We start from the raw sequence: 288,358 nt of genomic DNA, 5'->3' as shown, positions 1-288,358 counted from the left end.
GGCTCTACCTTGCTCAGCTTATGAGGCCTCAAAGCATCACAGCACAAGGGACTTAGGGTCAGTGGGGTTAAGGGGAGGAAGCAATTAACTGATTTTTAATTAGGGAAGTGAATAAGTAGCGCAAGTAGAAATACAGATCTAATCAAGTAGTACTACAAGCAAGATGATACTTAGTGTAACCTTGCACACCTCCAGTTTTATTTAGCTCAGCCAACTGATTCATGCCCTTAATTACATTGGTTATGTTTCTGGAAAAACCATTGGTTAAAAGATAATAATTCTGTTAATTATATAGCATGCCTTGTGTACTTTTTCCCTCAGCTTTAATTGCAGTTTCAAGGACAACAGCTGAACTGTTTTAAGTAGATCAAAGTGTATGTATAGTATCCAGAGTGATAATGACTCATGTAGCTTAGTAAGACAATATAAAAAATATTTTTCTACTTCATGTCCATCCCAGAACCTATCTCAGATTTTTTGCACCATAAATAAATGGATGATTGTACAGAAATCCTAAATGGTAAATTACTGAAATCCAGCACTTATAGGATGCTTTGCTGTTTTGAGAAAGGTCCAAAGTCCTGCCAAGCAGATGGGAAAATGGCCATTGATAGCGGTGGATTTTGGATCAAAGGTTTACACAATACAGTGAAACAGAAAGACATAATTGAGACTCACTTGGTCTCATCATTCTACAGTTCATCAACTCACATGTGACGTAGGAGAGGACCAAGTAATTACTCATTTTGTCTTGTCCATACTGGCCCCTTAGGCTGATAGGACGCAGAGCACTCATTGACCTCAAGGGAAGTACTACGTGTGCTTAAATTTGAGCATATGGCCAGAGTGCTCAGCACCTCCAGCAGTGGACTGTATGAGTAGGGAAAGTAACCTTTCTTCTCCCTTTTGGAAGGGACACCGCCAACACAGGGGTGAGACACAGTGGACCAGGGCGTTGGGAGAGCTGATACCGCTTTTGCGGGGTTAAATGGCTGACTTCAGTCTCTACTACAGTGTCACCAGCACTGAATTCACCTAACTTTCTTTTTTAAAAAAAATCTCCCAAGTACAGCATATGGTCTGTGAGCACCAACTTGTTCAGTCACAAAGCAGTGTCTGATACAAGAAAAGATCTGAAAGGCTATTTTGCAAAATCACAAGAGAAAATGTTAGGTTGCAGAACCCCCTCTGCACTAGTTGTACAAGGTGATGTGGTTTCTGAAGGAGCAGATGGAAAGAAAGCTATGCCAGACCGACAGCTGTGCAACCTAAGCCTCCCAACCCATTCCTGATTTTCCTTCGTGTCGGGTTTGAAGTGCAGACACGGTTGTCCAAAGACAAATACCAGTCAGAGCTCTCGGGAAGCTTACGGAAACATCTAAAATATTTTGCTTCCACGTTTCCCTTTGATAAAGTTTTATTGCAGATGGATTCTAAGCTGTTATGCCTCTTTAATTCACAGCCCCTGCTGTATTTAAAGTGAAAATGCTGTGACTGGAATGCACGTAAATTCTTCAAAGCCTGATTAATGATTAGGCTGAGGAGAAGCGTGGGAGATAAAGGCAGGCATCTTACTTGATCCCTCCGGCTTCATGGAGATTGTGTTCAGCAATTGAACGAGATGGAATGGTCTCCCCATTCCCTTTCTTTAATCATCAAGCAGGTATTGTACACTCTGTTCTAGTCTGCGGCGGGAGGTGAAATTAGCGTTACAGCAAGTCTAGCACTTATACCAAGCTACACTTTGCAAATGGAATGACCACTAGAACCTAAGTCAGAGCCTGTCAAGCATCTCTTACATGGGTTTGCTGCACTGAAAGCAATGTGAATCACATGCCCCTTTCCAGGAAAATAAAGTACATTCTTTTGTACTTTACTTAAAAGACCCTTCTGCCTTAAATATGCAATTTGCTCCCAGTGAACAATGAATTTCAAATACGCTAAACTTCCAAATGACTCTTTATAGCCAATTGCTTCATCCCAAAAAATCCTTATTGACTCTCCCCATCTCTGTTTTATATTTGTTGATCCAGAGGCTAATTTGTGACTATGGCAGGTCCATTTGATGGTCAGTGTGCTGGGGGATAAGCACAGAGAGACCTCTAACTAAACTCTTACCACCTCTTGCCCCTGGAATCTGTGGGAGAGAAGATCCCTGAATGTATGTCTCCAGAACTTCCTTTACGGGTGTCCTCTTCCCTTCCTACATACCCAACATAATCTTCCTCTTTCCTTGAGCTGGTCTTTCACTTCCTAGGACACACAACCCTTTATCCTCAATACACCATAGCACCCCCATTTGACTCCCTCTACTGATTCTCTCTCCTTGAAACGCCATCTGTTTTAGGTGGTGATGATACTTTGTTTATTTCTCTACAGGAAGGGTTAACATTGACCCTCATCTTGTACAGAGTTGGAATATGCAGGTCTTGCTCACACTGCAGAGCACTTGCAGGTATAGTGGCACATGTCTGTAAACATTCACCAATGCAAGGGAGAGAAGATCCCTTGCATTGGAGTCTAGCCAGGGGACAGGTAGGGGGTCGGGTCCTAGGGAGGCAGTCAGGGTGGGGGTGTCTCAGGAGGGGCAGTCAAGGGAAAAGGAGCATGGAGGCTTAAGTACGGGGTGGGGTCTTGGGGGGCAGTTAGAGGCAGGGTTCCCAGGAGGGGGCAGTCAGGGGACAAGGAGTGGGGGAGTGTCCTGAGGGGGGAGGGAAGTGGGAGGGAGTGAATGGGGGCGGGGTTCCCCCCGTCCTTTTTTTTGATTGTTGAAATATGGCAATCCTAAAAAAGTGGTGCCCTGGCTTGGAAGGGAGGAGCCACATCTGGAGGCACTGGAGAGCCAGAAAGTCCCACTTGCAGGGGCAGCGAGCCCCAGCCAGGGAGGAGCCGGCATGGCTCAGGGGGCAGCAGCCCTGCAAAGTCTGCGGCACCACTAGAAGGGAGAAGCCACACCCACCGTCCCTCCTGCCCAGGCTGTGGCCCAGCAGCAGATGCATGTGAGCGGCGGCCCCATGCACCCCCAGGCTGGGCGCAGGCTTTGCGGGTCCCGGGCATGTGAGCTGCCGCCAGGGCGTGGGGCCCAGAGCCTGCTCCAAGAGGAGCAGCAGCAGTGGTGGCTCACACTCCCAGGAGGCGCAGAGCCCAAGCATGGCGGGGTGAACTGGGGGGCACATGGGGGATGCCAACCACATGCATCCACTGCAGGAGCCCCCCGGGGGGGCACCGGGTGGGTTGCAGACCAGGCAGGTGCACTCCCCAGCTTCCCCCGCACTGTGCTGCAAGTTCTGCGGCTCCCGGGCGTGAGCAGCCACTGCCCTGCGTCCCGGCAGCAGCTTACATGCCTGGGAGTTGCAGAGCCCGAGCACGGTGAGGGGGGAGCCAGGGGCCCAAGGGGGGGCCGGCGCCTCTATGCCTCTACTGCAGCCTGCAGGAGCCCCCGGGGCAGGGAAACGAGCTGGGCTGCAGCCTGGGCAGGAGGGGTGGGGGGCGTGGCTGCTCCCCGCTAGCCGTGCCACGGCCTTTGCAGGGCAGCTGCCCCCCCGCACCACACTGGCTCCTCCATGGCTGGGGCTCGCCACCGCCGCAAGCGAGATGCTCTGGCTCTCCAGTGCCTCTGGAAGGCAGCTCCTCCCCACCGAGCTGCTGCAGCGGCCCAAGCCTGGCAAAGCCCGTGAGTGGACTCGGGACGGGGGCCGCCAGGGTAGGGTTGGGAGGGCTCTCAGGGGAGCTGTGCACTCTCCAGGGGAGTTCAGGGGGCAGGGAGGGAGGAACCTGGTCTGGGGAGCAACCCCTGGGCATGGCTGGCCCCTGGGGTCTATAAAGGCTCATTGGGATTTGCCCCTCAATTAACCGATGTGTGGGTGGAGCGAGGGGGGTGCAAGGTGGAAGTTTCACCTAGGGCACAAAATATCCTTGCACTGGCCCTGCTGTAGATAACTCACTCGAATATAACTGGAGGTGGGGGAAGCAGATTTTGATGAAGGGAAAGAAATGATATAGAGGAGAAAAAACTATTCTTTATCCCATCCCAGAATGAAAGTTGGAGATTGGAGTGGGAATTAACTACCACTATGCTTACAATAAAACATTTCAGATATATCTCTGGTTGCAGTACTTTATCTCTGTGGGGATTCTTCAGGCAGAGGCTATTATGCTGCACTCCAAACAAAGAATCTTTTATTGTGCACTTACCATGGAATGTTAAGACTCAGCACAATACCATAGGTAAATAATTTGATCAGTGTTAAATATTTGCAGGGAGGCAGCATATAACTGGTCCAGTTCTCTGCTAATATTACAGAGCTGGACTGTTATGTAATATCTGCTTGGTGGTAATAAAGTCCTTTCAGAGAACAAAGTGGAGTAAAACATGAAGAATTCAATAGGGGGTGTCAAAGAAATGTGACAGATTAATAAATATTACACAAACCTGATTTGCAGTCATTTCCCAGCAAGAGTTCATGTCCCTGGAGCCTCCTACCACTATCTTAAAAATGAAACTTTCTAAAACTCACGCATATTAAAAAGGAGAGTGGGTATGTGTGTATGCATTTAAGAGGTGTAATATGACTGATTATTTAAAAGAGAAAGTTCAATGCTGCTTTACAGAAAGGTCTTTTTAGTTTTGAAAGGGTCATAGCAGCGTCTCTGTTTTACGGTACTTTAGTTTAAAGTGAAGAATAGTATCTTAAAGTCAATTCCCAAGAACCACTCTTCCTCATTAAAGCACTTGGCTGTCTCTTAAAGTACCATGGCATTGCTTCCTCAGTAGTTAATATATTACTATTTGAAGTGGGAAGAGGGAGGGACATTGACCTTAAAATTTGTACTTCTGTTTATAGTTAAAAAAAAAAAGTATTCAGAAAGAAATAATGCACACAGTCATCACCGATGAAATTTTCTAATTAACAGTTTGGCACAGAACATAATTAGTTGGATAGTCTGTTGCCAAAAATCATTGGAAACTCTATTGCCTGAGCATCTATGTGTTACTCAAAGAAACACTCTGCAGCTAGAATTTAGGAAAAGAAGGTAATGGTATGAAAGGAGGTAAAATGACCCTCCTCTATGGCAGCTTTGTACCTATGGAAATATTCCCTTGGACTTCAGTGGGCTTTGAATCAGGCCAAACACGGACACTAGATTGTGGCCCAAATTAAGACTTGATGCAAGGAAGTGAAACTCCCATTTCAGTCATTGGAGTTTCATTGTTTTGCTGTCTGAGACTCATTCTACTCTCTGTTATAGTTTTACAGCACTGGAGAAACTCCAGTGACCTCAGTGAGGCTGATGTCAGTGTTCCTGACTACACAATTGCCCTCTTTTATATCATTAATTACGGACACTGTGTACATAGACTGCCAGACTCTCAGCTATAAACCGGAGTAGCACAGTTAACCTGAAATGGATCTATGCTAATTTACACCAGCTGAGGATCCAGCCCTTAGAACACATTCTATAGTGCATGGGAGAACATAGAGAATTAGTCCCTAAGGCAGAAAGGATTCCATAGATTTGCTTCATTGGCGGTGGAAAACCCTGCCTTCCGTCCTGTTGAGTTTATAGTGCATCCCAAATAGGTATGGCTCTTGCAGTAAAATTCACACCAATTACAACTGATCGATTTGTATTGCACCCAGTACAAAGGGAGCTTCAATCTTGGATAGGAATGAGTGTCTAGTCCATTGTCCTCATCCTACGGCTCTGTTTGTGCATCCTGGGCGTTGGGTTTATAAAGTCAAAAAAAGGCAGCCCCAACTAGTTTAGAGCTTGCAGGCACAGAAATTGTTCTGGCAGATGCAGCCATTCTCTGACTTCCTCCTCCCACCCCAAAAAATTACAAGATATCAAAAACCATGCAAGGAATGAACTGTCATCCTTTGTGCTTGAGTTTTATTGAAAACGGCTAAAGCAAAACGCATAAAAACATCCTTTATTCTACCTCCATTTCCCAAAAGCAACAAGTTAGCCCTAAGGTAAAAATCAATGTTCAAAGCCTGTACCAAGTTTCAAAAAGATAAATGCCATATTTAATTCCAAGCAGAAATGATGGTTCAAGAAACTGGTCTTGCTTTAACTAAGGCGTGTCTGCATTACGCAGCTTTTAGCGACGTATTGCTAAAAGTCAGGCAGTGTAAATGCTATTTGTCGGCACTCTTGCTGACAAAATACTTCCTACGAGCGGGGTTCGCGCTGTCGACTGGAGAGTGCTTCTGCCAATAATGAGTTGTCTACACTGCCACTCGCCACTGCAAAACCTTTGTCTTTCAGAGGGGGGCTTTTTAAGCACCTGGGAATGAGAAAGTTTTTGTCTTTCAATTGGCAGTGTAGACAAAGCCTAAGACAGGAGCAGCATTTGCCACTTATTTTCGGTGCACTAGTAAGGAAAACTCTCTTGATTGGTGAAGGATTTGAAAGACAGTGGCTTGAGGAGCAGACATGAGGCATATTTTTCTTTCTTTATCCTCCCACACCCTAAGCTGCATTGGGCATCCACTAGTTTCCACCATTTATTTTGGTCTTGTGCTGGTCTCTTCAGGCTTTTGAGTGTCATGTTGATGGACTGGATTTCTTTTTCTCTGTTTTCTGCATGATGTTTCTCTAGGTCACCCTCTTTTTCGCTTCCAAGAGAGTGTCCATATTATCACTAGACATGGAAGACATGTTGGTGGCCTCCTTAAAGCATATCCTAAACATGCCCATTATTGTCTTCTTCCCATGTTTGATGCTTTCAGTTGCTTTGCACTACTTAAAATTTTGGATGTTGCCAAAACTCTTTTCAACAGACTCTGAAGATCTTCCATAGGCATTTACTTTGGAATGAGGCACAATGACGTCATGCTACTGATCTATGAGGAATCTAACTTTAACCTATTTTAAATTGACAACTTTAAAGAGATGTGTCAATTCAAATTGGACTCAACATTTAGGTTTTGTGAAATCAAACACCAATATGTATGTTTTTCTTGTGTAATGCAAATGAGGAACTTTAACAAGAAAGTGCTAATCTCTGCACCACTGAAGGCAATTAGTTATTGCATATGATGATCAGAAGTAAAAAACACCCCTCTAAATGCATTCCTCTCTCTCTGCCATCAAAGAAAGACCCCATGTGAGTAGTGACTCTGACAGCTTGTTTTCTGGGAGAATAAGCTATAAGTGTGGACACAAGGAAAAAATATTTGTCTCTGGACTGTCTGGATTCCAGCGGAGCAGAATAACTGAGCGAGAAGATAGGGCTACTCAGCTTAACTCTGGGGATCTCCGAGAGATTTTTGAGAAGCTGGCAGATTACTACATCTCTGCTACCTTTTGAAATTATAGACTGTGACTCATCTGAACATATATTTTACCTGCCTTAATCTAATCTTTCAATAACCCTCGTTCCTTTTCCCCAGGTAATAAACCAGTGGATGGTTTATTATGGAATTGGCTACTAGCCTTGTCTTTAGTATGAGATCTAGGATGCAAAAGGACTTGGGTGAACGACTGGTCTCTTGGGAGTGGGTGTAACCTGGCATATTTGTGATTTTTGGTGTAAGTGACTATTTACCGCAGAGTCCAGCTTGCCTGGATGGAAAGATAGACTGGAATGTCCAAGGGAACTGTCTGTGCCTCCATTATAAGGCTATTGTGGTACCAACTATGAATTCCCAAAGTACTGGGTTGGTGAGATCTAATTATAGAACATATCACCAGTTTGGGGGTGTGCACCCTGCTTTTGACACACTGCCCTGAGATAGACACTCATAGTGATCCACTCCAGAGAACATGACACTGGCAAGACCCACTGACTCCCAGTGCATTCAGTCTGACTCCTGCAATGAGGTTTGGATTTGTGGACTGACTCGGGAAGTTTGTCAGCTCACTGAGAGGTGAGGATACTCACCAGCTCACATGGGAGCTCAGACTAAGGGTGGAATTCACCCCTGTGCCGAGGGCCAGTGTGAGGCCTAGAGGCCACTCCTTACCTATCTGAGGACTAGTTTGTGCTGGTCCTGTGATCTAGCTGAATTTCACCCTCTATGAGGAACAGCTCAGGACAGCAGCAGTTATCGCCAGCTGATTCCTTTAAATGAGCCTAGACAGATTCACACCATGAAACCCTCAGATCAAGTCATCCCAACTCATTTTTCTTGGCTCAGATCCCCACTTCCCCCCACCCCCCAGTTGTAAATCTAATCTAGTTACACATCAGAGCAAACTTCATTGTCCCAACTTCATTTGTTTTATTTTGACTTAGAACAATGAAAAGCCCCTCACACCCTCCTCCTAGATTCATAGACTTTAAGGTCAGAAGGGACCATTATGATCATCTACTCTGACTTCCTGCACAATGCAGGCCACAGAATCTCACCCATCCACTTCAATAACAAACCCCTAACCTATGTCTGAGTTATTGAAGTCCTCAAATTGTGGTTTGAATCCTCCAGCAAGTGATCCGTGCCCCATGCTGCAGAGGAAGGCAAGAACCCTCCAGGGCCTCTGCCAGTCTGCCCTGAAGGAAAATTCCTTCCTGATCCCAAATATGAAGATCAGTTAAACCCTGAGCATGTGAGCAAGATTCACCAGCCAGCACTCCTCTGAGCATCCAGCCAATTATTTCATTACAAAATGCAGTTCAGGCAGGTCAGCTCCTTCCACCAAGCAACAGCTCCTAACTGAGCACTACCAGTCCCATCCACCAGCACAGAGCCTCATGGAGGGTGAATCACATGAGCCCTGCAGTATGCCCTTTAAATTAGAGCAAACTTACTGCCTTGTTCCCCAGCCTTACTGGGAAGAAGACAAAGCTGATAACAAAAGATAAATATCCTTTGAAATCAATTGCTTTCCATATTATAATGCAGGCAGAAGGATTCGATCCAATTTGTTCTAGTGGGTGTTCAATCCACCTACCAACAAGTTCCAAAGCACCAGAACATTAATTAGTTTTCTATCTCTGGTTAGACAGATTGTAGACTAGGAACAAGAGTTGGATAAAATCCACCCTGAACATTTTCCACTAAGTTCTGCATAAAGAGAACCGTGTTTAGCTTTGAAATGCTGAAAATAGAGATTGGAAGCCATAATTAAAAAATCTGCTGTTATCCCCAGTGTACCTGCAGCTGAGGTGCAATGATTGGTAGCCCCAGATCAGCACAACCCCAGATTGATAGTGAATGCTGTATTATTTAGCAGTATCATGTGTGATTTGTGGTGAATAGTAAGATAAGGCTTCCATACTGATACAAGATTACTTTTTAGCCCGCAGCTGTTTAATTACTTGTTGCCAGGATGTCTTTTCAGAGTGGAAACAAGGGGCTTGGATTCTCTCTCCTTTTCCATCTCGCAAATGCTGAGAGTGCTTCTAATTTCTTATTTTCACATATAACCCTTCCCCACCCCCACCCCACATTCCTATTGTAAGATAAAGTACTGGGGAAAGGAATGAGGTGAAATACAGAAGCAATTATTGCTCCCTGGTAGAATTTACTGCAAATGCATTTTCAAGCTGGATGGAAATGAATTCTATTTCATTCTAAACCATTAGGGGAAGGACGGTTGTTAAAACAGAGTTTCTGCCTGATGGAGGAAGCCCTTGGTCTCCAGTGGAGCCCTTATGAGCCAGAGAAATGAGTTGAATCACAGCATTCTCTGGCCACGCGAGTTCCACCCACTCCGGGAGCAGTGACACCCACGTATTGGTTGGTGCTGGTCCTGTGTGATCCCTTCAGCAGAGGGCTGGGGCCACTTTGCATCAGTGCAGAGTTCTCCTGGCAAATTTTCTGTGACTGAGGTTACACCAGCCCTGTGCTTAGAACCAGTCCAAAAAGCAATGAACATTTTCAAAAATTTTCCAAATCCTTTTAATCCTGCAAGAGCAAGGAACAATTTTCCCTTTGTTCAAAAACTTTTGCAAAATAATAAACAGGTTTTGGTTTTGAAATTTCAGTTTTGAACAATTTTGAGGGGTTCTGTTTTTCATCCTTTCTTCCCCCCCTTCTGCTTTCTGCCCTGGAAAGTGACAGGGGAGGAGGGGAACAAAGAAGGAGGAAGGGGAGGGAAAAACACACACCAAAAATTGAAAAAAAAATAACCATTTAAGTTTATTTGAAAAAAAAATAGAACAAAAAATGAGCATTTGTCAAAAATAGTCATTCTTTAAAAAGGCCACTTCTGGGGGGAAGAATAATTAGTTTTAAAAATTATGACTAACTGCATTGGAGTAATCTAGCCAAGCAAAATTCTGTCCTAGATGCAGCCAAGCACTTAGGTGATTAACACTAATCATGTCCCATATCAAGTCAATGACATTCCTCATGTGCTTAAAGTTAAGCACATGCTTAGGATCTTTGCTGGATTGGGGCCTTCTGAGCAACAATCCTAGCCTGGGCAGTGCAGGGTCTTTATGCACAACAGGCATTATACCTGTCTACTCCCAACAGTATTTTCCCATTTAAAATATAGATATGTGGCTGATCAAAACTGGAATAAACAACACCCCTTTGGGCCCAGGAGCAATCTGCCGGTTTAGTTAACAGATTTCTAAGTTGAAAAATGACTTTTTTTGATAGATTCCAAGCAGGCTAATTGTATTTGCTGTGAAGTAAAGTTAAAAGTAAATTGCACAAAATTAATATTGATTCAAATTAAGCCCTTTATCTCCTTGTGCCTTTTGACTTCACATCAAATACATTATTGCTGAAGTTATTCCACAGTAAATAAAGTGACAAGCTAAGTTGCATCTTGTTTTTTCTGCCCTCTCAGAACAAAACACCAGCACCTGAATTGACAGAGATTTTTCCAGTTAAATGGGAACACGCATCACTTTGAGGCTGAGTCACATCATTCTGATTTTTGAGAGTAACACACTTGTGAGAGTTGCCCAACAGCTTCGCCTAGAGGCAAAATCCTTTACTAATTGGACTAACAAATGCTCCCCTGGAATGCACGTGCCAGAGTTCCTAGGAAGGCAGGATTGTGGTGTGCTTGTAGAAACACATGTACCATATAAACACATCCCTTATTGTTTGCACATGGGTCTAATCAGGGATGATACAGAAGGGAAATAAAGCGACAGGCCCAGCTCTGATTTGCAGTGTTCAGAGCCACTTCCCTTCTGTTTATCTCTTTCTTTCTACTGCCTCTTATAGTGATAATTGAGAAGGGAGGAAGGAGCTATAAATACTGCCTGAAATTAAAAGGAACGTGCACTGCCTTGGTGGAGACAGCAGCAATTCTTGGTGGTTCTGCTTCCTCTCCAAAGGGTTTACTTTGAGACTTTTCCTTTATCTCCCTGGGGAGCATGCTTGAAGCAATATCAAGACAGAGCAGGAGAAAAAAAAATTCTATGGGGTTTTGTTTAGCTCATCCAGGATGGAGATTAGAGACTATTTTAAAATGAGTCTCAGTTACAGTTGCATGCCTTCAGATCAAATAGTAAATGATTGTGGGGGGATGTTAGAACCTCCCAAAACCTTACAACCTCCCCTTCAGATGTGTGTGTGACGGAGCCACCATCCATGGCAGATGAGAAGGGAGTGGTTAAGGGAAGGAGAGGAAGACTGTGGTCCTGCAGAGCAATGCCATCACTGGAGCTCACAGAGAATGCAGGGTTCTGACGGCGTGTGTCACAAATAAGCATGTCAGCCCATTGCACTGTCATGGCGTGACCTGATTTGTCACATGATACTTTGTTTGTTTCACATATCACTGCACATATTTGATTATGTGGCTTTTTGTGCTCATTACTGCAGAGGAAGAAACTTATTATTGAAACACTTTTTTTGTAGGATGATGCAGCAAAGACAGGCCATGCGCTGAAACCACAGCCTGCTGGAACGATGCATAAGGTTCTTGCTCCCAGACATTTCTGCAATGCAATGTGTGCACGCTGCTAACTGTGTCTGACAGAGTTCTTGAAATCACCCTCTTTGGGACAGATTCTGGTCTCAGCTGCACCAGTGTAAATCCAGTTATTACACTGACCTCAAGAGAGTAACTACAATCAGCATCTGACTCTTCAGCTTCTTCACAACTCTGTTAGTTTATGTACATTGGAGCATTGACAGAGGCGAGCCAGCTTCAGTGTCCATCCCAGCTTGTGCAAGGAGGAGGCCTGTGCAAAGAAGCCTTAATATTAGGGATAGGCAAATGTGTTTGGGTAAAGAAAGACATGAGCTAGAGCTTTGTCTGACACTTGTACCAAACCAGAACTCTTTGGTGAGCTTCAAACGGGTTGCGGAGAGCGCACAGGAACATAGTCTGGTTGATTGATACTGAACCCAAAGCAGATAAAGTAAACTAAGCTGTAGCTGGAATCAATTATTTTTATAAGAAAGCTAAGGGAAGAAAGAACAATCCTTGGAAGTGAGGGATTTACCAGAAATTCAAGCCCAGACAGCATCCTTCTCCATAAATAATTGACGAGGCAATGCAGCTACCCTTAATGGAACATCAAGTATGGTGCATGTGTCCCTCCCAGAGTAAATCATAATATGCTCAAAGGCTCCCAGCAGGTGAATATAGGAAAGTATAATGCAACTTTATCTTGCTGAATGTTTTTCATACAAACTGGATCCTGGAAGGTTTGCAGGCTTCTATTGCAAAGCCAGAAAGTTAAATAATACAGTCTCACTCACTGTGTACATCTATATGATGGCTACATGGAAAGAAAGAACAGCAGAAGGGAGAGAGAAGGGAGGCAGGAAAGGGTGTTTAAGCTGAGTATTTAAATGAACTGGAGATATAGGGAGACTGTTCCTGATGACAGGAAGGTCCAAGAGGAAAAGGCTCCTGCACCCAATATGCCCAGCATGTGTGGAGGCACAGAGCAGAGCTGTGTAAAAGGTAATGAGTTCCATTCACAAGGATTCACATGCACATTTTCTCTGGTTTCTGTCTGTGTGGATTAGCCTCCCCTGAGCCTGATGCTGATTTCACTTGCACTGGTGTCACTCTCCTTAGAGCAGTAGCATTTCAGCACCCAATAAGCATCTCACACAAAGGAGGAGTGGAGCATCCTTTTGGAGCACTAGCAGCAGTTCCACTGTTCCTAGGGTGACCAGATTTGCCAATTTTATAGGGACAGTCCCAATTTTGGGGTCTTTTTCTTACATAGTCTCCTATTACCTCCACCCCCATCCCGATTTTTCACATGTGTTGTCTGGTCACCCTAGCTGTTCCTGACCTCCTAGGGTCTGCAGCAACTTCTGTCACATTGGACGCGGCTGGTGTCAGAGAAGCAGCAGTGGTCACCAGCTTCTCTTGGGCACAAGCTAGTGAGCTTAGGGTGCAATGCAGAAAACCACCATGAATTGCTTATGCAACAAGGGCTCGCTGGAGACTGCCAAGGAGATGGTTGGAAGAGTAAGTTTCCCAGGAACACATTTATAACTTGTAAGATCATAAAAGAGTAATTTCCAGCCAGCTCAGTGCTGTTCCTACAGGCTCTGCCAAGGGTCAGCTCCCTTCTTGCTCACTCAGTAACATTTCAACTACTCGAGCCACATGTTGTAGCTGTTGCAAGTCAAAAAGCGTTTAGTTGGGCAAGCTGAACACATGCTCATTACTTGTGATGCACATAACCCTGGGATACTGCACCTGAAATAGTTGTGTTAGTGTCACAGAACAGCAGTAGCAAAGTGGGATTCAGGTTTGCACATGAAACCAGCATGGTGTCCCTTTCCAGCCATGTGGACACTCGATGCAGGCATATGGAAAATGCACAAGAACGGACGTGGTCAAGTAACTGAGCATGGGTACCAGGGCAGATGGAGCCTTGGAGGCCCTTTATCCTCTTCTGTGATTGCTTACCTGTCCATGGTCCAGGCACCCTCCCTAAAAGTGCTGTGGCTCTCTTGGAGCTCCCACCCTGTTTGCCTGGGTCTGGAAGCACAATCTTGCCAACGCAATAGTGTGAATGGTGCACGAGGCTGGGGTGATGATCATTCTGAATTCACTATGGAATGGTCGAGGGTGTCTGGGGTTCCCAAGGCTAGAAATCCTGGGTTCGTAGCTGCATGAGGTGTGCGAGCTCAGCATGGGCTGGAGTTAACTCCCGTGGTGTTACTGGAGCAGCTCCTGTGTAGCTTTAACACACTAGGACTGGGCTGGAACAGAATCACAGAGCTGGTTGAACTCCTGGTTTTGACACTCACTAGAGTGCTGTGATAGGATCCAAATGCTGAATCCCATGTATCCTTGAGCTTGCTGGATTTAGGCAGAGTTTAGGCCCGTTCTTTGGGCATAGGCCTCTAGGCATGCACTCCAGGTGCAGACCTCATGATGGACAGCCCTCTTGGGACTGGGGAACCCTTCGTCAATTGCCTGTGCTCTGAAGCTAGTGCCATCTCCCCAAGACTCCGTCACCTCCTGCATGTTCTCCAGAACTCCACTGATGGCGTGAGTGTACTGGTTTACATTTCACCTCCTCAGGGGTATCTGATAGCAAAAGCCAGGAGACACACAGACTTTGCATGGGATTCTAAATACCATTGATATTTACTTAGCACAACTATGCAAAGCTATACAAAATAATGAACATAGCTACACATTTCCCTGCCTCCAGTTCCTCACCATTCTGTGTAGAGCCACATGCCTTCTCCTGCAGTTCATGGCTTCTATTTAGAATCACAGAGCCTTCTCTAGGTCAATTAACTGTCTCTGAATCTGGCTGGCCCTACAGTTGAACCAGATCCACCCTGCTATGGGAGCATGCCTATCTCGTCCCCTCTAATACCCACCACTTCCTGTTCCTGTCTCAGGCAGTCTCTCAAATTTATATTGCAGAGAAACTTGTTAGAACTAGTTTCCTAAGTTTGTTGTCCCAAGGTACTACCACCTGGATCGGTGGCCAAAGCTCTGATGATCCACCCTTGTAACTGATCCAGGACAGACATGGTACTGCTCTGTCAGCAAATGGTGGATTCCACACCCACACAGAGCCTTCCCAAGATACACACATTTAATAGTAGATACTTCATAACATAAGCCATTGTACAGAGATTCTCCAAGGAGTCACAGCCATAACTGGCTCCAGGCTGTCCCTCTCATATATTGAGTGGAGCTTAGACTGAAGGGAGAACGATGCTATTTGCTCTTTCTTGAGGCTGGTGTTCCTAGCCAGTTTACTCCTTCTTCCTTTAGATTCTATAAAAGATTAATGTAAACTGTGCCTAGTGTAAACTTCTCTTACATAACTAATGTAGGACTCCTTGTTAGCTATGAACACAGAACAGTGTAACGTTGACTCCCTGAGTAGTTCAGATGGTTGGTTTAAACCATCCTCCCCACCACCCACTCTGGCTCCATTTTTTTTAACCTTCAAATATGTCACTGGTTTGATTAACATTATTAATTTGGGGGAAGAGTGCAGGGGTGGGGAAATTGTCTCACAAGCTACCAAAGTCCCTATACATAAGCAGTTTCTAAACTGAAAGGTACCCACTCTCGGTGCTCCATCCTACTCAGTGGAATTCTGGCAGATGGCAGCTAAGTCTATCAACATGGTTGCAGCTGCTGCTGTGAAAAATTAATTTTATTTTAAATTAGCACCACACAGCATCTCCGTTAGCCAGACTCCCAGCTTGAGCTGTGTGAAGTATTTGCATGGAACCACATACTCATGTTGTCAGAGACTGGAGTTTGATTTTCAGTGTGTTTGTGGACCCACCCCCATGTTCACAAAGAAAAGTGGAAGGCGAAGTGCTGTTTTCACAGAATTGAGGAAGTTAGTCCTAATACTTCTATTCCATGCCTATGTCAGGCTGTGTGTATGCTGGAATTTCAATGACTGGTGTAGGTGCACTGTACAAACTCCTTGTGCAGAATGGTTTTGTACTGGTATACACTGTGTCTGCAGTAGGGGTTAGTAGGGATGCTGGCTGAAATCCCATTGTTGTGCAAGGCATTAGCTAACACTTCTGCTGACAATTCAAGCCTGAATGCAATCTGGTTCCCTGCTGTCATACATGCGTTGGCTCCATGGAGAGTAAGTAGCTCTGATTCTGAATAGGGGTAAAGTTCCGGTCTTACTGACTTCAATGGAAAAACTCCCATTGACTCCAGTGGGACCAGGCTTTCATGCAGAAGGCAAATCTGATGAGTTAGAAGGTGCCTTTTTACATAGGCACTGCCTCAGAGTAAACCCACCCTATAAAATGTCCCATTTTGTAGTCTAGTATCTCTAGTGGTTAAGACAGGTTTTCCTTGACTGTCAGCCTAACAGTTTCTTCTCAGTTTCAGCCCATTATTCCAAGTTAACCCCCTGGAGAATGCCACCCTATTTAACCCCTCTTCATAGAAGTGATCTTTTCAGGCAGTGTTTAGCCAAGTCATTAAACTTCCAGATTTTGACATCCAGAGCTTCATTCTCCCGACTCTTGCAGTCAGTCATTCATACCTGTGCAAAGTGGGTGCTCAAGGCTGCCCTGCTGAGTCTGTAGTATTTTTACACCCACTTTGAACAAGTGCAAATGACCACTTAAGTTCTAAGATTGCTGAGACCTAGGACCCCAAACCTTGGACCAGGGCATTGAGGAGGTGGTTGAAATCTTCGCTTCAAAACCTCACCCTGGTTAGCTCAGAAATATTTGTCTGTCTTTCACTCTTGTTTACAGAAAAGTATTAGGTTTTAGTAATGCATGAGGAGTGAGAGAAGGGCCCTTAAAAATGGGAATTACACAAAAGTTCCTTAGTTTTTGTCTAAAGATAAATAATATCTAAGCCAACTATTACTTCACTTCTGAATTTAAAATAGACAATTCAATCTTCCTTTGTTTCTTTTAAGTTTGGAACCTCCTCTCTCCAAAGAGAATGCAGGTTTAAAAAGAAATGAGCACCAGCGAGGAGTAAGGCATCCTCAAGGCCCAGAGAAGAGGTGAAATTAAAGTTACCCCTGAGTCAGTTACATAATAATAGCTACCAAAATCCACCTTGACACAGAAACAAGGCACCCTAGATTGCAGAGGGAAATGGACAATTTTATGCCCATTCTGGGAGTGCACTTAGAGGGAATGAGGAGTGTAATTCGTGTCTCTGCATTGCACTAAAAGCCAGCGTGAGGACAGAATGTCAGTTGTAGAGCTGGATTTCTCTGGTTTAGATCAGACTTTTATAAGATATGTTTAAAATTTAACATGGAAATACAACAAATAAACGAATTCAGTGCTGGTGGAAGATCGGAAGCCCTGGAGGCAGAAGTGTTTGTTCACTCCCAGAGCATGTACTACAGTGATAGTTTCCATCCCATACGGCTGCGCAGTGCTCTCCAGCGCCAGACCGGAGAACAATGTCTATGAGTGAGGGGTTAGTTCAGTCTCCACTGACGCGACAAGGCAACAACTTTTATCCTGAATTTGTTTTATGCTCACTGTGCTCATGCAAGTGAGAGCGTCAAACCCTCTCTTCTTATTTGTACTTCCACACCCCGTGAATTTAGGGCACTCCATTTCTCATAGGCTACCCCCTCTATTGCCCAGCTTCTCATTAAGATCTATGAGAATGAGGTGAGCAACCTGAAGTTATTACAGAATCCCCTGAAATGTTTTTATCAGGCACCTTGCAGTATTAACTAGCACATTGCAGTGTGTTTTCCAGTCCAGTTCTGCAGTTTCCAGAACATCAGCATTTAAACCTGTACCTGTAAACTACAAGATGTGTTATCTCCTGGTCAGCTAGTCATGCCAATCTATTTCAGGCCAGAGACCTATGACCAAGCTACCTACCCTTACAGAGCTAAAGCCTATAGGCTTATCTTACTTATATAAATAACACACTCTTATCAATCCTATACCCCTATAATACTATCTTACATACTCCTGCCCTTATACCTATTCATCACACACATATTGCATCCAGCAATAGATAATACAATGAAATGATTTTATAAGATGATTAACTGCACTAGGAGAAAGGTCCCTTTAAACATTTCTCATTTGCAGAGGCAGAGTGGAGATTCTTCTGAATTCCTTTACCATTGCTGCTGGACAGAGGTTTGAAGAGGGCTATAAAACCAGAAGCGGGAGGCAGTGAATGAATAAATAAGGAACCTGAAAATAATGAAATGGCCCCAAAAGTGCCCAAAGGAACAATCAATTACTACAGTGAGAAATCTTATAGTTCACTCAATACAAATGTAGTAACTTATGTTTTTCACCGCCCTAAATAACTTCAAAAGCACATTTGTGTGTTCATTACTCTGCTGGCACAAATACCTCCCCATGGACCAAACTGTACAAGGAAAACCTTTTCTGCTGGGCAATGATTGATTTTATCAATTGCTTATTTGATTTCCCAGCCGCAATGGTTAATTAGCACACCGAACATTACTGTGAAATAGCATAAAGGCTTAAGCATAAACTAACAAAAGCCAGGGATTCAGAGTTTAATGCAGATGTACTTTGCTACTTATTCAATCCCCTCACTGGCCTGTGCTTTCTCTCCTAAATTCAGCAAGGTCGATGGGACTTAAGCACACACTCAAGCGCTTTCCCAAAACAAGGCTTTCATTTGCCTCACAGCTGTGTACCATGCATTTCTTTATGAAACTTTCTACAGTTTGAGCACTTTTACTATTTGTATTTGCCATGTTTTAAAAACAAAGGTTTCCTGGTATAAGGGTACATAAGTTGACTGAGGCTAGAATAACTCCTTTTTAATGTGGAATTACTGTCATTTTAAAACATGTATCATACAAATACATATTCAGTGACCTTTCCAAATATGTATTATTTACCAGATAGATGTTGCTTTAAGCTCTCTGGAAATGCACTCTAAGGAAGTTTTAAAACCTGGATTATTTCCACGAATAGACCATAATGGTTCTTTTGCAGCTGTTGTGTTGTGTAAAAATTGCAGTAAAGTATTTAAGGGCCTTGAAAATAGGAATTATTGTTTAGATAGTCCATGAGAAACCCAGCGGATCAGTAAATCCAGCTTCAGAGCTAATAAATACTTATTGTCTCAAGAGTTCTGGTTTTGATACATTAAATCCTTTTTTAAAGCAACACATATGCCACTCAGAAGAATGAAAAATGGCTGACTGTGTAAAAGAAGCCCGACTTGTACCTTAACCTTTGAAGTAGGACTAAGAAATAATAGCCAGGCTAGATAAAGTAGTGAACTAGAAGCAAATAGTGAACTAGAAGCAAATAACTATAGTGCCCTATAATTGAATATAATACTCCGGGCTAGGAATAAAGTACTACTACATATTTTTTGTTGTGAAATTGGAAAAACAAGGACATGTTTTGTCAGATAAACTCTGATCCTGCCAATAACAAACAACTGCACAGATGCGAGTAGTTCTATTGCGTTCAATGGGCCCACAGTATTCGGGGACTCAATATTAAGGTTTGTTGCTTCTCTATAGAGACAAATGCACTTTGTTAGCTCCAGTTAAAGTAACAGTCACTTCAATTCAAACAGCACTGGGTTGGTTTAGATTAAAAGTAAAACAAACCCTCTTTTTGACTAAATAATCTTATGTGAATTCCAGGACAAGGGCTAAAGATAAAAATGATTACAAGCAAATAAAGTAAAAATATGCTTTCTAGTGTCTAAGACCTAACTTAACAAATCTTTGTTCAAGGTACATTTCTCACCAATCTTTCTTCTTTCCAGCCATCCTGACTTTTTCCTCAGAAGTACAAGATGCTGGTTTATCTTATCTTCCTAGGTGTAAGATAGAGAGGCAGAGAACCTGCACACTCTTTCTAGTCCAGTAAACCTTTGAAAAGTATCACTTCCAAAATACATTAACCCTATGTCAAGAGGCAGGATGGCCTCATGCTGTTCTTCCCTTCTTCTAGGCTTCCCATTCCACAGCTGACTCCAGTACAAATAGAGTTTGCATTGTTTTGATTCCACGGTGCTTACTTTACATCGAAGATAGCTGTTTTTCTGTTTTTCCCTGTGTTTGGTCACAGGTTTTAAAGCAGAATATCAATGAGTATCCATAATTCCTCACATATAGCATTAATGCTTACTTTCACAATGTGATATTGACAATTGTGTCACAAGGTTTCATAAAAGACATTACTTGATAAGCTTGCATAATGCACTAATATTGTATACAATCACTATTGGCTCAATTGCTCCTCATTTCAGGTTCAGACCCCTATCAGAGGCTACCTCCCCAACAGACCAGGTTGATGGTTTTGTTCACCTTTTATGGTCTCTGCCTGATGACCAGGCTGGTCAGACAAAAATACCAGTTCCTTTGACTAGGGCAGACTGAGCTTATAATTCTAGGGACAGATCCATAACTCTGCACACACTCCATACATACATCATGCTGTATACCGAAAAGGCGGCATGGTATATATCACAACAGTTTGTTAAGTGAAGTGAGTGCATCAGGCCTGACACAAATTGCTGACAAAGTAGTGAACCATCACTGGGCCTCTCCATCCTGCATGCATGGAGAGAATAAAAGGACAAATCGAGCACATTTTGGCTTTAATGCTTTTATATGGTACATAATTTTGTATGAAAGCAACATACACCACACAGGCAGTAAAGCCATCTTTAACAATTAATAAAATCTCCCTACTTGACCTCTCCAACTTTTTGTCATAATTTAAAATTCCCAATGTGTTAAGTAAAAACCATCACCACTGCAAAGTAGCCAGGCTAACAAAAGTACAAAATAACAGAATGATCAGTTTTCCATCTGATTTTTCTTGAGCAAACAGGAACATCCAAAAAAGGGTTATAGAGGACACGTCAACTATTATTGCTACAGGGAACGGACGTTGTAACTCAGGGTATGTCTACGTAGCAGAACTCCACATTCTGAGTTTGAACCAATACTCAGAACCTGATGGTAAAAGGAACCGTGATCTGTACTGCTAGAGGCAATGTGGGAGATTCAGAAGGGGATGTTTCACATGTGTAATAAGGACATAGGCAGGGATTTTCAAAGGAGCTTGATCCCATGGAACTATGTGGGAGTTAGGCACCAAGCTGCCCTTTATCCCTCTGCAAATCTCCCTGTAAGCTTGGTGTCTTCTGGGATAACCAGAAGTTATCCCAGTCCCGTTACCTAAAACTCCTCTGGCACTCTGAATTTGGGAAGTTGTTCTTACTTCTGAAATTCTTGTGTCTTGTCATTGAGTGCACGGAGTCTGCATTCTGAAGTAGAAAAATACGGAAGTTGTGGCTCAAAGAGCAGAACAGGTGAGCAAGAGGATATTTAAAAGCAACTAGCATAAGCTGCTGCCTGGTTATGTAACGCTTTCAACTGAAGTGGTAAAACATGTATTTAACAGCAAGCCAGGATAATGAAGCTAGCACTGGTGAAATGTGCTTAGTCTTTTTACCCTGAATTTGAGCCTATCTGCTGGAATCTTTGCTTTTCCAGTATCCCTTTGAAAGAGCATTATAGTAATCTAAACAAGAAGTGATAAAAGCATGGATTAGCTTTTCTAAATCAGTTTTTTGTTTGGTTGGGGTTTTTTGGAAGAGGTTTGATCCTGCCTATACATCTCTTCTGATAGTAACTGGGTTTCAGAGCAACTTGTGTTTGCTATTTAATGATGAACCTAGGGGGAAAAAAAGCCACATTATTGCAACCATATTTCTAACCATCCAAATCCTTAAGCAGAAGAGGCAGCTGGTGATTACAAAAGAAGAATGTTCTTCATTGGATGTTTACAGCCCAAATGGAACACCTGAGTCCTAGGCAGATTTAACTGAAATAAACATTTAGTTCGCCTAAAGTATTACAGGACTTCAGCTCTGGAGCAACAATAGCCAAGGACGCTCTGGCCATTTCAGTTGCTCTGCAGGGGGCACTGTAAAATAATTCTATTATTGATCCTTTACATAGGTCTGAATATACTTCCCATCGTTAATGTCAGTGATGGGTGAACAGGATAGTAAAGTTGGCAAATTGCATAAGTGAGCCTGATTTTAAACTCTGGAGTTTACTTATAGCCATTGTGTGTATAATCTAGCTAATTACATCCATAAAGTCACTAGGATTAGCCATTTGTGCTCACAACTGGCTGTTTTGAATTTATAGCTGTAGTACTTGTGACTAATTTACATATACAGCACATTTCAAAAAGTCGTGGGAGTATTTGCAAAATAGACATTTTAAATTCATATGCAGAAGAATTTGTACAGATCTGCTTGCATGCTCATTCAATTAGGGAAAAGGAAAAAAATAGCATTTGGCACATGACCAATAACCATCAAAAATATAGCTAGAATTTCAAATGACTGATTGTTTTCTCCTTCAATTAATTTTAACATATGTGTCAAATAAATTAAAAACTACAAATAGATTTGAAGCAATTGTGATCTGGTTGCAATATCCCATGATCAGGAAAAGGCTAAATTAATTGTCTATAAATTGTTTGCTCCTTGATTTTCAACACAAGCAAGCAAAGAAGCAGCACAAACACACAGTGCCCGCCACACTAAGGTGAATTAGAATATTTCCCTGTACATAATGACCTTTATACATAAGATACAGTGCTAGCATCCATCAATTTTATTCCTTTTGCATAATCCTAAAATGGCCATCTCCTGGATGCATTGCTATAAACTATTGCAGAAGTGAGTTACTTACATTGGAAATAATAGCTTAACATGGCCATTTCTTTGCAATAAGTATTATAATTTTTAATACGACCCTCACTTTGAATCCCTCTCCCTGAGTGAAGTCAAGTTTTCAAACCCTTCAGACTGATCTCTGATGGCCACCAATATATCCTTCATAGCAGAGAAATGCCCAATGATATCTTAAAAGCATGGAGGGACTCATGATTTTCAGTGGATGCATTTCAGCAAGACATTTCCTTAGTAAGTGGAGGAGCAAAGACTAATTTCTTTAATACGCTAATAAATTATGTGGCCAATTTATTTTGGAAAATGTCAACATGAATATTAAAATCCCCCATGAAACATAAATCTATCAAACTTCAATAAAAAGTGATGCCAGGAAATCAAAAAGTCCTATTAACAAAAACTGAATTAGCACTTAGGGGTCTATGCCTAATAGCCAAAGACGCCATTTGTGGCATGATCACCTTGAATAATAAGACTTTCATATTGACTGTATTCTGGCCTGGATTCAGATCTTAAATCAAATCTGGTCACAACTACTGCCCCTTACCCACCTTTCCACCCTATTGATCAAGGTTTATGTGGACATGAGTAACCTCTGGAATATACTTTATTTAAAATGACTAAAATAATATCTATGCCTGGCTGTATTTCACTCAAGCAAATGACATCAAACCCATGATATATTCAGAAACCAATGCCTCATTCATTGCTGAGCTATTACCACACTGAAGCCAGATAAATTGGTTCTCCAATATATTATTGTCAATGAATATGGGTTATCTGTCCGATTCTTTTGGTTTTTATCCAAAGGGCAAGATAAAACCATATCAAAGTACTAAATTACAAAATGCCTACTTGCATACAAGCATATAGGGCCTGATCTGAAGCCCACTGTAGACAATGGAAAGACTCCCATTGATTTCAATGAGCTTTGAGTTGGACCATATAAATTATCAAAAAGCAGCCTTGTAACTGCCTTTCCATTAATTGGTTTGCCTCTCCTAGAATCCACCAAAAAAGGTCATCATAGCCCCCAAAGGGTACATTAGACTTGGAGGAATAGTTCTGCAAGACATTTTTTAAATGTATCAAAGGAGTTCTTGAGCTTTGACCACTCATTCAATGTCAGGTGAACCTAGAGCAGCCAAATGTTGCCCCTGGAAAAGTCACTCTGCATCAGCAGAATCTCCTCTTGATACAAGAGGAAGCAGGGGGCACTTTGGGGGGCAGAGGATGGTGTCACTGAGTAATCTAATTCTTCACTTGTGTAAAGCCCTGACCTCTTTGCAGCACTTTAAGTGCAAGCTGCTATCCTGTGCCTTTAAATTATGCTGGGGCTAGTTTGCTCAGACTCCCCTTTCCAATGACCTTGAGCAGAGATCACATGCATTGGAGAGTAAAGCCCAGTCTGTTAACCAGAGCCTGGCTTGTCTGTAGCCAGACAATGAATGAATGGATGCAGTAGAAAGATGTAGGGAGGTGAAGTGGTTACACTCTACAGAAAAAGGCAAATATACTCAGGAATAGGATTGCTACTGTCTGCTATGAAAAAAATCTGACTGGCTGTGGCAGATCGTCAAACAATCAGCAGTATAACCCAATTAGAAGAGAGGAAAATTTGATTCACCTTTGTGTAATGCCCATTTCAAAGGAAGGGTTCCCCACCCCCTTTGAATTGGGTGAGGAGAAATACTTTTTTCTATATAATGACTTAGAGGTAGATCCTTGGCTGGGGTAAGTTTTCAGTGCTCCATTGAATTCAGTGGAGCTCTGACAATTTACATCATCTGCCCATCAGTGTGACTTTGGAGAAAAGAGGGTCAAATTTCCAAAAGCTTCAGGGGCTCAGGCTAAAAGGAACCAAGCATGTGGATGCTAACCTGTCCAGACGTCTTTTGTCCAGCTGTCATGCAGGAACACTCCTGAGAACGTTTCTTTTCTCGTGAGTTTTTGAGCATTTCTTAAGTCAAAGGGTACATAAGCTCCAGAAGAACTGCCATTCTTGTAGTGGAAGTATTGGAACACTATCTGAAACCAAGATACACAGGCACAGGTGATTATGAAAAACACACCCAAGGAGTAATTGTTTTTTATGTTCAAGATGAGAATAAATTCAGTTAAAATTCTGAGTGAAGACTGAGCTGCTGTTCCTTCTGGTCTGGTTCACCCATTCCCAGATTCCACTAGCACAAAAGCTAATGGGCCCTGAACTCTAGCAAAATAGTGAGGGTTGTGGATGTAAGGCTTTCAGCTTTCCCACACAGCACATCTGTCTGTAATGCCACATGTCCGATCAAATCCATCATCATCTGGGCTTTCTCATGTAATGTAACACAAATTGATGTGACCTGACAAGATACAGCCTTATGCAACACAAAGATGGGAAGAACAGCATCGCAGAGATTAACATCATCACACAATGCAGTTTAGTTAAACATGTTTTTGACATTTTCATTATAAAGACTGTTTCTGAGAGCTTATCAATGCTGCTTTCTTCCCACCTGGTGCTCTCCATGAGACGGTCACTTGGGAAATCACTGCTAACCAGAGGGAAGAATATACACAATTCAGCCTTTCAGTAAAATGAGTCAAATTAATCTTCATTTTATCCAAGTCAGTGAGATCCTCTTTAGACTCAAGTATCAGAGGGGCAGCCGTGTTAGTCTGGATCTGTAAAATCAGCAAAGAGTCCTGTGGCACCTTATAGACTAACAGACGTATTGGAGCATGAGCTTTCGTGGGTGCATCCGACAAAGTGGGTATTCACCCATGAAAGCTCATGCTCCAGTACGTCTGTTAGTCTATAAGGTGACACAGGATTCTTTGCTGCTTCTTTAGACTCAGTGCTACTGCTTACATTTATTCCTGCCACTTCTCTCTTTGCCAGCTATGGGCATCTTTGTGGTGACCAAATGTGAGCCACACTGAAAGCGATGGAGACCTTGTTGCAGTAATATTAGTGGAGCCATTCTGGACAATGGCATCTGCAGGCCATTCAGAAAGGCAGAATAAGTTTACAATGTTGACTGAGTTCTGCTTCTAGCACTGCTAGTTAGGAGACAAATGACCAGGAAGATTTGTCTGAATTTAAAGGCAAATTTCAATTAGACTGTACCCAGGATCTTTTCCAGTCAAGATTCAAACACTTTTCAAAGATGAACACTCACACAACGAATATGATTAGCCTGAATGTCAGACAAAGCAATTTTCAAATGTTATGTTCAGCTGTAAAAATTGTAGTTAACTGAGGTAACTAACCAACAAAGCACAAATTCAAATGGCAAATAAGGCAGTCAAATACATAATTCAAAATCTCTGCTGAATTGCTTAGTTACATAACTATAGTTACAGCATCTATTGGTGATTGGGAGTCTAGTAATGTGCTGAATTGACAGAAAAATAGAAATGGCTTGTAAGAGGGGGAGGAACTCACCCTATTCTAGCATTCCCTGGGATGAGGGCAACCATACCTAGTGGTCAGAGCTAGAGTCAGCAGCAAGGGATACGGTGAAGATCAGAGTTGGAGTCATGAATTGAGCAGCTCGGGAACAGACTGGGCAACACAGGAGAGCGCTCACAGCTGTGGAAGTGTGTATTGACCAGCCAGAAGTCAGCTGTTGCTGTCAGGTTTAAGAGAAGGCCTGTGGGCTTCCTTGGCCATTCAGACAGAGCAGTCAATCAGGTGGCCCTACTGCAGCTCAGCTGTGCTCAGAGGCTGACCTGAGACTGGAGGGGCACAGTTGCAAGACTACATTCCTTATACCTATTGTCTGTTGTTCTCAAGCCACATCTTCCATGACCCAGCCCTCCAGCCTGGTCCCTTTCCAGTGAGAAGGTAACCCACCTTGAGCTGGGTCAGAGTTCCCTGCTCTTTACCCCACTTCCAAGCAATGCAGCGTGTGTCTTAAGCTGAGCTTGCCTCTCAGGGTTTTCCCCCTAGAAGCTCTTTCCTTCCCAGCAGGTTTCCTACCACCTCCCCTCTCAGGGACCTGCCTGCTTCTTTCAGACCCTACCTCAAGCCCTCACACAGAAACTGCTTATGTCTGCAGCCTCTCCTCACTGTTCCCTCCCAAGCCTTTTTATAAGGCCCAGGTGTTCTCCTTGGTAAGATCTGACCCCATTAGTCCCACCCCTTAATTCACTGGAATGCAGTTAATTATGGGGGGAGAGGGGAGGGGAATGGTCCCATTTTCCCTTAGAAGGCCAGTCACCCTGTGACGGGCCTGCAGTTTAATAACTATTCCCTGAAGTCATTCAGTTAAAGGATAATGAATTTCAGGGGCCTTTTTTGCAGAAGTTTGGGAACAAGAAAAAAAAAAGCTGAAATCTCTTGAACAAACTGTGTTGAGAGAACAGCTGGCCTGAATTCTATACAAGCCTGCAGTCCCATTAGCTGACAGCCCCCATGTCTGCTATGCCTGGAGCCACCTTCCTGACCACTCTGTCACATCTCTGTCCTCTAAAAACAAAATGAAGTAGCCCCCAAGATGTGTGCCTTACACCTGACCGACCACGTGGTCCTATTTCCATCCCCTTTGAATGAACCCCCCTGCAGTCTCTCTTTATGCTTGTCATCTCTGTCAGCTGTTCTTGTTTTAATTCAAGACTTGATCATGCAAACCCTTAGTCCTGAGAGTTCAGCAGTCTTCATCCATGAAAGCAGTCTCACTGCAAGCTCATCAGGGCAGGTCTCCAGCTGCACTGATTTTAAAAAGCATTAACATGAACTAGGTACCTTTTAGTCCACACCAGCAGCGTCCATATAGGGCAGTTGGAATGCAGCTCTTTGGCATGCTCTGCAATTCAAAATCCCATAGTCCATACTACCTAGCAGTACAGGCCAAGCCTACTAGGTCATAGCCTAGGTGCATGGTTTCTGTGGCAGAGAGCATTGCTTCAATTAATGAGGGATATGGTAAATCCTCTCCTTCCTCAAAATATGCTCCAGGAAGCAGCTAGCATCTGCCAAGGATTTGCAGTCTGGAAAGAAACAAAGAAAATGGAGGTTCTGATGGATATTAGAAAGAGGATCTATCTACTAAGTTCTCCTGCCCCCTCATCTTCATCTGTCAAAAAATTAATTTGGACTTTTTAAGTTTGTGTTCCATTTGAGACGCACTGCCAGTAAACTTTTACAGTTCTTTTGACAGTGTCAACAATATCCTGTTCCTCTTAATGATTCACTTGCCTCTCTGCAGCATCAGAAACATGAAATGAGTCTCATAGCAACCACCAAATTAAGACATCTTCCTAAACTTATTATTGTGAGATGAAAGTCCAAATGCTCACACCCACTTGCACATTCTGGAAATACTGAAACAAACTGAGATGGGCTGTTCATTAAACGTTTCGTTTTCAGAGTTTTTGACACTAGCAAAGGAAAATCAGCTAAGAAGAAAATCAGTATTTGCATTTAATGTAGGAGAAACACTCATATTTTCTCTGGAAAGAGTGGTTGTGACTTCTATGGAAGAGATCAACTCATCAGAGCCCCAATTGGGCTATTGGCATAGGAACAGTCCCACTTGGCTCACTTGGTTCAGCTAGAATATCAGGATCTTGTTTTGAGTTTCATTTCTGGTAAAATATATGACACATACAGAGCAAATCCAGATGCCAGATTGGAAACTGGCACTGACTGGCTAACTCCACTCTTATGGAGTGTTTGTTATAAAATGCAAAGCAACTTAACATTCAAAGTTTTCAAGTATTGGATTAATTTATAATTGGACAAAAATGTTGCTCAGCTTTAGACATTTAGAAAAAATTAGCCAGCTCCCCATCTTATTTATTTGTTTATCATTAAAGATAGCTGTTGCATTGAAATTGCGCCAGTGCATTGCACTAGCAGAGTTTTGGGGACAGCAGAACAGCATCTGTGGGTGCATTGCACCTCATGTGGTCACTTAAACCTGTGCAATATGTACCTCTGTTTACATAATCTACTTAGACTTCTGTAAGGCGTTTGTCTCGCTACCACACAATATTTTGATTATAAAACTAGAACGATATAAATGTAACTTGGTGCACAGTAAATGGATTACCAATTGGCTAATGGGTGGGTCTCAAAATGTAACTGTAAATGAGGAATCGTCATCAAGCAGGATTGTTTTATGGGTGGCCCACCCAGGAATTGGTTCTTTGCCCTACACTATTTCATGTTTTTATTAATGGCCTAGAAGAAACCATAGAATCATCACTGATAAAGGTTTCAGATGATACAGAAATTAGAGCAGTGGTAAATAATGAAGAGGAGAGGTCACTGATTCAGAGCGATCTGAACTGGGCGTGAATAAAATGACTTGATCAAGAAATAAACTCACTGGCTATGTCAGCTCCTCCTTGAGCCAGCTCAGCAGTTACTTCTGGGTACAGAGAAGAACTGAAGGGTCCTCATTTGGAAACTGTTTTTAACCCCAATAAAACATTTTCCTACAATATAAAAGCCAAAGGCTTCCTGGGGCATTGGCAAATGCCTGTTAAATGGTTTCGTTACCACTTTAATGGCTCCTTAACAGTTTCAGTGATCTGCTACTGGGGCCTTGCCTACACTGCCACTTTACGGCTCTGCAACGTTCTCACTATGGGGTGTGAAAAAACACCCTCCTGAGTGCTGCAAGTTTCAGTGCTGTAAAGTAGCAGCATAGACAATGCACCAGCTCTGGGAGCGTAGCTCCTCCCCTCGTGGGCGTGGGTTTTTTATAGAGCTCGCCCAGCACTGGTGCTGCGACTACACAGCCAGGTTAGTGGCTAGTGAAGACGTGCCCATGGTCTCTGGAAGGCTTTTACTCAGGGATCCCCTCCGCTCGCCTCCTCACTCCCCTTCCCCCCGTCTGCCACTGACTCCCCACTCACATTCTCACACACACACACATACACCCCACGGGGAGGGGTGAGGAGAGACACGTCTGGCAGCTGCGGGCACCTTCAAGGGGGGGGAGGGGATGGGGTGGGGAAGAGGAGGGGAGGAAGATTCACCTGAGGCAGCAGCTTCACTAGGCAGAATATTCACCCCAGGCAATGCCTCCCCTTGCCTGTTATACTGGCCGCCCATGCTCCCTCTCCACCGCAGTGGGAGAATGGATTTGACTAAGGGCTCTCCCACCTCAGCAGAGGGCTCTGACCACTGGGGTATGGAATATTCTGGTGTTATGTTCTCTCTGTCTCTCCCACTGAAACTGTTCCACTGGGGATAACAGTGAAAGAGTGATTGGAGCCGGGACGCTGGACCTGGCGTCACCCATCTCCCAGATGGGTGCCCTAACCACTGGACTACAATGTATCATTCTCCTTCTCTGGCCCAGTGACTGTGATAAATACTTAAATAGTCATGATCATAGAATCATAGAAGATGAGGGTTAGAAGAGACCTCAGGAGGTATCTAGTCCAATCCCCTGCTCAAAGCAGGACCAACCCCAACGAAAGCATCCCAGCCAGGGCTTTGTCAAGCCAGGTCTTGAACACCTCTAAGGATGGAGATTCCACCACCTCCCTAGGGAACCCAGGCCAGCGAGAGTGAGAACAAATCTTTTCTCCCACTCTGGCAGAGGAGAGAATTGAATCTGGGTCTCTCACATCCCAGCCAAATGCTCTAACTACTGGGCTACAAGTTCTAATAGGGACACTTCCTTCTCCTCCAGCTGCATTTGGAATGGAAACTGGTCCAAACAATGTGCTCAGAGACTTTCTACTGCATCAGGCCCCACACCTGACTTAGATGGCCAAATGTTTGTCTTCCCCTAGTTCATGAATGGCTCTGGGGCTTAGGTGGAAGATGACACCAGGACACTAAGAGGGAGGTACATGCCTCAGGGTCTAAAAATTAGGTGCCTCAGGAACTTTTACAGTGGAAAGTTAGATGCCGAGTGAGTTTAGGCTCCTACAGAGTTAGGCAGCAGCCAAGCAGGAGTTTTGTGGATTGCTGTGGTGCTGCACATGGTGACTTAGATGCCTAACTACCCTTTGTTCTTTGGAAAAAATCCCTCTCTTTGTCTTCCTCCAGCCTTTGCTGCGAGCTAGTCATTTCCCTGAGCGCCAGATGTGTACATAGCTTTGAAAATAAAAACAAGCCATGATTCTGCCTGACACTAACATTCCTTTCCACTCTTTATAAGATGGATAATGGAGATCATAGAGACATGTTTGTGGAAGATTATAATTTAGAGACGCTCCCTCCTAAGGGACAGTATTATGAAGAGGGGAATTTAGACACGTGTGGGAAGCTGGGGTTGAGAACACAGTGGTTTTGCACACTATAGTTCACCACAGAAGCTCTCTAGTTTATTTTACTCCTTTCTCATTTGCTGGGTTGTTGTTTAATGAATCCCCCCATCATTACAGAGATAAACAGTCATTCCTTTTCTTTATCAATCTCAAAGAGATTTTTCATGGTTCTGTTTTCCCCCTGTACTGCTGGCTTTCCCCAGCAGATTTGCTGGAGCAATGCATCCTATGCAGAAGCCTCAGCTCGGGAATAGTCTCACGGTCTCCCAAGAGTCAACACTTGAAAACTGTGTGGGGTTTAGCAATCCCTCTTAGCAGGCCTTTCCCCTCCTGAGCCCTAATTCTCTTTCTTCTTGTGCAGCGTATGGAGCAATTGGGAGAACCAGCTATTCCTCCCTCCCCAACCACAGTCAGGATAACATCATGGATCAGCTACTCCATCCTGGCACTGTGCAGTTTAGAAATGAAGAGCTGCATTTGCAGACTGGCACACCCAGGGTATGCTGCAGAAGTGTTCTAGGTGAAGACTCTGACTGGAGCTTGGCAGGGAAGAGAGAACCTCTCTGCACCCAGGTGAAGAATATAGCACAGCTGGCTGCACTGATTGCTGCCATTACAAAGGAGGGCCAGCTGTGGGGAATGAGTTAGTCTTCCAAGAGCAGACTTCAAAAATGCTATTCAGGAGGCCTGGTGTTTAGCAGGGTAGCCAGGGAAAGTGCAGCTGCAGCTCTTGGAACAGGGTTGGAACTAAAAAGAACAATAGATGCATAGAAATATAGAGCTGAGAGGGACCTCAAGAAGTCAATAATCTCCCTGTATTAAGGCAGGATTAAGAATACCTATTAACTATAATTATGCTGTTCCTCCATAGCCTCTAGAGCTTGGCTGTAGTGAACTACATCTTTGCTTTAGTTGAGGGAAGTCCAGATGTATTTGTCCAGCCTTTAGAGGAGCAGCAACTTTCCTGTTTGACAAAAACTCAAAGGTGTTTAAAGTCTATTTAGCCAGGCCAGGTCCAGTACTGCTCCAGGAGCAGCTCATGTTCTCTGCCCCAGCCATACCATCACTTCCAGATCACTACATATGGCTGCTGCTTACATTTTACATGTGCATTATGTTCAGGGTTTTGCTTTGCTTTCTGCATGCTGCAAAACCCATGGGGCTGGGTGGGTGGGTGTGAAAAGCCATATGTTAATTTTCACGCTCTGGGTGACCATGTTTGTGGTGTTAGCAGTGCTTTATATAGACAGCAGTATAAATCGCTATCATGCTGCATCTACAGAACAAACTAGGAAGCATTTGCTACATCAGTATTTTATAGCCAGGTAACTGAGTGCAGAAATGGATATCTTGCAACCTCCGGCTACCTTTAGGGCAAATGAGGCTTTAAAATATCAAACTGCTTAAACGTATTCACTAGAACCTTAAACATTTATTGTGGAGTATTTGTTAAATCGTGGCTGCATGTAGAATCTGCTCTAACATGAGCACCCTGGCCCTGGGTTGTTATATCTCCAGGATTAGACTCTCAGTGGAAGATGTCTGTGTTAGCAATCACTGGCCGTGATAACAGAGAAGAATAAAGGTTCTGACTTCAGTCAAAATCCTCTTGAGATCAAAAAGGCATTTGACTCATAGACTCTAGGACTGGAAGGGACCTCGAGAGGTCATCGAGTCCAGTCCCCTGCCCTCATGGCAGGATCAAATACTGTCTAGACCATCCCTGATAGACATTTATCTAACCTACTCTTAAATATCTCCAGAGATGGAGATTCCACAACTTCCCTAGGCAATCTATTCCAGTGTTTAACTACCCTGACAGTTAGGAACTTTTTCCTAATGTCCAACCTAAATCTCCCTTGCTGCAGTTTAAGCCCATTGCTTCTTGTTCTATCATTGGAGGCTAAGGTGAACAAGTTTTCTCCCCCCTCCTGATGACACCCTTTTAGATACCTGAAAACTGCTATCATATCCCCTCTCAGTCTTCTCTTTTCCAAACTAAACAAACCCAGTTCCTTCAGCCTTCCTTTATAGGTCATGTTCTCAAGACCTTTAATCATTCTTGTTGCTCTTCTCTGGACCCTCTCCAATTTCTCCACATCTTTCTTGAAATGCGGTGCCCAGAACTGGACACAATACTCCAGTTGAGGCCTAACCAGCGCAGAGTAAAGCGGAAGAATGACTTCTCGTGTCTTGTTTACAACACACCTGTTCATGCATCCCAGAATCACGTTTGCTTTTTTTGCAACAGTATCACGCTGTTGACTCATATTAAGCTTGTGGTCCACTATGACCCCTAGATCTTTCTGCCATACTCCTTCCTAGACAGTCTCTTCCCATGACTCTTCTCATGACTTTTAAATTAGTCAGAGTTTTCTTTGACTCTGACTAATTTAAAAGTACCTCAATCCAATCACTTGGCATCCCAGACAGAGAAATAATTCTGTTGTTGCTGCTGCTGCTGTTGCCATGAGATGCTGAAGTGTATGTATACAGTGTACATGAAATCTTGTCAAGGAGAGGGAAAGATGAGGTCTGAGTTACAAGCTGGCTGAAGGAAGATGTTCCACATGGGCTTTCAATATGTAATTGCCCCATCACAAGAAAGCAAACACTATGTCTTCATGTTCCCTGTTTGGCTTGAATGATATCACCACCGTTAAAGCAGATGCTTTAATCAAAGGATTTGAGGTGGGTGTGGTAACAAACCGGGTGCCCTTTGGAGGCACTGATAGGCTAAGGCCTAGCATGATGTCTCCTAATACTGTAACTTCTCATCTCTCAAAGTCTAGAACCTGGAACGTCTCATGGGATCGGGGGGGAAATGTCCTGAGATGCGCTGAAAAGTCCCCCACGGGGCCGGTGGGAGTACTTCACAAGAGAGAGCCTGCCGCAGACCCACAGTGGCAAAGCTCTCGTCTCCTACAACTTGTATCTCAGAATATTCTGCAGCCCATTTGGAGAGACTGAGTGAAGCACGGGTCGAGAAATGATGCTCTAAGGTCCAGATCCTGCTTCCACTGAAGCCCATGGACCTTACTGCTGCAGGATTAGGCCCTAGAGGGGTAGTGCAGCTCTCACTGAGAGTTACATACACTGCATCTGCATAGCAGAGGAGAAGGCTGATCCCGTCGTGCAGGTCTCAAACTCGGCCATGGGCTCCAGTCCTGCTGCAGCACAGACATGCAGTGTGACACTGGGCAAGTCACTTAGTGGCTCTGTGCCTCAGTTTCCCATCTGTACAATGGGGATAACAGCACTGCCTTGCCTCACTGTGGGGTTGTGAAGATAAATACATTAAAGATCGTGAGCTCAGATAGGGGTTAGCTAAGGTAGAGGTTTCCTGGCACTAATGTTCCCTCACTGTACCCATATGGAGCTCGCTCTCAGACACATCCACAAAATGCAGCTGGTACAGGCTGTTCTCTCTGACTCTGGAACAGCTTGGCATTGACATGCCCTTTGAACTGCACTCCAGGGGCTTTGGAGACGGCACTGACTCTTTCCTCAGTCGTGGCCCAGATTGAGAATGGGGACAGCATCTTCACCATGCGTCCTGCACCCGGACCGCTCTCCCTTTGATACGGGAACAGTGTTGTCGTCATGTGAGCTGTAAAGACAGACACTCTTTGATGGTGGCTCAAAAACTTATACATGTGGCTGGAAGGTTCCCATTATCCCAGAAGTGAATGGTGGTTAACACCATATCTCCCTGCCTTCTCCGTCCTTCTATCCCCTTCAGTCTAGTTCACCACCTGTCTCCAGTGAGTTAGCCTGTGGGAGTCCAAGCCACTGCAGGATAAAGATGAAGCTGAGAATGCAGCTGACACCCCTGCTCCGCTTCAGGTCCTTGTGAAGAATACATGAACTTCCTAATGTTTTGCTTTACTCTCAGATGTCTAGATGTGTCTCTTTGCAGTCAGATGAATGGAGAGAAGAAACTCAGAATTGTGGATCTGAGGCCAGGAAGTCTGGGGGTGGAAGTGGGAGAAACTAGAATAAATTACCTCTCTGGAAAGCACATGGTAATTGAAATTCCTATAGTTTTATTTACTGTTCCCGAGTCAGAGCTACTCTTCCCTCTTTCTCCTGGGGATGTTATACTGTGTAGTGAGCATGCAGAACAGGCTCTGGATTACACAAGGGCAATATTTCTTTTTCAATGTGCAAGTTCGTGGAGAGGTGGTGAACCTTGCTCTGTCCTGGCCATAACATAACGATTAATTCTACCTAAGGGCCTGCCGACATGTCAGATCAAAACTGCCTGATCTCCTGCCACTCTGCAGGTGCTATGCTGAGCCGTGACATGGCACACACACTTTGTTCCAGCTCCTCTTTTTTTGGTTCGGTTTGTTCTTTAAAGCGAAAATAATGAGATTTTATCCCTCCCACTTGGAAGCACCCGGCGACATTATTAAGGGTTTTATTGAAGTGAAAGTAGGAAAAATTCAGTAGGCTAAAATGACATCCATAGCGGAGTGTGTGCTGCATAGAGAAAGACACTAACTCACCTCTAGGAACCTGAAATTTAGCTCTGGATTTAATCTCATCTCTGCCACAGACACAGTTTTTTTTCCTATCTCTGAACAAACCTAATTCCGGGTTGTCTTAAAGGTTAGACTGACGTACCGGTGCAATCAGTGACATGAAAAACCCTACGCAGCCAGAAAGATTCAGATCTGGAGTCTAGTTTTACAGCTCAGGCCCATCTCTGCCTTGCAGTGGGCACCTCCTTCTCCAACCCAGACACGTCATCTTCGCCACCGCCGAATAGGTGTTTAATTAATTGGCAGTTAAATTAAATTACCTTCCAAGGAGGCTTTAGCTCCTAGGCCATTCTTTCACCTCTGAAGTGTGTGAGAGCGTTTGGCTGGGTTATTTATGAAATGTATGAATGAAGCTTCTGAATATAGTTTTGTGCCTCAACCACAGCCTCCAATGCAAGGAAAGATTTTTTTGTGGTGAGACAAACTTTGAATGTTCATATCAGGAGCATTTTGTATCCCAGTCGGGCTGCCTTATAGAATTCTGCCAACACACACACACAAGTTAATTTTATTCAGAAATTTTAATTTTATTTTATACAAGAAATGTTATTCAGGTGTAATTGCAACTATGAACTAGTTTGTTGCCTCATCCATTGCATATACATCATTTGCCAGTTATGCTGGCTTTTGCTCAGGGTTTCGCCCACTCTCTTCAGCAATACCCAGAGCAGAATAGAGACACTTATTCAGGAGGCTTGCTAAGGCAATGGGTACTTGGATCTCAGGTTCTTCTCTGTGGGGCTCACTAGCCAGAAGAGAAAGGGGAGGAACTGGAAGCATTATTTTGTGCGTGGAGCAGAACAAAAGCTGGCCTGGTGATGTGTACTGAATTAAGCTGAAGGTGGGACACCCCAGAGCCCAGTTCACAGGGTGTCTTTAATCCTGATCCTGTTTCCTGCTGGGTGTTCCCTCTATCTGCCCCTCTGCTTTCCATGCCCTATTATTTCTCCTACTGCTCTGCACTTTCTGAGCATCCCTATTGCTCCATCTGTCTCAACTCGCTCTAGGTTTCTGCTACTTCTCTGTCCCTCTGTCTCTCACTGTGTGCTGTCACTTCTCTGATTCCTGATGTACCAGCATCTGTGGCCTGCTCCCAGTCATAAACGGCAGACCCTAATTGCTGGACATGGGGAGTCCCTAGCTGTCCCACTCACTTCAGGGACAAGCCATGTGGAGTGACACTGCTGTGTCACTGATCTCAATATCTACTGAGGCAGCTGAGTGACTGCTTGTATGGGGTGATCTCACATGGAAGAGTTTTACTGCTCTTTGCAGCAAATACTTTGAGTGTGCTATAAACACTTGTGCTATGATGCCATTCTCGGTGCCTAATTTTCCATTCCATGCCCTAACATTTCAATTTCCCCCTTCACTGATCTCTGGCTTTAATAGTGCTGAAGAACTCTGTTAGACTTGTGGAGAAGTATCCAATTTAGGCACAGATTTTTCCATTTCTTCTTTATCCTCCAGATCCCTCTCCTCCTCCTCCTCCTTGTCTCTTGTTTCACCTCCTTCTTTTCTCCCTATCTCTTGCCTTCTCTTTATTCTCCATTTGTTTCTTCTCTTGGTCCCTATCCTTATTTGGTGAGCTCTGTACTGTCTTTTTCATGCCCCAGTCCACTATGCAGTTTTTCTGCCATGATGAATCTCCCTTGTAATGAAGTATCTCTGTTAACTGTAACTAGAGGTGAGTGAATTCCATAGAGTTCAGGATTTGGTGAACCTTATAAACTTTTTTTGAGTTTGCAAAAGTAGCTCAAATTTGCAACCTTTATTTCCATAGGACCAGATCCTCAGTTTCTTTAGCAAAAAAGTAATGCAGCAAACAGGCAGAGTTGGTAAAGAACAAGTATGCTGAGTAGCTAGTGTTACATGCTGGGCATTCCTGAGCCACCTGGTTCTACACTGAATCAGGTCCTCCTTAACTGTGATCCTTTCTCCAGTATCAGAGGGGTAGCTGTATTAGTCTGGATCTGTAAAAAACGACAGTCCTGTGGCACCTTATCAACTAACAGACGTATTGGAGCATTAGTCTATAAGGTGCCACAGAACTCTTTGTCCCTCCTTCTCCAGTTCCACTCACACGACACTCAGCTGGTGTAAATCAGCATACCGAAGTCCGTGGAGCTACACCAATTTATGCCAGCTGAGGATCTGGCCCATAATCTTTTTTTAGAGCAGGACTTCGTTGTTCTGAAACTGTCTTTCTACCTAAAGGGAAGTCTGTTTTGTGTGTTAGAGAAGGAGGAAACTCTATGACCTGCCCACTCTCCCCAACTAAAACCTATGCAGACAAGAGATTCTGATCTCACCAGCCCCAGGAATCTGATTAAATTGGGCGGCATTGTTCCCAGCTAACATTGGTGAAACTGAAATAAAAAGCAGGCTCAGTGTATTGATTCTTTCCATTTGAATCTCTCTTTTTCCCCGTCTCCATTCCTTTCCCACAGCCTGTCCCAAACAATGTGAAAAAGCAATTTTTCAACCCAGGATGTGTGAGTGACTTTGAAATTAGCCCAGTTAGGTCTGACCCCCCCCATTTGGGGATTTGCCTCAAGGACAATGGTGCCGATGACCAAGAGTGGGAACAGCTCGGAGTGGCCTTGTGAGCAGTTACCTGGTGCCTGAACACTCGTTTTTGGCTTGATCCACCTGAAAGGCTTCCACTGGGCTGTGGATCATCCACTTTACTGATGTCCTAATTTTGTTCTGTTTCAGAAAAATAAAACGAAACCGCACCGTAAATGTAAAATCTCAAAATCTCCATTGAACATTTTGCTAAAGGCTTGTTCCCTGTGACAATACCCAGCAGTTTTTTTTTTTTTTTCTGCCGGGTCACAGGTAATTAATTAGCAAGTTCAGTTTTCATCTGAACCCTGCTTCAAAGATAAAGCCCCATTTGACTGTGCTCCACATTTTCTCCTCAGCGACTGCCAGCCAAATTCCAAGTGAGACCAACATGTCAGATGTTGGCATACTGTGCCCAGGGAGAGTTTCTATAGTAACAGTAACATTTGGAAACACGCTCCCCAGCTCCAGACTCTTCCTCCCCTTTCAGGCTTCACTCGAAAGGCGGAGAGGAAGGAAGCCTGCCTGGCTGGAACAGCACCATGTTTCCCCAAGAGATGCTGCCTGCATTGTACTGAACACCGCTCACATTCATTATTAATGCTACATTTATATTTCATGCACTTATGCATCTGATTAAGGCAAGTTTGTTTATGCATTGAGGTCTGATTCGTGGCTCTGGGATCGTGGGTAGATGGAGGTGGGGGCAGCTCTAGGAGCTGACAGGAGTCTCAGGGCAGAGTTATACATTCTACTCTCAGACTGCTGGAGATGCATTTTTCTCCACAGTTCTGCCCTCCATGGTGCACAGGGAGGCAGGGCTCTGGCCATACTCCCATACATAGAAAGGGCCTCTCAGTTTTACATGGTGCCAATGGGTGGTCATCAGGGACTGAACTTGGGACTCCAGCACAAAAAGAATGGGCCTCTACCACTAAAGGAGTAACTTATTTCCTGCTAGTAGCACTTGACCTTTATCCCTTTCTGGGGCCCTGTCACTAGAGGGGTGTGTAACACACACACACTGAATCAGTGGGTTTAATAGCTTTATAAATTTGGAGGCTATAACGAGGGTCCATTATGGTCATCCAGTCTGACCTGCTGCATCATACAGGGCAGGGGTTTCACCTGGTTGGCATGAGCAGCCACTATATGGCCCTTGTTTGGCACATTATGAGAAGCAGAGCATAGATGGTTACTGAGTACCTAGAGAGTATCATAGAGATGCAGCAAGGACAATGATATAAGCAGCACCTACTCCATGCATTCTTTTTTATCTATTATTCATATGGGCAAATTCTGTCCTAATGATACCACTTTACATTAGAATAGATACTTATCCATTTAATTCTACATGGCAAAAGTAGTTACATTATTTATGTGCAATGACGTGTGACTGGTGTGCTACATTGACTTCAAAGGCCTTGCATTGGCATGAATTTTTGCAGCAAGGGAATTCCATCCTCTTGTGTACAAATATTTGCAAAACAACCTCAGGATTTTACATTTGTAACCACTAGTGTTCACTTGTGCTCATCTTTCCTTCACACAAGGCTTTTCACTAGAAAACTCTTCCAATCAGAGAACAGAAAGAATACCATGTGAACTACCTGACCCATCACAGCCAACCAACAGAGCTTGAATACAGAGAGAAGTCCTCCAAATCAATCTAGAGAAGTAAAATTAGTCAAATGATTTAAAGCAACAAGTACATTTTGTTGTCCTTTGTTCAGTCGCTCCATTCTCTCATTAAACATGCCTTTGATTTGCTACCATCTGAAAGTTTGTGCTGTTTCCTTGTTTCTTCCCAAGATCCAAGGAGAGGGGAGGTTGCTGAGATTTGACATTTTGTCACTCCGCAGAGGGACAAAGAGCTCTCAAGTGGTTTTCCATTTCTTTCAACGGGAAGCCAGCATTGCTTGGCGCACCCAGCTTTGCTTTGTTCCAAAGGTCCGTGCCATGACTGCATGGCTTTTACATGCACAAAGTCTTCTATGTCCTTCTCGTTGTTTCCAGAACTGAACCTGAGAAAGGACAGAATTGGCACCATAAATAATTAACTCAGAGTGTAATACTGTAATGAAAGGCCTGTAATCCTCTCTCAGAAACACACGTTTTGTCTTTGAACAGACGTTCTATGTGAAGGACAGCTCAGACAACCAGAAGCAGTAATGAGTAACTACCATCATTAGCACTTTCCTTTTCATCAGTGGGATTCTGCGCTCCTCACTCCCCGCCTGAATGACGAGCCTCGGAGCTGGGTCCAGTTGTTCCACAGAAGCCCATCTCGATTCAGTTGTGAAACGGAATGTGGAGAAGCACAAGCTTCGCTGAGTGTGACCATTAGAGCTGGATTTTGTTTTTGTGGAGAAACGCCAATCTGGCAGAACCAAAGCTGTTTGAAACAGGACTTGATTGGACAAATCTCCAGGCTCCAAACGATGTGTGTGGGGAGGAGGGGTGTAAATAAAGGGGATAGGAGTGACATTGCCACACGCTGTCTGGGACGGCAGTCCTGTGACACAATGAATCAGACCTGGGGTGCACACCTGCCTGGCTGCTGACTGCGTCTGGATTTTGTTGTCACCCTTGCAGTACTGCGTCTCAGAATGAGGAGCTGCCAATAAGGGGTCCTACTTTCAAATATGCAGCCAAGTGCATTCAGCTCCTGCCATGAAAAGGACAGTCCTTCTGCAGGGGGCCCAGTCCTGAGTGAAACCAGTGGAAGGGGAAGTTCTCCCCTTGTGCTAAGATCGGGTACAGTTCTCTATTCGCAACTATCAAATGCACAAGTTGTCATTTCCAGGGAAGTGAGTTCGTAGGCTCATTCTAGAGAAAGTCAGAAGTATCAACCTTTCCTCCAATAAACACAGCTTTTTGTGGTCCAAAGCAAAGAGACAAATCCCTCTCTCTCCCTCCTGCACTCCTCAGGACAAAACCGTGAACCATCATGAATTTACCCTATCTGGAATTTCATTGTTGTCACAGCCAGAAATGGCCCTTCATCTCAAACGAAATGAGAGAGTCAAAGCAAGACACTGCTGAGAAATAGAGTTTATTATAAATGGTATGTTGATGTGACCCCACTGTGTGCCTATATGATCATGTAATTATCATATCATTTGGTTTACCAATGAATCGAAGCCACAGCTTTTTCTTAATAACTGCAAATAGATCCCAGCTAAGTATAGTTCAGTTTATTCTGCTGAGCCTCTAATAATGCTGTCCTTCTCTCTGCTCAGCCAACTAGAGCAAGGAAGAGCAACTGCTGTGATCATTTTTCTATTACAGCCTCTTCTGGTTTATTTTGTAGGAACAAAGCAATGCAATGAAGCAAGCAGACAGTGATTTACTTAACCCCATGTTTGGAGGTAGTGAATCTTCCATGGATATCCTTGTCCGTCTTTGCTGCTGCCACATGTTTCCTGACAACTGTGTGCCCTGGAGCAATATCAGAAAGTCTAAATTGCCATTGATTTGCTCCCTGTTTTCCCATTCCTTGTGCAGTCTTTGAAATATGCTACATTTTATCCCTGTGAATCACAGAATCATGATAGGAGGGAGCCAGAGTGTGTTGTTATCCAATCTACCCCCTGTCCTCAAGCTTCCTGGGGGTGGATCGGGTTGGTGTGGAAGAGAAGAAGGAAAAGTGTTGTTCTTGGTGGTTTTGAAAGAGCTTTACATGGGCATCATTCTCTATTAATGTTGTTTGTATTTTTAACAACAGAATAGGTCCCAGATTTCAGGATAATCCATTTAGCCATTCTAATAGAGAAATTAATATAATCTCTACTAAACTCTCATCCAGCTCAGACTGGAAGATCTACAGTGACATGCTATCCACCAGCCCTTGTGGACTGATAGTTAGCCAGATTGTTAAATGGGCACCACTCCATTAACGTCAGTGGTGTTTCAGCCATTTCCAGTAGCTTAGAATTTGGACCGGACATTTTCCTCTACCATCCGCACAGATTTTTTTTGGGGGGGTGGAGTTAATACTTATTTTCATCTTATCCTTGCTATTGAATAAGAACAATTTCCATCCCACAGCATCCCGTCAGGTAGTTTTGTGCCAGAATTGTATCCATACCATTCTGAGATGAAAACAGGAGACAGACTTGCTGAAAGTTTCTGGGTAAGGGTAAAAGGAGTGAAAAACAAGGGTGATGTCATAGTAGGGGTTTACTACAGACCAGCTAACCCGGAAGAAGAGGTGGATGAGGCTTTTTTTAAACAACTAACAAAATCATCCAAAGCACAGAACTTGGTGGTGTTGGGGGACTTCAACTACTCAGACATCTCTCGGGAAAATAACACAGCAAGGCACAGATTATCCAATAAGTTATTGGAATGTATTGGAAACATTTTTTTATTTCAGAAGGTGGAGAAAGCTGCTAGGGAGAGGCTGTTCTAGATTTGATTTTGACAAATAGGGAGGAACTGGTTGAGAATTTGAAAGTGGAAAGCAGGTTGGGTGAAAATGATCATGAAATGATGAGTTCATGATTCTAAGGAATGGAAGAAGGAAGAACAGCAAAATAAAGACAATGGATTTCAAGAAGGCAGATTTTAGCAAATTTGGGGTAAGATCCCATAGGAAACAAATCTAAGGGGAAAAACAATTGAAGACCGTTGGCAGTTTTTCAAAGAGAAGGACATTATTAAGGGCACAAGAGCAAACTATCCCACATAGGAAAGATAGGAAGTATGTCAAAAGACCACCCTGGAGTAACCAGGAGATTCTCAATGATCTAAAATTCAAAAAAGAGTCCTACAAAAAGTGGAAACTAGGACATATAACAAAGGATGAATATAAACAAATAACACAAGTATGTAGAGACAAAATTAGAAAGACCAAGGTACAAAACGAGATCAAATTAGCTAGAGACGTAAAGGGGAACAAGAAACCATTCTACAAATATATTAGAAACAAGAGGAAGACCAAGGACAGGGTAGCACTGTTACTCAATGAGAGGGGGAAACAATAACAGAAAATGTGAAAATGGCAGAGGTGCTTAATGACTTCTTTGCTTCAGTTTTCAGAAAAAGGTTGGTGGTGATTGGACGTCTAACAGTGAATACCAGTGAAAATGAGGTAGGATTAGAAGACACTAAAATGAGGAAATAACAAGTTAGAAATTACTTAGACAAATTAGATGTCTTCAGGTCACCAAGGCCTGATGAAATGCATCCTAGAATACTCAAAGAGCTGACTGAGGAGATATCTGAGCAATTAGCGATTTATCTCTGAAAAGTCATGGAAGATGGGAGAGATTCCAGAAGACTGGAAAAGGACAAATCTAGTGTCCATCTATGAAAAGGGAAATAAGGACAACCCAGGGGCACTACAGACCAGTCAGCTTAACTTCAGTACCTGGAAAGGTAATGGAGCAAATAATTAAGCAATCAGTTTGCAAACATCTAGAAGATAAGGTGATAAGTAACAGTCAGCATGGATTTGTCAAGAATTGATTAGGCCTCAACTGGAATATTGTGTCCAGTTCCAGGCGCCACATTCCAGGAAGGATGTAGACAAATTGGAGAAAGTCCAAAGAAGACCAACAAAAATGAGTAAAAGTCTAGAAAACATGACTGCTGAGGGAAGACTGAAAAAATTCTGTTTATTTAGTCTGGAAAAGAGAAGATTGAGGGGAGATATGATAACAGTTTTCAAGTCCATAAAAGGTTATAACAAAGAGGAGGGAGAAAAATTGTTTTTCTTAGCATCTGAGGACAGGACAAGAAGCAATGGGCTTAAATTGTAGCCAAGGAGGTTTAGGTTGGACATTAGGAAAAACTTCCTGTCAGGGTGGTAAAGCACTGGAATAAATTGCCTAGGGAGGTTATGGAATCTCCATCATTGGGGATTTTTAAGAGCAGGTTGGACAAACACATGTGAGGGATGGTCACTTAGTTCTGCCTGGAGTGCAGGGGACTGGACTAGATGACCTCTTGAGGTCCCTTCCGGTTCTATGATTTTCCCAGGCTGCATGAGTCTGGTGTTATTAGAAGCAGAGTCCTTCAGCACTATAGCTATTACTACGGAGAGCTGAGCACCTTACTGGATCTTGCTTTTGGGGCAACATTTTCAAAAGTGGTCAGCAGTTATGGGCCCTAGCCTGGAAATCTTTAAAAATGACATATGATGACTGACGATCCTGAGTGGGGGTGTATGGAAATCACCAGGTACTCTCAACAGAGTGCTATGTGCTCCTTCTTGGCATGGTGATGTGTCATAGCCTGGCTCCCTTTGCAGCTAATATTTAATATCAGAGCCGATGTATTACAGTGGTAGGAATTTGGAGAGTGTTACCAAGCTTACATCATCCCCATCTCCACCAGTGCAGCTCATCTATCAGCCTTCCAAACAACTGAGAAAATACCAGTGCAAAACTAACAAATAAAACATTTCTAAACCTAGATGTATTTGGCTGATAGTAAAATGAATCTCTTCTGGGTAGCTTTCCGGTTTCACTGGAAGTGAACGTTTGTCTGAGATCATGGCTAACTGTTGCAGTGTGCTGGTTTATGGCCTGTTACAGGAATATTGCTGCTCTTAGTGTATAAATGGATTTGGCCACATTCCACTCTGGTATGTTTACAGCTGCTGGTCTGGATATCTGCACAGCCTCTGAGGGAAGAAGAAGGGAAATACGAATGAAATAGGAAAAAAAAAATGTCAGGCTGGAATTTTTATAGACTGAGGACAAAATGCTGAGGCCTTTTATACTCCGTAAGGTGGAGAAGGATGTGGTAGTAACTGAAAACATGAGGCCAGAGGGTTAGAACAGAATTCAGCTCTTGTTAGCAGCAGGCAGATCTAGCACCTGGCTATTTACATTCCCAACGCCATGTTTGGCTGTTGTATTGATGTTGAAGGAATACATGATCCCAAAGAGTTAAAGGTGTTAGTATGACCCTGCTATTGTCCAACATTAAACAGTTTTAAACAAGGCTTGGGGTTTGGAACACAGAGACCTTAGCCTGCTTAGTACCATGGCAAAGACATTATTAATATTTTAAAGTTTATTAAAGACCGAGAAAAGAAGGAAACAAACTATTTGAAGTGTAAAGTATTAAGTAAGGCTTTTATGTTAACATTTGTTGCTCCCTTTTTTCTTTTAATTTTAGTCAGTTTTTAGAAAGACTCTGACAGTGATTTAAATGATATTAAAGATGGCACTAACCATTCTTTTTGCGGAAAAGAGAAAAAGTTAATTGAAATGGGCTGGATCTGTTGTTGTTAAAGATTGATCCATTTCCCAGGAGACAAAGCAAGGCGAACACACACAAATGAGGAAAACAAAAGAACAGAGACAGAAAATGCAGCTTCTGGCTTCGTCATTGACTCTAACTCTCACTGGCAGCCTCACTGTTGGAGACACACACATGCAGCACACAATCTTGTCTGCCACTGAGATCTGGCAAAGGTGTGCCAGCACTGGGCTGTTTAGAACATTGCTGTGTGTGACAGATCTTCACCGGGAGTAGATCAGCATCACTCCACTGAATTCCACAACCTCCCTAGGCAATTTGATTTACATCAATGGAAAATCTGGCCCCAGGAGGCTTTTGCTGGGTAAGTTGCTCTCAGCAATGAGCAGATTAGAACTCACTACCTGAATTAGGTATTAACATTGCTACCCCCTTGAAACCTATGATGATCTTCCAGCAAAAAGAAAATGCTGACTCTGTCAGCGCCGCCTGGCATATGTTTTTCCCACACCAGCTTGATGGGCTTTTGGGGCAGCAACCAGAAAGGAACTCATGGGAACCAGGTCTTTGGGGTGGGTCTGGGAGCACTGGGGAGGTACTGGATCTGTGCAGAAGTGTTTTCCACAAATGTCCTGATGGTGTTCACTGGAGGCCTCCTACTTGGGAGGACTGCCCAAGACTAATGCTGCTTAGATTTCAAGGCCTGTGGGGAATCATGGCACATGGAGGCAGCTTTGCCAAAAGATAGAATAAACCAGATTAACATTGGAGAGTGGGTGCTAGATAGAGTTGGGTGAGCAATGTTTCAGTATTGCTCCCTTTAGAAACCAAAGTCCTAAGTTAAAAGTAAAGAGCAATACTCCCAGGTGGAATCACTAGGTGATATACTGACCTATACTCTGCAGCTCAAATCATTAAACAATATACTCCCCAAAACTCCCCAGTTGGAATCACTAAGCAATGCCAACCAGCTGGACTCATTAAGCTATAGACTCACCAATACTTACCATTTGGAGAATAGGTACTAGACAGAGCAATCAGCTGCTTTCTGATTTAAACTGACTGAAATCAATTGTTGTAGGAAGAGAAAGTGGTCAACCATGTTAAAGTCCTTTGACAGGTCAATAAATATTGCACCTGTCAAGAGACTTTAATCCACACAGCAGGAAATGTTTCCAACAATGTATTTGTTTTTCAAGTGTATCAGTACTATGTACTCCATCCACCCCGCAGACTATACATCACAGAGCTCTGACCTTCAGCAAACTGCTAATCAAGTCATAGGCTCCACACACACATCTCTTCATGCCCTTCAGTGCTGGCCTACAGCACCCTTTCTTTTCTAGTTCTAGGCTCTTTGCACAACTCTGCCAAGGCACCACTCACTGCATCTCCATATTCCAGTACTGAGGCCCTTGTTCTCCAGTTTTGATAAAGCACCGGACTCCTGCACTGCACATGTAAGGGAGAGCTCCCTTGTGCAAACCTGGCTTTCTTTTCTTCTTGGAGGTAAGAAACCTTTTCAACTTGGAGATGTGGCAAAGCCTTCACTCAGCTCTTCCTGGCAAGTGCAGTCAAAGCAGGAGTTCAGGTCTCTGGAGTGAGTGCTGACAAATGCACTGTTCCTCCATGAAAACAGGCTGGGATCAGCAGCTCCTGGGAACCACCTGCTGCACCATGCATCCCAAAGACAGATCTGCTGCCCCTTCTCTACACTGTGTCCATACACTGAAAACAAAACAAAAGGGAAAGGAAAGGACTGATCTTCACTCTATCACATTAACTTTACAAGTCATGGTGAGGCAGATGTGATTCCTCATAGCTGGGAACAGTCATTTTGGTGGAGAAATAAATTTTCTCCAGGGATCACAATTTGATTTAGAAATCAGTTGGGTACCTACTGGTCAGTCACATTCAATTTCCACTCCACATTCATCTTCTTAGTCCTGGTTTTTAGGAGGCAGTCTCCTGAGATGCCTGTAAATACCATTTCCATTTCCCCTTCTCCTAGGGAGCAGGTTTGAAAGAGAGCCTGGCTCAGCCAAGCTTTAAAGAAAAGCAGTGAGTGGTTCTGATGAGCCCCTTTGAGAGATCCATCAGGTTCCCTGCCATGGAGGAGAAAGATGCAGTTCCAGAACAAATCAATACAGGGATTTCATGCACAGTCAGTTCCTGGACAGGCCTCACAGGTGCCACCTTTCTTGTCTTCCCTCCATGTTCTTCACAGCATATCTGGTGCACAGCTGACTCCCACTGCCCAAGGCAGAGCAGTTCATTGCCAAGTGAGATTTGCTTGGATGAGCAGCCGGTTGGGGGTGGCAAGCAGATTGCTCAGTGTGCCATTCACACTGCTGCATGTATTTCACATCCTCAGATACTCATCACTCGCGCTTCAATCTCTGTATGGGACAAAGCCAGCAAGCCCCCAGAATGTGGCCTAGTGAAAGCCTGACATGAGACTAAGATAAATGCGAGTTCTGTGATTGCGCCTTTCAGTTAATAGTATCTCTACAGTATAAACAGATCTAAAAATACAGAGAGAATTTCATTATGGCAGAACTCTGAGCTGGTCAGAGCCTGTGAGATCAGATCACGTCACCCTCAGTAGAACCACCACTGGATCTTAAATCAACGTGGCACTTGCAACCCTGCTAATCCCATTCATACACACTTCCTGAGCCTTCATTTTAATAAATCACAGCCGAATAGCAATGCTCATGTTTCAAGGAAACATCTCAAATCATTTATATGCTCTTCCACTTCCTTCTCCATTTTCCATTTTCCCTCCTCATACTGTCCCTGGGAGTGCCTGTATTAAGCAAACCCAAATTTGGAAGCCACTGGTCCAGAGAGACCATTTTAGGGAGGAGAATGATTTTGCTTGGACTTTTAACTTTTGTCTTTTTGTCCCTGCAAAGGAGATATGTAGTGCTTATGGACCCAATCCTGGACCTCTAAGTCAATCAGTCTAGCTTTTGAACTAGCTGTACCAAACAAGGGATGGGAAAGTACCTCTGAATATAGCCAAGTTTCTCAGCTCTGCTGAATTCTCTTTTCTTCCACCTGACACCCTCTTTTCCACCGCTGATATAAGAAAATAATTTACACTGTCAATCATTCTGTCTACCTGTAATGAAAACTTGAAGACAGGCTGCCTTTCTGGAAGACCTGATTTAGTCAAACACAAGTTATTAGGCTAGAGATAGGGAGTAACTGGGTGAAATTCTCTGGCTGGTGTTACACAAGAAGTCAGACTAGGTGATTTTATGGTCCTGTCTGACTTAAGCTTTTTGTGCCTATGTTTATAGATTTTATCTGTTTGGTGGACTGGATCCATTGCTCTGTTAGCCCATAGTCAGGTCAAGACCACCTAGCTGACACGAGTAGGACTGGTGAAGTCAATGCAGCTGTTTCTGTGAGTGAGGTGAGTCCTAAATTTGGCTCCTACATCTATAATCCTCGTATTTGTTGGGAGAACCTTTGCTCATAAGTGCAACCTCACAATACGAGCATGAGAAGCGTTGGACAGGGATTTGTTTGGAGAGAAGAAAGCTAGAGAAAAATCTTCTCCTCTAAGTGACAGGTGTTCTGTTCTAAAAGCTCACTAAGTTGCCATATAGGGATGGTATTTGGCCCCTACTCACTTTATGATTTTTGCTCTGGTATGTATTATCATTGAGTAAATACCTTGTGACTGACTGTTGCCTCGGTCTTCAGCTCCCTGACCTGTGCATGCCTTCCCATCCTCTAGGAATTCCACAAATAAATCATCAGCTCCACACACCTAGCAATGCAAGGTAAGTTCTAATGTCTTTTGACAAAAGTTTGGTTGTGGATAACACTGCTAATTTAGGGCCAGTTTATTCTCCTTGCTATGCACGGCAGCTCTGTTTGCTGCAATGTAGTTGTCATATTCTGCATCTGAAAATCTTTAGATTTGCATTGCCTTGATGCTTCTCATGTGGAATTAGGAGAGGACACTGCAACACAGACCTGCAAATCAGAGAGGGGAATTACTATGTCATTGCCCAGATACAGTGATATGGTGACTGGCACTCTGAAAATACTCTCTGTAAATTGTTCACTATCAAGAGCTATTTAAGTTAAAGGACAATGCTGCCACAAGAACAAATGGACTACCTGGGCCATGAATAAATGCAGGCTGAAAATGAGAAGAAGTTTCTAAGCATCTTACGAGTGAGGTTCCAGAACAGCCTCCCAGTATAAGTAATGAGAGCAAACAACCTAACTACTGTAATTGTACACAGGAGCTTGATAAAATTTTGAAGTGGATTATCTGATGGGGTTCCTGTGATAGCATGGAACTGGAGTCAATGATCCAGGAAGTGGCTTCCAGTCCTATGTTCTGAAATACCCCAGATAGACAGACAGAGCAGGCCAGATGGATTTTGCATGTAGCCACTGAGTATGATAAAGAACTCAACTGCAGAGGCTGCAGGTGGTTTTTTATGATTATTATAATTATTATTTCCCTCCCAAAACTGTCTTTAGCTGTTGCTCTTTCAGAATTCCTTCTCCTAAATGAATTTCTTCCATAATTCAACACTTTACTGAGAGACTTTGCAGCTTGAAACTGCTTATTACCAGCAATTGCCTTGAAGTAGTAAAGAGCTTTTGCAATGTTAGCTATTCACCAGGAGTGCACGTTCCTTAATATGAACAACATACATAGAAAAAGGAGCCTTGCTTCTTAAGCCAAGTGCTCACGAGACACTTTGAGTGCCTCAGATGGGAATTATTATAGGCATTTACGTCAGATAAACATTCTAAACCTGCGTATGTATTCTCTCACAGCAGGTATAACTGTGCATTGTTCCATTAAATCCATTGGACTTTGGCCCATGTACACCAGCTGAGGATCCATCCCCCAGTCTCCATCAGTGTAAAGTCAATTTTCAAAGTGGAGGCAAGGGATGCAGCACAAAATCACATTGACATTAGTGGAGGAAATTAAATTGCACACGCAACTCCCTTGCTGGTGCTTTTGAGGTTTATTCCAGATAATTGTGCTAAGCCTATTAATGTTAGAGTGTCTGGTTTTACTCTTCTTAACGGGGGTTGTGTCATATCCTCTGATTCAAGGGTGCATTCAGTAACACAGTACAATGAGAATGGAGAAGCACTCCATTCCTAGATCAGACTTTTCTTTTCCAGATCAGAGCTTTTACCAGGAGGCTCAGCACTTAGAAGAGTCCCCTTGAACTGGCTGCTAAGTCTGGTGTCCTTAAGCAATGATAAAACTGCCTTTTGCCTTCCAGAGATAGGAAAAGAAATGACCTTTTGTGTTTATCACCTTTTTTGGAAGTCCTAGAGCTCACAGAGTTAGCAATCAAATGTCACCACATTTAACCCATGCATAGAACAACTTCCAGCAGAGGCAACTGCAGCGTAGACCCAAAGAGATCAGCTCGGAGGAACTCACCTCCAGTGCAACTTCTGCCTGGGGTCTCTGGCGTTGCAAGTCAAGTCTCATCTGCAATAACATGCTGGACATACAGAGAAGATGTGGTCAAGGGATGGGGCATCCCTTCTTGATTGCGTTGACTCCAACATCTGGCCACCAGCTGGCTAACACAGCACTACATATATCTTCTCCAAAGATGTTATTTAAGTGGAAGCAAGGCTGACAGAGAGTCTATTACATATCAGATCCGTTGATGTCTTCATGGGACTGTATGTTTTACTATACAACTAATGACATTTGAAAAGAATAGGACACATGGAGATCTTGGATCTAAGACCCATCAGCTCAGATGATGTACTAAAACTTTTAGTAAGAAATACCGCTCAATTTAGCACATGTGCAGCATCTAGTGAACAGAAGCACCTTCTGTTGCTTCAGTTCTGAGTCCTGATGCCTTTCCTGGATGAGTTAAGAATGATCCAAAACTATATAGACAATTTGTAACATCCAGCCAGAGAGCCACAGAAACCTCAGTAACAAGCTTAAATTATTTTAACATCATTAAATCACTCTGTACCCTGCCAAGCTTCCTCAAATATATTACTAAGGGTACAGAGAAAATGGACAGCCAGGTGCACTCCATGTTGCTCTCTCTCACAATTTTATCCTGTCTTCTGCTGTTAGATGTTTTTTTTTCTTAAAGCCTCATGATTGCAGAGAAAAGCTTGAAACCAAGACACAAACATGAGCAGGGGGTTGGACTAGATGATCTCCTGAGGTCCCTTCCAACCCTAATAATCTATATCCTGACATCTCAGTAACTAGTAGGCCCATCAGAGACACCCTCAATTTGTATTATTTTTTTAACTCATGATTTTAAAGCCAGTCACATTATTTGGGGAGCTTGACTTGTTATTTTTGAACCCTTGATGGACGCAATACTGGAGAGTTGGATGGCTCAGCGCATTGTTAAATCGAAAAGAATTTTTCAATTCTAGGTCCTGGTTTGCTGGCCTGATTCCAGCCCTGGCTAGTAGGCCCTAATCACTACATTACTAGATCATCTGATTATTTCCATGACTAGTTTTTTGAACAAGCAACTTTATTAAGAGCAAACACCTTAATTTAAAAGTATAGTGTCATTTATTCACCACTAGGTGGCAATCATATATTAATTGTATCTTAAAAACATATGAACATAAGAACGGCCATAATGGATCAGACCAAAGGTCCATCTAGCCCAGTGTCCTGTGCTCTGACAGTGGCCAATGCCAGGTGCCCCAGAGGGAATGAACAGAACAGGTGATCATCTTGTATAATCTCTGCATTCTGTATCAAGGAAACACAGTATTTTAGTTTAAATACAGTTAAGCACAAGTGGAGAGACTTGATGGAGAGACATACAGGCCATTATCTCAGTAAGTGCAGGAGAAAATAAATTAAGTTTTCAGGAAAACAAACAAACAAATAAGCCAAATTTGAATCAATTTTACACTACTTCATATTGATCGTCCACATTTCTTTGAGTGGTGTTTTGCCCAGAACTGAGTGTTTCACTGTCTTTTGTTGCTCCAAACAAAGCCTGACGCCCAGGAGTGAGGAAGACTGCCACCTAAATCAGCTAGCCGAATGACCTTGGCACCGAGTGAGTAATGGGTACCGTCTACTAATGCCTAAGCTCTGTGCTAGCTAACAGCTTGTGCTGCTGCCAGACTCCATCGTGGCTGGGTCAGAATTCAGTGCAGACGAGTGCAGGATGACAGCTTACATATGGCACTGAGACGGTTGTGTGGCATTTGCAGCTGCAAAAATTCCTCTACTGACATCCTTCTTGCTTGACATGAGAGGATAATGGGACACATAATTGCACAATCTGAGCACATATTGCATGATATGAGCAACTCCACCACCACTCCAGATAAAATGCTTTTTATGTTTGCTAAAGGCAAAGAGGCCAAATTAGGTATATTTGAAGCGTGTATAGTTACATGTGGGCGGTTAATACCTGCTCCTGGAAAAATCAGAAACTCCTTTTTCAAAATAGTATGTTGACTGATGCTTAAAATACCTCTGGCAATTACTTCTCTCTAGTATAATTACAATCATTAAGTGAGGATAATGGTTAGCGCTGATGTTTAGAAGAATAATGCATCAATATAGTAAAGCTTTATTTTCCACTCTATTCCTCCAGTTGTGTGAGCTAGGACTTGCTGTAATGCCTTTTATGGGAGCTAGTGTAGTCTAGTACTAGGGATACATGGTCAGGACTCCTGGGGGGGTCCATGCTTGGCTTTGCCACTAACTCCCTGCATGACCTTGAGTGAGTCACTTAATGACTCTGACTCTGTGCCTTGGTTCTCACCTGAACAATGGGGATAATTCTGGCCCCATTAGATTGTTTTGAGTTGTAATTAATTAATGCTTGTTAAGCACTTGGAGATCTTTGGATGAAAGGGGCAGCCGCATGAGTATTCCTGTCACTTACTGACCATGGATCCAAGAAATGCCAGCTCTTATTAATAGGTGGCAAATTTCTTGTCCTCATAACTGATCTATGATGGGTTTGAAAAGCACAGCCAGAGAAGCTGGTTCAAGGAAAGAATCTTACAATGGCCTATTAACATTGACAGTGAAAAGCAATCTCACTAGGCCTGCGCGCAGAATTGTGGTAAGTGTATACTTTGACTGGAAATGTTTATAGGTTGTGCTGTGAGCAGCGAGCTATGTGGATCTGGATTGACAATGGGGTGTAGAAGGAGGATGCATCACAAAAAGTGCAGATACCCAAGGGCTGAAGCCAGCGGAACTCATTCCTGCTGTCACCATAAGAGGAGAAGGTGTTAGGGAACTGCGCTGTGGTTAAACCCAAGGCCTGGTGGGGGAAGAGGGAGTTTCCATCAAGGGAACTGCCTTTGGTTTCTGGGCCTGGGCCACTTCTGGGTAAGCAATGGAGCCTTAGGCAGGCACACCTGGAAGGGAGGCTGGCGTTCGCATAAAGAGACTGCTCTCTGCCGTAATCCCTCTGAGTAGAGTCAATTCTTGGTACAGAGTTGGTCCCTGGGAGCCGGGCAATAGCACCTGGCTAAAGGGAATGCTTGTGTGTGACAGCTGATCACCTCTGTTCCAGGCCTTGTGCACACTAGGAATATACCCAGCCCCTGCATCCCTGATTTCTCTGACAACAGGTAACCAACTTCAGGGCCTGACATCCGCTACCACTCGGCAGATGGGTGACTGTACATGTGCGTACTCCTCCCCAGCGCTGCAGACTCTGCAGCTGGCACGTGGAAATGGGTCACCTGGGTGAAGGATGCCCTGGCCTGGGAGGAATAACTGCTCAGTGTGCCCTTGGGCCTCACGTCCCTTTCTTAGGGCAGACACGGCCTGCTGAGTTTTCTCCAAGGCAAACACTTTATTTCCTGATTCTATTCCAGCATCCATTGTAAGAGTCCCAAAAATCCCCTGCCCTGCACTGGACAATGGCAGGGCCTGAACGCTGGGTCCATGCCCTACCATTCCCTGCCACCCCCAGGGACGTGGCTGTGGCCTGGCTTTGCAGTTTGCAGGGGCCGATGAGCATTGCCTTCCTGCCTGCAGTGCCAGGAGACTAACACTTGCTTGTGCTTTATGGTTTGATTGCAGCAGGGGCCAGATCTTTCCCACCCCCTGCGCTTGCCTCCATCCTGGCCTGGTGGGGCACGTCCACAGGCTGTTTCACCAAACTCTCTCTCCTGGGCTAGCAGCACAGATGTTGTACAAACAGCTGGGAAGATCCCCTCCAGGCCAGTCACATGGAGATGCTGAAGCTGGGCCATTTATGCTGTAGTCATACTTCCTGGGCTCCCTTCTCCCCTCAGCTTATTGCTGAGGCCAAGTATCTCAGACTCCACGAGGGTCTTGCAGTGCAGCCCTGTCCTGTGTGGCAAGCGCAGCTCTCCCCGAGCACTGCACAGCGTACCCCACTCCCTCTGAAAACGAAGAGTGGCTGCTGTATTAATCTGTGTCTGTCTCTCCTGGCTCCCCCCATTCCCCTTCCTTCTGAACCACAAGGCACCAACTTGTCAAGACATAAGATGTTGCTTCGATGTGCTGCCCACCCGCACAGCTACGTACGCCAAGCGCTCTGCCAAGCGATGAGGCAGAACATATGGCCCATAGATATTAAAAACTGCAAGAGGAGGACTGACTGGCTCAGGGGGATTGGGAATGGGAGAAAAAGCCTTTTCCCTCTCTGGTTCTGTTTCCAACCTGGCCCACGTAGAGAACACTGGAACGTGGCTGCCCTGGGGTGCTGTGTGCGATGTGTCCAGGGTCCCTGGGGGCCAGCTGCTGTGGGGAGAGATGGATCAGCACAAGCCAGGCACTGCTTATCTCTAGTGCTGGTGGTCTGTGCCTGGAAGCCAAAGTCGGAGGAGTAATGAGGGCCGTGTGACTGTCTGTCCCGCAGAGACAGGGCTCTCCTGAGGAAGGATAGTCCCAGCGGTTTGGGCACTAGCCTAGCGCATGGGAAACCTGGGTTCAAGTTGCTGCTCCTCCACAGACTTCCTGTGTGACCTTGGGGGAGTCACTTAGGCCTTGTTGGCACAAACAGTGAGACTGTGGGAAGCCGGGATATGACGGTCTCTGCCCGCTAGCCGACTGCAGTCTCATGCCGGCGGGCATATTGGCAATGCTAGCTCAAAGCACCTCATTGAAAGGTCAATGGGCATCCACAGACCACGGCAGGCTAGTGTGGGTCGACAGCTTGCTGCAGTCTAATTGCTCGTATAGCTAAGCCCTGTGTCACCCCGTCTATACAGTGGGGATAACAGCACCACTCTGCCTCATAGGCAGGCTGTGAAGTATAGACCTTAAAGACTGAGAAGTGCGCAGGTCCTGCAGTAATGGGCGTCATAGAAGAACCTTAGATAGATCATGTACATTATTCAGGAATGTAGCAGAAAGGCACTGGTCGTCCAAGGGATTCTTGGACCAGTAACTGAGGCCTGTCTAGTTCTGTAGGAACTGTGGTGGCTTCAGGACTGTGATCTTTACTGGGACATAAATATAAAGCTGCTGATAATAAAATGGTGACACATCTGCTGCTTTTCTCTTGCAGAGTTATTGATTGCCTAAGTCCATTAGAGAAGCTGTATTCTGTATGAAACACATTCAAATATAGAAGAGCACAGAACACAATATTGCTCCAGCCATTCATCTCTAGCATCAAATTCCATAATATCTTATCTCCTGTATCGCAGAGCTCAGAATAATATTTTTCATTTGCTCTTACAGAAATGACACTCACAACAACTCAAGCTGCTAAATACGTTTCCTGGTATGATAAATAGCCAGGAATGGAATAAATTCCAGCACAGTATTTCATACTCTGAAATTTCACTTGCATATCACTGTACAGTGCTGCCCTGATTGAGATACACAGCGTCATGTTTAGGCTCATTCTGTTAGCCTGTACACATCATCATGGTGATGAAAGCGGTCCAAAAATGAGCATCTTGTTTTGCCCCTCACTTCTTCCCCATCTAACAGGGTGTTGACAAATCAGGATATGTAATATCCACAATATCCAGCTCCACTTTCCACGTGCCATTGGGTGTCATGTTTGGCACAGGAGAGGATAAACATTCATGTTGTTCCAACTTTTTTTTCTTTCTTCCTTTCTTTCCTTTGCTACCTCTGCATATCCAAATCACTCCAACATTTCCTTGATGGTAAGGAAAGACTCAGCTTTAATGTCTATGAAAATTAAAAAGCATCTCTTTTATATCAGTCTGCAGGGTAGAAGGTGTTCCCACCTCCACAGCCCTGCTGATCACTGGCTGAAAGTATCAGCAGGGACTGGCAGTGAGCCAGTAAAGGGTTCTCAAAACAAACAGAGCCAGATCCTCAGCTGATGTAAATCATTCCAGCTCCAGTGAAATCAGCCTAGCTCTGCTGACTGATTTCCACCAGCTGAGATCTGGCACCTAATTTATTAGACATGTAAAATTAAAGGAAAAAAGGCTTTCAGCATGCAGGGTGTCTGATGACATGGCATGGTGCACAGGACGGTTCGCTTTGCCAAGAGTTTGTGGTGCTGTGAACATAATGGGAACAATCATAGTGCAGAGCTGCAGTAAAACAAGGTAGTCTGTCTCCAACACATCTTTGCATCATTAATGAAGCAGGAATGCAACCGAATTAACATGACTGGAGCTTCTCAGAGTCCCAGCATGGATTCCTGCTTTGCTCTGTGAGGGCAGCTTGGCAGCAGCCACAGACCAACAGAGTGCAGCAATTATTGAAATATCATCTCTTCACTGCATCCATGCTGCTAAATCATGCTGCTGGTCTACTACAGCATTTATCACCGTGCTTTATGGTGAGCGAGTTTATAGATTGCAACACAGCAGGCAAATGGGTCACTTCTCAGAGGGATAGCCCCCCAGAGCAGGAAAAAAAACAGATGGAAGGAATTAGTGGGATCGCAGTGTTAAGTCAACAAATGCATCTGTATCATTGGCTGACATTAGCACAGCTCTTCTTGCAGTGAAGCATACAGGAGCTTTCTAGTTTGGTTACTCAGCCTATGTTGCCACAGGCTGCAGTGTGCAGAAGGCAGATAGCAAGCAAGGAAAGTTGAGAGGCAAAAAAGTTGATCAGTCAGAATAGCACTTGCAGGTGGCCTTTAAAATTAAAAAAAAAGAAGAAGAAGCTTTTATCCAGAAGTTACTAGGCCATTTGATTCACATCCCTTGGGCAAACTGACGCTTAGCTCCGAACAGCCACTACTGGTGCTGCAAGGAGCCATCCTTATCAGGACAGGCAAAGCCGTGCTGAGCTTTGAAAGTGGCCAGTATCATGGCACAGCTTGGGTAAAGAGTGAACCTGGGCAGATAATGAGGAACATTTTCATTGGGAACATGCTTGTGAAATCCAAATTGCAGTGTGATCTGCCATGCTCCAATGCGGTGCTGCTTTTCTTGTGCAAACAAGCTTCAGTGTCCGGGAGGATATTTTGTTGGAGTAGAAATGCATGAACACACATATTCCTGGGTTGATTAGTGGATTAGTACCAGAAGTGGCCCAGGCTCAGATACCTGCTATGTACTGGCTTTAACCCTCTTCCACCAAAGCACTAAAGCATGTTCTTATGTTCCTTTGATTTTAAAATTGAATTTTTGGGGGACCTTAGTGTTTCTTTGGTTCCACTGTGTGTGTGTGCTGGCCTGAGACAGCCATAGATATGTAAGATATTTGGCTGACATAAAAGCTCTTAGAGGCTCTAATTATTTAATTCTTCAGACACCAAAACTGGATGCAGCAGTTCTCATTTATCTTTCATGTGAGCAATAAGCAATGCCTTCCTGGGGAAAAAAATTAAACAGCTGACGAAAAGGAGGGTCTAGGATGATGTTCAGTAACAATCTTCAGAACAACTGATCCAAACATTTGATTTGAACCAAAGAAATTGACTTGCTACTGTGCATCCTGACAACAATAAAGCTAGGACTCACACGGTGCATCCATTTGTTTTCAAAATAGATTAGGGATGCTGTTTGACTGTCTTTAGAATTGCCTTCCAGGATGACGAACAGGAGAGAGCACAATCAGGATGCAACATACCTTCTACACATGGATGTGTTTAGGAAATATGCTCTCTGCACATACGCAGTTCTGCTTTCTGGCTAGGCTCCACTCTCCAGACATGCTGGGTTTCCATGTAGGACACTTTGTCCTCTCAAAGCACACTGGCTTTGTGCAGCTCTTTTCTAATCCCACAGAGGTAGCCGTGTTTGCAGACCTTCCAGCTAAAAAGGGAATTTTGTTCCTCATCTAGACATAATGAAGAACCAAGAAGACATGGAGCTCAGAGGATTCTCTCAGCATCTTGGCAATGGGACAGGATCAGGAGAAACCCAGAGTGGGTTACTGAACCATCCCTAGCACCACCTCGGATGCTCATACTCTGATTTGGCATCTGGATGCTCAAATGATCAGTGTCTCCTCAGGTGTCACCCAAATGAGGTCTGCAGTGATATCATAGGAGGCAGGAACATGATGGAGCAGGGGTGTCTTGCTGTGACCCTTGGTGTGCTGTGGTTTTAATGATCTGGGCAAACAAAGATTGCATGAGCCAGTCAGAGTGCAGCTGCAAAACAGTCAAAATAGGTTCAGTCTAAAGGCAAGAAACGAAAAACACAAATCTCAGTTATTATTATCCATTTCATCCTCAATTTGCGTATAATAAATATCACTTTAACAGTAAAATATACATCAACTTGCAATAAATATCCACTTTTTATGTATAATGTGTATCTAGGTTAAGCAGTTATAGAATAGATACTTATCTTATTGCATAGTTGTTTATTTAAAACATCTTTAATGATGTTCAATTAACTTGATAACCGTCCTATGACATTTTAAGTGACTTCCCTGTTTCAGGCCCTTTAACTCCTCCCAAAAGGACTCCAGGGAGCGATGGAGTCCCATGTTATACAAGGGGAAGAAGACCTGATGGATTGCATGGGCTCATCCATAACAGTGGGAGATTTGTCTGCACAGCACATGTGCTGAAAAACAACCCTGTGAAACGCATGAAAATACTGGTCAATGTGCTTGGATTGCAATGCTGCTTTTAGTCCTGGCCCACCAGTGGCTGGGCAGCTATGCTGTTTGCTGTGATTTACTTAATTCAGTGTCATGCTGACAGGAGACATCTGAGACACTACAAGTGCCTTGCTCAAGCATGAAGATCTCGTGACACCACATGTAACGAAATAGCACATTATGAGGTGCTTTAATTTCAGATTCAGAGGGTAGCAATTCTACAGGCCGAGAGCAGAGATGTGTCCTTGACTCAAGCAGCAGCACTCAACTTTTGTACGCAAGATCCCTGAGTTCAAATGTTATCACTTAGCTTTTACTTTGTAACTGGTCTATCTCTGCCACTAAATGAGCTAGTTTAATTCTGCAACATGCTTCGTTAATGTGCGGCCAAGGGAGCACACGCAGTTTCTCCATGGTAATTGCAAAGGGACTTATAAGGAGTAGAACAGCTTTCGACTCCCTAGTTATGCTGTCCTCTTGCAGCTTCATGGAGATAATAGGGACCAGGACTTGGAATTTGCTGGGAAAGGCTGTGCATGGTCAAAACATCTATTTACTGAACTATCTGTGTTGAACACTGTGTGTGTGTTTTTCTGCAAACATTATTGACCCCAAAGTTATTTGAACCCAAAGTTCTTAGTAGAAGGGTCAGCCTGCCCTCCCGCCCCCATGCATTTAATGGGACTGCTCCTTACATCGTCCTCCTTAATGTCTCCTTTAGCTTGTCCATGCCCCTCTGCACTCAGGGTGCTGTGGGCACTTCCCTATGCTGCTGCCCAGGTGCTCGGATGGTTAAGTTCCCACAGCTGGGCTTGTCCTGTTGAATTATTTCCATGTGTCTTACATAGAGCCATAACTGGCCCCACTGTGTGTCAGGGAAGGCAGGGTACAAGAGAGTATTTTGTGGGGACAGTCCCGGATTATCCAGGTGGAGAAAGGCTAAACGCCTTGATAGATCTTGTCTGCCTCTAACTGTAGCAATTTGAGAACTCTCCCTTTCAGGAAAGGTCAGCACCTTCCAGCCTTTGTGACGTCTGACATGACTATAAGAATTGGACTGTTTCCCTAAGGTCCACTGCAAAAAGACCATCTTCAGCTCTTGCTTGTTAGTAAATGAGTTTATTTTAATTGTGTCCAGGCTTTTTTGTTGCCTTTTGTTTTAATTCGTTAGAATGACCAAAATGGTCCTATTGTTTCTACTTGTTGACGACAGTGATGAGCCTCATTCATCAATCTGTCTGAAGTTATTATGCCTTTTGGGGATTAATGAGGCTCTTTTCCCCCCTTTTGAATAGGAGGTTATTTCTCGGTCATTCATCTGAGGAATGCACAACTCTGAAAGAAAGTAAAAACTGCTAGGAAAACAAGAAAAGACAATTTGTAAGGTATTGTGTAAAGTACAGATATTCAGCGTGAGCAGAAAGAAACCATTCATGAGGGGAGCTGCATAAATTACTGCAGTTCTCAGGCTGCTGCAGGATGCAGCACACGGCTGTAATTGATGAGACTATTAATAATCCTGCTACAGAATGAAATTGCAGCCTTACCTTTGCCAAGTCTGACACTGCCCATTCCACACTTTGGGTTGCTTCCGAGAGAAAGACAGTCACAAAGAAAAAGGATGCGTCACATGGGCTTATGCCTTTAGCTTTTCAAATGCAGGCACAAAATGTGTGTATGCAGCTTGCTGTGTTCACTAGTCTCATGTTTTTGCTTGCTGATGGTAGTCATGTGTGCAAGCAAGTTTTGACACATAAATATTTGTGCCTGTGATGTTGGTGAGCAGCTATCCAATCAGCATACAGAAGAGCCCCTGTATACATGCAAATATGGGGTGTGCACTTACTATACATGCAAGTCAATAAAGCTAGTCAAAACACTTACTTTTTTTCCTCCATGTAAAATTTTGAAATAAATGATTTTATTCTAAATTTTAACTTTTTTGCAGGAAAATTTTTAAATGAAACTAAATGGAATGTTTGTTTCATTTTGTTTCAAATTGAAATTCTCTCGCTCTCTTTTTTTGTTTCCTTAAAATAACAAATATTTTAAATTTAATTTTTTTGTTTCCTCCCCTTTTTCACCATTGGCGGCAATAGAAAAACTTTGTTTCTAGGGTTTGTTTTTTTCTCCCTTCCATTTTCCTCTAATTTTCTTCAACTCCTTTTGAAATTGCCAACATTTTTCAGTTTGTGAAAACCAAAATGAAACAAAAAATTCAGTTGGACATGAAACAGAATGAAAACTAATTCTTTTACTTCATTTCCCACTGAAATCTAGGAAAAATATTCAAAAATGACAACTTCCTATGGAATTTTTCTTTAATGAAACCACATTTTTTTGGCAGGAAAACTTTTTGACTGTGAATTCTCAGCCAGTCTGTCAGTCAGTCTCTTGTGGCAATCCGGGCCCACAGCACTACCCCATAGTGGAGAAGGGATGACCCGTGAGAGGATGAACTGCCTTTTTCTTCTTTTCTTTCTTTTTTGCTTCTGGTGAGAATGAGATCTACACTGTAAATACAGAATGAAATGGGCGAAAGGGGATGGATCACCTGATTATTCCCTGTTCTGTTCATTCCCTCTGGGGCACTTGGCATTGGCCACTGTCGGCAGACAGGATACTGGGCTAGATGGACCCTTGGTCTGACCCAATATGGCCGTTCTTGTGTTCTTATAAAATGAATGTGGAGCTTCAAGTCTGAGCTTCTTCCCCTCGCTTGCTCTCTGCTCTTGTCTCTGACTACATTGCCCCAACCCCTCTGCTCTGCCAGTGGTGCCAGCTTCCTCCACCCATCTGCATCTCATAAACACGTAGAGCCTTCGCCCATGCTGTCCCTTACAGAAGGGAGGCCCACTCTTAATAAGGCCTCCTCCACATCCTTCCGTAAGTCTCCTCTCAGCCCAGGTGCCCAAATGAAGCTGGCTTGAGGGGCAGAAGGGATCAGTTGGCATTTTCACAGCGCAGGGAGTGTGGTAACTTGATGTAGGCCAGCAGCAAAATAGTATCCGCTAGGAACCAGGAGAGGCCTGTATTCTCAAAGGGACAACTCCTTCCCTAGGATATGCCTCAGGTGGCACCGCTACACGGGCTTGTGGCCCATCCCCGAGCTCCTCCTTAGCCTGCGAGCTCTTCAAAGCAGTGGCCATGCCTCTCTGTGTCACTGCCGAGAGCCATCAGGAACAGGCCCTGATCCTGACCTGCCCCTTTGCACTCCCCATTTGAAGGGCCAGATTCTGTCTCCCTTACTGATGCCAACGGGGGCATGGATCAGTGTTCACATCACACTCCCCGTCAGTATCCTGGGCCAGGGAAGCTAATGATCCAACCAGTGGACCAAATTCGGTGATGAATCCTAGTCATGTGACACTTGAGGCACATTGCGCATACACTAAGAAGACGACTGATGCAGAGGGTACGGTCCTATCCTGACCAGTGGCCCTGGAATCCATGCAGAGGAAGGTACTAGTGCATACCAGCCAGGCTGGGAGCATTTTCTGTGGGAAGTTGCTGACGCCTCAGACTGTGGAGAGAGCCGCGAATCAACGCTGAGCCAAGTGTGCATCGCCACCCACACAGACACTTGTGTACGTCTGCGTGACAGTGTGTTCCAGAGAGGCAGATTGTGCCATCCATCAGCCTCTCAAAGTCAGCCAGCCATGCCTCTTACAGACATGGATCTTAGCTGTCCTGGGTGCAAGGGCGAGTTTTATCAGAGAAGTGCCAGATGCATAGGTTGGCAGGCTTAAGGCCTGTCCTGATCCACATGAAGGAGGCATCCTGGGGAAAGGCTGGTCAAATTCCAGTCACAGCACCCTGCCCATATGCCTCATGTCCACTCGTGGCGGCCAGAGAGAAGTTCAGTGTCCTTTTGAGCCCTGGGGCTATTACCACCCGGTGGTGATGTGATAACGTGCCTAGCAGGAATGGGACTGAGCTGGATGCACATAGTTAACAACCTTAGTCTATTATTAAATAATACTAGACAAGATATCACAGGAGCTGGCTGCAGATGGCAAACAGCAACCCACTGGAGAACTGTACCCTGGAGCACATTTCTCAAAGCTTGGCGGTCTGAGGATGCCGGGTGATGTCCAGACAATCTCTAGTTTAGAGTTAAAAAAACAAGTGAATAGGAATTTTGTGCCTCAGCTTGTTGGCAGCACTCTAGGCTGGGTCCTGTTGCTGAAAAAATAAAATTGTGCAGCATAAGCTCCCAGAAACATACTGTAGCTGAGATCCGGGCGCATACAGAGAACTCAGAACGCCTTCTGCTAGGAAGATGCTCCAGCCCCTTGATATTTAGCCAGAGAGAACTTCCAGCTGCTCACAGCCATTGGCGAAACTGCAGAGACTGGGACAGGTGTTTTCTTCCATTCAAATTACAAATATTGCATCTGGGAGCAAAACACCACAGATTCAGGGGCTCTTTTCTGGGCAATCCAGAATCCAAGGATTTAACAGTGGGCTCTGGGCCTGTCTAAACTGTGATTTCAGTAGGTGCACGGAGTGCTCGCTAGGCTTTTCCCCTGGATCTTTTGTTAATCCCCCCACCCCCTGGCAAAATGACTGATAATATTTTGAAACACAGAAGAGCATTAAGGGATGCAAAGCACATTGAGAATAATGGGGAAAAATGGTTTGCTACTTTTCTCATATATTAACTTTTGATTGTGGGAATAAAATTACCACCACGAGTACAATAAGGCAAACAACAGCAGCTCCTTCATCACTCATTTCTGTAGGCTCTCAAATTATTTGCAACATCTCTGAAGAGAGTTTTTTTGTGAATATTTAAAGAATTGTGATCATAGGAACCTAAAGTCAAAACTGTTTTTCTCATCTTGTTTTTTTAATAGCAACATCAGAGTACTAAATATACACAGGGAAATTGTTATAGGGTCGCATATACAGTGCTTTCCAAGTACATAGCTTTGAAATACAGAAACAAATTAAAAAACACTCTTGGATAAAATAGTTCACCTGTATGGAATCACAGCCATTCAACTCCGTCTGAAAACCCATTGTCTTTGATTATTAGTAATATGGCCATGATATGCCTAGAAAAGGATAGTACAACATTAAACTGACACAACGGTTTAAACCCGTTAAGACTGATACACTACGTACATGTATGTAAGTTTATGTGTGTGTGTGCATGTAAATAATGTGTGTGTGTAAGTGTGTGTAGTTGGGTGGGTGTATATCCACAAATGGTATATAATTTTTGCAGAAAAATAACACGAAGTATTCCATATGTAAAATTGTGGTTACCAAGTAAAAGATTCCTTACATTAGAGATTTTTTTTTTGGTAAAAATGAAGATAAACTGTAAACTTTGTCGCACATGTGGTAACAAAGCAATAATAATAATAATAATAATAATAATAAATAAATAAACACAAACAAAAGATAACTCCCTGGGTACCTACAATCATCTTGATCAGAAAATTGTGCCCTTAGCGTATGTTTTGTGCAAGATATATTTTTTCCACACATATTAAGTATGTGTCTACAAATGTTGCAAATAAGAAAAAGTGTGTGCAGGAAGCATCATGTGACTTCTGCAATATAAACTGGACCCCGACTGGGCTTTTAAAATGGGGGGGGATTTCTTACTGGTTTGCAAATCTCTTGCATATTTCATACCTGGTTGAATGACTTTTCCAACTGCATTATATATGAAGGGCATGGGTGAATTATAATGTGTAGAATATTTACTGTTTGACTAATCTTTTAGCTCCATTGCATTCCTTCAGAACAAACTGCCCGTGGAAAAGAAGTAAACTGAAACAAATATTTAAAATAATATTTCAGACTGTTTGAGCCATTTTGCCAACTGGACAGATGTGGTGGGAGAAGTGGCCACATTTTTAGGTACAAGGAGATATCTGGATATTTGTAAAGAAAGCTGCTCAATGAAGACAATTATTTTTCACTTTGGCTGGAGGACAATAAAACCACATCAGCATTTACCCAAAATCTCACCATTGCTGAAAGATGCACATCTTTCCAAGTGGTGCTAACACCAGTTGCTACCTTTTGAAAATATTCAGTTTGCAATAAATTAAGGAATTAAGTGTTCTCCCACTAGTGATTGGCAATGTTCTGGGTAAGCAGCCAAAAGACTGAATGCTTGTCTGAATCTGTCTGGCATGGAAATAAGGCTGGAAGTACAAGCATGAGTTGCCTTCTATTTCCAGATAACACCAGCAGATAAGAGGGCCTTGGGCTGGATCAAAAATCCTGATCTAAAGACTCCCATTGACTTCAGAGAACTTTAGAACAGGCCCCAAGTCCTGAAGTTCTTCCTAAATTTTTCTTCAGCCCTTACTGGGGGAAAATCCCCACTGAAGTCCATGGGAGCTTTTTCTGAGCAAGTAAAAAGGAGGGCTCTGGTCCTTCAAACATTGCCTGATGCAACCAGTCCCAGCTCACATCTATTACAATTGGCAGGAAAAGGCCTGGATATGGATTTGGTACAAAAAGTGAACCAAACTCTTCTGAACCTTAGAGTAAGTTCATGTTGCTAGTTTAGCTTCAGGGCAAAAGGACTGGCGGCTTCCTGGTGTATGTAACCCTCTGACTCCGACCTCTTACCTTTACTGAGAGAGCGTCACATGCATTAGAGAGAAAGTAGATTGCTGCACATTTTGGAATCCTACAGCAACTTAATTGTTGTAGTGTATTTGTTTATTCTTTGTCAAATAAAATGAACTGAATGGAAACTGAAAGGGGTGAACTGAAATTGTCTGGCATGACAAACACCACAGTTCTTTGTTTGAACTGCATTATCTGCAATGCACTGAGATGAAAAAGCAAATGTATATTTTTAGGGATATAACACACTCAGGGTATATGATGTAATGAAATACACATACTTCTGGCTTACAACCTGTATCTTGCGTTGTGTACATATCTGGATACCACTGCAACCCATGGGTGTCTTATCTGTAATGTTGCCACGGTCTTTGAGAATTCCTGCAGACCAGCAGACAACATGGCATTCCCTAGCGCAGTGCTACTGATTGGACATAATAATACTTAGTACTTACATTGTGCTAAACATGTTCAAAACAGAATACAGACAGAAGATAATTAATGCTCATAACACCCCTGCCAGGTAGATTTGGGAAGCGTTGTTATCCCCCATATTACAGGAGAAGGAAAAGAAGCAGACAGAGAGTTTAAGTGGATTGTCCCAAATCACTCAGTAAGTCTCTGGCAGAGCTGAGACTAGGACAGGAGTTTTCGACTCCCAACCCTGTGCTTATTCAGCTAGGCAGTGCTGCCTCTCAAATCCTCTTGTCCATCTATAAATTCTGTTGTGACATCACATTGGTAGTACTTTGTTATGACTTTCTGGGAACATGAGCCCTGCTCCCACTAGGTGCTGAGCTCTCTCCAATCCCAGTGAGATCAGCCCTATTCACTGGGTCCAGTAAGTGCTTAGAACCCAGCAGAATCAGGCCCATGGAACGTAAACCGAAAACAATTCCAGAAAGAAACATTCTAAGGTTTGCATATTATATTATATATCTCAGGTATGCAGCAACAGAACTCTGTCATGGAGTTCTGCTGAAAAGCAGCCCATCCTTTCTGTTTTGAGTGTCAGCAGAATCCTATGATGGAATGCTAGTCTTAGTATTACACATGGTTGCTTGTTGACATTTAGTGTCTATTAGTCTATTCACAATAAATATATACCCCACATTCCATAGCGTGACATTGTTGCAAAGCGTTATCTCCCTTGAAATATAAGGCATATTTACAGGAGACTTGCTCTGACATTGGTTGCCTGTGAGTGGAAAAAGCTATTACCCCAAGTAAATGTAAATAAAACTAAAATGTCCAGGATCTTCGTGCTCTCTTTTGATGTACAGGATAAGGGATTTGGTTCTGATTGCAATACAAAATACTTACTTAGGCCTGATCCTACAAACAGCCACCTGAGTAAATTTTCTCACAGGAGTCCCATTAAATTCAGTGGAGCTACACGCATGAGGAAAGTAATTCTATAGCATAAGCATTTGGCTCTTCATTGCTAAAGGATTTGGGGCCAGATGTTCCGCTGGCGACAGCTGAAGTCGATAGAACTATGCCATTTACCACCAGCCCCGAATGTGGCGTATGTGTTCACCAGAAAGGGGATGCATTGAAAGATGATGGCATGCTGCTGTTGTAGGATTCCCATGGAGAGATCTGGCTGAAGGCATAACTTAAATCTAAACAGAAGAATATACCCACTGACTCCTATCATCAGATATAGAGTGTGGGGGAACCTGTTGTCTTTAAGGGAAAAAGAATTGGTAAGCATCTATTCCACACAACCACATAATTCTACTTTTTTTTTTTTTGGCTTCCATTAGATACAAGGAATGAATTCAACCTAAGTTGTTGTTTTTTAGTTGAACATATAAAAGGCCAGGACATTAGTATTCTGCAGGTGAACCATCGTATTTGCAGTTTTGAATTCTGTCTCCTGCCAGTGGGTCTGCTGGCTGGTCCCTTTATTGGTTTGTTTAGCATGCATAGGGATGTGAATATTCTTTTGATAAAGTGCAAGTGCTGTTGGTCCTTACAAATAAGGGAAATTTGTGCATATCGTTTTGTTTTCTGTTTTGCCACTGTCTGGTCTCACAGTGACCAAATCTGTCCCTTTGCAGACTGTATGGAAGGCTTCTGAAATCGTACTTGAGTCTCCTGAGGTCCAATGTATTCACTCTTGTGGATGCTTAGCTAGATGCTTATCCCATGGGAGTTTGGGCACCTCCTGCTTACCTCATATGGGATACAAAGTTCACTCCGTTCCCTACTATAGTATATTCCTGCACTCTAGTTCAGACTAACGCCATAGATGCAAAAATACATAACAATGCTTCAAACATTTTGGGATAAGGGCTTTGAAATATATTTTATGATGTCAAACTGCCATTAGGATTACATTGGAATACCCACAAGTACTACTCAATGCAGCCACAGATACAAATAAATAGAAGATCAATGGGTAAAGGTACAAAACAGTCTTCATAGTTGGAAGAGGGTCAACGCTACATAAGCAAAACAAAGGAAAATTCATATTCTCTGTGCTGGCGAGTTTTGAGGGCTGCACAGTTTACACTGGTAAAATACAAAAGCCCCCATATACTGAATCAACAGATTGCACCAAAGTAATCACCCCAAAATCACATTAATCGTGCAAGTTTTGGTTTAACTGCTTGCTTAAACAAGGTGTTGCTTATTAGGTATATCGCTACTTGTGACCAGTGCCTCTACAGTCTGTTGAGTGCACTAGGTGGTGCTAAGGACTGCTTAACCCTCATTGTATGGAAGTTGTGATATGCTGACAGACTGGGGTAGGACTCTGAGGCGTGCATGCTGGGGGGTCTCAGTCTCATCTCATTTTAAGGTGCTTTACTGGTGTAACTCCACTGACACCAATGGAGTCACTCCTGACTTACACCAATGTGAGCTAGAGGAGAATAAGGCGTATATATATATATAGAAATAATAATGCTGATTAGTAGAATTATTAATCAAAACCAGGGTAGTCAGTTACGCTTATTAATTAATCTCTCTGCACTACTAAAGCAATCTAGTGTATGTTTGCAGCCTCTCCTCCGTGAATGTAGTGCTTGCATCATTATGTCTGGGATGTCACACTGGATGAGCATAGCACCTCAGTCAATTTGATGTACGAGGTAGAAGTCACGCTGTTACGTGGCCATAGGTTAACACTCCACTGGTGACTGGAGAAAGGCCTGACAGTATCTGCCCCGATGGCAGTAATGTTTTGGAGAGGTGGAAGCAAAGCACTGAATACATATACGTTATATTTCCAAGGGAAGTTTGTTGAAGGTGCTTCAGTCCTTTGATGTGAAATTCTCCCCTGTATAGAGAACAGGAAACAAGGGCTATGTACCACTTAAATCCTGCTTAATAGGCTATACATGGGACTTCAGTGGTGCTCAGGAGTGAAGGTCTTTAAAAAGTAGCTCTGGGAGATCCTGGAATTACAGATCAGCAAACTTCTCCCTGCTACAGCAGAAGAATCTAACTAATCACAAAAGAGGGAGTACTTGGGGAAGTATATGTAATCTAACATGTCTGTCTAGCCTTGGAGTTGTTTGAAATAGTTAGCAGATAATGTCACACAGGAGCACAATTTACTTGTATTTTCTGAAGGATTTTGCTGAAGTCACCCATAAAATATTATTAAGGGGAAAATGTCTGATCCCCTAGCCTGACTGTGAGTAGTCTTATTGAAGTCAAGTGGTGTTTACTCAACTTAAGAGGATCAGAATCTGGCCTTCACGCAATAAATGACCATAGTATCAGGAGAAAAGGTTTGTCATGGAATAAAAACTGATTAGGTGCTCTATGAAACATGATGCTAGTGTACAGCTGCAGCACATAGTGGAGAGAGGTTAGTAATAGGTTACTTTGAGGGTTAATATTCATAGGGAAAATGAATGCTGAGTTGATGAAGTTTGCTGATTAATTGTTTTATAAAACCTGTGAAGGACAGTGAGACACTTAAGCTGGATGTAGACAATTAAATGTTGAGCAGCACAATGGCAGATAAAATATAACATCATGCACATTGACAAAATTCTATTATACTTCTCCTATATGTTACCAGAGTGGCTCCGGAGTGGCTAGGTCTTCTGAGAAAAAGAATTTAGGGCACGAATCAAAGTCCATCAGAGTCACTGGGAGTCTTTCCTATGTCTTCTAAGGGCTTTGAGTCAAGCCCATAAATATTCCGGTGGAGCAGGGCAAGGAAGATTTCCTCCCAGAGCTCAGCAGCAGATTAGAAAAACACAGGTGCATTTAAAAATGGAGACAAAGTAAAATAGAAAGACAAGTGATTGCATGAGTTACAATGTTTCATGGGTGCAATGTGCACCATTGCCTAGATATGAAGAGTGTTTTCACTGTCTTCTAAAATAATTAAATATTGAATGTAATACAGAAATTGAGTCTAGTACCTAACGTCTAAATATAGATATAGCTCTGGATAATCCTAATGTTGAGAAGGCAATTTAGAAAGGGGACTTAGGGGTTTTGGGTTAAAAAAGCTGCTTTCAGTTACCTTGATTTACAGTAATTCCACTGACATTTATTTCATTGGTTACTCCAGGTTTACATCAGAATCACTAGAGTAGAATTTGGTATTTTAGATATGTCAGGTCATATTAACTATTTCTGGTGGATGCTTCAGCTAAAATGATTCAGATGCCACTATCTACAAAATTTAGCTACAAGCCTTGGGAGTTTGATAAGTCATTTGTGAAATGGGGGATGCCCTCTTTCAGGCATGGGAGAAGGGCAGATTTTAAAGATAGGAGGAGCTTCTGAAAACTATTTTCTAAAGTCTATCTTGAAGAGTCACAAGTTATTTGTCAAGGTGTGCACACAACGGACACCTGCCAATCTGTAGAAGCAATCCCTGGATAGATATCAGCAGCTGTAACTGGGGTGGAGCTGTTCCCACACCTCACATTTAAAGATGACAGCCAAATTTAACTTTGGGTTTGATCTAGCTATCCAGCATGTCCCCGCCTGCTACACTACTGCCAATTATCAGAACCCCAATCCTACTGCAAAGGTTAAAACAGCAAATGTTAGTGCATAGGTCATGTTCAAAATAGTTTATTACCCTTAGCAAAAAAGAATATCCCGAGAATGGACACTAAAAGGATCATGTGATATGTTATTAGTAAGAGATTGGAGCTGATTAAACAAAAGCATAATTTATCGCAAGAAATTTGCCTTCACCTTTTCTGCTGGCGGAATCCCTGTGAGCAGACTGATACATTCATTCAGTTTTATTCATTATACAAAATAATTTGAGGTCTTTTTTACTGGCTGTGTAGTTCTTTATCAGCATTTGCTACAAACGTAATCTAAGACCAAGGAAGTCAATAGAAGGACACCACTGACTTCAGTGGGCTTTGGATCAGGTCCAAAGTTGGTTAGTTGTTACTGACCAAAGGAGTCACACAGAATAGTTTTTCTTCTCTGATAAGATGAGAGTGGAGGCTTTTCTGGCATGAATAATCACACACAGAAACCTGAAATTCAGTCTCCAAGAGCACTCACGTCTGACTTAGAAATTCACTTTATGGCAAGAAAACACCAACAGTCACAAGTTCACAGGAAGCAAACACCAAAGAGGCATACCCAGAGCCACAGCCACCGTGAATGCATTTAAAAATCAGACTGAATATTTGCATGCCTGTTTTGGGAAGTACTCTGCAGCTCCACCAGGGAACAAGGACTGTAAAACGCTACCTCACCCATCATCAAAGCAGTGGCTTTGTGTAATATGGTGATTCATAATTTGCCATAATATATGAGACTGATATGAGCGAAATACAACACTGTCAACAGTGGAAGCTTCTCCAACATTTCCCCACAAACTGAGGAATGTTTAAAACTTGTCCCTGGCCAGCCCCTAGATATAACACCATAAATATACAAATAGGGGTCAGAGCACTATAAAATGAAGGAAACTGAGTTGTTTTCAGGGTTTCCTTCTATGCTCCTTCTTGATACATTAATTCAAAAGGTAAAAAAAGTTCTCCGCTCAATTTCCCTGGGCAACCACTATAACACCTAGACCTGGTTTACAGTGAGAGTAACTCTTGCTGCTGGTTTCAACTGTTCATTTCTGTGAAGCTTCTTCAGTATTTACTGTTTAATGAATGGATACAGGTGCTGATGCTGCATTCAGACTCTGCTTTCAGATTTTCAGAAGTCCAGTCCAGTGCATCTTCTCAGCCTCATATGTCTCACCATAAACTAGAAAGTACTATGGAGAGCTGATCACTTTGGTGTCTTTACAGCTGCAATGTCTAGTGACTGGGTTTGAGGAATGGAAGGGGAGATCTGTCTCTGCTGATTTTACCACAAAGAAAATAGTATGAGGTAATTTTTGACAATCTTGGCCAGGGCACAATGGTTTACATGGACCAGAAGCCATGCCACTTAAATAGTATCAGCCGGGGCCATTTGAAATGAAGTCTGGTTTTAAATTTACCCTCCAAACACAGAATGCTCTTGTAGCTCCTTGCTATTTCATAGCAGTGCTGTTACTTGAATTCTGGGCTAAGAGCTGAAAGTATCTGAAGGGCCATACTCATGGGCGCTTCTACTGATTACTTGCCTGTATGGTTTAAATTTGGGGATTTTTTTTTTAAATTTCACAATAACTAGAATGCACTTTGTGAATTTGGCCCAGCAGCATCTATAATTTAACTGTATTCAAAACACATCTTAATTCTGCTTTTGTTTCAAAACAGCCCCAAATACTATTAACCATTCTCTTTCTTTTGAGAACTGACAGATCCAACTGATTATATAAATGAACATTGCCAGACGTTTCTTCTTTAGGTCTAACAAAATCCCTTATGGGTCTTGCTAGCACTCTGGCAACTCTACAATGGATAAGAGAACTGTCACTTTAATGGAGTTTCAGTACCTTCTCAGGGAATCCTCTATAGTCAATGATTTATTGGGCGTGGCAAATAATTTGTTCCCTATTGGAAATTTATTTTATATATATATATATATAAAATAATGTGTGTGTGTGTATATATATATATGTTTTAAAGGCAAGCTGCCAAAGTAGAAAACATCCGTTTATTTAGTTCACACTAAGAATGTTAAAGAAATCAGATTTGTAACCCATGACACAATTTTTTTAAAAATGAATATTTAAGATTTTCAAAAATTGCTACAGTACAAAAAGTGTTTGTGTTTGTGTGTGTGTGTGTTTGTATATATATCTATATTCATATCTATATGTATATATGTATATTAACCAGAAATACTGACTCTATCAGAAGTCCTCACCCCGGTTTTCTCTAATATTTCTATGTGTAATTCACGTAGCTCCAGCTTCTTGTGAAGTCTTTCAGATCAGTACATGGCACATAATGGTATTGTTGGCACAGGTTCAGAATCAGAGTCCATATCCCAAACTCCAGATGTTCAGTCCTTTTCCTTTATTTCGTCTTAACTTCCTCTTTCTTCATCGGCTTCTTTGCTTGCACATTTTTTTCTCTTCTCCCATAAATGCGCGCTTTGAAAATGCAGTTTCCTACAGGTGTGTTCATTTTTATAAAAATATATTTGGCACATAGAGTGCTGCTGTTTGAGTCTCCTACTGGTAAACAGAAATAGTAGGTATAGGTAACCCATTTTTTTTTTTTACAGGTTCACCAATGGAATCCTGTTAAGGATGAAAAGAAAATAAAGATTAAATTATAACGGGTAAATTTAGCCAGAAAATATTTGGGTTGGGGTTGTTTTTTTTTTGGTAACGTCTCAGTCACGCATGTTTTCATGAATACTTGACTAGTTCTCTTCCCTACATTAAAACCATCATTATTAATATTTATCCTCTTAAGACACTGGATGCTTCCATCTTTCATGAAACTTATCACCACAATAAGATTAATGGATTTAAATGAAAATGGTAATTGGTAAGTGTCCCAGTGGTAATAGTTCATAGTCAAAGAATGATGTTAGGGATAGATTCTATCACCCAGACTGGGACATTTAGCCTTACTACACAATGAATCACTAAACATCACACAGAAATGACATGCTGAGCTCCTGTGTCTGTTAAAACTGTTGCATCCAAAATGTATGCCACTTCATTTGTTGGCCTGCGGTAGCTTTTCTCTGCATACACTGCAGAGTATTAATTCACTTTCCAGTTTCATTCATACTAGACTCCTCCTGTGAAGGACAAAGTAACTTGGCTGCTAGACTCATTATTGTATGAGTAAACTGAGTCCATTAATAACTTACCGGTTGGCTGGAAAGCTACAAAAGTCAACAGTTATGAGGAAGGGCTGCAGGGTAACATGAGGAAGAGCACCAGGTGCTCCTCATTTAGTCGAGCTTGCTGAGCAGAAAAATCCATATTGTAAATACACAACCACACAGTCAGCTTGATGTAAATGGATAGGCTAAGCCTGCTGGCCAGTAGCTAGCAAATTCTGCTGCTTTCCTGGAGCCTGGGGACCTTTACCAAAATGAGGTACCCGAAGCCCTGATGCACCATGCAGCAGCAATTACCCGACTATTAAAATACCTTAAGAAAAATCTTTTCTGATAGTTTTGCTAGTCATGCCAGAAGCAGTAAATACTTGAAGGTCTCAATAGGGATGCATATTGCCATGTGTTTTCCAACCTAACTTTACAAAACCAAGAAGTTGGGATATTTTGGATAATGTTCTTAAAATACCCCCAGACTTTGGGGCCAGCCTTTCAACGGCAAACCGGCCCTTTTGCACTTTTCTTCTGGTCCAAAGGATCTGCAAAGCAGCTGAATCTCCCGGGCAGCCAGCTCTTAACTCTCACTTAATTCTGCACTCCCTACCATGAGGGGCCTGGTTAGAGGGAATGTGGGCAAAATGCTATCGCACCAATTGTACTCAATTGATGAACAACGACTTAGGGGGCCATAGTCATTTACTATTGAGGGTACCATGTACAGGGGCAAAACTGAAGCTAGAACCAGGGTCACATAACTAGGTCCTCTGTGGCTTGGCATGTACCCAGACTGTTCTACCCAGAGAATTCCTGGATCTTCAAACCTTGTTAATGGTCACACATCCCTAGCAGCAGTATTGCATATTTCTGTTATGAGATTGATATAGCACAATCATTGTTTTTAAATAAGCATTTCAGATTGGCTTATCTACTTAAACATCTCTTGAAAAGCTTCAGATTTGTACGGCTCACCTAAAACTTGAGTGTGTTTTAGGGGAAAGCCTTTTGCATAGGCTGCAGCTTTCCAACAATTGTGCTGGTAGAGATGCTTCTCAAGAACAGTGGGAATGATTCAGCAGCTTAGCTGCTCTTATTTTACAGTTTTATCTCGTAAATATGTTTTCCGAAATATAATTTATTTCTCTGATCATCCTTGAATTCTAGACCTTTTCACATTCAGACTAAGCAGCATACTGAGTGGCTTGGCAGATGTGAAGAAGATGAGCACTAACACGATTTTCTAAAGTTTAAATGCCCTAAAGGAATCTATAGAAAATTGGTTAAACACAAACAATAGAGATCCCACTGAAATTTCTCTATAGCTGTTTATTTGTCCTTTTCTTACAGCTCGCTCACAACATAATATTCTTTAAATCTTCTATATGGAAATTGTTGCTTCTAATAATGAGCATGTTAGAGTTTGGATGTGCATGTATGTGCTGAATATACATGGTATGCATGTGTGGTTTTGCATATATGCACATATACGTATGGGCTGTTATTTATGTCTGTGTGAATATATGATTTGTGCTTCTCCATGCATGAGGTGACTACCTATGTATGTGTATGTGTAGACATGATGTATGCATACCTCTTCGTATGGTCTGTGGGGCATGTGCATATGTAATTTTTGCATGTAATTGAGAGTGCATATGTGTGCAAACATGACATGTAATGAGTGCATGTGTGTGTGCATGAGTGAAATTTTCATAACACTTTAAATGCTTCAAATATGCATTTAATTTAGATTTAAGAAGACAAGATTGTATGTTAAATAAATACTACATCATAATTAAAATATATTTATAGAGGCTTAACTGCCATGTAAGAGATACATATCTCATTTAGTTATTAAACATCAATTAAATCTTCACAATTAATTGATAGTTATTGTCTTTTAGATAAGTATCTTATTAAATCAAAAGGGTCTTTCCTCCGTAATGATTACTCTGACTAAGGTGAATGGAGAGGAACAAGTCCTCAAACACCTTCCTTCTTATTAATTATTGTAGCTTGTAGAGGTCTGAGCATTGTGCTGGATGCTAAACAAAATCATTGTAAGAGACAATCCCTATCCTCATAGAGCTTACATCCTAAATAGACAAGCTAGACAAAGGATGTATCATCATCACGCCCATTTAATAAGGGAGAACTGAGGCAAACAGAGACTTCTGTAAGATCACACTAGGCAACTGTGATAGGGCTGGGACTTGAACCCAGGTTTCTGGGAGGCCAGTCTAGTACCTCCACTGCAAGGCTTGTCTTTCTTTGACTCATAGACTTTAAGGTCAGAAGGAACCATTATGATCTTCTAGTCTGACCTTCTGCACAACACAGGCCACAGAATCTCACCCACTCACTCCTGTAACAAACCAACATGCTCACCAGCCAGACACCCATTTAGGATCGGGAGGGAATTTTCCTCCAGGGCAGATTGGCAGAGGCCCTGGGGGGGGGTTTCACCTTCCTCTGCAGCATGAGGAATGGGTCACTTGCTGGAGGATTCTCTGCACCTTGAAGTCTTTAAACTACAAATTGAGGACTTCAATAGCTCAGACTTGTTTGCTTCCCATGTATGCCAATCAAGCCCTGAGGATGACTGAACTCTATGGAAATACTCCTGTTGATTTCAATAAGCTTTGGATCAGGTTGCCACATCTCAGTTCTGCAGGAGAAGGACTTGTCCATACTAGGAAAGGTTTAATGTATAGCTATATTATTATAAGCTATCCCAGCAAGCTCTCCTAGTGCAGATGCAACTTAGACCAGCAAAACAAGGCTTTTGCCAGTGTGGCTTACACCATTTCCCTGAGTAAATAAGCTATACCTGAAAAAGCACTTTTACAGCACAGTGGGAAAAGGTAAACAGCGAGGTCCCCCAAGGATCTGTCCTGGGACCAGTGCTGTTCAACATATTTATAAATGATCTGAAAAAAGCAGCAGTGACAAAGATTAGAGATGATACAAAATTACTCAAGTTAGTGAAGTTCAAAGCTGACTTCCAAAAGTTACAAAGGGATCTCATAAAACTGGGTGACTGGGCAACAAAATGGCAGATGAATTCAGTGTTGATAAATGCAAAGTGATGCACATTGGAAAACATGATCCCGATCATACATATAAAATGATGGGGTCTAAATTAGCCGTTACCACTCCAGAAAGATCTTGGAGTCATCGTTGATAGCTCTCTGAAAACATCTGTTCAATGTCCAGCAGCAGTTAAAAAAAACTAACACCATTTTAGGACTCGTTAGGAAAGGAATCGATAAGACAGTAAATATCGTAGTGCCGTAATATGAATCCCTGGTACACCCACACCTTGAATACCACATGCACTTCTGCTCACCCCCTATCAAAAAAGATATATTAGAATTGGAAAAAGTACAGAGAAGGGCAACAAAAATGATTAGGTGGATGGAACAGCTTCCATAGGAGGAGAGATTATAAAGACTGGGACTGCTCAGTTTAGAAAAGAAACAACTAACGGGGGATATGATAGAAGTCTATAAAATCATGACTGATGTGGAGAAAGTAAATAGAGAAGTGTTGTTTACCCCTTCACATAACATAAGAACCAGGTGTCACCCAATGAAATTAATAGGCAGTATCTTTAAAACAAACATAGAGAAATACTTCTTCACACAATGCACAGACAACCTGTGGAACTTGATGCCAGGGGATGTTTTGAAGGCCAAAAGTATAACTGGTTCAATAAGAATTAGATAAATTCATGGAGGATAGGCCCATCAATGGCAATTAGCCAAGACAGTCAAGGACACAACTCCATGCTCTGGTTGTCCCTAAACCTCTGAGTACCAGAAGCTGGGACTGGATGACAGGGTCACTCAATAAATTGCCCTGTTCCACTCAATAAATTGCTTACTCCCTCTGAAGTATCTGGGAACAGCCACTGTCAGAAGACAGGATAATGGGCCATATGGACCATTGGTCTGACCCAGTATGGCTGTCCTTATGTTTTTACACTGGTATAACTGTGTCTAACCTACTGCTTTTGCTGGCATAATTTACACTGGTACCCTGAGCAAAAGAATCTATACCAGCAAAAGCGATTTTTTGCTGGTATAACTGTGTTTATACTAGGGCTATTGCTGGTATCAAAATGTCACCACAAATCACTGATAGTGCTGCGCTGACAAAAGCTTCTGGTGTAGAATTGACTTAGATCTCTACCTGAGGGTTAGAAACTGATTTGTCATGCAGTGGGGATGACTTCCCGATGGTTTCTCAATGGCCTTTCCTTGGCACTCTGAAAGTGCTATTACTCTTAGAAGAAGATGACTGTCTGGTTGTTTTTTAAAATGCTTCTAATTTAAGCTCGCTTTTTCTTTTGTTTAAGACCACAAGCTACTGGTAGATGCCCTTGGTCAATAAGGGTTTCAGCATGCAAGGTGCTGAACAGCTTGCCATGATCCAGCAAAGCATTTAAGCATAGGTTTAACTTTAAGCACCTGAGCCATGCTGTTCTGTTCAGCACAGCCTGAGTGCTCTGCTCCTTGCAGGACTGGAGCCAAACAGCACGTTGCTGGCACAGTACATTTGTTCTGCTCTATGTTCTCTCTGTGCCCTGGTTGCCCAAGTGCAAAATATCTCCTCCAAGAGAAAGTCAGAGACTAGGAAGAACTTTTTCTTAGGGAGTTGGGAGCCCAAATTATCCTTTGCACCTTCCTCATTTTTTTCTCTGTAACCAGAAAAAACAGGTAGTCTGTAATTTGTTTGATGTTTTTTAAAGCAATCTGTTTAGTTCTCTTGCTGGAAGTGGACTACAGAAATATCAGCTTTCACTCTTGGAAAGCACTGAAGTCTTAATTAACTGGATTCTTTAAAATACTTAATCTCTTGTAACAGGTCTGTATACGCAATGCTATTATTCTTCATAAGACAAGCCTGGATATTTTATGATGACTCATTATCTGTTAATATTAATACAGAAATGTACTGTTGTTAGGCAGAATGAGGGCATCACAGCAGCAGGCTGCAGTTTTCAAAGCAGAGAATTACCGTAAAGTGCTGTGACTTCTCCCTACTCTGTGTGAAAGCTGGGAGAGTTTCAGCCCTACGATACTGGTAGCATTTTAGAATCCCCAATAGTCATTTATATAATAATAATGCTTAACACTTACATAACTCTGTATAAATGTTATTTAATTTATGCACTGTAATCTGTATGTAATATTTATATTGCATTCTGAAGGGCTCCTGTGTGCAGACTAGGCCAGCAATTGATGTGCCTTATAGAATTTTATATGATCTCATTCCATGTTGGTTAGTCAAACACAGCAGGAAGCCAGAATTCAGGACAGAAACCAGGTGAAACACCAAATTTTGATTCACAGGAGTCTGAGCAATACCATTCAGTTTCTATCTCTGAGATACTCTGAATTTCAGTTTTGAAGAAAGGCCAAGAATCAAAATGAAATTCAGCCAAATCAGCCAAGTTTTGTCTGGTTCCAGGTCAAACCCATGTAAAATCTGTCATTGTCAAGATGTCCACTGGAAATTGTAGTCTGTTCCAGGGTCCCCAGAAATTTCTCCTAAAGTAGCAAACCTCAGAAGGTTACAAAATTGGCCTGCATTGCAGGTTTGTAATTGGAACTGGATGAACTATTCATCAAATTTCAAACTTTTTGGTTTGCAAATCACCTGTGAGCAGATCACAATTACTATTCATTGTCCTAACTTATTCACATTCAGCTAATGTTTAAGGAAAACATATTTTAGCCTCTGAGTTGCTCACAAATTTTTCACTGCTGGTGGTCTTTTTAGTATTCAGTATCTGCTTTCAACTTTCAGTTGGAACTAGTTGTTTCACCTGATTTCAGTTAATTTACAAAAGCTCTGTGCAGACCCACCCACATGTTCTCTTCTTGGCTCTTCACCATTTCCCTCTCTAGCCACGTTACCCTCTCTGTGCCTCAGTTTCCAAATCTGTGAATTGGGATAATAACTACTAATCAAGAGTGCTGTGAGGTGTAATTAATTAACACTTGTAAAATACTTTGAGTTCCTCTGAGGAAAGGTACTAGAAATGTTCAGTCTGATATAATTTATATTATTCCATAAATTAAACTATAATTTAGGGTGACTTTCACAACTGGATGGTGAACAATGCCCTTTGAGTGGCCTGGGTCATGGTACAGCCAGTCCAATCCTGCATTTCTTACACACCCCAAACTCTCAGTGAAAGAGGTTTAAATGCTCTGGGAAAAGGAATGCAGGATCCAACCTCTGTATATAAATGGTCTTGCTCTCTCTAGCAAGTCTTTCCAACTCTCCTGAGATGCATCTGGTTAAAGTCAACTTATTCAGCTACAGGCTGCTTTGCTGGTATTATCAAATCCAGCCAAGAAGATATTCACATCTGCAGCACATGGCTGCAGATTGAAGTCAGCAAGAACTTCTAAATACATTTTACACCACACACAGTCCTAGAAATAGGAGCTGGGAACCAGTCTCATGCTCACCATTTCTCATTGCATTTTGAAGGGTCAGTCCAGTGCCAGCACAGTACAATGACAAATAATAATTCCCAAGTTAAACGTCTCAAGATAGCCAATCAAATATAGCCAATGTGGCCAATCCTTGTTCTAAGGACACTTTGTCCTAGGTAGTGACATGTGAACCTTAAAGTATTCAGTTTGGTCCAGCTAAGGTCCCAGTCCTGCAGAACCTTATGTTTGTGAGTAGCCCCACAGAGCCCAGTGGGGGCACATATGGGAAAGGGTCTCTAGCCTACATGTTGCATGGCATTAAATCGTCACGACACTATTGAAATGTTTTTTTAAATAAAAGACAGAGTCCAGAACTGCAGACTCTTACTATCCCCATTGAATTTGGAGAGTTGGATAAAAAGGGACATGGAACTAAACCATCCTTGCTTTGAGTATTAAACACAGCAAAATTGACCTAGAGGTCAAACCCATCCTGGTTAATCCATTTGCAGTCCCCAGTGCTCTGTGCACCTCCAGAATTATTCTGCAGCATCAGCTAACATCTGCTTTAGAAAATAAGGTGTTGGGGCATCGATGCATCCTGGGATTTGGAGCTTTATAATTCAACTCACATCCCCCTCATTAATGAAGCAGGGGCTTGGCCTGTTGACATTTACCTCCTACATCTCCGGGAAAGGAATTTCTGTACATGTGGGGAAAGAACTTTTATCCATTACTGACCTGAGCCCCAGTCATGTCAGGGTGTGTGTGATAGCTTACAAGGTGTAGTGTGTTTATCAGATTACCTTTCTAATGTAATGGAAAAGCCCTGCATCCATCTGGTTCTGATTGGTACAGAGATTTTACCACAACAAAAATGAAACTCCTCCAGCCATAAACCAGGTTCTTGGTTGCCATGTTCATTTTCAACTACAAAAGGAGTGTCATTTGCAGCGTTAATTAGCTTGATAATTATAGCATTGCAGACAAAGAAGAAAAACTCCGATGCAAATCCTGATAAAATATTTGCCATCTGGTATATCCCATCCTAATCAGTGCACTTAGTTAGGTACACATTTCACCTTGCCTGCCCAGACAAAGCCATACCAAGTCACAGCAGAGACTATTAACTTTTTATTCTCTTTCCATTCTAATCTAATTATATTTCTGTGTTCAAAAACTGAGCATCATGTTAAAAAGGTTATTTCGAGTAAGTCACAGTTAGAGAAGGTTGGAAATTTCATTTAGAGTGAATATGTGATTCATTAGAGAAGGGATTTGGAACTGACCAATTAATTTGCCTGAGCACATGGCTCAAACGGGCAGTGCTGCCCTACAGTAAAATGCCACATAGCTAATCCTAATTGCTTTTCCTCCCACTGCTATCTGCAATGCCACCTTCCAAAGAAAGAAAAGGAGGAGGAAATGGCACAAGCTAAAAAAAAACAACAACAAAAAATAAGAGAGGGAGAGATCTGCAAAACAACGTTTTTTATACTAGTTTGGGAGTATCAGCCCCCAAGCTCTGAAGACTCCCCAGACAAACTAAGTGATGGTGGATATGGTTTCCTGCAAGGTAAAGAAGGGGTTTGTCACTACTGTTGCAGTGGAAGCACAAAAAGGTTGCTTATTTCAGAATCCCAGCCATTTCAGCTCTAGGTTATCGACGGACTATGCATAGAACATGTGCAGTCTCTGGAATTCCATCATGCAACAAAAAGGTAAATCACAAAAGGAGGCCATTTAATAGCACTGATGTTCACAACATTTGCTGAAAGCAAACCAGTTCTAGAGATGTTCCCGCCTGTGACTCAAAGTCTGGATCCAGAGGTGAACTTCTAAAAGGTTCAGTGTGCTCTGATCTGGGTGAGCTAGCTTGGCCCTCTAAGAGTAAGAGGCCATCACTCCAGGAAATCCAGGAGTGAATGGGTCTTGAGTTCCAGTTCACACCCACCTCTAATTCACCAAATGAAAAAGCCATTTTAGTACCAAGTCCCCCTTTTATCTTAGAAGACATTTACCATCCCCTGCAGGGGACACCTAGGTCAAGTAAAATGTTTAAAAAAAGAATCAGCTAGCTGGTAAGCATCACACAGGGAATACAATGGTGAAGGAGACCTCGCTATGCACAGAAATGTTCATAGTTATGTGAGGTGGAGTGATTGGAAAAAAATGTGTAAGAGTGGTACGTACCAGGAAATAGACACATGGCGTCTGCCCTGCCCCCAGGAAGTAAAACAGACTTCGGCCAGTCAGCAGGAGATTTCAAACCATTTCTCAGACACAAAGGCCACAGGAATTAGATGCCGATCAGAAGAAGAGGGTCTGCAGCGAGCAGAAAAATGGGCTTGCGCGTGCTGGTACGTAACACACAACAAGCAAGCCTCGTCAGGCCTGCTGCCAAAATTAGCGTTTTGTTTTTTTTTAAAGAGGAAAAAAATTCTCTAAAATAATGCTTTGAATGGGCTTATTGGACTTTGCCATTGAGGGCTGTACAAAGAAGATGAAATTTAATGCCATGTGTTTTCAGTGGAAATGGAAAATATTGAAATAAAGTAACTCTTAAGCCAATTAAGGATCCAAATCTGGGAGGTTTTAGACAGTCCAAAGATGAGTCACAGTATCTCCATGTTTTTTAAGTATTTTTTTCTCTCTCCTTTTCTCCTGAACTACTTTTCTGTTTTTCCCAATTGCAGTGCATGATTGTCGTCCCAATACTGCAGTGACAAATTGAGATTGGTCACTTGGAAAAATGCAGTACATAAGGGGGACAGCTGGTTTATTGCTGGGAGAACATATGACTTTACCATCGCTAGTGACTTATAATGTGACTGCTCAGACTGAACCAGTCTTCAGAGAACAGTGTGGAGACCAATATATTCCAACAAAGCATTACCTTAAGACAAAAAAGCAATGAACCCTTTCCAACCAATGCTCATATACCAATGGACGGCATTAATAGCAGCGCAAACAATAGACACTGACAGTGATCAGCACCATGCAGAGACAGGACAGGAAAACAGAACAAAAATCTCCCCCCTTTGTGCGCCAGCATTGGTGGCTGGAGTTCATGTGAGAATTAACATACACATACACTCAATGAAATGGTTTGAAAATCCTTGCCAATTCTCTGCCTCCCAAGATCGGAGGAAATCCCAGAATATGACAGCTAGCAAAATTCCACGCACACACACACAAAGATATTTAAAAATATGTTTATTATAATTGTTTACTTTTAGATTTCTGCTCTTCATGCACTTAGAATAAAGGACTTTATAATAAATATCCCTTAGAGTTCAACATGGTTATAATTTGAAGAAGGTTGGGGTGGGGGATTATTATTTTTTCACTTCCAATAAATTGTTTTCTAGCTTTGACAGCAAACATACATTTACTGTGCGGGGCAATTCTGGAAAATCTCTGCACCAATCAATAGTGAAAATCCTCCTCCTAAAAAACATAAACAAAACTAACAACATACCCAGCACCCCATGCAATTAACCCTTTACTAGAAGGCTAACATTTTTAGTGTTTCTTTGTGGGTAAAGGTAACTTACCAAGTTCTCCAATCAGCCTCACTTTCCACACATACAATAGACATATAGAAGGATGGCTCAAATCTTTAATTCCATATTCTGTCAATTTCCCCTTATTAATGTATCATTATTTCACACCAGACAAAATGGATTCATGCAGCCTATTCTTGTGTTAATCACATTGTCACTTAAATCTGAATAGTTTGCCAGATGCCACTTAAAAAAGCAGCATAGAAATTCTGGAAGATAGATTTGAGGTAAATTTCCTTTCTGGAAGTGGGAGAGGGGAGTTGAAAAATGTGTGGTACTACACAACAGTACAGCTTAACAAGACATGTTCCAGGTGAGCCTAGCTGGCATTGCAAGGACAAAAGCAGTACTTAAAATTGCCATTTTACGGGCATTAAAAATAATCGATGGCCTATGGCTATGGGTCACATAGGCCATGAGTAATCATTTGTCCTCATTTTGAAGACGGAGAAGTTTGGTATTCCTGGTTCTACACAGTAGATGGTACTAACCAAACCAGACTCATAGCTGGCAAATGTTTCTAACTGACTTGTTAAATCTGGGAAGGAAAATGCACATCATGGCTTAAAGAACCATTGGAATCCAATGGTGTCAATTTCCTTCACTACCTGGATTTTGTTGATATTGATTATTAATTGGAATTTCTGTTACATATCAAAATAATAACTAGAGTGTAATAGCTTAAGGAGATTTTTTTAACCCTGAATAAATTTGAATCCTCTAAATGTAAATGTGCATGAGAGATTGTAGAGTAAGAGATAGCTCAATGCCTGTCTTACCTATTTCCATTGAACGTTGTTTTATAATCACTGGACGAGTGTAACATCTCTTCTGTATATACTGGCATTGGTGTCCTGATGCACTCATGGGAGCACTGTAGTGTTTCATTGTAGGCTGTGAATATGTCCAGGTTACTGGGCACACGGGCTGGGGTGAAGTCCGTCAAGTTCTGGCAACTCTCTTCCTGCTGATTGATTTTGCGTTGGTGGCTGTTCCTCCGTGTGTTTCCACTTTGCACACAACTGGGTGTTAAATTTTTTTAAAGAAAGAAAGAAAAAGAAAGAAAGAAAAGAAAAAAAACACAACCCAAAATGCAACTGTGACCCTTGAGAGGAACTTACATTACCTACCATTAATTATACATTATTAAATATTAGATTATAATTCATACGCATTTTGGAAAGATCAGCCATAATCAAGCAATCAATTCCCTTTATTTATTTTATTTTTTATGTTTAATTTAAATTTTAAATGTGAGCCTTTTATTCTCAGAAGAATTACTGAGATAAGTGGTGCAGCCATATTTGCAGGAAGTTAGAGCTTTCTTTGCACAAAGATTTTAAACAAGAACAATCAACTTAACCCTTTTGTGTCCTTGAAGCTGTTGCGGCAAATAATGGCAGGAACTTGGTCTGTGAGAGAAGCACTGGGACTCAGAGAACATGTACAGATACATTGGATATGGTTCATTCATTGATTCTGAAGCCTCATGTAATCACACCTGACAACTCACTGGTGTGTTAGTCTACATGGAAGATTCTATACTTCAGCCCCTTCCACCTACTGCAGCTCATGAGTTTGACATGGGATGTTATTCTGGCTTCTAGAAACGTACTGTATTTCAGGATCTATACTGGCACAAAATAGGGCACCTGCTACACAGATATTACATATCCTGGACAATTTGGAGAACCATATGTACGGTCATACAATTCAAAGATGGCAACCTAGAGAAACTTTACGCAGAACGATAGTGAAAGAATCCAAATCCATCAGCACAATACTCAGAAGCCTAAACAGACCAGCACAAGATTTCAGGAAGGTGGATTTTGGTAAGCTCAGAGAGCTGATAGGCAAGGTCCCATAGGAATCAAGACTGAGGGGAAAAACAACTGAGGAGAGTTGGCAGTTTTTCAAAGGGACACTATTAAGGGCCCAAAAGCAAGCTATTCCAATGGTTAGGAAAGATAGAAAATGTGGCAAAAGACCACCTTGGCTTAACCACAAGATCTTGCGTGACTTACAAAATAAAAAGGCGTCATATAAAAAATGGAAACTAGGTCAGATCACAAAGGACGAATATAGGCAAATAACACAGGAATGCAGAGGCAAGATTAGAAAGGCAAAGGCACAAAATGAGCTCAAACTAGCAATGGGAATAAAGGGAAACAAGAAGACTTTTTATCAATACATTAGAAGCAAGAGGAAGACAAAGGACAGGGTAGGCCCACTGCTCAGTGAGGAGGGGGAAACAGTAACGGGAGACTTGGAAATGGTAGAGATGCTTAATGACTTCTTTGTTTCGGTCTTCACTGAGAAGTCTGAAGGAATGTCTAGTATAGTGAATGCTTACGGGAAGAAGGTAGGTTTAGAAGATAAAATAAAAAAAGAGCAAGTAAAAAATCACTTAGAAAAGTTAGATGCCTGCAAGTCACCAGGGCCTGATGAAATGCATCCTAGAATACTCAAGGAGTTAATAGAGGAGGTATCTGAGCCTCTAGCTATTATGTTTGGGAAATCATGGGAGACGGGGGAGATTCCAGAAGACTGGAAGGGGGCAAATATAGTGCCCATCTATAAAAAGGGAAATAAAAACAACCCAGAAAACTACAGACCAGTTAGTTTAACTTCTGTGCCAGGGAAGATAATGGAACAGGTAATTAAAGAAATCATCTGCAAACACTTGGAAGGTGGTAAGGTGATAGGGAATAGCCAGCATGGATTTGTAAAGAACAAATCGTGTCAAACTAATCTGATAACATTCTTTGATAGGATAACGAGCCTTGTGGATAAGGGAGAAGTGGTGGATGTGATATACCTAGACTTTAGTAAGGCATTTGATACAGTCTCGCATGATATTCTTATAGATAAACTAGGAAAGTACAATTTAGATGGGGCTACTATAAGGTGGGTGCATAACTGGATGGATAACCGTACTCAGAGAGTAGTTATTAATGGCTCCCAATCCTGCTGGAAAGGTATAACAAGTGGGGTTCCGCAGGGGTCTGTTTTGGGACCGGCTCTGTTCAATATCTTCATCAACGATTTAGATGTTGGCATAGAAAGTACGCTTATTAAGTTTGCGGACGATACCAAACTGGGAGGGATTGCAACTGCTTTGGAGGACAGGGTCAAAATTCAAAATGATCTGGACAAATTGGAGAAATGGTCTGAGGTAAACAGGATGAAGTTCAATAAAGATAAATGCAAAGTACTCCACTTAGGAAGGAACAATCAGTTTCACACATACAGAATGGGAAGAGACTGTCTAGGAAGGAGTATGGCAGAAAGAGATCTAGGGGTCATAGTGGACCACAAGCTTAATATGAGTCAACAGTGTGATACTGTTGCAAAAAAAGCAAACGTGATTCTGGGATGCATTAACGGGTGTGTTGTAAACAAGACACGAGAAGTCATTCTTCCGCTTTACTCTGCGCTGGTTAGGCCTCAACTGGAGTAGTGTGTCAGTTCTGGGCACGGCATTTCAAGAAAGATGTGGAGAAATTGGAGAGGGTCCAGAGAAGAGCAACAAGAATGATTAAAGGTCTCGAGAACATGACCTATGAAGGAAGGCTGAAGGAATTGGGTTTGTTTAGTTTGGAAAAGAGAAGACTGAGAGGGGACATGATAGCAGTTTTCAGGTATCTAAAAGGGCGTCATCAGGAGAAGGGAGAAAACTTGTTCACCTTGGCCTCTAATGATAGAACAAGAAGCAATGGACTTAAACTGCAGCAAGGGAGATTTAGGTTGGACATTAGGAAAAAGTTCCTAACTGTCAGGGTAGTTAAACACTGGAATAGATTGCCTAGGGAAGTTGTGGAATCTCCATCTCTGGAGATATTTAAGAGTAGGTTAGATAAATGTCTATTAGGGATGGTCTAGACAGTATTTGGTCCTGTCATGAGGGCAGGGGACTGGACTCGATGACCTCTCGAGGTCCCTTCCAGTCCTAGAATCTATGAGTCTATGAGTCTAAGATCAAAATAAATGGTGGAAACTGGTGGACACCCCAGGCACCCTAAGGTGCATGAGGATAAAGAAAAGAAAGGTGTACAGCCATTTCTTATTACAAACAACAATTATGGGAGGAAGGGCTAGAGAGAAAAGAGGAGGAGGGGATCCTTAAGACCGATCAGGAATATTTACATCTAGAGGTAGGCTAACCTCTAAAGTCAAAGTTTCAGGATAAACATTGGAGTGCTTTGCTCAAATCCTCTGTTTTCCCTATCCCCTAAGGAAAAGCTTCTTGTGAGACTTACAGCCCCTTTGGTTTTGGCTGAGTTAGAAATACTGAAAAATTAGCCTCTTACATGTTAGTGTCAGTATTTTTCATTGACACAATCATTGGCCAGCCTTTTAACTATCCTACCTGATGTGGTTGAAACACTCATGTATTTTTCACCCCTGGAGTGAAATCCTGACCCCACTGAAGTCAATGGTAAAGCTCAGATTGACCTGATTGGGATCAGGATTTCATCCCTGATCTCTCCCACACCTTAGTCCAGCCAAGAATAGTTGCATTCTTAGTATTTCCAGTTCCAAAAGAGCCCAGGATTGTTAGAAATAGTTTTGAAGTTTAAAAAGGACATGGGGTCATTTTCAGACTTGTGATGCCATACCTATGATAGCAACCACCGTGGCTTTCCAAGGTTTAAATATCATCATTGCAAAAGATATAACTGAGGCAAAGAACTTAGTAGAATTCAGAAAAAGATTAGGGGCTAAATTCTTTGCTGGCATAATTCCATTTCAGTGGATTTACACTAACAGAGAATTTGAGTGTAAGTATTTGTATGGATAACGGGAATATTATGCTTGATAGAATATTGTTTTTCTTTCAGACCATAAGAAAACAAGCTAGCTGATGCAGGTGAATAATAAACTTTCCCTCGAGAGCACATTATTCCATAATTGTCTATTACGGGCATTCATCCAAACCATCTGCTACTGGCCACTATTGGAGCCAAAATCCTGGACTACATGGACCCATGGTCTGATGCTGTCTGGCTGTTCTTATGTTGTTCTAAATAAGCCTAAAGTTTCAAACTTTGGTGCTAAAGCTAGTTGCCTCAATCCTGAACAGAAATGACTCAATGTGCAAAACTACTGAGCATTGACTTCAACAGCACATCAGATAACTCGGCACTGCGGCAAACCAGGCAACTTTATTTAGTAAAATATGGATTTATTAAGATCCTGACTTTTTCCATGTAGGCTTGAAAATGCTAGCTATAAGTATTCAGTGGGAATTTCAAAAGTGCCTGAGGAAATTAGGCAATCAAACCCACTGAAAGTCAAGGGGAATTAGACACCTGGGTATGTTAGAGGCTTTTGAAAATCCCATCCACTAACTCTATAACCTAGATTCACGGCTTGCATAAGCAGGAGCAATTCCACTGATGTTAGTAAAGTTACGACCACTTACACCAGTGATTGGTTTGGCCCCTTGTGTACATCCAGACGTTCATCCATAATGCCCATAATGGTGATCTATACAGTTCCACTGATTTCTCAAACTGAAATAGACACCTGCTAAAGATAAGCAGTTCCCCATACTGTGAATTTAAACAGATAATATAAACTTTGCACTGCATAGCGCAATCATTCATCTTGACGTGTTTATAAAGTGGGTAAACTACTAACCCCATTTCATACAACTGACAACTGTGTCACAGAGTGGTTACATGACTTGCCCAAGGTCACATAGTCAGTCTCTGGCGCGAAGGGGTTCACAATGCACACATCTTATCTCCCTGCCTACCACTCTTGTTATTCCACCCCATTGCCTCCCTTGGTTCCTTGGTATATACAAGGACTCAAAATACAATTTGACAAAGATTAAAGCTCTTTAATAGATCACAATGCCACAAGGATTTGGGCTCTGTTTTGCTCTTGCGTAATATCTCTGAGTGACATTTCCTGATATTTTATCTGTTGTTTGAAATGTTTTGTTTTGGCAGATTTTTTCCCCACATGGGACTGAACACAAGCAGTTCTCTCCAAGTCCTGCTATTTGACCTGTGCTAATTAGTTGAGATTGATCACATAAATCATGTAGTATTGTTTCAGTTTTCTGTTTTGAGGAGTGTAGAACACTCTAGAGTGTCAGGAAAGAGAGGAGGGAAATGGAAAAAATGTTTATTGAATGTTTTCCTGGTTTTTTTCATTGAAATATTGATGAGTTTTTGAATAATATTTTAAAAATTAAACTGATGCTAAATTGGTTAAAAAGGGGGAGGAGGGCAAAAATCTCATGTATTCTCCTCCTTTTTCCCAGTTTCGTCATCAAAATGTGAAATTTTGATAATTTTTTTCATCTATATTTTGACATCCAAAATAGTTGGCCATGTCTAATATGCACTTCTGTTGTGAATTTAAAATTAGCTTTCTGCAAATGCTGGTACATGAAACTCTGAGATCCTCTTTCTACGAGCATCCATGCCAGGAAAACTGAATTGCAGAAAGTGGACAGATGAGAGCCACCCGCATGTTCAAAGCAAACTCATTTATAAATTTGAGTAAATATTCTCCCAGAATGTTTTGCAGTATTCGTCCAGCTCTAAGAAATACCAATCCCCTTCAAGAAGTCGTTGGGCAGCTAGAAACACAGGCATCCAAAATCACTAGTGATTTGAGAAATTCTTGCCTTGTAATACATATTTTAATGGCATGTGGAAGTACATATGTCTGCTACAGGGCTGACAAAAACACTTCCTCTAAGAACGTTACAAACATTTTCAACCGTTTCATTTTTGTAAGACTCTAACAATACCCAATTGTGATTTGTGTTCAAAAACATCTCAGTGGAGAAGGTGTGTATATTCTAACAACACAGGATATAAGATGAGCCTTCTCAATCCTGTTTAATGAGGGGATTCCTGATTATCAGACTTTTAAATATATTTCTAGTGTCAATATCTTATTTTATCCAATCACGTGAGGAGAATACTGGGATCACCTGCGGGAAATTACACTATATGACAGATAAGCTTTGAAGCTATTAGAGAATATAGTTGCTGAGGGGGAAAAAACTACAGTAAACGAGAACTGTGTAGAAAAGAAGCAGAGTTACGCTGCATTTTTTCAGATTACCCATGGGTGCAAAATAGCATTATTACATTCAGCAAAACTGACCTCAAAGTAGGACAATTTCTCTTGGAAAATAGGTAAAGGCAGGAATGCCTGAAGCTAAGAACTAACCTATTTTACTATATGCATAGCTGATGTTGAGGAATAAATGAGAGCAAATTAGGCTAGAGGAGTGTATGGGCACTCTAGGGGATATGGTGAATGTAAAACTGGATGCATTCAAGAGGCTCAGAAGATGCATTCAGTCCCTAGAGCTGTAGAAAAGGTCAGAAAATATAATTATTATATGCTGAGCCAGTCTTGTGTATAAAGGAATAGCTTTGGCTCAGACAGTAACTCCGCAATAAAGTCATTCTATTCAGGGCAGGGTGCATTACCCTTGTGGGGAAACCCAGAGCAGTAGAATAAATTACTCTGACCTTGCCAGAAGATGCCACTGTTGAGCACCTAAACTAAGAGTGTGAAATACCATACTTTGCCAGTGTGAAGTCCAAGGGGTATTATGAAGTGAAGCTGAATCACTTAGCTGTGGCAATACGCAAACTTCCCGGATTTAGGGGCCTTAAAATGAGATGTAGTTGTGTAACCTGCATTTTGATATAAAACTCTGGTGGTGGGGGAGGTGAGTGCATTGACTAGCAGTAGTCATAGAGTGCCACCTCTCTTTCTCTCACCACAGTGCTTAGCTGACACATTAGTGGTGGGGGTGTTTTTTCAGATGCCCATGTGGTGGACACAAGCTGATTTGTTTTCCATTCTTGCAAACACGACTTGATAGTGCAAGGTTGGGCATAATACCAAATTCTAAGTTCTAAATAAAAAGACAGATTTCAAAGAGAGTTGAGGGCCCTTCTTTGAAAAATCTCATCCTAAACAAAATATTTTTAATTTCTCTGCAACTCTCTGGGGCTCATTCCCATGACATCTGAGCATTTATTGATTTTTTTCTAATTCTTTGCAATTCAAAGGAATCCCTCCCTCCCTCCTCATCCCCAATCTACCCCTCCGCACGCTCCAGCACCAGCACCAACACTCAGGCCAAGCAGGTTTACAGTGGTCCTTACCAATTTTTTAAGACAAGAGTTGTTATCAGAGCAGCTATGACCATGATGAGGGACACTGTGATTGTGATGATCTGATGGACTGCCAGACCTGTGAAGAAAAATCAACAGAGAGTGGAGATAGGAAACAAAAGGAATCCAGGATAATAACGAGCAAAAACCCGAACTGCAGTTGAATTACTTGGTAAAACTTCAAGCTCTGCTCAGGTCAAGACTTCCAAGCTCAGTGAACCAGATGCAGAGCCAGCAACAAGGCTACAATTCCACCCAGGTTCTGTGGGGATGACGCATGAGTGCGAAGCCTGAGAAGGGTGTACAGGCTGGGGACTCCAAAATGGTGGCTCTGTAACTCACTGTGTCCCTGTGTGCTTGGACCTGAGTCTGCAGTGGCCACCTCTCCCTTAGCAAGCACAGCAGGTTCCCCTTGCTCCTTCCACCAGTCACCTTGCTAGGGAAGGTCCCTGCAACCGTCCAGATGCTGCCTCTTCCCTATCTCTGATTTAGACTCCAGGGGCTCCTGGAACTGCCACCTCCCCGTCTTTCCTAACAGACTCCCAGGGCTACACGGCTCCCACGACCTCTGCTTCCCTTTCTTCCAATCAACCTTACAGGATTCTTACTGTTGCTTCTCCAGGACCCTGCCTCTCTCGCTCTGCTCCCAGCAGCTCAAGAGATTGTGACTCACTTAGTGGTGTACCCTCTTTGCGTCCCGAGCAGCTCAGGGCTCCCACACTACTGTCCCCCTTGTCCCTAACTGAGTGCCACTGCCTGCTCCAGCACGACAGAGTGGCCTAAGCCCTTGGCTTGGCATCGCATTCATAAACGTGCAGAGCGGGGTTCTGTAATTTATGGGGAATGAAAGAGTTTATTTGATTGAAACTGACTGGCTGGGATTCAAACCCTCTAGAGATCCTGAGTCCGGCTCTGGTATGAGCTACATCACAGGGAGGCTGTAGGGGTGCTTCCTGACACCAGCATGGGAGTATGACAGTATGTAATTCAGTTAGACGGGGAATATGAATGAAATTTACATGCAACACCAATCACTGCTGCCTTCCCCCCAAAAGACCCCTAATAACCATTGGGTGGCACTGGGAGATGACCCTCTCCCTGTAAATCCTGCTTCATCCACTGAGGTCAACCTGTCTCAGAATTTGCTGCGTGTATCAACCCTTGGGGGATAACATGAGATATTAATTCACTCCCTGCTCCTGCCAGCTCCTCTTCCCATTCCTCACAGTCCTTTAGGGCAAGATGGGGATACCTTTATTGCTGTGGAATGGGAAACAGCCCTTCTGAAGTCACAGCATGAGCTGCTACTCCACAGCAGAGGATCACAGTCTGGCCCTGAGTATTTTGCATAAATAATGATTTTAATAACCTTTTTTTTGATGAGGTTGGTTTAGCTGAAAAGTGCTGAACTGACCCCTTGGGCATCAAAGCTCTCCGAAAAGACTGCTAGCGTAAGGACAGTGGCCACACAATATACCTCAGCCTTGCCATGCCAGACCGAGCAAAAAGGCAGCCCCATTCTATCTCCTGAGTGCCCACTGCATCGTTAGCTCCTGACACCTATTCCCTAAAAATGAGAGCAAGACTCATTCACTCTCCCAAATCATTTCACTCGGAGCCAGCAAGCCGCCATCAGACAGCAGCAACTTAATTTTCTGTCTTGCATTATATAAAATAATCTTTAAACCAGGCTTCTCATTTTCTATCCCCTCAACTATGTGCCTTGTCAGCCTGAATTAGGCATGAAAAACTGAAGAAACATAAAGACATATACCCTCTGGAGGAAAGAAGGAAACTTTGGTATAGCTTTGTAGCGAGAACGGGATTAACGATACATCGTAATTACAGTACTAAGTGTTATCACTTAGAAGGTCAGATAGGCTCATTTTCTCCTAATTCACCTTACACCGGGTATAATTTTGGCTCGTGCATCATTCCTCATGAGTAGTTTGAAAACAAAAGCATCTCAGTGTACATACAGTAGGTTTGTGGCTTTGTGCATGTGTTACAGTTGCAATTTTGCAATGAAATGATTTTGCTGGCTGCCGCCCAAGGACACTGTCTTTTGCAAACAGATGTTAGGGCTCCAGTGAATATTATCCTGGCGTAAGAGACTTGTAATAAATAAATAAATGCAAGCGTGGCACTGAAAGCAGCAAACGTAAGTATGTGTATAATCCACTGGTTTGATTGTTTCCATGTCTTGAAGCTCCATGTCAAGGGATTCCCAACCTTCTCCCTGGGGGTACATCCCACATTCAGAAAGAAGATCTAGTACAATGGGCACATCTCATTGTCACCGCTTCAGCTGAAGTCACCGTACTACTACGACAATTTACCCCAGCTTCAGATCTAGCCCAAAGCATCCTCTGTTGGATTAATGAAATGCTCCGAAGCAAAATTTCCCATAGTCTGAGTTTCACGGTCTGTAGTGAAAGAGGCAGGGGGGCTAACTAGTTAGGAAGGGCTTGTCTATACGTGGGAATTGATCGGCATGGTTATTGCGGAATAGGTGTGCCGGACTAGTCCCTTGTTTGAAGCGCACTAATTATTCCAGAACAGACTGTCCACAAGAGGACCTTTACCTTCTCCCCTATGCTGGCCATGTGTCAGACGCAGCCATGGTTCTGCCTGTTCCTTGCCCCTCTCCAACCATTCTCTACTCCCCTGCTCTAGGAAGGGAATATACAGGGGCTCTCATTCCCTTCTGTTCTGTATAGTCCGCATCACAATCTAGCCCTGTATTTATTACTTTACCCTTTAATCAAATACAAAGCCTTCAGTTCCCCTTTAAATTCACCCCCCCTTCCCTGTTTATCAATGTGTCTCAACAAGATTTATGACTCTCATTACTACTAATGTGACTGGCTAGTATCTTCCCCTGTCAGGGGCTGACAGCTCCGCCTGAAAGGGACAGCCCCTACACACACCAGCCAGGAGATGTGCTCTAGAAGCTAATTGACAGCTGAGACCCCTTGGATTATGGCACTGATATACCACCAAGAGAAGTCAGACACAGAGATGAGTATCCGGAGATGTTTTTCACCTTAACTCAGAGTTGTTGCCTGCACTTATTCAAAGTACTGCTAATCTTCCAGAAATGTCACTGAAATTTGTTTCTGACCTGAAGAAGAGTGAAAGACATGGACCAATACCTGACAACTGAAGTCTACTGTGACATCTGTTAGCTTCCGAGCAGAGGGAAAATGCCCTTCACACATCACTCAGGAAGAGAGATGTCACGACAGAGAACAGACATTATGCAGCTTGTTTCCTTCCAGATTCTGCAACCCTTATGCACACTGATTAGTTCTTACCTAGGAGGTCAATGGGATTACTCACTTACCTCACAACTGTAGACAGCCACATTTCCAAAGGCCCCTCTGACAGATACATCCTTCTCTCTTCCACTCGTTTAGCCTGGAGACTCAAGATTACCCATGTGCACTAAAGACCCAGGATCAGAGCTTCTGCTGATGGAAATAGGTATAGCTCCATAGTAGTGAATGGAAGGATGCTGATATACATCTGCTGAGGATCTGGCCCTCCAGATTCTGTCTATCCACATACCTGTCTGCCTCCGTATTTATGCTTTGCTGATCTGAGCACCGGTGCTCCATGTACACTACTCACTGTTATTTATTTTTCATTACTCAAAGTTTAAACTGCAGCAGCCTCACTTTCCATCTGGCAGCCTCCTGGAGGAGGTGGATTTTTACTCAACATTACAGTAAAGGGATAAAATATTGAAGCTGTTTATAGCATGTTGAAAACATCAGTGAGAAGTGACATCTTTTTAAGAAGTGGTGCAGACTTCTGTGCCAAGATGCATACCAAGTATAAATCAAACACTCAGAAATGTGAACTCTGACAGTTTAATACAATAACACCAAGGTCACCTTTAACAAGCCGGATTTACCAACACTTTCACTGCCAAGTGCTTGGGTAACGATAGCTTGCAATGGACTGGATACTTCCCCCTGCCCCAAAAGTTGGTTTGTTAGATATGAAGAACTATAGGATGCAGCCAGCTCTGGTGAGAACCCTGCTAGGACCAGGTATCTGGAAGGGAGCTATGACACAGAGGCCCATTGATGGTTAACTATTCTGTCAGTAAAAACAACGAGGATTCTTTGTGGCACCTTAGAGACTAATAAATTTGTGGGCTATAACCCAGTTCATCAGATGCATGGATGAAGTGGGTTTTAGCCCATGAAAGCTTATGCCCAGAAAAATTTGTTAGTCTGTATCAGCAAAAACAATGAAGAATCCTTGTGGCACTTTACAGACTAACCCGGCTACCCCTTTGAAACCTATTCTGTCAGCAACTCTTGTCAGACCTCTTTGTTTTGAAGATACCTGGCCCCCTCGGTAACCCAGCGTGAGAGATAGTAGGCTAATGCTTCCCCTCCTTTGAATGTAACCCTCGCATTTAGAAGAATATCTACCAAAAATCCAGTCACATGGACGTGAATGAAATACGGGGAGTTTTTCAGGAGAAACATCCTGTAGAGTTTGCTGTTAATGCGCTGATGGTCATTGCAGCATCAACGCTTAGGAAGATATGGGTGTCCACACAGTGCGCAGAGGCGGTCAAAAAAGCGAACAGGATGTTAGGAATCATTAAAAAGGGGATAGAGAATAAGACAGAGAATATCTTATTGCCCTTATATAAATCCATGGTACGCCCACATCTCGAATACTGTGTACACCTCAAAAAAGATATTCTAGCACTAGAAAAGGTTCAGAAAAGGGCAACTAAAATGATTAGGGGTTTGGAGAGGGTCCCATACGAGGAAAGATTAAAGAGGCTAGGCCTCTTCAGCTTGGAAAAGAGGAGACTAAGGAGGGATATGATAGAGGTATATAGAATCATGAGTGATGTAGAGAAAGTGAATAAGGAAAAGTTATTTACTTATTCCCATAATACAAGAACTAGGGGTCACCAAATGAAATTAATAGGTAGCAGGTTTAAAACAAATAAAAGGAAGTTCTTCTTCACACAGCGCACAGTCAACTTGTGGAACTCCTTACCTGAGGAGGTTGTGAATGCTGGAACTATAATAAGGTTTAAAAGGGAACTGGATAAATTCATGGTGGCTAAGTCCATAAATGGCTATTAGCCAGGTAGGGTAAAGAATGGTGTCCCTAGCCTCTGTTCATCAGAGGATGGAGATGGATGGCAGGAGAGAGATCACTTGATCATCGCCTGTTAGCTTCACTCCCTCTGGGGCACCTGACATTGGCCACTGTCAGTAGACAGATACTGGACTAGATGGACCTTTGGTCTGACCCGGAACGGCCGTTCTTATGGGTGAAAGCAAAACGATGGTGCACAAAAAGCCTTGAGCTGGAAGGAGGAACTTGGTGTCCATTAGTGCTTCTGGTGGCCATGTCAGCAGAGGAACCTATGCTGCAGATTCAGGTTTAGACAACGTTGGGAGGAGGTTTATTCAGGCACAGTGCTTGCCAGTCCCTGCCAGAAGTAACTACCCGTACTCCCACAGAGCCATGGCTGGGGAGGCGTGAGGGGAAGGGGAAGAGGTGGAAGACACAGACATGAAGATCTAAACAAGACATCACATCCAGATTCACTAACTTAACCATGGGAGGCTGACTGAGAACAAGGGCTAGCCAGGCTCAGTGCAACCAAGTACTATACACACACACACACACACACACACACACACACACGGCCGTAATCTCAACCTACTCTGATATGCAGAGCTGACGCGATGGCTATCAGCTGTGTTGGGGAAAATGTCCATTCACAGGCGGAGATGCTTATAAGAGAAACTCTGGAAAGCTGGAAAGTTCCTAGGATACATCAGACCAACTCATCCCCCTGTGGACACTGCAGCCATGGTCTATCTCTAGGCCATTCTTACTAGGTGTTGGTGAAGGTGACTAGGGTGTCCGACTGGTCCTACTGTTCCATTATTACTATATTAATGCCTGGGCCCCAACTGAAATGGGGGCCGTATTGTGGTAGGTGCTGCACAGACACACAGCACAAGTCAGTCCTGGCCCCGAAGGCCTGACAGTCTAAAAGACAAAAGAGGAGAGGGGGAACAGACACACAGAAGTGAAGCGATTTGTCCAAGGGCAGTTAATGTAGCTAACCGCAGACCCCAGTTGTCCCCGCTGCCTCTCAGTTGTTGCTGTTTAATATTCCTTATAACAAGTAAACAATTAAATTCCATTTCCAGATTTTAAGATGCCAGGACTGTCCCAGTGCCCACACAGCCACTTCTGGTTTCCTTCAAACTTTTACTGTCAGGCATTATTATTCCAACATATTTAGTAGTTCTTTGTATTCCTCCATGATTGCACATTGTGTCTTAATGTGGCTGAGAATCAGCTTTCATGCACATAATGAAAAATTATACATGGAATAATGGCTGGGGACAGATGGATCAGCAAGTTATAAATCAATCAGTAGGATCCTCCCCACCCCCCACCCCCGATGCTGTATTGGTGTGGTTAGTAATAAAATCAAACCCTGCAGACTGATGTGTAACTTGATAATCCCTCTGCCTCGAGCTATTGTTTCTTTAATAGTGCACAATACAATGTACTAGTGCCACAGACAGAAAACACATTTTAAATTAAAATTACATTAGCATCTATATATCTATATCTTGCTTCAGGGAGATGTATCTATCTATATCCATATCTAGATCTCCCTTGAAGCAAGAAGAGAAGGGTTAAACTCAGCTCTGGAATGAGTAATTTTTATTAACTTCTCCTCAGGAGGGCGGGGAGGTAGGGGATGTGTTTAAATGATTGAGAAAAGGTGCATTAAAAGAGACTCGTTTTGTGAACACAAAAAATATTTTATGGGGCTCACAGACCCGCCAAATCCATGGAGCTTGCCTGGTTCTGGTAATAAAGGTGAACAAAACGAATCACTAGAGGTGCTGAGAACATGTGTCTCCCAATCCCTATGCACTATCCCCTCAAATCATGCTCAAACCAGGCCCATTCCTTCCTGTTTGAAATCATGCTCAGCTTGCCCTGCAGCTGCTCCCAGTTCGGTCTGTGCTAACCACACCGTGCTCTCTGTCCACAAGGACTGAGTCAGTCTAGGGCTGCCTGGACTGCAGGCACCAGCAACAAGTTCTCTCTGCTTGTGCGAGAGGCGCCATTCCAAACACACATTCATACATCTCCTATCTCATGCTGCAGGAGCCCTCCAAGAGCCTGAGATGACCCAGGTGCCTCTTAGCCATTCAGGGTAGAGAACCTTTCCAAGCCTGCCTTTCCTCAGGCCTGCTGTCAAGGACCTTGGGCCCTGAGGAAGTGTGAGATGTTTCTATAGAAACCACCTCCCTATACCTCACTGTCCTCTTCCCCCAGCCACCAGCACCTGCTTGTGTTATGACCAACTCTCTTTCTTCCTCCCTGCTGATCAGGACAGTGTCTCTGCAAGAGGAAACCTTTCTCCTCTCCCTTCAATGTGTCAGAATCTCCTGAAGAATTTGGTCATCTTCATTCTTATGCTGTTTTGTGTTTCTGGCTCTCTTCTGGTGCAGTGACCCCCTCTTCAGGAGCATTCTCCAGAGCAGCCAGCTGTGGGGCCTGCCTCATGGCCCCATAATCCAAAGCAGTCACTCTGCACCAAAGACCCACTGCAGTTCCCATTGTGTACCATCGGTTCTCAGCTGACAGGCCACCTAATGAGCAAAACTGGTGGAGTTTGGGCTTTGGTTTTCCTTCTCTTACTGACATCAGGGTGTATGTAGGTAAAATGTCTCCTCTGCCAGCACACAGCTGGAGAAGGCTCAATCTACTCAAAGTGCTAATGCTGTGAGACAGTCAGCAGGGATTGAGAACTGGAGGAGGCGGAAACCGACTGCAGTGCTGACATTTTGAAAGCACTCAGGGATTAGCAGCTTGCTTTCCATATTGCCCCAGTCGTGTCATTCGCAGAAATATCAGATGTCAGGATTTCAGTCACCAGCTGAGACTTGCAGCATTAAAAACAATAAAAGCAAAGAGGGAGCTGGCACACAGAAAGAAACACACACTCAGCATTTGCCAGCATCTTAGGGGCATGGGAGTGAAAGACTGATGAGGAGAACTTGAAGCGGGAGTGGAATTTCAGAATGTCTTAAAAAGGGACAGGAGACCATTGGGGAGGGGGAGGGGGAGGGACTGGGCAGATGTCACTGGTGATAAAGTCATAGCTGGTGAGGGGGACAGTACATTTTATAGAGGCACAGTAAAGTGAAATGACTTCCTCATAGTCACAAAGAACCAGTCTCAGAGTCAGGACGAGAGCCAACATCCCTTGACTCCCAGTCCTATGCTCTAACCACTAGGCAAGGCTTCCTCTCCTTAGCATCCCCACTTCTTTGTCATTGGATGATCAAACCCCACAGGGGATATTTTAGGTCTAGCTTAGCTCATGGCTCCTTCCAATGCATGTCTAGATTGGCTAGATATTTTTGGCAGGAGGCAGGGAGGTTTCAGCAACAAAGACTGTCACAGTCCTAAACAAAGCTAAGTGCTAGCCACAATGACTAAGAACGATCCATTTGGTTAACGCCTCCTCACGCTAAGCAGCAAATTCGGAAAGTAGACCCCTTCCCTTCCACCTCGACAGGAAAATGAAGCACAGGCTGTAGGGGTCCAGCAGCTCAGGGACCTGGCGATCAGATCCAAGGCTTGTTATTAGTCAGGAGCAGTTAAAAATCATTATTGTCTGACGAAGGTGCTCAGTGACCTATGTGAAATGGTTTGGTATCACTGTCTCACTCTAATTCCTAATGAACTGATGTCCTCAGCATGGCATCCCCAGGCAGCGACGGCTGCTCTTTCGGGAAGTCTCAGCTCTGAGGTGGAGGACAGCATGGGCCGTGGAGGACACATTCCCCTCTGCGCTCTAGAAGAAGCCCTATGCAGGGCCCGTGGAAGCCACGTTGGCAGAGAGGCAGAAGAGTGTGGGTCCGGACATCTCGCAGTGCTCTTTACATCTCCTGTGGACAAACGGGAAAGTCTGGCTTTCTGTGAGCAGCACCTCTCTCCAGCTCTGACTCACTTCAAATTATGGGCAGTGAAATGCTCAAGAAGGTACTTATTTCTGATTTTCAAGGTTTCCCCCCCTTCTCAGTCATGGGTGAATTGCCTCATCTCCCCCCACTCTGAACGGCAGAGGTGGCAGTTGGCCAGTGCATCAGCAAAGTCTTTGTGGTGAGAAATGGAATAGACGGAGGTGAGACAAGTGTATTTTTTGTCCCCAAGCTCACGCATCAATTCTGCAGATGACCCATTTCTTTCATTTACTCTCAGTTACATTTCAGTTTTTCAAGCAAACTATACCGTGGCTCTGCTCGTGGAGAACGGCTGCCCATCGGTGCCAGCAAGAGGGTCAATGGCTCCAAAGGGTAATACACTTGGCAACTCCATCAAATGATCCTGGTTTGTAATGATGGAAAGACGACTCTCCCAGTCCAAGGAGCTTCTCTGCATTACCAATAGGCAAAGAGCACTCAAGCATTATTATTATTATTAATATTATAATTAATATTATATTATTCTTCATGTACTTGGTTGACTCCTATTGACATTGCTTTCCTTCATGGAGTGCTCCTCCATTCTCTGTTCCCACCGCCAACTCACACTGAATTCAATGGGATCTGCAAGTGCTCAGCTGTTATGGAATAAAGCCATATCTGATGTACCCAAGATAACACAACCAGGCAACAGCAGAGCTGTGAATGGGAGCCAGGAGTCCTGACTGCTAGATCCCAGTCCCAGGCAGCAGACAAGCCGCCCTCACTGCTTCTTTATCACCAAAGTAGCTGGCTCCTTATGCTTTGTTATAAGGTGAATAACTCTTCTGCGCAGGGCTTGCTTTTTACCAATCAGTTAGCCCTGGTGAATGACAGGCAGCAGCTATGTCAAATCATCAGGTCTAATTTACTCATAAAGTGAGACTAGGGGTGGGGAATGAAGAGGAAACAGCGTAACCTCATCTGTGTCTGGTTAAATGCTTTCAAACAAGAGCATGGCTGGGTCCAGCTGACTATCTCCAGTGCCCCATGAGTCCACTGTGGCTTTAATGCAGCCAGGCAGCAGGAGGAGGATAGTTATCTCAGTGTTTCATTCAAATCTCTATGGAGCAGGGAAAGTTTGGTGAAATTGCTTTGTTACTTTGAAAGGGGGAGGGAGGGAACAAGTGCAGAAGCTAAATATCAATCGCCTTCCCATGGGGTTCTGTAGGGATTTCTGAAAGGTTTCCTGGTGGGCAATGCTATTAAGTGAAATAGCAGCCACTGTGTTTACACTGCCAGCTTCCATTTGATTAAAAACTGTCAAAGATAAAGGGACACATAAAATAAAGCCCAAGCAACAAGACATTCGATGTCTTGGCTGCACACTCGGTCAGCATCTTCAGGTGCAATTCCTACAGGGAACCCTCATCATCTAGCAGGCCATTTACTAGCAGCAAAAAGCTGCAGAGGGACAGAGAAGGTCAGGATGCTCTTTAGGCAGGATGCCAAGATGGGCAGTCATATCAGGGCATGGATTCTGTCTGGTGGCATGGAACTTGGTCATTCCTCCTGCCGTCAGAGGAATGCCAGAGGTATCGGCTCAGCAGAGCTCCTGGAAAGCAAGGGCAGAGGAGGTGAAGGGAGGGGACCTAACCCTAAATATCAACAGAGGTGTCTGGAGATCTCAAAGCTGCCATGACGACTATGGGAATGACCCACAAGGGTTTTGACCCATACACATGCATTGGGTCTCTGGTTTTGTGTCTGCAGGAATGAAATACGTATCTTCCCACACTGAGTTAGGGCCATTTTTGCTCAGAGAAGTACTGGAGGTGCTTGGGAAAGTTCTACGCAAGAACCTACCATCTGGAGCCATGTCTTTCTTGGCCAGTGGAACCTATTGGGAAGACATTTGGTCCATGGCTGGTGGAGACTGTCCTTGCCTCCCCCACATACCCTAATCAGAGATATTATCTGTATCATGAGAGAAGCTTTTGAGTCAGGCCCCGACAACTGCTCGTGTATTGCTCTGTCTCCAACCTTCCTTTCGTGATGGAGAAGAGGTGATGGGGCTTTGACCTCTTCCAATGGGACAAGGGATTTCCAGAAAGTCCAGTAGTAATTGAATGTCCTTGTGACATCAGGAGCGCAGGACACTCCAGTCTTAACCAAAATCCTCTGAAGTTATTGAGATCCTTTCCACTCTATGTGGGTGGGGGTGGGCTTCTATAGCAACCTTGACTCATAAGTGACACGTAACAGTTTTGTGACAATGAATGAAGGCAGAGTACAGAATGGGGCCTCATCAGCTACCCCATGAGAGAGACTGGCAGGTGCAAAGGGATCATCTATACCAGTGGTTCTCAAACTAGGGCCGCCGCTTGTTCAGGGAAAGCCCCTGCTGGGCCGGGCCAGTTTGATTACCTGCTGCGTCCACAGGTTCAGCTGATCACGGCTCCCACTGGCCGCGGTTTGCCATTGCAGGCCAACGGAGGCTGCGGGAAGGGTGGCCAGCACATCCTTTGATCTGTGCCGCTTTCCACAGCCCCATTGGGAGCGGCGAACCACAGCCAGTGGGAGCTGCGATTGCCCAAACCTGTGGGCGCGGCAGGTAAACAAACTGGCCCGGCCTGCCAGGGGCTTTCCCTGAACAAGCAGCTGCCCTAGTTTGAGAACCACTGTTCTATACTAATCCTGCCCAGAGTATGCTCTCAATAGAGCAGATGGCATTGCAGATCGGATGACCAAACGGATTGGCTCCCCACACCAAAGAGGCACTGTCTAATATGCCTCAATAAATGTTCACATCGAAGCACAGATGCCACACACGTCCCAAGGTCAGATGCAATACAAATCGTAGCAGCGGTAAAGCGCAATCAATCTAACTGTATCACACAAAGTACCTGGACCTGCTCCCAGTGGGACACTGCTGCAAAAAGATAAAAAAAGGAATGAATTCTAAAAATATACTAGAACACGTTAGTGCTGGACTCTCTGAAAGGCCAGGAGCTTCGACAACAGGACCTGCTGCAAGGTTTGGGAGTAGGGAAGAGAGGGTGGAAATGCAGGTGGCTCTGCACCACTGAGGAGCAGTGACTACCCAAGCAGAAGGCACAGAGAGCAGGTTTGAAGAAGGGCTGGGTAATTTTAGATCCGTAGAATAAGAGGAGTTGCCATATGTGCTAGGATTAGAGCTGGGTGAAATTTTTCAGCCAAAACTTTTTGCAGTGTAAAATGCATATTTGGCGACACCAAAACATTTTATAAATTAATGTCTGTTTCACCAAACTATTTTGGTTGGGGGGAAAAAATCTGGGGAAAAAATCTAAACATTTTAATTTTTATTAAAGACACAAGCAAATCATTTCAAAATGGTCAAAATCAAAATGAAACATTATGTCTAACACAAAACTAAAGGTTGTTTTTACTTTTTAGATTTGCTATAAATTTGGGGGGGGGGGAATATTTTTGGTTCAGTCTGAAATAATTTTTTTTCCTGATTTTTCAGAACTGCCAGTCAACCAGAAAACTCTGCTATTCACTCTGCTCTAGCTAGGACAAATGGAAATCAAGTCTTATGTTTCAGGATACAAGATGTTCACTATAGGGCTCAGGAAGGATCCTTCCCCCCTCATGTACAACTCTGCATAGGTGAATTTCAAGAGGCAGTGTAATTACGAAAGCCAGAATCCTGGCCAGGACAGCAAAGTCAATACTATAGGGCAGTGGAAATGCTGTAGTTTGATACTCAGGGAATGGAAGCAACCATCACTTAGAGTTTTGAATCTGACAAACTTAAATCTCCAAGAGTATCTTCCCCTTCCCATTTGCATTCTGAGCTAACCTCTTCCTGCCCCATGTCCTGACAACACAAGGTTGTTGTGTTGCTGTAGGTGTGGAATTGCTGTAGGCTACCACAGCTCAGTGATGACGTGGACTAAAGTCATGTAACTACCAATTTATAAATACAAAACTAATGCAAACCAGGTGTCAAAAACACTGCAAAGAAATAAACGTGACAGCACTGACTGGCATCTGCTTGTCCTTGTGGAAGGAGGAGAGGCTAATAGGGAAGGTGTGCTTTCTCTTATTTGCTGAATTAGGGTGACCAGATGTCCCATTTTTAAAGGGACAGTCCTGTTTTTTGGGACTTTTTCTTATATAGGCACCTATTTCCCACCCCCGGTCCCGTTTTTTCACAGCTGCTATCTGGTCACCATATGCTGAATGCAGCATCCTTTCCCACATGCCCTCAAAGCAGTACATGGTACCATGTAAAGGAAACAAAATGCAATATACAAAGCCTGATATAAGAGTTTGGAGCATTTCCTCACAGCCACAGTGGACATGGTGTGTGTGAGAGAGAAGTCCAAGAAGTGCAAATCTAGCTATAGGATCTGTGTGGGGGAAAGGAATATGGAATATAAAATCAATAGCTGATCAAATAAAACAACCCTTCTTTTGTCAGTGAAAGAAGTAAAATGTTTCACTCTGAATGTTAGTAGCTGTGAGTTTGTAACTTTAAATAAATAAATAAGAAACTAGAGTGCCCGAGAAATTAAACTTCTGGAGCAAAAGAAGGAAAATAATTGAAAAGGGGAATTACTGTGAGTCATGTGTATTAGTTAATCTTCTTAGCTTGCCTCTCATTTGGCTTTTCCAACACTACCAGACATGCCAGTCCAAACAGTGACATCTCACACTCAGTCCAAAGAGAGACCCTGGTTAATTTGCTGTGCCCTGCACCAAAAGCAGCTTTGGCTGATCAATTAGTTCTTGTGCCAAGGGGTCAATCTTATTTCACGCAGCATCAGATGTGTTCACTAGAAAGGAACCTCCGTGAAGAAATGAGTCTTCAGTCAAAGCAAATGATTTAACTGCCTCATGACAACCTGAATGCTAATGAGTGAGGCAAAGCAGGTAAGGAAAATGGGACCTACTAGTTAGAGCAGCGGGGTTAGAGGGACAATGTCTGGGAATCAGGATTCTTGGATTACTTTCCCAGCTCTGGGAGAGAGTTTGTTCTTTTGGTTGGAGCAGAGGCCTGGGAGTCAGGACTCATGGGTTCTATTCTTGGTTCTTGAAGGGAGCATGGTCCAGCGATTAGAACAAGGATGAAGGGCCAAAATTCCTGGATTCTGTGCCCAGCTCTGTTGCTGACTACCCAAGTGATTTAAGCTCTGTGCCTTGTTTTACCCACCTCTGAAATGGGTATAATTACATCTGTCTGACAAAACTGCTGTGAAACTTAATTAGATAAAGTTTCTAAAGCACTTTTATACACTTGAATAAAAAGTACTATGTGCATACTAAGTGTTGTTGGGATTTAAATGTAATGCACTGCTGAAGGGAATCATCTACAATTATTGCAAATAGCAACCCAATTCTTCATGCTACCTTTTCAAGACAGAATGCCCTGAGGCAATCAAGGGGGAATATAACAATCTATAAATTCACAAAATCTCCGTGATGGAGATTGACAGGGGAATGTTTCCTTTTCTGGCATTACAGTACATTAGTGCTCTGTTATTCAGTAAGAAGTAGTAAGAAGCATTATTTTTTTCTAATGCTGAATAACTTTGTTGAAAATTCATCAGCACAAAGGCTCAAACAACTTCCAAAGGTCTGTGCCGTGGATAAAGTTGATAGGCTTAATACATACATGTGATGCATCCTTAGCTATGTCACAAGGTGATCTGTGCTGTGTGTTGTAGGGGCAGAAGCTGAAGTCTATTTAATCATTCTGACTGATGCTCCATATTTCAATCAGACTCTTCTGTAAGAGTGACAAGGAATCAGAAAATAATGGAAACTCTCCTGTAACTATTATAAAGTCCAGAAATTCCTAAATTTATTATAGCTGCCTTACAAATATTTTCATTAGTAAGGAACACAATCCCGAAAGGAAGCCATGAACAAACTGATAAAATGACAGGGGAGAAATCCTGGCCCCATTCAGGTCAATGGGAGTTTTGCCAGATTTCACCCAGTATGTTTTCTTCTACATAAAGATCACATTTTCTAAACCTTACCTAAACTGCTGTGAGCTAAGCTGAGGCTGAGCTAGCTAGCATCTGGCTGGACAGTAACTAAGGACACCATGAAATCAGGGCCGGCGCTTCCATTTAGGCGACCTAGGCAATCGCCTAGGGCACCAGGATTATTGGGGGGCGGCATTTTGCCGGAGGGTGGCAGGCGGCTCTGGTTGACCTGCTGCAGGCGTGCCTGCGGAGGGTCCGCTGGTCCCGCGGCTCTGGTGGTGGACCTGCCGGAGGCGTTCCTGTGGACGGTCCGCTGGTCCCGTGGCTCTGGTGGACCTCCCGCAGGCATGCCTGTGGCAGCACCACTGGAGCTGCGGGACCAGCGGACCCTCCGCAGGAACGCCTCCGGCAGGTCCACCGGAGCCACGGGAGCAGTGCGCGGGGCAGCGAAATGGCTGTGCACCTAGGGCGCCAAAAACACTGGCGACGGTCCTGCATTAAATCCACTTTTCATTTAAATGACGAATGGAAAAATCAGATACAGAGAAGTGGATCCCTAACAGACATCTCAGTAAATCAGAGTTCCCAGTGCGCTATGTGCTGAACACATACATAGTAAGAGACCTCCCTGCTCTGAACTGCTCAGTGGCTAAACAGACAAGACAGACAAGGAGTGGGATTACCCAATAACTTGCCCAAGGGAAACTGTGGCACTTAGAAATTGAACCCAGCTCTCTTGACTTCCAATCCAGGGCCTTAACCATGAGACAATCCTTCCCCTCTAGAGCTGGTTAATAATAACAACCCCTGTTGTTATCAGTATATTTTTAATCTTATCAGAAATAATAATAATGGAACATCACCCAATGTGTCATTCTAGTCTTGCATCGTAAGGAGCCATGAATTCCCTTCTCTGGGGTCCTCCTGTACAGGGATATTATCTTTAAACAAGCCCCTTCATTTACTTATTCTTTCAGCAAAGACTGTCAGTTTGAATCTCAGCAGGCAAAGCCTCAACAGCTGAGTTGGAAATGGCAAGATATTACTCTGTACATCATCCAGTAGCCTCCAGCCAGCTGTACACTAAACCTTGAGCCATCAGAGAGCATTATTACATAAGCAGCTCAGATATTCGCAGCAAGGTACTTCAGACTGGATTAAACTGTTTCACTCTGTGAAACAGTTTTATGTTGGCTTCAAGCATTAAGAAGAGCCATGTGACACGATCAATATTGACTTTGCAAATTTTTGCATGTGGAAACTGAAGATTTTTTGGTGAGCTTTGCTCAGCTTGGTCAAGGTCAATCTTTGGAAATTTTTCCTCAGCCAGCAAAGTTGTGCACAGGAGAGAATGAATGAATTCCCCCCCTACAGCAAAATGTACCTTTGCACAGGTTTGCCTGAAATGCAGATTTGCCATTTACTAAGCAAATAAACAGGGTTTGTTTTCACACTGAATGATAGATTTTAGTCTCTGTCAAAGGCTATTTTCATTTTTTGTTGAAAATGACAAAAAATGTGAAACTGTCTAATTTTTTCTGTTCTGAAAACATAGTAAAATTAGGATTTTTCCCCCACTGCTGCTGCACACATTTCCTCTAGTTCCCATTTGTAAGTCCCATACATTGCCCTGTACATGAACCTCATCAAAACAGAACTTGCTACTTAAACACCTCTTGAAGGTGACACCTTCCTAAATTTTAAATGATAAACTGTGATCGACTTTGATTAGACAAACGTGTTCAGAATACTTAGGGTATGACCCAAAGCCCAGTGAAGTCACTAGGAGATTTCCCATTGGTTTTGATAGGGTTTGGATCAAGCCATTAGTTTGGTAAGGAAAAGAAGTCAGATGAGAGATGGGAGGGGTATAAAATAATTAATCATGTGGCCAATCAAGGACTCCTGTGTAAACAGGAACCATATGAAAGGCATTATCTTTCTGAACATAATAATATATAATATTTAGCTCCGATACAGCACTTTTCATTGGTACATCTCAAAGCGCTTAAAATGTTCCACTTTACAGATGGGAAAATGGAGGCACATAGCCAAGAAGCGACTTTCACAAGGTCACCCAGCAGGTCAGTGGCAGAACTGGGAATATAACTCAAATTTCCTGAGTCCCAGTCCAGTACTTGAGCCATTAGGCCGTACGGTCTCTCAAAACGTGTGACTTCTGGAACTCTCTGCCGCATGATAGTACTGAGGCAAATAGCTCAGCAAAATTAAAAACAACACACTGGAACTGTATATGAAGAAGAATGTCTGCAGTGAACCTAACTATGAAAATAATACAGGGATTATTTATCCTTATGCTTCACTTTATAAACTGATCAACAGCTTGGGTGCGGACCTGGGTTGTTTTTCTTTAATTTTTGTCATGAAGCACTAGCACAATTTTGGGTGCTATAAAAATTAAGTCATTATCATCCTCCACAGCACCTCCAATCCTGTCCACTTGCAATCCTTCATCCACTGACGAATCCAAACTCAAAATGAATCTCATATTCAAGCAAAGGCTTTTGCATATCTAGGTTACTGCTGAGACCAAAACAGAAGTGCTCAAATAGCATGAAAGAGCCTATTCTTGAGAGCTTCTCAGCCCACTTCTGCAGATTCAAGGGGTTTGGACAGTTCGGATACAGCAAAGCTCCCACCGAGTCAAAGATTTCACCCTGAATCTATGATGGTTGGCCCACTATTATGGATCCAGTTCAGTCCTGTGAAGTGCTAAATGTCCTCATCTGAGGATGCTCAGTATCCTTGGGAAATCATGACCCCTACAGTAAAATGCAGAACTCCTCTTGGAACCCACCACTCCTGTCACAGTGAAGGGACACAGCACCTTGGAAAATCAAGCTTTAGTGGAAAGGATTCTCACTGTAGAGAATGGGGCTATTGTCATTAATCAGGAGAGCTGGCTGAAACTTTTCATTCATAGAGTGTTTTTTCTGATGAAAAAGGGCATTTCATAGAAACAACTTTTGTGTTGAAAATGTTCATTTTCTTTGGCATTTACTGAGTTTTAATTTAAACCTTTTTTCCCCCAGGTGTTTGGGTTTTTTGATGAAACAGCCCAAAAATTACAAGGAAAATGAACAATTTTCCATTTCAATCAAAAATGTTCACAAACTCCCTCTTCCCACAAAAACCCTCAAAGTTTCTGAGCCAGCTCTATTAACCAGGAGTTATTTATTTCTTTGTGAAGGTTTTACTGGGAAACAAACCAGTTCAAAACACAAATCCCAAGTTTAACTTGACTCCAACTTCACAAGATCAACTTTCTTCGATTGCAGCTGATTGCTGTACCTGAGCTGGAGGCCTGCAATTTCTTTAGTTGCTTTCACTGCTCGGTCTCTGGGAAGCAGGATAACTATCTCCATGTTTAATTAATACCATTATCATTGTCTTTAAAAGACTGACATGCAAACGGCACTGGAAGGAACTTTGTTTGCATTAGTAATTGGAAGTGTGCAGGTGGCAAGCTCAGAAGAGAGAAAGCCACACGCCTCCTTTCGAGACAATTTGTAGCAAGCATTTCGTATGATGTGTCTATAGCATTTGAACATATTGTGCTGAAGTCTCTATTACTTAATAGCTGCTCAGGCATTTGTGTTCCTTTCCCTGTTATACATGAAAGAAAACATCAGATAAGCATCGGCAGGGAAATAAATATGGTTGGAAAGTGTCACCACCAAGACTACGGCAGTTATTATATGAGGAAATGCTAACTCCCACTGTGGAGATGTGGCAGAGAGCGTAAATAAGTTTTCCTTCTGTATTTTCTTCTCTACGCATGAAAAAAAATAACAAAATGAGATCTGAAGAGGCTAAGGATGGTGAATTGGGTTGGGTGCTCTACAGGGCAAGAGATATTGAAGTAATTTTTTTTTTAAATAAATTAATCCTTTATTGGACGCTGGAAGGACAATATAGCAAGTTTAGTGTTCAACTTATCTTAAATTAATTTTTAAATCACTGTTTCTAATAATCCTGTCTAAGCTTGACACTCAAATAAACTCTGTATTATTGTAGGGTCCTGATACTTGTTGATATATAGGATCACACTGGGTCATTATGGTTTGAATGCTTGTAAATGAGATTAGGTTCTTCTTGTAGTGTTACCCCTGAGGATGATTAGTTATTATAGGGTTTGCTTGAGAATATAGGTTGTGCACAAGCTTCTCTGTTACTGTAGTGTTTGCTCAGAAGGGCCCTAAACTCACTAGAGCTTGGTACTGAAGGTTTGCCCAGCAGCTTATTATTATGAGGTGGTTCAGGAGTGCTGGGTTCAGACCTGTGCAACTCTTTGAAAGACTCTACAATGTAAAGAAAGAAAGCTGGTAACACTTTAAACTGCAAAGCTTCAGTATCCTTTTTTAACAACTCTGGAAACAGGTGACCATTTAATTACATGTTAATTACTAGGTAGTACATGGGCTGATAATTACATAGCATGAACCATATTATTACTGGATAAATATAGGGATATTTCTTTCTCTGATATGGCAACATAGGTCTCACAGGAAATACCTTGAGCTGTACAAAGTGTAATTACCTAATAATCACAGTGGGACTGTAAATCCTTTACCACTTCAGGGTATTTACTAGTAAAACTGACTCAATAACCATGTAATTCGACAGTAATTACAGGAGAGGTGTGTAATGGAATTTAAAGTGTGGCCACAGAATTGGTACTCATGTTAGGGGAAGGAGGTTTAAAAGTCTCAGAAGACTGGAGGGGATGCGAGCTCTTCTTTGAGCCCCATCTCTCCGAGGCTCCTGAGGGTGTGCAGGTTTCCACTCTTGCGTGGCCCTGGTACAGGTCTCAGCTGGGACCGGCAGTGTTATCCCAATGATGCTGATTTGTAACTCATCCAAGAGCAGGATAAAATGCTTTCTGATCACCCTGGCCAGTGCACGGTGCCTTCATGGCAAAGAGACATCTTCTTACATCTCTGTTTTATTAGACACATTCATTATAAATAGGCAGAAAAAAATTGCTTTCTAGAGAGCCTTAAACATTGCTCTGGTACGTAATGAGAGTGATAATGAGTTGGACCACAACCTGTGCCCTTCTATCTCCAAATGAAAGGATGAGGATCCTCTTTTCCTCCAGCTTCTCTCCTGTAGCATTTTGCACTGGGAACCTTTGAGAGAGTGAGATGAAGCATGTTTCAGAAGCTTAGATAAGCCAGTTGTCTTTATGGCAGACTCCCCCTTTGGGCACTGGGAGGTCTTCCCCTCAAGCTGCAGGGACAAAATAAGATGTGTAATTCACCAGAGTAGTAACCACCAGTGGAGCTGCCACCATGATTCACAGGTGTCATCTCTGCCAGTATAGACAAGGCCTAAGAAGTCGGGAAATTTACAAACCTCAGTCACTTGTTTCATACTGTCAGGGTCAAAACAATCACCACAGACCATGGGGCAAGGAATTGGAAATGGCAGTCATTACTCTTCTGAGGTGTCCAGCAAACACCATTCTTGGCAAGCTTCCTATCCAGTTAGGAGCAGCTCAGACTGTGATCTGCTCATTTGGGCTTGGAATTAATTACAGCTTCATTAGACACTGATTTTGGCAGGGATTTTAATTTTATTTTACTGGACTTTAGAAGAATATTACCCACACTGACTGGTAGAAAGAAAGCCCAGTATCCATTCACATGAATACCATTGCACATACTTCCATTCAGACACGCACTCACACACATGGAGATGTAAACATACACACAACAGGCTGTAGAATCCACTCTCAAATTCCCTATACTATCTCCCACACACAAAACAAAATGCAGTTTATGCACTAGAAGCAGAAAATAATAGTTTTTTAAAAATGACTACACAGAGTTAATATCACAGACTCCAGCAAAATGATGGAAGGAACCACCAAGTCAATCCACTATGCTGAGCCAGGATCGAGTGAACCCTTACCATCCCTGATGGGTGTTTGTCCAACCTGGTTTTAAAAACCTTCAGTGAGGCCAGAGATTGCACAACCTTCCTTGGAAGCCTGTTCCAGAGCTTAACTCCCCTGAGAGTTAGAAAGTCTTTCTTAATAACATAAATCTCCCTTGCTGCAGAGTAAGCCCATTACTTCCTGTCCTACCATCAGTTCACATGGAGAACAACTGATCACCGTCTTTTTTATAAGAGCCCTTGACATGACTGTTATCAGGTCTCCCTCAGTCTTCTTTTCTCAAGACTAAATCTGCCCAGCATTTTTAGCCTTTTCTTATGTGGCAGGTTTTGTAAACCTTTTATCTTTTTTGTTGCTCTCCTCTGGATTCCCTCCAATTTGTCCACATCTTTCCGAACGCGTGGTGTCCAGAACTGGACACCGTACCCTAGCTGAAGCCTCCAGAGTGCTGAGTAGAGTGGGACAATTACCTTCTGTAAATGTCATTAGCCTTTATCCCAACTGCATCACATTACTGACTGATATTCAATTTGTGATCAAGTGTAACCTCCAGACCCTTTTCAGCAGTACTAAACACCTCGCCAGGTATTCCCCATTTTGTATTTGTGCATTTGAGTTTTCCTTCCTATGTGAAGTACTTTATATTTGTCTTTACTGAATTTCATCTTACTGATTTCAGACCAATTCTCTAATTTGCCAAGGTCATTCTGAATTATAATCCCATCCTCCAAAGTGACTGCAATCCCTTCTAGCTTGGTGTCATCTGCAAATTTTATAGTCTCAGCTCCATTATCTCACCTCCATTAATGAACATATTGGATAGTATCAGACCCAGGACTGGCCCCGGTGGGGCCCCACTATATATACCCTCTCAGTTTGACAGCGAACCGTTGATAGCTACTCTTTGAGTATGGCCTTTCAACCAATTGCGCACCCTCCTTATAGTAATTTCATCTAGACCACATCTCCCTAGTTTACTTACGAGAATGTCATGCAGAGTCATGCCCAAAGCCTTCTAAAACCAAGATACATCACATCTACTGATTCCTCCCCACCCACTAGGCCAGTTCACACCTTTCAGCTCAGTGCAGTCTGCAGTCCTTGGGACTGGCCGCTAGACAGCTCACTACCAATACAATTAATTTTATGAGAAAACTTATTTGGGACTAACGTTCTGCAGTGCTCTGACCATAAAAGGAAGTATGTGCAGTGGCAGTGAGCAGGAAGCAGAAGTCCTTAATTAAAAACAAAGGGCCCCCCCTAGGCCTTCTTTCAAAATCATTGGTTAGGAAAACCATATTTTGCATTTTCCCAATCAAAATAGCTATAATCTGCAAGTGTTTGCAGACTCTCACCAATGCCTGCAAGCTGCATAAACTTCTAAACAGAAGTGCCTGGCTTTATTCTGGAGGATACGGATCTTGATTTATTGTTAACGGTGGAAATGTGACAGATGCTTTGAATACCTGCTCTTTGTCAGCAATGAGAGCTTTCTTCACAGTAAGCACTTAAGTACTCTCAGCACATATGTTTCAATGACCCCTGCTTCTCAGAATGAGCGGTACCTGGAGTTTTGTTTTTCCCAAAACTGGTTTGGGAATGTTCTTCTCAAGAACACCCTGAGTAGTTGAAGACATTTTGATGGTTAAAAAAATACTGAAAAAAGTTTAGATTGCATAAGTGAAGTTTGTTAGCACCCCATATGCACCAGGGAGTGGGGCTGCTGATTTACTAGGGGCAGGTGCCGTCAGACTTGACAGTTGCTGGTTTGTTATAGGGTCTAAGTAACATATCTAGGGTTACATCATGAGGTCATAACTACTTAATAAACCCACCTTGAGCTTCACGTCCCAATCCCTCAGGTTATCCTCCCACGCACAACCCACACCCTACACACGTTGCTTTCCCTATATTGTCCCAACCCCAGTCTGCCCTTTGCACACCCCAAGAGCGCTACACCACCCATGTACCATGCCTGACAACTTCGAAAACACACCACCTACCCTGTCCTACCACACACTGTCAAGCCTGTGCACTTCATCCATCCTTCTGTACATACCAGAGCCCTCCTGTCTTCCCACCTCCCGCACACCCCCAAATACTCTCACACACCAGTACCTCCTTCCACCTACATTGCAACCCTTCTGACCATCATACAATGTTCTTCTTCCAAAGCTACAAGACAAACCCATCACACACATCTCTCCATTTCTACCCCTACTATCCATCCCTCAAACCCTCCCTCCATACACCCCCTGCATACCTTTAGAGATACTCCCTCATCTCTTAGCTCCCTCCCACTCACAAACACACATACACCCCCTTCTATTTTCTCCTGTTTCTCCCTCCTCCTGGAGCAATTTGTAAAAAAACGTAATGCGCTGCACTTATCGCACCACATTAAAATGGATCTATAGAGTTCTCTTTGTAATACCCCGTGCGAAAATGGCTGTCTTGCCTAATCTTATTATAATTACGTCATCAAATCAGAATCAGCAGGCAGTTTTATTGAAGCTGGGAGGCCAATTATTTCTAGATCAATTTTAATAGGTATGTCAGGGGGTCCTCCTGAGTGGACTCTGCCTGGATGTGGCTGACCCCGCCTGAGCTGCAGATAGGAAATCCATCATGTGTCATGTGTCTCTCATATCCACTTCATTCAATGTATTGTGGAAAAATTGTCAAAGGCATTTCTGCTGTAAACATCATTTTATTTCTTTGTCAATTACTTACTAACAATGTGTACTTGTTTTCCAGGATAGTAAATGAGCTAGAATATACATCCTCCCACGGCATCCCCAATTCAAATTCTTTGAGTTCTACACACTTCCTATGCATTACACATTATCTATTACTCCACTGTGTGTGTATACACACACACAGTATTCACATTCAGTATCTTTGCAGAGAGCACATTTTTAAATCTCATTTTTACTGTGCAAGAGAAAATTCACTACTCAAGAGGCAGTTGCCTGGTTTACTTTCCCTGAAATTCATAATTCATAATTCTGTTTGCAGATGAATTATTACATAAACTGCTCTGAGCACTTGCTGACAGGACAGGATTCTGCTAGAAAATGCCAAAATCATCAGTGTTGTGGCAGCTGAAAAAAAGTGACAGCACAGGGGTCTCCATGTTTTTCCCTCTGTGGATTTACACACTCAAAGACTTCCCATGCCCCACCTCCTCTCCCCTCACATCATGTCAACACTCATCACTGTCTCCCACCATAATGCAGATTTGGGGAGGTAAGGGCATACTGGGCCTACCCAACCCCCTTGTCACAGGCTTGCTGGAAGTGAGAAGTATGGCTCACGTTATCATATCGCTCCTTGTGCTGATTTCCCAGAACTGTGTGTCCCTTGCAGTTTGTTCCCAGCAATTGGCATCCAGACTCAATCAATGCTGAGTTAATAAAGAGCTCAAGAACAACAGAACAGACCAGAGTCAGGAGCAGAAGGGACTCCAGTTAGCTGGCAGTTTTTGTTCCACATCTTCACAATATTGTTAGCTCGTTGCCCCGGCCCAAATCTCTAGCTTGAGTCAAATGATGCCTTAAATTGGAGCTAGCTGTCAGGGTAGGGGTTGAAGTTCGAGCACCACTGCCACTGGCGCTAGTGGGTGCAGTGTGGATGCAGCAGCTGATTTTCAACAACTCTTCTGCTGCTACTCAAATCACCCCGTGTAGCTGGAGTGTTATTTGCTCTCGCTTGCATAGGGCAAGCGAGAGCAAACTGTTGCAGTGAAGGCAAGCCCTCTGCGGCTGGGGGAGGAAGTAGTGCCTGGGGAACCCTAGAATAGGATGAGGTGAATAACAGGTTTCTGTGCCAGAACTGCCCAGTCAGTCCAGGCTGGCAGGGACAGCTGCAAAGGTGCTGCAGTGGGAGGGTTGGGAATGTATGATACGCAGTAAGCCTTGACTAGACTAGAGATTAAAGGTGTGATGTCTGCATGCGCTAGCTGGGTGGTGGCGTTAAAGCCTAGGGTGACCCAGTGCAAGCCAGACAAGCAACCTTACCAGTAAATCAGCGTGTCCCAGCCAGGCCCTGAGAGCATGGGCTAGCACTACGCTGGCAGCTTGATTTGCCTTGACTGACGGAAAAGGAGAGGAAGGAGAATTCAGCAAACTAAAAACAAAGCTCCTTGAAGCTTCCTTTGGTTGTTTCCTTGATTGGAAGGTGAAAGGAGAAAGGTTCCTCTGGTTGTTTAGAGAGACTTTTGCCAAGAAAGGGGATCCTGGATCCTTAAAGCAACAATGCTGGGGCTTATTGTCGCAGAAACATTCCTGTGCGACAGCAAGTATCACCAGGTGCATCTTCAAATGAAATGGACAAGTTACCATTTTCCTTATCACATGCACACAGGTGGGTGGGCCCATATACACGTGGACACAACACACACGACCGCTTTTCACATGCCAAAAACTGCTCAGCCTACAATCGCATTCATTTCACAGTCTTGACTCCAGATCCATCTCTTTCCAAGTTCCTTGATCTCCAGGAAAAGCTGGATCAACTGGGGAGATGAGAGACTGTCTTAAAAAGAAGTTTTGAGAAACCTCCAAGTGGGAGGAAAAAAGCCAATTGCATTTCTTGTGCCTCACACACACACAAAAGCTCTTTTCTCCCTGGTGTTATAAGGAGGGTCTGCCAGTTGCCTTGCTGTGATAATTAATCGGCATGTAAACCCAAATCTGGCAGACGCTTGTGCGAAAAGATCACAGAGGTCGTCCTAACAGCTCAGTTCAGTTCCATAAAATGCACCTCATTTAGGAAGAGCCTGAGAATGTAATAAACTGGGTAGCTCTCGTATATATGGGACCTTGCAGCTTTCAGATCACGTGGTAAATAAGACCAGGATGGGATTTGTTTCACTCAGCTGCGAAATAGCAGCAACTAAAGAAATAGATTATTTTTTTTTATTTTTTCAGAAAAATTAGTGATAGCCTGTCAACAGCATCTCCAGCTCCCCTCCAACTGGGCAATGGGCATAAAGTGCATGTACTGCTGCCAGCTCAAACAGGCAAAAAACCTGAGTATATTAATTAATATCAGTCTTCTCTCTCACACACACACACTCTTACTCTTTACTCCTGGGGGAATTCTGCACCACTGCACATGAACAGAAATTATGTCCCCCACAGATTTCTTTGTTTCACCACAGAAAAATGACTTTCTGATGGGGAAGAAAAAGAAGCCACAAGAGCAGTCATGCAATGCGACCATCCGCAGCAGTATATTTTGGGTGCAGCCAGCAGAGAGGTAAATCATTGTGGGCCAGGAGGCAGGACTGGGGAAGACCCGGCTGGTGGCTCTTACCCTGCACCGGGCTCAGCTGCTAGTCTGGACTGGGCCGTGGAGGATGGGACTTCCTCTTCCCCTGCATGGCATCCAGGACCAGGTGTCACAGCATTCTTTCTCAGATCTGAACCTTAGAGTTCAGCAAATGAGATACTAGCATGAATTTCCCTAAGCTTAATTACCAGCTTAGATCTGATAGGCTGCCACCACCCAAAAGTATAGTGTTTTGGGGCACTCTGACCTCCCCAACCTTCCCTGGGGACCCCAAGAACCCAGACGCCTTGGGTTCTTAAGACAAGGAGAAATAAACCATTCCCACACCTTTCCCCTCTCAGAATTCCCCTCCCTCGGCTATCCTGAGATACTGATCTAACCTCTTAAATCACCATACAGAGAAGCATCTCCCTTCCCTTCCACAAAGAAGCAAACAGATTCAAGGAAAACAGAGAGAGATTTTATCTCTCCCCCTCCCGTCTCCCCACCCGTCCTGGTGAGTTATCCCAATCCCCTGGGATAAAACAAGGGAAACAGAGAAAAAACAATCAATCAGGTTCTCTAAAAAGAAATCTTTTAATAAAATAAAGGAAAAAGAATTATCTCTGTAACTTCAAGATGTCAATATACAGGGTTCTATAGCTTATAGATACCAGAAAGAGACTTTCCCCCCAGTACCAATACAAATCAAAATATTCCCAGCAACTACACATATAAAAGTTAACCAGCCAGATCCACAATTGCAAATAGAGTAAAACAATAAAAAAAAACAAACCTAAACTGCCTGTTTTTTACTCACTACTTGAAAAGAGACTTAGAGAACCTGTAGTAATGTCTGGTCTCTCTCAGACCCTCCAAGAGAAGAACAAAGAACAAAGAATTCACACCCAAACTTCCCTCCACCCGAATTTAAAAGTATCTTGTCTTCTGACTGGTCTTCTGGTCAGGTGTCCAGTTTCCTGCTTGTAACCCTTTACAGGTATAAGAGACATTAACCCTTAACACTCTGTTTATGACACCAGATCAGACCCCCCCTCAGATTTCTCCCCTGGCTGTAGGAAGCTCTGAAAACTCCTTCCTCCCCATGCTTCCTGCACCCATCGCTCCTCAGCTGCAGGGGGAAGGATCTCTGTACAGGGAGCTGCTTTCCCATCTGCCCAACCCCTGTTCATCCAGAGCCCCCTCATACTTCAACTCTCCCACCGAGCATCAGGGCCCTCATATCCAGAACCCCCCTGATGAGCCCCACTCCCTCTGCACCTGGACCACCCCTGCAAGCAACCCACATCCAGATCCCCACCCCACTGACCCCCAACCAGCTGCACCTGGATCCCCACCGCACTGAGGCCCACTCTCCCAGCACCTGCACCCACCTACTGAGCCCCCCCACCCCCAGACCTCCCACCAAGCTTTATCCCCCTCACACCCAGTCATCTCTCCTGCTGAGCCCCCACCACTTTCACCTGGACCCCATTGAAGAGTCCCATTACTGTTGCACCCAGAACCCCTCAACAAGTCCCTGTGCATCCAGATTCTCCCAGCACCCAGGCCTTCCACTGAGCAGCCCGCACTCAGACTGCCCCACACAAAACCCTCTTAATCCACACCTGGATCCTCTCCCCTTCCCCCACTAAGTCCTTGCACACTTGGATCCTGCCTTGATGAGCCTGCCTGCCCACACCTGGTGTACCTGGCATGGAGGGGCAGAGCCCTGGGATGTTTCTGGGGCAGGCCAGGTCCTTGCACTGTGTCAGGGTTGGTGCAGCCTCACCGCTGAGTCCATGTTCCAGGGGGAGGGTGAGGGGAGCTGCACAATGATCTCTCACCTCTGTGCAGCCAGTGGCCTGTGCTCCCACTGCCATTCTGGAGCCTCCACATTTATTTGACAAATAAAATTTGCAGAATTTTTCAGTTTTAAAATATTGTGTGCAGAATTTTTATTTTTTTGGAGCAGAATGCCCTCAGGAGTAACTCTTATCTAGGGCACGTTCAAGTGAATGAATTGCAACTGACTTTTGACCAGGCCCATACTGCTCTCCTGTACACACCACATCTCTCCTTTTTCCTTGTAGGTAGCGTAGTACAAAAAACACCAACCAAGCAATACCTCCCCTCTGCTCACCGGCTACATGAATGCAAAGCTGCAGCTAAGAGATCATACATGCACAAAAATGTCAAGCTCTGGTTCTTTTGGCGAGTGTAACTGTGTCCCCTTGCTGATGCGGTCTGTGGTACTTCACACCAAAGAATCAGAGAACAGCAGACCTCAAGAGGGCATCTAGTCTAGTCCCCTGTGCTGAGTCAGGACCAAGTAAACCTGGACCATGCCTGGCAGGTGTTTGTCTAACCTGTTCTTAAAAACCTCCAATGATGAGATTCCACAACCACAGTTGGAAGCCTGTTTCAGAGCTTAACCACCCTTAGAGTTAGCAAGTTTTTCCTAATATCTAACCTAAATCTCCCTTGCTGCAAATTAAAGTGATCACTTCTTGTCCTGTCTTCAAATATGTTATGGGGTATGGTGATCAGTTGTTCTCCATGTCCACTGAAGCGTGTTCTCAAGTTCCCCATCAGTCTTCTTTTCTCAAGACTAAACATTCCCAGTTTTGGTAACCTTTCTTCTCAGGTCAGGTTTTCTAAACCTTTTATCATTCTGGTAGCACTGCTCTGGATTCTCTCCAATTTTCCTCATCTTTCATAAAATGTGGTGCTCCGAACTGGACACATTATTCCAGCTGAGGCCTCAACTGTCCTGAGTGAAATGGGACAACTACCTCCCAGGTCTTCTATATGACACTCTTGTTAATATAGCCCAGAAAATTAGCCCTTTTTGTGCCTGCATTACATTGTGGATTCACATTTTGTTTGTGATACACCATAACCCCCAGATCCTTTTCAGCAGTACCACTGCCTAGCCAGTTATAAAGTTGATTTTTCCTTTCTAAAGTGTTGTGCTTTTTCCCTTGTCTTTATTGACTTTCATCTAGTTAAATTCCATGGAATCCATGGCTATTTGCATAGTCATAGTTCAAAAGGGCAGTGGGGTGCTGGGAGGGGGAACAGCTGAGGATGCCTGGTGTGCTGACAATGTTTGGCAGTGAGATGAAAAGGAAGGAGGACCCCCCGTGGGGAGGAGTGTGGCTGGCCGGAATCTGCAGTGAGGAGGAGAATGGATGAAGGTCTGTAGCCAAAAGGAAGGGGCAGCACTTCTGCTCTGGCCTGTTCAAGGTCTAGATTAGGACCCGGCCAAGCCAACCTAACCATAGTCCTGTGAGGGTCAGGTCCCACCTGCCAAACCAGGGGGCAAGCACACACTTAGCACTAGAACAAAAGTGCCCTTCCCTGCCTGGAGGTGAATAGGGAGGAAAATGAGCTGGCTGACCAGTTAATAAAAGCACAGCTCATTTCTGGTTAACTTGAGCATGTGAGGAGCTATTTTAGGCCTTGGACAGAGGTTTCAATCAGCAGAGAATACAGCCATTATAAACCTGAAAATCAATAGACTTCCCGGTGAGCACTTAAGAGACTTTGTCTTTCTTTCCTTTTCTTCTGTCTGCTGGACTCACCACTGCAGTATTAATGGGCTGTTCACAGGAAAATGCAAGAAGCTGAGGTAACACACTTGTAAGAAGATTAAAAGTGACAGGGACTGCTACTCGTTGAGCTACATTGTGGCAGGGCCGCCCAGAGGTAGGGGCAATTTGTCCCAGGCCCTGGGTCCCACAAGGGCCCCGTGACCCCTGGCCCAGCGGCGGTCCAGGTCTTTGGCAGCATTTTGGCAGCGGGGGGCCCTTCAGTGCTGCCTAAGATGCCCCAGGCCCCCTGAATCCTCTGAGTGGCCCTGCATTGTGGACTTGAAGGGCCAGACTTCAGCGGTGGCCAATTGGCATATCCCCACTGCAGTGAATGAAGCTGTGCTGATTGACATCAGACAAGCATCTGTATCTTTCCACTGGTATCACCTGGAGACGCAGTGTGGGACAGAAGTGGCAGAGATTTTCCAGGCTATTCAGACCCAAGGCATTAGTGAAACTGCTCATTCAGTTGCAATAGTAGGTATTGTTTGCAGGGGGGAGGCCACAGAGATCAGTTTGTCTCTTTCAGAAGGAAAACACCTAATCCTGTGAGTGATGTGTGAGATGCAGGACCTGTTTGTTCCTGCAGGTAGGTCACAAAACCCCACATGGAGATAAAACACTTGTGTTCAAGGTTCAATGGCTGCAACCTTATAAACGACAGCCACGCAGATCTACCCCACCGGTGCCATGACCGCTACCCCTTTACTGTGTATCACTGCATTGGTCCCACTCTGCTGAAAGCTCAGCTCCACACTCCCGAGCACAGCCCCCCCCCTCCAAATCTGCCTTCAGGGTTCAAACTCCACACCCCAAGAAACGTTACCTCTTCATTCTTCTCCTCCTAGGTGACATGCTATGAGCTCTCCCACTATCTGTCAACCCCTCCCCCCACATCATCATCTTGCTGGCAAGTTACCAGCCCACTGCCTCCAACCCAACCTGTCAAGTTGTGATCACAAACACAGTGAATAAAACGTGTCGCTACGCAACTCAGCAGAAACATGGACACCAATCAGCTCTTCTGGCAGCAAGTTAACGGCCCAACTATAAATATCTTCATTGTGCCCTCTGTACTCTCAACCCCTGCAGAGCGGTGGGTGGATCAGCCTTCTTCCAGGGCAGCCCAGACCAAAAGACCTGGCCCCTGCCTGGCAGTCCTGTGTGTTCTGCCCCTCGCTCAAGCCTCCCTATCTTCTTCCCTTGGATCCCGGCTGATACAGGTGAGAGTTTGGGCTGGCCACATCTCCTAGTTCCATTAGATGGTCCCAGTAAACCTGCTCCAGCTAAGGGAAGATGCAAGATCCAGAAAATAGGGCTGAAAAAGATCCATAAGGCCCGATGGATTTTCCCCCTGGCCAGGGCAGGTTTGAGTATGTTCCACATTTGGAGGACCACCCCTGTTTTCTCCCCCTATCAGGCATCCTCAACACAACGGCCAGTGTCCTCTCCAGGTCAGGGCTGAACTGCTTTGGCAAGGCCATCGTAGCAAACCCGCACTGCAGCTTCCCAGCTCCGCCAGCTCTGCAGCTATGTTCCACAGCTCCGGCCTGTGCCTCTTCAGCTGTGCTGAATTCACTTCCAAAAGGACTGGCTAAAGCTCAGGGGTTCTTGTAATTCTACAGCAGGACTCTTGGCTCCCCTTAATACGCTTTGTTCCCCTCCCTCCTCACCACTGGTAACATCTCCTCCCACTGAGTCTGAAAGAGGATGCCTGACATTATCCAGTGCAAGATGTGAAAGGGCTTAGAAATGACGACTCACCCCTTGGAAGGTGAAGCTCACATTGATGAATAACCAGTCACTCCACACTGTTTACGGGAGTGGTGGGATATGGGTTCTACATCTAAAATGCCCAAAGCCTTTGTCTGATGGGGCCTGTTCACATTCACAGTCCAGTGCAGCTCGCCTCAGACCTCACTGACATCTCCGATGTGGTGACCCAACTCTGGCCTATGTGTGTGAGTCACTGCAACCCAGAAGGGCTGGGTTTCAAACATACTGTGCATAGCCTATAGTGTAGCGACACTCTAAGTGAATGTAGTAGAGGAAATAGCACCATTACCAGAGAATACAGGTTTCAGAGTGGTAGCCGTGTTACTCTGTATGAGCAAAAACAACGAAGATTGTGGCATCTTAGAGACCACGAGGATTCCTCATTGTTATTACCATTGGAGATTGTCCTCAGGGAAACACACTGCAGAGACAGGCAGGGCATTTCGACAGATGTGGAGCTACGAATCTTGCTTTCCTCTTGCACAATGGAGTGGTGCCCCTTTGCTCTGCATTAGCGTAGTTGTGATTAGGCAGGGTGCCTCACACAGCATCCAAGGAGCAGAGATTGCAAGCACCAGTAACTCACTATCATTGTCAAATCCACCTGCACAGTTAATACAATTTAAACAAGCCATCTCTTGAGGTAAATTTACTGTCTCCCAGTAAATTTGTCCTAACCTCATTTCTCTCACTCCTCTCTGCGGCTACTGGAGCTCCCAGGCCTGCAGCAGATCATGATGTCTTGGCAAAGCAGATCAAAGAGGCAGTTCTCTTCCAACTGCTCAGTATTTTCTTTTAAACATATTTTAGCTTTAATGAATTCCTTTGAAGCCTTTGGCATGCGCCATCTGATTGCTCATCCAGCACCCCCTATCCTACACCCGCTTTTTGAAGACGGGGGTCATTTCTCAGTGGGGCAGCAGAATATTTTTGTTCTTATGTAGTCGTTTTAAAATCTTAGTGAACTGAGTTGGGTTTCGGGATGGAGGAGGGTGTTGTGGATTCCAGCTGACAGCCCTGGAGACTAAAGCCCTCTGGGCAGTACCAAACAACATTCGCCCCCACCACCCTATGTGCCTCCACTGATGGAGAACGCTCCTATGAGGGGTGATGTCCCATTTACCTCAGTGATGAGCACAGGTAGACTGGACCGAAGTGGAGGATGATGCCCGGACCCAGTCAATCCTTGACCTCTTTCCCCATTCTCAACAAGTGTGCTAATTAGTACCAGCTGCAGTGTTCATTTGTGATGTGGACACCTGTCCATTCAGAATGGGACTAAGACACTGACCACTTTTCAAACAGCTATTCAGAGCAGCAGACTGCATAGAGAGCTATGCTGCCTTATGCCTTAGAAAGCACTTACAGGTTTAATCACTTTATTCTAATCACAATAAAAAGAAAGCTTCAGAGAACTCAGTGAGTGCCAAACATGCCCAGACTCAAAAAAAAAAAAAAAAAAAAAAAAGGGCTCTTTTTCTTTTAGCCTAGCCAGTAGGGAAAGAGGATATTCAACATTTTGCAAAAGACACGAGGTTTTGCATAGTCCATCATTTCTGCCCTGTGTTAAAAGCCCCATTACAACCTTTGTGTCTGGCAGCGCTACGGAATTTTAATTATTTCTTTCTTTACATGCTCTATTGTAAAATGATTATGACAGCCCCCCCCCAACCCCCAAAAGGGAGGTGTACCTTCTGAAAAGCACAATCGTAAACTATGCCTGGGTGAACACATGCCTGGAGTGCCATACACAGAACAAATTGGGGTTGCACACAGATAAACATACCTGATTTTATTTGCCTCAATGGGAAAACAAAAAGCCTTGCACAATTAAATCCACCATCCCCGACTAGCCTTTCTATTCATGTATATATTTTAAGCATATTAAACATGCTCACTTTTCTATCTTTTTCCTACTTACCAGCAGAATATTTTCTATTCCACATGAGTTTACCTTAAGAGCTTGCTTTGCAGCTAGTGGCTCACAGATAAATCTTGTTTTCTGGTTTCCCTTTATTCAGTAAGGCGGGGGAGAGAGAGAATTTTTGCCTAAGAGGGTTGGTTTCAAAAGAAAAACAAACCATATATTGAATGCAGCATTTTACCTGTTGTGTCTCCGTGAGTCTAGCCTTCCAACACAAATCTGCAGGGTCTCTAAGGTAAAGGTATATGGCACCAATGACAGTCTGAGGACAGAGGCGCACCTCATTACTACTGATAAAGGATGAAGGTACTGAAGCAGAGGATGGGAGCAGGGGCCTGGTTGGGAAAATGCTGAGAGGCGCTGTATGATGGGAATGAGCACAGCACTCAGTAACCAGTGCAGACTCTATATTCACAGTGAGACCCTCACAGATTCGGACCAGAATAAAAATTAGTAAATTAAAATCTCTGGCCAGGACCCTGCAAACACCTGGGTATATGAGCAATCTCACAACTCTCTGAGACAGAGCCCCTCTTATATATAAACAAACATTAATGATATAACAAATAAACATTAATACTATAACAACACTGGACGGCTGCAACAGGCATATCTGAATGCACGAGTCAGTGTTTGCACAACTGGTGTCTACACATGTATCAGTGGAGTCTACCTAATGCAAAGAAAATGAAGTATAATTTCCAGAGAAAAATTCTTCCTTGAAAGTATGAATGGCTGCAAATGAACAGGTCTGGGTACAGCCACTTCACCCAGGCCATTTCATTCTTTCTTCACTTGCTATATTCCCAAGCAAGTAAATTCCACCCAGTCCTCATAGAGAGGTATTAATATGTGAGGTATTTAATCAGAATTAACAATTTCACAACTAATTTAATACCAGGGTGCATTAGTACATTTCAGGGCTCCAGGCATTTTCTGTTACTGCACTACAGTCATTGACTAGAAAGACCTTTTATGAACAAAGTGGAAACCAGTTACCTTTGGATTACTGGATGTATTCAATATATTGTCCCCAATATTTGAATCTGGCTGTGGCGATCAGGTGGACTAACATAACTATACATCACCTTTTTGTTTCCTTGATTTCCAGAACTATTGGGGGCCAATTTGCCCCTGACAGTCATTTAGAACTGCATCTGGGCTATTCTACCCTACGTTGGTTGGTAACAGTCCCAGTGGGGCCTTTTTGCCATCCAAGTGTTCTTGGGATGCAGCAGCACTTTGGCCCCAGACACACCTGGAGGGAAGGAGAGGCGACAGCGCTGTTTTTGTCAATGCTAAGGCACGCAGAATTGCCCCCCTGCCAGGACAAGCTTGGTCACTTTGTTAAGGCAATTGACAGCCCTTTTGACACCAAATGTTCCAGAGGGGCTGAAATGGGAGCCAAAATCTGGCCCCCAGGGTCTTCTATATGCAGATCTTGTTCACTGGCAGGGCTATTCCTAATGTTCAACAAACACCTGCATTGCTTTAAAATAATAAAAATAGTAAAATGCATGATGGCCGATCACAGTGGACACAGACCCATGAACAAAGATATAACTGAGGGGCAAAGCACCTCTGGGGATTAATGACCAGATGGATGGATCTGATGTCCTGGGATGTAGCAACTCTTAATCTCTGAGGAAATACCAAGATTGTTCCCAAGGCCTTTGTTGTTAATATACACTGAGCAGGAAAGACCAAAGATAGTTGGTATTGGTCTGCTTTGAACAGGGGGTTGGACTAGATGACCTCCTGACGGCTCTTCCAACCCTAATCTTCTATGATTCTATGACATAGCATAGGTGTACAGGTGCTTCTGTGGATGATGTAGTGTCAACTACTACATTCAGAGCAATTCTAGAGAATATTAATATTCAATAACTTTGTTTAGTTATATCTTTCTGTACCATTCATCCCATAATCAACCTTAAAGTACAGGAACCACATTTCTCTCTTACTGTGGTTAAATCTGGACTGACTCCAATGTCTGAGTATGAGCATCTATGTGTTTACGTGTGCATGTTCATGCCTGTGTGTTCATGTATATGCATGTGCGCATGACAGAAATGGAGGGAGAGAGCCATTTTCATAAGGTAAACAGCATTCAATCCATGTGAAATGGTGTGGGATTAGAACAGAGGTTTTGTTGTAGTCCAGCTGAGTTTGATTATTTGCTTGCAGCTCTGTGGTACAATTCACAGCCTTTCACATCCACCTCCTCTATTACCAAAGTTTATTTCTCTTCAGTTGAATCTTTTAGGGAGTAAACACTATAGAAATTTTTACTTTTTGGATCTATTGTGGAAAACAAAAAAGCGTTCCAGCCTTGAGAGCAAAAGTCTCTTTACTTATCCATTCTGCTTATTGTAGCACTAATGTAACAAGACTGCCAGACAATGATTTGTAATGTTCACTAAGCTAGACAAAAAAGTATAGACAGATCACATAGTCTTAATTTCTAACCATATGGCACTTCCAGGCAAAGTATAACTACTTCCATTGCCTCGTATAACAGAGAGCACCAGAATTTGAAAAATGCATGACCTTACATATGTACATCATTATAAAGACAGGGTACTTTACTCAGTGCTTAAAGACACTTGGTTGCTGCCTTTCCATGCAGAAGTGACGGGGGATGCAGGGAGACCCCACTCCTACTGTAACATTTCTTCTGACTTAACGCAGCTGCACCACTACAATATTTGGTATTTCTCACACACTGTAGGAACAAACCACCAGGGCCTGGTACATAATTTGGGGTCCCAATGGGAAGATGAGCAGGTGAAATCAGTAAGTACCTATATAGGGTATTTGTTTTAAAAGGGGAGGTTATATTAGCTGTTGGAGCAATATTCATTTTACCTAGGTTTCCTTCCCTCAGGATGCTCCATTCCAGCTCACACCCCTTAACCATCACTGGAGTTTGGAGGAAGATCTGGTCCAGATTGTGTGTATATACCTATATCCTCTTATTTATTTCATCAGTTTCCCACACTGTACTAGTTTCTATCAAACATTTACTCTCTACACTCCTTGTACCCCCAATAGACTTTTAACCTTTTGTGCTCCAGTGTATGAATCATGAACCATCTTGGGGGAGGTTTTTATTTTGCTTGTGTTGGTAAAAACACAAACAAACAAACAAACTCTAAAAAACCACTAAAAAACTGCAAGTCCTTATTAGGATTTAACCTAGGAAGTGAGAGAGAGCCCCTCCCCTTCCCCCCAAAAGTCTCTGAGGCAGCTGGCATATTTAATGTGGATAAAGAAATCAAAGGGATATTGAGAGTTTAGGTTTTATTCAAGTTAGGGTGGATGGGCTAAGGTCAGAAAGGTCCTTTAGCCAGCAACAGCATTTTACTGTATTCACTTATTCAGTAAACGAAGCCAATTAATGAAAACTCAAATCATTCTGAAAACTCCCTAATGAGAGTTAGAAGCCAAAAGATAAAAGTCAACTGGCGAGTTTCAGTTCCCAGATGTCTTAGAAGCACAGGCTGAGCATAAGCCTTCAGGGGATTGGGACAGGATGGGAGAATTGGGAGAGGCTGGCTTGGATCTTGAATCTCTCAGCACAGGCTTCGTGGAGGCTGGGCAGGACGAAGGCCTGTTGATCTGTGCAGATTCACTAGCATTCTGTGAATCATCGTCCCCTGCAGAGCCCGCAGGAACAACCAGGCGACTGTAGCCTCAAGCAGCTTTGCGGCCTGAAGAAGGGATACTCAGTTTGGCGAGGGGCACAGGACTCAGTCCTGGGTGACTAACAAACCATGGATTTAAACCCCAAATGTACGGCTCAGGAGATGCACCTTGCCCTTTCATTTGTGATTCTCATTAGAACAGCGTCCAGCTCTCACAGCTGAGCTGGACTGCAAAGCTGAGGTTAGGAAGGTGTTCAGACACCCACAAATGGTAAAATCCCAGCAAGAGCCACATCAGTCAGACGGCAGCAAAATTTTGTGACTGTCAGCACGTCAACACTGTAAAGGATGTTAGAGGCGTCACGCTGACAAGGACAAAGCAGTTGGAGAAACATCCTTGAAAAGGTGTAAGCGAATTTCAGTACAAAAATAAAAATGGCAAAGCATTGTTCCATCTCGGTCTGTGCTAGCTCATCCTTGAGTTTTGATTGATCTGAGCTGGAGAACAAATCATGAATAGCTATGAAGATCAAAGGGTTTTCTTTCATTAGAACATGCTTACGTTTGTCTCCTTGTGTGTTGTATATTGTAGGGCCTCACTGTACAGCAGTTAAACATGCATCACGCACAGCTGCAGAGCCATTAGAATTCTAGGCCTTCGTTTATAGATGTGACTATTGATTTTAGGTGCCTCAAGTTTTGGGAGCCCGACTTGAGATATCTGAAAGGGGTCTGATATTCAGAAAGTCTCAGTGTGCACTTGTGACAGGGTGTGCTCCCCACACCTGCCCTGAGAGAGCTGAATTAGGCCAGGTGAGCCCAATCAACCAATTAAGCTGCAAATGGGGAAGATTTAGGCTATGTAGAGGGTGCTAATTAGTAGGAAGCTTATCTGTGAGGGAACAGGCAGGGCTCCTATCAAGCCAGGAGGCTGGTGATAGTGTAGGAGGCAGGAGGGAAGAAGCCTGCAGTCTCTCTCCCTGAGGTAAAGGAGAAAGAAAGGGGGCAGAAGCCCTGGTGCAGAGGGTCTTGGAAAGACTCCTAGAATGAAAAAACACAGAGTGACGTGGCTGAAGGGCTGAGTCATTAAATGGCTGTGCGACATCTCCATTGGCAGGAGGAGAATGGCAATGATGCAAGATAAGAACAGGGATGCTGAACTAGGTGGAGATAATCCCCAGAACTGCCAGAAGGAGGCCCCCCGTTGGTGAATAGAGCAGCCCATGACACCACCCTTTACGGATGGGTAAATTGCAGTAGTGAGTGGTTATGTCAGTTCATCAACTTAACAGACTCAGTTAGCGTCCGAGCCAGGAACTGAATTCAGGAATCCTTCTAGAGGCCTGCTCCAGCTACTGTCTGGATAACACTTCCAGACTGAACCTCCGGAGGTCAATCACTGTGGGCACTTCTGAGCCAAACCAGGAGAGCAAATTCATTGTGGAGTCAGTGTACTGAACAGAGCAACTCAACTAAAAGTACAATGGTGAGAAAAGCAAATAAAAACACCACCTCAATGTCCCAATCCTAAATTCTACTGGATCTACTGAGATCACTTCTCTGTCACCCTAGTGGGCAGGAGAGAAATCTGCTGAAGGCCAGTTTGTTCAGTGACAATTATCAGTGGTCAGTTGATAGCTCAAGTAGAAACACATTGCAATGTTCCCCTGAATAGTGATATATATCTGTCAGACGCCCTTACCAAACTGCCAGTATTATCTTCAAACTACCCAGTAAACCTTGGGCACTTCGGAAATATTGCAACATTGGCTACCTGATATAAAGACCAGAGGAGAAGGCAACGACTCAGACACAAGCTACTGACCTAGGTAATGTGCCTAGATCACAGAGCGGTGTCCCAGATACAGGACCACTGACTGGCAACACAGTTAATGAACCTTGACATTACAGGGATAATGAATGATGAGTCACATTTTAGACAAAAAGTCTATGTCATTTGTCCAGAGCGAGGAACACTCTCCTCTGACGCATTCCTCTGATATCCCAGCAGCTGAACAATACCCTGTAATACTTTGAGAGCATTATACCATTTGTGATTAAGTCACAGCAATAAACAGGAATTTGCTCAGTGCAAATATGTGTGGAAGGCACCGATTTGATTTCAGATGCGTATGTACAAATGCAGTTAGCTACAGATGTAAGTATTGCTAATAACAATAGGACTTGATACTATCTGCTTTGAAAACAACACACGGTTTGGAAGTAAATCTTAACATTCCATCAAATGTCTTAATATGAACTGATTAGATTTCTTGTGCTGGAGAGTGTGATTGATATTCTGTCTCTAAGTGAGCCACCTGAGGCTGACATTTCCACTGCTGTGTAGGCTGGGCTCCTTTTCACAGATATGAATAACTTTTTGAAGTTAGGAGTGACATTTTTTTCTGAAGAGGGTTTATTAGAGAAATTAATCAGGATGGAGGTTGCATTATGAAACCCCATAATTCTTTCTCAGATAAGCATCTGACTTGTTGGACTACTCACCATCAATGTAATGTGAATTAATTTGCTAAGCTGCATAATATTGTCCCACAGTACTACTTTAGTAATAAATAAATATAATTTGGAATAAATGGAAAACTGCTTTCCCACCCATACTCACACAGCAAATGGTGTCAGTGGAAAATAGTATATTTTCCTAAATATTACTAAATACTACAGTAAATGAGTGCTGCACTGAATTTGATTAAGCTTGTGGATTTATAGAGGCAATATGCAAACTGTCTGTACACTCCTAGCAAATTTCTTACATAAAGATGATGGATCAGAGTTCTCATCTGCTTATCTAGTGTTCATTTTTTAATGCCCAATTCCTCTACGTTTTCGGCAACATTCTTACCCGACAGAAGACGTTGCCTCTAACACAACCCCAGGGTTGTTGTTATTAAAATGATTTACTTGTACTGAGGTAGCACCAAGAGTCATGGACCAGGGGTCCCTATTGCTAGGTGCTGTGTCCCAGTACTAAGCACTAATCAATGTTCCATGTCTGTAGCCTGACCCCATTACTAGCTTCCTCAGGGACACTAGGTAATCCAAAGTGCTGGGCTGATGGTTGTTTTTATTTTTAATACCATACACTGAACATGATGCTGAGGAGAATCGGGAGCGTTTGAGATCCCAGGTCAATACTTACAGTGCAGTCTGATCAGAACCCAACTCTCTCCGTGAGATGTTGCAAGCCCACAGCCCCCGGAAGAGGCTAGATGGGAGACTCTGATGGTGAGCCTGAATTACACTGAACAAACTAGTCACAGGGAACAGTTGAATGAAGGATTTATCCCCTGACTCTAGTAAGAAATTAGAACATAAGAACATCAGTTTTCTGTAGATTTTTTGTTTTGTTTTGCAGATTTTTTACCAATAGGTTAATTAATCACAATAACTTGGGGAATGTTGTAGGTGAACACGTTTCAGCACATGGATTGCTCAATGCGACTGTTTCATTTGTGTATTCAGAACTTGGTGTGTCTGATCACCTAAGTCAAGTGAAGTTGTTTCTACTCCTGAGGCCAAAAAGAGCTTCTGAGACGACTTGCACGCATTTATCATCAACACCCATACCTATGTATCACAACATGGATACTTACAGCACGTTCTCTAACTGAGAACATTCTTGCAAACACAAACTCACTCAATAAATGTTCGTGAAGAACAAATGAGAAGAGTCCTGAATAGAAATGAAAGGAATCGGTGCCTCTCATTGAAACAAAGGTTTGTGATTTCTTTAGCAGCATTCTCCCAGCTCAAATTGCACTGAAGTAACCTTTGTGTCCAGTCTGCATGAGAAATAAGTACTATTGTAAGGCAGAAAACAATGACGGGAATGACTTCAGCAGGCGTTGCTGAATGCTTCTGTGTAATGAAAAACTGCATCTAAATTACGGAAAGAATAGTGAAAACCATACTCATTGTTTTCCCTGCAGTCACCAAAGCTGAAATGCTAACAATCTATGTTGTTTGCATATTGTACTGTACCAGAGTGCCACATTAATACACTGACTATTATTATACTTTTCAGGGATTGTTAAGACTTGCATGTTGCAAGCAGCATATAGAATCTGTCTGCAGTTCAGAGCTTGCAACCATAGTGTGTAGATGATTAGTGACATATTGTATGAAAGAGACTAGAAAGAAATATGGGAACAGCAAAATATTTTGTTGGACAAACACCTCATAATCTGGACGCTTCTTGAGTTCGCAAAACCAGGCTGCAAATCTTGTTGGGATAATCTTTCCTGTGAGATTTCCTGTTGCTGATTAGGCCAAAAATATTGCTTATTCCTGGGGAACCCAAGAATGCAGAGGAAGATTGAAATACAATAGAAAGATCAAGCAAATGTTATGCAAATCACAAAAAAAGTTTGATCTGAATTTCATGTAAAAATTCAGATCAGTTTTTATTTTATCCAAAGCTGTTCACTCACCTTTCCCTAACTGAAAATTGCTTAACTGTTTTGAAACCTGGACATTACACTATAATGTTCTCTTTAATGACTCCTTAATGATGATTGCAGCCTGGCAAAGCAAACACAATATGAAGCCTTCGTCACACACTGCACCTTGTTTATATTGTGGCATTGGCCCACATTACAGTCTCCTCATTGGTGCCCATCATATAGGATACAACTCTGCCCTCGGCAATAGGTTCTTTGCTCTTACTTGGCCCAATCAATAGTTAAAACAAAACCCTATAAACAGACAGAAAATACCTGTAGTGTCTCCCATTATCTTAGGTGGACGGGCTTCTTTTCCATTGCTCTTGTGGCTGGTGTAGGGTTCCGTTGTGCTAATCCTGCCAGGGTTGTTCTTGTGTGTGTTAAGCCCTGGCACAGGTGATGTTGTGAACCCCTTAGACTGTACAGTGGTGGAAGTGGTGGTGGTGGTGGTGGTGGTGGTGGTTGCCACAGTAGTCGTTCTGGTTTGTAAAGCAGAAGTTGTCGTGGTGCCATAATTCCCAGGGAATGTACTGGTTTCTATGGAGTCCTCTTCCCCTGTTGGGCCCCATACAATTACTTCAGGCACCGTGGTAGGCCTGCTGTCTCTGTGATCAAAACTGCTTCCTCGGAGGTGCCTTTTCCCCCTTTTCAAATGGGTCTGCTGGTCTGTACTCCTGCTGCTCCCATCTACAACCCAAGGGTCTGATTTTGCAGTAGCGGAATGCTTGGATTGCACGCTTTTATAAAGAAGGCCTGCTAACTGGTCTGTGGCTTTGTGTGGCCTTTTTGAATGATATGTTTGTATTTGCCCATGAGATCGTTCAGGATGAGAAGAAACATGGTTCCAAAAAGGGCCAGGAATCCTCAGTTGCTGTCCATTTTTAAAACTCCACAAAGGACTATTGGACAATCTATGCCAGTGAGAAGGCCTTTGCAGGAGCCTAAACCCTTGGCCTTGGGCTACAGATTCACAGATGGTGAAATCCATGGCTAGTTGAAACATGGCTATTAATATCCAAGCATGGCTTCCTACCGGGCAACCTGACCTGCGGACAGACATCGAACTGTATTAGAAAAAGAGAAAGAAAATGATTTATGTAACAGATCAGAATGCAATGTTTGTGTATCTATTAGAGTAGCATGCCAGGTTTACCCATGTTGAGAAGAAAAATCTGATAACCAGACCAGAAGAAATATAATGAAAATGACTTCCGTAGCTTCAAAAGAATAAGCCATCTGCTTTTCTACATATTAAGGGCAACATTTTCAGAAGTGACCTCAAGGTGTCTTAAGTTGAACCCCACAAACTTGTGGTATCCTAAATCAATGTCCAGTTTTGAAATTTTGACCTAAATATTTTTTTAAGTAGGGCTATGAAACAGGACTCATACACTACTATGCTTTGAATGACTCAAGAATGGATTCTACTATGAAAAGTCCTTAGCAATATGTCTAGTGTCTGCATTTCTGAACTCAGCATTCTTAGCTGACCTGTATATTAGCTAGATGTAGTATATAACAGATATTCATGCTCCCAACTTTCAGTCTCTTTATTCACAAACTTAAATCTAAGTCGAGTGGAGTAGATATATTTCCAGTCATGGCCAGGTTGAGAAGGTAACTCATGTTACTAATAGTGGGATAAATATATAATAGTTATATAAATATAATAAATAAATATAATAGTTGACTTCATTAACCCAAATCTACCTCTAAGGTCCAAATCCTGCAACCGATGGTGTGCACAAACCGCTGGGCTTCACTGACTTCAAGGATATTCCACACTGCTTGCATGAAACACACTGCAAATTTGGGGCTGCCTTTGTAGTTATGAAGAATAAACATTTCACTTGCTGGTAAGATGTCTCCCCCAGCTTTATGTGTAATTAATTAATTATCAATGTACAGATTCACACCAGAAGCCGTAAATAACAGTGCCTTCACAGGAGTCATTTTCATTCTCTTCCTTGCCTTTAAATATGTTTTTTACATATAAATTCACATATTTTAATTTATGCATCTCAAATGCAGGTTTTCCGTATCAAATTATTATTTTTTCTAATTAAAATAAAAAAAACTTTCCCTACATCTCCTTCCTATTTATCTACCTGGAGTCCATGCCCATTAGATGTAAGGAAATGAGATCATTAAATTAGAAGATCAGCAGCAAGAGTTTTCTGAACTCAAAGACAGAAAATAAATCAACGTACAACAAATTAACTTTTTCTGAAACTTCAGGGTTGAATCCAGTAAGATGAAATTCTCTCTCTCTCACACACACACAAACACACGCACGCAAATTGACTGATCCATTTTCCCTACCTACAGCGTGCTCACAAGCTCCCAAAGTAGACCTGACATTTCACACTAATTAAATCCAATCCCAAATCCAGGCCACAAAAGCCATAAAGAAAGTAGTCCACAGCAAATGAAACCTCATTCTTCCGCAGAACATCAGTGGTGCTGATCTTCAGGAACTGTGCTGTTAGCAATGGTGAAATTGGCATGGCAACATTCTAGATCTGGGTACATACCTAACTTCATTCAAAATACAGATACCAATAGCTATGCCACGGACAGTCTAGCAAGAGTACCAATCTAAATGCTGAGGCTATAGCATGCCACTTACACAAGTACAGTTCCAATACACAGCTTTAAAACAACATAACGTTATATTAATGATGAGTGTAGTTTCCTTATGGGATCACTGTTTATATCCTTCTACCTCTGTTGTCAACAGCATCTAGGAAACTGACCTAATGGGTCACTTCTCTCCTTTCTGTGATCCTGGAATAAGAGTCTGTGTTTCCTTTTTACACTGCACCTCCACGAGGCTGTAAAACATTTTATGAAATGAAACAGAACCAGATAGGACAGAAAAATAGATGAACTACAGCCTGCTGAATGTACATAACGAATGATCAGATCTGGCATGATCAGAGAGGTAGACAGAGTTAACACAAAACGGGCTGGGGAACTGACAATATTCTAAGTGATTTTCTATTCTTCTTAAAGTGCATGGAATGCAAATTTGTTAATCAGCTACAGGCTAAGAGTGGCTGTACTCTTGCTCTGCATGTGTAACCCAATTGTTATTAATAGGTGCTTCAAACTGAGCAGCTATCTCCGGAGTTCATTTACCAGGCTGACCTGCTTGGCTAAGCAATGCAAAACATTGTATATACATCATTAACTACCAGTTTACATCCCTGCAGCACACCCTGTGCTCTGGTTTTATTAAGGGGTCTGGTATGTAACAGGCAATAAAGAAAGTGCAGTGGGGTGCACTTTAATTTTAATTAGTCTTTGCACATAAAATGAATAGCTGTACCTTGCATTGAATTGTCACCATGTCACTTTTTTATTTTGCTCTGATTTAAAATATTCAGACTTTCTTTCATATTGAAGCATTGCTTCTTCTCCACTTTTATTCCAGGCTACAAAGTGTCACGGAGTGTGGGGGAGTCTAGCCCTGCACCCCTCTTCCTGGGACCCACAGTGACTCTCGGCCAGCCAGTAAAACAGAAGGTTTATTGGACAACAGGAACACAGGTTACAGCAGAGCTTGCAGGCAGTCAGGACCCCTCCACCGAGTCCTTCTGGGCTTTCAGGGTGCTTGGATCCTAGCTAGGATACCCTGAATTCCGCCCATCCAGCCCCAAGCCCAAACTCAAACTGCTTCCCTCTTGCCACTCCCTTCCTTTGTCCCCTTCCCGGGCAAAGGTGTTGACCTTTCCCCTCCCTTACCTAGCTCAGGTTACAGGCCCTGGCATCGTCCATCCCCTAAAGTCCTCCCCTGCTCTCCCACTCCCCACACAGACAGTCCCTACTGCATCACACAAAGTTTTCAGTTTTAACCTCCCCTGCCCCCCTAAAGTTTTACTTAACTAATCTGAAGTACAGTTTGCTAAAATTATAATCAACACAATATCTGAGATACATGCCCATATCCTTTTCTCTTAAGAATCATTGGGCCAAATCATAGATTCATAGATTCCAAGGCCAGAAAGAACCATTGTGGTCTTCTACTCTAACCTCCCGTAGAACGCGTGCCAGAGAACTTCTCCAGGATAATTCCTAGAGCAGATCTGTTAGAGAAACATCCCACCTTGATTTTAAAATGACCAGTGATGCAAAATTCAGCATCACACAGGGTAAGCACTTCCAGTGCTGAATTACTCTTACCATTAAAACTCTGGAAATCTTTAGTTGGCTTTATACAGCATTTACCCAAGGAAAGCTGGGACTGCAGTCAGTGGGAGATAACAGGTGCCTTTCATGAATAGATGGACTAACCCTTTCCTGCCCAACACCCTGTGCAGTTATTCATGCCAGTGAAAAGCAGAGGCGAATCCCTACCATTCTTTTCTGCTAACACTTTTACATCCATGTGGTGCCTGAGTAAATGAAGGTAGACAAGAATAAGACTCAGACACTCAGAAACACAGTCCACCGCCACTTTAAAAAGTACCTCTCTATGTAGGGCCATATTTTCCAAATCACATCCTCCTCTTCTTTCTTAGAAGTCATTGTACTTGCAAACAGAGCTGGCCAAAACTTTTGTCTTCTTGAAATTTTCCAGCTATTCAGCAGAAAAACTGAATGCCCCCAAATGAACTCTCTTTGGTATTCCCTCATTTCACTTCCTTGTTCCTTTCACAGCTTTGTTCCATTTTCTCCTTATTTCAGCCAAAGAAAATGAGGTTTGGTTTTGTAAAATGTTTGGCTTGAGGTTTTTTCCTTGAAAAATCACATCTAAAAATTGTCGTGAATTTTGCTCTGCCCTCATGCTTTGCCCCCACAACTGAAACAGAAGCACAGATCTGAGTACTTGCATCTCCGAGTACCTGATCGTGCTCCCTATACTCTTTTAGGTCCCCCAAAAGGGAGGCTAGACACTTCCTTCCTTGAAGCCTTACTATCATCCTTTCAAGCAACTGCAAAATTGAGAGAGACTCTCCCCTTGAATTAGAAAACAAAACTATGTCCGACACAGCACAGCATCATCTGATGGGCCAAATCATTAGGACCCCAACTAACGGGAATGTTTTTGTGAGAACCCAATAAGAACCTCACTCATGCCACTATGTATGAAGATGTGAGATTCCCTTGGCAATGGAGTTATCATGTAGAAAGACACTGTCCCTACACCAGCGATCTTACAACTGAATTTAAGATGAGGTACAATGAGTGTAGCAAACATAAAGAGGGGACCTGTCATAGGTAACAAAAATGAGATCATGAAATTACCATTAACCATTGCAAAATTTCTTAATATTGATTTGTTTTTAAATAAATAAATCCTCTCCCTCCATCTGGCCAGCACTGGCCAGCGGATTTCTTGTAGGAGTCATAGCAGAAATGGGTCTTGAGGACAGATGTGAAAGAGGAGAGGGTAGTGGCTTTACAGATTGGCATAAGGAGGGCGTTCCACACATAAAGGCAGCATGGAAGAAAGCATGGAGCTGTCCATAGGCATTCAAAGCTGACACCATCCTAACTAAAAGGACAGTTAAGCTCTGGAACAGGCATGGAAGGGAGGCTGTGGAATTTCTGAGGGTCATTGGAGATTTTTAAGAACAGGTTGAACAAACACTTGTCAAGGATGGTCCAGGTTTACTTGGTCTTGCCTCAGTGCAGGGGGCAGGACTAGATGGCCTCTCAAAGTCCCTTCAGCCTTACATTTCTATGATTCTAAGACCACTGGGAAGCAGAGGGGAGGGCATAACAACAGCTGACCAGCAGGGATGGGCAGAATAATGAAAATGCCTTAAAGAGAGACAAGAAGCTTGGCTCTGATGTAGTGGAGAATGGGAAGTCAGAGTAGAGATTCAAAGCAGGCGGAGCGGTGTGGTTATAGCAGCACTCTGAAATATCACTAAGACAAAGGGAGCCGCCAAACCATCCAGGGGCCTTCACAGTGGCTGCTGCATTATTCCAGCTCGCCTCTTGGTGGCTGGACCATTCTGCAGACTCGGAATGGTAGACGCAGCCTTTCCCTGCCAAGTCACTGGTGTCAGCCCAGCTCTAGCCAGCAGCAATCCAAGCGGTTATTATCTGCGGACTGTTTGGCAGAGTGTGCCAAAGGAGCTAGTCAGCTCTGTCCAGCTCCTTGGAGACATGTGCCCAAATCAGATTAAAAACCACAGTACAACTGGCACCAGATGCCCCCTTGCTGGAAAGAAACCAAGGACGGAATGGGCAGGGGAGACAGCCTTCCTGTCTCACATCTATACATGGCCCCTGCTTCTGAGGGGAAGCCTGTTCTATAAGTCTCTAGGGGTGGCATCTTTTTCCCAAAACTCAGGTCAGTTTTATTGTTTTTTCTGTTTCTTTTCCATACAGTAATTTGATTCCTGATGCTCTGAGAGATTTCAGGACATGACTGCACACTCACCTGCTTTCCTCACGTTCTCTGCACTAAACTGCAAACTCTTTGAGATGGCTGAACTCACGTTCTGATAGGAGTATATCTCACGACACATAATGGAGCTACTGGCCAGAGTTGTTGTTTTGTTGTTAGAAAAGTTCAAATCTGTTATTTTATTCAGCATACATTTTTACAGGATTTTTACCAGGGTTTGTTCTCTGGAGTCAAACATGCAGCATGGTCCCCTGCTGGAGGTTCAAAGCCTAGGTTTACCATACCTGCTATGTGAAAGTAATTATATCCCAGCATAAGGGCCATTTCCCATATGCTGCATGTCCGTGGCTCAGTAGGTAACACCCACTCTGTGCTGGTTAGAAGCCAGGAGTTCAGTTTTCCAGCGAGAACATTAAACACAGATTCACCTTAATAATATTCGCAGCCCTGCTGTCATTCTAATGGCATGTCAGACTCCATTTCGGTCTTTGTCTAACTTTTTAATATGATTTGGAATTTCTCCTTGCAAGGAATGGGAGATGCAGTCTGCCTTCCTTGACAACATATCCCTCTTAAGAAGTACATTCTTATGGCATGTGCAGACAAACACACATACACAGTCACTCGCTGTTTGTCTGTTTCTCAAGAAGAAAACAGGATGGGAACAATGTGCTTTTGTTAGTAGCCTCTAAATGCTGACAGCCAAGCCCGATTCAGCCATAATCTCATCGTGGCCACACTTCAGCTGCTGTGTTTGATCTTTCCAGTGACCCATCCAAACTCTCCCTGGCTTTGGGTTCACAGCCTACAAGAATATGGTATATTCTACACTCCTCATATTTCCCTTGTTCATTTGTCACACGACCAAGTTGAAATAATAGGGCCAGGTCCTCAGCTCTTGTACATCAGCACCGCTCCATGGACATCAACAGAGCCATGTTGATCTACATTAGCTGAGAATCTGGCCTAATAGCTCCTTGTTGCTCTGTTTCTAGGAACACCAGCACATTAAAACAAAAATGCGAACTCCAGGCTCATAGTTACTAGTCTACATACTGTTAGCTGACCCTGCTGCATTGCCAAAATATACGTAGCAGAGTGCAATGAGCAAGCCCCAAGCACAGCCAAAATCCCAATACGAGTATGCAGCATGCCAGTCACCAGCACAACCAGCACAGCACGTTGGTGCTATCAGTAAATCAGTAAAAAGCAGTGCCAGTACAGACACCGGAACACGCAGGCAGCCCGGAGAAGGATTGCAAATGTGTGTTTGCTGTTTCAAGGAAGTTTAGCAGATATTAATGTAAGAGCGCAGCGGAAACCAGCCCCAACACAGCAAAAATAAACACTCAGACCACGTGCACAGGCTCCTTGCATCATTCCCAGACTCAGCCCTGCCCTTAGAGCATAAGCTCACGAGGGCAGAGACAGGTCTTCCTGGGGTGATCAGTGCCTACCATACTCCATGCATTGCTGGAATGCAAAGACCAGGAATGCTAATAATGGCTGGCTGGCTGGCTGGCATCTGACCCTGTCCCAGTTTTATGTGGACATCCCAATTAGCCTCACTTTTTTCAGTACATTTGTGTGGGCTCAGGTCAGGGGACTTTACTCTAAATGACATTTTGCCAGCCAAGCAAACTGCCCAATTGCCTAATGGGCTTCACTCAAGAGTGGGCATTTGGGACAGGAGTCTAAAGCCCCATCACCTTGCAGGAGGGAATCTTATGTGACCCCCACTCTTCCTAGGGCTTCGCAACAGCGGAGAAGGTAAAATGTCTTTAAGAATAAATAGCAATGTGTAGGAGTTCTGGTTGTCTAGGCAACACGCCACTCCACTGTTCAGAACTAACAATGTGGGATCTGCTGCCCAACAGAAAAGTCTGCGGCAGTCACTCCAAAAGAACAAGCGAGGTGCACTTCAGTGTCTGTGCCCCTTGGTGCTCCGCAAGAAGAGTGCTCCCTCCCGTCAGCCCTTGGTGCACCGTGTGTTAAGAGGTTAGAGTGGGAGAGCAGGAGTCAGAACTCATGGCTTCTATGCCAGGTTCTGCCCCTGACCCACTATATAGCAGTGGGGAAGTCATATTCCCATTCTGTGCCTCTGCTTTCCCATCTCCACAATGGAGACGATCACATTCACTGGCTGCTCATGAGGTTTACAGGTTAACTGATGGTTGTAAATTGCTTTGAGGTCCTCACTGGTTGGCTAGCACAGTAATAGGTGGCTTAGATAGAGTCATCCTTGGCTATAAGGTTATTATTCATTATTAATTACCATCAATTAACACGAATTGGTTCTGTTCTGTGGGAAGGGCTCTGGGATTGGACAGCATCTCTCTGTCTACTTCAGGTATTTCTAACTCAAATTTGCATTAAACTTTCAGGGGGAACCATAGGAAAAGGTGGAACCTGGATCTGGGTAACTTTGCATCCCATTTGTAGGCATCGCTCCCTCATAAAGGAAGCTAAAGAAAGGTTTAATACCTCCACCAATAACTGCCTCTCTCTTGCTCCTCATCCTCAAAATCACAGGTCGAGATCCATGTTGTGAGTTCTCAGACTGGCCTGGAAACCCCTTTGTCAGGTGATGGTGCTCAGGATGGTGAAGAATAGAACCACTGGACCAGCTCCAGCCTTTAGAGTTAGGCCATTGCTTAGCAATTTGTTAGCTACTAGGGATACTAGTCCACAGTGGAAGATCTTGATAAGGTTTTGAGCATTCTCTAGGTGGCATCCATCAGATAAACAATATTCTTTGGATTAGTCCCAGACTAGCCCATCCATTCTGAGATGCGGGACTGCTGGGACATGCATCATTGTCAATCACACAAAAATGGCTACACCCTCCCCCCAGATCGAAGCAAGAACAGTTTTAAGGAAAACATTCTCAGCAGTTGGAATAATTTATTGCCAAATACCCCAAAGGGAGGCATTTTATCCCTTTAGAAAAGGGTCAATAGGCTGAAGATATGCATCACTGAGAGGTTGGTGCACTTGAAGATGGGGTTCAAGGTCTAAGTTAGGTTAAACAGTCTGATGTGCTGCGACATGTAGACTGTAATATAAGGGGATGTGCTACATGCCAAGAACAAGGCACAGTGGCAGAGCTGCATGTGTGCGTGCATCCAGGGAAATGAAATAGCAGGGGGTGCTGCAGCCCAGGCATGATATGCAATGGCAGGGCTTGCAGATGTGTTATCAGTACACTGCTTAGAGTTTGCAGAAGTTCAATATTGCAATGAATTTTTCAGAGAATTCTGAATTTCAATGAAAATAAGGAAAATATTGAACATTTGTGCAATATTTATTCCCCATTCCTCGACCAGCTATACAGCTAGCCTGAATTTTTGGAGTTTCTAAGGAAAATTATCAAAATTTTGAATTTCAATTTTTAAAAAATGGGAAACAATGTCAATGACATTTTGTATCATCCGCCCACCCCCGCCACCACCATCTTTCTCGCAATCAGTCCCTTGCATTATGAGCCCTAAATTCACTCATGCTATCTAATGCAAGGCAAAGAAAGCCTTAGCTTTCCACAGGAACCCCAACTCCTTCAAACATTCACCTACGGGCTTAGCTTTAAGCACAAGAGTGTTAAGTATTTTCCAGATCAGAGGCTAACATGAAACGTTAACAGAAAATGTCCCAATGGCTCTGACATCGATTAAAACTGTTGCTGGAAAAGTTTAATTCCAAGAAAAGAGTATGTCAGGCTGGCTGACAGGCTTCCAGAGTACATTATCTATTGCAATATATCTTTCTTATCAAAAAATAGATTGGCTTTCTTACTAGTTTATAATTAGTCACGAAATTAAATTATAGTGCATCAAAGGCACAACGTCTAGGATTAAACACTATGATAATTACAAGTTTGTTATTTAGATTTTAATTAGGTTCTTTTTCTTTTAACTTGATTGTAAGAAAGAAGGTAGACTGATGGTTGGCGGGGGAGTGAAGGACTCTGGGAGAAAGTGGATGTGTGGAGAATGTGAGGTTCATGCCCAAGGCCAGGGGATGGTGGCGGCTCTGACAGGTTGGCTGCATGGCTAGGGCAGAATCTGGGGACAGGTGAGAGATAGAAGGGTGGAGGTGGGAGACCAAGGGAGAGGGTTCAGGCATTGTTGTTCAGCACATGATGCAGAAATGGAACTAAAGGATGAGGACAATGAAGCAAATTGCCGTCCTCACTGTACCACTGCAGAGAACAGCAATGCAATGCCCATCCAAGAGGAAGACAAGGGCCAGCAACAGCAGCACCTGCAGTAAAAGTGACTTTTCCAGGGCAAGGCAAGGTGCACAGGGCCCATCCTCTGGCCACTATCACTGCGTCACACATGGCTGCTGCAGAGGAAATCACAGCCAGAGTTCCTTCCGGGTTACTCCAAGGGCACACCAGGCAGCAGCCATTCCACTATCTGGGAAAGGGTGAAGCATGTTCTCCCTACCCTATAACCAGCCACTGTCACTGCTCCAGGAATGGGGGGGAGCAAGACCCCATTCTCTCTGACCCCTTTCTGGGGAGGCTAGCACCTGCAATTCACTACAGAGGACTGTGTTCCCCTTGCATCTCTGAGCAGGGCCCACAATGGGGGCACAAGGCAGCAACCTGTGGGTCTGAGAGGGAGAAAAGCTGGTAGCATTCAAGTGACTGCAGCCACCCCATGACTATGACTATAAAGGGCAGGGTTTGTGTCTAAACTACATTAACTGAAGATACTAAGGGATGGCATTTGGCCGTTGACTGTTCTCACTGAGAAGTCATTAATTCTCAGCAGTGAGGGAATGCTTTAGCTCAGGATAGAGACACTGGGGGAATAGGGGTACCCTGGGATAGCCTCCCTAGGGGGAGTTACTTTACCCCAGCATACCGATTCCAGGGGATGTTCTCTTTGTCTCCAGAATAAAGCTACTGGAGGCCAAACTCGTCCTTGTCCTGCCAAAGTAAGTGGAGCTCCCCCAGGATGGATTTGGCTCTGGGTTAGTACATTTGACAGGGATATTCTTGCCTGAGAGCGAGATGCCCCCAGGAAAGTGCCTACCTTGCTACACTGGTTTTAGCCCCGGGCTGACCAGAGGTGCGGTATTTATTAGAAGCAGCATTGCCACTGCAGGAAAGCCCCTGCCTTCTGACAGACATCCATTCCAACCGCTTCACCAGAGCAACACAGAGCCAGGGCCCACAGGACTGAGCCGATGGGAAAATGTGGCATGTGTGAGAAGTGGTGAAAAAGCAATAGTGGGGGAAGCTTTGCTGGGAAGGCCTCTCCACCTCTAGCCCCCCCTCCAGGGCATGAAAGCTGACGGTCCAGCTTTTGATGCATTCTCCTTTACCTGCCCCCTGTCAGCCAAGGAGGTTCTCCTCTCCTTCACACTAATCATTTCTGACATACATTTGGCAACCGTGTCGGTGAGAATCTGCCTGTAGTGTTCTGAGAGAGACAGAGAGTGGGCACGGTGCCTTTGAATTGGGGGTCTGACCGCTGTGAAATGCACCTCTATGGTCCCTCAATAGAACTAACTCCAAGCACTTCTTCTATGTGCACCAACAGCGTCTTCAGCGTGCCCTGGAATGGCCTCCAGCAGCCGACAGATAAGGATGATCAAGCAACGGGCTCACTGGCACCACAAGCCCAACAACGGCAGGGCACAGCTGTTGGTAGCGGGGTCCTCTTTCCCATACAGTGTTTGTTCCCAGTGTGGACTGGACACACCATTTCCAGGAGTGTGGCAGGTAACTGTTTCGGAGCTGGGCCACAGTTCCCTCATGGTGTCCAGGGTCCCCGCTGTCCTGCACGTAAATCCATGGCACAGCCACAGGACTTACTTCTGGAATTAAGGATCATGAATAAATTCATCAGAGAAGAAAATTCCTGCAGCTCAGTTCCTGGTTCCTGCAAGTGCTGAGCAGAGATTCCTGCACTCAGGTCTCTATGGGGTTCACATTGGCAGATTTCAGGGGCTGCCAATGCTGTCTGTTCCAAGGACCTAGAGTGGGACTGTCCTCCCAGCCAAGATCAGCACACCCCCAAATGTAGGTGCTTAAAGCTCCTCACTTAAATCTGTATTTAGGCAACTGAATAAGAGTGGCCTGTTTTCCAGCTGGGCAACCACAGCTTTTACTGCCTTCAATAGGAGCTGTGGGTACTCAGCACTAGTGAAAATCAAACCATCTGCTTAGATGCCTGGATATGAGTTTCAGTGCTTACATTTTAGGCTGAAAAGCTTGAGAGTTACAGCCTATTTGCCTGGCTGGTTTCTCCCTGTATCAGCTTTGCTGGTATCCATTACCCGTTCAAGGAGGAAAGTTTACTCCTTCATAGATGGCTCCTTTTTCTGCCAGATGGAGCAGTAGAACCTTAATCTTGCATTTGTGGCATCAGTGCGTTGCTATTTTTGTCATCCCAACTTCAAATTTATAACTTTGCTGCAGGATCCAAGGCAGGCTGACAGGGAGGGCCCCTCTATTTAAACATGATTGTGTTCCGTATTCTGAACACAGAGCAAGGCACTTCTGAAGAACCAAGTGCCTGGCTTTCTGATTTAAGTGATATGTTTGAAAGTTTTCCCCAGTATGAAAGTCCCTCTTTAAATTCTTCCAAACAGAGCAATTTGCTTTGATGAAGTAGAAAGTTGGCACTTAGGAAACAATAATTTCAGGCTCTCAGCAAGCTGCACTCTTTGCTTATCTTGAAAAGTACAATGCTGTGCTTTCATGTCCAAGGCTCAAGTCTACTGCTGCTGATGCAGCCAAACTCGGAAATTTGGGGGAGTTCGAAACAAATAATTTCAAATAGCTTCACTCCATGCTCATGCCAGGACAATATAATTTAGAAAACTGTGCTTTTGCTACAGCAGCTCCATGCCTGCTCTGCTGGCAAAGTTTTTTATTCCCCATCCATTCCAGGCTCTGGAGGTTTAGAAGGTTTGGGTCAGCAGCCAACCATTTATAATGCTGCTTCAGAAAAGAAATGACCCTTTAAAAGTCTATGCAGTAGCTCTCCTGGGCCAGGTTGAGGAAGCCTAGATACCCAGAGAAGCTCTTTCCCCTGAGCTTGCTGTATCTGTAGTGGGAGCATCATTTAGTGATCGACAGCCAGGAGGCCAGGGAATTAGAAGTTCTGGATTCTAGTCTTGGCTCTGAGCACCCCTAGTCATGTCACCTCCTTGTGTCACATTTTCCCCATCAGTACAAACAGAGAATGTAATGAGTCTCTGCCTCAGAGGGATGCTGTGATGCTCACCTAATGTCCTTCAGATCCCTGAACACTTTGAGATCTTTGGATGAGAGATGCTGTGTAAGTGCAAGGCTATTATTGCTCTTGTTGTTATTCTCTATATTCTAAATGCCCACCTATGCGCTTGAATGTGTGCCATAGTAAATGGATGGCATAGTGGACACCAAATACAGCCCCAGGCCTCTCTCAGCCTGTCTGACAGAATCCCGAGTGAGGTGGCTTGTGTCCTGTCATTCTGAAATCTACCTCCTCATGACAGATCGGTGTCCAGAGTTTTTGTACCAGTTTTACAATCTGACCCCTCACACACACATCCTTTAGATACGGGAGTGGTTATCTTATGGGTTGGAAAAGATAATGAAAAGTAAAGGAAAGTTTGTGTTTGTTTTTCCAAAGAAGATAATGATGCAATTTGTATTTCCTAGTATAATAATATCACCAGGGTTTCTGAACTTGGCATTGAGCGATATCCTGCAAACAGAAACCTTAAAAAAAAATTTCATTCAAAACCATGAAGACAGTTGGAGTAAATTATCTCCTGTCCTGACTCGTAACATTAGCTTCCTATTTTGCATTTGCATTCACATGCTCATAACAATTGCACCTTTGGCTGCTAATTTAGAAAATAGGTGCTTTCCATGTAATGAATTAGCAAGTGAACATGCAATCAGGCAACTCTTCGGCAAAAGAACAACAATCTAACTACTTAATCAGTGGGATTCATATGGGGCTTGGTGTATTTAGTTAGTTGGTTAGTTAGCCCAGGCTGCCTTTGAATTTTCCCTTTGAAAAGGAGCAATTTTCTTGCCTCAGTGGAGAGAGGATTTCTTCTTCTTCTTCAAAGGCGGATCCCATTACAAATGTTCTTTCCCTCCTTTTGATATGATCCCTGCAATATTCTATTGGAAACTTACAGGCCTCTTGAGACTGTAACAGATCTCTGAGGATAGTCCACCCTTTGAGGAGGCCAGCTGTGGAGCTAGCGGGGAGGAGGCGGGGATACTCTGAGACTCTGCTGCCTTGGCTGCCTGTGTTCTGTGTTGTCACTGCATTCTACTCTGACCTGTCCTCTGGAGCTGCTCAACTCTGGCCAACCATCTGCCACAGCAGAAGTCAATCTCTGCTGCTCTCTCCGTCCAATCGACCGGCTACTTGTTGCTGCTCCAGAAGTGCTATGAAAGTCCCTTGCACAACTGCCATTGGGATGACAACTAGAAATAAATGGAGATTAACTGGTTAAATAGACAAGGATTCTCCAAACTGTAAATAACATTGACCTGAACGCAGCAGTTGTAGACAGGGCCCAGCAGAGCTGGCTAACCCCTCTGTGAGTTCAATCCCATATGTGGTACTGGTCCCCAAGGTGGTATCAGATTTGTCGGACATAGAGAGAGTATAATGAGCTACGGCATAGCACAAGAACCCAACCTTTGCAAAGTGAAGAATGAGATGAGTTCACTGTGAGTTACAGCTGACAGCTCTGTCCATTTCTTATGCAGAAGTCATCTTCTATCTCTAGTGTGAACTGCCAACCACGAGCGTTTTATTCCAGTGCCCAGAAGAAGGATGATCTTGTGATTGAGGCCCTGGACTGGGACTCAGAGATCTGGATTCAGTTCTCTGCTCTGCAACACATTCCCCATGTGATCTTGGGCCAGTCATTCAGCCTCTCTGGGCCTCAGTCTCCCCTCAGTAAAAGGAGATAACAGTGGTTTCCTTTGCCTGTCTTCTCCATTACCACTGTGTGGTCTTCAGGGCAGGAGTGTCTCTTGCTGTGTGTTTGTATCACAGTGGGTCAGTGGGTCCCTGGTCTCGTATTACAATAATGCCAACCAAGTAATTCATAGTAATAAACAATCAAATCTTCCCTCTAAGAGGACAAGGTGCTCAGCCTCCAGCGGAGCAGGTGCCCAGTATGTCTCTTCAGTGGCCCAGCAATGTGGTGTGGATAATGAATGTAGCACATCACAGATAACTCTCCTTGGCTGAAGGGAAAATGCTGAGATGTGAGGCCTTGAGGAAATGGGGACAGCACCTATTGAGTCCCTGACTTTGCACTAGCTAATTTCTTTATCCCAGCTGTTTGTGCTTCTGTGACTCAGGGAGCAGGAGGTCAAAACTGTCTGAAGATGCCCTTACTAGGCAAGAAAGAGATCCTTTCAGAAAAGCTGATATTTTGGGAAAATGCCTGTTTTCTAATTCACTGGGTTCCATGTTTTCAGGTCTATAAAATCCAGCTCTGTTTTGGAAAGTGATATCGTTTTGGAAATTATCCATTTCTGCATCACTTGGGGCAGCTTCCAACTGCTGCATGCCCAGAGAACGGCTAGTCTCTGTTGGTCTGTCTCAGCTATTTCTCACACGGAATCGAAGGCTTAGCAGGGGCTGTGCAACAGAGCGGCTGCAAATGGCCCTGCCAGAGAGTTATCAAACACGAGCCAATTCATTGAGACATCTTTGAATAACCTGCTGCTGGAAACTACTGAAAGCCACTGAAAACCCGTGAGCAGGGCCATGGGGCAAAATCGACGTCAGATCTCAACCAGCTGCGTTGTTTAGCATTCTACAGACCAAACGCTGCCCTGGTGCAAGAGAGCACAACTTCTCAAAGTGAGCGGAAATGCTCAAATACCATGGTGTTGAGAACCACAGAAGAGTAAATAAATAGAGATGTGGTCAGACCACAATGTGTCATTTATATCTCCACCCACAGAACGCGGGCTTAACTTCCTGCTCCTACACACATCTCTCATGGAGTGTGGCTGGTTTTGGTTTTGATTTTTTACAGCGTAGGATTAATGAGAGCAAATGACACAGGAGTGAGCATGAGAAAGTGCTCTGAGATTCACCAACAGCAAAGAAACTCACAAGAGAGTTGCGCTCAGAAGAGGGAATAAACCAAATATACGTGTAACATTTATGATGAACGGCAAGAGGGAAATGGGGTGGAGGGAGAGTATTTCATATTGGGTTTGGGGTGAAATGTTCTTAGGACTAGAAGGTCAAACACATACACACCCTCCATGTGCCTCCTGAAGTCCCTGACTATACCTAGAGGGACTCAACAAACAGAAATTAATGAAGGAAACACTTCCTACCACGTTTATATTAATCATGTGACCAACAGCAGGCCTAAGACTAGAGAAGAAGGCTCTTTTCCTTGAGGGAGATGCCTCTTACACTAATATCCTTCCTTCATAAAGGGCTATGGGCTCCCAGCAAGATGATGGTGGAACCCCAGGAGAGCTACTAACATCCTATGTGGTAGGGAAGGGGTTAATCCCAGCAGCTGAGAAAATGAGATACTCACTGTATGCCCACCAGACTCAAAATCTCTGAGGTTGGTAATCTGTCAAAGCAATTAACTAGGATCATGGCCACAGAATGGCTTAGACAAATTGCAACACACAAATTGTCACCAGCTTGCAGGCCATTTGCAAATCCATTTTGAAGCCTCAAAAGTGTCACCGAGTATAGCTCTGTAGGGTAGGCAATGGCACAGAAATGCTCATTTGCATCCTTTTCACAGGCAACTTATTTCCCATGATAAAAGGGGGGCCCTCCTTCCAATGGCGGTGGAGACACTTTGCAGGCAGCATTTGAAATGCAGAGATCTGCTGATTTTTAAAGCAGAATTATACAATTGGAACTGTTCTTCCATTTCACGATTGTGTTAAGTAATGTATTGATATTGCACATAGAATCAAGGTTATGTCCTTGTTTTTGATGATTTATTAACTCAGAGCAGCTTACAGCTCTGAACACCAAGCAAAACTGAGATAAAAAATATTCCCACAAAAGCCAGAAGTACAACGACTTGCTGTAACGAGAGCTGTAAAACAATGTTAGCTTCTGTTCCAGCAAAATGTGGCTTCCTCACAGTAGCCTGATTTTACTAAGGCAGATACGGTCTGTATACTAAAGAGAAAGAAGAAGCATCTTTGCCAGGCCAGTTTTATTTCTTGAAATGAAGTGCAGGAAATGACTTCTTATGAGAGAAATTTACAAGAATTCACTATCTTAGTGTGAAAAAAAAAACCCAGCCATGTCTCAAAGGATGACTTTCACACTGGAAGAATGGAGAGGCGAATATCACTGCAGACAACAGTTTACATGGGCTGTATTCGTCTGTGCTCCCTTTGTTGGTACTGCAATTATCTATGTTTGTGCGGCAGCTTTTCTCTTTCCTCAGCTCAACTTCTGTTTGTGCCAAACCCTGAAGTGTATTCGCTGTCCTGTGTTTATGAACCTACAATACGGGGCAATTCAGCACTGTGATTTCACTGAAAGAGTGAATGACATAGGTAGCTGGGCTGGGAGGGAAGAAGACAGGAAGATCCTGTTCAAATACAAAGTGCAAACCCAGGAAATAAGACTGTGGAAAACACAATAAAGGTACACTAAGAAGTCCCAGAAATTAGCAACAGAACAGAGGTGACAGGTCACATCCCTCAGCCAGTAAAGGGTGTCTCCCTGTAGTATATTTCCCAATGACGGGCCCAGTCTAGTTTTTCATATTTCCAGTGATGAAGAATGAATTTACTTTGATATACAGTTTAGAAAACTTGTTCCTCAAAGGAAGGTCACCCTTCAATAGTTAAAGCTATCCAAGAGTAGCTTAAGAGAAACACATGCATTCATGTGGTCGGACCACACAGACCTCAGACACATTCGTGTGGGGGCTAATAAGAGGGAGGAATCTGAATATTTTTTTCTTCTCTGCTCTTGTCACATTATAGGTTCATTTGATTCCTCTCAGGGTTAATAGAAGCTTCAGTCCACATTGAGGGGGCTCCAGGTTGGGGGGGGGCTCAGAGCTGGGACAGCGGGTTGGGGTGTAGGCTTACCTCTGGCGGCACCCAGTCAGTGGAGCAGTGCAGGGGCTAAGGCAGGCTTCCTGTTTGTCCTGTCTCTATGCTGCACCCAAAAGCAACCAGCTGGTCCAGCTCCTAGGCAGAAGAACGGCAGGTGGCTGTGTGCGCTACTCTCACCTGCAGATTCCTGGCTAATGGGAGTGTGGAGCGGGTGCTTGGGGTGGGAGCAACGCGTGGAGCCCTGTGCCCACCCAGAAGCTGCTGCTGGCCACTTCTGGACCCAGCACGGAGCCAGGACAGGTAGGGACTATCCTGCCTTAGCCCCGCAGCACCGCCGACTGGACTTTGAATGGCCCAGTCAGTGGTGCTGACCGGAGCCGCCAGGGTCCCTTTTCCACTGGGTGTTCCGGTCGAAAACTGGACACCCGGTCACCCTAATCTCTGTCAATCATCCTCCCCTGAGACGCTAATTCCACAACTCTTACTCATGTGAGTAATGCCGTACCCCCAAAAGAGTACCACTCAAATCAACATGACAAAGCCAGGCAGAAAAGGGCTTGGTCGAGTTTATAGTCCCTTATGTTATCTGGAGTCAGATATTGTTTCATAATATGTTTATAGGTATTAGAAAACGTGACTCTATAAACATTTAAAGCTGAGATCGGCTATGAAGTCCCCACAGCTGACATATTGAAGTATCTAGGTAAATTAAATGGGCCACATCAATACGTTTACATTACAGAACTCAGCTTCAGGATTATCTCCTGATAAAAGCATTAGTTAACAAAATAACTTTAAAGATGTGTAAAGCTGCTTAATTTCTCCCTCTCTCCCCAGGAGCTATTAAACTGGCAACATTTGGATAGGCTGGGATTTAATATGGAGGGAAATTAGCGGATAGTGAAACAGCTGCACTCTGGACGCTTTGCTTGAATATTCAAAGACCAAAACCATTGTATCCATCTCGTGAAGTCTTTACAGATGATGCAGAACCAGGTCACCCTATGGTAGGAAGGGGAGTCATCATTTAACACCAAGCTCTCTCAAGAAGAGAACTGGTAAAACGGAGGGTGTGGGAATATTGTGTATCAGACAGCCCATGTGAAGCTCAAACCAGCAAGGTGCTGAGCACCCTCTCCTCTCGCTGAAGGAGGTGGGAAGCTGCGAGCCCTCAACACCACACAAGATGGTCCAGCACCTTTCAAGATCGAGAATTGCTGAGCAAAGCACATTGGTCTGAGACTGCAAAGTGTGTACAAACAAGTCCTGGGGTTCGGGACCAGGAGAATTTTCACACCTCAGGAGTCTCAAGCAGGGGTCCAAAGTCTCAACATTCAGAAGAGCCAAAACTACCCACCTGAACCTGGTTTGGCATCTAAAACCATCCAAACTGCCCCGTGATATTCATCAATCACCTGCACTCAGCTCCAGGTTGGTCTGCTTGGCAGTCTCATATGCCAGAGCAAACCTCTAAAAGGGCTTCAGGGTTTTTTTGTTTTGTTTTGTTTTTTGTTTTTAAATAGAAACCAAGTGAATTTCACAAGGCTTTGGGGTTTGTGGTGCGCTCTTCACATGGCGCTCATGTCCAATACCTGGTTTTGGGTGAACCCCAGAAAGTTCAGGCCAGGTTCAAACTAGCCAAACTGCCTTGGTGCATCTAGACTAGGAAAGCTAGTAAATGTTTGCCATGCACATTGCAGCACCTCATTGCTACCAACAGTGTAAGAACAAGTCTAGAGAGGGCTAAGGGATTTTTACCATCAATTTATACAGGGTTACACTTTAGACAGCTCTTGGTAAGACTGAACTGCTGCTGAAAAACAGGTGCTGATTTCCTACCACAGACAGGACCCTGTGGCCTGCAAAGCAGGCTGAAAATCTCAGGGTAAGAGGCAAGATGACAAGCAGGGCTGGTTGTAGATGGAACCACCAGGAGAACAGTTTTTTCTCAGAGTAGTCTGAGTCCCAGTTTTGGCAGAAACAAGATGTGAGAGAGCCACAGCCAGAGACTGAACAACGTAACCAAAGGTTTGGCCAGAGTTTTGTTTCTAAAAAAGGTTTTGGGTGTTGAAGACGATGAGTCTTGGAGCATATGGGGGTGGAAGGGGTTGGGATGAGAGCTGGGAACACAGTCCCATGTCTTCTAGGTGCCTAATGCAGAAGCTAGCAGAATATCAGCAGCATAAACCAGACATAAAGAAAACTCTTATGTTCCCAGAGGCACTTGGGTATTCAGCCCAGAGTTCGCTAAATAAACAAGAACAATCCTAGCTCTATCAAATAGGGTAAACAGCAAAAATAACCATTCCCATTAGGTTCATTTAGTCAAATATTTTAATGTAAATGGTTGCACTAGCTCAGTGAACCAGCTTACACTGTCACACCTGGAGCCCAGCAACATCCCCACCCACACAGGTTCCCTCTGGGGTGTGGTGTTCCACCACCAGCCCTCCTTTGAGCTCAGAGAACAGCATTCACTGTCTCCTTACATGGACTCACTCTGGATGGGAGGGAAGACACTCTTCGCAGCGTGTTCCCCCAGTCCTATCACCAAGCGAGGGGAGCTACAATATGTCCCAATATGCTTCTGTGAGAGCATAGGAGTGTTTGCAAGGTCAGGTCACAACCTGTGCAGCAAATCAGGGTCCGAGTCTCCTGTACATCCAACAACCAGTCCCATGCTTAATCTTGTATGTTGCCAGTTTCCCCCTTTTAAGTTCTTTCAGGCTTGGCCTTTTCAAAGAAGCTAAAGAGAGGTAGGCACCTGCCTGCCACTGAATGTCAGTGGGATGTAGCCATTCAATTCCCAGAGGCATTGCTGAAAACCCCAGCCTAAAAAGCTACACATAATTCCTCTGCTTCAGGCATATTATGCTGTCTCAAACATCTTGAGGATATGCATACGGAGAGAGGACGGAGCAGATGTGAGAAGTGGAGAGCAGTGACACAGCATTTCTGCAACAATCTGGAGCTCCCCTGACTACAGATAAATAATCTTCAAATGTGAATAGAACTCAGAGTGAAAGGTCATAATTAGGGTTGGTCGATTTTATTCTTTTATCATTTACATGGGTAATTCCTTGATGTTTACTTTTAAGCATTTTTTTCCCAGTTTTTATCTAATTAAATTTTCACAGTTGCAGGTAATTATGGCAGGGGCAGACAATAATTATTTATTGACAGTAGATGTTGGGAGTGAAAGTTAAAGCTTTATAACAATTAAAACACAAATGATCCAACATCCCATGTCAAAATATACATAATAAATATGTTCAGATCAAACTCCAATAAGTTCTCAAGTAGCATTTTTCTTATCTATACATTTTGATTGTTATTGGTGGCAATATATTTTCATTGGTTTGTGTGTGTACAGTGAAATCAACATTTACTGGTAAAAATCTAATCTTTCCAAGCCTAGTCATAATTAATACCCAGTGGTCTCTTGCATCTGCTAATGTACTTAGCACAGACCCAATCATATAAGATGTGATGATAACTCACAACACAGTACGCCAAGTCTATCCTTTGGTGTAACTCCTTTAACATCAGTGGAGTTGCACCAGGGATGAATTTGGCCAGTCAAGATATTTTCCAATTCAGCACTTATATCTAAACCATTATTAACTCTATCAGTCCTGTTGGTATCCAGGAAGTGGGCAGGCAGAGCAGAGCCCGCGCACTGCTAAAAGACCTCCCCCTAGCCAAAGGGGAAGATCCACAGGTCCGTGATACCAAATAATTGCGGGGAACAACTAATGAGATAACAGGAACGGGAGTGAGGTCTCTATCGGTGACAGCAATCCAACAAGCCCTAAGGCCTCTGGCACACACTGATGGAAATCAGAGGTAACACCACTGAAGTCAGATGAGTCACCCCAAGGCAAAATCACCATGGGAGGAAATTTAGATCCTTTGTCTGTGCCTTATACTGAACAGAAGAGAGATTTCCAAAACCAAGCAATGGTCCAGCTAAGGTTGGCTAAGGGTATGGACCTTGTTTAGCAGACATCCGAAGCACTGCATTGCCAGTCCTTGGAGCCCAGACAAAGCCATGGGGAAAGTGAAGTTCATCTCTTTACCAGAGGAATATTTTTGACCGCTCAGTGGTATGAGAAACATTTTTTCCTGCTTTGCCCTTCAGTGTGCTACAAGTCTAGGCAGACAGTGTGTGGGGAACACTAGAGAATTATGAGTTTAGCTCACAAGGGCCAGCTATTTAAATTCTATTAATGCCATGGGCCAAATTTATCAAAGCTGGAGGCTTAAAATTAGGTTCCTAAATTCATATTTTCAGAGTTACTGAGGCACTTGCATTGATGTCAATGGGATTTGTGGGTGCTCAGCACTTCTGGAAAATCAGACACATATCAGACCTACATCCGGGTGCTTAAATTGATCTTTAGGCACCCAGATTTGAAAATGTTGGCCATGGCTTTGTTATTCACAAATTCATCTACAGGACATGGGGAAATAAGTACAGACTGGCACACACAGGTCTCATTCTCTGCTGAGGTCTGTACCAACGTCATTGCAGCACATTGTGCCGTCTTCATAGCTACTGACCTGCATTGACATGCTGGGGAGTGAGTGGAGAATGATTCATAGGGCACCAAGTAATAGCTGTGCATGGGAGCTGGGCTCATGTAGCACCAGATAATTAAAATTAAGATCATTTAGGAAAATATTACCTGAGATTTGCTGTAACTAATGTGAAGAAAATGTCAGACACAGATCTCTAGGTGCTCTCACTGCTCTCATGGGATTATTTCAGGCTATGGGGTGAAAGGGAAGGGTGGTGAAACAAAGGAAGAACCACAAGAAATCTACATCTGAATTCTAAGGGACGACATCTCACCACAGAACCTCCTTATAAAATCCAAGCTCGGTTATTCACAGGTTGCTCTGGCCTGCCGCTGCTCTAAGCATTCTATGCCCCACCATATATACTCCAGGTCTCCCCAGGAAGATTCTTTGGGTTATAATTTCATCCTTCGTAAATCACAAGGCAGTGTTGGCAACGCTGTAGGACTCATAGCATCAGCTTCTCTCTTTTCTGATTGACAGGCTTCACTTCTATTGAAAGGGGCAGAAAAAGGCAATTAAAGATGCTACCAGCTGGGCCTGAAAAATAGAAGTTCTGAGGAAAGGCTACAGAAGCTAGGTTTTCTTCTTGGAAATGCTGTGAGAAATTAAAAAGAAAAAAGGGGCCTCGAGTGGAACCCTGGATCTGACACCCAGAAAGTTCAGATTCTGTTCTGCAAAGGTTCTTTCACTATGCCCAGCCCTGCAGTATCTGAGCGCCTTCCAGCAGTGTGTTACGCAGTATGACTAACATCTGTCATGTGTCATTGTTCTCCACAGGGGGAAGTGTATGCAGTGCAGTGTTGAGACCTTGTGCCTCAGGTCCTGTCTCTATAATGGACCCAAACCATTCAAAGGCACCCAATATTGGGGGAAGTGTGGATCCACTTGCAAACCCGGATCCAGAGCTGATCAGCACAGCAAGGACCTGTCGGATTAAAGATGCTTTGTCACACAGGTGAGACTGTCCAGAGTTAAAGTACGCCACCAAAAATTAAGGAAACTTGAAGGGAAGTTGTGCAAAAGTGCTCCATGTGGAGGGTAAAGGATGGTGTCACTAGGATGATGATAGAGGCAAAGAAAATATGAAGAGTATATATGAAGGAAAAGGCTGGTGTCTGTAGAAGGGAAACGGATTGGAGGACAAGAGCAGTGGCTGGTGAAATAGCAAGATGGGGATAAAATAGATTTTAAAAGGTGCCAGTAAGTTCACATGGAACACCTCTTTCTGTTCTTAAAGTCCCTAGGATCTTGTGGTAGGAGCTCAATCCCTTCAATCCTCCAACAAGGCAGCAGGGAATACGGTGGCACACACCAGACTGTCCATGGCCCGGCAGTCAGTATCACCATTTACTCTAGTCCAAAATGAGGGATGAATGGATGTAAAATGCTGCCCATTCTGGTCTGGCAGCATTAGGAACCCACATTGCACTGGTGCAAACAACTGTTCCTGGAGCAGGGTGGTGGAGAATCAGGCCCCCCATGTAAAGTGATCAGGAAAATACCTCGTTTTTGAATGATTAGCTGGCAAATACAAAAGGAAATAAAATGCATAAAAGGGGAAAATGGGAGGGCCAGAATTTCACAGCCACAGGCCATAGAAAGAGACTGAAGAGATTCGAGAGAGAAATAAATTGTGAGTTTTCAGGGCTACAGCTCTTCTTTTCAGCTCATCAGAGGAGCATCCTCTAGTGCAGATTGTGCCTAGCATATCTCGCCTTCCCTGGTGAACGTCCATTCTCTTAAAGACAGGGGCCATTTAAAGAAATCACTGATAGCTCCTCTCCTCTGACTCTGTTCTCTGTTGCAGTCTGCAACAATTTTGCACACTGTCAGTGTTTCTGAAAATGCAGGCTTCCAAAGGAGTTTTCCAAACACTGCATGTATTTAATGTGCTCGGGAGGGACAGTAGGGCATTTCATCCAACTGTCTGAAATAACACTCGGTGTTTGTCCAGTCTTGACAAAGGGGTTTTGTATGAGTTGGCTGTTTAAACTAAAAACTGCACCTGTCTCTTTGATTTAACTCTTCCCCCTATGATTCTGAACCAGTAACGGCTACTAGGGAGAATCAAGGAGGGAGCTGCAGTTCAAACAGAACATTCTTGGAAATCTGTCTTAGTAATCGTTCCAAATCCACTAGAAAGCTTCTAGAAAAGTTGTACTCCTTAAATCAGACTTTCAGGTTACAAAGCTCCAAAAACAAACCAAAGGGAAACACAGTTTTCTGGTTCTCCCTCCACTGGAAGCTATTGTATTTATGAGCAAGCACCAGGCCTTAACTGGGTCCAAATATAAATATATAATTAGTAGCAGTATACCTGGCTCTTTGCATGACAGACACGCATGTATTCAAAATATCAATATGTTGTAAAGACAAAGTAGGGATCCACAACACTGAGAAAACAGATACAATTTAGTATACAGCAGAGTAACTGCAAAAACAATAACTAAACTTCACAAATGAACATGAGCGGCACGTTTATAACGAGCTATCACATTATGTTATTGGCTGGGGTAAGGATATACTGTCTATTCACTTTATACTCTCTAATTAGCAAGCATCTAACTGAATCTGTTTGGAATCCCAAGACATGCAGCATATATGGATGTCCTTACAGGAGCTCCGATAGGATGGGGTCTAGATTTTACTCCTGGCTGCAGCACTGAATGGCAAATGCCTTTGTCAGAAGGCCTAGCCTGCACCCAGAGAACAAAACCACAAGAGCAACTTTGATAGCCAGGCATTGGGGGGTTTCACCATTTTATACAATTGTTGGCTTTTAAAGAGTACAAGGAAAATAAAAGTTACTTAAGAACTATCCCAATAAATTGTGCAACTAAGAAAAGGCAGCGAAATTAAAATAAATAGGAAGGACTGGGGGTTGTTGAGCTTTTCTTTTCTTTTCTTTTCTTTTTTTTTAAGTAAGCAAGCCCAGGAAATAGATTTGTAAAGAGCTGAAAGCATCATGTCTGTGGGATTAGAAATGACACACAGGACATGATTCACCTCAGTGTTACCCCAGTTCAATAGCAGTGTAACCCTATTGAAACCAGGGAAGTTACACTGGCACAAAACCCAACTAACATCCTGGTGACTCAGAACCATTGTCTGTGTGGGTTTAATGGACTGTTTGAAGTGTGTTTAGTGACCTCCGCTCATTTCTCAATGGGTAGGCCCACACCACACAAGCCACAACCACTGCTGCATTAGCCTGGAAAACTTCTCTTATCCCAAGAGTGGGACTGTCCAACCCAGAGCTGTTGGCAGTGCATTTAGGGGAAGCTTCCACACTCTGTGCTTACCTCCTGTTCATACCCAGAGGACTTAGAGAACCTCACCTAAGCATTAAAACACACAAAAGTTGTGTTTTTAAAAGAAAACAATCGTGACCTATGCATTAAACCAATACACCAAAGTGTTTAGAGATTATCTCTACCTCTATGAGGAATAAATAAAAACAGGTTACTTTAGCTTCAGGACCAGGCAAGTTCAGAATGATACTGATTTGACTGACCAGACTAAATACATATTCCCTTCCAAATTACAGGTCTGTTAATTCCCCAGATGATCAAACAGCATCTTGAGGAGCTTTTACCTCAGAGTCCCACTGTTCATCATGGCTCACAAAATATGATGATGTTGCTCTTTCTCGGGGGATCTAGGGCACCGGATGATGAATGACAGAAAAGCAGGGCTGAGCTAGGAAGGAGCATGGTCCACCATCTCTTTTCCAAGCTGAAATGTCCCAGTTTCATTAATCTCTCCTCATATGGAAGCTGTCCCATACCCCTAATCATTTTTGTTGCCCTTTTCTGAACCTTTTCCAATTCCTCTATATCTTTTTTGAGAAGGAGAGACCACATCTGCACGCAGTATTCAAGATGTGGGCGTATCATGGATTTATACAGAGGTGATATAATATTTTCTGTCTTATTATCTTAATGATTCCCAACATTTCCAGCTCAAATAGACACGTGTGCTACCTTTCAGTGAGCTAGTGCGCTAAAAATATCAGTGAAGCCATGGTAGCACAGGCAGCAGGATAGGCTGCCTGCTGCCAAGTACAGTCCCATCAAAGACCTCGAAGTGCATACTCTGGCAGCTAGCCTGTCTCACCCGCTGTGGCCACACTGCAATTTTTAGCATGCTAGCCCCATCAAAGCTAGAACACATGCGTCTACTCCACATTACATCCCCAGCTCCGGTGTAGATGCACCCTCAGATTATCAGCTCTTTGGAGCACAGACCTTGTCTTCCTCTGTGTTTGTTCAGCCCCAAGCCCACTGTGGGCAGTATAAACTATATTAATAATAGTAACAGTGTGATACAAGTCATACTATTGTTTCAGGGGGTTATTTTATTACATACCATTTGTTACAAAGGGTATCAAATTTGCTGTCATTGCTCCAAAGCTGAGCAATGCAATATTCATGTTTTCATCAAGAAGTTGAAAAGTAAAGTTGCCAGATTTAGTTTATTGGCATCCTTGATGCAGACACTGATCGATGTGGCTGTAGGAGGAACCTGTGTTTTCCCTGTAGCCACAAATGAAATATGACTTTTTTTCTGACAGGATTCTCTGCCTTGCTCTTGAATTTTCAGACTTTTTCACATGTTTATCGCCTGTCTAATCAATTTACGAACCCACTAGATTTTCTGCAGAATGATCAAGCTTTTTTTATGTGACAAAATAAACAAAACAACATTTTAAAAGCTGGATAGAAATCCAATTAGCCCTTGGAAAGGTGACAGGGGGTTGCTTTTCATAAAAGAACAGGCTAGTGAAAGGAAGACTTTTGTAACTTCTGTGGACAAAACACTTATCTATGCTCTAGGACACAATCCTGCACTGGCTCCTGTATGGGACTGAATGTTCTCAAAGGGCTGTTCTATCTTGAACACTGGATCCCTGGGACCACTGGAATCTTCAGAGCTACTGACCATTTCAAAGTAAGAAGCATTATTGTATGGAACCTTAATAAATAAAAATATGCTTATTGTACTAGCAACAATTGTGTAGCACTTTCAACCTGCGAGGAACTTTACAAGCATTAAATAATTAATCCTCACAACCCCATGCAAAGAGGTGACAGAAGTATTATTCTCCTTTTACAGATGGGGAAAATGGGGTACAGAAGCTCTGTCCCAAGCCCCTAAGGAATCAGTGTCAGAGCCTAGATTAGAACTCAAGAATTCCTCATTCCAAGCCATGAACTCAAACCACTCAAATATGCACATTACTGTATTAAATACAATTGTTTCAGGGACTCCCAGACCCCCATGAGTCCAGTGACTCTTTCATTCATCTAGCCCTGGTGATGGACAATGGCCCATGGCTCTGATTCAGTAACTTTCTTGATCATGTTCCTAATTTTAGCCATGTGATCAGAACCACTGACTCCAATGGGACTGCTCACATGCTTTAAATTAGGCATGTGCTTAAGTTAGTTGCTGAATTGAAGCCAAAAGGTATTTCTACACAGTAAATGCTCTGGACAGGCTAGCCTGCCTGAGCTAGCTTGAATCCAGCTAATGCAGGTAACAATACTGGTGAAGACACCACAGCACAGGTGGTACAAGCCCGGCACAGACACTGGGCACATATGTCTTTGCTGCTATCATTACCCGCACTATCTGGATTCAAGCTAGCTCCAGCAGGCTAACACATACGCAGTTCTTGCTGTGTAGACATACCCTAAGTCCATTGTGTAGTCACTTTTTCACAATAGCCTTACACAATCAAGTACACGCATGCGTTACTGAGGCTTAGATGGACACTGACAATAACGGGTCCTGATTCTGATCTGGTACAGGGTGCAAGTCCATTGAAATCAATGGAGTTACTCCAGATTTACACAGCTGTAACTGAGCTCAGACTCTGACCCTCTGATTTTAAAGTAGCAGGTACTTTTGCAAGCTATTACACAGTGCATCAAGAATTCTGAATGTCACCATAAGGAAATGAATGATGGACAAAAGGATGGTGCAAAAAAAGACCCAACAACAGTTGAAGAAGCAAAAGAGAATGGAACCTCTACAAACATTTATAGAACACAAAAGGAACAAGAAAAGCAAGAACATTTAAAATATCAGCGTAAGAGACTAGAAGAAAGGAAGGAATGATATCTGGTGCAGAAAGAAAGGAGAGGCACCACAGAGAGCTAGCCAGCCAGCCCAGCAACCTGCAGTGCTGTTGTTATTTGGTAATGTCAGTTCCACAAGCTCTGTTGCAAACGGTAGCTTCTTTGATCATTGCTTCCCTGCAGCTGCTCATTACATGTCAGATGATTCTGTTCAATGCTGATGTGATCAGTGAGAACACAAGTCTCCGTACTGCCCTGGTGTCCTCTCTACTCAGAAGGCAAAAGTCAAAGAGAAGGTGAAGGGGTGGGGGGAAGTTTGCCTTGTTCTTCTTAATGAATCTTCCACCTCACTGCACATCTGCTGTGATACCTGGTAATTTAGCCACTCGTGAAAACCTACATCAGCAAGGAAAGAGTCGAGTTGAATTGTTACTACATTGTATGTCATTGTAGCTGCCACAGCTGGTGATGTCCAGGTCTGAGTGAGACCCTATTCAATCCAGCAAATACTTAGCACTGAGAGTAGTGCCTACCATGGTGCTTACTCCCAGTGTGGTCAGTTACTCTCAGAAGTAAGCACTACACTCAGTTGTGTTTGCAGGGTTGGACCTTCAAATACATAGGGCCTCGGTTTTCCTCTTACCTTCACCAGTGTAAATCAGGAATAATTCCACTGAATTCAATGGAATTACATGGGTTTAAAACCAGTTCAAGTGAGAGAGGACTCGGCCCCTGAAATTTTGTCTACAGGAAGTCAAAGAAGTTTCCCTTTAAGATGAAACCAAACAGAAACTATGCATGAAAATGATGTCTCTTGCCTTCAAAAATCCATGGCCTCTCAACTCCAGTTGCTGCATCTTCATCCAAGTCATTTTTTTTCTTATTAAAGAGTCCTGCCTCATTTCCTGGGCACTTCTCTCATTAAAAGGACAAATCAATTATGCACTAGAGAAATTAGGCAGGCTTTCTGAGCTGGAACAAGCAAGATTCAGTTTAGGTGCTGAAGAAGAGTGAGAGAGATTCAGACATAGCCACTCCACTGGCTTCAAGCATGTCTGCCCTGGTGCAACAAGGCTATGGATACAAAGATATGGCTACAAAACCAAGGATAGAATATAATAATTACTATTATTATCCATATCACGGTAGTACCTAAGCATAGATCAAGGCCGCATTGTGCTGAGTGCTATACAAACATGTGGCAAAGACAGTCTCTTCTGTACTGAATTTGTATCTAGCAGAAGAAACGTGGTTCATTTACTCCACATAGAACAAGAGGCAGCAGGAACAGGGACACCCTACACAATGCAATGGCTGAACTGTTTGCTAATTGTTTATTATTTATGCAGTGCTATGGGTAAGCATGGGGCTTTCAAAATAAAATTACACAGCTATAATGACCGATGTTGAGAACCCTAGAAACTCCCATGTCAGCCCATTCTGCTGTGCCAGGGAGGTCCTTGTCTGTCCCAATTTCTGCTCTACTGTTGCTCTCATCCCTAAAAGCACAAGTTTCAATGAAAAAAAAAATCTTTGAAGACAGCTGAAACTGCTGACTGCTGATTGTGGCTCATTTCTGGAGAAGTTTTATAGCTCGGTTCTATGTAATAGAAAATGAAAACAAGCTAAAAAGATGGAGAAAAACAAAATGCCTAAGATACCAAGAGCAATCCCCAGGGGATTGGCTCTGACCTCTTCACACAGAGGTCCACAACATTCCTTTAGTGTAAAGCAAGTTCTTTTTCTTCTTCTTTTTTCCCTTTTTGTGGAGAATAGAAATACTCTTTGCCACAGCCATCTTATTACCCACAGAGAAGAAGATCACAGCTACATCTTGGCAGCATGCAGACTTTTGACTAAGGCTATAATGGTTACAGTAACAGCAGGGGTGAACTTCTGCAAGATAAAGGTGAACGTGAATCATCAGAGGCATTATTTTTTCTAAGGAGCATGTTTGTGGGCACAGATGCTGTAAAGTCTAAATGGTAGTCACATATTAGATTGAGCTGCAATTTGTTAAAAAAAAAAGACTTTTGCAAGAAATATAAAACATTTCAAAGAATCCTCTGCAAGGGAAAAGTCCAGGGTCTCAATCCAGCACCCTGATGATGATGATGATGATGATGATGATGAGGGGTTTCTCCTTCCTCATTGCTTTATTTCAAGCTTTACAGTTTATTCAATCTTGTTATTGTTTAATCTCCTCAAGTCACAGATGCAGCCTGACCTCCGCTTCTTGTAGGCATTTCTGTAGGAAAGGGTAGGCTTGCAGGCCACCATTCCTTGCCTTCCATTGCTTCACATTGCTGTGCCTGACACCACTTTACATCTTCTCCCCCCACCCGTGGGGATACATTGCACACACTGCACCACGGAGACACACTGCACACATCACACCAAAGGGACACACTGCACCATAGGGAAACATCACACACACTGCACCACGGGGACACATCGCACCACGGGGACACATTGCACACATTGTACCACAGGGACACACTGCACCATGGGGACACATGGCACACATCGCACCAAAGGGACACACTGCACCACGGGCACACATTGCACGACAGGGACACATTACACCACAGGGACACATCACACACATTGCACCACGGGGGGACACTGCACACATCACACTAAAGGGACACACTGCACCCTGAGGACACATCGCACACATTGTACCACAGGGACACATCGCACCATGGGGACACATTGCACACATTATACCCCAGGGACACACTGCATCATGGGGACACATTGCACCATGGATACACATCACACACACTGTACCACAGGGACACACTGCACCATGGGAACACATTGCACCAGGGGGACAGATTGCACACATTGCACCATAGGGACACATTGCACATTTGCACACATTAGTTCCAGGCATTCATGATGGTGTCACAGTAACTTTCATAGCCATCTGGCTCTTGATTTCGGAAAGTGAAGGCAGCAGTGAAGGTGCTGTTCTTAAGGGCTCACCCCTTGCACCATTGGCTTGTGTGCAACACAAGCTGTGTCCTGTCATAGAGTTCTTCCCTCAAGAATACTCCAAATGCACCAATCTTATACCACTTTAACTCCATTGACTTCAACAGTTACTTCTAATTTACACTGATGTGAGAGGAGAATTAGGCCCCTTGACTGGGCTCTGGTGACAGACTTCACTGTGAACTATGAGCAGGAGCCTAAAATATCCTCCCCATACATGCACTTTTATTTTGACTATATATGTTTGGAGCAAGTTTTACAGGACAACGTGCCCTTGGCAATACTTGGCCAGAAGGGGCTATACCCATGAGTTGAGTAACCAATAGGGACTCCTCCTGAACAAATAGTTCAGTGAAAATGGATAGTTGAATCTTCTCAACCCAATTTTGCTTACATGGACACATCCTACGCTACCATTATGGGAGAATGGACTAAATAATCTAATAGGTCCCTTCTATCTCTAAATCGCTAATCTGTATCATACTGCAGTTTCTGCTACCTGAAAAACTATAGCCTCATCTTGCATTATGGCCGTCACCTCTTACATTCCCTGGGGAAAAAGGGAATAAGGGACTCACTGAAGCCTCGCAGGCCAATGTGAAACTAGTATTGCGTCAATTCCAGCTCCCTCTAAAATACAAGTCCTGCTGAAGAATCCTTGGTCCAGTCTTCTGTACATCACCATCACAATGAAAGTCCAGCTGGTTTGCAATGCTTAAGGGCCTGGACCTTTTCAGTTCAGAGAAGGATGAAAGGAAAATATAATGAATTTAATCCTTTCCTCTTAAAAGCTATTTGTGCTGCCTAGCCTCAAGGTAAAGCCCATAACAAATGTTGCCATTCCATTGCATCAAAACTATCAAAATTAATTTTGGCAGAGAATGCATCACTTTGACTGGAACCCAGAATAAGTTATGAATTTTTCACTTCGTAGAACTTCAGTGCTAAAGAGAAGTACAGAGCCTCTTATAAAGTCAAGGAATAAGGCATGTAAAGCACTCCCCTATTCATTCATGAGAAAACCTATTAAATGTCAACTGCTTGTAGCAAAATGAGCTTATTCCTTTTGGAGATGCAGCTTTTTGAAAATCAAAAATTCCAACATGTGAAGTTCCAAGCAGAGAAAATGTTTATTAAAAACACAGGAGGTTTAGCATAGGGTAAGTGACACACACATGCTCTTCAGAGATTCACAATGTGGCACCTCAACTGGTCAAGTGAAAGTGATTCCAAAGGGGCAGGGGCAGATGTAAATGTCTGATCACACTGCTGAAGAAGCAGGAAATGATTATGCATTCATTTCCTGTTTGCTTCATGGCATTAATCACTGCAGTTTCATTGGGTACTGAAGTGGATGTTCTAATTCATGTCAATTTAGCATTAATTAACACTCCATTATTTAAAGCCTTGTTTGAGAGAAAGGAGGAGGTGACATCATAACACAAGGTCTTGTGTCATTTTAGGGAACTAATTATAGGGAGGCAAACACACCTGGAATAGGTGACTTTGCCAATACCTGTGCACATGGTGTACTAAGCCTTCCATAGCATGCATGATCCTTTCTAGGGGCCTAAGTACAAGGCTGGGAGTCATGAGTTCTAGTCCAAGCTCTGTCACTTATCCTAAATAATAGATATTAAAATGGCAAAACATACAGGTCTATTTGCTCTTAAGCTACCCAGTCATGTCTTGCTTCCTGAAGGGTGATCATCCAGTCCTTGTAACTCCTGAGTGTCACAGTTTCTAATATAGTTACTCAGCTAACCTGCCATTCACATCTCTTATTTATAGAGCTATAAACCAATGCTTGAGAGTTTATCATAGCAATGAGCTTCATAAAGCCTGCTGCTGTAGAAATGTATGTTTTGCTAAAGCGCCCTATAGATGGGAGTGAATGATTGCCGAGAGATTGTGGTTAAATTCCATAAAACCGTGTTTTTACTTGAGTACAATAAAAAGACTAGAAAGTGGCTGCATTAAAGTCTGGGACACACATCTTGGATTTTATACCATTAAAGCTTTATACATTCCAGTCCTCACTCAGGGCCTAAAACTGCCCAGCCTGGGAGCTGCACCACTGACTTCAATGTGTAGGATCAAACCCTCAGTTCCCCTCTTACTTACAGTGTCTCAAACATACTCAGCCCTCCACTCTCTCTCTCTCACACACACACACAATCCCTCTTCCTTCCTTTCTCGCGCAGTCCACGCACACCTTCTGTCACACACACAGCTACATCTGCACAAGCTCCCTTGTGTGCTCATTTCTGCCTGACTGGGGCACACTCACATACATTCACTCGCTCCTTCAGCTCACAAACACAGGCTCACACACACACGCACACACACCATGCCACCACAAACCTTATTCCTTTTGCAAGAGGCTCTTAACTACTGACAGACAGGGCCAGATTCTGAGCTTTTACAGAGCCATTACTCAGGCAAAACTCTCTTGGAGTTTGATAGGGATTTCACTAGCTTAAAGGCTGAGAAACATTTCAGTGTTTGGCTTTGCTGCCCAGCTTCGACACATACATTGCACTGACAGCATTTTGTAGTATGGGCAGTTAAAAACATGCCCAGAGGTAAATTCAATCCATACCCCTTTTCTGCCTGTGCACCACACTTCTCTTGTTGGATGTGTACAGAACCTCCTTCTTCATTACAGAAACATCTTGTAGGCAAGGGCTCCAAACAGGAGGAAACACTAAGAAATGGCATTTAAATCCTATAACAGCAAGCACAAATTCACATGCTGTATTCTGTGAAAAGAGCACTGTATTTATAATTGTTGGTGGTATTACTCATCAGAATGTATTAGGTACCAGCTGCTATTATAAGAAAGAATACAATGTAATTGCCGATGTAATAACATTTCCATAAAATTACGGCTTGTGAGAAAGAGCTTCAGAGCATGGGGTTTTTTTAAAAAAAAATTCACGTTAGGTGACTTGAAAAATAATTCCTCCCTTTGTTATTTATAAGCCACAATTCTTCAGAGAGGGCACTTTTCAGATTAAAGTTGAAAATGAACATTTCTAGGAACAGTGTCAAATGATTTATGCCCAGAGTTGGGGTGGGTTGTTTTTTTTAACCTAAGTTTAATGTCTTCATGATAAGTAGCAAAGAGGGGGTAGGTGCTGCATTGCTCAGGGAGACCAGCAAATCCACATGGTAGCTTTTATCCTCTAACATCAATTCAGTACAAGCCAGCATCTATTGTCCATTATCAGAGAGGAAAGATAGTCCAGTCATTAGGGGCATAATCTGGGACTTCAGACACCTGGGTACAATTTCCTGCTGTTCTAATTTCCTATAGGCCACTGAGCAAGTCATTTAGACCCCGATCCCAAAGATATTTAGGTGTCTAACCTCCACTGATTTGAATGGAAGTTAGGAGCCTAAATATCTTTGAGGATTAGAGCCTTGGTCTCTCCATGCCTAGGGTCTCCATCTGTAAAATGGGGACAATAGCACTGCTCTGCTTCACAGTGGTGTTGTGAGACATTAGACTGCAAGGTACTCAGACACTGCAGTGATGGGAGCCAGCTAAATACATGAAATCAATAGATGTTCAGGTGTCCACACAAAATGTCTGCTGGATCCCATGCAGTGTAGTTGCAACCACGTCGGTCCCAGGCTATTAGAGAGACATGGTGGGACAGGCAGTATCTTTTATTGAACCAACTTCTGTGGGGTGAGAGGGACAAGCTTTCTGTGCAGCTCAAAAGCTTGTCTCTCTCCCCAGCAGAAGTTGGTCCAATAAAAGATATTGCCTCCCCCCAGATCCCAACAGCACCAAAAACAGAATCAAAGCTGGGAACCCAGTTGGCAGTCTGAGTCGAGAGCCAAGCACAGAAAGGGCCGTGCAAACTGAGCTCCATTCTGACTCCTACAGGGGGGTTCTCTCCAGACACAGTCAGAGGCACAGCAGGGCAGAGTATGTAGTCTTGCCTGTGCCCTGGTGACTCCACACCTTCCACCAGCCCTAGAATTCACAAAACAACTTAAAATAAAAAAATAATATAACTGCCATAGGCAATGAAAGGAGAGGGAGTAACAGGGATCAGATTCTGCTCTGATACACCAGAGTAAATCCAGAAAAATCAATGGAGTAGCTCCAATTTAAACCCCTGTAGAATTTAGTAGCTGGTGTATACACCTCTCCAGCGGCTGGCCTGCACAGCAGATCTAACTCAGGTATTTGCCCTCTCTTCACTGATTGTCAGAGAGCCCAGCCTAGGTGGGGAGGGCGGGGCTGGGCTCAGCTGGAGTGGAATAGGCTTTCTGCAGAGGTTATAAGAGAAACAAGCTCAGAAGCATTTCTCTCTGGCTATATGCTGGGCTGGGAGGGTAACCCTGTGCTGAGAAACAGTGTTGTCTTAATGCAGCTGAACCCTGATCTCACAGACTATCTCTTCCCCCTCTCACCACTTGAGCTGTTGCAGGCAATGATAAGATTTGAGGTATCACTCTGGCAGAGGCCATTATCTCTATACTAGCTGGCTCTATTTCTTTTAGATGTTCCTACTGCCTGGGATCATGATTATTTCAGGCACAATTGTGCATCCATCTCTAGCAAGCCTGGTTTCTCTCCCTCTTATTGTTGTTGCTTGGCCTCAGAAATGCTGCATCATTGAGCACGGATAGAAGGAAATGTTAAGGAAATTAATCTCCAATTCCTCCAAATTCCCCTGCATTTGAGGTTCTCCTCTGATGTCTTCATCCCACCTTTGGACATCAGGAGGCTGAAAGGGCTGGCTGGGGAAGGAACTTAAACTCTCTTTTGCCATATGCTCTGTACTCCTTATAGTTACTCACACATCCTGAAACTTGTAACTAGCATTACAAATTCACCAAGTAACTAGCCTGAGCCAGCACCTGAGATCATTAAAATCCACAGGGAAATCACAGGCAAACCAACCACTATCTACTAATCCTTCCTGTTAGCTATGAAATGTTTTCCTTGGAAAGGGGCCTTCCAAATGAAATATTAGTCTTCAAACCCTTGAAGAAAAGATTTTTCTTACTGCTTGGTTCAGGTGACTCTCCAGACCTCCAGTATCACACACTGCAACAACAGATCATGCTCTCCTTATGTACCAAGGTTTCTCTTTAAATAATCTTTGAAAGAGAAGAATAGAAGGACTGAGGCTCTCCTGAAATTGCAGGATGTCTATTATTTGGAGTATAAAGGGATGCTCCCAGAGTGTTTTCTGGAGACCTGGTTCCCTGGAGTTAGAAGGGGGAACAGCCAGAACATTGAGGCAGAATTGCAGATGTCAGTGCTGGACCCAGGTGGTTGCTGCTGGGGGCAGGGAACTGGGAGGTTTAATTTAGGAATAAAACTAAGGAGTTGAGGGGAAGATATAGGTCCATTTAGTCCTGTCTCTGACAGTGGCCAGTACTGTGTGCTTCAGAATAAGGGGCAAGAAATACCGCAGTAGGCAGATGTGGGATAATCTCCCCCTTGGAGGTCTCATACTAACCCCTAATAGCCAGAGGCTGGTGTAAACCCTGAAGTATGAGGTGAGGAGTCCATGGAAGGAGTAATGGAAGAAGGAGTCTGTCAGGAAGGTCCCAAAGTTTTGCTAGCAGGGCCCGAGACTTTATGCTCCTAAACCCCCTACATATTTACTCTTTGCTCAGTGTTCCAGGGGAAGCTGACAAAGACCTCAAGCACCTCACTAATATGAGCTGAGGGCAAATTTCTTTCCTACTTTGTAGTTATCACATTCAACCCTGTGGCCAAATACTATGGTGACTGGGTACGTTAGATACACCTTGAGAGACAGATGAGATTAAATTAAATAGCATCATTCTTCACTGCTCAATATTCAATCCCATTTTATACCCTGATACACCCACTGATACCTGTCTTCCGGGTTTTCTTCATTTCCAGTAATGTGGAACCTGTTAGGCCAGAGAAGCTCTGAGCCAAGGAATTCCAAAGGGTAATCACCTTCAGGAGAAAGAAAGCCAAAAGAGACCTTTTCTTTAAAGGGTACCATGCACCTTGGTTGTACATTGTGTTTATTTCAGAAATGTTTGTATGCTCCCTTGTGTAATTGTCATAAACAGATATCTAAGGGTTAATGTCTCTTTCACCTATAAAGGGTTAACAAACTGTGACCTGCAAACACCTGACCAGAGGACCAATCAGAAGACAAAATACTTTCAAAGCTCATGGAGGGAAGCTTTTGTTTGTGGGTTTGGGGTTTGGTTTTGTTCTCTCTGGGTCATGGACGGGACTAGAGGTGCAACCAGGTTTCTGCCAATCTCCCTGCTACAGTCTCTTATCTATTCAGAATTTTAAGTAAGAAAAGGCAGTCATAGTCTTTTAATTTGTTTTTTGTTTCATTTGCATATGTGTACTTGCTGGAAGTAGCTTACATTGTGTTTCTGCTGGAGAAAGTTTCTTTCTATTGTTTATAGTTGAAAGACCCTGTAACTTTTTACCATCTAAAGTGCAGAGATAAACCTTTTACTTTTTCTTTCTTTCTTATTAAAGTTTTGCTTTTAAGACCTGTTTAATTTTTTTTCTCCTAGTTAAGGTTCAAGGGGATTGGTGGGGAGAAGGGAAGGATAAATTTTCTCTTTGTGTTATATTCACGCAGCTTGTATTGCCTCTGGGTGAGGGGGAAGGTAACACTCCTCTCGGTGTGGTGATTCAAGAAGTTGAATCAGGCGATCTCCTAGTGTTCCCAGGGCAGGAAGGAGCTGGGAGGAAGAAGGGAGGGGGAAGGGAATGGCTTATTTCCCTTTGTTGTGAGACTCAAGGAATCTGGGTCTTGGGGTCCCCTGGGAAGGTTTTGGGGGGACCAGAGGGTATCAGGCCCTAAAAATTCCTGATTGGTGGCAGCCTATCAGATCTAAGCTGGTAATTAAGCTTAGGGGAATTCATGCTAGTACCCATATTTTGGACGCTAAGGTCCAGAATTGGGAATTATACTTGACAGTAATGGCAACCAATGCTGCTAATATAAATTGTGTTTTCTTCCATATCACTCATTTTCACTCTTTTACTTAGTAAACCTCATCACAAAGGATCTGCTTTCTAATACTCTTGTGCACCTTAGAGAAACTGAGATGTTTATGTTGTTGGGTCAGAGATGAACTGCAGAGTCTGCTTGAAAACAGTTCATTCCTAGAGGCCCTGTAATACTAAAACCACACAGCCCTTCCTCTGTATTGTTTAATTAAAATATTTCCCAGAATTATTGAATACATTCTGCAGGAAGAAGAATTTCTATTATTTTCTAGTTCATGATCTATCTATCTATCTATCTTAGGATTTTACAGTGCCACCCATCGCCACAGTGTCTGAGCACGTATCTCTTAATAGAGATGTACTAACCAGCTTAAAGCCATTCCAAGAAAATGCTCGGAGGCAGGTTTTAATGCAGAATTGACTAGTGCAGATGCTGAGACCCGAGAAGAAATTGATAAAAGCTGGAAAGTAGTAGAGATTCAATGCCAGGCAAAATATCAATTCAGAAAGAATCCCCCTAAAACTAAAATTAATCTTGAAGGATAAAGGTGGGTAAATCTCCCACAGTTAAGTTCAGGCAACAGAGATTGAGTTTAAACCTCTCAGTAGTCCAAATTCCATCAACATCTTTCAGAGCAAAATTAAATTAAGTGTATTCCTATCAAAAGAAATGTCAGTTGTAACCATCAAGCTCTATAGCAGAGGTCAAAATAAAATGAAAGTCAAAAGAAATATGCATTGCTGTTCTTTTTCTTTAAAGGGACAGTTGGGTTCAGATGTTTGTCTTATAGCTATTTATAACTGGTAACGTCTTTAGTGCAGTAACCAGGAACTCAGCACTTTCAGACAAATCAGGCTTCACTGGGCACCCAAAACCACTGGTCACTTTTGAAAATCTTAGCCATGATCTCTCTGTGTCACCATGCATAAAATGGGAGATGTTCATCTCTGGGACTATTTAGTGTGCAGTACTGGATGTTTAGAGCCAGGTCCAAAGGAAAAACAAGAAAAAGCCTTCCTCCTCCATTCCTACCAGGTTTCTTTTGAGTGTCAGCACCCAGTTTAAAGACCCAAGAGGGGCTTGCCAAGCTGGGACTTGGAGATATTGAGATGTCTGAATTCCACCACCTATCTTAGATTGTGGATCCATTCTCTGGGTTGGTTCTGGGCAAGACAGTTTGTTTTGTTGAGGGGGCAGGGCAGAAGGAGTTCTTTCTATAGTATCCAAACTGGACTAGTCTTTTTTTTTTTTAACATTAGGGTTGGCAGGGACCTCAGGAGGTATCTAGTCCAACCCCCTGCTCAAAGCAGGACCAACCCCTAGACAGATTTTTACCCCCATTTCCTAAATGGCCCCCACAAGGATTGAACTCACAACCCTGGGTTTAATAGGCCATTGCTCAAACCACTGAGCTATCCCTTCCCCTTTGCTTTACTGTAAACTGTTTATCATCACTCCTAACTAATTACAGTAATGCTTTCCTCCTTTCTGTATGATACCTGCACACTAGAACCGTGTCTTCCATTCTTCCAGGCTGTGCATATTTAATTCCCTTAATATTTCCTCCTAGTCAGTCTCCTATCAGCTCTATTTAAAGGTGTAAGCATATTTTCATAATGCATCTCAGACATGCCCAGAGCGGCCACATATACCCTATAAAGCTGCTGAGTGAGGCAGCTCAGCTCGTTTCTCTCCACTGCTTGTATACATACATAAACGCACTGGGTCACAGTGAGGCCTCTTGGGCCAGACTTCAAACAGAAAAATTGAGATCAGGCATACCGTCAGCTTTCCGAGCTAATCTTTACAGCCGTTTAGACTCTGCTTGCACGTTACCCTTTGAAGAAAATTTAGCAATGACTTAGTTTAAACATATGACTGTTATATAAGGCAAACTGAAACAGTACTGTGCAAAAGCCCAGAGCTGATGGGCAGCCAGTTGATCATTCTAACATCACATTTATCCATACAACAATCCAAGATATCATTTTTATGGATACAGATGAGCTACAGTGCACTCTTCCAAAAGACGGCTTGGGGAAATCTAGGAATCAGTGGGTTATTGTGTAAGCGAACGTTGGACTGGCAAGTAGCCTTTCTAGGGCCAGCATTTTAGGATAGCACTCAGGCATGTCTAATGCAGAAATCACTGCTGCTCCATGGTTCAGGCATAGGAGAGAAATGCAAGCTGGACCCCTCCCTGGAGAACACAAGGTACAATCTCTACGAAGCTCCTAGACGCTCTCAGCCTAGGAAGCAGGCGCTCCAGAATAAAAGCCTCCAAAGCCTCTGCAGGATGAGGTTCCTGTTCAATGACTCAGCCAGCTTCCCAGCTATTGCTCTGTTGAATACACACAATAAAAGGCAGTACTGTGATGATTCCAATATTATTACAACAATTATTCATACCATTGGGAAGAGGGGTGTTAATATCAGCACATCTCCCTTTTTCTCATCTGTGAAATTGCTGCCTGTTACAAGGTATGAACTGCTGCATAAAAGTGCAGTTTATTCAAGTATTATTGTAGCTGATAACTATCATACTCACTTACACTAGATGAATTTCTGTGGCAATCAATTCATCCAGCAACAGCTTACTGGGACTCAGACACGGCATGGATTTACTAGAAGTGAAAACCTCTTTAGTGGAAACCATTAACTCCCACTATTTGGTATTCACATTAGCACTGAGAATGCAAGGTTCCCATTTTTGATGGCTGGCTGAATCTATGTGAACTTGATGTGAGAAATGCACATTAACTTTTTGTTTCAGCACCAACTATAGTGCCCATAAAGTTATCGCAACACAAATATGCCAGGTTATATGCTTTTAGTGACTTGTTTTACATAACCAAAGGGAAACTGCAAGCAACATGTTTGTTTATACCACCAACAGGTTTTGATCTGAAAATGCTGTAAAGACTATGCAATATTATTTAAAATATCCCATTTCCACCCAAAGAAGGAACGTTCACAGCTATAGCTAAAAGAAAAAAGAGCTAATATGTGAAATTCCAATTTTGTTGGATTTATACATACATAACTGCAGTCCAATTTACCATAGGACAATCACATTTCTGGACATGGCACTATAGATCATGTCTCTGAGTGGGATGGGATGGATCAGGGTAGTTGCAGAGCTGGTCAGGATAACAACTAACAATGGAAGCTCTCAGTGGCTGGGAGGAAATGAGAAAATTGTTAAAAGAGGTTGAGTTTCTTGAGGATCACTCACTCTCTCTGCCCAGAAGAATTTTGGAAGTGGAAAGTTCCCATTTTAAAAAATGGAGAAGCTAGAAATGAAGATAAACTAGAGTTAAAAGTCTAGGAGTTAGTTTTGTTCCTACTTGCTTTAGGAGCTACAGACACTGCAGCTTTGCCCTTGGAGCAGGAGATATCAGTTTATTGGGGGACCAGAGAAACATCCCTCTGAGTCATCAGGGTCTAGAGGGGGAGAAAGTACTGGGGCGAGCTGGGAGCTGGAAGAATCTTTCACTTTTTTTGACGTTGCTTCCCTAGTGGCTCTTCAAGGAAAATGAGAAAAATTACAGGGGAAAGGTCAGAAATAAAGCCTGAACATAATTAGAGTTGAAGTGGAAGCTGGGGAGAAAGGCTACAGCAGCAGAAAAGGTTAGGAGTAAAGTTACTTGTTATCTCTTATTAAAAATAAAACAGAGGGAGAGAGAGAGAGAGCTGATAAGGCCAAGCGGGGACTACAGTTCCGAGGAGATGGAAATGTGTGTGGGACTCCAGAGGAATAACAAAGGAATCCCTAAAGTGATCAGGAGAGGGAAGTAATAGCCAGGGCTTTCCTGTTTACAGTTTAAGGCTTAAGCACTGAAGAACACAGGTCTGCGATGTTTCCGTGAGTATTGTCTTCTGCAAATTCCAGCATGACACCACAACCCTGCCTACTTCATTTTTGCCTTCACCTTCTAGTCAATTCAAGTTGGGAGAAGCGATGAAAAATATCTTTCATACTTGACCGAGCAGTAATTCCATAGGGTCATTGTGGACACAATTTGAATATCACAGACAAATTAAAGACCTCCTCCTTGCTACTAAACTGCATCTCCCTCACTGATTGATTGTGACAGCCTGAAGATGCTTGAAGGGCTGGGATATTACAATAGGTGCAGGAAGACAGACTTGTGGGCAGAGGGCAGGAGATGCAGTCAAAGGTGCATGACACATTTATTGGGCAGCTGGCTCTTGAATTAATCAAGTGGCTGTCACCACCCCAGATATAGTGGGTGGCTGTGTATATATTAACCTCATGATAAGAAACAGAGCTCGGGGAAAATAATATAAAATATATAAAAATAAACAAACAATAAAACCTCTCCATACTCCAGAGCTTAAGTGAGAGCTTGATTAAAAGTCAGTGGGCAGTTCTCTCTCTTAGGGCCTGGTTCCAAACCCAGTGAAGTCAGTGGGAAAGCCCCCATTAGCATCGAAGGGCTTTGGATCAGATGTTTACGGTCTCTGATATCCTAAACACAGCTCCCTCAAAATTCAGTCCACATTGCCTACTTTGTTGGCCTCTCCAGGCTCAAGGCTCATCATCAACAAAAAAAAGCCCCGTTCCTGATGAGACCAGGACTGTGCTACAGACACACAGTGACTAAGTGATGGAAAAGACCTCTTGTCTCATGTTATCAATACCCCTGCTAGATTAGGATTGTTCACTACCTTCATCTCAACCTGTCCATTTCAGCAGCCTCACAGCCCCCCCTCCCCCGGTTTTCAATTGCAATTGACAGCTGCGGAGCACAATTTTATAAGTAATTTGTACTGGTGCTATACAGCAAAGCAAACCATCATGCAAAGGGCAGCAAGCTGGAATGAGCAGAGAACTCTGTCCAGCAGACACCTGGACCCACAGCTCCCTACAGCAAGAGACTGGAAGAGGCTATGTGACTGTCCCACCAGGAAAATAAAAACATACACCTTAATAACGTTCTTCCAAGCAGCTTATTTCTGTGACTTAAACTCTACCTTACCCATTTGACCAAAATCATAGTACAATCCTCTTTAATTTAACGTACTCTGTCTTGCTGGGAATCATAGAGCAACGTAGTATTCTTCACTGGTCATTTTTTCTATATTGCCACTTTAAATTTAACCCCACTAAAGCACAATGAATGTAAAAAAAATTAATGATTCTTTTAATTATTCAAACAGCAGCAGAAAGAATTATGCTTTTGCTTCCTATATGCAGCATCATAGTAAGAACAAAACTTCAGCCAGATGACTTTGCAGCAGTAATAGAAATGTGTTACATAACACTTAGATTCTGTTCCCCTTGAATTGTAGTTCTTGATTAATCTAAAATTTGCGCCCATCTGTCTGTCTGTCTGTCTACTTACCTCCTTTCCTACCAGCAGTAATCATATGATACCTTTCACCGTACTAAAGAAACACCTGGAAGCATTGCAAGTTTTCTGATTACGGCTTCAAGAGTTCATAGAAAACAAGGGGCAGAAGGCAAAGCACTGAGCAAATTAGACACTAAATTTGACAGAGGATCAGTGAGATTGAATGAGCATTTCCATTTTGTCTGGAACAAAGACTAGGTAGCGTCTGTATGAGTACTTCTCTGAAAGTAGACAAGCCGTCTGGATTCACCCTCGTCTGGATTCACACTCAACTCAAATCCAACCTCAGCATGTTCATTATTTAACTCTTTAAAAGGCCCATCATAGCTGCTTTTTTTCTCCTTTGTGAAAGCACAATCTGTGTGAAAAGGCCTTTATTTAGTACAGTTCAGTGACATAGATTTGCTAAATGTTGCCAAATATGCTCATTGGAATGTTCACTGCAACACTGCACCTTATGTCCTTCCAAAGTGACAGGAAAACTCCCACATAATTCTACATCAGGTTAATAATATCTTGATACAATAAACCAACTGACGTCTACTCTTCCATAGAAACTTCCTGGAGTATTTTACAAGATTAGGATTTTACTTCTGCATTATAAAGAGTGTGCTATTAACCACTGCTCTCAGACTTATACATATATCAGTCTGAGAATAATGGTTAATGCACACATACACACACACACACCAAAACAGACACTTGAGTCACATAGCTTTGCAATGAATCTCCATCATCATTCACTGGATTTGGAAAGATTTTAGCGGAGGTGGGAGCTTGCTCATAAAATCTGGTTCCTTTTCCTTTCTTTCTCTGTGCAAAGCAAGAGTCTAGAGTGCATCCCAGTGGAGAGACATAAGAAAAACACATTTGCTTTCACAGTTTCCCCCCATCACTCTACAGAGAATATCAAAACGTTCACTCTCCAAGGAACACAAATACTTGCACATAGAAATTAAGCCTTCAATACAGCTGGTACCACTTATCCTTAGCATGTCTGATGTTCATCAGCACTTGTAATTTATATATGTGTGTAAATACTGCATACCTATATGCAGAAATCCTTTTATCAGCTTAATATCTGAATCCCAATGATTTATTTCACCGGATCACTTTAGAGGCAAGAGAGAGAATTGTTTTCTTCTTCCCTTCTTAAAAGATGATGCACAGGGAGATACTTGCATGCTAGAGTTATTTTATTATACAGCTCTATTCATCCACTGTTTCCTTCTAATTAAAACATACAAATACAAAAATATATCAAACAAAGATGTCTGTATATATGCTTCCATGTGTACTTACAGACTGTTGCCTACACATCTGTACAACCTATGCAGTATATTCATGTGTATATACAGACATGGTTATTTACAAACAGATAGTTATACAGACACACGCATTAACCGAGTGCAGTTTTCAGCCAGTATCACTGCAGCCATCAGCATGTTGATAAAACCTCTATGTTTTTATATCTCTGTGTATACGCATACTTTTGTAAGGACATCCTCAATGTGCTTGGAGAAGGTATTTTCTTGGTGCGTGGAGCGCGCCTATGTAGAACTATATAATGACAAGGATGCATAGATTGAAATACACTGGTTCCACATACCATTGCATGTTCATACTCAGTCCCCCAGTACAGGAATCTGGTCCTACTAAAGTTCCAATGATAGGGCAAACCAGATCAACACTTCGGCTGAAAAGTAACTACTGACCATGGTTGGCAGTGTCAGGTCTAATCCTTAGCTAAACCGATTTCTCTACCATGTATCGATTCACCCAGCACTCCGCAAGAGAAAATGCCCTACAGACCGTAGCCTGGCGAAACTAAACGGAGGAAGCAAAAGGTCATTTCATCTTGTACAATCCACGCCAGCTACAGGACAAAATGTCTACAAATGCGATCCCAGGCACCCAGCTACACAAACTCAGGAGAATCAAAAATCAACCGGGGGGGCGGGGGAGGGGAAGGTGCCCTCGAGCGGCTTACCTGATTGCTAAAAGCTGTTTTATCCACATTGTCACGTTTCAAATATTTTAGGATCAGATCTTCATCTCCCCAGCCATTTGTGCCGCCCCGAGGTTACACAACAGGTTCCCAGCCAGGGCTGTCGGCGGCGGCTCCTTCCTGCGCTCTGGGTGGCTGGCAAGCTGGCTACAGGGGGGAGTGCTCCATGGCAGCTGGCAGCCCGCTCAGCGGGCTGGACGCGTGGCGGCGGCTGGGCACCAAGACATCCCCGCGGAGACTCACCCGGCGCGGGGCTCGGGGCCGGCAGGGAGGGAGGGAAAGAACCCGGGGCAGGCGGGACGGCTGGCGAGCCCCGCTCGGCTGATGCGCCCCCGGCTCCTGCCGGCGAGCAGCGGGGAGGTGTCTAGCCGGAGAGACCGGGGCAGAGCTCTCCTGCCCGGGGTGTCAGCTCGCTCTCCCCCGCCAGGCACCAGCCAGCCCCATGTGCACCGAGCCGCCTCTGGGCTGGCGGGCGCCCGGACAGGCTCGCCAGGTGCCTAGCCCATGGGGGGCGGGCTCGCAGGGCCGCGGAGCTGCCGGGGCAGGCGGCAGGGTCTCGGTGTAGCCCGCGCGCTCCCCCGGCCGCTCTGCACCGCCCGCCTCCCGGGCAGCGGGTCCCAAGTCCGCGTGGGCCAGCCCCGGCTGACGTCACTCGCCCCCTCCCCCCGCCGGAGGATGCTGAACCCCGTTAGCAGCAGGACCCCGCCGCCCCCAGCGACACCCACCCGGCCTCGGGGGCGAGCTGCGTTAGGGTCTGCGCCGCTCCGCCTCGGGGAGTGCCCGGGGCCTTGCACTGGGGGGACACCGAATGGGGGGGGCGTGAGGACTGGCATGGTTATGCAGTGCAGGGTAGGGCGTGGGCGTGCAGTGGTTTGGGGGGTGTGGGAGAGGGGGTTGCGTAGGGGATTGCAGGGTGTCTGGGGGTTGCAGTACTAGGGGTACTTAGGGGATTGGAGTGCATCTGGGGGGTTGCAGTACTGGGGGTACTTAGGGGATTGGAGGGTGTCTGGGGGTTGCAGTACTGGGGGTACTTAGGGGATTGCAGGGTGTCTGGGGGTTGCAATACTAGGGGTACTTAGGGGATTGCAGGGTGTCTGGGGGTTGCAGTACTAGGGGTACTTAGGGGATTGCAGGGTGTCTGGGGGTTGCAGTACTAGGGGTGCATAGGAGATTGCAGAGCATATGGGGGTGCACTACTGGGGTGCATAGGGGATTGCAGCGCATCTGGGGGGTTGCAGTACTAGGGGTGCAGAGGGGAATGCGGTGGGGTTGCACTACATAGGGATGCATGGGGGATTGCAGTGTATATGTGAGGGGGCGGGTTGCAGGGCCTGGGGGGTTATGCTGTGCGGGGTTACAAGGCAGGACACGGGGAGGGCGATTGCACTGCCTGACAGTTTATCCCGAGGTCTGTGCCGACACCGGCTCCTTTCAATCAACCTCCCTTTAGCTGTCCAGGAGCTAGGGAGGGCTGGGATTGGAGCGCGTGATAGTGTTTCCATGGCAACTGGGAGGCTTGTGGAGGAGTGGAAGTTTCCCACCTGGTCCCCAGTGCAGCAGGGGGATGAAGGGGCTGGTTAGGAGTGAGGTGGAGGGAACTGAAGGGGGGCAGAAGGACTGCCTGGGCACTGTGTTGGGGCTGCACGACTGGGAAAGGGCAGAGGGATGGATGCAGTTGGGAGTCACCCTTGCAGACACATGCTCATACTTAATTTGCACATCAACTTCTTCGTCCAGCAGCTGCCAGTGCCTGATGCTTCAGAGGAGGATGAGCAGTGCGCTGAGCCAGTTGTGCATTATTGTACATAGTGCCGGACTTGTGTCTTGGCCACTTTGGCAATCACAGGACATGTGATGGCCCTGGTCCTAACTGCATACCAGGGAATGACATTTCGGGTCATAAAATCCCTCATCCTTTTGTAATCTGCAACCACAATAATTTCCACAATCTCCTTTTGTGGCAGTGAATTCCATAGGTGGGTAGGCACTGTTATGGTTTCATTTGCCCCCATTGGAAGCATGATAAAAGGCAGGACAGGATTACTGGACTGACCACAATAGTCTAATGTGGTATGTTCCAATTTTGAAAATTGCTTCTCCAATAATCCAGAGAGATCAATAAGCAATGGCACTTCTGATCTATGACTTCACTGGAGAAGGGATATATTATATTCAGTACCTAGTGTCTCTAGGGCACTGAAATATGCCCTGCTTCTGGTGAGGGTGATGGAACAATAGTCAGAGCACTACCACTGACCAACAGCAAGTGTTTTAACAACCATGTTTTGCATAACTGTTCAAAGCAGGTTGAGACAATGGTGGTTAAAATGCTGTATTCTTGTCTATGGTAGAGTTCAGGGAGGGGGTGGGGGGGACAGAATTTACTGCTTTCAGCAGACCTGGGGAATGTTTCAGAAGAAAGACTAGATTAGAATTCTGTGTATTTTACTAAACAACTCCCCTGCCCATGGACTTGGGAAACGTGGGTTCATTGTGCCAGGTGAGATGGTTTCCCCATCACTTCTGTTTGTCTGTCACTGAGTCCATCAGTGTAACATAAAGACCATGCTTTCTGAGTACTGCCATTGTGGCTGAAAAACTTGTGAAATGATACTTTATTTAGTACTTCAATGAAAGAAGGTGCATCCATGCCCTGCAATCAAGTTTATGTATTTATTTAGTTGTATATAAGCTGTCATAATGTTGATTTCTTTTAATCCCCTAGTCAGAGGGTGTCTCCCCACAATGAAATGTAGTGCTGTTGAAGTAACTTTCTGTTCTAGGGCACGGGAAGTGGATACATTTTTTATCTGTGCTTTGAAAGTACTGAAGACCAAGATATGCCAGCAGCTTGTAGGGGAGGAGCAGCAGGCTGCTTTACTTATGGCACTTCCTCATTTAATTCAATACACTTAGAGCATGGTTGCGTTGTGGGAGGGGAGATGTTCTACACAACGCTTCACAGCTTGAGTCTGTCGTACATGCAAATACCAGTGGAGTATGTAGGCTACAATAAATACCACAGCTGGCTGCACAAGCAAACACAGACTCAGGTGAATGAGATACAATGAACATCCTTTTTCGCCAAATCTTGATTTTCAAAATCTGAACCTGTATAATTGATGATGTGGTAGAGGTGCCAAGCAAATGCCACCTATTTGCCTCTCAGAGCAGCTCCAAAGAGTCCTTCTGTTCTTTCAGTCTGACAGAACAGAGCCTGGCAACTCTGCTGCTGCTCTGGGAAACAGTTCTGGTCCAAGAGGTGGCGTTGGTATGAGCAGAAGGATATTTCCAGTGAAACAGGCTTTGGCCTTATCTACATGGGGACACTCAGGAAAATTAATCTAAATTCACCAAAACTGTGAATGTAAAAATGCATTAAACCACATTACAACCATGTGTGGTCGCTCATTCAGAATTTAAGTGGCCTCAATTCAGTTTGACCACTTTAATTCTGAATGAGAGTGTCTATTCTGGGATCTAATATTACACCTCTACCCCGTTATAACTCCACACGATATAACATGAATTCGGATATAATGCAATAAAGCAGTGCTCCAGAGGGGCCAGGCTGCATGCTCTCGCGGATCACATCAAGTTCGATATAACGCGGTTTCACCTATAACGCAGTAAGATTGTTTGGCTCCTGAGGACAGCGTTATATCGAGGTAGAGGTGTATTTATTTATTTGTATGATCGTAGTGCCTAGGAGCCTCAGTCCTGGACCTTGACCCCATTGTGTTAGGTGCTACACAAACACAGAACAAAAAGAAATAGAAAAGGACCAAAGGACAAGATGAAATCTGCAATGTAACTGAGAAGGTGTCATACAAAGAAGCGTCATATGTAGCAAACATTTTTTCAGACAGACAAGAGGTTACTTCAGGAGGAAGAAAACCAGTTCAGATAAAAGGAGTAACATTAATCTTCATCCAGAACCCAAAGTGAACTGAATTTAAGTGTTATCTTGTATTTGAAAAAGTCCAGTGAAGTTTTATTATCTTTACTACAATTAATAAATGTCTTGCACTGAGATGGGCTAACCCATATGCTCTCCTGTTACAATACCCCCCAAAGATCTCAAAGTGCTTTATAAACATCTCCATTTTTCAGTGGGGTAAACTTAGGCACAGAGAGGGGCTATGACTTGCTTACAGTTATAAAGTGAATCAGTGGCAGCGCTGGAAACTAAGAGTCCTGGCTCCTGACATCTGGGTCTGACCACATTCCTGCCAAAACCCATGTGTCTCTGCATTTGCTAGTTCCATCCGTGACCAGAATCTGCACATACACTCTCAGGGGAGGGTTCACGGCTCTGGAAATCACTCCCTTGCCCTGCCCCCTTGGTCAGGCAGAAAAACATGAAATATGACGAGACTTGCTGTAAAATTGCGAGAGCTGGCAACTCTGTCATGTAATGCTGAAGGGAAATGTTGGAACCATCAGGATGAATGCAAGTGGAGTACAAATGGGCTGGGAAGGTGAAATCCATCAGTGACCACCGCGGGTAGGGCTGAGATCTGCAGCACTGTCCTCCTCACCCTCCAGAGACACTCCTGGGCCTCTAAGCCGATCCATGGCCTGGTAGAGAGATCACAACCCCTCCACACCACTTGTGCTTGGAGACCACTTACTCCAAATAAATTTGAGGTATAAATATAGAGCTTGAGGGCTCTCCCTGGTCTGCCCACTCCCTACACAGGAGAACCTTTCTATAGCCTGCATGTACAGCTGCTCCCCGACTGTCCTGCCCTGCAACTCCAAGATAGGATTAAGTAGTGCCAAACTTTTTGGACTGGACTCCCAGCCCAGACCACAGTTTCAGGCTGTGTATTTAAAACCTGGTTCCAACCCCTGCCCCTGCTCTGCCTACCCTTCCCCCAAAGTCTTGCCCAACTAATAAAAATTGTTCTTGTGGCGTCATTTTCTCTGCTATTAACTGTCATTTATTGTCCTCTGGAAAAGTCTCAGACAACATCAAAAGCTCACTACTGTCAATAGAGACTGCAACTGAGTGGAAAAACTGATTGTGGAGCAATGGAGAACATGGGTGTGGGTGGCCCAGCGTTTACTGAGCAGCTGCTCGCTGCAAAGTGCAGCACTGCTATGTTTAAACTCTGCTCAGCCTGGGAGAAAGAAAAAGAGTCAAGATTTCAGAGCCTTGCCAGCCGCTCTCACAGGGATCACACCTGCATTTGCACTTCTTGGTTCTGCCAGAGACTGGGAGAGGAAAGGCCAAAAGCCACTGTTCCCACCAGTCGCTGAACCAGTTTTCAGGTAGTGGTGGAAGTCTCCCAAATAAGCCGATTTCTCCCAAGAGTCCCAGCTCCAAGGGACAGGAAGAATCAGCCAAGTTTCCTTCAGAAAATCTCAGCTACCTGTGTATTTTTTCTTCATGTTTATTTAAAAACCAGTGGATTGTTTAAACCAAAAACAAAGTTATTGGCAAATGCTTCAATCATCTTAAGACATGTTTGATCCTAGCTTGAAATGGCCTCTTTATTTCCAGCGGTGCTGCAGGTAGGATGCAGAATTATTGCTGTAACTCGCATTTTAAAGGAAGACAGCCTTCTTTAAAAATGAGAACTTCCCCTTTGTGGATTCTGTTCAATTGCTATAATAAAAGGGAACCTTTTGTTTGAATTTGAGGGCAGATTTTTCTAAGTTCCCCCTGGTTATAGATGAGAAATTGTTTTGAAATTTGCAGACTCTGAACTCTTTTTGGGCTCTTTCCTTAAAAGAGCAAACAGACCATTTCTCTAAATAACTCACAGTTTACCTCCAATAAAATATGCAGAGCCAAATGGCAAAATCTATATGAAAGGACCAGCAAGCAAAAGACTAATTACAAGAACAAAACTAGTTTTTCTTAAAGGGACTCTGCAGCACCAGCCATTAATTCATTAATCAACCCAGCTTTCTCTCTAAGACAGAGATGGGCAAACCACGGGCCCGCGGGACCCTCCTGCCCAGCCCCTGAGCTCCTGGCCTGGGAGGTTAGCTCCTGGCCCCTACCCTGCTGTTCCCTCTCCCCCTCGCTCGCTCTACCCTGGCGCAATGCTCTGGGCGGTGAGGCTGCGAGCTCCTGGGGCAGAGCAGCTGCAGAGCCTGGCCTGACACGGTCTCTGTGCTGCACGGTGGCGACAGCATGTCTGGCTCCAGCCAGGCGGCGCGGCTGCCTGTCCTGGTGCCGCGCCACCAGCCACCAGTGCTCCAGGCAGCACAGTAAGGGGGCAGGGAGCAGGGGGTGGATAGAGGGCAGAGGAGTTTGGGGTGGTGGTCAGGGGGCAGGGGTGTGGATAGGGATTGGGGTGGTCAGAGGGCGGGGAACAGGGGGTTGAATGGGGGCAGGAGTCCCAGGGGGGCAGTCAGGAAGGAGAGGGGATTGAATGGGATGGCAGGGGGCAGTCAGGGGACAGGGAGTAGGGCTGGTTGGATTGGTCCCGGGTCCCGGGTCCCGGGGGGGCTGTCAGGAATGAGAGGAGGGGTTGGATAGGGCAGCAGGGAGAAGTCAAGGGTGGGGGTTCCAGGGGCAGTCAGGGGACAGAGAGTGTGGGGGGGTGGATGGGGCAGGGATCCCAGGGGGAGCCGTCAGGGAACAGGGGGGTTGGATGGGGAAGGAGTCCCGGGCTGGGGCAGATGAGGGATGGAAGTCGGGCCATGACCCGCTCCCTTAACCGGCCCTCCATACAATTTTCAAAACCCAATGCAGCCTTCAGGCCAAAAAGTTTGCCCGCCCCAGCTCTAAGAGGTCACTGCTACCACACGTGTCCTCCAGCTTCTGTCTAAATTAATCTCACAAACATAAAAGCTTTATTTAAGCAACTGCTGTTGTTGTCACTAAAGCAAGGGAATCCAGAATTGGGGATGGCATTGTCCTCACCGGCGTCTCAGGAGTCTTAGCTCAGTGTGTAACGTCACCAGCTGCCCAGTAGGAATTTCAGCCCTGCAGAGGATTTAGGTATAGAACAGTCAGCCGTGACTGTGCATGCCCTGGCTTACCATACAAGATGTGTCCAAACCAGGCATTCCGAGCTGAACCCCTTAGACTGTCACATGGTTTGAAATCTGAATTCCAGCTTCCGAAGCTGCCCTGAAAATTATTTTCTGGGTTGGGTCTGGAACTGGAAGGAGCCTGTATTCAGGTGATTGAGGAGACCGCTCAAGAATAGTTGTTTTCATGAGATTTCACACATTTGGAGCAGAAACCTTGTGAGGGACAGCTAATGAGATCTCGGCACTCTCTAATCAAAAGCTAACCACCAGCCCTGCCATAGTTTTTAACTTCCAGCCCCCACTTAAACCTAAGTCAAATTAAAATCACATTATGTCCTTGCCTCATCTCAACTCTAGCCACCTCTGTGGATGGGTCACTATTCTAACTACATAGCCACACTCACCCTCAGTGTTATACCTCCCAAATCTGGGATCATTCCTTCTTACCAGTTTTTACAATTCCCAACCTTCTTGCCTCACTTTGTCTATGATCCCTATTTACGTTCGCATCTTCTTGTAGTGTTTCCATTGTGCCATCTTTTGGGAAGATAGCTGTGTGAATGACTCATTGTAAAGTTAAATTGTATTGAAGATTCTACCATCTTTATTCCACCTGAACACAACTGTTTGTCTGATAGAACCTCTGGAAACTGGAAACCTCTTTTCCAGGACCTGAGCTTCCTTCCTATGAAATCCATGGGAGTTTTGGCAGCAGAACAATACCCACAATTTGTAACTGGAATTTTTTAATATATAACTTAAAAACTGGCTAGACTGATTTTTTATTATTATTATTTGTTTCTGGCAGATTAGGACAGTTTGGGCACCATTAATGTAAAACATCTGATGAAATATTAACTCATAGGCTAGACAATTTGTTCTTTCTGTAATATTCTATAGTCAATTAATTTTAGAAGGTGCAATATAAATCACCTATGTTCATCTAAATTGTAAAGAAAACTTCCGTTATGGATATGATCGCAGTGCTATTCATTTGAAATGCTAATCCCTTCTCCGTATGGACACAGTGAGTTGTGCTAAATTTTGATATTGCCAACACACAGGCCTATCGGTAATGCAAATAATTAATAATGAATAATCATATTCATTGTAAAAAAGTTAAATTTTAGCAATGATGGAGCTAATCTTTGTAAATTAACACAATTTTAGCAAAATGACACAGGTAAATCATGCACTTCTTTTCCTGAACATTTCCTTGCTGGATACCTAGGGTACATTGACATAAGGGTCCAACCTCAGTATTGCAAATGTGTATTGCAAATCTAGCCACTGTCTCCCTATATGTTTTGACAGCACCAAGCACCTTGTGCACAGTATTGAAAATAATAACTCCACACATAAACGGTCTGTGGAGAACACAGGCCACTCAGGAGAGAGACAGTGCAATTTCCAATATTACAAAAGCCAGTGCGAGGGGCTGATGACATACTGAACACATTGGTTGCTAAGCAGAAGAAAATGACTTACGGCTCAAACACAAGAAGCCTGTTAACTGCAGCCATTTCTGAGTGGAAATCATCTTTCTTCTTCCCCATCTTTCAAAAATGTTTTATGAGTTTGTGCCGAAATGTAATCAGCCTTCAGGTTGGTTTCATGTGCATGAGTCCTGCCATGCCAGACGGAGAGCTGGTATTCTGGCAGGCAAAGGGAGTAACGTCAGACCTGGGAGCCTTCATGGGATTTGATACTTATTGAGAATTCTTCTGCCTAGAAATTGGGCTGGAAATCATCCTTCTATTTGTTTATTCATTCTGATTTTAAAATCACTGAAAAGACTCCTCTATAAGGCGCTGTGTGCCCCTGGGCTCATCAACAACACAATTGACATCCCAGCAGCCTTAAAATGATTAATTCAACCAGAGTTCAGCCAGCCACTCCCCTAAAAAACTCCTTTCCTGCTCTTCAGCATCTAGGAAGCAGGCCTACAGACCTTAATGCCTTCGGTTGAAAATGCCCAGGAAGGCAATTCTCAAAGGATTATTGACCCAGAAATATCAAAAGAGAGAAGAAGATTGTGACAGTGCGAAAGCAAACACACAGAGAAAGTTTTTATACTTTGGGAATGATTCCAGGTTAAATTCTGAATTGGGGACAAACTCTGGGGTCATTCCTATTGTGTCTGAAAAATAAATCTTAAGAGGACAAAATCCTCTTCTCTGAGCCACTTTCAATGTCTCTTCCACATTCTTCTCTTCTTCCAGACAATAGGACTGCCGGGTGATGGGGACATGTCAGAATTCTATTGTTTGCCCTCTCAGAATTGTGGGCACAAAATGTTGGGTGTGGTTTTGAAGGGCAGGGCATGTTGATACCTATTGAAAGTCTTGGCCCTAGCAGTGTCTAGCTCATTTACTGCTGGAGTTGCCTAGCAGTGAATGAGAGTAATGAGCTAAAGAGAATGAGAGAGAGAACAGCCCACTTTGGTGACAGGAAATGTGAATTAGTCGACAGTTTAAGTAGGAGAGGAGGAAGCCTTTAGTGAATTGGTTTGTGCAACTTGTTCCTCATCTCACCAACTCATTTAAAACCCCTAATGGCTGGCAAAGGAGTATAAAATTGTAATTATAAATGACCAACTGCTTCTTTATATAGACCTGCAGGGACAGCAGTGTTTATGGATAAAATGCCTGCTTTCCTTCAAGTGTCTCTGATCTGCATTGACTTTATTACTGATAATTTCACTAGCATCTTCTCCCCATTGTAACCTTTCTTTCTGCATGTAAGTGTGGGGATCCTAAGAAACTTACTAATAAGTCACTAGGAAAACCTCCACATGCTTTGTGATTTGTTGGATCATGATCTTAAGAAGGCATCTGTTAACTTGCCTGTAGGTGGAAGGAAAGATGCTGTCTTGGATACAGTTACCAAGGAGGATTACAGCATGGTCTTTGCAATAAAAATAGGTAAAGTTTAACCCTTTCCTTGTCCTATGGATGTAATTAAATTTGACTTAAAGTCTGTGAGGGATGCAGGAGTGTGATGTAATTTTTACCTTTTTGTTATTCTGAAATTTGATTTTTCTGGCCGTCTCACAGAATTCTGTTGACAGTGGGTGTGATTTACCGAACTGCCTAAGTGACATAGGAGTACAAGTCCTGGTGAAAATCAAGGAGACATGTATTCCTAAATCATCTGTGTGCTTTTGAAAATTAGACCCAGGATCACTAACATACGTGTGTGTGTGTGTGTGTGTGTGTGTGTGTGAGAGAGAGAGAGAGAGAGAGAGAGAGAGAGAGAGAGAGAGAGAGAGAAGCCAAACACTCAGAATGCACACACACTCTTGAGCACCTTAAAAGAAATACATAGGGACAGTAGCAGGGATGGAGGAGCAGGGACACTAGACCTCAGGACTGAGAAGCTTTGGCAGAGCCAAGAACAAAGTAGCATTTGGAGCATCCTCTATCTTCTGAACATTCTCAAAGTTTAAAAGAAAAGGAGCATGACACTCTTCCTGCCTTGCTGCTTGCTGAGCCTCACTTCCTGTAGCCAGGGCCACATCCCCTGCAGAGGGCACCTACATGGCCACTCACCTTGGGCACAGCTGCCTCCCAAGTGCGCTCAGCCTGTCTTTTTCTTCTGCCTGTTTTCACAAGGAAATTCATGCTTAGCCAGGCACATATGCCCCAATGCTTCTTTCCCATGGAGAGAAACTTCAGCTTCCTGCCTCCCCTGATTAGCATTGCTCTGTAAAAATCCTGTCTCAAACCTGTCTGGGCACCCCAGAATTCCCCACAGCTGCATTCGCCCTTTATTGGGACTGTCTCAGCACATAAAGAGAGTAATTTGTTACTGTACAGGCGAGCCAGCACCCTGCATTGCGTTAGCTTAGCTAGGCCACTTGTACATTATTCCCTTTGCTTTTTAAATCCAAACGTTGCTAATCAATTCCTTCAAACATCTCTCTCTGAAGCAAACACCCTCCTGTACTGAACATACACCAGAAAAAGGATGGGAAGTACTAAATCTTCGCTTTAGACCCTGGTTATTTTGCTGAGTTGAAGGCAGATTTGCAAAGAACAGATTTGTCCCTTGTGCAACTAATTATGCTGTGGAACATCACAGATCTCCAATGGTGTCACACCCCTGACAGCTGCTGAATTTTGCACAGACTAGGTTGTTCATTGTTGTTGTCTACAATTCTAACAGCCATCTAGAAGCTATAGTCACCAGGTAATGGGTTGAAGAACAGACAGTGGATGAAATGAACCACTGGGACAGTTTGTTGCTTGAACTGAGCTGGATGTTCAGTGTTGACTATTCTATACAGCTAGGGAGCTCTTCCCTCAGTGCTGGGTAATTGGCTTGACTGAATCCTGGGAAGTTCAGCTTAGACCCTAGACCAGCAAGCTCACTGGGCACAGATTGGGGGACAGGCTCTGGATATCACAAGTCTCTCCTGGTGTGCAGAGTGCCCCAAGTGGGGAGGGAAGGGGTCAGCTCACCATGCTGTGCAGGCAGGCTCCCACAGATGCAAACCTCTCAACGGTGGGGCAACACCAGACCTGCTGAGTCATGCTCACAATGTTCTTTGTAGGTTCTGCAAACTCCAACACGGCTGATATGAACTGGCTCAGAATCCCATCCTGTCCTCAAGCCACTGGCCCTCCCCGGCAGCTTGTCCCCTGGCACTGGGGCAGGGGCCTGGTTTTAAAATATGAATTTGAAAATAACTCCAAGTGTCTAAGCTCTTCTAGTGCAAGCAGTCTGGATGCTAATTACCACCTGATGAACTGGATGTTACAATTACGGTTGGATAAATGTCACAGAACAAAATTCTTTATAACTAAAAAATAGAAAAACCTTTGAAAGAGCTCAGTTGTATCTCAAGGACATAACCCACCTACACTAACCCAGGGGGAAAATCCTGTCCTCCTTGCGATCAATACCAAAATTCACAGTGACTTCACAGGAGCCAGGATTGCACCGCAGAGCTTAAAATTAGAGTAAGTAGGCGGTGCATAGCTCCCCTTCCTGTACTGCAAACAAAAGGGGAAGCTCGCTGGCTTGGGAAAATGGGGCTTCTCTGCAGCTCCCCTTCTCTTGCATAGTGCACTGATAGCTCCCTGTCCTCTCTCAGTCTGCCTGGACTACATACACATAGGGTGAAATGCTTGCCCCCTTGAAGTCAATAGTAAAATTCCCATTAGCCATACCAGGGCTAAGATTTCAGTCATGGTGTTGAATTATTGACTGGGAAAGGTTAAACATCTGATGGCATGTGAAAGATTCCCCTTTACTTGGCAAGGGTCCTGGGGTATTTAAAGGTATTGGGTACTCAAGTGCAATGTGTAATGCTTTGCAATAGAACCCAAATGAAGGGGAGGGTTAATGAGCCTCTTGTTTTCCTGAATATAGGAAGCCTCTGTTCTTTCTGATTTAATTAAAGGTCAACCAAAAAGGGAACTTCTAAAATCATAGAATCATAGAATATTAGGGTTGGAAGAGACCTCAGGAGGTATCTAGTCCAACCCCCTGCTCAAAGCAGGACCAACACCAACTAAATCATCCCAGCCGGGGCTTTGTCAAGCAGGGCCTTAAAAACATCTAAGGAAGGAGATTTCACCACCTCCCTAGGTAACCCATTCCAGTGCTTCACCACCCTCCTAGACTTTGTCTTGTTAGCTTCTCTCTAGACTTCTTTTAATTCAAGGTGCTTTGAAGTTGGAGTGGGGTTTGAAGCAATCACAGACTTAGGCCCAGAGGAAGTTCATACAAGAGGCCAAATTCTACTTTCATTCACTCATGGGCAGTTCCCACTAATTTCAGTGAGATTTACACAGGTACCATAGGCCCCTGGTATAAACCCATTGTCCCTAATAGAGAATGAGATCATTAAAGAAGACAATGTTAAGTTCAGCAGAGCTTGAATGCATTGATGTATGGACATCTGTGATTTTCCTTTGTGGGGTTTTTTTTTTATCCCTTTCTTGCACATCTGTAGCAGCAGGCTTATTTCTCACATACTCCATTAGAAATATTTTATCCGGACAAACTGAGATGGTTTTCTGTGATGATGGCATATCTTATTCACAAAAGCAGCAAAGAATCCTATGGCACCCTATAGACTAACAGACGTTTTGGAGCATGAGCTTTCGTGGGTGAATACCCACTTCGTCAGATGCATCTGACGAAGTGGGTATTCACCACGAAAGCTCATGCTCCAAAACGTCTGTTAGTCTATAAGGTGCCACAGGATTCTTTGCTGCTTTTACAGATCCAGACTAACACGGCTACCCCTCTGATATCTTATACACAGGCTCTGCTCTACAATTCCATGTATATGGTAGCATTCATGGAAATGATGTATTTTTAGCAGTGGCACCTTTCCTGTCTAGTATGTTAATGGATTTTCCTTCTGCTCTTTTCTTACCTAGTTGATGGGCTTTTTAGATGCTCTCTTGCTGTGAAATAGCCTGCTATATTATCTCTGATTCTCCGGAATAATGGAATTAGCACATTTGCTTTCATAAAGGACAGGGCCTCCATAAATCCCTGGGGAATCTTTACAAAACCTTTTTTAGATTCATTTTCCTTTAGCCATATTTGTGTCTCATTATTCTCAGTGCTCTTGTCACTTGTGCATCGGTTTAATCTTGCAAATCAGAGTAATACATGAGGCATTTGCACCATATTTTAAACCATTTTTGATCACTTCTTGAAAAGCTTTTTATTTTCTCTTTGCCTAGAGTCCTTATTATCTGGCAGTAGTATTTATCAATGCATAGCAGGTGTATTGCATTGATAACTAATCATTGTCAGAATTCATGTGTTCAGGAAGAGAAGTGAGTTTGACTTTCATGCATGTCAATATTCTTGAGCTGGAGTCTTTTTACATCACTGCAGGAGAAGTGATTTAACTCAACACAGGCTTTCCCCAGACATGAGAACAGCTTTGTAAAATGAAAGGAAGTGAATGGAAACTAACAAGAATTTACATTCAACCCCCATCACTTTAAAACAGTAGCTGCTAAATGTGAATGAAGCCCTGATAATTATCCCTTCTGCAGATTTGAGATTATAAAGAGCCCACAAACCATTTTTTTATCTCGGTCCCAATGACTTCAGATCAATGGTCTGAATTTTATGTGCTGACATCCTCACAGTGCTATGGCCACACCCTCATCCCCTGGCTCTGAGCTACACAGAGGCTCAGTCATAAGCGACATAAATGATACTTTAGAATGATATTAAAGGGATAAGTGCTATAGAAATGCATGTAATTAAAATACTAATAATTATTAAACATACCTCTAAAGAAAGCTAAAGTCCTAGGAATCCTAATACCTGAGCCTATCAACTGAAAATTCAGAGATCTCTTTTCTCTGTGCAGATGTGAGAATTTAGATCAATGGGCATTAGAAAAGAGTGTGATGAGAATACAACCCTGTTCGGTAAGCAAGCCAGGGAAGGCCTGCCTAAACTCTTCCACCACCAACCCCAAAAAGGGCAAGTGGAAGGGGGAAGCATAATTAATAGATTCATAGGTTTTAAGGGCAGACGGGACCATTACATGATCCAGTCTGCGCTCCTGTGTAACACAGGCCATAAAATTTCACCCAGTTACCCCAGAATTGAGCCATGTAACTTGTGTCTGGGTCAAGCACATATTCCAGAAAATCATCCAGTCCACCCAGAGGAGGAGCATCCACCACTTCTGGTAATCTGGTCCAATGGCTAATCGCCCTCGCCCTCGCTGTTAAAAACATGTGCCTTATTTCTCCTTTGAATTTGTCTGGTTTTAACTTCCAGCCAGTGGTACCTGATAATGAATAGGCTGCATGCTGAATTTGTGAGAGAGGAGGCTGGGCCAAATCTCAAAGCATGATTCTACCAGTAAAGCCATCTCCAGCACACAGAGCGCTGAGCGATTTTACTGTTCACTCAGATAACTTCATTTTGTCACTGCAGTGCATGCAATGAATGAATGTTCTCTAATAATGGCCCATGTCTCAAAAAAAAAATCCACTTTCTATTTATGTTTTATATGAGTGCAGAAGCTCCTTATCCCATCTTCTCAACACATTGCTCATTTTCCAGACAGAATATGGTGATTTATTGTGCAGTTTAATTGACATTAATGCATATATTTGTGCCCATACGCTACGGGCTGCAGGATGTTACTTGCTCATAACAGCCATTGAAGTTGTCTTAACATAGTATTTCTTCCACCAGCTTGTAATTAAGTGCTCGGTGAAGTGCTCTGAGATGTCTGAAAAGAGCCACAGCAAAGCAGAGGAGCAGTGGTTGAATTCCTTCCCTTTGCCTCAGTGTGCTTGTGGTTAGCTTTCTCCTTCCCCAAGACTGAGTCTCATGTTACTTTCCTCTTAATTTACATAGGACAGTTTCCAAATGGTAAACGTCCAATAAACAGTAACTTTGCTTCAGCAAAACCATAAAGTAGGGCTAATTTATCATATTGGTAACACAGATTGTTTTGGGGTCATTCGTAGCATAGGCAGGTCGGCCAGCACTGCATCCATAAAGAGCCAGGACTTGTATTGCTTGGCCTCTGGGAGGGCGAAGAGCTAATCAAATCAACGCCAGCTGAGAGGGCTTAGCACCATGGTAATCAGGCCAAGAGTCTCTCTGTGGGCAGCCAAGGATGAAAATTTGGGGACAAATTTTCAAACCTCGGGGTCCCACATTGTCCCATGCTCTGCACAAAACAACGGCACAATTCCATGTGTGCAGTGCTTGCTGGCATCCTGGACTTTGTGACCTGCTGTATGTTAGGGCTTGGGCTTGGGGACTTGAAGGCATGGGTGCAATGGGGTTTTGAATAAGGTATATTTTATTGCCTTTGAATTAACTGGCTGGATTTGTTGAGGTGGGGTGAGTCTGTTACGTTGATGCAGGTTATGCTAGTATGGACTGTTACTTTAAATCAGTGTCAGGCTAGGGGTAGGTTTCGGGGCGGGGGTTAAAAAAATGAATCTAAGTAAATGAATTAAATAAACAAACAGATGCTTATGCCTACAATGACCATTTTGCACCATAACAGAAGGCTTTGAATGTACAGATTTTGTGAATGTGCTTAAGCTTCACTCCTGATGCTGGGTTCCCTCCTGCCCTGCGTATTGAAAATGTAGCTTTACGTATAAAACTGTGTAGGACTGTGATGCTCCTACTGATGTAAAAGGAAATAAAACAAACAGCATTTGACATTTTGAAAACAATTCTTTTCTTGCTGTTTTCCATGATGCTCCAGCACCTTTTGATGCAAGTGTTGTCGGCAACAGATTCTGCATTCTCAGAAGTAGATTTGGCAAATCAGGAATGAAAATGCTGTCTCCGCTGCACGGTGCCATGTATCTTCATTTGCGCAGTCATTTGACATATGGTGCACAATGTGTCATTACTTGACATTGGTTTTATGGAGTGTTTTTACACTGTAGTTCATTATGAAATGCCGTATGGCAAAACCAATTGGTTGATATATAAAAGATATTGTAGCAAACTGGACACAAAAGCTACAATTTCACGTCACAGGAGAAAGGCTTGGTGCAGGTCTAGCTGGATGGTTTAATTTTCATATAATTTCCCTTTTCCCTGAGAGTGTGAGACAATTTCCTGTGAGTGCTGAAGCATAATCAAAACCAGACTTTATTTTTCATCTTCTCTGCCATATTTGTGCTTTAAATCTGTGCTGTTGAAATAAGAACAGCAAGCCTGGGTTTCAAATCCACTCCTGCCTTGATGGAGTCCAGCTGAAGAGCTGTATCAGATAAGAGTACAGATCTATAAAGCATGTCACAATAGGTTAAACTGCTTGTGAAAGCTTTTCCTTCTCCAGCTTACTTAGTGATCACCTCTTCTGATATGAAGGCCTCAGCCTGTTAGCAATCTCCCACCATGAAGCAGGAAGAATACCTGCCCCTTTTAGTGCTATTCAAGAACCTCCCACTCTCCAGAAACCTCACTTCCTCTCCCTACCTGAGTCTGGACACAAACAACTTTGGTATAAAGCAGCAGTGCCTGAAATTCCCCTAGCTGAGCTGAGCACTACATAATGTGCTAGAACAACTCTGTGCAATGGGTATCAGGAAAGGGACAGTCTGACTGGCTGGCCAAGTTCCAGCTCAGCATAACAACGCAGCATCAATGCTTGTTAACCAATCAAACCATGCTGCCCATCCAAGGGGACAAAGTGTGTTAAAAGCATTGAAGGGTTTATTTTATAGATAATTAGTTTGCAACATTATTATAGTAAATCAATAATACTCTGCATGTGAACGTATTTAACACACCAGAACGCTGTGCAGCTCAGGTGGTGTAAGGCAATTGATCTGTGGCATCATGACCCTTCAGTGTACTGTAATGAACCACTGTTCTGTGGACCACAGACACAGTTACAAGGTAAATCCCGCACACATCTGGGCTGGGAGTCCTGGCAGCCCATCACCTCCACGAACACACACCTCAAGTGTTTGAACTAATGAAGCTCCTAAAGATGAGTCCCTCGCTCCCTGCCATTGACCAAGTATGGTGCCTCCCTATCCCAATGGCCCGATGGAAATCCAGCTTCAGATTGCTCACATCCTACTGCCACTACATCTCCAGGGATCCACTCTCCTGCTGCTTTCCCCAGGGAGTCAAATACAGTGTAATGGGTCAGTTCAGTAATGACTTGGCACCTCTGTGAACTCCAGATGACGTGAGCTGAGCTGTAAGTGAGGCTGGACCATACCTGGATGGACGGCACTGCTCTGCTCTGCTCTTTTCTCCTCCCTGAGGACGTTAAGCAGAAGTACATTCAGCAGGAGGAAGATGTGCTGCCTCCTAAAACAGAGCAGCATGACATCAGCCAACCTGGGGGATGTGGAAGGGAACTTTGATCTTTGCCCTCAAATCCTCTTATTGCAAAAAACAGAAAGAAAAGAAGGAAATCTTGTGAGAAAAGAATCTCTCGGTAAGAATCAAGCAGGAGAAAAGGCCCAGCATGGATTTCCAAAGACCAAACCGAAGACAATGACAAATACAAGCTGCGGAATGCAAACAAACTATCTAGAGCAAATAGTTTATTTTTAACACTAACAAATTTGCTCTAGGGACCCACAGAGAAATTTGATCATCAACCAATGCTCCTTTCCTTTATTTATAGGATAATTATGATGATTTATTAGCAGTGATCAGAAATATATTTATGGAACGGAAGTTCCTAGCCATATTTCAAGTAATTCATGTCCTTACAAAACTTCTTTTGTGCTGTCATCAGAGCTCCACTTTTTCTTTTCCTTGAAACCCGCTGGCATGACAATTCATTGCTTTGTTTGTTTGAAAGGCAGATGTCTTGTTCAAGGGAACAAAAGCAGAACAAATGCTCAAAGATAAATCCTCCTTTCATCAGCACCCACTAAACCAGCCTGCTAAGAAGGGGTGGGTCCCCAAGGCACGGATTATATTCCCCAGCTGGGCAATTCCACCAGTACCCTTTGTGGAATATAGGAGAAGTTCTTCCCCAGAACTGTGGAGCAGAATCACTCCACGGACTCCATGCCAGCCAGGGCAGGAGCATGCTTTGTGGCCCTTGCACCTGCCATCGCAAAAGGAAAACTGGAGAGGTCCTGCCCTGCCCACAGAGGTGCATTTAGTAGCACACAAAGGGTGCACATCCCCTACACAAGCTCCTGCTGACTTGCTTACCCTCTGTACAGACGGACCACAGCAGTTCTGTTGGGCCAGGAGCCTGCTGTATCCATGGAAGACAGGAGCACGATTTAAGCCCAAGGTCAGACATGAAAGAGCCTCCAGTTGGAATCATTGCAAAGCTTATAAAATAAATTAGGGGAAATGGGCTTAGCCCTTAGCACAGCTGCTGTGGTGCTATGCTGCCCACCCAGGTATTCAAACATTATGAGTCAGGTCCCCCAAATCAGGAGATTTTAAAATTAATAAACTGTGAGTTCTTTTTATTTGCTTCCTGAGCCTGTTCTGGCTTTACTCTGCAACCGTGAGTGCTGGAAACAGACCTAGTTTTCAGACTGAAAGCTGCCATTCCCAAGCAATCCCAGGGCTCTAGGAGCCAGGGCTTCAAGAATATCATCCAATATCATACGACTCCTGCTAAAATCATGAGAGTTAGTTGGCAGCTGTGGCTAGAGTCAGGGTGGGCTGTCCCTGCTAGCTACAGACAGGACACTGGCATGATCCATAGGGTCATGCAGATTCTATGTTTGCACACGCGTCTTTCATCCCTGGAGACCGAGGCTCAGAGCTCAAGTGGAATGAGTTTGGGGAGGTCTCAGCCTGACCTCTGTTTGTCCGTATTTGAAACCCATCCCACCACTGTGTCCAGGGGGAAGAGATTGGAAGAGCTGGGGGTGCTGCATGTCTGCAGGAAGCCTAAGAAAGATCCTGAGCCAGGGCTAGCCGGGGCGCTGTAGGTCCAGACTGCAGCAGACCTAGGGAGACCAAAGCCTGGAAGAGCAATGAGTGCTGGGCCTCAGTAACAGTCAGGTCAGTTTGATTAAATAGCCAGCATTTCCTTTCCTGCCTGTCCCATCTCCATGTTCTTCTCTTTTTCGCTCCCATCTTACCTAACCAATAAACACCAAGCATCATGGCTTCTGTGCGTCTGACTTGTCTTCCCACACAGGCAGGAAGAGAACTCCCTGTTTCTTTAAGGTTGGCGGGCAGGGGCCATAGCACTGTGTCTCAGAAAAGCCCATGGTGTGTGCCTGCAAAGGGGAACTCTGTCAGCTTCTTCTTGGTTTCTGCAAGTTCTCATCTCACAATCTTGAAATAGCACTTACCTGGAGTGGGTTTACCGTACAGCTCAAATCTCCTGTACAAATGGTGCTAGACTGCATCCATCAGTCACAAAGCTCTCGGCCGCTGTCCTTCAGTGAAGGACGCAGTCATTATTTTCTCATCGAACACCAAAGATCGGCTGTTTTATTTCAAGAACTGTGATACATCAGACTGAGGATGTCTTAGTGATAATAGGTATTATTCTTCCAACTGCCTGGATCGCACAGAGCTGCATGTACACAGGCACACAGGTACAGACTGGCTACACAAATACTGTTCTGGTCTTTTGACAACCCAGGCACTGGACTGGCAATCAGAGTTTGATTCCAGCCTCTGCTGCTTCTTGTTTGACCTTGGGCAAGACACTTAAGCTCCTTGTGCTCTGATTCTGTGCCTGTAAAACAGGGGTAAAGGTATTTCCCCTCCCCTGGAGCTCTTATGAGGATCAATTCATTAATGTGCATGCTCAAAGGTACTATTGTGATAGGGGTCAGAGAAAAGACTAGTAATTCTGTAGCTTGTCAGCTCCTTGAGGCAGGGACCATCCTTTTGTTCTGTGTTGGTGTAGCTCCTAACATACTGGGCTCCTGGTCCAGGACTGGGGCTCCTATGTGCTACCACAATACAAATAAACAAATACTTGTCCTGTTGGATAAATTCCATTAATAACACTAAGTTCCTCTAAAGAGGGCACTCTACTGCTGCAGGAACTTTAAAGGGCTTCTGTAAGTGGCAGGACTCTACTGAATACCCAGCCAGAGATGCATGTGCATATGAGATTTCTGTGCCTGAAACTTAAAACAGTTTTCAACTGGTTTTGTGAAACTCTGTCCAGGAAAAAGAAACCTCAACAGCAGGGACCTTTAAATACTTCACTTTAACCACCCTCTGAAGTGAAAGTTCCCATGCCATATGAGGACTATCTCATTCTATGTATATGAAACAGTGTGACATGATACACTTCTGTATTTTAATAGACACTCACTATATGCAAATATCGGCACCAACCCCTTTGCTCTGGTCCTATTTTGAATGAGCTGGGTGGAATTCTTTCTGACAGGATAAGAACAGAACCAGATCTTGGCACCAATGTCCAAAATGAACCCCAAATATTTCTGAGGTGGGAAAAAGTACATAGAACTTTTCTGTTTGGCGTCTTCTAATATTTTGATTGGTTATTTATTCTGTACTGCTTGTGATGTCTTGATTTCAGCCAGGATAGGAAGTGGAAATATTTAAAATCTCCTGGAGTCCCTCATGGCAATTCCTGAGCAGAGCGGTGCAGAGTAATATGTAAACATTTGGATGCTTGTCCTAACTGAAGCACTGAACATTTTCAGTTTCACCCAAGGCTAATAACAGTAAAGCTTTATTCTCAAAAAATAAAAATACAACAGCCAAATAAGAATACAATGAGCTAGAGGAAAGAGAGAGTGATGGGAAGAAACTATTTCTGTTGTCGTCTCCTATTTCTAGTTATACTCTTCTTTTCACAGTACTGGGTGGGACATAGTTTTTGGCACAGCGTGAACATGAAAACAATCAGACTTTCAGATCTTTGCATAGATTCTGCAGACTTCAAACCCCTCAGCAGCAGAATGACTTCCATTTGGCATTTCCTATTCACTGAGCTTGACCTGTGCCTGCATGGTCCCCTGGAGGGAAGGCTTGTCCATAATCCACTTCATCAGGGCTTTTTCTGCCAGTGAAGTACAGTTAAATTCATTATCTGTCACTGGCTGGGTATATTGGATTGGTTGGTTGGATCTACCCAAGGCAGGGTGCCAATCTTTTCCTTTTTGTTCCATGAAGGTATTCGTTCTTCCAGCAGATAGGGTGCTTGCGTTGTAAATATTTGCCAGAGATTACTGGCCCAAAGCCATTCCAAGGCTTTGAAAGATGCTGTGTCTGGACCAGTGTCATGTTCCTTCCCTAGCCTGACTCAGATGTTACTGAGATGGAATGTTCGATGTGATACTCAAAGACTCAATGTAGCTTCTACAAACAGCCACGTGTAGAGTCAGCTGATTAGTTGTGAGATTGGGGAAAGCAAGGGCAGGGCTTGTCTACATCACAAAGTTGCAGAGCTGGTGAGGGGGTTACAGCGCTGCAACTTAGGAGGTGTACACATCTGCAGGGCATCACCAGTGCTGCAACTCCCTGTTTGCAGCGCTGGCCGTACTCCCGTTTTGTCTCGGGTGTAGAGGATCCAGCGCTGGTGATCCAGCGCTGGTAATCAAGTGTAGATACTTACCAGCGCTTTTCTTGACCTCCGTGGAATAAGCAGGTATCCCAGCATACCTGAGGAAGCCTCTGGTAATCAAGCAGGTCTCCTTCCCTGGTTTGCTCTCGCGTTCCCCGAACCCCCGAGCAAATAGGTCTCCTTCCCTGCGGTTTGCAGGGGGGTTCGGGGAACGCGAGAGCAAACCGCAGCGAAGCTGGTCTCCTTCCCCGGTTTGCTCTCGCGTTCCCCGAACCCCCCTTGAAGCCGCCCAACAGCGCTGCAGTGTGGCCACATCTAACACCGCTTGCAGCGCTGGTTGCTGTAAGTGTGGCCACTCTGCAGCGCTGGCCCTATACAGCTGTACTAATACAGCTGTAACAACCAGCGCTGCAAAATTTTAGATGTAGACATAAGTCAATAAAAAGTATCCCATCTGGTTTTCATGGTGCTAATGTTTACTAGACTTACCCCTCAGATAGCACCCTCGCTGTATACACTCCTTTACAGACTCCACCACCTGCTTGCACTGGGGCCGCTCTGAAGGAGCTGAGAATTTAATGTGAATGACTACGATAAAGACAGATAAAGGGATGAGGCATGCGGGGGGCAGCAGACAGTCCTAGTCAATCCGTAATGGGTGCTGGGTGAAAGAGGGAGTGTGTTTTATGGAGACGGGTAGGAGATGGAAATGAGTAAGTATTAGATGCTGGTTGGGGAGGCTGGTCCAGGTATTGGGGCTTGCGTGAGAACGGTGCAGTACACTGAGATCTGGCATCCAAATACATATATTGTATAGTTCATATATGGACTGTCAGCTCTTTGGGCAGGGACTGTCTTTTCTGTTTTGTTTGTACAGCGTCTGGCACAGCGAGGTCCTGGCCCATGACTAGGACTCCTAGGCAGCGCAGTAATACAAATCAGAATGCATATACAGGCCTTTAAAACATCACCAGACTACATTTACAACTGAAACAGCACAAAGACAACATGTGGAATGTGTGACAAAAACAACTCAATAGGAGGAAGGAAAATCTAATAGATAATTGGTAGCAGACATATTTCATTACACAGACACAGTGAGTAGCTTTAAGAAATTCATTACAACAGCACCCTTGCTGTGCCTTATTAGTTGAACTCTAGTGGCACTTTTCACCATGGAAGTCAAGTTTTCTTGTACAGGTATATAAATTGTCCTCACAATGTGCATGAAAACCATGCACGCTACAAGAGTGGAAATACACAATTGTGTGGTTTGTGTGTGCAACAGGTGAGCACACACATTTCTTGAATGCAGCTAAGACATTACTCTGCAAATGTGTCCTGTAAAAGTCTCTATCCATCAGTTTCAATTGGAGCTGGGAATTTTGATTGAAGGCTCTTCTCCTCTCTAGCCTGTTAATCTCTGTCTCTTTTTCAGAACAAAAATAATCTGAAAAATACTGCTACAGGATGAACACATTATTTTCATATTGTAGGACTATTGAAGGGAAAGTGATCTTAAAGCTGTGGGGCCTTTAAGAGAGAATGAGGTTTGGTTGCTGTTAGAATATGAGCTGCAACAATTCAGAATCTGCTGCAGGCAAGTTCATTCTCATCAACTCTTATTTTCCTGCCTGCATGTTCTTAAGACTGCTTTATTGCACAAGTATCCCCTCCTGCTGTCTAATTTCTATATATTTTTGTCTGTTAAGGTTCTGTCAGAAGCCATCCTAGAAAGATTTAATTCTCTGGCTTTAAAAAGGGGATTGGATTTTTACCAGCTGAAATACCAGATTTTATTATACTCCTCGGTCCAGTCCCTTTTCTCTCAAAAGGATTTCTTTAAAAAACAACAACAACTTGGAATGCTACCAAGCCGACAAGTGCAAAAACAAAATAAAGCCAGGAGACAATGAGATGAGCCCCAGATGGGGACTGAACAAATGAGGAGCGTCCCATGATGGATTCTGTGCATGTTTTAGCTGTGGAGATGGGCAAGTAGGAATTGCAAGCTGGCTGTGTCCTAGATACATACGTACTGCTTTGGGCTGGATATCAGAAGGAAAATTGCACACAAATTGGCTTTGCAATAACATTTCCACTTCTTTCTGGACTAGCCTGGGGCAGGAGATGAAGGAAACTTGCCCTGATGCTCCTGTTCTGTGGATACATAAAGGACCTTTTACCAGAGCTAAGCTGACTCACAGTAGAACTGTCTGAAGACGGAAAGCACACACCGCTCCCCTGATGCAGGACTTCATTAGTGTATCACATCTCAGTGCAGGTTCTCTGAGAAATGAACATATATTTTCCTGCAAACTGTGGGCCAGTTTCCAAACCTTGTGGTTTCCACAGTCCCAGTGTAGTGAAACCCCAGGGCTGTACACCCCCAGAAGCTAACTTGGAAAGAGAGCGAGGCCTCGTGAAAGGACTTGCTCCCTTTCACACAGCTCTTCTGGAAGGAATAAATAAAGAAGGAGTGGGAGGCAAAGAAAAAGGAAAACTGGTGCCATGATATGGTGCAATGTGAGATTAGAGAGCCCACTCCTCCTCCCTCTGGCACTACTCTGCTGGCATGAAGGGGTCGGAAATCCAGCATAACCTGCCAGATGCGGGTGTCCCCCACACGAGTGGTTCTCAGTCTTTTCCCCACCAAAATCCCCTTTTCCACACTGGGATCACCCTCCCAGCTAGACAGGATCTAGCCCATTTCTGTGTTTGTGTGATGGGACAAGGCTTTACACCTTCTGACATTTGTCTTTCTACAACACTGCCTTTCAGTACCTCCAGCATAGGGGCATGTCAGGGGTTTGCTGGGGGAATAGGATGTGCCAGAGCACTACAGCTGTTCCTCAGCTGGCACAGAAACTCCTCCAGACCTGAGAATTCAGGCCATAGGACATGTGGCGTATGAAATAATTAGAGATCTGGTCAACATTCTTATTTACAAATGTCTTTTTGGGTTAAACTTTGTTCAATTAAAAAGTGTTTTCCATTTACAGGTAAGTACGCCAGTAAACATACACGTTAAATAGGCAAGCAAGTATTCACTTCTTCAATGTGGTGTGTTACGGACAGATAAGGACAAAGGTACTTGGTACAGCATAGATAGACCCACTATCTATTCCTGAATTTTTGTGACAAACATCCAGTCTAAACTAGAGTCATGTTTGGAACAAATTGACCACCCAGTGGGATCTCAATGTCCTTTTCAAGTAGGGTTAAAACAGCTCAACATTCACCCTCCTCAAAGTTGTCCCATTTACTGAAACCTGGGGCAGAAGGTGAAGAGGGGGTCAGCAAGGCTGGAGATGTAATGAACAAACATGGCAGAGCAGCCATCTCAGTCCGCATTGCTTTAGATCAATCAGCTGGGAGATTACTGCCTGTTGCCAGACTGTACACACAGAGGATTAAGATAATCGCCTGTAGGGAAGTGACACAGGAATGCAAATCCCGCAGCTTTTCTTGGACTCTTCAGCAGCCTTCTCTATAGATTCAGAGATTTAATTCAGAGACGTATTTGGAAAGAGGGAGAGGGCAGGTGAAAGGAAATTAGCCTGTTGTTAATCTGCTAATAAACACTGCTCTTGTTCTCTGTGGGCCTAATGCAAAGATGTGCTCCAAAGAGCTGTTATTTTATTTTGTGCCATATTAATGCAACTTATTATATCTCACATGCCTAAGACCAAACACAAAATCTGACACTAATAGGATTAATGGCCAGAGAATAGAAACAGCTCCATTAAATTGGGAGAATTAGGTATATCAGGGAGCAGCTAGGATGTAATTTGGTCTATTTGTTAAAATGATATAAAAAAAGAAGTCTAAAGTGAGCTAATTCCAAAGGACCGGAGAAGACAAATAAGAAGGATGATCCTGATCTTCAGATGCTATTTGTTTTCATTAACTAGCGGGAAAGAGACCTAATAGAGAAAAAGAGAGCTTGATCATCAAGCTTATTAGCACAGTGTTGAATCTGGAAATGTCGGAAGCTTTAAAGCATGAATTGGCAACCTCGTTCAAATAAAAATAGAAACCAGCCAACCCACAAACTTTGCTTAAAGTCCCTTCACTTTTTTTTCCATATTCATGATCCTCTGAACTTCTGGGTTCCACAGAGAGCTAACCGTAGAAATGTCAATGTTCTACAAGAAGTACTTTTCAAAGCAACCTGTGGTCACTGAAGATCTCAGGGCACATTTCACAAGAACTGGATGTTCCTCAGAGTTTAAAAAGTGGGCATTTGTATTCTGCTTCTCCAAATGGCAGGGGAAAGGTAAGAAAATGCCAATTGTTCTGGATTCTTTTGATTCCATATACATTTGTTCTGTGCTTACATCCTGAGGCATTACAGTGAGAGAAAGAGAGTCCCCAACTAAGATCATGGGAAATATGAGAAATTGTAACCTCATGTTCTCTCCCCTTCCCCCCAATACACCCCTTCATCGGTTTTGCCACAAACCAAAACCTCATCAGTTTCATCAATGAGGCTAATGTTTTCCCCCAGCCCTAATCCACCTAAAACCCGTACTGCTCAGAAATCTTAACCTGCTCTGCAGATACCAGCAGGAAGAACTGACTGGGCCTGCCACACTCCTACCCGTGTTACCAACAGGCCTTCACCTCCCTTTGCTGATCTGTGTTAAAACTCTCAGCTCCATTGCTTAGCAAGTGCCCTCCCCCACCTGCTCCACCCCATCAGCACTGGCATTTCCATGTTACCATCTTGCCCTTGAGTCCTATACTGTCTTGCTTGGTCGCTTCTGCTAGCACTTGTCAGCTTCTCTCCCTAATCTTCTTGGCAATAAAGTCATCCAGACCAATTTTGTGTCTTCTAGACGTCTTCTACAGGATCTGACCCCCTTGCCTCCTAATTATAAGTCCTGTTCCTTAATACTTCACAAGGTCATTTGCTCCCAAATGTCTAATTATTGCCCTGGGCTTTCCGTATTATTTGGATAGCCCAGCTTATCTGTCCCTGCTTTCCTTGCCTCAGCTTCTAATCTCTATCATCGTTACTGTCATCACCTCGATGTGCACAAAATATCTATGGCTAATGGACAATTAGAGTCCCTTGCAATAGCCAGGGCTGTGGGTCGCTGGCAGGAATTTAACCAAGGGGAAAGGGGAGGGGTGGTTCGTAATAGGAGGCTGGACTCTGTGTCTGTGTGTTTGTGTGGTGGGGAGCGTGAGCCTGTGTGAGACAGAAAGTTCAGGGTGTGGAGACCCCAGTGTGAGAAGAGCATGTTTCTGATGTGATGCTGACCACTGGTTTTGCTTGTGCACCCATTGCTGATACCCAAGGACACAATCCGCTGGCTGCAGTGTGGGTGGGGCTAGGATAGTCCTGCAGGGAAAGATGGGAAAATAGGGCAGCTCTTGTACAGCTGCAGGATGGGTCTGAGCAGGGCACGGGGCAGAGGTAAAGCTGGAGCAGCCTGGTTATCCTAGAGAGCCATACTCTGCAGCACAAGGGATGCAAGGAGCAGCCAGCCCTGAGATGGAGCTTGCAGTGTGGATTTTCCTCTCTCCTTCCCTCTCTCCCCCCGTGTCTTTTGAGTTCACACTTTAAATCTTGGCTTCTCCTTCAAGAGAATCAGTGAGCAACTTTTATTTTCTGACACTGGGTGCAAATTGCCGGAGTTCTGTTCCTTCTCCTTTTGAGCACACACTTATTCTTGTCTGTGCTTCCTCTTGGCCTCTTTAGTCAATATTGCTAGCACATAAAAGCCCTGTCCTAAAGTGGAACATAATACATGTTTCCTGAGAGTATGGGAGACCTCCTGCCCTCTCACTGGCTTTCCTCTCTCCTAGACACGTCCAGTGAGGTTGGGTACAGAGGTCTTTGTGATGTGTAGATACAAATCCAGTGTTCCCTGGAAAACAACGGCTTTTGGAGATGACTACCAGGATTCCTACAGGGGATCTGTACGTTCTATTGCACTGAGCTCTCATGCAAGGATCTCTTTCTCTCTCCCAGTCATGCCTTTCAGGGACTCAGGTTCAGTGATGTTCAGAACCAGGAACTGTGTTGTCTGGAGGAATCTCAGAGAAAACATCAGAATTGGGCAAGTCAGAAAGAGTTGAGAATTTACAAACTCATGGGAAAGTAAGATTCCATCCATGCCCATTCCAACCTGAGGCAAGGGTCTATTTAAATTACTACCAGTCTACTTCCTCTGGGAAAACTGCTCTCATGTCATTAGTTTGTCTTGTCAGGAAAACCAGGGTCTCAAACTCCAGTTCCTCTGAATGATTGTATGGTTCCTTTTGGCTCCTGAGCCTCTGATTGTCCAAAAGCTGAGTGATGCAAGGAACAGCAATTGCAGCTTACCGTATAGGAGACAGAAAACTGTGCTTCATTTCTTCTCCTGGTTCTGTGAAGGTCTCAGTTGTTAAATGCTCCACTAGAGGGCCCAAGTTCATGCACACAAAGTTCTGTGCTACCAGGGAAATGGACAGGTCAGAATATTGCAGATTATTAGGTGCTGAGAATGGGTTTAACCATCAAAGTCATGGCGTTTGCTTAAGGAGTCCTGCTGCCCCCAGATGCCTGTTTAATAAAAGCTCCATTTACTTTCAGGCAATTCTCTCCATTCCCATCTCAGGTTGTAGATTCTCAAGGTCTTTGTGGGTAACATTCCTCTTCAGAACCAACCCCCGCTCTCCCTTCCCGATTCTTTCAGCAATGGTGCAGTGACATCATGATTTCATGCCCTGGGAGGGACTGTCATGTCACAAAGCTTCACCAAATTAAGACGCAGCTGAGATGGAAATAATTCATGAAAGCTGTTTTGTGATCCTAAGAGGGAAGCACAAATGGGTAAAGTTTCCTTGTTGTTCCAGTGTTAAATATCTTGCCAGGATAGGCAAGTCCTCGTCCTGTGAATCTTACAGGCAAGAGTCTGATTCAAAGAGGCACTGAGAAATGCAACTCCCATTGACGTCCCTTTGAGCTGTAGGTACTCATTACCTTACATGGTAAGCCCCTTAAACCACAGACCTGCAAGTTAGAATACAGAGCTGTACAAAACAAGCACACAACATTACAGCCTGAAACTCTCACGAAGCTGGTGGGGTCAAAGAGGCGGGAAGGGGTGGGTTGCAGCAGACAACAGGCTGTGGCAGGCATACAGGGCAACAGGACAGAAAGCAGAAAGTCTAGGATAGGGGCATAGGAGGCAAAGGGAGTGGCTGAAAAGGAAGCATAGGCAGACGTCAGATTACAGACCCGCTTCACCATGGCCCTGCATCACTCACTTACACCAGAGCAATGGGCTTGCAAAGTGGCTGTAAAACCTCACTGCACTGATCTGGCTGTTTCACACTCACTTTGCCCATACTATGGGCAGGGAAGAGTGAGCCTGGCCCGTTGTGTCATGTGTGATGGGTCATTGGGTGTGAATGAGAGCAACGTGCGGGCTAATGTTGGCTTGTTTCCCTTTAGTCAAAGCCATCAGGTATCTGACTTTTCCAGTTCTCAAGTGCATTTCAGCTGGATTTCCCTTCACTCATTGCACATTTCTGGGCATGTTTATCTTTCCTGAGCATATAGCCAGCCAGCCTCAGTTATCCTGGGACGTGTGAACTCTAACCACATCGTTGGATCGCCTAGCTGAAGGACAACAGCTGGCATGGAATGAAAGGTGCCAGTCACCAGAGTGTGAAAGGAAAGGAGCACCGAAGGGACTTAGGTGAACTGGCAAGTGTCCAGGGAGAAGGTACAGAGGGCAGGAGTCTCCTGAACTCTCCTCTGCCCTGGGGCCTTTCAGTGCCCCCCATCTGGGTCACTTGCACCCAGCCCGAGGGTCATTATCTGAAGTGTGGACTAGACACAGACAGCTGGAAGGAAATTGACTCTGAAGTCACTCCTGCTGCTCCAGCCACACTCCAGCTTTTAACTGGCAAGTGCCTGTGACTGGATACATGACCCAGGGAATCCGCCTGTGCCCACACACTGTCTGTCTGCCACCACCACGGGGGGTGCATGACGAGCCAGCTCGGGGGACAGGGTGCAGGTGTGGCATCCAGCTGCTGGTATGCTCCTGCGAGCCCACAGGTCTGTTCCAGCAGCCAGGGATGGCTGGTGACTCAGGACACCCAGCCACATCCCCTCTCTGTGCCTGAGGCTGGGAGACATGACGACAGCTCCACACCAGCTGGGGATTTCTTTATGAACCACCACCACCCGGGGCCGCACACTGGGACCCTCAGCCCTTTCCATCATGGGAGCAGGGCTTGGTGACCTCTCGAGATCCCCTCCAGCCTGACATTTCCCTGATTCAATGCACTTTCCAGTCCCATTGTCGCTATCTGTGGTATGGGAGTGGCTCCAACGGGTTGGGCCTGCCCACAAGCATAATAACAGACTGCCCCTGCCCCAGTGGACATGACACAGGGTGGGGTGAGAAACAGAAGTGCAGAGAGGGGAAGTGACTGTCATGGGCTGTGGTAAAGCTGGGAACAGAGACCAGGTCTCTGCCCCCCTCTCCTGTGTCTGACCCACAGCATTCTCTTGGGGACAGCATGCAGTTTAGCTCACAGCAAGGCAGGAATTGAATGCGAATGCCTCTCCCCATTCCCTATGCCCTGCAATCCCTGTTGATGCCCAAGATATTTTGATCAGGCTCTTGTTGTCTAAGCACACAGTACAAAACTCTTTCCCTTGCGCTGAGCGGACAAGATGTTGAAATGCCGTTTCCTGTGATAACCGAAAGCGGAGGGAATTCCACCTGTAATTCTTGTCAAGCAGAGGGATCTCTTTGTAGTTCAGTGAATAATTCTACAGCCGATGTTAATTTAAAAACAAACAAACAAACAAACAGAGATGAATACATTTAACGCTGGAATTATTTCCAGTACATTTCAGCCTCTTTTCTTCAAAGTGCTGCTTTAACAATCTCAGATTCAGGAGGAGCCGGGTTGGGAAAACCTTCCTTGGCTGGGTTCTAGGCTGCAGCTCTGTCTCTCAGCCCCCTGCTGATGGCTTTGCTATACGATGCTTTATCTACTCACCAGTTACAGTCCAGGGGTCAGTTCCTTGTGGCTCCATTGATTTCAGTAGAGCTCTGCTGATTTATACCAACTGAGGATCTGACCCAAGTCCTGCCATCGCTGCTGATCTTACTGCCTGGGATGCTGCTGGGACTGGTAATGGGATCTGCAGCCTTTTGTCTGTGTGAACTCGGCTCAAGCAAGCAATAACCAAGGGTGACCAGATAGCAAGTGTGAAAAATCGGGACAGGGATGGGGGGTAATAGGAGCCCATATTTAAAAAATCCCCAAATATCGGGACTGTCCCTATAAAATCAGGACATCTGGTCACCCTAACAGTAACCAAGGGTCATGGCTGAGGGTGGATCAGAGGCCTGAGTGTGGAATGTCCCGGTGCAGGCCCATCACTGCAGACACCCCCAGCACGGGGCTGATTGGCACCCTCAGGGGCTGTGTCGGGGGCTGCATTGCAACGGCATCTCTAGAAGTGAGCCCTGTAGCGGACTGCACAGCCCAGAGGAGAGGCTGCCCTGGCCTGTGCTCCACCTAGGGCGGAGCTGGAGCGAGAGGCTGGATCCAGGGCTGTCAGTCTAGTGCTTCGCAGCTGCCACCTATTCAATTAAAAAGAATAAGCCAGAGCTACCCTAAGATTTCTGGGGAAGTGGGCGAATCGTCATCTCTCTCCTTTCTATCCCAGCAGGAGCAATCTTAAACACTGCTACCAGGCCTTTACACATCTCATAAAACAATCGCTGAGCCTTGTCCAGCCCCTGTGGGTCACCGGCAAACCAGAGCGCCGCAGAGAAACAAGAGCGGTCTGTCTCCCTCCCCTTCCCTTACGTAAAGCCCAAGTGTCTGCCAATCCAAGTGCAGTGCTGTCCTCACCGATCTGCACCTGGTTCTTTCCTCTGAGCCCCAGGGCCATGTAGAACATCACCGAGAGGGAAATGTAGGCATTGGGCGGGGGCGGGGCCCGCAAGGCTTTCAGAACTCAGGGTGCTCCCAAATTCCAGAGACTTTAAGAAAGAATCACAGTCACTGCTCTGTCTCATACCGCACTGAATTCTGGGAGCTGGGTGCAGGTATCCCCTGCACCACAGGGAAGGGTCCTAGGCTGGCAGCATGCTATTTAAGCTGCAGATTAAGCCTGCTGGCTAGCATGCCCAATGGAACAGCATTTCCAGCCTTATCCTTGGGTTTGGAGGACAGGGTAGAGTTTCCCTTCCCCACTTCTTGGAGATTTCCAATGAGAGTGGTTTCCAGGAGGGCTGCGCATAAGACAGGGCAGGTGGCCTGGTGAACAGGTGTGTGGAAGGTGCCCCAAGCAGAGGGCGGCACGGGCATTGCTAGGGGGTTGTGGCAGAGCAAAATGGCATGGGGCAAGGGTGGTGGGCTGTGACAGCAAGGTCAAGGAGTCTGAATGAGGTGTGATGTGGGGGGGAATCTGGCAGTAGCCAAAGACTGAGGCAAGGTGGGGATAGGGGTTTGGGGCTTCTCCAGGGAGGGGAGACCCAGATACTGTGAGGTACTGCAGGGGATAGAACCCTGAGAGAAGGGGCACCAGGGTCTGGGAGGGACACCGAGGCCATTGGCAAGCGAGACAGTGTCTCCTGAGGGTGCTCCTGAGTGGACAGAACTAATTCCCAGGACAATCAGCAGAAGGTGCCACGCTGGTGAGTTGCCACATCGCTACAGACCCCCACTATTCACTATTGTGGATTGTGATTAATGAGTCAGACAACAGGAATTGGCTGACGACACGAGAATTTTTCCTTGAAGAAAAATGTCTTGGTAATAGCCAATGGTGGTAACGGATACATTGGGGAAAGATGGGTGGTTTAGTTAGTGCAGGGCAAACCTCCAAAGGTTTGAGCTGAGATAAAAGTTCAGGTCTCAGACTAGTCAGAATGTACACATAAGGTAGCATATAGTTATAGGTGCACATCTGTACATCTGATTTTGTTTGTATGTACGTTACTGAGACTATGTGCACAGTCATGATAAGTGTGCACATAACTGACTAATAAAAGATTTAACCAACCCTCTGCACAGGTACCTGTGATAACTATACATGCAAATTAGTTCATTCAGCTCTGAAACTGCATTTCTGAAAATCTGGGCCCAGATATTTATCCAAACATTGAGTCTGCAAAATTAGTCTGGAAAGCTCACAGAAACCAGTGGCCCCTCATGAATTTCATTTCAAGAAATACAACAGCATTTTGGCATCCAATAACAGTTGGAAGCCAGAAGTTAAGAAATGAACAATCATGATAAATAATAGGAGGGAAAGTCATTGAAACTTTTTTTGAAGTCCCAAAAAGATTTCATTCGGGATCTGATCTGAGTTTGAGTGAAGGTTCAGGTCAGTTCTCTTGTTATATGAACCAGTTCACCAATCCCTAGTTTTCACCAGACATCCTCTGTAAAGTGTGCCTGCGTGTGGCAGGGTCTCTGGGAATGATACAAAGAAGCTCATTGTTTCTAAGTGTAAAAGAGCATCAAGGCAGCTCTTCTCTCATGGTTCCCAATGCCCTTTGCGTAGCGCTGATAAGAAATAGAAAATACTCAGCAGATTAAGATATGTGCTTTCCATTCTGATAACCATTATCTGATCTAAATTAGATGCAGTGGACCCAGCGGTAATGAACTGGCTCCAGCCTCCTCTGTTCTGCTCACTTTTATCTTACAGTGGTTGGCCTACTGTATCTCTAATCCTCCCATCTTTTCATTTTACACCTCCTCTTTCCATTAAAAGCTTTACTTCCTCAAAGCTCTGGATGGCAGGAATTCAAAATTAACTCAGGATGTTTCCTAGTGTAAGCCACTGTTGCTTAAACCTGACCCCCACTGCTGACAGGCCTGCAAAGCCTGATAATGCAGTGATAGGAAGTGCAAACGTAGAGCCCTGCTTTGGTCCAATGGGTGGGGGCGGAGGCGCAGCGGGAGCTATTTGTGGGAGGGCAGGAAAATTCTTTGATAACCACATGGCAAGGAAAGAGAATGTCACACTGGGAGCTCTGGAGTTAGCCAGAGTGATGGCCTGTTATAGTCCTACATGTATTGAGCCCGACTGTGCTTCATTTCACACCCGCGTCCAGCCGGCATGAGAGGAAAATCACGACCATTGGAGGTTTCAGGACCTCGCCTTCTGAACAGAATTGCTCCAGTGGGTATTTCTCACCTAAAGATCCTCCTCCAAGCAAACAGAATGACTGTTCATACTGTGGAGTGTTGTGCCTCTCCAGACACTTAGGGCAAAGACACACTCCCTGCCTGATTTCAAATTAGAGGCCAGGATTTTCAAGGTACCTAGGTGCCTAAAGATGTGGATAGGCCCCTGTCCTGCTTGATGTTACCTTGGTTTCAATGGCAGATGCTTAACTTGCTTAGGTACTTTTGAAAACCCCACAAAGTGCCTACCCTCATTTCTGGGTGCCTAAATATCTTTGAAAAGCAGGTCCCAAGAACCAGAAAGAATAAAAGCAAAGACTGCATGAGACAGCAGACAGTGTTTATGGCTCCTCTGACCATTTACAGTCATTTGAACACAAGATGGCTGCCCGTCTCTGCAGATGGCTGAGTCCTTGCAGGTTTAAAGGTGCAGAATGCAGAAACCAAAGGCATCACAGTTGCACGATTAAATACGCCACAGGGGAGATCTCAGATGGTTAGCTATTTAGTCTGGACAAGATTGTGAGAGTTTGGATGTTTCTCCAAGCCTTTTCCCAACTTCCTGGGCTTGCAAATTCAGATTGGAAGCCTGATGTCCATGTGCTTTCTTGTGAGACATCTGGAATGCCCAGCTTCCCGTCAGGTGGGAGGAAATTATCCTGAGTATGTCACAGTACTGCCTGCTTCCAGTTCCAGCCATGACAAGAAGGTATAGGGACAGCTGCGGAAAATGACAAAGAACAAAGAAAATGCTAATTAGACTTGTATTGGATGGAAAAGATTCAGGTCCACATTGGACTTGGCTGTCAGGAAAAGGGTGGGGGAATCTAACTTTGTACCATGAGCCCAGTGGCCAGATGCTAAGATTGCAGCAAGCACTCTCTGTGGAGTACTAAAACGTCCTTGCATTTTTAGGTTCTTCCCCCGAACTCCCTTCCTACCCCTCCCTGACTCATACGTTCCATCAACCCCCCTTCCATATCCCCTCAGCATAAATAAAGGAATATAAAATTTTCTCTCTGTTTCTTCCCACCCCATGGTGTAAACACAAGCCAGGACAGCCCCTTTGCCCTCCCAGTGGAGGTTGCAGAGTGATTCCTGAGAAGAAAGCCCAGTGCTCTTTGCCTCTAGGCATAGTGGGGAGATCTACGGTCAAGCCACTGAGCCAGTGGCAGCCCCTGCAGCCCCCTATGTATTAGATTTTTCCCCTGCTCTCTCATTTACCAAGGTGGCTGAAATGTGGCTGTGTGCAGAAAGAGTTAAAACTTCCTCTTGAGAAACAGGATCTGCAAACGTTAACATTGTTCCACCTGAAAAGCATAAGAATAAATCAGAAAGGGGAGACATGCATGCAAAGAATGAATAGTAATAAAAATGATATGCAAATGTGCCACAGAAAGGTAATTACTTTTCCCTTCATGGATTACGCTTTACAATCTCTTCTTGGGAATTTGGGAAATGGAATTAGAATGAGGAATTTGTTTTATCTGGAGTGTAAACTTGAGCTGGGAGGTAACTGCCCTCCGTTTGTATTCGTCTGCGTTGGCTCCTCAGCTGATGAAAGCCATTAACCTTCCTGCTACACCTGTGAAATGAGCACGCAGGAAGCTGTGGGGAAAGTGATATAGCACACACGTCACCCAGCACATTTGCTGTCACCAGGGCCGTGTGGATGCAATTTGCAGACCTCCCTGCACAGACGGAAAGGATCAGGGCTGCCAGGGACTGCCTTTGCTGATGGATTATTTTGTCACATCAATCACATTGTTGGTGGAATCACCTGCATGAAAACCAACCAGCTCGCTGCCATCCCATCCCATGTGGGTCTCACTGGGGCTGAGGGCGAGCAATGCTAATGACATTGCAAAATGATGCTCTTTCTTTTAGAGAGAACTCCTTGGATCCTTGGATCACCTCTCCCCCGATCACACATCCCTTCAGAGAGCCCTGTATCAGAGCCACAACAGCTATGGTTCTGAGTGTAGTTGGAGACAGGATACTACAGTAGGCGGACCCCTGGTCTGATTCGATATAGCAAGTCTTATGTGTCAACGTTCCTAGGATTGCAAAGCATGCAGTAGAATAGAAGGATTATGTGTTATGTCTTAGTGTTAGCATACATCTATGAGATATGTTGCATTGAACTAAAACACTAATTACATTCAGTCCCATCAAGTATCTCTGTAGAATTTGTAAGAAGGAAAAATAAACATTATAAAAGAAAACTATCTGAAGCAAATGAGTTTTTAAACTGCTGATGAATCTAACTGAAGTGACTTCAAAATTATTTTTCACTATGAGAGAAAGCAGATCTTTATGAAATGAGTAGGAAAAGAAAATTTCAACTTAAAAGTTTTGGAATGATAGCAAAACAATGTATCTATTATGCCCTCACATCTGTATCCAAACAAATAGATGTATAGTATTACTGAAGAGAATCAACATGGTGAGATGCTTTGTCACCAAAAGCAACCTCTTGCTGACAAGCTAAATGAATGTTACTTCAGATGACAAAATCAATTCTGCTCTCTATTTAAAAGCCTTTAAACACAAGAAAGGTGATCTGTCTTCTTTATAGTAGCTGCAGGTTGAAAGGAATGGTGCCATATTAAAAAAATCTGCTGGTGGAAATCTAAAGGTCATTTTCATAGCATCAACATAACTTTTTGTGTATGTAGGAAAAGAGTGAGGAGAGGAGCATGGCTCTGACTGACCTTTGAAGTTACATTAATCTTCTGGAAAGTAAAAGGTTTTGATTAACCCTCACAGCAAACTTAAAACAATTGGTTAAGTAGCATCTTCATCCCCGGCAACAAAAGTCCTCTAGTCATGCACCTAGCAGGAGCAGAAATGGTGCGGGATTCCCTCCACCAGTCTGTTCCCATCTTGGCTGGCAGAAGCCAACTGTAGGAATGAATATTGCAGCTCAGTCTCTGTGACCCATCTAGTCTTCAGCATCTTTGCTCAGATAGCCAAAGGGGGAGGGAGGGAAGTCTGTGAACTAGGGTGACCAGATGTCCCGATTTTATAGGGATAGTCCCGATTTTGGGGAATTTTTCTTATATAGGCTCCTATGACCCCCCCACCCGCTGTCCCGATTTTTTGCACTTGCTGTCTGGTCACCCTACTGTGAACTCCTGTGTCATTTTCAAATGCATTTAACAGAGTTGAATTTTCTGAATCTTTTTTAAATGATGTTTAATATTTCAGCATGACAGTTTTGACTAATATCTGCTGAGAGTTTTTAGTAGCACTGTATGTGAACACACTGACTCATTATGACTGGTATGGAATGCTTCTGTGTCCCCCATTGTGGTAAGAATTGACATTGCAACTAGAGCTGAGCAAATAATGGAAAAAAGTCAGACTGTTCTTTAAAACTGAAAAAGTGAATTAGAGATTGGACATATTTGCAACCCTTTTGTGAGCACTTTCCAAGAATATTTAAGAGCCGAGCTTTATTAGCCAGAATGCTTGCAAAAAACAAATTTTAAGCTTGAATGCCTGAATATTTCTTGACAGTGAATGTTGCTTTGTACATTCAGCTGTAAAATATATGATTTGTGCTGTTACATAAGCCATCCTATCAGGAAACAGAAAGGACAGTGTGTGACTTATGGAACCAACCAACACAGTGCGATGTATGAATATTACAAAGCATTACATCTTTGAAATTCACTTGCTGTTGATTAGTCACATGGACTGTTTCTGTTAATTGGTTGGATGACACATGTAACTAACCAGCACAGCCTTTATAGACAATGATATTGGTAGGTAAGTAGAAGATCATCCAGAAAGGGAACAGAATTACCAAAGAGTACAACTTGTAATGTTCCCTGAAGAAATTAGGAGACAGTTATGAATCCATTTGAGAATTTCACTGTCTGTTCACAGGCCTTTCACAAACAAAGACAAAATGAACTGTATAAATGTTTCCCTATAATTATTTGCTCAGGTCTAACCAAAACCACCCAAGTACTGTGTACTAGGCACTATAACATCCTAAGCTCTATACCAGCATCTCATAGCTCGAGGAATATGTTTTTCCTTGCTGAACTTTCCAGTTCCGGGGTGTAGGAAGTACAAGACCCAAAGGTAGTTTGGTGTGAACAGCAGGAGAGCCAGAATCTGTTCTCTCGTACACGTAGTACAAATCTCCCACTGATATCAGTAGGAAGTATGCAGGTAGCCGGAAGGCAGTGCATAGACTTCTTATTCTGCATAGCTGATCATTTGCTTTGGAGGGCCAGACCTTTCAGTTAAAGTGCCTCAGTCGGCATATCGGTATTTCTGGGTTCTGTACATTTGCCAAGTTTATAGCAATGCATCCTTGAGTTTTCTGCTTCAGCATGTTGCCAAGAGAGACACTGACAGATAAGAGAGAACAATTGCACATAACCTCAATTACCCAAGGATAACAAGGCTCAATACACCTTTAAGGTATTGGTAATATTTGTATCTGTTCAGCTTTTTCAGTGCTAAAGGCAACAATTTATATCCATTAAGAGCAGATAGTTGGATGTAAAGTTGAGTCCTGGCATGCACCTTAGCCCTAGCTTCTCCTTGATGGGTGCCAGATATACTCAAGGTTTTTGCCAGCTGCTCATATGGGCATTTAGTCTCAGAAATGTCATTACACTCTAACAAGCGGCTTTGAAGCACCAGCCCTTCAACCTGCCCAGCTGCTTCTAAGACCTTTATTACTTTGCTGGAAAAACATAAACAAGCCGAAATTCCTGAATTGTACTGAAAGTCTGGCCTGCAGATGATGCAGCCTGGTATTCTGCTGCTGACTGATTAAATGGGGAAGGTCACTTTAACAATATAATATCTTGAGCTGACAAGCTGATCATTGAGTCATCTCCTTAAATCTCTTCAGTTAATTTCTTTGCAGCACTCTTCAAGATTTGAAAATCAAAACCAAGCTGAACCCTGATGGATTTATCCCTTGGAGTGTACAGCGTTCTCTGGATTTCCCTCCCACTATGCTAAGATGTCACACACCATGGCCACCACTTGACAAAGCATCCCTTTTTAGGACAGTAATTAAGTGCTGTCCTGAATAGGAATGAATTTAAGCACATACTTAAGTGCTTTCCTGGATTGGGGCCCATACAACTATTGTAGCAATTAAGCACATGCATGGATGTTCCTGAGCAGGATGCGTTGTTGCTCTGTGTCTGAGTGCAGTATAAGACTTGCCCTAGAATATGAGGTTAAAGCGACACTGCCAAGGCCCTAGATTGAATACTGAGTACAGATGTGGTCTCCTCATCTCTAAAAAGATATAGGCATTAGAAAAGGTTCAGAGAAGGGCAATTAAAATGATTAGGGGTTTGGAACTGGTCCCATATGAGAAGAGATTAAAGAGGCTAGGACTTTTTAGTTTGGAAAAGAGGGGACTAAGGGAGGATATGACAGAGGTCTATAAAATCATGAGTGGCGTGGAGAAAGTGAATAAGGAAAAGTTATTTACTTTTTCCCATAATATAAGAACTAAGGGCCACCAAATGAAATTAATTGCCAGCAGGTTTAAAACAAATAAAAGGAAGTTCTTCACACAGCGCTGTGGAACTCCTTGCTTGGGGCGGTTGTGAAGGCTAGGACAATAGCAGGGTTTAAAAGAGCACGAGATAAATTCATGGCGGTTAAGTCCATTAATGGCTATTAGCCAGGATGGGTAAGGGATGGTGTCCCTAGCCTCTGTTTGTCAGAGGGTGGAGATGAATGGCAGGAGAGAGATCACTTGATCATTACCTGTTAGATTCACTCCCTCTGGGACACCTAGTATTGGCCACTGCTGGTAGACAGGACACTGGGCTGGATGGAACTTTGGTCTGACCCAGTCTGGCCATTCTTATGTTCTTAGATTGAGGTTTTGTAAAAAATAAAGCCAAGTGTTTAATGAAAGTTACTTTGAAACATAATATTTTCACAACTGCTTTTAACGTCTATGAAAATGGCTTGATGTACCAGTAATTTAACCATTGCTGTGCAGTGCCTTTTAAGGAGTGGCAAGGGCCTAATTTGTTTAGGTGTTTTTGTCAATCTCACCAGGTGCCTATCTGCATCTCTTAGACATCAAAATTCCTTTGGGAATCTGGGCTTCTGTCACAACACATTTTTGTTTAGTATAGTTCCAGTTTGAATGAAGAAGGCAATAGGTATTGGGTAGCCCACAAGAACCAAGAAATGAAACAGACCAATTTGGTTTCCTCATCTCAGATGAGTGAAAGGTAAGAAGTAAGGCATAATTCAGTAGATTACATTTGTCGGATTATCTCATTAATAATCAGAGATTCACTAACAGAATGGATAAAGTAAATCCTTTGAATCTGTTCATATTAATTTTGTCTCTTTAATTCATACCTTCTTATAAATTTTCTTCTGGCTCTTGCTAGTTTCCCAGATGCCACTAGATTTCTGATCAGAAGTTGTAACGCTTCCTTTGAGACATTTTATGTACCTTGTCTTTTGGGTGAATATTTGGCAGGTATATGGGATTGTCATCAGTCTCTTATCTATCGCACTACAGATAGGTAAAGCATCTGTCCATAGATTTAATATTATTATTTATTATTCTTATAGCAGTATAAGTGTCTGTCAAAGACAGCTCTCTATCCCAAAGTGTTTTCAGACTAATAATAAATATAATCATTAATAATTAGCTCTTCCATCTCTAGAATTCAAACATCCTTGCTAAGATAATATCATAGTGAATAATAACACCTACTTACCTGGTTCTTCATCTGTAGATCAAAGCACTTTGCCAAGGTGATCAATGTCATTATCCCCACTTACAGATGGGGAAACTGAGGCATGGGGTGGTGAAGTGACTTGCTCAAGATCACACAGCAGGTCAATGGCAGAGCCAGGAGTGACACCTAGGTCTTCTGACTCCCAGTTCACTGGCTAATCCACTAGGCCATGGTGCCTTCCCTTACAGCTGATCCACTGTGATAATGTTACAGTTTTGCTCTCACGGATTACCTGAATTTGTTCACCTCACTGGGCAAGAGTGAGGCTAAACCCTTTTTTATGTTTTTCTTAGGGGAGCCAGTAGGAGGCAGCATATAACTGATTTGAAATAGACTTTTAACATTACCTTTAGTTAGCAAATTATTCTTCTTATTATTGTTGTTATTAGAATTAGAGAAGCATCTGCAGACTTCAGCACCACAGTGCTAAGGAAAGGTACACACATAACTCAGTGGCAGTCCCTGCACGGAAGAGCTTACAATCTAAATATCAAATGAGACACAACAAGTGGACACAGCAAACAGGCAGGAAGAGCACAACACACGAGGACAATGACAAAGCATGATAAGCAGCAGTCAGGGCACTGTTGTCAAGTGTTGAGTAGGGACCAAGGCACGGTTAGTTTTAAGGAGGGATTTGAAGGGAGACAATGAGGTGGCCTTGTAGATGTTTCTGTGGAGCTCCTCCTTTGCCTAAAGAGCAGCAAGGGAAAAAGAACAAATGAGCTTGTTAGGAAATTTTACAAAAGAGCAGTCAAGACTAGCATCATCTGTGGCACAGAGACAGGAGCCGACATGGCAATAGCAATGAATGCATGCCACTTCCCTCAATACTGCACAGTGCCTGCACAGCAAACCTCTTGATGGACAGTCCTAGAAATGGAAATATAATCAGGAGCTGTGCGCATATGTCAGAAAGAGAATAGACCTCATGGATCCCAAATCAGCATGAAACCTAAAAACTCACACATTTTGCAAAAGATGTAAATTATTCTTCACTAAAAGAGATCTTGAAGAATGACTGTAGTGTGTACAGCACTGGATGGCCTTCCACCCTTGGAGTCTAGCCCCCTAGCCTCTGCTGATTCTAAATCCTATGCAGCCGACTGGAAATGTAGCAATGATTAACTCTCCCGGACATGGAAGCAAAAGGAATGTTATTTTTTACCAAAGTTCTGTGTCTCTGGAGCCAGAGATTGAGATGAGGCTGCAACATAGGCTTTTCTAGAAGGGATAGAATCCCTGCCCCATTGAAATCTGTGGGAGTTTTGCATTGCCTTTGCTGTGCCTGAGATTTCACCCCCTCACCAAGGTGATGCAATCTCCTGCCCAATCAGGACGTAATGGAAAAACAAACTATGCCATTCAGTAGTTTTATATAAGTTTTCTTTTGTTCTCAAAGAGCATCTCAGACAAATGTAAATCTATTATGCAATCTTCATTTGAGTGAGTTAATCCCACCACAATAATTAGGAAGCAAGACAGTCTGTGCTATGGGCACATCTGTATCCCTGCTCAGAGAAATCACTAATGCCTTTATATTCTCGATGAGAAGGACAGGAGCCAGATGGCTTTGGGAATGAGGTCTCCGCATATAGCCAGGAAGTTTGCCTCCTTCTCCTTTGGAATAAAATAGATTCTTGCCTGAAGCCTCCTTATCCTGGCATCTGATTTTTCATTCTGAATGTTGTCAGTTTCAGGTTTGTTCCAGGGCGCATCACACCCACTGCAACGTGGCTAAGGCATCGGCCCTCCGTTTAGCTCACCTCATCAGACCTGATTAGCCATGTTGGGAGCTCCCCAGAGGAAAGACTACCAGCCTTGTATACTGTTGGTGACTCACGTGAGCAGCACATAGCCCACTCATTGTCTCCCTGGGTGCCACAGACGAGTCTGATCAGTTAAAGTGGAATTATTTCTGGGTGGCAAATCATAAAGTTAATTTGGTGCTAAACCCTTTAAACGGAACCAACTATTTAAGTGCTAATGTCTCTTCTGGAGGTCTGTGCCAGACAGAGCAGTTAAGGGTCTGAAGCCAGAAAAAGCCTGTTGTGCAGTGGCCATGGTAGAAGACTGAAGTGCTATTGTTGAGCAGGGGCTCTATTAGGCCTCTAGTATTCCAGGAGTTAGAAAACATTGCCTATTAGAAACTCGTCCCCTGGGTTTCTCACATTCGGATAGGCACTCGTTGGCCGGCAATGCTCACATAAATGCTCTGAAATGGAAACTGATATTTTCAAAGCAGAGCACAACCAAATGCACAATGCGCTTGCACTTGAGGAGCCAGCAGAACCATACATTCGGAGCTGCAATGAGGCATTAAATCAGCAGTAATAGCCCACCGAATAGCACGAACTCAGACAGAACCATTGGGATGTTTAAGTAGATGCACTGCCCATGTTCAGTTGCCTTTTGCTTTTGCTCTTTCTCATGATATTCCTTAGCCTTCCCATTAGTCAAGGGGCATTTCTATTTGCACTCAATTATTGTCACCACAACTCTCCTCGTTAATTTCTGAAAACAAAATTCATAACACAATAAAGCAGTAAAGGAATCAAATGTTTGTGCAAGCACCCGGTCCTCAGAATTCAGTCACACTCCCAAATGCATTTTGTTTATTTTTTAAATTGTTATTATACAATGTTAGGTTTCAATGCACAGGTGAGGAAGCCTGGGGTGCTGAAACAATTTGTATAGTGGGGGTGCTGACAGTCATTTAACTGAACCGCAAACTCTGTAAATAATGGAAACCACTTCGAGAAGGGGAGTGCACAGTGCCCCTAGTTCCAGCACCTCTGGAAGAAGTAGAACAAAGAGCTACCTTTGCCTTCTCAGAAATATCGTAGAGCAAAAATATCAGTCCCTCAATGCCAGGAAATGGAGACTTGACCGCTTAAAACAGCTCAAGATTTTCAAAAGCAACTAGTAGTTTTGAAGGTCTCCATTTTTGGGGTGTCCTGATTTTCAGACAGTGCTGAGCACCTGCCTTTTAAAACCAGGCCCGCTGTGCTTACCTTAGGGCACCCAGAATCACTAGTCACTTTGGAAAATCTTGGCCTTTAGGACTGGCCAGGGCCACAAGAGTTACAAATCTAAGTTTTGAAAAGTAGATAAAAGTAGTGTCTGCTGGTAAAGTCATTGGAATGCTGCAAAACCTCTAAAGCTACTGTAAATGCTAAATTAATAAAGTACACTCATGGTTAAGCTTTACAAATGACGCTATGGAATGTTTGCAGCTAAAGATTTTCCTTCAGGTTAATGTTTTTTGCTAGCAGGGTCATATATTATTTAATTAATGGAAAAATGATGATGTTCCCATAAATTACATTTTAAAAGAGCTTCACGTGTCCTTGCTCAGGTGTTTGTTCTGTTTCATTTTGCTAAGGCTAGTTCTGTTTCATGTTCCTAGCCATGTTAAAACACTTATGTTTTTTCTTTCTCTTTTTCTCTCTGTTTTACAAAACAGTAAACACTCTTTAAACTGAAATAAATCAACGAAGTCCAGAGGTAGTGGGCTTATTGACTTCATTGAAAGCATGTGGGGAGCGCACTGGCTGGGAGTCAGGAGACCTGGGTTCTTTTCACAGGTCTGTCGCTGACTTACTGCGTGACCTTGAGCAAGTTACTTCAGGGGAGACTTTTGAAAATACATAGGGCATTGCAATGCCTACTTACAAACATAGGGCCAGAAGGGGCCTCCTGGGTCATCGAGTGCAGGGCCCTGCTACTGCAGGCAATGCTGTCATGTAATCCTGTTCTGAAACTTATCAAGATCTATATTAAAACCATTCAGGTTTGTTGCCCCCAACCACTCCTGTGGGAAGTCTGTTCTTAAACCTCACTCCCCAAAGCCAATGGGAGCTGGGTGTCTAACTCCCCTTTGCGCCTTTGAAAATATCCCCGTCTCCTGGCCAGGTTTCCCCATCCATAGAACAGGAATAAGGATACCTGGTCTCCTTTGTAAAGTGATTTGAGATCCATGGATGAAAGGTTCTGTGCAAGAGTGAAAACGATTTTATTTTTGTTGTTTATTTTGCCCATCTCTCCCCAATACCAAGACTAGTAGTAAAATTCTTACGAAGTCTCAGTAGGTTTCATAAGTTCACAGAGAAGCCATTGAGAAAGTTCTTATGTGTCACAGAAGATTTGTCCTTCCTTTGCTTGCTCTGACAGTGTTGTTCCTTCATTTAGCTGAGGCTTGGCACTGATTTTGCTAATAAGCAGGAGAAAGAACTTTGCAGACTCCCAGACCTGTAACTGAGGGTCATTTCTGCAAATGCTGTCCCTGTTTCACTGAGTAGTTTTCACAAATTCTGTGTGACTCCCCTGGCCCAGGGGAGTTCCGAGTGACCCAGAAACGTGATCAGTCAGACAATGGAATGGAATCAGCAGCAGGAACCAGACAATGAATCCCAGAAAGAGGAGGGGGTGAAGCAAAGCAGTCGCCTTTGGATGCTCTGGCCTGCAGATGCAGTGCTTTTGAGAGGAAGAACCTACTCCAAATTTTCCTGAACTAAGCTGGCAGGAACATTGTAACTTTCATTGGTTTCTTGTTTCCTGAAAGCTCATAGCAGAGTCCTTCATGCCATAATTAATCAAAGGCATTCATTGCATCAAAAACAGTAGCCAGACTACTTTGAACCCTCTGATACAGCTACAGGCAGCCTGGTGGTGGTGCCAATTTTTAGCTGCTTTGCAAGGCACTCAGGTATTTTAAATTAATCAACAGCACACAAAAAAAAACCTGTCTGCCAATATCCACAAGGATGTCTCTCTGCACTTACTGTTGGTGCCCCTCTGTGCATTTACCCAGCACAAGGACCTGTCTAGCCTCAGAGACTAGTCATGTGACATGACATAGGAGAACTAAACCAATTCTACTGTCAGCCAGTGCCACAGAGATTAAGGCTCTGGCTATTATGTGGTGATAGCACCGTGCTCAGCACCAGCACAGACAGGGAGGGCTCTCCGTATACGACCCAAGTGCATGTGGTTGTGCTGCCATGGGTGGTTCCTGATCAGGCAGGGATGGCCACTGCTAGCCCTAGCTTTCTAATCATGTGTCAATTGTATTGTTTCAAATCAATAAGTTCTTTTCTTTGACAGGAACCCATCGGCTTCCTTAACACATGTCCTTGTGCCATTGTTGTTTTGTGATAGACTGCCTGGTCCTGCCATTATGGAACAAGCTACTTTCCTTGCTGACGATGAATGACTGGCACATGGGTCAGAGATTCAGGTCAGAAAAGTGCCCAGGAATCTAGTTCTTTATCCAAAATCACCAGCCAGCTGTCTTGATTCCTGCAAGTTCAGGCTGCAAAGTACATGAAAACGTGCTTCCTGAGAGCATGGAGCAAACTCAGCCTGGCTCCGCATCAGCTGCTCGAGGTATAAACCCAGGCATAGGGCCCCTAACAAAAGCAAGTGTGCCCCAGGGTTGTGCCCGTGGCAGAGTGTGCCCCCAACTTCCATTATACCAGTGAGTCCTGGGGCTAGCACAGCCCCGAGAAGTGAGAGGTGCTGGCAAAGGAGGGGAGGAACCAGCACAGCCAGTGGATGTATTTGATTTAGTGATCTTAGCAGATTCTGGCAGCAAGTCTCCTATGGAGCCTGTTTGGGATTAAACCTGCTCTCCCCCAGGTGAAAGCCTCCCCAACCACAAGCTGGCCTCCTGGGTAGAGTCTGCACAGCTCTGTGCCAGCCAGGTTGAATCTGGCTTTGTCTGTGGTTCAGTTTCTGGCCAGAAACTCAGGCCTGGTCTACACTATGCGTTTAAACTGATTTTAGCAGGGTTAAACCGATTTAACGCCACACCTGTCCACACTACGAGGCCTTTTATATCAATATAAAGGGCTCTTTAAATCGGTTTCTGTACTCCTCCCCGATGAGAGGAGTAGTGCTAAAATCGGTATTACCATATCGGATTAGGGTTAGTGTGGCCGCAAATCAACGGTATTGGCCTCCAGACGGTATCCCACAGTGCACCACTGTGACGGCTCTGGACAGCAGTCTGAGCTTGGATGCACTGGCCAGGTAGACAGGAAAAGCCCCTCGAACTTTTGAATTTCATTTCCTGTTTGGCCAGCGTGCAGCTGTGATCAGCACAGGTGACCATGCAGAGCTCATCAGCACAGGTAACAATGCAGTCTCCTGAGAATCGAAAAACAGCTCCAGCGTGGACCGCAAGGGAGGTACTGGATCTTATCGCTATATGGGGAGAGGATTCAGTGCTAACAGAACTCCGTTCCAAAAGACGAAATGAAAAAATATTTGAAAAAATTTCCAAGGCCATGATGGAGAAAGGCCACAGCAGGGACTCAGTGCAGTGCAGACTGAAAGTGAGGGAGCTCAGACAAGCCTACCAGAAAACCAAACGGAGCAAATGGAAGGTCCAGGTCAGGGCCGAAAACATGCCACTTCTACGCTGAGCTGCATGCAATTTTAGGGGGCTGCGCCACCACTACCCCACCCCTGTCCGTGGATTCCGAGGTGGGGTTATAATCTCAACCATGGCTGAGGATTCTGTGGAGGGGGAAGATGAGGAGGAGGAGGAGGAAGAGGAGGACAACCTTGCAGAGAGCACTCAGCACTCCATTAGCCCCAACAGCCAGGAGCTTTTTCTCACCCAGATGGAATTACCCTCCCAGCCCTCCCAAGCCACTAGCCCAGACAGTGAAGCCATGGAAGCAACCTCTGGTGAGTGTACCTTTGTAAATATAAAACATGGTTTAAAAGCAAGCGTTTTTTAATAATTGATTTGCCATGAGGGCTTGGGATGCATTCGTGGCCAGTAAAGTTACTGGAAAAGTTTGTTAACATGTCTGGGGATGGAGCGGAAATCCTCCAGGGACATCTCCATGAAGTGCTCCTGGAGGTACTCCAAAAGCCTTTGCAGAAGGTTTCTGGGCAAGGCAGCCTTGTTCCACCCACCATGGTAGGACACTTTACCACGCCATGCATGTAGCAAGTAATCGAGTATCACTGCATGACAAAGCCTAGCTGCATATGGTCCCGGTGATTGTTGGCATTCAAGAAACATCCGTTCTTTATCTTGCTCTGTTATCCTCAGCAGAGTGATATCGTTCATGGTAACCTGGTTGAAATTCAGGAATTTAATTAAGGGGACAGAGATGGCCATTTTCCTACTGGGCTGTTGCTTAAAAGAAATCCTTCCTTGCACGTAGCCAAGCAGGGGGAGGGGAGGAAGGATAGCGAAGAGCTTTTTTGCGTTTGGCTAGCAGGAATCTTCCCAGCTACCAGCCACGTGGTGGCGGGGGGGGAAAGGGGGGTGATTAGCAGTGATCTTCCAAGATACCAGCCATGCAGTGGGGGGAGGGGTAAAGCAATTGTCCTAGAGAATTGGATGGGGGAGGGTTGGCTTCTGCTGGTGCATGTTAACAGGAAAGAAGCATCAGAGGGCACTGCGTATATGAAGGCTGGAGAAGCCAAAAGACAATGGCTTACCATGGCCGCATGCAAGCTGAATTCTGATGCCCGGACCTGTGTCTGTGAGATCTGTAACACCAGAGCCGCAGGCACTCAATATTAAGATGCAAAATGCGACCTTGTAGTGAAATCACATGTGCTATGTAAGGTGAATAGTGTTGTTCACTGTGAAAGAGTATAACCATTGTTCTGTAAAATGTATCTTTTAAAATCCTTCTCTCCCTTTTTTCTCTCCCTCAAGCAGCTGCAAAATTTTCAAGCCTCCCTACTCCATCCCGAAGGCTAGCTCAGATAAGGCGGAGGAAAAAGAAGACGTGAGACAAAATGTTCTTGGAAATCATGGAAGTAACCTGCAATGAAAGAGCTCATCTGAATGAGTGGAAGGACGTGGTAGCAAAGTACAGGAAAGATGCCAGTGAACATGAGGACAGGAGGGACCAACGTGAGGATAGGAGAGACACTCGAGATGAGAGGTGGTGGCAGGAAGATCAGAGGTGTAGGAAGAAAGGTCAGCGGTGGCGGGATGCAACGCTGGGGCTGCTGCGTGATCAAACTGACATCCTCCGACGTCTGGCAGAGCTTCAGGAAGAGCAGCAGGGTCACAGAGTGCCGCTGCAGCCCCTGTGTAACCACCTTCACCCCTTACCATGTTCCATATCTTCCTCACCCAGACGTGTAAGAACGAGTGGGGGAAGGCTTCGTGCACCCACCCATTCCACCCCCGTGGACAGTCCAACCAAAAGGCTGTCATTACATTGAAATGTTTTTAATGGCCTTTGCCTTCCCTCCTATCCTCCTCCCAAACCACACCCGGGATACCTTGTCAGTTCTCTCCCTCTTTTTATAATGACTTTTTAATAATGAATACATGATTTTTAAACGATAGTGACTTTATTTCCTTAAGCAATCTGTAATCGAATGGGGAGGGTGGGTTGCTTACGGGGAAGGAGTCAATAAAGGAGGGGTGGTTCATGAAGGGGAAACAAACACAGCAGTCACACCGTACCCTGGCCTGTGATGAAACTCATTTTCAAATCTTCTCTGATGCGCACCGCTTCGTGGTGTGCTCTTCTAATTGCCCTAGTGTCTGGCTGCACATAATCAGCGGCTGGGTGATTTGCCTCAGCCTCCCACCCCGCCATAAAGGTCTCCCCCTTACTCTCACACAGATTGTGGAACACACAGCAAGCAGCAATAACAAAGGGGACATTGGTTTGGCTGAAGTCTGAGCAAGTGAGTAATGTGCGCCAGCGCACCTTTAAACGGCCAAATGCACATTCTACCACCATCCTGCACTTGCTCAGCCTGTAATTGAACAGCTCCTGACCACTGCCCAGGCTGCCTGTGTATGGCTTCGTGAGCCATGGCATCAAGGGGTAGGCTGAGTCCCCCAGGATAACTACAGTCATTTCAACATCCCCAACTGTTATTTTCTGGTCTGGGAAGTAATTCCCTTGCTGCAGCAGTTTAAACAGAGTAGTGCTTCTGAAGATGCAAGCGTCATGAACCCTTCCTGGCCATCCCACGTGGATGTTGGTGAAACATCCCTTGTGATCCACCAGTGCTTCCAGCACCATTGAAAAGTACCCCTTGCGGTTTACGTACTGGGTGCCCTGGTGCTCTGGTGCCAAGATAGGGATATGGGTTCCATCTATCGCCCCCCCCACAGTTAGGGAATCCCATTGCAGCAAAGCCATCCACTATGACCTGCACGTTTCCCAGAGTCACAACCTTTCGTAGCAGCAGCTTAATGATTGCTTTGGCTACTTGCATCACAGCAGCCCCCATAGTAGATTTTCCCACTCCAAATTGATTCCTGACTGACCGGTAGCTGTCTGGCGTTGCAAGCTTCCAGAGGGCTATTGCCACTCGCTTCTCCACTGTGAGGGCTGCTCTCATCTTGGTATTATGGCATTTCAAGGCAGGGGAAAGCAAGTCACAAAGTTTCATGAAAGTGCCCTTACGCATGCGAAAGTTTTGCAGCCACTGCAAATCTTCCCCCACCTGCAAAACTATGCGGTCCCACCAGTCTGTGCTTGTTTCCCCGGCCCAAAATCGGTATTCAATGGCTAGAACCTGCCCCATTACCAGCAGGATCTCCAAAGAGCAGGGGCTCGTGGTTTGAGAGAATTCTGTGTCCATGTCCTCATCACTCTCGTCGCCGTGCTGCCATAGCCGCCTCCTCCTCGCCTGGCTTTGCAGGTCCCAGTTCAGCGCAGACTGCACGAGAATGCACAAGGTGTTTACAACGTCCACGATTGCGGTATTGATCTGAGCAGGGTCTGTGCTTACTGTGCTATGGCATTTGCACAGTTCACCCAGGAAAAAAAGCGTGAAATGGTTGTTTGCTGCTTTCACGAAGGGAGGGGTGAGGCTGTACCCAGAACCACCTGTGACAATGATTTTTGCCCCAGGCACTGGGCTCTCAATCCAGAATTCCAAGCGGTGGGGGAGACTGCGGGAGCTATGGGATAGCTACCCACAGTGCAAAGCTCCAGAAATTGATGCTAGCCTCGGACCATGGATGCACACCGTCAAATTAATGTGGTTAGTGTGGCCACATGCACTTGACTTTATACAATCTGTTTTACAAAACTGGTTTATGTAAAATTGGAATAATCCCATAGGGTAGATGTACTCTCAGAGATGCACACATGCTCAGTAATAATAATGGGATAACATCTGCCTTGGGCTCTGAGAACCAAATTCTGGAGCCCTGACAAAGTCTGGGTAAAAGCACCATGTGCAGGCTATCCCTGCCGAAGTGAGGGGGGAAACCTGGCCAGGAGAAGGGGATATTTTCAACCCACCCTCCCCAAAGAGATGAGCACCAGCACAGCTACTTCTATAACCTTCACACTTCACTGTGACAAAGGCCCCTCTCATCCCCCTGATGCAAGGTCTGGCCTGTGGAGCTGCATAGTTGCAGCTGTAATGAACACGAACCTTTCCTTCACCTGTCCCCATAACGCTCCTCTGCACTGCCAGGGAGAGGGCTGCTGGTGGCCCTGTTCTACAGCAAGCAGTGGGGCAGAGGAATTCTCACAGCCTCTAACCCCCTCCTCTGCACTGCAGCTGCGTTGTGTGTAAGGCTCTCTGCACCCCTGGACTAGCAAGATCTGACCCGAGTTGATGAGATAATCATCTGTGTCATTAACCCCCCAGTTTAGTGTTCCAGATATCAAATGTTAAAAGGAGTTTGATGCAGATGCCAAATATCCAAAAAAGAAGGAAATTCTGCTTCCCCCTCCCTCCCACGCCCTGAATCCAAAGCAAGAGCCTCATTAATCCTCTAGTACAGAACTCCATGTCCCCTGCGTGTTCCCAAGCACCCATTATTTCTATTTTTTAGCAAAGGTATGGGAGAACAAACGGGTTTAATCAAAACCATCCCCACCTCCCATTGTTAATAATAATAATGTCATTGCAATATTAAGCCAGTTAATTCTCACTCTCACTTTATTTGCTTTTGTTTTTGCACTCTCACACTGTATTTTCCAATTTAATTAGTTTCAGTATTTTTGATGGCAACAAGTCTCGGTTTATCTTTGCAGCTAATACTCCCAATTGTTTATCCTTCCTTCAGTACTATCTCATTAACTTTATAGGCTACCATTTCCACTGCATCTACAGAATTAATTTCTTCTGTGTGGTGAAGTTCAACCTTAAGGTACATTTCTGAAAACTTTCCCCTCTGTCCTTTCTCATCCTCATGTGCCTGAAGGAAGTAAATAGGATCTTGATGACCATTCCCCTGATGAAAAAACCTTGGCAATTCATCATTTTCATAGCAATCTGTGCCCTTTCCAGGGTCAGATGTAGAATAAAAGCAGAGCTGGCTGCAGATGTGAGGACTGCTCATTAGCTGTGTGTAGATTTATTTTACTCTCTCTGTTAACTGACATAACACAGAAGTCATGGACAGCACACACACTGCTGTGGCAGGATGCCTCAAACCTGCCTGGGAGGGGCCAATTATGGAGAAGTCCACTCCACTGGCTCATTCAGTCCTTGGCATGTTTGTTCTGATTGCCAGTGGCAACCAGGAGCCCTGCAATCAAATGCTGTGATATTCTCGGAATCTAAGCAGGTTTGGAGCTGACCTGCGATAAGATGGATGATCTGGGTAATGGTATCGGTCATTTCCACAGAGTCAGTCCTAACCCAAAGTTCCTGCACTATGCTAGTAGCTCTGGGCTGCTGGCGGGGCCTTTCTGGGATGAGACATAAAGTTCTGGTCCGAACCTATTGCTCTTTTCACAAATGTCCTGGCAAGATTCCAGCCCAGGCAATGGCATTCAGCCCACTTGAAATCCCCCTGGGTGCGGTGCCAGGCCGGAAGTGTTCATTTCCTTATGGAATGTGGAGCTAAAAACATTCTATAGGAACTAACCACCACAGCCCAAGTCTCTGCTGAAGTTAGACACGCAAAGTGCGGGCTCTTGCCAGCAGGCCTCTCTTGGACCAGAAAAACTGGCAGCTGACCACCTGCCCATACTACCGAGCACTCAGCATTAAAATGCATCTGGTCAGTACTACATGCTTAGAAGCACAGGGGCTTAGTTAAGTATGTGGTTGTATGTAGCCATGAGGCAAGAAGTTAATGTTAAGTATGCACAGAAAGGGGGAGCCTGGTAGGGTATTTGTTTGAAACTTTAAACTCCTTCACCTTATTTTGGGGCATTGTGACATTATTCAGAGCTCCAGCCTAGTCATTATTTTCTTGTCAGTTCAGAGAAAGGCAGTTCTACCTGAATGGCAGAGAAACTAGGAAGTGAAGTCTTAAGCTCTGCCTGTGGCTTGACAGCTGCACCTGAGTTTAGAGGCATCCAAATGTCTGTCTCAGGTTGTTATGCACTTCCCTTACTTTTGAATCCCATTCCCTTGACTCCTAACTAGAAAGAAAAGGGTGCATGATGAATTAGCAATAGCTCCCCGTGCTTTAATAGAGTGATAGCACTTCCCATTTTCGCAAGAGGATTTTCACCCTTTAATTTCAAGTGACAGATGAAAATGGAAAAGAAGCAGCTTGCTGACAGGAATGGAAAAAGGTGTCCAGATATTGCCAGCTGTGGAAGCCTCTATTAGATAACAGCAGTGAAAATATATGGTAATGTGGCTAAGTAGCGCGACATGCATTCTCATCATGGGCACATCATTCTTCCATTGTTTGCAAATGACACACAGGCGGTGAGTGATGGATGCATCCCAGCCTCCAATGGCAAATGAGGTTTCTTACAAATGAACTGGATAGATTCACAGGCAGGTGGCTATACAATTATCAGTGTTTAACAAGGAAATTGAAAGGTCCTGTCAGGCATTTTTACACTAATGATAGGTCGTATCAATAAAAGGAACTTGGTTTTTCAAGGTACACTTTTGATCTAGCTAATCAAGGATGCAATTTAGAGGAGAAAATGCATGAGATCCTTCATGAATACAAATATGCTATCAACTTATTTCTGGTTGGCATTCCTTGTTTAAAATATAATAATAATTGTAACGATTTCATCGGGTAGGTGTTGCTCTCTGATGGTCAAATTTATTCCAGTGCAGGAGCCCAGCCTCACACCATGCAGCCCTCATGTCACAGACAGAATTCTAGGTCCCAGTTCATCCCCTCTGCATCACGGATCGTTGCAAGGGCTGTGGAAGGAAAAGAATTCTCCTCCCTCAATACAGTTGAGGATTTAAGTCAGTTACCCCTTGTCTGGGTCTCCAAACCCTACCCTGTTTCCTCACCTCATGCTGCTGTGGAACTTGGGGCCAGATTTGAACTAGAACTGGTCATATGAAGTAGAACTGGTCAATTATTCTATAGAAACATAGAAACTACCACAACTGGTGAGACTAGAGATGCATGTAGTCCTATACCCTATCTCTGACAGGCCAGTGACACTTATTCCTGAGGCAGGTACAAGAAATGCCAGAATGAACATTTATAGAATAACCGTCTCATAAAAGAAGTGATAAGTGATCCTATGCCTTCAGATAGTCTTTTTCTTTTTCTTTCTTTCTTTCTTTCATAACCAGTGATATTCCCATTATTTAATTATTGACTTCAAACACCCTTTTTTGTATCTTGTCTTGAATCGATCCAGATTTCTGTATATTCATCTTTGAAAGCATTTGATGTCAAATTAGCCGAGACAGTTTTCAGGCTGTGTGTGGTTTGTTATCCATTCTATAAGGCTATTCACCATATGTAATTCATGGCATGCACTCGGTGACCTAATTCACATGATCCTGTGAATTCTGAACTACTCTTTGCACTCTAGTTTAGAGCAATTATTTTTAGTTACTATTAGTGTCACTAAAAAAATTGTAAACTTCTCCCTCCAGTAAAAGGACCTATTAACACCCATTGCCTTAAATGGGTGCAGAATCAGATCCCCAAAAGACTGGGGGAAATTGGGGCACTAAATTGCTCCAGGGAGAGATACAGTCTTTCACCTCCGGGTTACTTGATTCAGACACAACTCAGCGGGGCAGGAGAGTTAAGTAGTAGGGCAAAGGATTCTGCAACACCCAAGGAGCTGCTTTTAGGGAGTGCTGGAGTGGGTGAGAATATCTGTTTTGTAGAAATGAGAGCAATAGAAATTAGACAAAAGTGAAATTTATTCTTTACTCCTTTAGTTTCTCTTTATGCAAAACAGCAAATTTCAAAAAAGCTTCTAATATTCCCACTTCAAATGGGCATCACGTTAGGACTGAAAAGCACCTTCACCATGCATGTTTGATAGCACTCTTGAATGTCCGGGCTGTGGTGGCATCTGAGGCTGAAACAAGGCTAAGGTTTGGTACCATACATATTGGATGTGTTCAGTGGAGACAAGAATTTAAAGCGAGTTTTAACACCATCTGACTTCCACCTTTCAAACCCTTTTAGTGACTCCACTAATGAGTTTGTGCTCACAGACGAGATGTTCTGGCTGGAAAAAAGAATCACAGTTTATACCTTCCATTGATTGTTTCATCCCCTACATATGATTTGCACCAGGAGACGGCTCTGAAATCAAAACTCATACAGTAGACTCAGCACATGGAAATATTATTGCAGTTTTCAAGGTTATAGCTACTTCACATTTTTCTCCAAGTTCTCATTTCTACATTAATTTTCACTTCCAAGTTTGTTCTCTTGGCTCTCTTTAGCTTCCCAATAAGATTCATAGCAAAAAACAGGAGGAGGTGGCATTTGAAATTAACTTTGCCCAGCCACGTGCATTTTCAATGGTTGGTTTCCCCTTTCAGAGTAGAGGAAGCCAGGAAAAGGGTGACTATTAATTGGAGATTTTCTTATTTCATATCTTGCAAAGGCACATCCTGGCACATCCAAAGCTGTTGAGCTCAGCTCTGACACTAGCTCTGCTATCATTGTGAAGACTGATATGTAGATTAGCACATCAAGCCATTCCTCTTTGCTTCAGAATTCCAGGATTCAGTACATCCAGCACAATAACTGGCTTTTGTTTTTCTGTTCTGGATACAGGAGTTCAGAAGCAGAGTGGATGCATTAAAGCCTAAATTAAATTATGCTTAGACAAATTCCATTTAAGTCCATTTAAGTCATAGTGTCTAATGATTATGAATTAGTTACATTATTTTCTGATTTTCTCTTGTGCACTAACCTCTCAGGGACAAATTCCACTCATATCTGATTCCATTTGTAGATCTGAGAGAAGACTATGTCCCTAAAATAGATTTTTTTTCACTCTAAGGGTACCTGCTTGCAATGTAGGTTTTATACAGACATACGGTATAGAACCTACACAGAAGGCAGAGCAGTGGGAGAACGATGCAATGCATCTTTAATATTTATTTTTGTCTATTCAAATGTTCATGGCCTCCAAATGTTGAGTTCAGAAAGGAAAGGTCTGAAATTCTCCAGTACTTGTCTCAGTGAACTGAGATGCGTAAGCGAGCTTTGCTGCAGGCCTTCGTGGGTCTGAGCCAATGTTTACTGAATTATATTCCATTCTTAGGCAGCTGTTAAAGATTCCAAAGGACAAACAGTTTCAGATTTGGGGGCAGGGGAAGGAGAAAGGGTACGATGTTGTACAAAGCCCATACAATTCCCCCATGAAATTGAGACAAATCGATGGGTCTGATCACTGCACAGAATCTCTCTCTATTTCAGGTGAAGTGCCAAGCATCACCCTCAGGGCCGTCCTTAGCCATAGGCAGACCAGGCCGTCGCCTAGGGCACCACTAGGTCTGGGGGCACCGCTCTGCTGGGAGCCCGGACAGATGGGAAACAGTGAAGCATGTAAGAGCAGGGCTGCTGAATCCTAGAGAGACTGAGTGCTGCACAGTCTGAGGGAGAGGATTGGCTGCTGGGGTCTCCGGGAAGGAACTCACCTGTAGGGTCACCAGATGTCCTGATTTTATAGGGACAGTCCTGATTTTGGGGTCTTTTTCTTATATAGGCTTCTATTCACCCCCACCCCCACCCCCACCCCGATTGTTCACATTTGCTGTCTGGTCACCCTAGGTGGAGGTAATTGGTACCTATATAAGACAAAGCCCCAAATATCGGGACTGGCCCTATAAAATCAGGACATCTGGATCTGGTCTCCCTACATGGGGAGCACATCTTTCCCCTGGGCTGGCAGCGATCCATCTCATCCAGGGGGAGCTGCACAAGGCAGGATGAGCTTCTGTGGCTCCATGGGTGCCTCGTCCCTGAGATCAGATGCTGTGCTAACTTCACCGTGGTCCGTTGGGCTGGCAGCAGTGCCCATTGGTGTGTGATTGGACCTGAGGGTTTGCTGCTGCTGTTCTCACTCTGCACCCCAAGAGGTGGATTTTGGGGTCCTGCAGTTTTCCACCTATCTCCTCTATTGCAGCTGTTGGACCAGCAGGCTGGCGGGTGAGCCAAACATGAAAGCAGTACTGTGTTGCCATTTAGATTGTCATTTAGCAAATTTGTTTTCCAAAAATGCTTGCTAACAATCCTGAATTCAATTTCAATATTATTTTTTTAAATCAATATATTAGCCAAAAACAGAAAATTAAGTTGTTGACAATTTGTACAAGTTTGGTATGGGGAAGGGAGTGGGCCAGTTTTCATCAGAGAAACAAAAAACGTTGACTGACTTTCCTATAGCCCTGTTACTGCAAAATAGAGCCCTCCAACAATTGTAACATGCTCATCTCCTTACTAATGTATAGAGCAGGGGTCAGCAACCTATGGCACACGTGCCAAAGGTGGCACGTGAGCTGATTTTTGATGGCATGCGGCGGTGGGCTGAGCAGCTCAGTCCGCCACTGCTCTGGGGTTCCGGCTGCTGCCCCATTGCCCCGGGGTCCTGGCCACTGGCCCCACTCAGCACCCACTGCTGGCCTGGGGACCTCCAAGGAACCCCAGGTTGACAGTGGGCTGAGCAGGCCGGTGGCTGAGACCCCGGCTGAGCCACTCAACCTGCTGTTGGCCTGGGGTTCCATTCACTCAGTTGGTAGCGGGCTGAACAGGACTAAATTCAATGAAATAGGAAAACAAGAGCAACTAATGGCAAAGTGCAAGAACCTAGAGCAGTAGTCCCCACCATGGCGGTGGACGAGCATCCGCTGAAATGCCCCTGAAATTCGGCGGCACTTCAGCGGCGACGCCTCTGGATGACGCTGCTAATCGGCGGCAAGTGGCATCATCCAAAGGCGTCGCTGCTGAATTTCGGTGGCATTTTGGCAGATGCTCGTCCGCCAGCCAGTATGTGGGTGCACTAATAGGCCCCTGTGGGCATCATGGCACCCACGAGCACCACATTGGGGACCCCTGACCTAGAGAGCCTCCTGAAGCACAGCAATCATTTTTATTTAAATGGACTTGAACTGTATGAAGAATTGAGTACACTGTCATCAATGATGCCACATGCAAAATCGATGATGGACGTTGTACAGTTTACTCATAGCAGCAAACTTGTTGACATATATCCTAATGTGTACATTGCCACTCGTATTCTACTGACAAGTCCTGTAACAGGAGCATCAGGAGAACGGAGCTTTTCTCAAAACTAAAGCTCACTAAAAACTATCTCCGCTCTACAATGAGTCAGGAATACTTGATTGGTCTTGCTATTCTTGCAATAGAACAAGATATCACTTTGTCTTTGTCATACGATGACATTACTGATTTTGCAGTCAAAATCCTAAGGACAGCCCTGATTGCCCTCCTAGTAAGTGTTGAATTAACTGAGCAATTAGGCCAATCACAAACGAAACAGTAACTTCTCCTACCCAACGCACACACTTCGGTGTGCATTTCATTACAGTGAAAAGTGCACGGAGGCCCAGTATTGTTACAAATGTGGAGAAAGTGCCCATTACCGTAGCATCTGAGGTCACTCTAGAGGACTTGTATCCATTACTAAGTATGAGGAGTAAATATATTATGTTCCATTACAGCACTGCAACGCTAAAAGACTGACATACTTATGGTTAATGCATGGGGCTGGCACTTGGGAGATCAGGCTTCAATTCCCAGCTCTGCCACAGACTCCCCATCTGACCCTGGGCAAAGCCTTTAATCTCTCTGGGACTCTGTTTCCCAGTCTCTAAACTGCAGGTAAAAGCCCTACCCTATCTGACTCATAATGTTCACGAATGTGTGTGAGGTGTTCAGCTACTGAGGTGAGGGACCCATAGAACTGCCTAGCTAGAGAGACCAGGCCTGTCGGCAGAGTACTGAGCATTCTAGACCTGGCCATTACCAAGAAGCCTGGACAAAGTGCTCTGACAACGTTTCCTGAACCTGCCCAGGCTCATGCTCAGATGCATTTCTTGCTGAAGTGAATTCTGGAGGTGGAGACCTCCTGCCCAGAGTGCTCTGCTCTCTTAAGCTTCATTTTGGGGAATAGTTATCTTGAGCACTGCAGACAAATGCACTTGGCCTGGCAGGTCAGAGAGGCAGAGACACAGTCTCGAAAGAAATCACCTGTCATAAGCAATCACTTTACAGCATCCCCAAGGTTTTCCGTACAATTTTCTTCGACCTTTAGTTAGAGATACACTTCTAGGCAACCAATTTTTGTCAGCCCTTTGGAGAAACTTCCTTAAGACATGTTTGAGTCTACAGCATTTAGCTTGAGAGAGGTCTCAAGTTAGCCAGTCAAGCTGAGAAATATCAGGTTACTAAAAGCAACGGCAAAGATGTACCATGTATAACAGGGGAACTCCATGTGGGGTACTGACTCATGGCCTGCGGTTATCCCAGACCCGTTCTCCTAGATATGTGTTAGCTGCCCAGTTTTAAAGTGAAGTTTATAATATCAAAACAACTGGGTTCAGTCTCCTTCCTGGGATGTAAATCTATGACCTTTCCACCTATCTTTTATTGCACTTGCTGTGCTCCTGTGTTTACTTGGAGTGATCCATGCTGAGGATGACCGATGGAGAGCGTGATAGCCCACTGATTCTAAACAGAGACGCAGACACTTGTACTGGTTTCACCATCACCTCACAATTTACAATGGGTTTTCTAAGCACTCTTAGCCTGAAGAACAGAAATGTTTGTTTGTTAGAAGAAAGGTATGCCATGAAGACACCTTACGTTGCATTAGATACAGTCTAGAGTCATATTTTTTTCCATTTGGACTACTACATGGATAGGTCAAAATATGGAGTATTTTACTTGCCATATTTTATAAGATAGATAATGATCTTTTTGGTGGTAGCTTTAAAAAGACTTCTCTATTGATAGACATCGGACACTAGCAGGATCAGGGGAAGTGGGGACAATGCTTCCCTCCTATGCAAATATGCCACTTCTGTGTCTAAGCTGGCTCCTTATTTTATCTCCTGCTATCCCTCTGTAATGCAAACAATAAGGAGATGAATTTTTAATGCACCCTGACAAGCCATAATGCTTCAGAACTACTTAGGAACTTCAGAGCATGTAAAAGCCATGTCTGAAAGGAAAGAGTGAAGACTTTGGTTGAGGTTTTCAAAGCAGTCTTTGTGATTCGGACACATGACCCATTAGAATTACTGGAATTAATGGAAGACCTGTCTCTAAATCCCCTAGATTGTTTAAAAAATCTCAACCTCTGAGACAATTCCTGTCCAACATGTTCTATATACAAGCTGTGTAGAGACCAATGTATATGTGCATGATGTATCAACACACATGCATAATATAACCTACACACATAGGCCTAGATAAAAACTTCTCTACCAAAGTTACTTTAAACCTTTCACCTGTGCTTTGTTTCTTATCAGTAGTAACTGTATGTCCTCCACCAGCTCATTTCTCTTGGTCCTCACCGTAGCCTTCATTTTGCTAGGAACTGAACCCAAGAACATCATGAGTGCCTGGGGTCGAATGAACCAAGCTCATTGTGTGATCAGTACTCAGGAGTGAGTTCCCCATAGCCCTGATTACACCATGGCTTTGGTTAGGTTTGTACAGTCTGAAATAATAGTGCCACAAGTTGGTGGCACCTTCCAAGGAATCATACCTTGTCTGGCTACTGATCCCACCAGAGAAAATGGCTCTTTCTGAATTCCATTACCCAAATAGTGGCCACATGCTCTATTTTGTACTATGCCAGGTCTGAAGTGGCAAACATTGGCCCTCTAAACTCCCTAATTTTCCTCTGCTTTCCCAGGAAATTGAAATAAGTTTGAACACAGTGGGGGGGTCTAACTAACTAGGGGGAACACCTTGAACCTTATGCAGCAGGGAGCTAATAATTATAGGGGAGTCTGCCCTGCTTGGGAGGCATGGAATGGTATCATAGTATCAGAGCAAACATGATGACAGGCTTTGCGTCAGGAGGTTCTCTATGTAAATGCTGTGGTGTTTCTCTAACCTTTTATTGACTTTGGCTTCCAGAATCAATTTTCTTTATTAGCTGATGAATCTCTTCAAAAGACTTTCTGTACTGAATCTAGATAAATTATTTAAGCAGTAAATTGTTTCTACTCCAACTGTGTTACAATGTGGTGATTTAATAGGCTATAGAACTAGGTTGAGGTTTAGGAACAAGGTCACCCTGAATGGAACATCTGAACATTAATAAGAACACTAATAAATGATACCTAAGGCCAAAAACTGGTGTACATCAGAGGTAATAAGTAGGAAACGGGTTTGCAGCAGAATACTCAGATCTGGCAGCACGTCTAAGAGGAAGAAGTCATAGGAGACCATGGCATTAATTATTTATGCAAGTGAGTCGCTGTGTTTTAAAGAAGAGTGCAACATTTTAATTGGACAAGATGTGGTATTGTGGTGAATGATTGTACTCTGTCTATTTCATACCTGGTGAAAGCTGAGCTGCCATCTCTGTGGAATGTACCTAATGTATCTATGTGTCCTTATGCTCTTACCCTGAGACTCCCAGAGAAACAGAATCTAAAGTGTTTCAGTGAAGGGAAGAGGAACATTAGAGCATGGTCAGCAATTCAAGGAACAGTAAAAATGGTCCTCAAAGACAGTAACCACTAACAGTGTTACCCTGCTGTGTATTTACATACTCAGGAGAAAAGCATAGCTTCAAAATGAAGGAGCAGCTACTGGACACACACACGCGGGATCTCTCATCAGTCGTGATAGTGATATCCACCTACGGGCCTGGTTCTCATTTCTTTTATGCCCTGTGACTCCACTGATTTTAGTAGAATTCCTCTTGATTTACACTGGTTCCACTTGTCATGGTCTGAGAAGCTTCAGGGCCAAAATTCTAATGTGAGAGAAATCTGCTTCTGAGAGTAATGTTGGCCCAACGGGTCAAAGCATTTGAATCTACGTTGATAGCTCACAATAGGAAATAATTGCTCTAAATGGCAGCTGAAGAAGTGCAAGAAGACACAGAAAGGACTGCTAGCTACAGAAACACAGCTATTCGTACCAAGAACATTACTACACACCTCTGTGCTAAAATCCTGAAAACAAAGGACCACCTTCTTTCTCAATAGCCCATTTCGGAGATCAAAAAACTAATAGATGTTTTCAGCAAAACAAAATACCATGGGGAATTCAATTTTTCCTAACGTGGCTTTTGATGCTTTGTAAACTCAAGTTAAACCTCAGATTTAAAGAGTTGACCCTATGGAAGGAAAGCAATAATCCCTCCATACGAGGGTAGAAGTCACTTGAATAAGGGATCTTGATGTCTTGCTTGAGCTTGTCCTTTCCCAGACATGATGGTCTGTGTACATGTGAGACAGGAGCTAACTAAGGACCTGTTGAATCCATTCTCAAGAGCTGTTCCTGCTCTTGGAAGGCCAATATTTTAACACAAGTCAAATTGGACTGATTGTAAATGCGCTGGATCAGATTCCGTAGTGTGTAACAATAGCTCCACGTTGCTTTGGTAGTGCAAAGCAGGATGAAATGCTGTGCCCACTGCTTTTCAAGACGACCGTTGTTATTTCTATTTTTCTTTGCGCTCCACCTGGCTGTTTGCTGTACACATCGGTTTTCTTACATCTTCTACTCACAAGGTAAACGCCTCTGTGGTTTTTGTAGTAAGAGGAGGCCCTGAGATATAAACCTTGGTATCAGAGGCCTGATATGAGGCCTAAGACCTGAACTAAAGTAATGATCAAGACTTTGCTAACATAAAGCAAAGTGAAGCTGTGAGCCAGAGTCAGGCCCTGCTCACAGAAGCTGGCAAGGAAAGGGCTGATGCTGCAAGAAGATACGTACCTAAAAGGTACTGAATACTAGAGATCAGAACATTCACATACTTGTACATTCCACACAGATAACAAGGAACAGACTGACCCATCCCAATGACAGGGGCAAAAGGGCAATATGATGGATAGAGTTGTTTTGTTCAAACCAACATTTACAAGGTGAGAGGCGGCACCTTACTACGTAGATTGTACCTTGCTACGTAGGGGGGTTGCACCTCAGCAAGTCAGGAGTGATGTGTAACTTGTTTGTACCTGTGTATAAGAATGCATCCTTGGGGCAGTGTCTTTGTCCAGCCGAGGGAGCAGTGGAAAGTCCCGCCGCTGACTGTGCTGAGTCCATTGCCAAGAGGCACTTTCTCGTAGTATGCCCGGTAGACTAAAGTAATCTACTGGGAACTGCCATTGTGTCCATACGGCAATAAACCTGGCCGACGTGACTTTGCACCTTACTAGACTCTGTGGTCATTGGGGGTCTTCTTCGGGTCTGCTGTGTCAGCTATTTGAGCAAAGCTGGGACGACACACAGAGGGAACATAAGCACGCAGCCGAGTGACACCAACATTGGAGAGAGCAGAGCACCACACCGGTAGCATCTGACAACAGTTTTGTTCTGTGATTGTGCCGTGCCTAGCACAACAGGCTCCTGGTCTATGAGTGAGAACCCTAGGCACTCCCACAATACAAATATATTAATAATAGCAAGGGCATTCCCAGGTGCCATGTCAGGGCAAAAGGCCTGATTCTCATTTGTGCTAAAGGACCTTTTACACCACTCTGGCAGTTTAAAGGGACCTTAAAGTGGATGTAACTGGACAGCTCTTTTGTATTGCCAGAGACTAAGTGTAAATAAAAATCTGGCCCCAAGTGTTTTGAGCTGACTAGTTAGTGGCACAGTAATTTGTTGTATAGATGGAGCCTAATTATGTAGGGGAAATAGTGAAACCAACTCTATATGAATTGGTGTCAAATGGACAAAGAAATCAAACTGCAAAAAAACTATTCCCCTGTTTTTTAGTTAACTTCTTTGAGTTCTAGTAACTGAAACCTCTGGATTAAAGCTGAAAGTAGCAGCAATATGCTCCACATAATACAAATGAAGAATGGCCTTTTGGGCTCTTGGGAAATCATTTTTGCATCCTTAAGCTGGGAGAAGTTTGTGCACCTCAGCTTACACAGCCCCTGTGCTCCCTAAGTATGGAGAGTCTGTGACTTTTTAATTGAGGGAAATAGGAAGTGTGCTCTATGCTCTTCCTAAATGAGTGCTATGCACTTGGCTGAATTTATGATGGCACTTTTGTTTTGCACTTGGGGATTAATGTAAATATATTGACTTGTATATGCAATAGGGCTGCTTCAGAGAACTCCGCTTGCCCTTGGCAGAGGGGATAAGCTGCAGGCAGCAATGTCGATTCATTAATTCATTTTTGGCACACTTGTTTTCTCTATCTAGTGAATTACTGTGTTTTTCTCAGACTGAATGACTAATACCTTATTGATTAAAGCATTTAAATATTTACACTTACCTTGCCTGGGTGCCTGTGCCCTTCCTTTTCTATTAACCATTTCAGATCTCAAATGACAGTTTTATTTCTTTCTCTACACAATACAATTATATACATTCACCTACCTTTTCAAATGTGGCTATAATGTCACTACTTAAGGCAATAGCGTGGGCTCTAGTGGTTAAGAGTGGGAAGCTGGAAGTCAGGAAATCTGTTTTTTATTTACCTCTGTCACTGACTTTTTTCCCCCCCTTGGACAAGCCACTTAATATTTCTGTCTCCATTTATTAAATGGGGACTGTGATACTTAGGTTGCTCTGCACTTATCAGTTGTGCAAATATCACATTTCACTTAGGGGGTGTGATTTTTTACTTCGTAGTTATACCTGTAAAAGCCCCAGTGTAAATGCAGTTATTACCAATGTAAAGCTGCCCTACTGTGATGTAATTATTCCCCTTCCCAGATGGGAATAGCTGTAGCTGTGTAAAGTAACTTTATGCCATTATAATTATATCCGTACTAAGATACTAGAACTACTCTAGATTAGTTAAGGCAGTTCTACATGCTAGTGTAGATAAGTCCTTATCTACCTTTCTAAAGCACCTTGAGAATCTTAAATGGAAGGTAGTTTATAAGGCTATTATTATTACCACCAGAGATTATTAATGAATTATTATGGGTATTATGATACTAGCATAATAATGATCCTGTAATTGGGGGCTGAGAGCTCCTGAGAGTGAATCTGGACCCTGTGATGGACTGAAATTAAAGGCCCAGGTGACGTTTTAGTGCTCATTCTAGATCTGTGTGTTACTTTCTCAAGTAAAGAAGAAGGTTTATGGGCTGGATAATAGAAACCCTGACAGTTTCACTTCATAACTCTTTATGTAAATTGGATGTAAATAAGCTCAACCTGGTTCCAGTAATCAGCTACGAATAGAAAATTCAAAGAACACAACCAAACAAAACAGAATACAGATTTTTGGGAGGAAGAGAGAGGGCGGGTGAAGCTAATGTTTTAAGTGATCCCTCAGCTCCTGGGAGCATCTGCACCCATTTATTTTATTGGTCATTCTCTGTAAGTCTTTTAATATTATCCAAGCATCTGGTGTACGTGGAGGGGAGTAGGAGTCCGGTGTGTGTATGTGGGAGGATTATTTGGGGTACTAGTAAGAGGAAGAGGTATGTGTTATGAAGTAGTTTGTGTTGGTTGTTTGGAGCAAAGGCACATGTGCTGTGCCAGTGTCTGTTTGGGTAGGCAGAAGTGAATGAAAATTTAGCTCTAAGTGCTTTGCTTTGTGTTAGTGGATCTGTGTCTTGGAGGGTGTTGTGTGTGTGGAGCAGGCAGTTGTGGGGGGTACGTAGTGGGTGCAGAACATGTGTGTGTATTATGCAGGGTGGTTGCAGTGTGGTGGATGGGATGGGATGCGGGGGAAGCCATGTACCACATAGTGTGGGCGCAGTGGATTGTGTGATGTGGCCTCTGGATGTGCCAAGTGTTATGTAGAGTGGGTGTGTTGTGTGTGTGTGCTGGGCAAACCACACTTTCCTTGTAACTTTGCTTGCTGCTGCTAGAGCAATAAAGGAGGAAAGGACAGGGAGGGCGAAGAGAGAAGGATGAAGGGTCTGGGAACAAGAGCAGCATAGCTCATTTCCGAGTGCCTTTCCTATCAGCTGCTGCCAAGGGCAACTGGCCCCTTCTGCTCTTCCTGCCAGAAGGAGTGTACCAAAGGGAGAGGAAATCCCCCAGGAATGCGAATGACAGGGCACAACAGCCACATGCTGTTGTATGTGCCTGTCCGAGGGCAGCTGGTCCCTGTGGACAGACGAAGCCCAGCACCCCTGGACCGGAGCGGGGGAGCCCCACCCAGCTGATTAAAGAGGTTTGGGCTACACTTGGCCTATAAGGACTGCTTGTGGGCAGGTGGAGGAGGGAGGCAGCCTGTGCACTAGGGAGGGAAAGCCACCCCAGAGCAGAGCTAGCTCCTGTGCTGGGTCCCAGAGCAAGGAGTGACTCAGCCCCGGGGGGAGCAGAGCTGACTGAAACTAGGAAGCTGCTGGGAGCAGACGTGCAAAGGACCCAGGGAGGGGTGGCCCTGACACCAGAGGCTAAGGATTGAGCTAGTGAGGCAGCACGTGCTTTGGAGCGGTGGCAGAAACTTGGCCCAATGACAGTGCCCTTCAGAAACATCTCCTTCTTCATTGTCTTAAAGCCCCATCAATGTAATATAACAACCTCCTACCCATGGCCAGGGGCTCTAGCTTAATGAGACATTCTGGCTGCAGACTGCAGGGCAGATGTGGCACCTCTGGCAGGGGGTGCGGTGGGCCTGCTTTACCCCCTTCCCTGGGGATCCTTAGGGGTGTGGAAATGCCTGACTCCCTTTTTGCACAGAGAAGGTCCCAGCCTCTGTGTGGACAGAGTGGGGGATGTAACCAAGCTGAACGTAAGAACATATGAATGGCCAGAAGGGGTCAGATGCTCCATCTAGCCCAGTGTCCTGTCTCTGACAGAGGCTGCTGCCAGATGCTTCGGGGGAATGAACAGAATAGGGCATCTCCCGTGATCCATCCCCTATCGTCCAGCCTCAGCTTCTGGCAATTGGAGGTTTAGAGATGGCTTCATTTGTTACTAGCTTTTGTGCTGTAACTCTTTGGGGCTCTCTCCATGTGACCTTTGGGGTGCTTTTCTCCCTGACCTATTTTCACACTTCCTAGCCAGGTGCACTCTCAGGCTCCAGTACGGACTCCCGCATGTTCCCAGGCCAGTATCACAAGCTGACACTACACTTTCCAGCAGGAACGCTTCGTTTGGCAGGCATCCCATTTCCCTCACACAGCACATGCCAGACATTCATCCAGGCTCAGACTCTGCTCATCCCTCGGGTACTGGAACCTAATACACACAATGACCCCTTGCATGCTATTACATACCCTACTCTACTTGGAGCTTGTTATCCCTAAATAGAAGGCTGGCCCCAGGTTCAAGTCCCTGCTTTTCTACAAGCTTTCCTTGGGCAAGTCTCTTATTTTCTCTGGGCCTCAGTTCCCCATCTGTACAATGGGGCTAGCGCTTCCCTGCCTCCCAGGGTGTTGTGAGGGTTAAGATGGTGAGGTGCTCAGATGCTGTGGTAGTGGGGACATGTAGATGCCCTAGGCTGTCCTGTGGTCCCTTCCCCCCACATGTGACACTTTCTAACCTACTGGTCCTTTCCTTCTGATGGAATGTTTCATAGTAAATATTCCTAGTCCTGCTCTGAGGCCCATAGGGCACCGACACTTCCACCCTCTGTGGTGACCACCTGTGAACATTCACAGTACGAAACATCCTCCAAATGTTATCCATGTTAGAGGAAAGGAGGAACAGTGGACTGTCCTGAGGATAGACAGGGTCTGAGTCACATACAGTTTGATCCTCACCTGCTACTTTGAACTGGCTCAGCAAACACCTTTGTGAGTCAGTTTTGCCTCCTCACTTTCCGATGTCATCCACCCCCGCTGAGGACGTACAACACCCGTAGTTTAAAAATATGGAAAGATGCTGGCTCAATAGCTCTTTTAAAGGGCTTGTTTGATGCCAATCTGTAAGGACTCTAGATGCGTGGGTTGGGCTCTGTTGCTTAGCAGTGCTTTGTTTGTGCGTCCACACCCAGAAGAGTTAAAAGAGGAAACAGATTGCAAAGATTCCAGAAAAGGTAATATTATGAGAATAAATAGAAACTATGTACTTACAAGATCAGGAGGGGGAAGCTCAAGTGATAGAAACACACAATTAAGAGATGTAACAAGCAGCGAATGACAAACATATCCCACGTAAATAGGACTCCTGCATCTTTATACTTCTCCTCCCCTCTATCCATTCCCTTCCACAGCTTCAGCACCAGCCTGCCTCCTGTACTTCACTTGATTTCACTGCAGGAACTATGTTAAAGACAGAAGTCTGAGGGTGAAGTCCACCCCAGTGAAGTATGTGAATTTTAATTAGTTCTTTCCTGTACATTCCCAGCTGAGTGGATGACCTAAGCTACAAAGAACTGGGGGTGCCTTCAGAGCCAGTGTAGAAGCTGTAAGCCCCACCCACCCCACATACATTTTTTTTATTATTATTTCAAGCTCAGGCCTGTAAGGCCTAGAGAGTCTTTCAGGCCTGGGCCTTGTGCGGCTCCTTGGCTTGACTAAAATGTAGTTTTCTGAGCAAAATCCACCTTTCCTTCAGATTCAGCTGTTACGTGCTGCGGATTCATATTCACAGCCAAGTATGATTTGGCACGCTATACTCATTTTTCATAAGTATTTAGCAAACTAAACATTTAAAAAAGCCTAGCCAAGTGAGGCCAACAAGATTTCTCTGTAAATATGATACACAGCTCTAATTATCACTTTAGGGGAAAGCAGTGTAAGTTACCTGACTCATCAGACAGGCATCTGTAACAACCCCAACATACCTGGGTTTCAAATCAAACTGATTCAGAGGTTATCCATCTGGATACCTGGCAAGTAAGATTTGCCAATGGAGGAAAGCTGCATATTTCCAGTACTAATGCTTTGGATTTCGATGTTATGGGAAATACAAAAGTCTATTTTCTATTAGACCTTTTACTAAAAGCAAGTGCATTCCACATGACCTTCAACTGCTTATTCAATTAGCCTTGAAATAGACAGTATAGCTGTTGCCAGGTTATTTTGTAGAAATCTTGATCAAGAAAGCAGTGAGGATACATGAAACTTATAAACAGAAGATATATCCGGATCTCATCAAGGGGTTTGTATGCCTTAATCCCTTATCACAAATAGCAGGGGTATAAATTCATCAGCACCGGAGATACAGATAATCTTGCAAGTTTCAGCCATTTGTTAATTAATAATAGGCCTCCATGAGCAGTCAGCAGCTGGGTTCCTGCTCTCACTGCTTTAAATTCTTCCTTCCTGATTTTTTGTTTAATGTTTGCACATGCGCTGAACAGCTCTTTCACTGCTTAGTCCCCAGAGGGTTTCAGATGTATCTATTTTCAACTAGCAGCTTCTCAGAGCTGTTTCACTCACTGCGGTTTAGAGAAAGCGGCAAGAAACATGCCAAGGCAATACATTATGAAGTGAATAAAGGACACTACCTGCCCCAGAACAGCAGAGGTTAGCAATTAACTTGAATTGAAGGACTAAATGTAAAGCATATCTATATATCTAGTTGTATACTTCAAAACCAATTTATCTGATAACAACCGCTCAGACATGCCAGCAGCAGCTTTGAGTGCGAGTTCATCAGCTAGGCTGCTTGGGAGATCACGGCCAGTGATTGCCCTGTCACTGTCACTTCTGGGCCCCTAAGGAAACCAGGGTGACAGAGATTGAATGATCAGAAATAAATGTCAAGCAATGGGGAGTCATCGTGGAGGTTTTCAACAGAAAGGGCCAGGTGTGCCATAGTTTCCTGGGGGGAAAGAATACTCAGCACCGGACTATTTTTTTTAAGAAGCCAGGTATTTAAAGCTCTTGAATTTGGAAAAACAGCAGAGTAATAAAGTGCTCCCTCAGAGTACACGTCTCTGTGCTCAATAGAGAGACAGTGAAAGACTTTATCAGTATTGTTATTTATTATGTATGGCTTTTTATAGCACCGCCCACCAGCAGGCCATTACTATAAAAACTAAAGGAAACTAAAACAAAGTGGAGGCTCCATAAAGACAAAAGGCTTCTGATTGGAAAGGGTGCAGAAAAGAGCCATAAAATGATTTGAGGGCTGGAGAAAGTGCCTCACAGTGAAAGACTCAGAGAGTTCAATCTGTTTACCTTATCAAAAAAGAAGATAAGAGAGGTGGCTATGTTATGATATACAAGTACCATTAGAGGGTGAAAATACTGCATAGAAAAGGGCTCCTTAATCTAGTAGAACAAGGCATAACAAGAACCAGTGTCTGGAAGTTGTAGCCATGTTAAAATTAGAAATGAGACCCAAAATGTTAACCATGAGGGTGATTGACCATTGGGACCAATTCCCAAAGGAAGTGGTGGAGTCTCTACCTCATCATGTGTTCAGATCCAGACTGGTTACCTGTCTAGAAGATAGTATTTAGTCACACACAAGTTATTGGGCTCAATACAAGTATAACTTTGTAAACCCTTAAACTTTGTACTGCCCTTGTCCCAAAGTGGGCAGAAAAGGCAGCCACTGGGCGGTCTCTGCCAGCAAGGGCTCCGGATGTAACTCCAAGCTGCCCCACCATGGCAGGTCCCCCAGGGAGATGGACAATGCAAAGGCAGGATGATCCACCCCCTTTGGGCCCGGCTGCTACTGCTGGAAGTCTGCTAAGGATGGAAGTGTGCCTGCGAGGAAGAAGGTCCTGGATATAGAGGGGTCAATTCACACAGCACTGAATGCAGCTACCACTGGGGTACAGCTGAGTGTTTACATCATACACCTATTTATACGTCAGCTTAGGGCAAGGAGCGAATAAATGAACTGTAGCCAATAAGGGTACGTCTGCACAGCCCACAGCAGCAAGCCACCCAGCCATATCGACAGACTTGGATAGCAAGGCTTGTGCTACCAGTCTAAAAAAACTGTGTAGACATACCCCTAAGGGTCCAACTTTCAGAGTTGCTATGTACCTGCAGTCACTATTAATCAGCAGTAGCCTTAGCTCTTATCTAACACAGAGGAAACTCTCCAAGCACTTTACAAAGGAGGTCAGGATCATTATCCCATTTTACAGATGGCCAAACTAAAGTTAGTTATTTACAGGCTGATTGTGTAACGGGCTGAACACTGACAATTCAGCTGAGACTGCAGGGTGATTTAGAGAGGGAGAATAAAATAACCAGCACTGGGATTTTTCCAGGGCAATGGAGCTAGCACCACAGCTCATGAAAAATGCTGGAGATTATTCAACGGCTATAAACCATCAAGCTTTGTGCATTGGCATCTTCATCTCATCCAGAAAGACAGCACCATGTGCAGCACCACTCTGCACCCCAAGAGAGACACTGGGCCAGTATCAATAGCAAGGGTCCAGTACTATCAGTACCACCTTCCTGAAGTGCATCTGATGAAGTGGGTTCTGGCCCATGAAAGCTTATGCCCAAATACATTTGTTAGTCTCTAAGGTGCCACAAGGACTCCTCGTTGTTTTTACTTTCCTGAAGGTCTCCTGTCCAAGGACTGATTCAATTCAGCTTGGTGTATATGTTTGGGGTTTTCTGCAATTCCTAAAGCCTGAATTCTCACCTCTGCTCTGCCTGAATTTAAGGAGGATTTTTCATCACCACCGAGACAGTATGAAAAATATTTCAGACTGAAGATGAAAGCAAAGAATGTGCTTATCTGAGGACTTTGATAATACAAGTGATTTTCCATTCTGACTGGAATTTGACTGCTGTTTCAGCTCTCTGGACTCACAGTAGTGGGAAGGCAAACCACTGAAAACAAATGAACTCATTAAAAGAAAGAGAGAGAGACACAATAATTAACTGAAATTCTCAAGAATAAATGATCACAAAATAATTCGGGTTTTGCAATCTCAGGTGCATTTTTGCTGATCCTGTGTTCAAGCACTTCTGTATCATTTACTCACTGTACAAACTTCAGTTGTAATGGTTGGATGTGATGTAGAAATGATAAGCAACTGGGTGCACAAATTAGAACAATTACATCTAAATCAAGTTTCACTTCATCATGTAATCACAAAGATCAACATACCAAGGGCACTTGCAGTAAATCAAAAGCTGAGAGGTAACAATTGAACAGGTCCCTGAGGAGTGTGAGTGGAGATGAAAAAGTGATTGATTGATTGATTGATTGATTTATTGCAGAGTTCGGCAGAGCTCTGGAACTCTGAAAAAATGTGAACTTTCATTTTACCTGTAGAAAAGCTTTTCACAGCCTAAAATTCCTTTCATCACATAAGATATGAGTCTACAATCATTCTGCTGAGACTGCCATCCCATCATTTTGGCAGCTGGCAAATAGAACCCTACTCCAGCCTACTCCTACCCCCTTACCAGGAAGCTTGTTGAGAAGTGCAATACTTCGGGCTGCCTCTCATCTTTCCTAATGAAGAAGCAGCCTGCTGTGTGAAGGGGACTATAGCTATATGCATATCCAGGGGTGGAAATGATTAGTTGCTCATCGAGATGGCATAACATTGCAATTCCATGAAAGAAAAGTGACTCAGAAGACGATGAATGATGAGTGTGAACACAAAAGTCGAATGGGCAAGAAACTTCATATACTCAGGCTGAGCTGACACTCTTCATGTCTATCAGCTTTGCACTTGGTTTGGTAGCTGCATTCAGGTTTCTCGCCATTATCCCCAGGGACTCACCTGCATTCACTTGCTTTTTGGATTTTTTCAAATGTTTTTACAGTATTTTTATTTTAAAAAATAAAAGGGAAGAAAGTGGAAATTAGTGGTGTCCAGGCGTCCATTAAGTGAATTCTTTTTGCCTTAGCTTCTGTGATACCTAACAAAACCCTTTCTCTACCCCACTGCATTTAACAGCAACATGTGAGGAGGGTTCATGCCAGTGGGCACTGTCACAGGGGTTGCAATTCGGGGTCAAGGGATACCTCCCCACTATTCCACAGGCAACAATGGTCAAACCTGATTTTTTATTTTTATTTAAATTTGTTGGTGCTTGTAGACGTGCAAGGGACTCTTTGTGCTGGCAAAAGCCAGGAACAGTGCACCAGAGACACTGAGCTTTGGTACCGTGGAATGAGCCGTTGTCACTAAGCTGAAGATTTGCACCATTGATTGGGACTATTGATTTCAGATGCCACAATATTTAGAGGCCCAATTTCAGATGTTGGACAGGGAGCTGATTGCCAGAGGGCAAGTGCTCAGAACTTTCTGAAAATCAGACCCCTTCATCAGACTCCTTCATGGTGTTTCAAGCTGGGCACTGCAAAATCATTAGACACTTTTGAAAATCTTAGCCTACATGCATGAGGCACCCTGTGTTATTATTTCCAAAACTGCCCTGAGTGAATTCCCAGTGTCTACTGTGTCTCCACCAGTTTTGATAGGCAGGGTGTCACCCAAAAGCTACAGACCTCCACCTGTGCCAACAGGCTTGGTGGGTTGCCTATGCAAATTGGGGTTCTAGTGGACCTTCAAAATTGTGTCCAGTTCCCACTCACACATGCCCCACTGACTCAATGCATTGACCCCAATAGGATTACTACAAACAAATTAATGAAATACAAAGAACTGATGGCCTCTTCCAATATCCATCTGGGTGGCTTGCCTATTTACATGGATTGGCTGCAGGGATTGACAGGTAATATCACAGTGCCACCACTCAGCCATAAGCTGCTCATTCCGCAGTGGCTAGGGCACTTTTTGTACTGGTGACCCCTTTCACATAGCAAGTCTCTGAGTGTGATCCCCTTATAAATTAAAAACACTTTTTATACATTTAACACCATTATAAATGCTGGAGGCAAAGCGGGGTTTGGGGTGGAGGTTGACAGCTCGCAACCCCCCATATAATAAGCTTGCGACTCCCTGAGGGGTCCCGATCCCCAGTTTCAGAACCCCTGGGATAGGGGGAGAAGAGACAACATGCACTTTTTGGTTCAGAAATAAAAAATCTTCCTTTATGTTAATACACAGCCAGGATCAAGTTCCATCACATTGTGAAGAATCAAATTAGAGCATTTCTAGAGACATATCAGAAGGTAAACAAGCAATGTGCTGTAGGACTTACTCAGTATGGAATAGCTCTTTTATTTCCCCTTAACCACTAACCACATTCCGTTTGATCAATTCACAAGAAAGCATCTTTGCTATGGGGCACATAGTAAGTGGCATATAGTAAAGGCGAGGCAGTATTTATCCCAGTTAAAGATAAGCAAAACTGTCTTCTGCAGTTTAAGCTATTAATAAGAGCTACATGGAGCGTTTTGCTATAGGGCACTTACCTGGCTCTTGTTGATTTGCTGTTTTGTATGTGCTTTTTTTTCTTTTCTTTTTTTCCAATCTCCTTCCTGCCATTAGAAGTTTATTGGATTCTTGTGTTTAAAATTGCAAGCAGGTACTTTGAACTAGTATTAGTTCTTTAAATATATGCTGTATCTTCATGTGTCATGCAGCCAAGCACATCAGAAGCTGCAAAGTAATAGGCAATTACTGCTCTTAAACAGACAAGGCACTCACTAAAAGAACGTGCTGCATCTTAAATTATCCATAAACTCTGTAATAGTGCTTCTATTAATATCTGATTTCTGGCACGTTCCTAATTATCATGTTCCTTATCAAACCGCCACCTTCCTCTGACAAGTAAGTGCCTGTGCAGAGGAGAAGAGGACAGGCAAAACTGTTAAACTGAAATTTGTTAAGTAAACATGCAGCTAGGCTGCTTGAAGGCCTGCGTGATTGTTTAGCAGTACGCACAGCACTGTATTACTATGCCACAATGTGTCGGGGATGACAGCGTTAGCACAGGAATTTTTATCTCCACAGAACTAGAAAAGCATTTTTACATCAGCAGTGCTGAGCTGAGCCTAGGGTGACCAGACAGCAAATGTGAAAAATCAGGATGGGGTGGGGGGTAATAAGAGCCTATCTAAGAAAGAGACCCCAAACTGGGACTGTCCTATAAAATCGGGACATCTGATCACCTTTCCTCATGGCCACCTCCAGCAATCTCTCATTGGCCTCCAGTGTCTCACCCATTATCACATAGCATGTCATTTTGTATTCCCCTCGAAGTGCTCATTTCAGGGAGGAAATATTGGAAGCATCACAAAGACAGTAATGAGAATCTGCACCATGCTGTTTTGTCAAATTCTCCAAGGCTTTTCCTGTGCTCTTTGGCAGGAGCCAGCCCCTCTCTCTCTTCAGAAAAAAATAAGGTGCTACCACTGGCTCCCCCTGAGGTGCCTTCTGTTCCGTGCACTTTACAAACATGAGCCTGATTTGGAAAATGCAACATGAAAAGGAATAAAGTCACTGGAGTTTGGTTCCATGCAGTCCGCTGTGCAGAGCTGTCAGGAGGAACATGCATGCACTGTATTTTAGACCTGGTTAGAAATGCCATGCTCCCTTCCTCCTGACCCATTACACACGCCAGCAGAATGAGAATGTGCAATTCATGTCTCATTAAATTTTTTTTGAAATATTATCCTTTTGCCTTCTCTGCATTTCCTCCCTATTAAACAAAACTAGTGCTTCCTTGGGAGAATACAAGCAATTTGTTACCATAACAACATCTTTTCTCTCCCACTCAGCCAAGTTTAAATACCAGCTTCCCTTTGACTGCATTTTCCCCCCTGGAGACTAACTGCCACCTTCTCACTTGCAGAAGTAGCTGTGGTGATAGGCAAAGAATTCCTTTCCAAAGGCTGCTGGTTCAGGTGCCTGCCAGTCTTAATTCAAAGTGACAAAATCTCAGGCTGGATCCATCTGTACATGCAATTATTTCCCATGTTTTCTCAGTTCACAAACTGGCTCTTAGCTCTCCTTAGCTGCCCAGCCACCTCAATAATTGCGCTTCAGGGAACAGAGCCGTCGAATGGTGTTCTGCCAATGTGTTACTTGGCCACTATCACCACCAGTCTCCATTGTCTGGTTTACATGCTGAACGCTTTCTTTTGCTATTTGACCAGCTTTAGTAACAAGGGTATTAATTAGTCTGCACTTTCCATTTAGCTCATCCACATTACTGTGAGGGCCTCACAGATTGAAAAGCTCACATCTATGCTCTCCGGAACCTCTTCGGGATGGGAATCAGGATGGAAAACCTTTTTTTAGAAGATTTCAACTATTTCCTGATTCTGTTTGGTCAGAAATGCCTGAGAACAACTTCCTATGACATTCCTGATCCCGTCTGAAAGCAGGAAGTGCAGAAGAACATGAGAGGTTCTAAAAAGAGAAGCGATTTATCAGATTTTTTCGAACTTCAGAGGAGTTCAGCATTGAGTCTGAGGTAGAGAGGAGGTTTGCACAATATTTTTACACTACCTGAACAAGGGATGGGTCTGGTTTAAATAGCCCCCAGATAATTATGTATGGTTCTCCTCTTTCAGTTGTTAGTAGTAGTAGTGTTTGGATAGGGCCAGCATTCTGCCAGGGCTTTTACAAACCCAAGGTTAGTTGTAATAAAGGAATTTAACAGTTGTTTGGTCATTTCAGTAACTTACTTGGGAACATATAATTCTGCTGAGAAACTGACTTCCTTGGTAGCCTCTATTTTTCTCTGTGTCAAGCAATCATCTTGTCTCCACTCCTTCCTCCTTTCAAATTACATAGTCAACATATGTATCTAGTGAGGTCCCAGTTTCTTATTTATAAATTAATCCTGATGAAACAGTGGTTCTTAAATGCCAGTAGCTTTGATTTTTTTTTCAAATCAAGTTGAAAGCTCCCCAGACCTCTGAGATAAAATATAGCTTAAGAACTTTGTTTTTAATGCACTTCATGTAAGAATTTTTCATACTGCTGTCTGTCATAATTCTAGCTTCTGCCTCTGGACTCTTGCTGTGCAGTTATATAACCTTGTTATGTAAACATCAAAATTAAATGCACAGGGTGAATCAACTAAACTAGATTCACTTACAGAGATCAAAACCATCATCACACGGCCAACGGGACCAAGGCCAAAACAGCACAGTGAGGGAATTCAGTTCAGTCTCTAGAAATCAGAATCTGAAAAAAAATATGGTGTAGATATCATTTTAAATATTAAGAGTCACTGAAGAATGTTCATGAGATGGCTGATTTCACGAGGGACTGTATGGTAGGTCACAGGGTTGGAAATGGCCAATGGACCCTTTCAGCTCTATCTTCCCAGTTCAAATCCAGCCTAGGACAGTAGTGACTGACAATTGTTAGCTGTCTGACAGTTCTTCAGCTGGTAGTCTCCGTGCAGCTCTTGGAGGACTGGTGTCCTGGCAGATCACAAATCGTTCTAGCTGACTCTTGATAGCCTGAGGCTGAGGACCAGTTGCCATGGAAGGTAAACCACCCTTTGCCAAGTCAGTCCAGCTCAGGAACAAGGCTGTGTGTGCACAGATCGTGTACAGCTAGTCTGTGCAAAAGTATCTTGTTAGCCTGCTCTCCACTCTCCATCATCTTCTGCCTGTGCGCTTGGGTCATCCACCTGTCACACCCACGTCTTTCCGACGGCAAGCTCTTTGGCATATGGGCTATTGCTTATTATGTGGCTCTACCATACCGAACATGGTAGAGCCCCAATGAAAGTGAGGCTTCTTGGCACTACAAGAGTCTAAGTGAATGACTGAATGACTGAATGGTGAACTTGTGCTGTTATTGACCATACTGTCTGTGAAGAGAAAGAAGAGGCTTCCTTCACCCATGCTGTCACTTTTCACCTCCACTCTATTAAATTAATTGTATTTAATGATGGCCCATGCATTAACCGCCATGCAAACTGTAATATAGTATTATATTGCATTATAGGACAATGTATTTGGTATAAAGTGTCACAAAATCCTGCAGCCTGTGGATAGCTTATCATTTAGGGTGATGTTTTTCCTTGTTCAGAAGGCCGGAAAAAAGGTCAATGCCCTAGTTATTCTCTCTCCGAATTACCTTAGCTTTGGTGGATTTAAATCAAACTCTGAATGTTTTCAATGATTTGTTCTATATCAACTTGTCAGTATATGACAGACTGTACAGAACTTCTGGGACCTTGCTACACTGGCCAGGAAAGGGATCCATAATTCCTAACCAGTGGTCACTGTGTTAGAAGCTATAGTGTAGACAGGATGTAGACTTTAGGACCAGGGTTAGAAAACACTGCGGTAAAAATGCTGGAGCCTTATCCACATTCCCAGCCAATGGGAAGCTTACCAGACATTGAGATTTGCACATATGTAATTATGGGAGAATTGGACAAAGGGGTGTGAGACACATAGAATCAAAACCTAAGGAAGGGTTTAGTTTGAGACTGTCCAAGCTATCTAGGGATCTAGACACACAGCTCCCATTATAGGGTTCATGTGTCTAAATCCCCTCATCAGTTTTGACAATCTCAATGCTAGTCTGTATCAGCTACACATGTGGATAAAGAGCAGTATACAACTCTCATAGCCAAAAAATGTAGGATGTCCTGGTCAGAGCCACCCTCTGTGATGCCATTTACCCAAATGAAATCAAAGAGTATTGCATCAGTGTGTGACTTATCCAAAAGACATAAAAGGGATAGACAGGAAGAAATATTTACGTAGGCAGGGAAACTGATATAGAATATCAGATGATTAAGAAACTCTCATGTAAAAGAAAAAAAATTCTAAAAATACAGAAGGCAGGCAAACTGAGTAGAGAGAAAGAAAGAAAGAAAGAATTCCTAAAGCATGATACAAGAAACCATAAGAAATAAGAGAATAGAATTAGGTATTTTCAACATCTCCTTTTATAGTATCAGATTATATTGATTTGCTGCAATCAATTATCAGCTTTTCACTTTCAGCAGCCAAAGAGCCTGCAAATAATATGCAGAAGTGGGAAAATACTGCCAAACAGCTTCCATGCATATTCATTCAAATTATTAAATACATTTGCTTCAGCTGTGCTCACACTCCTTTTATGTTTGCTTTCTGAAAATATCCTAGAAATCCATCTTTGCTGGGGTGAAAATATGTAAATAGCTCAAAAGCTTGAATATTTACTAGAAGTAAATTTGGAATTGCAGAATTAACCAACAACTGTGCAAATTTTGAATGTCAAAGAGAAAATTTTATGCTTGAAAATACAATTTGAAATTGAAACTTTTGTTGATGTATTCATAAATCATCCACTCAGGGAATGGAGACAATGTTATGTGACTTGTGCAGCTAGGCAGCACCACATAGATTTTGAATATTCTCAGCGAGCTGCTTGCAAAGGATCTGGACACCAAGAACTATTCTCTGAAAAAATTCATGAATAATTTTGAATAATGAATGAATTCAGGAATTTAGCGACATGTCCACAGACAATCCTCAAACAGAAAAAGGTGTGGAATTCTGTGTATAAATTGCTCACTCTCTGTTGGGGCTCCATTTTCAAGGTTTCTAAATTAGGGTAGCCCATTCTTCATTGGGATACCCAAATGCCCATTTTAGGCACCTAAGCCCCAGCCTTTCAAGTGATTCCATGCAGAAAATCTTACAAGATTGAGGTCTTTCATGCTGATTTGAGCACCCAAATTGGGAATTTTTACCTAGGCTTCATCCAGCTCTCACTGAAGCCAATTGGAATGTTGACTCAAAGAAGAGTTGGACCAGGGTCTAGGGGCCAAACTTGAAAAATAGGCTCAGAAGGATTTTCAAAATCTTCCAAGTGATTTAGCAGCATAAATCCTCTTAAAAGTCAAAGGGACCTGTGCTCCTAAATTATTAAGGTACCCTTGATAGTCCCTTTGCCATTGTATAACCCATCAGAATTCAAGTCACCATCGCCTCATGGAAGAAAGTATTTGTTCAAAAACCAAAATCATTTACAACGTTAGCAGCTTTCCATACCTATGAGAGACACAACTTCTGACAGAAGTTTCTTTAAGAAAGAAAGAAAGAAAGAAAGAAAGAAAGAAAGAAAGAATGAATTTGGTCTTCCCTAAGCCTGATGATAAGTCCATAAATAAAATTAAAATACAGTTAAAATGGAGGGTTTTTTAAGTGAACTAATAAAAGTCTTTGATGGAAAAACACTTTATTCTTATAACTTTTTTATGTCTATTCACATTTTTCCTTTCACCATGATTCTTTAATGACTTGTAATTTTTTTTTACTAATTCATTTTTAATCCTCCACAAGACAAATTCACATTCCAAGGAAACTCCCTTTTCAAAGCTAACTATTGATGGCACCATTAAGAAAGATGGTCAACAAAGATATACGCAAGAGTGCTCTGATGCACTAGGTTAATAAAATGTCTTCCAGAGACTGTTGCTAAACAAGAGATTCCTTTCTGCATGCCAGAAGATGAAGGGGAGCTGCAAGCACAACATGCTGTAATCCCCCTAGTCCACAAGGTCTGCTGATAATTGATATCTCCCAATTATTCACTGATAAATGTAACCAAAACAAGGCTCTTCAAAGGGACAAAGATGCTTTAGCAGGGCCTCAACCTCTAACTGGACAGTCAAAAGCTGGAGGAAGATCCAGATAGGTCATAAATTCAAGCTTCCCAGCGTTGGACTTTAATCTTCACATGCCATTCCCATTTTACCCATTTGTGTTTGTGAACACACCTGTAAACATTGATCCATATGTGTTATGTGTCCCCCTCTGTGCCCAATCCCCAGGCGATGTGCATCTATTACAACTTTCATTTAGATCTGGAGGTGGCTGGTTCAGTCTTTAGGGTGTGAGCCAAGATTTTGGCCATCCTTTTCCCTCACCCTCACCCACTCTACCAGATAGTCCATGCCAGTTATCATGGTGATTTTTGCAATGTGAACATTCATCCATTAGGAAATGGACTGAGACCCTCCAACTCATTTCACGCACCATGGCACACCAGAAGACCAGCAGGTAGAAACAGTTTCCCATAGTGCTAACCAGGACTGAATTTACACTGGTAACCTGTGCCCTGTTCAGCCATCTGAGCTGTCCAGGCCTCCATTCCCACATGCCTCTACTTTTTATTAACAGGCCTGTATATGTTATGTAGTTTAAGAATTCCTTAATAACTGGCTACATTTAGTATATATCTGTGGATCAGGCCCCAAAACTGCTATCTGTTACTATATTACTGAATTTGCCAAATGCCTTCCATGGGCTTCACCTAGAGCATCGTTCTTTAAATGACACGTATTTTGTGCTTGTGCATTGGAAAGATTGGCAGTGCAGTGAGGAGAGCGTCAGGTCCCAGGACTTCAGCACCACTGCCAACTCACAGCTGAAGTACACACAAGAAGAGGAATCTCACCACCCTGGCACCACAGCAGTGAGGTAAAAATGATTAAGGAGATTGTCCATTTTTTTATCCCTCACTAAATGTCATGCTTCGGGGGACTATAGCCAAGAAAAGTTCAAAGTAATAATATCAGAACTCTGCTTCTCTTTTCTGTGTGACATTTTATTGTGATATGAAATAGCAGAGGATAAAAGCACTAATGGGGATATTTGGTTCCTTCTTTCAGCGAGCATTTTAAATACAGACTGGCTGTGACTCACATTTATTATGATGTATGCAAATCTTTAAGGGCCTCATTCACAAAGCCAAGCCAGGTACATGCATATTTTTTTTTGTGGAATTTACCTTGTGTGAGGAAAAGCCTAAAAGATGATTACTGCCATCCAAAGTTTCTGCTATCCACCACTCTTTGAATCATTATACCATTAGGCTCACATACAGTGCAGGACCTATTACCTGGCATGGAACAAAAACCATATTCCCAGCAGAGACTGATAGTGTATGTTTTCCAGAAATGTCCATAAAGCTAGAAAGGGAAGATGGTCTTCAGGTTAACATGCTGCCCTTCTGCTGTCAGCTCTGCCATAGTCACACTGTGTGACCTTGAGTGACTCATTATATCTCTGAGCCTCAGTTCCCCATCTATAAAATGGGCATAACAATCTTTCCTTTCTCCCTTCCTTTGTCTGTCTTGTCTATTTAGACTGTAAGCTCTTTAGGGCAGAAACTACCTCTCTCCTACAATGGGACCCTGATTTCAAGGGATCTCTGACTGCTACTGTAACATAAATAATAAAAGACAGTGATACCAGAGGGTGACAAACATGTCACTTTAGTTATCAGTACATTTTTCCTGAGGTCCTAGAGACACAGATCTGCTTCCACTGCATATGCTATTTGAAGAATGTCTTGCATGCATATATTTCCAAAAGAAGAAACATATTCTAGCCTCATATCCCCAACTATTACAAAACGGCACCAAGACAAGGTGCTTTAATTATTGCACGAGTTCTTCTCTATCATCTCAGCCTCTATTAAAATGTTTCCTGGAGAGTGTGAGTCCCTGTAATAATTGGATGCATATTTTCTCTTTAGTGTCTGAATTGATTAGCTTTTCTGCTCTTGTATCTCTGTAGCCACGTAGATAGTGGTTGAGATGGGGATCCTTTTTGGATCAACCTTTCCAGTCGGCACTCTTCCCTGATGACTGAGCAAGGCTGAGCAAGCCCTTCGGGAAGTAATTAGTCCATGTCACAAATCCAAAGCCACTTCAGAAGCATTGGACCAAAACGCTCAGGGGAAAAGCACTCCCCACTATACTGAGGGCAACAATCCCACACTGGCATGTAGAGAAGATGAAATGCATGTGACTTTAGAGTACATAAAGGTCTTTTCAATGCCTAATTTCTATAGGATCAAATCCTGTCACCCTCATGCAATCCTCACTTAGGCAAAACTCCAAGATGGCCCCATATTTCTTTGATTACATGTATGTGCTTATTTTAAATCAAAAAGAGCAAGCGGCTACACAATAGAAAGGAAGCAAATAATTGAGCTATAAAATATAACTTAATAAGATTTGGCTCCCTTTAATGTTTATGGGGTGAGTTGATTTGTGCAGGTACTTTAACTTTCATTTCAGGTTGATTCCTATCCTAATTAGATGCTATTATTGCACTCCTACAAATAATCTTTCGAACCAAAGTCCATTCTGCCGAGAGTGATCAAAGGATGGTTTAATTAAATTTTCATGTTTAATTTTCTACTTTCATTTCTGCTGTCTCTTTTTGTCTAATCAATGCTATCAGAGGAGGAGGAGGAGAACTAGCTGAATGGTGCAGACCTGTGCTGACTGCAGTGTGTTTTAGGGTCTGTTTCAGAGCCCAGTGGGAGTCTTTCCCTTGACTTCATTATGTTTAGTCTCAGGCCCTTGTACCGAAATGCCTTGTGCTGTAAGTTATAATCTTTTCCTTCCAGTGATGACCTACAAGGATTTCCTCCAATTTCGTCTGGATTCTGAGCTTCAGTGCTCCCTCCTCTGCCAGATTAAATATTATACTTAATTTAGGGCAATAACTTTTACATTATTAATTGTCTGCTACACCAATAAATTATACATTTTGTAAATGAATATTCAAGTCCTAATTCAAAGCAGCAGATGCAAAATGAAAATGTTCACACACGAATATAATTCTAAATCATGGCTTGTTTTTATTTTTATGGGAAAGGAGGAGGCAAAACAAGATGAAAATAATCACCAAGAAGACGGCGTGGGATGGGAGGGGCAGGAGACCATGTTTTATGGGGCTTCTCAGCTCAGGCTCCAATTTTATCTTGGCAGTTTGATGAACATGAACCCCCGAATGTTTGTGTGCAAGTGGAGGAGGTCATTAAAAACTTCAGATTTTACTCACCATCTCTCTTCTCTTCCCCGCACCACGTCCCACGCGGGATGAGATGGGTGTTCATACAAAGTATCAGGGTGAGCTGAGGGTTTTATAAAAGGAACCTAGGTTAAGTAATCAAAACGACAGACACCGTGTCTGACTGCTAGGAAGGTCTCGATGACTCTGTGAAGATCACTTTCATGTGCGGCTGTGGACATAAACAACGTGGGGCCATAATCACCCCTGCCAGATCTCCACTGGCTTTGTGGCAGTTATCCCAAGGATGCATTTTGACCCATCGCTAGAGGGGTAACCAGACCTTAGGCTTCAGCACTTCTGTCTGTCCCCCCAGCTAACTGAGAAGAGATTGTGCCTCTACTGATCAGCATTGCACAGATCGGCTGGGTTCATTGTGATGGCTCTTATGGGGCAGGGCTGCAGGAGAATGCAGGCAATCTCCCCTCCCCTTGCACAACCCGTGTGAAGGTCTCCCAAAATATCAAGCCCTGTGCAATGGGGCGTATGGTACTGGAGACCGTGCCTTTAATGGAGCACAGGGTCTGCTCACTCCTTCGCTCCCTCTTCTTGGTGGTACGGATCTGCACAGCCCCCTATCTCAGGTGTTATGAATGTCACAATCTAGCCCCAAGGCGCTAGGGACAATGGAAGGTTGAACTTTTGCTGCCCCTGTGGTCAGGTCACTGCTGGAGATGGGATTCAGGATTAGAGGGACCTACACTCTGAGCTGTTATGGCAACTAAACTAAGCTTGTGCTTACAATTACGCTATGCAAATATTTCCATCCTTGAAAACTGGATTGGAGAAGTCATGCTGCTGTCCTGCACGGGGCTTTTCATTTGATTTGAGCAGAAATTGTGTGTGATTCATGTACCTTGATGAAGAGGCAAACTGGTTCCAATCTGTACAGTGTCACACACAACTGTTTAGTTTGATGTCTCCTAAACATCCAAGAAATGTCCCATTCTGTTACATCTGGAAATTATCTGGACTTTATAAGAAGTGAGACCCCGACCCTAGGAGATGGAAGGTTTTGCAGTCTGTACTATTGTTAATGAAAAATAAATTACAGCCCTGTACTGTGCAGTATGCATGCAAGCCCTTTTATGAGCATCTCTGACTTATGTTGCTTTGTGGTTGGCTTGCTGGGTAATTTTTGTCATTTGCATATTCTGTATGTTGATCATTTCAGCCCTTCCACATGGATTAGTGACACTGTATACACCGGAGAAGGGGAAGAGTTACTCAAATCAGATTAACTGACTTTGACAAGATCAAGACAGTGCAATTTACTATCATAATTTGCTGAATATATGAGGGTATTCCAATCACTCTAGGAAAAGGCTGGGAAATATTTGATAGAGTTTGGAAAATACTTTAGAAAAAAAAGTTTGCAAATATTTGCTGTGCTGAGTTCATGTCCCCTTTATGTTTGTTTTTCTGCACATGCAAGTGATCGTATTTTTCTTTTAGCAAAAAAAAAAATGCTTGCAAAAAACTAATTTTGAAGTTGCACCCACAAGATCTCCAGGAAACCACATTTTATATTTGCACATAAGAAATCAAAGGCTAGAAAGACTATTGCATGCCTGTCCTGAACAAACACAATTAACTGGTGCATTGCAGCCCTGGATTGCTCACACAGACCTATTCACACACAAAAGACTGTTAAAAAAGCTTAGCAAAAAATAAATTAATAATTTAAAAGAAGAAGTCTGACAAAATTATGACCTGTTTGTGAATATTCCCGGAGAGGAATAAGGGGCTACTTTCAGCTCTTAAATGGGTCACTGCAAATTTGTTCACTCAGCTCTACATTTCACCTGTCTTCACACACAAAAATATGTAAAGACCCACAAAAAGGCTGCTTATTTATGTCACCTTCTCCATCTGCTTCCTAAACCATGAATGAGATCACAGCAGCAGACCGCAGAGTTTCCTCGCTGGTTTGACAATTCCATGAGCTACCCAGGTATCCACAAAACCTTGCTACTGGTAGAGGAATAGAATGTGATAACAAAATCAATATGCATTGCTCTCATCAGCTATCTCCAAGGGAAAATGCAGTAATTGAGGCTGAAATATCTTAAAAACCTTCAGTGCAAAAGGCACCTCACATGCCTGGCGGGAATTGTATGATTTGGGGGGACAATAATAAGAGAAATTCCAGGGATCACAAGAATATTACTAGGTTTTCAGATAATCTTTTCTTCAGAGAACAGAATGTAAGGCACATGAGCAGAGAGTCTCCTTTCTGAATGCAGCCATTGATTAAAGAAAATCTGGTTTTGACATTCAGGGAATATTGTTTTAATCCCTATTTCCTGATGTTTTGTAAGCCACTGAGAAGCCCTCTCGGAGTGATGCATGTTCGACTGTAATAAGAGATTGATTTTGTGAATAACATGCATGGTTAATTAGAAAATAAATCCTGCTCAATATTGATTCACTCACCCACTCACAATACACTTCACAGCCTTTGGGTTCTTTAAACAAAAATAGTTTGTGTGGCTTTCCCTCTTGAGTGAGACTAGACCGAACTCAGAGTCACCTTTGCCAGCTAGTTTCCTTTGCAATGGACCAAAAAAGCACAGATCAAGGAAAGAAACACTTCACTGTCAAGGAATGAATTAAATGTTAACAAATTTTCCATTTGCAATTTTTTTTTTACAAGAGAAAAAATATATTGCTGATTAGCAGAAAACATACATGCTCGTTTCTGAAATTAGGCCTTCTGATTCCAACCAGAGTTATTGTTCCATCTGGCATTTAACTGACAGAAATGAAGAATAAAGCAAGAGTGTCCTTGCTTTAAAGTCTGATGTTACTAAAGAATTCATCAAAGTGACAAGACTACAAAAGCCATGCATTACCACTTTACTATTCCCTTACCATTCACGGGAGAATAATGCCTGCTCAGAGTTGCATATGATCTGTTTCAATTATTTTTTAATTTACATTGTGGTAAAACCTTGACAATAAGGGAAAAAATCATGCAAAATACTTTCTATAGCTCTTGTTATATTAAAAAGCTTCACTGTGATGAATACTCGGTGTTTTCTGTAGCAACCTATTAGTTAACATGCATTAGAAAAAACATATTTCCATATAAGTATTGTTTCAGCTTCCAATATGTATTTTCTTTCTCAGTTACCAGTTGAATCTTGCCAGTATCACTATGGAACAGGAGATAAAAAAAAATACAAGTGTCAATACATCACTTCTAGGACCATATGTAAATAACCTGGAATCACTCTACTGCAGTGGTTTTCCACCTTTTTATTTTGCGGACCCCTCAAAGATTTCAAATGGAGGTACAGGCCCCTTTGGAAATCTCAGTCATAGACTGCAGACCCCCAGGGTCCACAGACCATAGGTTGAATACCACTGGTCTAGTATTTGACACCCTTGTTGTGGCTCTTTACTCACATATCTCCCATCACTTGAAACAGGGGATGAAAGATAAAGGAAAGAAGATGTCCAATCAGTAGAGGAAAAGGAAAAGCAAGTAGTTCTGCCAAGGAGACTTTGGATGAAGTTTTGGAGAAGCAGGGTCTCAGAACTGTCTTGCCACAGAAGGAATAACATATGCAGTGGGAAATTATGCAGGCTTTATATGCTAATCATTTGCTGCTCATAATTAGTTCACAGGAACTATTCATGAGAAGAAGCAGTTACCTCAGCAATGTGTGTTAGTGCCTAGTGCTTGGTCTGTGTGAAATATGCAAAGAACAACGTCAGGCCTGGGTCAGCTCAATGAAATTTCTATTGACTCACCCAGTGGAAAGTTGCCTTTTGCTTTACCTTGTAAAATTTGCTGCCAGTGGACTCCCAGGTTCCCAGATTGAATCTCAGTTGAGGTAAAAAGGAGAGGCCTCCCAGATGGCAGAGCATACTAGGGGTTAACCCCCCTGCAGAGTCTGTCCATAGGCTTCCTAATATGACTGGAGCTGGTTAGAAATTTTTAGATTAACCTTTGTTGTTGAAAAGTGCTGATTTGTCCAAACCAAAACTGGGCATGAAACAGGGTCATTTCTGACAAATTCCCTGACTCAAACCATTATCGAGGAAAAGGATTTTAAATGTTGCAGCACTTTCCAAATGAAAAATTCCAGGTTTCCTGTTTGAAATTACATTTTGTTTCCAAATTTAAGCTAATTAGACTGAAAAAATGTTTAAAATGGAAAAAACATTGAAGTTGAATCAAATGATGAAACTTTTTGATTGGCTGAAATAAAAACAAATCAGTTTTTGGTGCATGAATAGTTCTGAGAGTTTGACATGTCATCCTGGTTTGAGATGGGGGAAACTGTTGAACTCTAAAAAAATATTCAGGGGATAGGAATGCCATGTCCAGTCCATCTTTATGACAATCTGCAGATAGACAACTATCTTCTTTGAGAAATCAGATGCTCCTACCTGATATACACAACCAGGGCCGGCTCCAGAGTTTTTGCCTCCCCAAGCTTTCTTCTTCAGTGGCACTTTGGCAGCAAGTCTTTCCCTCAGAGAGGCTTCTGGGTACATGTCTGGCTTTGTTGATTTGTTTCCTTATTTCCTTATGCGAGTATCACAGTTTTGAGAATGCTTGGTGAAGATCTTGTAGGTATTGGTCTCTGTCTGAGGGGTTGGAGCAAACATATTAGGAATGGCAAGATACAAAAACCTGTAGGAGAATACTTCAACCTCCCTGGACACACAATGGCAGATTTTAAGGTAGCCATCCTGCAGCAAAAAAACTTCAGGACCAGACTCCAAAGAGAAACTGCTGAGCTTCAGTTCATCTGCAAATTTGACACCATCAGCTCAGGATTAAACAAAGACTGTGAACGGCTAGCCAACTACAAAAGCAGTTTCTCCTCTCTTGGTGTTCATACCTCAACTGCTAGAAGAGGGCATCATCTTCCCTCATTGAACTAACCTTGTTATCTCTAAACTGATTCTTGCATGCATACTTATACCTGCCTCTGGAAATTTCCACCACATGTGTCTGACTAAGTGGATATTCACCCATGAAAGCTTATGCTCCAATACGTCTGTTAGTCTGTAAGGTGCCACAGGACTCTTTGTTGCTTTTTACAGATCCAGACTAACACGGCTACCCCTCTGATACTTGACAGCGTGTTCCATGGCGATCTAAGGCATGCAGCCAAAGCCAGAAGCATGGGGCCTGTTCCATTGAATCTGAGAGACCAAAGGAAAGTTTTGTGTCCTGTATCAAGATTAAGATCCAGTATGCAGGTGCTGAGCTGTGGAATTCCGTGAAAACTCTCTGGCCACCACCCATAGAAATGGAACTTCTGCTGAGTTAAGCCCGCATTGATTTTCACTATTAACCTTTCCCCTGGATTTCCTGTCCCTTGCAACATATTCCTCTGCGCTCTGGTTCACTAATATTGATTTTGAACAGATGAATTGTCACATTCCGTTTGAGCTGAAGATATTTCCATCTACTCAGTCATCTTTAAAATTGTTATTTAACTGTCCCTCTCCCCAGTTTCATTTTTCTGTAAGCTTTCTATTAAATTAAGCCGCGAGCATACTCATTTTAATTTTCCAGAGTTACAGCTGATATCTCAGTAGGCTTTGACATCTCATGAGATGCTGGGTTGTCCCCTAACTTCTTGCTTGTTTGCTTTCCTTCCTTCCTTCCTAACTAACTAACTAAACTAGCGTGGAGGAATGTCTCCACAGTTGGCTTTATATAGTACACTGAGGCTGAGCAAAGATGCAAGTGATATATATCCTGGAGCTATCCATCACTCTGGAAAGTGTTTCCCTGCTATATTCTTGCTGGTGGTGGATGAGATTGTAAACAATCAGAAAAGACTGATAGGAAACAGCTTCCCCTGCTCTAGTTATTTGAATGCTAAAGATTTAAGGACGGCCCAGCTCAGTTAATAAACTTTGAAACCTTCTGTTGGCATTTCTGGGTCTGCACACTGGCAAGAGATCGAGAGTCCTATCAATCAATGTCAAAACTGTGCAATGAATGAACATCTACAGGGAGAAATTATCCCTTCCCAGTTGCTTGGTGCTGTGCTTTCCAGGTCAATTATTTTATATTATCATTAATGCTATGATCCTTTAGATCTATAGTGTTCCTTTCCCCCAAGAATCTTAAAGTGATTTAACCTGCACAATGTCCATGTGATGTACTTACTAGTCCCATGTTGTGGAAATACTAATGTGTTGTTGGGGAGCGTTCATCCCGGGGCAGAGGGCCAGCCTCAGACCAGGCTTGTCATTCAAAGTAACATGTAGGTTTGCCTCAGATTTAACTGATGTATGAGGCTTTGGGGTGCTGGGCCTGCTGTGCAGGGGTGAGTTTGCTCAGGAAGATTAAGGTGATATGCCCAAGTTCACAAAGTTAGTCAGTGGCAGAGCCAGGGGGAGCAGAACCAGGGAACCTTGGCCTCTAGGCATGCTCTCCAAGCCTCAGACAAGCTGGGCTCAGTCCCCCACTGTGCTGAATATACAGATGGCACAGCTGAGAAGAGGCTGGGGGTGAGTGAAACTAAGGGCACCTCTACACTGCATTTTAAAAACCCATGCAGCGAATGTCAGAGCTCAGGCCTACAGACTCAGCCTCACAGGGCTTGCACTATGACACTAAAAGGACCTGTGTAGACATTTGGGCTTGGCTCTGAAGTCCAGGGTGGGGCTTAGCTCTCCTTGTCCACTTTTCTATTCCCTTGATCCTGGGCTGGCCAGAGGCCCAAATGGCTTCCATGTAACTTATATCAACCCTTAGGCATCTCCAAATTACCCCACTTGTGGCCAGTTGCTGCACCAGCTGGGATCTAGCAGAACACCAGGCACCTCTGCTTCTTCCTGCCTCTGGAGTGCCCCTCTCCATACCCAGTGTCTCCCTTACACCGGAACAGCAGAAATGGGCAGCACAGAACCTACTTGTTTTGGAAACTGGTTCTACAAGCACCACAGTTGAGTCCACAACTGAGCCTGGTGTTTCATCATTGTCCAATGCTGTCCTGTCTGATGTGGCAGAGAGCTGTTAAGAGAACCATCCATTGCAGAAATGTCCAGAATCCTAATTTAACAGATATCAGGGTGAAATCCTATTTCCATTGAAGTCAATAGCGATTGACTTCAGTGGGACCTCGATTTTAGCCTAATGCTCAGTAATTTATCAATTTGCTAATGTTCTGCATTTTAAATATTAAATGTTTCATCTGATGCTTCAAAGCATTTACACTTCTACAAAAATCCTACTCTGGTAAAAGTAACTTTTATTTTTAGTCTTGCTTTTTACTTAAAAATCAAGAATTCCCTTTGGATCAGACTGTAAGCAATGAATTGCTGAGAAACTTTCTCTCCAACCTCATCTGAATGATGCACATCTCAGGGGTGGAAAATTACTGAAAATTATAATAGTAAGTAACAAAGAGTCTTAAATCCAAGCTCTATGGCCATTTATAATCACATCAAGTGTGATTCATTTCACATCGCAAATCCTGCCTCATTCTCTCAATGCTCCTAAAATGTACAACTTCAAACCATTGCAAGACAAAACCTCTGCAGTAGAGACAGAAATTCAGATCTCGACCAACATACCTTGAATTTTAATTTTTGCTTTGAAATTGGGATCCCTTTTGGGGAGGGGAGAAATTAGGCATATTTGACAGAGCCCTAAAATGTGGCTTGTAGCTCCTCTTGCTCCATGACTGCAGGATCAGGACAAGTCTGATCAGCTACAGGCTTTTATTGTCATAGCACTAATAATAATGGTAATCCTTAGCACTTCCATATAGTTCTTTATGTTCCAAAGTGTTAGGCAGACATTAGCTAATCTCAGTTGTTGGAAAACTCACACAGCAAGCTGCTTCCATTCGTCTCTCAAACAAATGGGTTGGTCATAATACTAGCTGATGTGGGCCCCAATCCTGCACATTTTTTTGCATATGCTTAATGTGACTCATGTTAGTAGACCCATCGATCTCAATGACACTACTCATCTGTGTAAAGTTAAATGTGTGGATAAGTGTTTGCAGGATCAGAAGTTAGACTGTGATCTCTCTGGGTGGGAACCTGCCTTTGTATTGCAGCCTGTATAAATAGTTGGGGCTTGTATGCTATACCATAGTGCTAATAGTCATAATGTGCCTGTATTGGTACCAGCACAACTTATGTAAAGCTTTACCCCTGGCCTTTCTCCACTTTCCTACATGTTCCTCCAGTGTTTTTGTACTTTACCACTATGGGCAGCAGGTGCCCCTTTTATAAAGGAATGCTAATTCTAATTCAGGCCTCACAGTGACACCTTTTTCACTCTTAGTTCAGCTGTGCAGAGTTAATAGAGCCTTTGTTTAAATTTTCTATTTTTAGCAGGTAAGATAATCATGCTGGCCTCATTCTGCTCCTTACAGGACAGCAAGGTCAGACCCCAAGGAGTGACTGTGGAAGGCAGCTGTGAACAATGACACATGAAGCCAATAGCTTGGCCAGAAGGCCCCCACACTGAGCTAATACCATGAGAGCAAACGAAGGCAGAACTCACTGCAGGATGCAGATGTGGCCTGCATGCCTCAAAGGGCTGTAGCATCACGCTGGGAAAGTAATGTGTCTCACTGGAGACACATCCGTGATACAGTGACCGCTCAGGAGATTCAGCTATGGGGGGCTCTGGTATTTTGCCCTTTTTTAAAGGTATAGTAGAATACTCTTGGTTTTGTGTGTACCAGGGATTAGTTACCACCCCTGTTGATGGGCCGCCCTCTGCTAATAGCTCACCCCATTCAGTATTGAAATAGGCTGTTTTTCTTTTGCAGTTTGTTTGTAATGTAAATATTGGATGAGACCAGCGCACTGCCTTGCCGTGGACAAACACACAAGCACCAGGGGAATGGGAACAAATGGCTGTAAATGTTGCTGTCAGGAAGGATTTTGCTCACTGTTAGTTTTCCGATTACTCATTTTTAAACAGTCATTAGAAGGTTGTATTTTATTCCCTTCTTCCAACCTTCAGTAGAGGAGGAAGATGCCTTTAGAAACAAGCTGCTGTTTTTCTGTACCTAAGATGCCATGGGTGCAGGGTGGATCACTCTGAGCTCAGACATGGGCTCCACATGTCTCAGTGGAACTGACATTTGATTTAAGCTTTAAAATCCTTCTCGCCAGAGGGTTCCCATGAGATTCCCAGTTTGAGTCCCAGGCTTAAATAGTCCTGCCAAGTCTGGGGACCTATCAGAACCTTTGGAAGCTGATTCAAACTTTGGGCCATTTGAGGCTGGCCTATCAATGGTTAATAGTGTCAAGTGCTGATCTTCAGTCAGTCTATAAATTGTAGCAGATTAACTGAAAACGTGCTGAACCACTGAAGTGATGCTGCAACGTTTGACACCTCTTCTGTGGGTGTATGCAAAGTGCAGACCTGATTCTCCATCATCCTCCACCTTGTTCATTCATTTTTACACCAATGTGGCTGGGTGTAAAACTCGGCCATTCTGAGCTGATGTAGCCTTTCACACCCAGTGTGCAATTGTGTAAATAACCACACGTGGTGCAGGACAGGAGAGAATCCATCTCTATATCTTTTTACCTTTATCCCTTTGACACAATTGGTCATGAGGTCCAAGTTTAGTTTATTCTTTTGGTTTCATTTTGAACTCACAGGAAAGCTGAACTGAAAGCTGAATGTGAATGTTCCTTTCCGCACAATACTTTCCCCCACATCCTTCCTCTGCTGATTGTTTAAATAAAAGCAAAGGTTGTTAACAAGGCGGTAGTTATCTAATGAACTCATATTCTCCAGCGATAAGTGAGCAACTTAATGTGACTCTGGAACCTCAGACTTTAATGGAGCAACCACAGGGTCTGTAAGACAAGGATAATTGCCTCTGACTCAGAGTCTCAGTTGTGAGTGATTCCGTGAGGGAGCCAAAAGAAAGTGTTTGCCTGCAAACAGGTGTAAATCTCTGATAAATGTTCAGGATTCTGTGTATCGAGGCCATGCACTTCAGTTTAGTCATGCTCCTGAAAAGTTTTTTCTCAGTAAATGTGTGACTTTCCTTTACAGTCAAGTTAAACAGAGACTGCACATCTGAAATGTAAGCTAACCATCTTCTAAGGAAAAATCTGTTAGGCTAAACTTGAGAAGAAAATCAGACTGACCATTGACCTAGGTCTTCAAAAAAGACTCAGTCTCGCCCCTATTGAACTTACTGCTAGAAGCTCCATTGGTTAAACTTGGATCAGGATTAGGAAAATTTAATATACTTCCTGTGATTTTTTTTTGACCCAAACAAATAAGTTTTGTTAAAAAATTCATTAAATGTTCCGAATCCTCAGTGAAACAAAAACTTCTTAAAAGTTCAGTCTTTGTTATTTTATCTCCCCCACTCCACCTCACCCCACGCTCCACTCCACCCACCCCTACACATTTGTCACCCTTTTTTTCCCCTTTCTTTTCCACTGGTAAAGGTGAGAAGGAAAAGGAGACAAATGCAGAGGAGAGGAACAGGGGATAGAAAACTCAATTTTTTTTTCAATGTTCAGATCTTCATTGAAAAACCAGAACATTTCAACTAAAACAAAAATTTTCTGTGAAATGCTTCACTGTTGGTCAAAAAGCCATTTTCACTGAAAATAAAGGTTTTGATGAGAAAATGTTCAACTGGCTTTGCAGATCTGCAAACGGTCTCAGAATAGAGATGCGCTGGCAATGAATTGCAGAGCCCATCTTGCCATTTCCGAGCACATTGTAGGATGCACTGGAGATACAGCTGGTTTTCCCATCACTCAAATATTTTTCTAGAGTTCAAAATTTTTTCCCATCCCAAATCAGCACAAAAAGTCAAAATCTTGATAATATTTGCATACCAAAACCCCAACATTTTTTTCAGTTTGGGTGAACTAAAATGTTCCTTTTAGATATGTTTGAAATGTTTCATTTCAGTGTCTGTCAAATTAGCTTATATTTCAAAAAGAAAAGTAATTTTGCCACAGAAAAACATATTTTTTTGTTTAGAAAATGTCAAAGCATTCTGACAATTTCAAAACTTTTATTTCAATTTCTTTTCAAGTTGGGAGATTTGTCAAATCCAAACTCATTTCACAAATGGTTTCACTTTTTAAAAAATGGCATCTTTTGTTGATAAATTTCCAACCAATTCTAGTTGGAAAGTCTTCAGCCCAACAGCGTCTGGAGGGTGCTCAACATCTCATCTGGTTGAACCATAATATCTAAAGGCCCACTGAAGGAATTGGAAAGATATTCATTGATTACAGTGAACTGTGAAGCAGGCTCTAAAAGTGCAAGGTCCAAGCAGTTAGGTGTGTGCTCTTTCTCTCTGCCACATGTTATCCCAACTCCCAGTGAGACCCACTGATATCAGTGGGCTACTGGTACTGTAAGGTACTATTCAGCTTGAGTAAGAGTATCTCTCTCTGGCTCAAAGTGCTATCTGCTTTCCTCACAGAGATGTGAAAAAAGTATATTTGTACATTTTCTGCTTCGAAATATATTTTAAATGTTTTAAGTGAACACATCCTGAAGAAACAAACAGAGGACTATTTTATTACTGAATGTTGAATATATTGGTTAAATATTTTGTATAAGGTGTTGCACCAAAATTAATATAATGACCAAATCCTACTTTCAGAAATACTCATGCAGTGCTGAGTGGAAGATGTACATATGTACTGAAGGCAGAATCTGGTCTCAGATCAACTGCTTAGTGATCAATTTAAGGGCTTGTCTGCACTTACAGCAGTGCAGCTGCACCACTGTAGTGCCTCTGCCAACAGGAGACCATCTCCCATTGATTTAGGTACTCCGCCTCCCCCAGAGGCAGTAGCTATGTCGACAGGAGAAGTCCTGTCATCAACATAACTCTGTCTAAATGGGAAGTGCTGTCGGTATAAATGCATTGGTGCATTCCACACCCCAAGTAACATAGTTATACTAACCATAGTTTGTATTATAGACCAGGATTCTGTATAAAATTATCGCTCAGTCAACTACTCTTGTTTTGTAGTTGACGCAGACGCTAGAGCAGTGGGAAAGCTATACATTCCAAGCTCTTTAGTCTCGAACTTCTTTTCCTCCTGAACCAATTGGTTTATGGTATGATGTATTTCAATACACCGATGCTGAATAGCAGGACCCGCATGTGTGAATAAGGGTGAGATGATGAAGAAAGCAAGTTAACATAATCAGGCACCCTTCTGCAAATGTAATCAGGTGATGTGGTTAATATCTGTATCCTTCTCAGTTCTGCTTGTAGCAGGCTGCTTAAAGGGGTAAGGCAGCATAAAGTATTTATAAATGAATACACAAATGAAAGAGTGATTCAGTTAAATATATTTGGGATGGATATAAGGAAATGTCTGTGCATTTCACATGACTTTGGTTAGTTTAGAAATTAACTGCATTCTAAATCCTGTATAGTGGAGCACTGTTTGCTGGTATCTCCTGTGGTATTGCTATTTATATATATTCATAATATTCAGGAAAAAAATCATTCTTTATTGAGAAAACCTCCTTTTTTATGCCACTATAATACTAGGAGTTATTTTACTGCTATATTAGAAGTGAATGTTTTCAAAAATGGAGTGTTTCCTTTTGAAGAACATGTTATCGAGCTACCATTTCCCTTAGAACTTGAATATATTCATCAGTTCCAGGAACGAGTGGAACAATATGAAAAACCAATGAGAAAACCTGTCAAAGGGTAAAATTTAAAGTAGAATTTTAGTGGTGTGTGTGTCTGCTCTAAAGGGCCTGGGTGTGTTCAAAGTAATTAAAGTGGTGCCAAACTTTAGGAGAAAAACATTTCAAATATTATTTTGAAAGCTGCGTTGTAGTGTGAGTTCTCTACCAAGATTTCCCCTCTGGGGAGAAGAGCTGTGATGCTGACTTAGTAGATCTGGACTAGACTTAAGTTTGTTGCTCTCATTCTAGTCCCTGTGGGGCATTCCCTGCCTGACAAAACTAGTTTGGTATAATTCAATGCAACTCTTATTTGCAGTTCGAGGAAGCTCAGCTCTGGGATACTAAGATAGTGAGGAGCTTTGGCAGATGAATATGAAGGCCCCAGTAGTGAAGTAACAAAGGGTGTCACAGGCACCAGAATGCATTAGCAAAGATTGCATGTCTCCTGATGCTCAGCAGTAATTTCTTGTCCAAAATTTCAGACCTATGCATGCATGTGGGGATCGGGGTGTTGGCACACCTAAGTCAGAGGTGTAAAAGTTCGCATGCCCTTTGCATATATTCTTTTGAATATTAACTTTTGCCCTTACACTGGACTGCTTTTAGGGGCTCAGTTGGGCACTGGTGGTTTGGCCATTATTGGAATATAAAGTAATTATGCTTGTAGTATTTGCACTTTTGAGTTTATGGAAGCCTTTGTAAAGCAACTGTGTTACTCAGAGTAGGTGAGTACTTACGGAAATCTGCCAAGTGCTAGATCCTGCAGGGCTCAGTGTTTGGACACAGATACAATACTGGTGCAGGAGAGCTAAGCTGTGGAGAAACCATGCAAGAGGATTGTACGTGCACACATTTTCATGTGCTGCAGGGCAGAGCTCAGGTGCAGGGCAAATTCAGGACCTGAATGCAGATGTGGGAATAAAATTTCATTTGAATTATGCATGCTGGACTGGAGGTGAAGAGTTCATTCCCATACGCTCTCTGCCTTCCACAGAGGAACATGCTTCTCAGTAGTTTGCTTCTGCGTAAAGATTATTGTTCTCTTGGGGATTAGAGTCAGGTCACTCTCAGAGAAGGGCTCTCAACTCTACAATTTCCTTCTCCCCTTTAGTTCAGCAGGTACAATGATCTTCCAGGCATCCCTATTCAAGCAGGGTGAAATTCACCCTTGTGCAAGGAAGGAGTAGAAGACCTAGGCACTATAGTTCTGCTTGAGGCAATCCCCATTTGGCTTTTATTGCACAGGGTAGATTGCATAGGGAAGTTATTGAGGGTTAAGGGGTTCTCTGATTGATTTGATTATTTGATAATTTGATTATTAGTTATTATCATTATGGTTGTTTCTAAATAATCACTTTATTATCTGTGGACCTAGAGACATTTAATAAGACATGCACTGTATACCCTGTTAGATTAAATTAATAAAGGCATCCGGTTTCTGTAATTTGTTTGACTTCAGTGCTGCAAGAGGAAAATATTTTTGCATTTCTTAATAACAGAAGCTACAACAAGCATCTCTAACCCTGTCCTCACTCCAACCCATGTATTGTTTGTGGGCAAATACTATAGAGATCAGTATTTGTCTCTTCTATTGCTAGTTTGGCCCTAGGCATCCAAGCTTGTGATACAAACTAACTCTGTTTGGTTATGTTGCATTTTTACAATGGTGTTGGCTCCTAATTGGATGCAATTTCCCACAAGGAGATAAAATATTTAAAAACAAGAATATAAAAGAGAAAGTCAGCCTTTATTAAAATGACTCCATCATTTTGAATTGATGCCTTCAAGTACTCTTTTGTAATTCATCCTTATAGGTATAAAATTATCATCTGAAGGAATATTGTTAATAAAACTGACATTTCCCCATCAGTCAACTTAATTCACAATATAACACTTTCCAAATCCAATTATGTCTGTCTGATGACTGACATTCAGTTCAACATTATTGTTCATGTGGAAAAGTGGATAAAAAATGCAACTTCGAGTAATTTATTATACAAGAAGTCATTTTTATTGGGACAAATATATAAATGTTTCTGAGAATTGGAAAGGACAAAAAATGGAAGCAGCTTCTCTTCAAAGTGCAGACATTTCTTAACTTTACAAGACTATGGATATGTAGAAGAGATGCTAGAACTATATTATATAAAATGGGAATCTTCTGATTGCTTATGAGATATAATAATATTAAAATATTACCATGTGAACAGACGGCAGGGAGTGTATTTGCTGCTACTTCAGAGCATGGTATTGTTACCAATGTTCTATTTGCCTCCCGTGGAATGCACTCTGAATTTCAGCACCATGGATAAGTCCATTTCCCTTTGGTCTCTCAGCAAATCATCCCTGTTCAGCAAAGCAGTCAATCACACACTTAACTTTAAATTCCTACTGGATACCATGGGACTTAAGCATATACTTAGGTACTTTGTTAAATCAGGACTCTTTATTGCTGAGTAACTATTAAGAAAATTTGCTTTTTGGAGACTGTATCCAAATTTGACTTGATCATGTACTGTCCCCAGAGAAGTCATCTAGTTGTTTAAATGAATGGCAAAGTTGCACATATTGTTATGAATTTTTAAACCAAAAATATTTACCAACTGTCAAAAGAGAAAAGCCCTTGATAACTTTGACATGTAGCTTTATGGCTGTTCATCCTTCCCAGCCTTATTAACTTTTTGCAAACATTAACATGAGAAAATATTTTTGTGTATGTGCATGTAACACAAGAAGCAAACTGGCAACTCAGAGCTAGGATTTATTGAAAAAATTGTGATGCAATTGTATTTGTTAGTAGAGGATGGTTTACAAATGCTACATTATCCAATCAAGGAAGAGAAACAAGATCATGTGACTTCAGTGAGGAATAACACGCTTGATTATCAAATCACTAATATTGAATAGTCACAGAAAACAGCTTGCAAGCAGCTCACAGCCTCGTGTGTTTACAAAAATAATTAATTCAGCAATTGTGAATAATGACGCAACAAAAAACCTAGGCTGTTTAAGTACAATTTATGTACAGAAAAATGGGTGATATTCAATGAATAAATTGCTAATTGTGAATCGTTTACCCGGCTGTAATCTCTATTTATTATTCTCCATTCTAATCTTGGAGAATGAAATGTACCTTTGGGAATAAATGGAACTTCAGTGGTCTGCATGGGAGTGAATTTCATCCTTAGCATAAACAATTAAATACCTGAATCCAGCCTGCTAAGCAGGTGTCGAGGTTTAAAAAAAAAAGACAATGGGAAGGTTTGCAGAATTAGGATGGCTGCAGACTACAAACATTCTGTTCCTACCAGAGTCTCTATCTTTCTTCTGTGGAAGAAACCACAGCACAAACTGAAGCACACTTCCTCAGCTGAAAATGAGCTTAACAGGGTAAAATGTAGGAGCGAGTATTAGTCATCCTGTAGCCTTATATTGTAGGACTTGTCATTTCGTATATCTCCCTGGGAATGTTGAGACAAATAAATTCTGTTAAGAAAAATACCTATTTGAATGATATCAGGAGAGCATGCTACCAAGAAGGCTACTGTATGAGACTCACTGAAAAAGGAACTAAATTCTCCACTGCAGCCATTGGTTTTACTGTGGGTATCACAGCAAGACAAGTCCATTTAAACCATGCTTGTTCTAAATTACTTATGCCTGCCTGCCTTTTTCTCTCCATCCCCCTAACACTGTATAAAGGAGCTCTTCCTGAGATTTCTAGTGACAAACTCAAATTCCACTGAGAAGTGCATGTGCTTATTTTATCCTCATCTCCATAGCATCAGACAGCTGATATTGTCCCTTCAGTGGTCATGAATGCAAGGGATACAATCCAAAGATCTCAGCTGCAGGTGGCATTAAGAGCTACTGCCATCCATTGACATGCATGTCTTTGAACTAGGAGACTAGTCAATTTTCATGTCATCCATCTGAGGGGAAGCAATCAAGCTCAGGATGTCGGATCCCGTTTGTGGCGATGTTGAGTTTGCTGATATTGTACTAAGCTGAGCCTCTTCAGTCCACAGTACATGTGGGCAGGGTAGAAGAATTGCACAATATGCTGAAACATTTGGCATCTATTATATCTGCTGCAAATATGTTACTGTTTGCATAATAACGTCAGTACATTTTGCAAAAGCAAATGCAGTCTGGGATAAACAGGAACTATTCTCATCACATTTCCTCCAGAACCCAACCACACAGAAGACATAAATGAACCAAACATTGCTAACAACGTGTGAACAGTCAGATCCAAGCACCTGTTCTTCCTCTACAACAACAAACTCAAGTAATCTCACTGTTCTGATATTCAAGTCCAAAAAGTTTGCCTGATTCACTAAACTGAGCACATCCACGCAGGCTGGGTAATCAATTAAACAATCAATAGGAAGCACATCAGACTGGCTTTGTTACTTAACAGTCCCTTTGTTTTAGTCCCATCAGTTAAAAGGAGTCTTTGAGGGAGAACAATAGAGGAAATGAATCTGAGGGAATTCACAAGCTGAGGCATTCATTTCTAGACCTCACAAAGGCACAAGTGTTACATTAATTTGATAATGCTGTCTGTCTGAAAAGAGTTAAAAGTAGGTCTGGCAAGCAAAGCAGATGGGAGTTATGCTCTGCCTCTAGTTATCAAACTGGCATTCATGTTCTACTTTCTTTTAGAAGAGGATCATGTTAAACAACTGTCAGAGAAGGCTACAGACATTAGCCTGTCTGCAAATATCAAACCACATAGAAAATGTTACAGTCATGGTTCCAAAGGAAACAAATAATTCACATTTGTTTTTTTGAAGATTTACAAACATCAAGAATTAATTGTGCTGGAACTGGCTGTACATATTGGGTCCGATTCTCCTTGAGCTTACAGTAATGTACATCAGGAATCAAAGTAGTTATGGCATGGTAAAACTAGTGCAAGTTAGTGCAGGTACATGACTTCTGTCACCAGACCTCAGTGGGTCACAGCTGAGAATACCAGATTCAGGACAAACTTCTGAGAAATAGGGCAAACTCGCCCCAAACTGGTGGTCATTCTATCATTAGATTATACCAGGCCAGTAACAAAATTAAACTTGTGTCTCATCACACTGGTTAACAAGGAGTCAGAGATGAAGTCTCCTTATGCATTCCAGCCCTTATCTTACCGCCCAGACACTGGACTCCATGATAATTGTTACTGAAAGCCAGTTTAATCAAACATAAGCATGTAAAGTCTCTCTGGTAGCTTCCAGATTGGGAGGTCTGTAGTCCATAGTTCAAAATGCCCCTTTTTGTTGTACATTGATAATTCAGAGAATCAGGGCAGGAAAGAGGCAAAATGGAGATCTCTTGGGGTCTTTAATGTCTTTTGCCACATGCCTGGAAATTTAGTCTCAAACAAAGCTCACAGCCCGGTTTGTGGAAAGCTACTGGCACAAGATGGAGTCCAGAGTCACAAGAGCATATCACATTTCCTTAAATGTCTTGATGACTCACAGGGGGTAGCCACAGGCCCTTGGAGCCTGAAGTGCCTGCAGGAAGTGATATCTGGGCAGAATGAGTTTCTTCTATGACCCATTGTGAGAGCTAAGTGTCTCTGATGGGCCATCAACACATTGCTGTCTGGTCTCAATGTAAATTTTATCGGGTGGGTGTTACCCGGGAACACAATCACCTGTCTAAGATACGAATCCCTGGCCAATATTCATAACTTCATATCAAAAATGATCAATGCATATAAACAGGATAAGCATCCTTAGCAAACCGTCACTTTTCCATTTACACCTTACGTAACATACTTTGTACAAGATTTCATAGATTCATAGATTTAAGGTCAGAAGGGACCATTATGATCATCTAGTCTGACCTCCTGCACAATGCAGGCCACAGAATCTCACCTACCCACTCCTGTAACAAACCCCTAACCTTTGTCTGAGTTACTGAAGTCCTCAAATCGTGGTTGCAATTATATAGCAGTGGCAGTATTGATGATATAAATGATCATACAGCATCACACCTTCTCCTGTAGAAGTCATTGGAAGCAAGTTCAAAAGTGTACTGGAACTAGAGTAAAAGGTTTATGGCTGGATCTCAGCTGGTGTAAATTGGCATAGTTATACTGGCTTCCGTAGTGCTTTCCCTATTAATAACAGCTAAGGATCTGGCCCTTTAAGGTATAAATGACAAGGTTTCTGTTAATGAATAGGAAGACGCAGGACTGTGAGATGCATGAATAATACAGAATGGCTGATGGGCTGTATGTGCAAGACCTCCAGCATGTTTGATCATCTTCATATTAACAGGCATCTCTAGGCGAAGCTGGTAGGAAGTAAACCAAGCACAGTAACTGTATGCTCTGGGTTGGGTCCTGTTTCTTTTGCTCTGTTGAACTCTGAGCTCTGTGTGGAGGCCACTGAAAAACAGGGCAGGCACAACCCAGCCTGCCTGCTCTGGCTTTGATACTTCTGGACCTCTGGGCCAAAGCCATACAGACCTTTCTGGTGCACTAGGAGTGCTTCCCTGTTAACTGGATTTCCTCATAAACTTTTAATTTAAGACATACAACCAATGGGATTGCACAAGGTGTAAACCATTGCAGCGCTCAGCCATGATTGGCTAGATTACAGTGCTTGTCTCCTGAAACATCAATGCCTACTCGCTGATCCCACCCGCTCCGCTATCACGTCCTTAGAGCAAACTCTCAGTATCAGCAGATGATGTTTTGAAGGGGCTTTGGGTAAATCAGACATGAAATTCTGTAGGGAAACAAAATTATAGCTGTCAGATATTGTCTGAACATTCAGCCTTGCCTGCTGCGTTTTGTATTATGTAGAGCAACTTCAAGATGTGTATAGTTAGTGGTAGCTGAGTGCCGTATGTCACTCTAGGACGACAACATCAATGTGCATTGATTTTCTTTTCTTTATTTATATTATGTTACAAGAAGAGCTGACGAAACTGAAACATCTCATTTCTGGGAGAGATGGCAGCATGGACCCCAGGGAGCAATGTCGGCATCTAGCAGGTGCCTGGAGCAGGTTATTTTTTAAAATAAATTCTCATCCCATAAACACAATGAACAATAGACACGATGGCAACCCATTATGAGCCTTCCACGTATTTTCTGGCCTTTTTTGGATGGTCCTGGGGGGATCCTTTTGGATCAGGCCCTACATGAGCAGTGAGGTAATTGCAGAAGGGGATTGGAGGTCAGGATATCTAATTCTCATGCGCCTGGGAGCTCCCTGGTTGTGCTGGGTGTTGTATAGGGTGATCAGATGTCCCAATTTTATAGGGACAGTCCTGATTTTGGGGTTTTTTTCTTATATAGGCTCCTGTTGCCCCCCCTCGTCTTGATTTTTCACACTTGCTGACTGGTCACCCTAGGTGTTGTACAGCCTGAGACAGCCCTTTAAGAGGTTCAGCATACTCCTCCTGCTAGTTCCACTATCTAACACATGAGGAGGGGCACAGGTGAACTCCCCTCTCCCTTTCAAGTGAGTTATTCCCAAGAGAGCATCTTGGTAGCTGTCCCCATGCTTTCCCTAGGGCAGGGGCTGCAGTTTTCCTCAGGCCTTATGTAGGCCATACAAAGGATCAGCCTGTCCTAAGATAATCTCTCCCTTGCCCCGTACAGCTTCTCGAAGACCAGCCACAGCCTAGCTCTGAACCCTGTCACATTTCTGTTCCTCTCTTCAGGCAGAGGTCCTGGGCCACACCCTTAGCTGGTGTAAATGTAGCTGAGAGTCATCTGGCTTTTTCTATGTAACCAGAGTGCATCAACATCCCCCTTGGCGTATCTCCCCCACCCCAAATAGAGGCCATGTTATCACTCCCATCATTACAAACAATTTAATTATCTGACTCCACATTATATTTTTCTCTTGCATCCTGGGCTATGGCCTTAGATTTCCATTGCATAACCCCAGTCAGCTCTTCTCTTTCCCTGCCCCTCAGCTGTGTGAGTAGCAACAGCAACTATATTATACTGCTCTGCTGGTAGAGGCTGTCGTCTCTGCAGCGTGGGACCTTCCTTTGCTTACTGCTTGCCTGTCCTTCATTGTTTTGAGATTTTAGAGGTGTCTTTATCTCTCCTCCTCTAATTTCCCCCCAGTCCAACTGTCAGAAGCAGAGGGGTTTTCTCTGACTGGCTCAGATGTGATGACTGGGAGGTGTTTTGACAGCACTGTAGAATCCGTCTGTCTGTAAATGCCCACTGTGTTGCTCTGAGCAGCAGCAGCAGCAGCGCCAGCACTGCCAACCTAAGCTCCATCACTGCTGACATGGCAGGTGTCTGCCCCAGAGGGCTGCCTGGTGTCAGAGGAGTCCCGGCTGAAGCAGGTAGCAGTAATTGGTGTTGATGATTCCATTCTCGGCAGCAGCCCTGGGGTAAATCCTGTGGCTAGACTGGAGCATCGATGCACTTCAGCGGGGCCTGCCAACATTTGTAAAAGCTGTAAATAGCTGTTTAGGGAGGAAGAGAAAAAAAAGAGCCAGACTTGCAGTTTATCTCACCTGCAGCCTACCTGCCTAACAGAGCATTTGGGAGGGGTGGCTGGGGAACGTGGTAACTGCAGCACTGATAAACAATGGCTCAAAGTGCAGTTTGGCTCTGCCCATATACAGCTAGCGCCTTCTCACTCAGGAAATCTCCTATTGGTGCCCTAGCTGCATAATTTAGTGAGGACAATAAGTGTTCATTATTCGTCACTCGTGTTAGCCCTGCAGTGAACACAGCTAAGCAGGACACAGCTGCATTTTATCCCTTCCTTTGCATCAACAGCACAATTATTCACAACCTTCCTATTGGCTACACCTGTGCAAACCCACTGATGACAAGGACTGCACAGGTGTCAATGAGGGCCTAATCTAGCCTCCAAAAGCTTTATTGCAGGTGAGCATGCACCAGAAGGGAAGGCCTTGGCTGGCTCAGATCCTAGGTTACTCTACAGTGAGGGAAGCAGCCAAAGCTTCTTTATCTGTGATAAGGAATCATTGAGGGACAATAAATATGATACTATTTTCCCAGGGTTACTTTTCAGAGCAGACTACCCTTTAGCAAGGATATTGTTATAGCTACACTACTACACTAATGCTATCTGTTCTTGCTCTTATCATTGGCCTGGTTGAGAAATTTCTTGTCCTTTGGTTAGTAATAGCAGAATTTTAGGAAGTTAAGGCTCTTAGAGAAAACAAGGCAGTCTGGTCCTAGCTCTGCTACTAATTCCTGAAGCAGAATGAGCAAGTCATTTAAACTCTGTGCCCCTACTCTACCCACCTGTAAAATGGGTTGATAATATTTAGCTGTCTCACAAGAGTGTCTTACTGATTAATATTTATAAATCAGTTTGAGATCCTTGGTTTAAGTACACAAGGAAAAGGTTTTATTGTTATTACCAGCCCTTTCTGGGAGTACTGCCTCTTGATCATGGTCTCAGAGCCTGTTCTGTTGTTACAGTGCCACACTTCTGTGCTTATTGTTGGTCTGCACTATAATGTAGAGAACTTGGATTAATATTTTGGGAAGTGTGCAAGTGTATGAGTGCATGTTAGAGAGGTAGGACAGCACAGCAGGGAGTGCATCGCAGAATGCAATTGAACCAAACAGCTGTAGGAATCAATGTGTTATTGCAACAAAACCTCCTTCCTATTTACACTTTCCCTGATGCATAGCTAATATTTCTGGGGAAGGGCTTCATTATATTACCTCACTCCTCCCAGAAACTTCTCTTTCCATAAACACAACTCCCTCAGCAATAGCTAAGGAATACAGGCAGCCCCTCAACATCCAACAGCAAGGTGTTCTGAATGAAGAAATGGACCCGTTTGAAATGCCTTAGAGTGAAATCAAGCAGGGAAATGCTGAACAAGGCAGATAAGTGAGCCAGGTAAAAGAGGGGCTCTCAGAGAATGAAGTTTTTCTCCCAGATTTTTCTTAATGCTGAATAGACTGTGATGCAAAGGGGAATTCGGGACAGTCCCTTTTCTTCTTCCTAGTGGTGGAGAAGCTGACACCCAGAACAGAGCCAGCACTGACCCATTTTAACATCCGAGACAGTGTCTGTATTATTTGCTAATAGGGGGTGCCAAAAGAGGGTTAAGCTAAGGAGCAGGGTTCCAAAGGGGATGAGGAGGGTGTTTGATTCCACTGGGGAATGGCCGACAAGAGGGGAAGTAAGGAGGTGCTCCTGCTGGGCTTACCGGGGTGGGCTAGTTCTCCTGGCTGGCTCTGGAGGTTGTTTGTGATCACACTAGCCACGTTATCTGCTACATATGCTTGATTCAAAAGAGCACAGCTGAACCTGAATAAAGCTTCACAGTCTCACAGCTTGTCTTATGTATTGCAGTCACTTACTCATCCAGTTAACTGCACCAGCAGTCTGGCATTAGCAGTGCCTTGCACTAGGAGGACTCTGCACCTTTGGGTGCTCTCTCTTCTCCTTTGAGTAGCTGGATGGGTCACGCTAAGATTGAAGCCTTTCTCCCTTACCATGAACTGCTGTGCTGGGCTCTGGAGGGTATGGTATGCTCATGCAGTGTGGAGGGAGGGGGAAATACACTGTCAAGATTGTTGATCCCTCTCCATGCCCCTATCCCCCCCCCAATAAAACACAATTCCTGAGTCGTGAGAACTGAATTTTATTAATAACTTTTCATCTATTTTTTTTTGCCTTCCTCAGTAAAACTGATAATGTCTCACACCTGCTTGGAGTGTCAAGAATACTCTTCTCCAGTGGGGATGTCTGAACAGAAGGAAGAAGATTATGGGGGTTTATGAGTAGTTCCTGAGGCTTTGAGCTTTGTATTATTTAGTTAGTAAATCAGGGCCATTGTGGCAGAAGTACTTCAAATCATTCAACAATGACGGGTCCAGAAAGCCCTGAGCATGGTACTTCCCCACCGATTACTCCTGAACTGAATGATGTTTACTGTGATGCAATGGATGGTTGTCAAAAGTAGGGTGAATTATGGTACCCCCTAGCTCTGAATGAGACCCCATTTTATAGGGAAACAGGAATTTCCAAAAGGGGGTTCTAACTTTGAGCCGGGAGTTGGGGTTTTTGGTATGTATGATTCCTTTATGCACACAAAGAAAAGTTTTCATGTGCAACTGGTAACTGCAGGGGGCTAATGTGTGTGGGGAGGGCTGTGCAGAGCCCTCCCCACACACATTAGTACATGCAACCTGGGGAGCTGTTGGATGCATGCTACACAGTCTGCATGTGTCTGTGCAGATTTCTGTGTATCCCAGCAGATAAAGACAGAAGAGGTTTCTCCACATTGGCCTTTTTGTTATGCATCAGACCATGGTTAATATCCGCCCTGAGACTCCCTAGCAAACTCAGCTCTGCTACAGAGTGTTGCAGTTCACAGCACAAGTGGAGCAGTTGACTCAATGTGGCTCGATACAGGGGGCAGCACTGCTGATCCACATGGAGTCTGAATTATTGCTCAGCCTCTCCAGGAAAGCTGGCTGCCCCAATGCAGAGCAGAAGGCACTGGCAAGGCAGCTACTGGCACGCATCCAGGCAGGAGTGAACCTCCACATGGGATTGTGATCTCCAACCTTTGCTGCTATTGATGTTCAGTTTCATTCAGTACCTTTGACAGCTTCCATGCTTCTCTTTGATTTATATTAAAGCTACCAGATCAATCAATACCCCGTCTGATCCCAAGGCCCAGCCCCTATTAGCAGTCCCACCATGCACACCTTGCATTCACAAAGCCAGCAGGGAGCCCTTCCCTGAGCTCCTGATGACTTGTTGCCTGGTGCAGGCTTGTCATTACTGTCAGTGTCTGATTTGCGGAGGTCACCA

At 43.6% G+C, this 288,358-nt stretch overlaps 1 protein-coding gene across 4 annotated transcripts; it reads right to left on the bottom strand.

Annotated features, from left to right (window-relative positions):
• Positions 1 to 58,555: 58,555 nt before the first annotated feature.
• Positions 58,556 to 180,570, bottom strand: AJAP1 (adherens junctions associated protein 1). 4 transcript variants are annotated; one of them, XM_030537762.1, is made up of 6 exons: positions 180,121 to 180,570; positions 133,951 to 134,741; positions 92,089 to 92,176; positions 84,715 to 84,957; positions 82,563 to 82,694; positions 58,556 to 58,633 (listed from the first exon to the last, which is right to left on the bottom strand). In XM_030537762.1, the coding sequence occupies exons 1-5, from the start codon at positions 180,147 to 180,149 to the stop codon at positions 82,622 to 82,624; spliced, it is 1,224 nt and encodes a 407-aa protein (XP_030393622.1). In that variant the 5' UTR covers positions 180,150 to 180,570; the 3' UTR covers positions 58,556 to 58,633; positions 82,563 to 82,621. The 4 variants fall into 4 exon arrangements, with proteins under 4 accessions (XP_030393622.1, XP_030393621.1, XP_030393623.1 ...); XM_030537761.1 differs by lacking the exon at positions 58,556 to 58,633 and adding an exon at positions 65,399 to 73,369; XM_030537763.1 differs by lacking the exon at positions 58,556 to 58,633 and adding an exon at positions 65,399 to 73,369 and having other exon boundaries at positions 133,951 to 134,723.
• Positions 180,571 to 288,358: the final 107,788 nt, after the last annotated feature.

Source organism: Gopherus evgoodei, chromosome 18, assembly GCF_007399415.2.
Source record: "Gopherus evgoodei ecotype Sinaloan lineage chromosome 18, rGopEvg1_v1.p, whole genome shotgun sequence".
NCBI lineage: Eukaryota > Metazoa > Chordata > Testudines > Testudinidae > Gopherus > Gopherus evgoodei.
This window is presented reverse-complemented; position numbering and strand designations above follow the sequence as displayed.

Excerpts from the sequence above, each read along its gene's own strand:
- AJAP1 (XM_030537762.1), bottom strand. The coding sequence starts at position 180,149 with ATGTGGATAAAACAGCTTTTAGCAATCAG. Across the intron at positions 92,177-133,950 it reads GATAATGGGAGACACTACAG|GTCTGGCAGTCCATCAGATC; the intron begins GTATTTTCTGTC and ends TTTTCTTCACAG. Across the intron at positions 84,958-92,088 it reads ACTCTTGTCTTAAAAAATTG|TTGTGTGCAAAGTGGAAACA; the intron begins GTAAGGACCACT and ends TTTAACACCCAG.